General features: G+C 38.1%; 2 protein-coding genes across 2 annotated transcripts; one reads left to right on the top strand and one right to left on the bottom strand.

Moving 5' to 3' along the window:
* Window positions 1-52,821: 52,821 nt before the first annotated feature.
* On the bottom strand, window positions 52,822-54,066 carry LOC128855419 (uncharacterized). The gene has a single exon (XM_054090288.1). It carries the CDS (start codon window positions 53,894-53,896, stop codon window positions 53,021-53,023), a length of 876 nt encoding a protein of 291 aa, XP_053946263.1. The 5' UTR covers window positions 53,897-54,066; the 3' UTR covers window positions 52,822-53,020.
* A 22,040-nt stretch (window positions 54,067-76,106) lies between these two features.
* On the top strand, window positions 76,107-196,982 carry LOC128855095 (uncharacterized). The gene is made up of 3 exons (XM_054089720.1): window positions 76,107-76,319; window positions 76,400-76,610; window positions 196,896-196,982. Exons 1-3 carry the CDS (start codon window positions 76,246-76,248, stop codon window positions 196,980-196,982), a joined length of 372 nt encoding a protein of 123 aa, XP_053945695.1. The 5' UTR covers window positions 76,107-76,245.
* Window positions 196,983-288,358: the final 91,376 nt, after the last annotated feature.

Here is a 288,358-nt window from a genome sequence, read left to right as displayed (position 1 = left end):
GCGTAAGATTTTTGGACCTTTGCACGTTGGCAACAGCGAATATCGCAGACGATGGAACGATGAGCTGTATGAGCTTTACGACGACATAGACATAGCGCAGCGAATAAAGATCCAGCGGCTACGTTGGCTGGGTCATGTCGTCCGAATGGATACAAACGCTCCGGCTTTGAAAGTATTCGATGCGGTACCAGCTGGTGGTAGCAGAGGAAGAGGGCGGCCTCCTCTGCGTTGGAAAGATCAGGTGGAGAAGGACTTGGCTTCACTTGGTGTGTCCAACTGGCGCCGGTTAGCACGAGAAAGAAACGACTGGCGCGCTTTGTTAAACTCGGCCAAAATCGCGTAAGCGGTTATAGCGCCAATTAAGAAGAAGAAGATGTACCACGGCACTCCAGTAACCATCTTTAATATTTTAGATGGTCTGCGTTGTACAATTGCAATGCTGCTGGCATTTGCATTACCCCACAGTTAAAGCGCATACGTCCAGATTGTCTTGCTGAATGTATTGTAGAGAAGGATTCTGTGATCAAGGCTAATCTGTCCACTTTTGGCCTCAATGTGCCTTTTCCATGTCAGGCGCCTGCCCATACGAGCACCAAGTAATGCAGCTTCTTTAGAATGAGGTACGAGTGTGGAGTTTAGATATACACTCGAACTGTCCCTTCTATGTAGCGTAAAAGCCACATGCTTAAACTTTTGCTTATTCACTTTGATGCGCCGGTCTGTCAACCACTTTACTATGTATTTCAGATGGCTGCTGAGTTCACCCGACGCTCTTATAGGACACTCGGAGCGACTAAGTATTGCAGTGTCGTTAGCAAGCGTGGATATAAATATTTGCGGGTTTGTTGGAAAGCCAGCCGCGTATATTACATACAAAGCGGACCCAGTACACTTCCTTGTGGTACGCCGGCTTTAATATCGACTTCATCAGTTAGGTAGTTTTTATATTTTATCATAAACACCCAATTTGTAAGATAAGATTCTAATATTTTGTGTGAGCTTTGTTGCAGCGTGCGTTGGATTTTGTAGAGAAGCCCCTCGTGCCATACTCTGTCGAACGCTTGAGCTACATCAAGAAATATTGCTGAGCAGTCGTTCCCGTCGTTCAAAAGCATTCCTTATTTTGGAGCTGATACGACTGACTTGCTCAATTGTGCCGTGGTTCTCACGAAACCCGAACTGCTGAGCTGGAACAATATTGTTTACCTGCATATGCGGCATCAGTTTTAGCAACTTTTCAAATAGTTGGAGTTATAATGGTCGATTTTTTCCATTGAGAAGGAAGGTGGCCAACTTGAAGAATTGCGTTAAAAATTACACTGAGAAATCTAACAGCGCAGTTTGGAGTCTCTATTATCATTTTAGGAGATATTTGCTCATACCCAGGTGTTTTTAACACACTTTTATTAGCTCGGGTTGTATGTATGTAACGGAATCTTTGAGCTTAATTTTCACTGGCTTCAAAAATCTGATCGACTTGGAATTTTGCACACCTATCAAGGACCGATGACAATGCAATAATTTGATAAAAGTTTTCCATTATCCTTATTAGGATTGCCAGGATTAATATTTTCTTTTTTTACCTGTGGGCAAAAAGTAAGGTGAATTTGGTTGTAAAATGAAAAATCTTTACTTATTCTTGCAAATCAATTTCATCAACTTCAAAATAGTCCCCTCTCGATGAAATACACTTATGCCAACGATTTTTCGAATTCCCGAAACACGCCAAATAGTCCATTTCTGGTATAGCCATCAGCACCTTCTTCGATTCAGCTTTTATCTCCTCAATCGACTCGAAACGCGTTCCCCGGAGTGGTCTCTTGAGTTTTGGGAATAGCCAGAAGTCACACGGAGCCAAATAAGGCGAATACGGTGGTTGCGAAACGATATGCGTGGAATTTTTGGCGAAGTGGTCACGAAGAACGAGTGCGATGTGAGACGGTGCATTATCGTGATGCAAAAACCAAGAGTTGTTGGCCCATAATTCTGCTCTATTTAGACGAATTGTTTCACGTAAACGACGCATAACGCTCAAATAATATTCCTTATTAACAGTTTGGTCAGGTGGAAGGAATTCATAGTGCACCACACCACGAAAATCGAAACAAACTGTCATCATGACCTTTATTTTTGAACGACTTTGACGTGCTCTTTTCGGTCTGGCCTCGCCTTTAGCACGATATTCGCTTGATTGGTCGGTTGTTTCAGGGTCGTAAGCATAAATCCAAGTCTCATCTCCCGTAACGAGGCATTTGAGCTTGTCCTGATAGTCGGAAAGCATTGTTTCACACACATAAACGCGACGACTTTTTTCCAAGAAATTGAGAGTTTTCGGTACCAAACGAGATTTGACTTTTCGTAGGCCCAAATGGTCTTTCAAAGTGGTTTTCACAGATCCTTCTGATATTCCGATCATATCAGTAAGGTCTTTAACAGTCAACCGACGATTTATGAGCACTAACTCCTTCACTTTATTGACGTGTTGGTCATCTGTTGACGTCGATGGTCGTCCGGAGCGCTCCAAGTCATCAACACGTTCTCGACCCTCTTTGAAGTCTTTGTACCACTTATAAACATCTTTCTGCGACATGGTCGAATCACCAAATGCCTTATGCATGCTAAATGTTTCCGCAGCCGAAATTTCATTCCGCAAACAAAATTTGATGGCACTTCTCTGCTCAATCAAATCAGGCATTGTGAAAATCGAAAAATGGACTCTTGGTCGTTTGGTAAACACAAGCGTAAATATATTACTGATAATGACATTCACATGAAAGTTGGCCCAGATGATATTAACAGTGCTGCCAACTCATGAAAAAAATAACTAGAGCGAAATTTTAATCCCGCGAAGTTTGACAAATAAATTCAGCTTACTTTTTGCCCACAGCATATAATATATACACCATTTCTGTAAAGATCTCGGCTTGCAGTACCACTTAGCTGATCAAAGTAATTCAAAAGCCTTGCAAGACATGCTTAAAAAAATTCACCAAAACTCATTACATTTCAACGTAATCGAATGAATATTTTATATAAACAGTCTTTCAAATGTCTGTAGTGAATAACTCATATCTCTTTTATATGCAATCTTTAACATTTGTCAAGTAGACAGAAGTATAACTTAGACGACAGAACAACGCGTTAAGGTCATTGGAACTTATTATGCCAATAGTAGATCAACACATCGTAAAATTCGTAATTGAAATAAAATGAATGAAAATAAATTCCAATGAGTTTATAATTCAAAGTTGGTGAAAAAATTTTAAGAAATTGATACTTTCGATGATAGAAAAAGGACTGACAGACCAAGACCTGGACGTTCAGTTGCTGCTGTAGGGCAAAGTGTTGCTGAACAACCATCGACCAACCGTAGCCGAGTAGATTTGTGCGCCAATTGTGGATGTATCTACTAGTAGTAGTAGTGTAGTATATACCTGTATATATAGTGTTAGGAGTATATTTAGGTGACTACTACTTTCAAACGTAGATACCTAAATATATACTAGGGAACGCAAAATTAATCACTCTATCGGAAGATTTATAATTTTTGCAAATGGCGCCGTACCCCAATCTTAATTCACACTTTTGCACTAGACAGCTGCAGTGTACAAGCAGAAAAACAATGAAAGCACAAATAAAGATTCCCATCACTCAAAGCATTTTTTATTTAGTAAAAAAGTTATTCTCAAAAAAACAAAAACAAAAAAAAAGGAAAAAAGAAATTGTAATTGTAGTTATTAATTTCGCATCACCTTGTGCTGGTACAACGTAAAAGTAAAAAGTACTACGACTGCCGCAGCCGAATGTGCGTGGCAAATTGTTGAAAGATAAAGCAAATCCTGGCTTTGATTCACAATAAAGTATGTTGGATTAAAATAAATTCACTGGCTTAGTGCTAAGCTGCTAGGCTTACAAAGACAAAGCGATGCCCCGCCTACCAAACAGGCAATTCATAGAAATATGCAAGAAAACTGTGCCTTTATTATAGTTGTAATTAGCAGCTATTTCGTTTAATCAGCGGAAGAATGTGGGCAAAAATAGATAATAAGATCAGAAGGAAATTGTACTGAGAAAAAATCTGAATAATGTTCAAGAGCACACACACGCACACACACATAGTAGGGCAATCCTAAGAAGATAAGCCTTTTCATAATTATTTTATTAGGAGGATAATTATTTTCGTCCAGTTGTGATGCTTACAAACTTTATCAAGGCAACAGCTTTAGGGTAGGTTTACATTTATATGGCCGTATAACGCGCTTGCTGCATATGTGTGTGTTTTTGGGTTTTACGCCTTTGCATGATACGCTCTTTGGTAGTAACAACGCTTTTGCACTCTATGTTTCTGGCTGCTTTAGTCCGCTGCATAAATTTCTTTACCGCAGAGCGATATTTGAATCGAATAGGAGACATTTCTTTTGTTTATTAATTCTACAAGGTGAAGCCCAAAATAAAAAAGACTGGCGTCATAAAAGTGTTTTTGTTGGCGCCTCCTTTTAATGAGTTAATGCGTTGGAAGTTACATCCTTAGCTGACTTCCAGTGAAAACGTAGTGACATTCGGTTTAGTGGAAGCGAAGTTATTGCGTCGAAAGTGTTAGTATGTTTGTATCATCAGCACAAAAATGAGTTTCGAACAAAGAGCTAATATCAAATTTTATTTCAAAATCGGAAAAACGTTTACTGAAACATTTGAATTGATGAAAAAAGTTTATGGCGATGATTGTCTATCTCGTGCCAGAGTTCATGAGTGGTTTACGCGATTCGGAGATGGTTGAGAGGACATAAATGATAATGAACATAGGGGCCGCCAAAAATCAGTAACCATCGAAAACTCCTCCGAAATTGTTCGTAAATTTATCAAAAATGAACCGAAATCATCATTGAAATTCATGGAATCGGAGTTGAACATCCCCAAAACATCAATTTATAGCATTTTAACTGATCACTTGGGCTTACGAAAGGTCTGTGCACGTTTCAACCCGCACAAGTTGACTGAGTACCAAAAATTGCTCAGAATTCAACATTCGAAAGACCTCAGTAAAGAGGCGAGAAAAGACGAGAACTTCCTATACAATGTTGTAACTGATGATAAAACCTGGTGCTTCCAACATGAACCTGAAACTAAGCGTCAAAGTGCCGAATGGAAGGCCCCGGACGAGCCACCACTCAAAAAGTCGCGTTTGGGGAGCGAAAAATCAAGTCGATGCTCATTTGCTTTTACGACTCCTAGGGAATTGCTTACAAGTAGTTCGTGGCAGCGGGCCAAACCATCAATGCAATTTTCTATCTTGGCGTTTTGTAGTGTTTGTTGTATCGCGTTCGTCGAATTCGTCCTGAATACCGTGAAAGAGGAAGCTGGCGTTTACTGCATGATAATGCACCCTCTCACCGATCCACTCTTGTGTCTCATTTTTTTACTAGAAATCGCATTTTAACCATCAATCCATCACCATATTCGCCTGATGTGGCTTCCTGTGACATTTACCTATTCGGAAAATTGCATTTGGCCGTGAAAGGAAAACGTTTTGCGTCCGTAGAGACCATCCAAAAGGTTGTAGCGACATCCTGAAGGACATTCCGGATTCCGGTCAATGACCTGAAACACTCTTTCGAAAAGCTTTTAGATCATTCTAAATTGTATATCGAGGCCACTGGGGCCATTTTGAATAAATAAACTCGAAGTTATCAGAACAAAGCTCCTGTCGCGTCCACTTTAGCTCAGTCTTGTTTATTTTCGACTTCACCTTGCATGTATGTATTAATATTCTCTTTTTTGGAAATAAAACTGTTTAAGCATACATCTATTGGACATTTTTATGAACTCTTTTTATATTTTTCTCATAAGCGGACAAATTTCCAGTCTGTATATATTAAAAATCAACGTGATGGTTAGTCGCTTAAACTCGCACTTATTTTACTAAATCTTAATGAATTACATTCAGTAGAGATGCAGGTTTTCAGATAAATATAACTTTTAAAGTTATAGTGCAATCCAAAAACCTATTTTGAGTAAGTACCAGAATTTTTTTTTCCTTTGAGAGTAAGAAAAAAATTTTAGGAATGTTTTTCTTGTTTTGTGTGTGGAATTTTTTCGTTTTTTCACCTAATCTTAGCATTATTAGCATTTCTAACTGTGGCAATACTTGTGGAAAATTTGCGACTGAACTTGATTTTTAAATCATAAGTTAATAAAAAACCAGTTTGTATTAGCAAAAATACATATAGATTTTATTTTCTGAAAAATTAGTTGTTCGTCTTTTGTTGTGTTGGAAACAAACAGGCTTTTTGCATTGATTGCAAAGTTTTCTGCTCGATCTCTTACTTTCTCTTCTTTTCGTCACCTTTGACAAAGTCATGGATACACCTCACAAAGCAAAAAGTACCTAATAAAATTAATAAGATTGTCAGCATGAGCATTTTTTGGACTCAGGGGTAGTCAAAACGTGTGAAACGAAAAAACTATCATTTGAAATTCTCTTTGGTTGATATGATTAATTGATTAAGAAATTCTTATTGATATTATTAAGTGCAATTTCTCCTTAATTTTGTAGCAATTCTTTTGAAACGTGCTATTTATACGAAAATCTTCTCATTTCCGTTCAAAATTTCTGAGAAAAAATGGGAAAAAATGAAAAGAGAGAAAACTTCTTATTTTTTGAAGGTATCTTTATGAATATTTTTATAAAGAAAACTTATTAATTAGATTTTTAAAACTTAACTTGCATAACTCAACGTATTTTGTTTCGTATTTTCTAGTAATTGGCATACGTAAATCTATGTAATTGCCTTTGTAAATATATTCATGCTATTCACAATGTCACGCTTTGCCTATTTAATAGGCAATTCCAGCAATGTACAATATATAAAGTAATAAACTTTAAAGAACTAGATGGGCCACCTACACATTTTTATGATCTCAATAATGGACTTAAAGTATTAAGGTTGTAAAATATTGGCACTAAATGTATTCAAAACAAATAATATTTTTGTATTTATAATAATACGTAATAATAATGTTTGCATAAGAATAAATAAACCATATTATTTTATAAATAAACTGAAATTTTATTTTCTGTTTAGGTATCTACAGGGTTTAATAAATAAAAGGTACTCCATTTAAAATTTGAAAGATATCTCTTCGAAAATATTAATATTATTATCTCTTGATAACTCTTTGGATATATTAATAAGAACATCTTATCGGTAATATATCGCACCCTAAATACAAAAGGGGCACAACTCAAAATTTTCCACACTCGAGCTTGACTTGTTTACAGTAGCACAGAAAACAAACTATGTGACATATCACGCTGAAATTTGCCATGTAAGCTTATAACAGTCCTACCAAAAAACAAAAAATTTATTTTTGTCATATGTCATCCGCGGACCGTTTTATTGATAACGTCTCGTTCATATTTGAGCAGAAGTACATTTTGAGTTGTGACTCTTTTGTATTTAGGGTGCGATATCAGATATTATCTTTGATATATCTATAGAGGTATCATTATAGATATATCAAAGATAATATCTGATAATTTTTCGAAGATATCTTTTTCAAGAATTTAAGAAGTTTTTCTCTAAAAATATATGAACAGCTTCTTCTTGAAAAAAATCCATAGAGATATCATATCATTTTTGTTCTATTTTATTAGGTGATTTTGGCTCTGTGCTTGAGCCAGTTTTTCAATACTTCTTCACGCCAATCGACACGAGTCCGAGTCCTTTTTTGGGCAATTGTCCAATTATACGGTGTCCAACGAAAACAAATATTCTTAATTACCAAATGTCCATGCAATTCATGTATGCCGTTAAATGGTAGTCACACTACTGCCCAAGGATGCTTCTATCTCGCGATACGAGTATGCCACATAAATCTTGCGTTATCAACTGACGCACATCATCGATTATTCCTGACACAAAAACCGTTTTTGGACGGCCTCGTTGTATCAGCGTTTCACAGTGGCTGAATGTGGTGCTTCAACGGTGAAAGTCGAACTAAATCGATCAATGCACTCCTGTCTTAATAATTTGCGCCGAAAATCGAAATAAATGATTGCACGAAAATGTCCACGAGTTAATGCCATCTTTTGGCGAGATGAATTTTTCAACTCACTGAAAATTGAATAAATAAAGCAAATAAATGATAAAATTTGTATGCCAGTTTATGCTAAAAGCTACCAAACTTTTGAACAAGAAATATCGAATTACAGCTCACCACACGTAGAGTTGCAGAGGCGCTAAGTATAAAAGGCAACCCTTGTATGAATCGATTGAATTTGCATAGTCCACGAAATTAAAAATGTAACCTGATTTTTAAAACTAGCCTTATATTTATAGGCTCATATTTTATTGAATGATTTGATGAAATTTTTATTTAATACTACACTCGTGCAGTAGAGGAGTTTAGTATTAAATGAAAATGCAGTCGTCGACTACACTTCGTACCGAATAGTTGTGTTAATTATCGCTGCGTTACTTCTCTCTCAGAGTGTTCTTACTCTCCACGTGCTTAGTGCAATTGACTTTCCTATAATTTTCTTGTTGTGAAGTGCAAAAATACAAATAAAAGCCTGAAGTGTTGATTTCTAATGGAAAATAATATTCCGTTCCCCTCGGGGAACCGATTTGACATACTATCTGATAGTATGTCAATTCCCCCCAAATCGAAACGAAAAAAAACAACCAGTGCAAATAAAGACCTTTACCCATCCCTACCATCGCCAGTCACCAAAACTGTTAACCAAAATGATCCAAAATTCATCATTATAAAATCCTCTGACGAAAACAACAAAATTTCTAAGTATAGTGTGTTCGCTAAAAAGAAAGCCCTTGACGGAATAAGTACAGAGTACAGCTCCGTAAGCATTCTCAAGGACGGCAGTTTATTAGTACTTACAAAATCTAAAAAGGTGGCTGAAAAGTTCATGAAATGTAAGAATCTTGGTGGCTTATGCCCAATATCTGTGTCCCTCCACGAATCTCTCAACACGTGTAAAGGTACCATTTATGACAAAAACCTAGCCGAAACCGATGAAAAAGAAATTATTGAAGGCCTTAAATCGCATGGAGTCGTAGATGTCTACAAGTTTACCCAAAAATTGAATGGAAATCCAATGCCAACAGGACGAATGGTTCTTACATTTGACCTTTATAAAGTCCCCCAAGATATCGACGTTGCATGGTATTCCCTAAAAGTAGAAGAACATTTCCCAACACCAATGCGTTGTCGTAATTGTCAGCTTCTCGGTCACACTACTAAAAAATGCAACAACAACACCACCTGTGAGGTCTGCAATCTCCCCCCTCATACCCCTGAACTATGCCAACGCAAAATGTGCGCCAACTGCTTTGGTACACACCCCGCTTCAGCTAGAGACTGTCCTAAATACCTTGAGCAAAAACAAATATTGAAAATTAAAACACAAAATAAGTGTAACTTCAATGAAGCCAAGCGGCTATTCAAGCTACAAAACCCGTTTTCTCTCAATGGAAAACAAACGTATGCATCCGCAATAACCGAACCTTCCCTGTTCTACTAACCAGTACAACCGCCGAAAATTTACCATCTCATCCTATCTCAAAAACAACAACTTCTGACACTTCTCAAAATACAGCAAATAACATAAACACGAATAAGCCACCCGCACTCCCTTTACCCAAGCACTCACTCAACTCAGAAGATAATACCACAACACACTTCGCATCTCTCTCCCCTAACTTTCTTAAAAATAACAAAAGCACTACAGTACAAGAATCATCATCTCTTGTAACACAGCCGAACACAACTAGCTCACTTACTCCAACATCTCACAGCATACCATCACATAACTTGAGCTCGTTTACAATAAACAATTCAGACATGAGTGCCCGGGCACTCACAGTGCATACGCCTCACCTCAGTGCAAACTCTTTTAATAACTCAATCGAAAATCCAATTGATCACACGATTACAAATAGTATCAATTCCTCAGTAACTTTCTCTAATTACCAACTGCCTGATGACTACATGAATTATGTACATTATCAACTCCACTCTACATCAGTCTCTCAGGTTCAAGTTGATGATATAGAAATAGATCACGACGAGCCTACACTATGAGCTGTTTTCATTTAACAGCTTTTATAGTGAATTATATTTAATATATTAATGGAATATTAAAGGATATCACAACAACTACCAAGATTTATAACTCTTAGTAAAAGATCGCAGACCCCACGTTATATGTATCCAGGAAACTCACCTTAAACACAATTACCTTCCACATCCACCAAAACAATACTCAGCGCATTTTCATAATTTCCCTCATATAACTAACGCTAAGCAAGGCATACTAGTGCACAATAGTATCCCACATAAAATCTTAAATATCACCTCTAACATCTCAGCAGTCGCCGTAGAAGTTAATCTTCAATATCCGGTAACCATTGAATCTATATACATTCCACCACTCCAAAAGTTTTCGGTCTCCGACTTGGAGGCAATCACCTCATCAATTAACACACCTGTAGTTCTAGCCGGAGATTACAATAGCTGGAGCCCCCTATGGGGCTCACCTAAAGCCAATCCCAGAGGTATAGTAATAGAAGACTTTATACTGAGTAAAAACCTATGTGTACTTAACAACAATAGCCCAACACACTTCTCTACACACAATACTTTCACACACGTAGACATAACTTTGGCGTCACCCCAATTACTCCCACTTACAACTTGGTACACGCTAAAAGATTTACACAACAGCGACCATTACCCAATAATCTGCTCGATTTCATTCCCTTCAAACAATTTTTACAAAAACCCTAAACCAGCTAGATTCAATACAGCTAAGGCTAACTGGGATAAGTACCAAGTCGCTCTTATCTCCAACCATCTACCGGAATTTACGCAAAGGAACACTAATAAAGAAGTAGCGATTATCTCAAAAGAAATTAAAATTGCAGCAAATGTAGCTATACCAACAACCTTCCACCCATATAGATCAAGGCAAGTCCCATGGTGGAGTCCCGCTTTAAGCGATCTCCATAAAGAAAAAGTTAAAGCCTGGAGGGAATATCAACAAATAAGAACTCTAGATTCTTTGATTAATTTTAAAAAAAAGAACGCCCTTTTCAATAGGGAAAAGAAATCGGCCAAACGTAGAAGCTTTGAAAATTTTACGAAAGAAATTAGCCCCAACTCCGCAACAGCAACTATTTGGAAAAGAATAAAAACTCTCACAGGTACATATAACCCCACTAGCATTTTGTCTATAAATATAAATAGTTCAAACATAACAAATAGAAGTGACATATCTTTCGAATTCGCCCAACATTTTTCAAAATCTTCTGAAAATTCCAACTTCCCACCGCAATTCATCGCTTCTGCCAGAAACGTTACCGCCATGCGCGCAAACGATAATACCGACAATCTAGCAAAACATCTCGAGACCGATATCAATTTCAGTGAACTGGAGTATGCTCAAAAATCGGTGAAAGGTACCACTCCGGGATTTGACAAAATCAATTACGAAATGCTAAAAAAAATACCGAAACCCACAAAGCTAAGACTACTCCAGCTCTACAACTCCATTTTCGACTCCGGAGTGATTCCACAAAGTTTTAAGACCGCCACAGTCATCCCAATACTCAAACCAAATAAAGAACCAAACGACTTAAGAAACTATAGGCCCATTTCACTAATTCCGTGCATGAGCAAAATCATGGAAAAAATAATCGCTACAAGGTTGATGTGGTATTTAAATACCAAAAAGCTTCTATCTCCATTCCAAGTAGGATTTCAGTCCGGGAAAAGCACCTTAGATGCACTTCTCTTTCTCCATCACCACATATGTAAAAATCTCTCAAAAAAGAATCACATTTCTATCCTTTCCGTAGATTTTGCCAAAGCATTTGACAACATCGGTTGTCACGTGGTCTTGCAAAAACTACAGGAATGGCAAATCGGCCCAAAAATTTTTGAATATGTGAAATCATTTCTGACAAAGAGAAAATTTCGTTGTAAAACAAATGATACCTTTTCCAAAACATTCCCCCTCCACAACGGAATTCCCCAAGGCTCGCCATTGTCGGTCACACTTTTCTTGGTGGCATTCGACGACATAAGCAGACTTATGAGTAAACACCGTAACATCAAGCACTGCTTATATGCCGACGACCTTTACCTTATTTCCACCCAAACAAAAACCTCAGACATTGAAGAGTCTTTCAATAACGCCTTAAATGCCATACACAACTGGTCACTACCATCGGGCGCCCTAATCTCCTTAAATAAATGCAAACATTTGCATATTTGCAAAAAACGAAATTGTAGGGAAATAAATCTTAAAAATAACAACTATACTATACCTAACGATAATAATATGAAAATATTAGGTATAACATTTGATTCCAAATATAACTTTAAGTATCATTGTTCTAATATAAGGAACGCACTAGCTACCAGGCTGAATATTATAAAATATCTATCCTCAAAAAAAAGTTATGTGCATACTAACACCTTAATCGATATCACCAAACTAACAATTCTGAGCAAAATTGACTATGGATTACAAATCTATGGCTCCACCTCTAAAAATCACCTCAAGATGATCAAAGGCCCTTACCATTCTGCTGTGAGAAGAAGCCTAAGAGCATTTAGAACTACACCAATAAATAACTTGCTAACCGAAGGGGGCTTTCAGACAATCGAATCCAGAATAAAATATCTCAGAAGCCGTATAATTTACAAACTCTACTCCTACTCACCAAACGTACTAAGTCGTGAAATCCAACTACTTAACAAACGAAAAACGGCCATAAAAAGAAAATCCGCATTGTGTGAGATAAAAGAACTTGCAGAATTTCTCAAATTAAGTTTTTCCCCACCAAAACTTTCGCCAGCAAAAATCCCACCATGGGAACTTGACAGCAAGATATTTATCAATGAGTTGACACTCCACCACAAAGACAAGACATGTCAATCTAATTTTCAAAAGCTATACACTAGCATCGTTACTCCACTAAAGCCGGAAGGATGGAGCTTTCTGTTTACCGACGGGTCAAAACAAAAAGATGGTGTATCATTTGCTGTTACAGACGAGAATGGTCTAACACAGTCCCACGGATTACTACCACAATATGCAAACATATTTGACGCAGAACTACAGGGATTAATCTCGGCACTACAAATGGCCAAAGAAACCAACAAATGCTACGTGATATGTACAGACAGTAAATCGGTATTCCTAGCTTCCCAAAAATTTCACATAAGAGGCAGCCCATTACAATCGGTGCAACAACTACTTATGAGCGCATCACCAAAAATAAAACTGATGTGGATCCCATCTCACTCAGGCATCTTGGGCAATGAACAAGCAGACCTAACTGCAAAATCCTCGTTAAAAGACTGTCTTCACGTCTTCATGCCATTTGATGTGAAGTCACTAAAAACCTATTACTCTAACGCTCTACGTAAACATCTTAATGAGGAATGGTCAACTTACACACATCCATACAAAGATATAAACCCTCTCGGTGCACAGATCAAACTTCCAACCAACACTTCAACATGGGCCAACAGATGCTTCATACGCCTCAGATTGGGGCACACACTTATAACGCATGAATATATTTTGCAATCGAAATCTCAACCCAAGTGCCACTTCTGCAACAATAACAACCTAACAATAAAGCATATTTTATCAGATTGCCCTAATCTTCACGCTCAACGCTCTCAAGCATTTCAAACACAGAACACACTCCCGCTAATCCTACGACACCCCTCAGAATCTAATATAAGACTAATTGTTAACTTTCTTAAAGATATTGAAATGTTTCACTTAATTTAAACCTTTAGAAATAAGTATTATAACCATATGACTAAGCCGATAGCCTTGGTAGCTTGTGCTAAAAAGTTATTTTGTAATTTTAATTATAGATAACAAATAAATAATAATAATAAATGAAAATGCACTTCAGGTGCACAAAAAATATTTGTTGAGTTGTATTTATTGAGCTCAAATCCATTCTTTGACAAAATCGTGCGTTCCAGAATTGTATTGAATTTCCGGCACCAACACATTTCCATATGGCTTTTTGTTTTTTGTTTTTGCTTACCACAATTTGTTAAGTAACTACTATGCAACAGCAAAAGCATACACATTTGAATTTCATAAGCTTATTTTACAATTAAGCCGAAACAATTAGCAGTCTTAAGTCCAATTCCGTCGAAGCGAAAGCAGTAAAGCGGAGGGCTCAAGAGGAAGGAAGAAAAAGTTCAGCACAAAGCATACACGAATGCAAAAATACAAGACAAAAATGTGCGTAAAAGATATGAAAATGAATCTCCTGCAATAATAAGGAAGTGAAACAAAAAAAATGAAAAAATTGTAGGCTTACGGCATAGTTCACAAAAAAAAAAAAAAGGCGGCCCGCAGTCTTGCTGATATGGACACATACACATATTCACTTATACGGATGAGCGGCGCTTATTCTAGTGCCTGTTCTATCCGCAATACGATCATAATGACTGTGGTATTTATTTGCTGTTGTTGTTATTGTTGCTGGCGTTAATATTGTAATTGTTATAGCTGTTGATATTGTTACGATTATTTGCCTTATTTGTTGATTTATTTGCTTTTCTTTAATGAATTTAATCGCGCGTAATAAACCAACAGCTACAAATCCCCGCAATGTTCGAATAGCAAAGGCACCAATACCAGCTATTCGCCAGCAACAATTGCAGCTATTCGCCAGCAAAAACAATATTTACGCCGCAAGAAGACGTGCACACATTCATAGGCATGTATGTATGTTTTAGGGATACCAATCTCGCTATCCCGGTGATTTTCAAGACTAGGAAATTCCGTGATTGCTTATGTTAATTTCGGGATCCAATGCCTTCAAATGGGTTATGTTTACTTTTGATAGTTCAACGAAAGTTCCGCCAAGTGTTGAGGTCAAACCATGCTTTTCATCAACAGGTTAGGAACATAAAAGATTCAGGACAAGGTTAGTGGGCTTTCGTTTAGGTGCTTTGCTGTTCTTATGCCCACATTTTAAATGCAATAATAATAATTTTTTTTCTGTAAGATAGCTTGATTTACTTGGGATTTCTTATGTTTGCTTTATCTCTTTTGTTTGGTAAACATGGTTTTTATATTATTTATTTCTAGAGCGAACAAAAAGTTGCTCTAAAATTTAATACATTTTTAATATTTTTTATTTTTTTGGTTTGTTAAAACGGAATATTTGTGGAACCACAAAAAGCCGCGGACCTAAATATCGTTAACATTTCTGTTCTGTAAGGTTTGGCACCGCTCCGAGCTGTTTGATACCAAACAACGTCTCAGACAGGGCGGCTCGCTGTCATGTGACTTCTTTAATTTGATGCCTTAAAAGATTAAGCGAGCCGCAGAACTTAATCGCTCAGGTACAATTTTTTATAAGAGCGTACTATTGTGGGCGTATGCCGATGATATCGACATCATCGGCCTTAACAACCGCGCTGTTATATTAGTTCTGCCTCCTCCAAACTGGATAAAGAGGCAAGGCGAATGGGTCTGGTGGTGAACGAGGACAAAACGAAGTACCTCCTGTCATCAAACAAACAGTCGGAGCACTCACGTATAGGCACCCATATCACTATTGACAGTTATGATTTTCAATTGGAAAGAAATTTCGTTAATCTGGTTCTTAGAATTTATAGTGATAATACAATAATTTTAGTCTAAAAGTCCAAAGGAAAGGAGAATCTCTCTTGCCAACAAGTGCTTCTTTGGACTAAGTAGGGAATTGAGTAAAAAAGTCCTCTCTCGACGAACAAAACTAACACTCTACAAGACTCTCATCTTGCCGGTCCTAACGTATGTCGCAAAAGCGGGGACGATGACAATATCCGTTGAAGCGACACTTGGAGTGTTTGAAAGAAAGATTCTGCGGAAGATTTGTGGACCTTTGCACGTTGACGACGGCAAATACCGCAGACGATGGAACGATGAGCTGTATGAGCTTTACGACGCCATAGACATAGCGCAGCGAATAAAGATCCAGCGGCTACGTTGGCTGGGTCATGTCGTCCGAATGGATACAAACGCTCCGGCTTTGAAAGTATTCGATGCGGTAACAGTTGGTGGTAGCAGGGGAAGAGGAAGACCTCCTCTGCGTTTGAAAGATCAGTTGGAGAAGGACATGGCTTCACTTGGTGTGTCCAACTGGCGCCGGTTAGCACGAGAAAGAAACGACTGGTGCGCTTTGCTAAAATCGGCTAAAATCGCTGGAGCTGTTGTCGCGCCAATCAAGAAGAGAAGGTTTGGACGCCGTAAATCGTTTAACGTCTGAATAACTCTTCCAAATTGTGAAAATTTGCTTTGAAAAAAAATTAATAAATTTGTTCGCGAAGTTCATAGAGCGAAGTGTTGAAGAAAACGCCGAAATGTCGATTCGTGGTGTTTTCAACTTAGTGGGATTTTCCGTTCGACCCCGTGAAAAATTTTACGTAGAGATCTTGGCTTACGTGCCTATAAAATACGACTGGGTTGAAATTTTATGGCCAATTCTCAGACGAACAACGGGGGTAATATTCCGGCATGAAGAATTCGACGGGTATTGATTTTTCGATCTCGAGAGATTGAAGGATTTGTAGTGATGTTGGTACTGGTTCCATTTGTTCAGGGAACTTTCATAATTTGAACGTCTTACCAACTTTTTTATATCTTCTGGAAGAGTGTATTCGAACATGTACAATGGATCTTTGGTTGCCTCTTTAGCTCTACTGTCGGCCTGTTCGTTACCTTTGATGCCACTGTGACCCGGGACCCACATAAGTTTGATTGAACCTTGAAATTATCTACCAGATTATAGAATAAAAATAAAATTTTAGCGATATTTCTGTTTTGTGTGAACATTTTAAGTTTTCAAACTGAAAAAACTCCCGACATAAATATATAAATATTTTTACGGTAAATATTTTGGACCAAAGAAAATATTGTTTCAATACCACTTCGCAAAGTGCAGAGTTGCAGATGTCACCCTCGTAAATAGAAAGTTAAGAAAAGTGTTTGAAATATAAGTTTGGGGAAAAAGAAATCCATAACTTTTGCCTAAAGATTTTTGCGCAAATGGTTTGAAACTGTCGATCTTTAGCTCCTGGGCGATGCTACGACTACTAAAATGCCGGACAACTTTGATTATTTCTGTGATCTTATAGACACTTTCGACACCTTATGCGAGATGCTGGTTGCTTAGAGTGATGATTCTTCCAGAATCCAACTATCGCTTCCGCACCATTTTGTTACCACATCCTCGTTACCAACTTGTTTAACAGTTATTTACAGCAAGCCCTAGATATAGGCTGTGCAGTTTAGGAACCTTATTAGGTTGTTGACGTCTAAGCCAGACAGTTGTTAGAGACTCTCGAACAGTGGTTGGCCTAGGGTCAATATTCGTTCTTGCATAGGGCAGGGCGTTCGGAAACTAAATGGAAGATTGTTTCCTTTTTCTCCAGTTGTTTACAACTATGTATGACAGTAAGTGTTGTGAGGGATGCCCGTTTTATTGTTGTTTGTTCTCCGACAGACCAAAAGCCAGTTATGACTGCCGTTAGTTTCCAGGTGTCCCGTCGTTTCATGTTTAACAATGTTGACGATTGCTTAAGGTTGTACGTAGACCATAACGTTCTGCTAATTTTGCATTTCATCTGGTCTCTCCATCCACAATCTGCTGTTCGAAGGTATTTTAGGGAAATTGCATTCTTCACTGCACCTATTGGTGTGAATACCGCTACTGCAAGAACGTTATTCTTGGCAGATCCCCCTCTTCCCAGTTTATCGCTTTTTCGTTACCTGCTATGTTCCGGTGTCCCGGGACCCAGATTAAGGTAACTTTATGGTTTTCACTCAAGTTGGTGAGGCTATTCCTACTTTGATCCACCACTTTAGAGGTTGCTCGAGCCAAGTCCAGTGCCTGGATTACATATATATTGCCCTTAAAAAAGAAATCTGCGATTAGTAGCCTACAAACTTCCCCAATTTTCAGTATTTCCATCTGGAAGACACTGCTGGTATTAGGGAGACGCACGGATTTTTCAATTCCAAGTCTATGAGAATATATACCAGCCCCAAAACCACAATCCATTTTACTGCCATCTGTATAGACTGTGGTATCGAAATTGTTTAGAGAGAATCCCTTATTCCATTCTTTTTTACATGGAAAGAGTGTGGCAAAATTCCTATTGAACGTTACCGTCGGGACGATATAGTCAGTCCTCACCGAGATTAACTGAGTTTGTCGCAATAATAGATTTGTATGACTATACGTTTTTTCTTTCCAGCGACCCGCTGCATTTAACCTAAATGCACTCATGGTTGACGTCTTCTTAATATGTAGGTCTATTGGAATAACGTGTGTCAGTGCATTGACAGCCTCTCTAGGACATGAAGGGATTGCACCGACCGTTATTGCGCAAGCTGATCTTTGTATTCTGCCGAGTAATTTGGTATTGTGCGCTCTCCCTAGAGCTTTCCACCAAACTACCGAACCATACAATAAAATAGGTCGTATAACCGCCTTATACAGCCATAATGTATGCTTAGGTTGAAGACCCCATCTTCTTCCAAGCATACATTTGCAGGCATATAAAGCAATTTCTGCTTTCCTTACCCGTTCTTCGACGTTTAACTTCCAGCTAAGTTTGGAGTCCAAAATTACCCCTAAGTACTTTGCACTGGGTGAAAGTGAAAGAGTATGTCCGTTGATATTTGGTAGGGTAAAAGTTGGTACCTTATATCTGGTGGTAAAAAGCATAAGTTCTGTTTTACGCGGGTTTAAATTTAGGCCACGTCCTGTGGCCCAAGAGTTAAGCTCGCCTAACGCCCTTTGGATGATCCTACTGATCGCATTGGGACACAATCCTGACACCATTAGCACCAAATAATATGCGAGGTGCTTCTGCGACATCAAAAATGACTGAATGGAATCGCCGAAACCGAAATTGCACGGACCCATGTGTTTTTTTAAATCAAAGAAAACCACATTTTTTTTGAAGTTGACGATAATAATCATTTTATTTGGTTCAAGTAGATTTGTTGACATCACTTTTTGAATCTCTCAAATGGCCGTTTTAAGCCTGTACGGCGTTTTGTGCCCGTTTTGCAGCATTTTCCATAGTTTTAGCTAACATTTCGGCTGGAATAGCGGCTATTTCCTTACGGATGTTGTTCTTGGTCTTTGGCTTATTAAAATAAATCTTTGATTTTAAATATCCCCACAAGAAGAAGTCAGGTGGCGTTAAATCGGGCGAACGCGGTGGTCAGTCAAAATCGCCATTTTTCGACATCAAACGACGAGGAAACAATTTCTTCAAAAAATCGATTGTGGTGCGAGCTGTCTGTGGTGGAGCCCCGCCTTGTTGAAACCAGAACTGCCTCATACGCTTTCGACGAATAATTGGCATCACAAAAGTGGTTATCATATCGCGATAACGCTCCTGATTGACGGTAACAGCTTGACCATCCTCATTTTCGAAGAAAAACGGTCCAATAATCGTTTTCTAACGCCGTACCAAACAGTGACTTTTTCGTCGTAAAGAGGTACCTCTTGAATTTCGTGAGGATTTTCAGTGGCGTAAATACGGCAATTTTGCTTAGTTACCGTCCCATTCAATAAGAAATGAGCCTCATCGGACATGATGATTTTGTTCTTCTTCTTCTTCTTTTGACTTCTTTTGTTGAATGTAAATTTCAACAATTTGGGAGCGCTCGCGTGGCGTGTACTGTTACATGGTAAAAATCTGCTGGGACTGACGCTTCCCACGCGGTATATCATTAAGCGATCTGACGTGTCTGTCAAAGCATACAAGGTTACCAGATGGGTCCGCCGAATATGGGCAACCCTGTACATCACTCACAATTTCAGCGGCTCGGCTTGCATTTTCGCCTTTATCAAAAAAAAATGTAACATGTACTGAATCTTTTCTTTGTTGACTTCCATTGTTAACACCCTTTAACTCACAGCTGAATGGAAGCGACGAAAACCAGCAAAAGATTTTTTTGAGTGTGAAATGTCACCTTGACAACGAGCATAAACTTTGAATTGTTTGATCAATACTTTACGAGATATTTATCACTACAGGCAGGTACCGAGAAAATAATGGATTTCTTTTTCCCCGAACTAATATAAAACTTTTTCATTATTTTTCTTTTGTGTAATTTCTCTTATTGATAGTTGAATAAAGCTATTTTCGCCGCGAAACAATTATTTTCCAACAATTTATTAATTCATGCAGTAAAGAGGTTTTAAGGGTTTTGTGATGGCGGTTACAATAAAAGCTTCTTCCTGCAACCTTTTGGTTGCCGTATTTACAATTTTGAAAAAAACCTTGTAGTTGCTTTTTTGTTTGAGACGTATGCGTTCGTGAAACACATGGTTTACTAAATATGATTTAAAAATCTATTACTTTCAAATTTTTATTAAAAAATATTCCATTTTTAATATCAGTTTATCTTAAATTTTCAATAATTCTATATCAAGGCAAGCGCCTTAATGAATTCAGTTAGGAAATTATTGAATTTCCCCTTTACTGAATGAATTTTATCTCTAAATGAGTCTCGGGATTCCGGGATTACTTTAAAAATATCCTGTAATACACCGTTAATATTGGCATTCCTACGATGTATGTATGTGTGTGTTTATGTATGCTCTGATGCTAGTTCACTTCGCTTCGAGTAGCCATCAGCAAGCGAATACTTGTTTGTCTGTTTGCCTCTGTGGCTGCTGCTGGTGTTGTCCTTAATGCTACTGTGGTCAGTTGCTAGTCGGCGATAAGCGCTGATTTATTATTGACAACAACAATAAGTTGCAAATTTATTTTATGTAAGTAATTATTTGCTTGAATTTGGTTTGGTGCAGCAACACCTTTACATATTCATAATTTATCAGTTGGTTTTGTTTTTATTTTATTTCCAAGCGAATGCATTCGTCGCATGCAAGGGACACGATTTGAGATTGAAGCATAGCTTTGGGCGCATCAAAGTCTTTAATTTGCTAATAAATTGGCGTAGAGCTAACGCAAACAAGATCCCGAGTTAAATTGTTAGCTCAAGGCAACGATTTCCGTGACGCACAATTTGCGATTTATGCGCGAATCACTTTAAAATTGCATACTCTTAGGAGCAATGGCATTTGTTTGCCAATTTATTGTTTGCGTGAGGTACTTTTACACTATTTTCACTTACTATTTATAATCGTTTGGCAAAGTGGATTGGTTTTAGCAGGAAATCAACCAGAAATGCAGCATCAATGGGAAAGGAACAAAGAGTTATTTCGTCCCTAATTTTGTTAAAAAACAAGCACAGAAATTTCATTTTTTTTGGGAAGTCTTGCAGAAGAAAAATCGCAAAAATAATAAAATAGCAACAAATAAAATCGCTGTTGGCTAAATCAAAAAAAAAAAAAAAGGGTGTACCACAATCGCTAAGTTCTCGCAACCAAAGGAAACTAGTAAAGAAGGCTAAGTTCGACCTGGAAATGAATCAAACGAAGCGGAAGGAAATTTGGACCTAACATATAGAACGGAAATACGATTTTCATGCGATCTCAGTCCGATGATCCGATCTCGATAATTATGAGAACTCTAAATGGCGTGTGGAGTAATAAGCGTACCAAAGCTGAGCGAGACTTATTAAGGCGTCATCGAGATACACGGTCATACTTACCCAAAAGTGGATCCGTTTTTTCAAAATGTATATATATATATGTCGGGTCACTATTATTTTCGTCCATCATAGCGCAGCGAGTTTCGACCGCACTCGAGTTCAGAATTATACTGACTTGAGTCTGAACTCTCTTCCTTGTGCCTACCATCGAACCACACTCGGCGGCGACAGCGTCAGAACGCTGGTGCCCCGCTAAAACGGTACTTCTTAAAGCGACAAAATACAAGCAACCAATCACAACACAATTAGAGGCTGATGCAATATCACAATAATGATGAAATTGTCATTAATGTGAAATATCCAAAACTACAACCACACGCACACAAACTCGACATGCGGCGACACGCGCAAAACCACAACCTCACACACACAAACTCGGTATGCGCCGACATATACATAGTATGTATTGGGTGTTTTTTTAAGAACTTAAAATGATAGTAGGGTAGGTAGGTGAAATGGTTGAAGTGCCAGTCTCGCACTCCTCAAGTAGCATTAAAGCGCCGTTTTGATATCTTTATGAGACCTCCAACAAGCAGATACCTACAACCAGCCAGAACTGTTGATGTAACGGATGAGATTGATTGGATTTAGGTTGGCGCACTGCCCCAGGCTGTCGAAGAAAGGATCACCCAGTGACCTTAGTCGTCTAGCTGCCAAGCCCGGACATTTACAGAGAAAGAGCTGAACAGGTCCCCACAACTTCTGCAATGGGGGTTAAATGGTAACCCTAGCTTCTCCGCGTATGTGCCGATCGTACAGTGACCGGTAAACACAGCTACGAGTTTGGAAATAGGATGGCGAGGAGTCCAAAGAACTCTCTGAGTCGAGAGATATCGTATTGGGGCCAAAATGTTTTCGATATAGCACAAGAAGAAATGGATCTCCATCTTTTCTGCGCGTTTCTGAGAAATAATATGTACGGTTCTCCTTTAGCAATTTTCAGGGGGATGCCGATGACCGGGTAGGAGGTCTCTGAGGTCAATTCAGTTCTCTTCTTTACAAGTTCATCAGCAATTTCTTTTCCCTCTACGTTCCTATGCCCTAGAATCCAGATCAGAGAAATGTTACTTGCACATCCAAGAGCTGTAATCTCCTCCTTACTGGAGTTTACTAATTTCGTTCTGCACTATGGTGTCGTCAGAGCCGTCGCGGCTTGACTATCGGAGAAAATATTAATATCTCCCTCGCTCTCGCGTTTCCTTAGCAGTTTGTCTGCCTGCAGGATCGCAAAGACTTCTGCTTGAAAAACATTAGCAGTGCTCGGCAGTTTAAAGGAGATAGATAAATTGGCTGATAAAGAGAAAACCTCTGATCCGACTCTCGATCCCATCTTGTAGTCGTCCGAGAAGGCAGAGGTTCCAGCTTTGGTGTAGATTTTCCCCTCTACCCAAGCCTGCCTATTTAGAAAGATTGCCCTAGCACGACCCTCAAACTCTAGTTTGCGGATAAAGAGATCTGTTCGAAGTTCGGAGAAATATGGTGTTAACTGCCCGAAAATTCTACCATGTGTTCTCAGAGATTGCTTCCAGAGGCAAACTTCCCTTAACCTGATTGCACTTTGAGCTGCGATGGAAATGACGGAAAAGTCGAAGGGAAGTAAGTTCAAAGGGACATTCAGGGCAGCACTGGGCAAGTTTTTCATGCTCCGGTGATACCATTGCATGCACTCCTTTGCACCCTCGCCAGTTTAGTGTTGTTATAGCCCTTCCGAAGAGCTTCTCACCAAACCAGTCATCCAAAGGTTAAAATTGGCAAAACCTCTGTGCTGTACATCCACAGCACGACCTATGACTTGAGTCCCCATTTTCTACCGAACGTAGACTTGCAGTAGTAGAAGGCTATACTGGCATTTACCAGATTTTCAATGTGTAGCTTTCAATGGAGTTTGGAGTCAAGTATCTCTCCAAGATACCTAACTTCCGATGAGAGCGGGAGATCGTGATAGTACAAAACAGAATTGGAATGCATTTTTTTATTATAATTTGGTAGATATCTATCAGCTACGAGTTATGTAGTCCACACGACCAGTCCATGTTTTGACTAGTTTTTCCAATAAATCTGTAAAGTAAATCTAAATGAGCCCGTTTAGCAAAAATGTGACGCAAACGATGGCCACGTGGTCGAAGAACAAAGTTCAAAAAGTTGAGAACGACGAATCAACACTTCGCTCTATGAACTTCGTGAAACGATTTAGTTTTTGGAAAGTAAGTTTCCACAATTGTTCTGGCTTTCAAGCGTTAAACGCTTCATGATGACTTGCCAAATCTTACAAAAAAAATAATAATTGGCGCGTACACTTCAGTTAGTTGTTTGGCCGAGGTCCTCCTCCTATTTGTGGCATGCGTCTTGATGTTGTTCCACAAATGGAGGGACCTACAGTTTCAAGCCGACTCCGAACGGCAGATATTTTTATGAGGAGCTTTTTCATGGCAGAAATACACAAGAGGTTTGCCATTGCCTGCCGAGGGGCGACCGCTACTAGAAATATGTTTTTATTAATTTTGGTTTCACCGAGATTCGAACCAACGTTCTCTCTGTGAATTCCGAATGGTAATCACGCACCAACCCTTTCGGCTACGGCGGGCGCCTCTTGCCAAACCTTACTGAACAGAATTATCAACACAGCTTGTCATTCTCAGTCGTCAAATCATAGTTTAGTTCTCATGTAACTAAAAAAAACACTCGATACGAAACACTTGACGCTTACACTCTTTTTGGGTATTTGGCCGAGCTTCTTCTCTTACTTGCGTTGTACGCCTTGATTTGAAAATTTACTTATGTATGTCCGACTTATTTTCTTGGGTTCATTATTCGTACCAAATTTGAGTAATTTTGCTTCATTTATAACGGATAAAGACATGACTTTTGAAAATTACCATAATATGGCAGGTGGGCGGCCTTATTACATGCAACCGTTAGTGAAAAAAATTATAGTACCCTTGTACACAAGTGCGCCGGTATAAAAACGTAAGCTTTCTTAAGAGACAAAAGGATTCCAACAAGAAAACGGAATGCACAAATCGCGGAAACGCCAAAGGCAAAAATGCATAGCAGGAAAAACTCTTTGCTTTTTGCTATTATTTCTTCCAGTAGGGATTGACAGTAAAGCAAACAAGGAAATGAGAAGTTTAAAGAGCTGGATAAGTATTTCTTAGACAGTTTTTTTTGTTTACTTCAAAGAGTATTTATGCATTTCTCAAACCACTGGTAAATATTTGACAGGTACAAATACACTGCTTTTGAGTGTGAAATAAATTATGTGGGTATGTGCAACCATTTTGAAATTCATAAAAAGTACTTTCTGATGAATATTTATTTCCTTGGCAATATCATGCCTTTTTATGTGCTAACTGATAGCCTTTATCAGTGATAGCTCGACTAGATCGTTCGTTGCTCATCAAAATATTAAGAAAAAGAATTAACATCCATTTAGCGAATATATTTTTCGTAGCAGCTAGTGACCCATTCTCGAATAAAGTCAAACTTGTTTTTCGAAAGTATAATAATAAATTTTAAACCAGCTTCTCAATAAGTTAATGACTTAAAATTTCCTTCTACGAATTTGGCAGGGAAAACACAATTCCGCAGTATTACGAAAACAATTTCTTCTAGATGTGCTCTCAACCGAAGTCAGTCAATAAACCATTACTCAAATTTTGACTAGAACTCCTCTAATGCTATTTATTTCACGCGCTACCATGCAGTTTTTCGGCCAAATACAACATGACTTTGTAGACAGCCTCATTCATGCCTATTATATATAAGCTGTTGAAAGGCGGGGCTCAGAAAAGTTAGGCAATCTCAGTTCATTAGCATATACCTCATCATTGGGACTAATATACATTTTCCACGTTAACACATTTTCCACGTTTATCCCGCCTAACACAGAGCGAATAATTCTTTGTTTGCACCATATCCGCCTCCTACTGAAAAGATAATGTACTAATTTTTTAAAATATTAAATTGGGTAAAATAAATATCGGAGTAAAATTTGGTCCAAAACATATATAAAGGCTTTTTTTTTAGGTGCTTGAGAACTATCGATATCGATAACGATGATTTATCAGCTGAGAATGGCGAATTGCGTTGACATTTCTGTTCAGTAAGGTTTGGCAAGTCATCGTCAGAACAACCCTTCCAAGTTTTAGAAACTTATTTTGAAATACAAACAATTAATATGAATCTGTTCGCGGGGCGTTGAAGAAGACACCAAAAAGTTGAATCGTTGTCATTTTCGATTTGTTGGCTTTTGTCCTTCGACTACGAGAAAAATGTTGCGTAAGGATCTTGGCTTACGTGCCTATAAAATGCAGCTCATGCAAAAATTGAATCCAATTGACTATCATTTGCGTCGCATTTTTGCTGAACAGGCTGATTTATATTTATTACTCAGATTTATTGAAAAGATTCGTCATAAATTTTGGTGTTCCGCGGCAGGTGTATGCCGAATGCCATGAAATTATATACCAGATTATGATAAAATAAGTACATTCCAACAACCTTTCAGTTTTGCATTAAGCATCACAAGCTCTTAAAATAACACCAGATATTTAAAAGGTTAATGTGCATACCGAGAATGTATTTTACCCTTTTTTAACCTTCATATAATATTGTAAATATATGCTAGACCATCACGGTAACCACCAAGTAAAAAGTAGCACAAAATTAATAACAACCTTGAGATTGATGAGCCATTGTGTGGACGTTATGAAGTTCGGAACGTTGTTTTTAGCCATTCTTGGTGCGAGTCCTGCTGAAACGTCCATGGTCGGCCACCGAAATGTTGGTCTGCCCAACCTGTTTGAAAGCAACCTTCAGAATACTTTTTCGATAACATTTCGCATTTACCTTGACGCCCGGCTCGATGAAAACGATTGGAAACGAACGAACGCCCATCTGCGGTTACTGCGGCTCAAAACATTACCTGTGGCGGGTGCTGCCTCCTGAAACCAATCGATGACGCAAATTGTCGTATGAACGGTTGGTCAAATAAATCCCAACCATTTCTCAATATGCGGCGAATGCTATGGTCAGATATTTTCAGTTCTTTCGCTATTTGATTGCCACTTCGACGGGGATTTCGCTCAAGTCGCTTCTTCACTTTTTAAACCATTTCACGTGACGTTGCAGTCTTTTGATGACCACCTCCATGACGTTTGGCGATACCTCAGTATTATTGTAATGGGTAGCAGCGATCTCACGCACAATCGCTGGTTGTGGGTTTCCAGCCAATTATAAGGCAATCACACACTATTTCAAAATCCATTACTGATTTTCTTTTTTCGCCTTTACTCTCGGCAAAATGCTTCCGCATTATAGAAAATTATTAAAAATAAAAAAATGGATGATTAATTTTGCGCCAACTTGTATAATTTTTTTATTTGAAATTATGATATTTACTGCTTGCGTTTGGTGGCTAGCAAGAGAGCTGCATCTGCTGAAGGTAGAGCAGCTAAAGACAAAAATTGCATATGAGGCGCGATTGGAAAAGCTTACTGAAGAGGTCTTGCATGGCTTAAAGCATAAAACTTCTTTTGTTGCAAATTCAAAAAGAAAAGTTAGAGCAGAAGTGATTTACTGCCATTTTTAGATTTATAAAAAACAAGACTGTTCGTAACATGATACAGACATATTCAAACACAATAGGTTGCTGGACTAGAGGTTATATCCTCCTGTCCGGGCGCTCGCCTTTGTAACGCTCTGAAGGAAGAGTGTAATAAAAAATCGGCCCTTTGATTTAAGTCAGACGCTGTTGTTAGTCGCCTATTATTGGACATACGTTAAAACGTTGTTTCGCTATCTTTTGGTTCACCTTGCGTCTTTTATTTCCACAGTACCCGATATATCCGCCGAGCGTTCCCCGTTCCGCCAGAGATGGAAAACTCCCTCGGAACTATTTCGCACTAGCACCTCAGCATCGGCGCTTAAACAAACAATAATAATAATAATTTGTATTTAAAGTGTTCGTATCGCTTATTAATGTACGAGTGTCATATTGAAAAAAAAAAACTAGGGTCTGTCAGACTCACGCACGGTAGAAGTGAAACTTCTAAGTTGGTTGTTCCATGCATGGGAGCCCAACAGAAAAAACGCGATAAACCAATTTACCGGGGCTGTGTATTAATTACGAGTTTAGTGAATTTTCTATTCAAACCCACACGTTAACGAGGTTATGTATTCAAAATCCCTCATTCGTGATGTATTTCATCGTACATTTATGTGATATATTTTTTGATATATTTATTTGATATATTTACTTAACATATATTTACCTTGGATTGCCATGTATTTCATCAGGCATATTGGATACAACTATCTGTTGATGAGTCGCATCTGATGCGCAAGTTTGCGTCACATCGGTCTCACTCTGACTCATTTTGCCCGTAACTTAATTGTTCACCAACACACACTGAATTTAAGAATATCGCTTCGTTCAGTGCGAATCACAGGTCAACGCAATATCCTAACCTCGCTTCACACTTACTGAACGGCTGATGCATGGCGTGGGTAGTTTGCTATAGAGCAAACGGGAGAGAAAGAAAGGCATTCGAGAGAGAAGGGGAGAGACGGCGTGTCTCGGTGGCTCCCTCACATCGTTCAGCGCTTGCGATGCGAGAGAGCGAATAGGCGAGAGTGGGAAGGAGCAGCTGCTCCTTGGCTCCGCCCATTTGACGGATTTCGGTAACGCTCCGAACTTACCGTTTCACTCGCCTATTTTCAATCTGCCTTGGGGCCCCCGACGCGCCTAAAGAAGTTTCACTTAAAAAAAAAAAATGCTTTACTGTTATGCTGTGTAAAAAATGCATGGCGATATCTGTAAAAAGTAACTCATTAGATAAAAAATATGCCTTTACTTTTATCTAGGGAAGCATAGTAAATTGAAAACTTTGAAGCCGAATTTCTAGGAATTAACATTTTTTAGAGTATGACTTTCTTGCAGTAAGGGAGGTAGGTAGCGCTGGCTGATCTGTAAGAAATTCTCAATTATGCCTCTAGAGTCCATTGTGTTGCCAGTGATATGTATTTGGAGTGGAAGACATAATTTTATGTAATTCTTAATGGTCGGCGTCTTCTTCGTTTTAACAGGCCGTTCAGCCTTTTATCAGCAATATCCTTCAAGGATGAAAAATACATTGATTCTAGGCACATTTGTTGAGTCTTACAGAAAGAAGGGCAGTGGCGAGTAGGTGTTCCAAGCACCCTTATCGTTCACTTCGCTCTCGACTAATACCATTTTAGCTGCGTGATGTGGGATGAAACATTGTTCCGACAGTACTCCAACTAATATTTTGCAGTATTTTCTAGAAAGTGATAAAATAAAGTTTGTAGTTTTCGTACTCCAAGTCTTTGGCATTATTCTGGCAGTTTTGCACGAGGTTGAGTGTTCCGATGCGATATCGTCTCTTCCTTTTCCTTTCTGCAGAAGTCATGCGTTTGCGCACCCATCCTCTGGGCAAATACAGTGGTTACATAAGCTTGCCTTTTGTAAATTGAAGGAATCAAAACGTTCCTTGTACATTTTTCAAATGTAAAATGTGAGCCATTTGCAATATCGAGGTACTTTTCCACTTTTTCCGAAGTATTACGCATTCACTCTCTTTTTAATAAAAATCGCAATTAAATTTACCGAACACCAACAAAAATTGAAATTTCGTTTAATGAAAAAGCCGACACTAACTCGACCAGGATTAAGATAAAGTACACTTTTAATTAAAATATGCCCTAACGTATTAGAGCCGGACTTAACTTCACTATGATTACGCGCCAAAAAAATGTTGAAGCCTCGAAACATGCGGCGTACTAGGGTCATTTCGAAAGTTCGTGCAAAACTAAAAACTACAAAATTGTTTAAAGTAAACCTCTTTTGATTTTCCGACATAGTCTCTTTTAGGTTTATATTCTTCGTCCAACGCTGTTCCAGTTTGTTGATCCCATCCGAATAAAACGGTTTGTCCAAGTCTGAAAAATGGCCTTTCATGTCTGCAATCAACTTCTCGTTTGACTAAAATCTTTTTTACGGCAGTCATTTCTTCAAGCCGGGGGAAAAATAGCAGTACGAGGGATTCGAGGGAACCAAGTCTGGAGAATACACAGGGGGATGTGAAACGAATTGAAACCTTATTTTTATTAATTCTTCGACCACAATTGCTAATACGTAAATTGGTGCGTTGCAGTGACTGGAAAGGAAAATCTCTTGATTCAAACGAATGCAAAGCACAAAGAAATATACCGATCAGGTTGAAACTGGATGTGTGCCCAAGGGATGCTAGATACTAACTAAAAGTAATCTCGATACGCGTCAGTAGTGTCATCTGTCTGACTTTGCGTGGACTTTGCAAACGACCCTCTTATTTTAATATAAAATTGCATCAACTTTTTCGTGAGCTTTTTTAGTAAATTTATAAGTTTGTCAAGTAATTGGTACTAGTGAGAGAACAGACTCTCATTTTTCATTTATTTATTATGAAAAGACCGATCGAAACCAAACTACCTTATTTATGGTTCTAAGGCAAATTGTAAACGCTGCATTTTGTAGTGCCATTTCGATTAGCGCAAATCTTTTGAGCCACTTACGTAAGCAAAACAATTTGTTCTTCGAATTGTTTAGAAAATGTTATTGCACTATTAAAATTTTAGTGAAAAAAGTATCTTTCATGCATACGCCATTGAATCGCATGAAAAATTTAACCTCTTTTCACTATACACTTTTTTGTTTTTTAACTCAAATTTCACTCAAAGACAAGCAATTACAAAAAAAAAAAAGTTATGTTGTTCTTAGTTCGACATTTCTCGTTAGCACTGCTTCATTTGATTTTTGAAATTCCATTGTCGAAATCTCAATGTTTTGCCTCCAAAATATTACTTTATATGGCGCAGCTGTCAATCAACAACGCCCATCAGCTACACCATCGATAGAAAGTAATCCGTTTTATTAAAACCTTTTAAATCTTCGATTTATATGCATTAAGAATTTAAGAGTCTTTAAAAAGTTAAGTCCCACATTCAAAAATACATTTTATTTTTATCAACCATTTACAGCGAAATATTAACAGCAACTTAACATCGGCGCACATCTCTCGGCCTCCAGTGCAATCGTTAATATTTCTTTGTTGCATATTTATCGGAGTTAACGTAAATGGATGCAGAAACGACTCAATTCATTGTCGACGCTTGATTTATATTGATGAACGTGCAATGAGTGCCGCAGTGGCAATAAAAGAAAACAAATCAACAACAAGAAACACCTATAAATATGTACAACAAAAACTGAACAACAAAACCGTAAAAACTACACTGATGCAAGAATATTGGAAAAGAAAAACAGTGCGGAGAGGAACGCAAGCGAACGCAACTGAAGGGAAGGTGGCTGTGAAGTAATCAATATTGCATGCACTTGCACACAAATGCCCGCTGATTTATATATAGATTTCATACTTAAGTACAGTGAAGGGCTTGCAGTAAATGGGATACGTGAGTTAAGACTAGACCGTAACTAGTCGATTTTGGGCTGGATTACATGCATGCTGAATCATACACAAATATTTTCAACGTTTCACTTTTATGCGGTTTGTGATGACAGTAATAAAGGGTGAGCAATTTAGAGATATCGGGTTTTAAATTGAAATAAAACCGAAAAAATTCATATTCATTGGTTAATCTTTATTATTTTTGTGTAGAACCATTCATGGCATGTATTTTTTACAGATAATCCCCTTCAAATGTTGGCCGCTACTGCGCCATGATTTAGCCATCCGTAAACACCACTTTTGAATGACTCGCTGGAGGACTTCGGTCGGCATCTCGTGAATAGCTTTAGTAATATTGGCTTCCAATGCCTCAATCGCAGCTGGTTTATCCACTAAGCATTCAGACTTTACATATCCCCACAAATAAAAGTCCAAAGATATGACATCACACGATCTTGGTGGCCAATCCACTGGTGCGAAATGAGAGATAAATTACTCACCGAAACGACGACGCAGTAAATTCATTGTTTCACGAGCTCTATGGCAAGTAGCCACAGTGGCCGTCTTGTTGAGTCCAAATGTTGTGGGGGTCACGGGCTTCAATTACAGGGTATCAAAAAGTTCTTATTGTTCGCCATTCACTGGTGCATTGGCGCCAGCCACACCTTTGAGGAAATATGGACCGAGGATTCCTCCAGCCCATAGGCTGTACCAAATGATTGTTTTCAGTGGTTATACTGGCTGTTATTGAATGGCTTCGGGTTGCTCTTCAGCTCAAATACAGCAATTTTGCTTGTTAATGTAGCCGTTAAGCCAAAAATGGGTTTCATCGCTGAACAAAATTCGGGCTCCAAAATGCGGATCTTCGGCGAGTTTTTCAAGAGTACAACGACTGAAGCTTTGACGCTTTGGAAGATCGACTGGCTGCAAATCTTGGACTAGCTGTGTTTTCTACGCTTTCAAAGCAAGATCTTTTTTGTTGAGATCCGCGGCGAATCGATTCTTCCGGCTGTTCAGAAAAACTCTCATTTACAGCCGCAATATTCTCTTCACTTCGAGCTGTACGCAGTCGAATTGGTAAAGAATTCTCCAGTAATGTAGAATTGTTCTCATTATGGGGATTGCTTGCCGAATAGAGTGTTCGTTGGTACGGTTATGTATTGGCCTGAGCGCGCGATTAACACTTCTTACAGAGCGTCGATTTTCGTAATAGAATTGCACGATTTGTAAAAGTTGTTGAGGCGTAAGTCTTTCCATGATGAAGTGTCAAAGAATACTGAAAAATATTATGTATTTAGTTTGACAGTAGTCACGCGTGATCTGTTGAAGAAACCCTATTGGAAAAACTATCTCCAATGTGATCACATTGTAACTCTTTGGGGACAGAGCCACCCGACGGGCAAGAGTCTCTGAGGACGAGCGGTATTGGAGTGCACAGTAAAGAAAATAAATACATTGAACGTTATATAATAAAAACTAAGGCTTTATTAAACACAAGAAAAAATTTTCATAGAATCAAAAAATAATTATAAACAAACTGCTAACGTTGAAATGCCTGAGTGGATTCCTTATTGCACGGATTTCACTTCCACTTGACGCAGTAATGCCGTCATCTTCCGTCTTGACAGACTCAAAGTAATATTCGTCAAAACTGTCACTATCTAACGTATGATCTCTAGATCGCTTAGCCATGGTGCGTAGGATAAAATAAAAAATATATAAAAAGCCTGCTAGTTCATCAGGCAGTTACACTAAGGGACTAAATCCAAAAACTGAAATTCGTTCTAACTCTACCGTCGTCTCACATCGAAAGTTTACATTATAAGGAAGATAAGACTTCATCGCCTTTAATGTCTTTGAATGAAAACGTGAATCTTTTACTGTACCTATTCGTCTCTTACCGCTCAGAACGACGGACGTCGCGAGTCTTGCACCTACCAACTAATTTGGGCGGCTATATGCCGACACTCGTCCCAAAGGGTTAAAAGTCATGGAATAAAAATCTCTCATCAGCATTTTAGTTTTTCTATGCCTTGTTAGATCTATGGGGGCCTCTAATAATTTAGTATGGAATACAAATAAGTTGGTGAAAGATAAAGAAAATGGAATCAAAAGTATGATTTGCGGCATCTCCAGAAATGGCATCGGAGAAGCATATCCTCTCAGCGCAGTTCAAAATAAAATTAAATAATAGCAGCGCCAAATAGTGCAAAGTTTTGACTACTTATTTATTTTTTATTTAATTTAAAATGTGTTTTTTATTTAAATGTATAGTTCATTATAAACCAAAATCATATAACTCAAAGTTTCAAACTTTGTAAAAAATTTTGGAAATTACAAAAATTTTCACCTAAATTTGAAACTTTTGAATCAACATTTTGACAAAAAAAAAAAAAATCCGAGTGTTCTGAGCTTTGTATTGAAATTTTGATTCTGATTTGAAATAATGCCGGTTGAAAGTACTTTAAATTTTGCCTTAATTTTTGGTATTTTGTTTTATTGACGGGTTGTCCTCTACTAGGTTGTTCAATAAGTTCGACACGAAAAACACAATTTTTCGGTTTGAAATACACTTTGCTATTTAGTGTAGGCTCCCTGAGTTTCAATGCATTTATTCAAACAAGACTCCAATTTATGGATTCCATCCCTGAAGTGAGAATCTGCAAGGGCTGCAAAATATGTTTTCACAGCCGTTATGACCTCATCATTTCATAGAAAACGCTTTCCATGCATGCATTTTTTTAGGTCTAGAAACAGATGGGGACTTGGTGCCAAATCTGGTGTATATCAGTGGATGCACCAAAAAGTGGAACTTTCATGCATGGATTTTAGCCGTTGTCAAAATGCTCTTCTGACGCGGTGCTTTGTCCTGATGAAAAATAATTACTATTTTCCTTTTGCAAACTGGATCTTTTTTCAGGAATTTTTTCCTTCAGCTGGTCTAAAAGTTTACAATAATATTCAGAATTTATGGTTTTACCAGGTAATCCACATTCCTTTCGCATCTCAAAAAAACTAATTTTAACACCTTCTTGACCGATTTCTGGACACGAATTCGTTTTGTAGCCGAAGTGCACAGGAGCACACCACTCTTTAGCCACTTGTTTTGATTTCGCATCATGGCGATAGACTCACGTCTCATCCGTAGCGATGGAACGAGGAATAAAATTCACTTTTTACTTGCGAAAACCTTCTAAACCTGCGAAAGTCGCATTCGAATGTGTTTTTGTGCCATTGCTAGCGAATGCGGCACCTATTGTGCACACAGATTTCTGAATCGCAATACTTCAGTGAAAATATTGCTTATACTGCTCAATGGGATGCCGAGGTAGGTAGGGTGGCTGTCGCAATGACACACTTACACGTTTCGTAGGCCCATTGTGATACCACTGGAAGTTATCCTTACCCTATGGGTTCCTTTTCAACCTATCCGGTAGCTTTATCCGCTATATCAATTAAAAATGCCATATCGAGAGTGCGGAGCCTCTTTATAGCTTAGCTTTCACACTCATATAAAAGGTGCCTGACTGCTTCCACTTCTTCTGTATTTATACAGCTTCTACAGAAATCGAAGTACGGGAGTCCTAACCTTCTAGCGTGGCTGCCTATCAGACAATGTCCAGTTAATACCACTATCATTTTTCTTATTGTTTCTCTGTTAAATCTTAACCAGCTTTTTAATCGACCGCTGTTCCATTTCGGCAATGTCTCTCTGCTTAGTTCGCATGTTGTGGGGTTTTGCAAACTTAAAGGTATTTATCTACCTTGTTGATGGTTTCCCTATCTATAAGTAATTTACAAGTGGCTATAGAAATAGGTATCCACTTGGAGATCAAGCGTTGTACCGATTCGAGCAAGTTCATCTGTGGTCTGACCCCCAAATAAGGTGTACTTTGTAGTATTTTGATACGTCATTTAGAAATTTAAAACATTCTGTGACTGGAAAACAGTCATACGAGTGATTTTTAGATTCTAGCGCTTTTACTGCTGCTTGACTGTCCGAGTACATGAAGACTTCATTTGAGAATAATTCTCTTGTTTTTATTACCGCAAGTCCCTCTTTTATGGCAGTGACTTCTGCCTGAAGAACACTGCAATGATCAGGTAGGCGAAATGATTGGCTAACTCCGAGTTAATCGGAGTAGTCCCCTCCATCTACTCTGCTGTCTAGTTTTGAGTCATCTGTATAGATCTTTATATCATTTTCTCTAACAATAAGCCCGGTTTCCCATTTCTCTTTGGGAGGAAATACGGTGACGAAGGATTTATTTAAGTTGATATCCTTGCAGCTGATATCCTCTTGTAGAAGTCCGTTGTACCAGAAATGCAGAGTGCTTTCTCTAGTTCGTTCTGGGCATGGGCAGAGTCCCCAACTTAGTCGTATTAGCTGTTTACAGTAGTAGAGTGCTATTGTCGCTTTTTTTACTCTATCTTCGACATTTGACTTCCATCTTGGTTTTCTTTCTAATATTTGATCTAAGTAGCGGGCCTCATCACTAAGTGTCAGTGCCGTACCATCTAGAGTCGGAGGAGTTATTTTTGGAATTCTATGTTTCCTAGTAAATAAAATGAGTTCAGTTTTATTAGAGTTTACGATTAGTACATTTGCTTTTGATCAGTTTTGGGATGCCTAGGGCTTCTACTAAATCCCTTTCAGTTACTCGATGATTTTCCAATACGATATCCTGTGTTTTTTCTGTTTCTGGACGTCTTTGACGTGGATCTTCTGCATGGCTCGTATGACCACGTTTAAATTCAGCAACCCATCTTTTAACTGTACTAATTGATGGCGAAAAGTCCTTATATACTTTCAACATTCAGTCATAAACTCCCTTTGCCTTTAGACCTTTGAAAAATAAAATTGGAATTACTGCAAGATTCTTGATTTTTTTCTTTTGTAGAAAATGCTGTGACACGACATAGTGCAAAATTTTTACTATTTATTTGTTTTTATTTAATTATTTTTATTTTAATTTTTATTTTTATCTTTACAAAAATTTTGTTCATACTACGACAAATTTTATATAACTTAAAATTTCGAGCTTTGTGTACAATTCTTAAAATTCAAAAAATTTTCACCAAAATTTTAAACTTTTTAGTCGACATCGTGCAACGAAATTCTGAGTAGTCAGTTTTCTATTGAATTCTGGTGTAATTTTGTGCCAATTAAGAGTACTTATAATTTTGACTTAATTTTTATATACTTTGTTTATATTCTTTGTTTTTTGGTTTTGTGCGTCCCTCTATATAGAGACTGCTCGAAATTTAATTTATATGGGTAAAATGCACAGGACCGCCTACAAAAACAGATACCAAAGATCAACACAATTTTTGAGCTACTTCAAATTTTCACTTTGTGGGCTAAGAAAATGCATCCACGAACTTTTTTTAAATATTCTAATTTACTAATTTATACTATTTCTACTAAATTTTTCTAATAGCGGTCGCCCCTCGGTAGGCAATGGCAAACCTCCGAGTGTATTTCTGCCATGAAAAAGCTCCTCATAAAATATCTGCCGTTCGGAGTCGGCTTGAAACTGTAGGTCCCTCCATTTGTGGAACAACACCAAGACGCACACCACAAATAGGAGGAGGAGCTCGGCCAAACACCTAACAGAAGTGTACGCGCCAATTATTTATTTTTTTCTAATTTACTAGGCCAAACTTTGTGAAAATTGGTAGCTTAAATTTTTTAAAAATGTTGTACAAAGTTTGGTCATCATCATCATCATCAAGTAGCGATTACAGCTCAGGGTGAGCTTTAGCTTCACTCACAGTGCTCTTCCAATCTGCACGGTTCGTAGCAACAGATCTCAAGCTCCTAACTCGTAGCTTTTTCAGGTCGGCTATGGCTTGGTCAAGCCAGGTTAACCTTGGACGTTCTCGGGCTCGGGGCATTAGACAATTCGTTGATGAAAACGATTTTTGAGGACGGCTGTCTTCCATGCGCACAGTGTGCCCTAACCGTCGAAGCTTTGGGATTTAATGTATTTCACGACGTCTTCTCCATGGCATAAGCTTAGCCACTCATCGTTGTTGCGTATTCGGTACGTTCCATCGTTGCAGTGTATGGGGCCAAATACCCTTCGGAGTACTTTTCGCTCGAAAATTCTTAAGCTACTTTCGTCTTTCCTTGTCAATGTCCAGTATTCGCAGCCGTAGGACAGCACCGGTAGTATTATTGACTGGTAGAGGCGGAGTTTACATTCACATGTGAGCAGTTTGGACTTCAGAAATTTTGTGTGGGCGCAATATGCTTTGGTTGCTACCATTATTCTGTCTTGTATTGTGTCGTAACTACTGTTGTCATTTTGTATTAGCACTCCCAAATATTTGAAGTGTTGAACACCCTCAAAGGTTAATATCCCGATTTGGATGTTTTCAGGACTTCGTCTTTCTTCGCTGCGGCTGACCTTCAGATATTTAGTTTTGCTTTCATTTATTCTAAGGACTATTTTTTTTGCAGGAAATTCAATATTACAGAAGGTTTCAATGAGATATCTTTTGTTCCTTGCCACTATTGCGATATCATCCGCGTACGCGATTGTTATTCCTGAGCGACTAAAAAGGTTTCCAAACTTCACTTCGTTTTTTATCGCATAGTGAAAAAGGAGATTAAATAAAGATGTGGAAGGCGCGTCGCCTTTTTTCCAGTGGTGTTAGTTAGTGTTGCCATGACCAGCTGAATAAGTTTGTCGCTGATACCCAAGTTTGAGAGCGCTTCTGGGATTTTGTCTCGGAGGATCCTATCAAAGGCTTGTTTGAAATCGACGAACAGGGTGTGTGTGTCTAAGCTGCATTCATACCTGTAGCATTTATCAAGATTTTGCCTTAACATAAAGATTTGACCTGTAGTTGATCGTCCTGGGCGAAATCCGCCTTGCTATTCGTCCAAGATTTTTTCTGTTTTCGCAGTTAGGCTGGATGCGAGGATTCGAGAAAAGATTTTATATGTGGAATTTAGGAGAGTGATTCCACAGCAGTTTTCACAGTTTAGTTTGTATCCCTTTTTGTGAATAGGAGTTACCAACCCTACACGCCATACTTCCGGAATGCTGCCTCGGTGCCATAAAAAACTTTAATGAAAAATAAATAAATAGTCAAAACTTTGCAACATGTTGCACAGCTATTATTGTGAAGACAGCAAACAGAAAATCAAAACATCTACCATCATCAGATCTCTAAGGGGGGGGCAATATAAAGACATGCGAAAAGCTATAGCAAGCCCTTTGGTGTATACCTTGGAAGCCTCCAGAATTCTGAAGTGGAAAAAAGCGATGGACCCACCTCTTCTATTATTGTCCCACGCTTTGTAAAAGGCTGCCTTCGTCCTTTTTATCTTACCTAAATTCATTGGTAAATACCGAAATTTGAATGACTGTTGAATTTCAATAGGAACGTTGGCTAGTTCAGCGAGGCGTACATAAACAAATTTGAGCTACTACTGTGGGCAAAAAATAAGGTGAATTTATTTGTCAAACTACGCGGGATTAAAATTTCGCTCTAGTTATTTTTTTCATGAATTGGCAGCACTGTTAATAACATCTGGGCCAACTTTCATGTGAATGTCATTATCAGTAATATATTTACGGTTGTGTTTACCAAACGACCAGGAGTGTATTTTTCGATTTTTACAATGTCTGATTGGATTGAGCAGAGAAGTGCCATCAAAAATGAAATTTCGGCTGCGGAAACGTTTAGCATGTTGCAGAAGGCATTTGGTGATTCGACCATGTCGCAGAAAAATGTTTATAAGTGGTACAAAGACTTCAAATAGGGTCGAGAACGTGTTGATGGCTTGGAGCGCTCCGGACGACCATCGACGTCAACAGATGACCAACACGTCAATAAAGTGAAGGAGTTAGTGCTCAAAAATCGTCGGTTGACTGTTAAAGACCTTACTGATATGATCGGAATATCAGAATTTCTTGGACGAAAGTCGTCGCGATGATGTGTGTGAAACAATGCTTTCAGACTATCAGGGCAAGCTCAAATGCATCATTACGGGAGATGAGACTTGGATTTATGCTTACGACCCTGAAACAACCGACCAATCAAGCGAATATCGTGCTAAAGGCGAGGCCAGACCGAAAAGAGCACGTCAAAGTCGTCCAAAAATAAAGGTCATGATGACAGTTTTTTTTCGATTTTCGTGGTGTGGTGCACTATGAATTCCTTCCACTTGGTCAAACTGTTAATAAGGAATATTATTTGAGCGTTATGCGTCGCTTACGTGAAGCAATTCGTCTAAAAAGACCAGAATTATTGGCCAACAACTCTTGGTTTTTGCATCACGATAATGCATCGTCTCACACTCCACTCGTTCTTCGTGACCATTTCGCCAAAAATTCCATGCATATCGTTCCGCAACCATCGTATTCGCCTGATTTGGCTCCGTGTGACTTCTGGCTATTCCCAAAACTCAAGAGACCACTCCGGGGAACACGTTTCGAGTCGATTGAGGAGATAAAAGCTGAATCGAAGAAGGTGCTGATAGCTATACCGGAAATGGATTACAGTAGAAGCCCGATAAGTACAATTGGAAAATTTCAGCAATGATTCCACTTAGCGAAAAATTGCACTTTTGCGAATTTCTCCTGTGGATCGAGGAATACCTAGGGAAAAATATTTTAACTCTATTCAATGGAATTAATGAGCTCAAAAGGTCGATATTCAAGAAAAATGAACACATATTTATTGAAATTAATACAAAGAGATCAATGCGGAAGGACATATGAGTGTGTGCTCCAAAATTCAATTATTTTTTTTGGAAAAACTTTGTTATTTTCGATTGCGTTTTCTCGTAACACTTTTCAAGAGCTTTTGATCGGATATCATGCAAACAAGCGATCTGATTGAATGACAGTACATCGTTCTGTTCACCCCATTTCAAAATTGTATTGACACAGCCAAAAATCGATTCATGCTGGACTTTTTCGGTTGTTTCTGTTTTCTTGAGTAGTATAGGGTTTTTCAGTAAGAGCGCTTCAACTTTTGAACTTTTTTGAATAAAACACAAACGGTTTGACTTTTTTAACTAATTTTTTTTTTATTATCGAGTTTGAACATATACATTTAAGTATGAAATTCGATTTCTTTTGCATGACCACCGCGTGCACGATTTACGAAGTCCAATCGTTGAACCCAATTTTCGACCACTCTTTTGCATAAATCGGCCGAAATTCCAGCAATTTCGCGTTCAATATTGGCTCTGAGCTCACAAATCGTCGCCGGCTTGTTACTGTAGACCAATGACTTCACATAACCCCAAAACGTGACGGCTTGTTAAATGGACCGTAAAATGGCCGTAATGCTCTTAAAGTAGCAGCAACAGAACGATTATTTTCATAAAAAATTTGCACGATTTGCAATCGTTGCTCAAGTGTGTAGCGTTCCATGATGAAATGTATACTAATGAAGTTTACAAATGACAAGCGAAAAATAAAAAATATTGCGTCGTTCGCCCTCCCTATCGGAAAAAAGTTGAAGCGCACCTATTGAATAACCCTATATCTTCGGGTTCATTGGCTTCACTATCACCTTCATCTATTCCTAATTCCAAAACCCAATTGCGGATTTCATCTGTGTCTGCTTCACCCACATAGTTTTTGACCATCTCATTTAACCGTTGTAATCCTCCAACAAGAAGGGGGTCGTCAATTTCGATATCCAATGGCATATCGTCTGGATTAGATTCAATAATCGCGTCAACTGTTGGGCTTGTACCCAATACGCTTTTCCAGCATTTAGCGATCGATCAACATGTTCACGGCGGTTTTCAAATCAATTTTCTTCAATAGTTCATGTAATGAAGAATCTTTTTCACTAATAGTGGTTTCCATTAGCAATGTTTTGTATTGAATTTTTGTCAAGTTAATAACACCTTGATCCATTGGCTGTAAAATCGCTGTGCAATTGGCCGGAAAATACATCACTTCGATCTCCCCACAAACTAGTTCTTCTTCGGGCGGATGAGATGGGGCTTGATCCAGCAAGAGTAATGCTTTGGGTGGAACATCATTTTCTTTGGCGAATTTTTTCACGTCTTCGACAAAATTATCAAAGAACCACTTTTTGAAAATATCCCGCGTCATCCAAGCAGTCTTGTTGCTAGCATAATTCACCGGTAGACGAAAATTTGTAAAACAACGCGGATTCATAGATTTGCCGATCGTTAATGGTTTTATTTTGTGGCTGCCATCACCATTTGCACACAAAAGAACACTGATTCGATCTTTTGAAACTTTGTTGCCTGGAGCACTCTTTTCATCTTTCGAAACGTAGGTTTTATTTGGCAAAAGTTTCCAAAAGAGCCCCGTTTCATCAGCATTATATATTTGTGATGTTACATATTCTTTTTCAGCGATTTTCGCCGTCAATTTTTCCTTAAATGGCTCAATGGCTTCTGGATCACAAGATAATGATTCACCAGTCACAGTCAAATAGCGAAGTCCGAAGCGTTTCTTGAATCGCGAAAACCATCCATCACTTGCATTGAATTGTTCTCCATCCTTTTTTATTTCATCAAATATTTTTAATGCTTTGCTTTTCAATATCAAGCTAGAAACAGGAGCATTTCGTCGCCGCTGATTCATGAAAAACTGGTACAAACGCTTCTCGAGCTCTGGATGATTGCCAAACCGCAAAGTTTGCCGTTTATTTCCAAGTGAAAATGAATTGTATGCATTTTCTTTTAATGAACGGGATTGTTTTTTTATTCGGCAAATCGTTGCGCAATCAAATTTGTATTCGAATGCAAGATCTCGTTGTTTAACGCCTTTTTCAATTTTTTGGAGAATCTCATCTCTTTTTCAATGTAAGAAAATGTAGATTCTTTTTCACTTTTCCCATGATTTTATTTGATGAAAGCAAAAAAAAATGATTCAAACTCCGAACGATTGTTTTACTCTCAAGAACCAGCTTGAAACTAACGCGTGTTGAAGGCCACAAACGATTCGATGCCATATTTTATGATATCAGCGCTACAATTTTACAGTTATTTGTAATAATCAAAAATCACAAAGCGTGAGAACAGTGTTTTTGGTCGCAATAATTCCGAGAACCATAACTGTGCATAGCTATAAAGCTGTGTCTTCGCGCGTGATGAACGCAAATACATTGCCGTATTAAGTAAAAAATTTCTTCGAACAAGAATTCTTTTGTGGCTTCCAGCGGCAGTTGCAACAATTTATCAATCAATTAGAACTGCTATGATGGCATGATTCGAAGCAGCATCCCTCTACTTGTGTAGCTCATGCGGCTGAAAGACACATATATTGAATAATTCCTTCATATGGGGAAGCGTAATGCTGTCTTCTAGTTTTGCTTTGTTATTTTATAGTTCGCACGAGTTTTACGAAGCCCACGAAACACTCGCTGAAGATTTTTCTTAAAAGCCACAATCTTGGTTTTTCCTGCAAGGACATAACATTTTGTTTGTATATGTAGATGCGAACTTACAGAAATATTTATGTGTTAATGTCGCCTTCTCCTTTTACGTTGCAATTGTTTGCACTTTACTGCATTCGGCATTTCTGGTTGCCATCAGCAAAGAAAAATTATTGCATACTTTACGGAAATTAACCACAATTCATGCACTCCTTTTTCAGCCCAGCCTTGTAGTGGATGCACACACATACATACATACATACACATGTACCTGAAATGCGAGAGTGTATTATAAAAGCAGTATATGTATGCATGCATTTATGTATGTATGTATGTATGTATGTATGTACGTATGCATGTATGCGTGTGCGTGTGTGCGTACATGCGTTTATGCTTTGATGAACACCAGAAATTTTGTGCGCAATAAAAATGTTGCATATATTAAGGCGCTGACTTTATAATAAACACTTTATTAAATGCTATGAGTGCTTAAATTTATTTCTGGTGATTTATTTAACCAGAAAAATATTTTCACAATGAAACAGAGTAGATTTTCAACCCATACAAACTGGTTTGTGATTTTATGTCTTTTTTTCTTTGAAATGAAATTATGAATTAATGCGAAGAGTTGCGTCCTTTTTGTGCGCTTTGCTAATTTCACGGCACACGCAAAAATTTTAAAATCACATAATTTTTAATTTTTCTAGAAACCATTTGCAGCCATTAACTCAATTATATTTCTTCTACTTTATTCTACAATACTTTTTCCCTAAAACCCACATAAACTAAAACAACTTTGTTTTTGCAGTGAGTCAAAATATTTCTGCTCGTCCCGCTGTGTGTAAATTTTTCGGTTAAATTCTTTATTGCCTATTATAGTAGGCACAACCAACACTCACACATACACAAGCAGCCATATTTTTGGCTGCGCATGGTTGGTGGCAAGAAAATTAACCTGTTACACGTGCAGGCTATGGGGAGGCGGGCAGCGGCCTATTAGTAAATCGTGGCTGGAAGTTAGAGCTGGTAAATAGAAACAATTTTCGATTTCCCAGAGAAAGCAAGATATTTAAAGGCAAAAACTTTTACGTCTGTTATTTCAGCAGTTCAGGCTAAGAGAGAATTTATAAAAGAAATATTAACAAAAGAATTTTTAAAATGTAAGCGCAAATTTTCATCGCTGCGAAATTGTTTTTCCTCGGTTGAAGCAAACCGACACTATTGCATAAAGTTTACTTTGACTTTTATTTTATGTTGCCACCGGGACCGTCTTTAATAAACATACATACATACCTACTTACGCACATACGCAGTTATATTCAAGTTCATTTCGCTCCTGACGATGGTTGTGCTGCGCTCTTTTCCTACCACCTCTGCTTGTTGCCTGTGCCACTGCTACGAAGTTTCTTCACTCAACAAAATTTCTGCTGTTAAAAAATTTGTTAGCTTTTAGCTACTTTTGTTGCCTTTTTTGGGTTTTCTAAGCCAGCTACGCGCTTGCTACATATTATTGTTGTATTTGCTGTGGGACCGTTTAGCCAATTTTTCATCAACCCCACGGGGTTAGTGGAGAAGAAGATCAACAAACAAGGTAGCCAAAAGAGGAGAGCAAGGAGCAGCGCACAAAGTTAGTACGGCAGTGGTGGCAACAAGTGGCACAAGTAGCTGTGTTTGTGTTTAACCTTAGAATGTCCTTAAGGATCTTTGCCTCTGAGGAAAACATAGCAGACTAGAAAATCCTTAGATCGTGGACTTCTTAGAAGCAATCCCTCCATTAAAGCAGATCCATTTTAAAGATTTTTCTGAGCGTCTTGTAACATTAGAAGCTTCTATGAGAACTCGAACAAATGTCGTGTTATGCTATGGTCAAAAGGAGAATGTACAAATTGTAATAAAACCTTTGTACGAGGTGTGCTCAACAAGTATCGCAAATATTGTGTTTTTTTAATTATTTATTTATTCATCAAAATCAATTTTGTCCCCTTCAAAGTAATCCCCATGAGATATTATGCAATTGTGCCAAGGTTTTTTCCAATTTTCGGAGCACTTCAAAAAATCATTTTTTTATCTTGTTCAGTTCCTCCTTCGATGCCGTCTTCATCTTGTCAATTGGCTTCTTCTTCAAGAAAAAGTCACAAGGGGGCAGATCTGGGGAGTATGGCGGCTGTGGCGTCATTAGTGTGTTGCTTTTGGCCAAAAAGTCGCGCACAAGCAACGATGTGTGAGCAGAGGCGTTATCATGATGCAAGAGCCAATTTTTGTTCATCCACAAATCCGGGCGTTTCTGGCGGATTGCTTCACGCAAATTGCGCAAAGCTTGCAGGTAATATTCCTTTTTGACCGTTTTACCCAGCTCTCTTCTCGTGGACTCCTGTAAGGAGAAACTAAAACGTCTCGGACGTGTAGGAAACATTTCCCTCATCTGGGTTCCTGGGCACAGGAATATAGAGGGAAATGAAATTGCCGATGAGCTTGCCAGGAAGGGGGCGGCAGAACCGGATCCAGCTGCCCCCTTCTCAGACATCGGTAACCCCTTGGCCGTCGTTAAAGGGAAACTACACAGCTTCTTTCTAAAGAAAGCGCAAGACAGATGGAGGTCTGTCTCATTGTGTGCCATTTCAAAAGCACTGTGGCCTCAATACGATATAAACAGAACGCTTAAGGTGATGGGAACCCCCCGCCATTCAATATCCAAACTCATTGCGGTGATCACGGGTCACTGGGTGATCGGCACTCATGCGGAGAAGCTTGGAATTCCGTACAACCCCCGTTGCAGAAGCTGTGGGGATCCTGCAGAGAAAGAGACTGTGGAACACTTTCTCTGCAAATGTCCGGCTCTGGCGGCTAGACGCTTGAGATTCCTCAGCGTCCCCTTTTGGGATGACTTGATTAAATTCTCCAGCATTGATCCCTTTCCCCTCCCCTTCCCTCTCCTCCGCTACATCAACAGCACTGGATGGCTGTAGACGGTTTTATCTCCTCCCTAAATCCTATCACAGGTAGTGGTCCACATTATGGTATCAAAACGGCACGTAAGTGCTACTTATAGTGTACCTGGGGTACTCTTGCCATCTTACCTACCTACCTACCTACTCTGTGGCAAGATCTCATGATGCATCAACGCCCCTGCAATCGAAGAAAACGGTAAGCAAAACCTTTACATTCGACCGAACTTGGTGCGCTTTTTTCGTTTTTCGGTTTTGGTTCGTACGGCAGCTTCCATTGAGATGATTGAGCTTTGGTTTCCACATCATAACCATAAACCCACGATTCGTCACCAGTTATGACCCGCTGCAGCAAATTTGAGTCGTCGCGGACAGAGTCCAACATCTCATTACCAATGTTCATGCGATGCTGCTTTTGGTCGAAATTGAGCAGTTTTGGTTCGAATTTGGGGCGACAGGTCTCATGCCCAAATCATTGAAAGAAATCGAATGGGCCAAGCCAATCGATATGTCTAGGTCCTCAGCAATTTCTCTAACGGTGATTTGACGATTGGCCAAACCATTCTCTTCCCTTCATCAATTTTTTCGTCTGTTATTGAAGAAATTTTGCACCACCTATAAACGTTGCTTTGGTCCAAAGTAGCTTCTCCCTATGACCCAGTCAACATTCGGAATGCATCCGCGCACTTAATTTCGTTTTTCACACAAAATTTGATACAGGTTCTTTGATCCATCGTTTTGAATAGGTAAAAATCGAAGACGTACCGAAACACGTACAGGCAAAGTAGCTGTCAACAATTAACTGAACATTCAAAATGGCCGAACTCGTCGACATACATAAGTGAGAGACATAAGAACCAATATATCGCTACAAAAAAATCGAAATTCGAATATACGTAACCTGCGAAAATTCAAAGTTCGCGATACTTTTTGAACAAACGTTGTTTATGTAAGTATAAGTATAAGTATAAGTATTAGTATAAGGATAAGTATAAGTATAAGTATAAGTATAAGTATAAGTATAAGTATAAGTATAAGTATAAGTATAAGTATAAGTATAAGTATAAGTATAAGTATAAGTATAAGTATAAGTATAAGTATAAGTATAAGTATAAGTATAAGTATAAGTATAAGTATAAGTATAAGTATAAGTATAAGTATAAGTATAAGTATAAGTATAAGTATAAGTATAAGTATAAGTATAAGTATAAGTATAAGTATAAGTATAAGTATAAGTATAAGTATAAGTATAAGTATAAGTATAAGTATAAGTATAAGTATAAGTATAAGTATAAGTATAAGTATAAGTATAAGTATAAGTATAAGTATAAGTATAAGTATGCACCCCTACATCATCGTCGTCCGGGACAATAAAAAGCTGCCTCCATACTGCACAAAAGGCATCGTGGTGAATTTTCCCAAGAAAGGCGATTTGCGTGACTGCGGCAACTGGCGGATAATAGCCCTGCTCTGCTTCGAAAGGAGTTTCTTAATGAAAATCCCTTCTAGACTGGAATGGCTTGAAGAAGATCCATCACCCAACACACCCGTTAAGAGCTACATGAACGGATCTAAAATGGACATCGGTGTAGGATCAGGGTTGTTTTGGAAAGAGCTTTTTATCAGTGAGTCTTTTAAACTATCGGATAACTGTAGTGCTTTTGAAGCGGAAATAAACGCTATTGATGAAGCCTTAAAACGGTTAGAGATAAACAGAACATCATCAATAGATATCTGCATTCCATCAGACAGCCGAGCTGCCCTACGGGCTCTGGATGCATTCCAATAACATAACATCTCTTAATGAGATGGCCAAACAATATCGTATCATCTTATTCTGGATTCCAGGCCACACAGATATACTAGGGAACTATAGAGCTGACCAACTTGTAAGAGAAGGTAAAAAATCCCAATTTTTGTTTAGAAAATACCCAATTAATATATTATTTATTCTGGAGTGGCAACACTGGTTAGATATGCACATTTGGGCAGCGTTCTTACGAGAAAAAGGTTTCGCATCTTGTCATCTGTGGTGTAAACAACAACTGATCGGAAGAGTGTAATAGCCTAGACAGACAGCGGCGTAAGTTGGGTTTAACGGCTTAATTCGGAATTAGCTCAAGAATTAAGGGCAACTAGCGCAGATTAACTGCTAGATTTTATTCTTATAATTTAAGATGATCAAGGAATTTGTCGATGCTGCCGAAAAACTATAAATAATATTTATTTTGAGTGAAAAGTTATCAAAAATTTGAAGAGGAAAACAAGAAAGACTGGATGCAATGCACAAGTGTGCACTAACGCGTTCGAAATTACATTAATTGTTTTGATATTTTAGATCAGTTTGATAAATTGCAACTTGCGGTTTTTTTAAATAAATAACTATTTCTAAGCTTAGCTAATAACCGCATTTGTTGCCTGAGGTTTATATTTTACTGAGAAAACTATCCAATAAATAAATCAGCTATTCACTAATTCGCGTAACAACCGTCGAAGCAAAACGACTAAATTTTAATCAGAATCAACTGCGTCGGTAATCCCTATTAACACCCGCCGCCGCCTGTCTAGGCTAGAAGAATGCATGTGAAATGAGCGAGCAGAATTCTGCTGACAACACCGCTGTGACGTTATAACAAAGGCTATTCTCTCAATTTTGCTTTGAATGGCCAAACCTTGTAATTATTTTATCATGCTTGGATCACTTCTATCTGTTGAATGTGCGCCGCTCAGAGAGTACGTACACACGTACTCAGAGAGCACTCGATGGGTTATAACTTGCCGATCATTGACCTGCAGTCGGCGTTCCCTTTAACAACAAGATTGCAAAGTCAATACATAGCCGCTAAGATGACAGACGTTCCATTCTCCAACATTTCTTGCTGTTCTTTGCATCTTCATGTTTGAACATGTTCATTTCTTCTCAAATTTGGTTTGCTCAGTTATCACATTCTCATATAAAGGGCCGCTCAAAAGTGAAGCTTAGATGTAAGTAGTGAATATTTCGTAGACGGTACCTTGTTTTGTAATCTTTCACATTTGTTAAGTAGGAAGATGTAGAATTTTAAACCATAGATCAATGCAGTACAAGTATTGAAACTTATTATGAAAATGGTCGATCTTTAAGAACAACATTTCGATATATTGAATGCTTGATTATTGAAGCAAATAATACTCGAATTGGGCCGACAATTCAAAGGTTGGTGAACAAATTTGAAGATTGTATTTCCTTCGAGGATAGAAAAAGGACTGGCAGACCAATACCCAGACGTACTGTTGAGAACATTGCTTCTGCAGCGTAAAATATTACTGAACAACCTTGAACACCGATATCTTGACGCTCTCAGCAATTAGGCATTCATGAGTCGACTGTTTGGCGGATTTTACCTGCAGACATGCACATGGTGGACATTTACATAAGTACGTGGCTCACAGCTTATTTGATGCAGGCGAACTACTAAACCTTCGAATGCTGTATTTTGAAAGCTAAAACTTTTTTTGAGAAAATTTAAATATCAAATAATTTATATGCAATTGCAGTATAAAAAAGGTACTTCATATATTTTTTTAAGCTTTAAATAAAAAAATATAAAAAACAAAAACACTGAACAGTTAAATATTTTATGTCACAGCTTATTTCATTCATTAATTCATTCATTTTTCCTTAATTAATTTAAGTTAAACTAATGATTTAAAAATGATTCAGTACTTTGTGTGGTAGATATCCTTTGGCTTTGTTAGCAGCTTTTAACCTTTCTGGCATTGACTCCACTAGCTTTTGCGTTACTTCCGGTCTGATTTGGTCCACTTCTCCAAAATTACGGTTTTTATCTGATCTCGATTGCTTATGTGATGTGTGCGGATTTTTGTTTCCAGTAATGTCCATAAATTCTCGATGACGTTCATGCCAGGTGATTGAGCCGGTGGTTGCATTAAATGTGGACAGTTCCATATGAGCCTTGTCTGCACTATTGCCGCCTTATATTTAGGGTCATTGTCCTGGTAGAAGCGGAAATCTTGAGGTATTCCAAGTTTCGCAGCACTTTGCAGTAGTTTCTCTTTAGAATATTGAGCTACATACATTGATTTTGGCTATAATACCGTCGACAAACACTAAATTTTCTAATCCAGCTGTTGACATATGTATGTATATGCCCATACCATTACACTGCCCCCACCATGTTTCACAGCTGGTTTTATGTTGCTTTTGTGGAGCTCTGTATTAGGTTTACGTCAGACGTAAGACATTCTATATGAGTCGAATAGGTTGAATTTGGACTCGTCAGAACATATTACCGTTTTCCAGCAATCAAAATTTTTATTTTCGAGCTCTCTGGCGAAGGCAACTCGGCTCAATTGATTTTTTTTTATCTCGACCAATAAAATCCTTTTCGCGTAGTACCCGTCGCACTGTTTCGACGCAACATGATTTGCCCACTTCCTGCTGAATTTCGTTTAGCAGTTTTGAAGTCGATAGCATTCAATTAACAATTAAACGCTCATCACGTTCGTCAAAAATTTTATTTGGGGCACATCGTCCTTGATTTTGCACCCGATTTTCATGAACGAATCGTTCAATGATACTTTGTACTGTAGCACTGCTCAAACAAACTATTTCGGCAATTTTTCGCTGCGACTTTCCGCTTTGAAAATGTTTGATGACCAGTTCTCGTTGTTTAATCGTAGTATGTTGGCCCATTTTTTATAAATTTTTATATTGTCCACTTGGCGATCACAAACATATTAAAAATTCAGGTATGTAGTTTTATATGCAGCTCATTAAATTTTGGTAAAATAAAATGCAAGTTTCAAGTAGATCAAAAACCACACTGATTTTTGAGCATTTTTTTCGGTCACAGTCTTGTGAATTTTCTAGCTTTAACGCCTACTCTACATTTTCTGTTTTATATGGAAGAAAACACCCAACACCGTCAGCAGAAAAAGTTGTCAAAATTCAAATCAATTTTTGAACCACTAAAATCATGCACTTTATTATAAAGGGTGCTTAAATTTCAAGGGCCGTTGTTGAATGTCAACTACACCTAAACGTCAAGTTTTTTCTGCATTTCTTTTCAATCTCAGACTAACTCAATTTGAATCATGGAAAGATACACAATCGAGCAACGCGCTAAAGTATTCAGGCTTATTACGAAAACGGGCGTTGAAATCAAAATGAATATCAAAGAAAATCATCTTCAGTGATGAGGCACATTTTCACCTCAGTGGATTCGACAATAAGTAGAATCGCCGCATTTCGGCGAATGATAATCCAAGAGTGATTGCCGAAAAACCAATGCACCCAAACAGAGTGACTGTTTGGTGCGGTTTATGTGCCGGCGGCAAAATTGGCCCGTATTTTTTCCAAAATTAGGCCGGTCAGGCAGTTACTGTGAATAGTGTTCGCTATCGTGAGATGATAACGAACTTTTTATGGCCCGAATTGGAAGATATGGATGTGGACGATATGCGGCTTCAACAGGACGGTGCCACTTGTCACACAGCTAACGAAACAATGGCTTATTTGCGCGAAAAATTTGATGGCCGAATAATCTGACGTCGCGGCGATGTCAATAGGCCGCCAAGATCATATGATTTAACACCGTTGGACTTCTTTCTTTGAGGTTATTTGAAAGAAAAGGTGTACGTCGATAAGCCAGCAACAATTCAAGGGCGAAAGGATGAGATAATTCGGCACATTAACGGCATAGAACCTCAATTATGTCTCAGTGTCATCGAAAATTTGGACCATCGGATGGAGGTGTGCCGCCGAGGCCGCGGTGGCTGTTTGGAAAATATTTTGTTTCGTTCGTAATTGAGCCATACCAATATTATCATAATAAAGAGAAATTACAATAATTTAAAAAAAAATTGTATTTTATTCAAAACCAACACCGGCCCTTGAAACTTAATCACCCCTTACAAGAATTCAATTCAAAATTCTGACTAAAGAGTTTGATATTTTGTTGAAAATTTTGACAAACTTTTACAAGTTTTATACAAAATTCGAAACTTTTCTTTATATGGTTTTTGTTGTGTGGAACTATACTTTGATAATAAATTTTTGCGAAACAAAAAATTTATAAAAATTTCAAAACTTCGTTTTATATGGTTTTTGTTGTAGTATTTTATTTACCTACATATATTTAACATATTTTTGTAAAAAAAATTAGTGCGAAAAAAAAAGTTTATGAAAAATTTCTAAACTTTGCTTTATAGTGTTTTTGTTATGGTATGAACTATGTTTTTATAAAAAAAAAAATTAAAAAGAAATTTATAAAAAATTTCTACCTTTCCTTTATATGGTTTTTGTTGTAGAATTTTACATACATATATTTAACATAGGTATTTTTATAAAAATAAAATAATTAAAAAAAAAAATTATATAAAATTTCGAAACTTTTTAAAATAAAATTTTATAAAAAAATAATTGCAATTAAAAATTAATAACTTAATAGTCAAGACTCATTAAAATGTGGTGTGTACTTTCTTTTGACGCTTACAGTAGTATGAACTATATTTTTATAAAAACTACTTAAAAAAAAAGTGAAATATTTCTAAACTTTGCTTTATATGGTTTTTGTTGTAGTATTTTACATACATCTACTTAAAATATTTTTATAAAAAAATTAATGCGCAAAAAACAAGTTTATGAAAAATTTCTAAACTTTGCTTTATAGTGTTTTTGTTGTAGTATGAACTATGTTTTTATAAAAAAAAATTTAAAAAAAATTTATAAAAAATTTCTACACTTTCCTTTATATGGTGTTTGTTGTAGTATTTTACATACATATATTTAATATATTTTTATAAAAAAATTATTGCGAAAAAAAAATTTATGAAAAATTTCTACAACTTGCTTTGTATAGATTTTATTGTAGTATGATCTATATGTTTATAAAAAAAAGAATTAAAAAAAAATTTATAAAAAATATTATTTATATTATTATTATTTATAAAAATTAACAACTAAATAGTCAAGACTCATCAAAATGTGGTGTGCACTTTCTTTTGACGCTTACAGTGGTGTGAACTACATTAACTAAAAAAAAAAAATAAATCAAAAAAAATTTATGAAAAATTTCTCAACTTTGCTTTAAATGGTTTTTTTTTGTAGTATGAACTATATTTTTATAAAAAAAAACTAAAAAAAATTTTTTTTATAATATCTATAATTTTATAAAAAATAATTGCAATAAAAATTCATAACTACATAAATAGTCAAGACTCATCAAAATGTGGTGTACATTTTCTTTTGACGCTTAGAGCATGTCAGCAAAAAAAACAAAAATATAAAAAAAATCCGCTGAAATTTTAAATAAAACATCAGTGAATATCAATTTTCTTATACACATTCACATACGGTTATTCCCGTACTTAAAACATTTATTGATTTGTTTTTAAATTAAAATCTTCACTTATCGTTATGTTGTTTTTATTACTGCTGTTATGATCAGAAATAACTTTTGTTTTGATAGCTCCATGTCACAAATATCTAGGCAAACGTCACTAAACACAAAAAATGGCTTCAAATATTATTCATCTGTATCCATAACATCCTCGAGTGTAACAGTCGGCAGCTTTGGTGGCTTCACCTCCGGGAATTCAACGTCCTTATAACCACAAAGTGTACGTAACTCCTCCAAGCGCCACGGATTGTGGCCTCTATTGAGAAGCCTCTGCTCAGTACTTTTAATTTTCTCCATCATCTCGGTGTGTGCTTTCCGCAATTGCTCAATTTTCTGGAGCAAAAATTGATCGCGATACAATTCGGTAGCACCCTTTAATTTATTAGCGATGCGCGATTGACGACACGACTCGGCACGTTGCTTACGTTTCAACAACTCCATAATCTCCTCTGGATCACGCTCGTCAGCAATATGCTTACTCAGTGGACCAATGCGACGCTGCAATCTCACTGGTTTCTCGTCGAGTTTTCCCTTTATAAAGTTGAACTCTTCCTCGACAAAGAGATTGTGCTGGCGTAGCATCTCGTGTTCAACAACCTGATTAATTCTGTATATTTTTACCTGGTTCTCATACAATCTATTCCTTGCGGCCATTTGCGGGAAAGTTACGAAAGCGTTTCGTTGGTCCAGTACTTGAGGTGGTGTGGTGGTGGTGGGCATATTGCACTGATTCAAATGATTCGCGTAGGCTTGTTGCAAAGTGTGGAACTGACTGTATTGAGCCATAGTTGCAAGATTTGCGTAAGCTTGCTGCACATTGATCGCCGGATTGTATTGAACCATATTTGCGAGATTTGCGTGAGCTTGTTGCCAACTAGTCGACTGATTGTATTGAGCCATATTTACAGCATTTGCGTAGGCTTGTTCCGAAGTCATGAGCTGACTGTATTGAGCCATGCTTGAAAAATTTGCGTAAGCAACAAACGGATTTTGTTGATTCATTTCTACAAAATTTACACAATTTTAAAGAAGTTCAATTTTTTTACAACAGATACGCTCTGGCTCAATTCTGGGACTGAAAACTTGATTATCTACTTGAACACGGAACTGAGGCGTAGCTGTTTATGTTCACACTGTTACTTCTCTTTAACTGTTTGACCTGCACTGTTTGTTTTGATGCGCGCGATCGCTGTTTTGTAGGCGACAGCCACACTAGTGCAGCTGATTTTTGCAGTACAGGGTGACCAGATAAGAAGAATTGAATTGAAAAGAAAAAAAAATTAAAAGGAACAGTAAGGGCGTGAAATTGCATATAGATTTCAGCTTCGATAGAAAAGCGTGGCTTAATTTTGGAGCATTTCGGAAAAAGAATCTCGCATCATAAAATACATAGTTGATATTTTTTAATTTAAGTTCGTCAACAGTTCAGCACATTATTAAACGCCTAATGCATGAAAATCGTGTGGTAGATAAGGGACGACAGGCTCCAAATAAAACTTTCGCAGGGAAATAGTTTCAGCGGTTAAAGCGCCAATTGAGGAATTATCCAGCAACAAGCGTCCCAAAGTTAACTGAAATGACCAAAAAGGGTTTGGGTAAGACTTCAAGCAAGAAACTGAGGGAACCGAAAAACACTGAGGGAACTAAATGTAAATGGTGAACTACTCCGTACTGTACCTTCGAAAGTGCAAGGAGTAGAAGTAGGAGATTTCAGTTTGCGCGTGATCAACCAGCATTTTTGAGTACCACACTTTTTGCCGACGAGATAGAAATTAATTTATTTGCGTCCGATGGCATACCTTTTACATGGCGCGAGGCCAATACCGATCTTAAACGACAAAATTTGCAAGCTGCTACTACAGGGTGGGCCAAATAAGACCTACTAATGACAAAATACTGCAACCTAGCTGTATGCGTAGGCCGCAAAAAGTTTTCAATCAATGTTCTGTAAGAAGCTCCTGAAATCGATTCCGGCGTTTCATCCTCATTTTCGAAGAAATATGAACCGATAACTCTAATGGCCATAATACCGCACCAAACAGTAAATTTATATGGGTGCAACTGATGTTGGTGTGTTGCCCTTGGATTTTCAGAGCCCCACTGTTCGGCTTCAATCTACAGTTTTGTTTGTTGACATAACCATTTAAATGGAAATGCGCTTCATCCGACATCAAAACATTATTTAAAAAATCAATTTGTGTGGCTAATTGAGTAAGAATAGAAAAACTCGATAATTTTAATGCGTGGTGTTGTACTGTAGGGTTCCATAATAAATTTCCTACAATTAAATTATAACCTACAAAAGGAGAAAAATAAATATGTCAAAAAATAAAAAAGTTATTTGTGCTTAACATTAGTAGGTCTTATTTGGCCCACCCTGTACAAAACACGGCGGTGGCAACGTAATGGTGCGGGTCTGCATGTCATCAAATGGAGTGGGAAATTTGATCTTGGAGAAATCTTGGAGTAAACAAATATTTGTATTTAAAACTTCTGCAAGAAAATTTAGTCCAAAGCGCTAGAAAATTACAAATAAAAGATGAATTTATTAATTTTTTATTTTTATTTATTTTTTGAACCAGTAAACAAGAGACTGACAGACTATTACATAGGTTGATACAAATTATGACCTTATGACAGGAGTCTTATAAGTAACTTCTTGAAAGTAAACTTAGAGTAAGAGAAATCAAAGACTAAGAAAGAAGAATAAGCATTAAATTGAGTTAACGTCCATCGGAAAGGACATAAACAGTTTTAGAAATACCCACAAAAACAATTCATTACAACGAAAAATGCGTGAGGGAACATTAAAATTAATTTTATTGAGCAGATATGGACAATCTATTGAGGCCGCACAAATATCGAAGACAAAACTCATCGACCGCAGAACACGCGATCTAGACTCTAGGGACATTAGATTTATTAATAAGCAACGAGCCCGATAAGACGGGATCAACGAATTTCGTCGAGCGCAAATCAAAACGCACAAAAGCTCTCTGAACAGACTATAATCTATTAATATAAACTGCATGAAACGGTCTCCAAACGAATAGCGCGTATTCTAACTTGGACGGAACTAAGGACGATTAGGAAATAATAAAGTTTATGTGGGCGGTGAAGTTGAGCATGGAGTCAAAATTTATAGCCAGGTCCTTTAATTCGCTAATTGACTTCAGCGGCGAGTTCGAGATGTAGTGAGCTGTTGGAACAACATTAAAAGCTTTCACATACGAACTATAGTAACACTTATGAATATTAAGGAACAAACGATTACGCACACACCAACAATATAAGTTATTCGACTAATACTGGAGAATGGATGAATCTTCTGAATATTTAATTTCATAGTAGATTTTTAAATCATCCGCGTATAGAAGAAAACTACACAATAAAAAACAGGAAGAAATATTGTTTATGAAGAGGATAAATAGTAGCGGATTTAGAACACTACCTTGGCGACCACCACACGAAGCAATAGAAGAATAAGACGATAGATTATGAAGTCGAACGACACAGTGCCTATTATTGAGATAGGAAAACCTTAGCCACTTAAGAAATTGAGAGTGAAAGCCGCAACGCTCAAGTTTAGCAATTAATATGATAGTGTGTGACTAACCCTATCGCTTTTATCAAGTTAACGATCCTAAGCAGAAGTCACAAATAAGACAAAGATGGCTAATATATAAATGTGCCCACACATTGTTGAAACTGCTGCACAGTCAACGGCTTTGAATGACATCGAAAAATTGCGGTCGGTGAAGTCAAATCTAAGAAAATATGAGATTCAAAACACAATATGCGATCCAAGATGGTGATACGTGAAGAGTGGATCCAAATTATTTGAGAATACACAAAAAGATTGACTGACTCCACGTTGCATAGACTTCAAGCTGTAATTGATAATGAAGGATACCCAAGAAAGTACTAAACAACTTAAAATTTAAAAAATTAGAAATGAATAGTTGTTTCTTTTTTTTAAAGTTGCATCATTTAAGCTGCGGCGTGAATTCTCTGTATTGTTTTTCGCAACATTACTTGTTGACATAATCGTTGAGCCAAAAAATGGGCCTCATCCGCTGACGATAATTTCAGCCATAATTTCAATAATATTTTCTAAAAATTTCTATGTTTCCGGGAGGCATGAAACGATGCCTAACTCAATATTTTGACTGCTGTATGCCATTAGAACTGTGGCAGCTGCTGAAATAAAGGGTAGTTAAATTTGAAGGGCCGATATTGAATGTGAACCACACCTAAACGTCAAGTTTTTTTCTGCATTTCATTTGAAATTTTTCAATTTTAAGTTAATTCAATTTGAACCATGGAAAGATACACAATCGAGCAACGCGTTAAAGTTATTCAGGCCTATTATGAAAACGGGCGTTCAAATCAAAATGCATATCGCGCACTTCATCTTCAGTGATAAGTCACACTTTCACCGCAGTGGATTCGTCAATAAGCAGAATTGCCGCATTTGGGCGAATGATAATCCAAGAGTGATTGCCGAAAAACCAATGCACCCACAAAAAGTGACTGTTTGGTGCGGTTTATGGGCCGGCGGCATCATTGGGCCGTATTTTTTCCAAAATGAAGCCGGTCAGGCAGTTACTGTGAATAGTGTTCGCTATCGTGAGATGATAACGAACTTTTTATGGCCCGAATTGGAAGATATGGATGTGAACGATATGTGATTTCAACAGGACGGTGCCCCTTGTCACACAGCTAACGAAACAATGGCTTATTTGCGCGAAAAATTTGATGGGCGAATAATCTGACGTCGCGGCGATGTCAATAGGCCGCCAAGATCATATGATTTAACACCGCTGGACTTCTTTCTTTGAGGTTATTTGAAAGAAAAGGTGTACGTCGATAAGCCAGCAAGAATTCAAGAGCTAAAGGATGAGATAATTCGGCACATTAACGGCATAGAACCTCAATTATGCCTCAGCGTCATCGAAAATTTGGACCATCGGATGCAGGTGTGCCGCCGAGGCGGCCGTTTGGAAAATATTTTGTTCCAAAAATGGTATTTTATTCAAAATCAACACTGGCGTTTGAAACTTAACCACCCTTTATACCAATTAGAGTGACTGCTAACTGGTCACCCTGTAATTTTCGCTTGCACTGGCACCTAATCACTATTTTGTTTAACTTCCTAATTTCTGAATGCCTTCGCTTCTCACTCATTAAGTGTTTTCTAGTCTTTGTCTATTGTTGTTGTTCACCGCAGGTGCATCTAGCATTCATTTACAAGGTCAGCCCTAAAATATTAATTTGACAACATGTCTCTGCATGCCACTTTACTCCTATCCGCTTATCCTATGTACTGCACACTCTTCTTAGAAATATTTATAAATTTGTTGTAATCAGTGAATGCAAGATGTAGAGAAATACCGAATAACTCTTTTTGCGGCGGAAGCCGAATTAAATCGAGCCGAGCTTGGATCAAATTTTTTCAATGCTTGGCCGAAACTGAACATAAGGGCGGTGAAGTTGAGATTTGTAATTAAATGATTAAAAAACCAGTTTTACCATTTTTTATTTATTACTAATAATCCAGAAACAAAAAAAAAAAGAAATAATTTAAGCTATCCTTTATTTAGTAATAAAATAAAGGAAAGTACTTTAAGGTGCTTTTATTTATTAATAATACGAGTATTACACAGATATTCAAAAATTATAAAAAATGCTGAAACATATTTCCAAAAATTCGAGAAACTTTACATAAATATTTACACGCATTTACATTTAGATTTTTTAACATTTTTTTAGATAAATTATTTTCTTTATTATGGAAATATACAAAAATATCTTAAAACCCATTTATTAAAGAGTATATGAGAATGACCCAAATGGCCGCATCTATAGGTGCGCAACTAAGTTCCCGCTGTTTGTCAATAGATGCCGCCAGCAGTGTGTGCTAGTTTTGTGCCGAATAATCGTCATTTGCGGGAAGTGTTGATTTTCCTCTTTCATTCGAAAAAAACGGCGGCTGAAGCGCATCGAGAGCTACAAAAAGTTTATGAAGATGCTGCTTCCGTCGCTTCAAAGACGGTGATTTTAATGTTGACGACCGTCCGCGAGAAGGAAGGCCAAACACCTCTGGAAGACACTGATATGGAGGCATTGCTCAATGAGAATGCCAGAAGAGCTTGCTTTAGTATTAGGAGTTACCCACCAATTGATTTCTAAACGATTTCATGCTTTGGGAATGATTCAGAAACAGGGGACTTGGGTTTCTTATGAGTTAAAACCAAGGGATGCTGAATGTCGTTTTTTTGCCTGTGAATAACTGCTTCAGCGCCAAAAAAGGAAGGGTTTTCTTCATCGCATCGCGACGGGTGATGAAAAATGGATTCATTACAGCAATCCAAAGAAAAGAAAGTCATGGGGACTGCCCGGTTGCCCGGTCGTGCTTCTACGTCATCGCCTCGGCCGAATATTCACGCTGCGAAGGTTATTCTATGTATTTGGTGGGACCAAGTTGGTGTTATTTATTATGAACTGTTAAAACCAAGAGAAACCATCACTGGGGATCCGTATCGACTTCAATTGATGCGATTGAGCCCAGCACTGCGCGAGAAGTGGTCACGATTCGCGGAGAGGCATGAAAAAGTGATTATACAGCATGACAACGCTCGGCCTCACGTTGCCAAGCCCACTAAAATCTACTTGGAAACACTAAATGGGAAATCCTACCCTGTTCACCATATTCTCCAGATATTGTGTCGTCCGATTATCACCTGCTCCGATCGATGGTCTAGCTGACCAGCAGTTCCAATCATATGAAGACATCAAAAAATGGCTTGATCCGTGGATAGTCTCAAAAGATGAACAGTTTTACCGCGACGGTATACGAGATCTACCAGATTGGTAAAAGTAGTAGCCAGTGATAGACAATACTTTCAATGATTGACTTGTAACCATTTTCTCAGAATAAAGTTGTATTTTCATAAAAAAACAGCGATAACTTAGTTGCGCACCTAATACATTTATTTATTTCCATTTATTCTACAACACTAAGCTTTGACGCAACGAATTCATGCAAATATGTAGTGTTTTCATTGTTTTGATTGATTTGTGAGCAAACGCTGACCCACTTTAAACAGAGTTTGCTCATAGACAGATGTTCTTTCAATATAAAGCCAAAATATTCTTTTGATATTTTTACGATGTTAGCTAACACACACAACTTCACTTTTCGATCATTCAAAACGATTTTGTGCATTTTGTGATGTTTTTTGGTGCTACCGCCTCTTTCGCAGGTCCACTGCGTTGTGTACGAGTATCATCGCTGTCTCTGCGCCCACGTATGATCGTTTTATTATTGTTTCTGATGGAGCGGAGTTCCCTTAACACTTTTCAATGGCATGGCTTCGGTTGAACGGTACTTTTTGCCATCAAGAAGCAGTGTAAAATTAAAATACGAAACTCTTTTTGATGCAATGTTTTGAAAATCACAAAATTATCGTCACTCTTAGCCAGTAACTCACGAACTAATGAATGGAGTATCATGAAATTTTAGCTGTTGTTTTTTTAAGGTTAGTACTAACTGAAAAAGAGGTGAATGCAATGAAACTAGTGCCCTATATATGTTAGGCCCAGTTCTCTTCAGCTCATGCGTTATGTATGTATCTACCTATGTATCTGTATATACATTTTGCCGATAAACGAGAGCCAAAAATTCTATTTTTTTTTTCAAAGTTTTCATTTTCTTTTGCTCAGCTGTTCGATTTATCTGTTTTGCTGCCCCTTTTTCAATTACCCAATAGAACCTCCTATTTTTATTCACATTGGAAAACTCAGCATATGTTGAATATATTTGATAACTTAATGTACACAGATTTTTCTTGCATGGTGTACTTGTATAAGTGTTTTCCTTTCCTTTCTGTTTCTTTTGTGAACCATTGGGGATTTTACTACAGAGTTGGTATCAAAAAATGTACTAATTGAAGAGTAATTACAACTGAGCGCAATTGAAAGACTTTAATTGAAAGACATTTACAAGAGATAGTCGCCCTTTTGTTTAGAGTTGTAAATAAAGTATTTGGAATACAGTTTCAAGCATCCGATAAAACCGTATCAAACGAGATTAGTTCTGGTATTTATGAATTTGGTATGGCTTATTTTTCAATTAATGTTTTTTTTTTGTAATATTAACAGAAAACATTATGGAATTATATTTGGTTTTTAGCGCTAGCAAAAATTTAACGCGGGCTAACACCTCTTCTTTGAATGATGTGTCCGATAGATAATATTTGTGATCAGCTGACGCCTGCAACTCCACCTTTATTTACAGATAAGGGAAGAAAAAGCATACACAACGAAAAAGAAAAAAGATAATACAGAAAATACGATCATTAAAAAAGGGGGCGTGGCTTTAATGCGGTTCTAATAACAATTTTGTGGGATTTAAATAAGGAGAGGAGAAAAATCTGTACTAAGTTTGGATGAATTAAGGATATTACCCAAAAGTAAGCGTGATTATTAATTGATTTTGCCCAATTTCAATGCCAACTTACCTTGAACCAAAATCAGTAAATATACCAGGTTATATTGGATCATTTTGAGTAATTGTATGTATACATATGCCTATATCGATCTCGCTTTCTTTCTTCTGTTACCTACAATCGTTATGTAAACAAAATTATAATATCCCTGTGAATAAGTTAGAACAAGTAAGTAAGTAAGTAAGTTAGCACAAAAACAAAAATGATGTGCTTTATTGTTGCTTAAATTCTCTCATTAAGGGCTCACTTATGTATTCTCTGAGTATCCTGCTCTAGACAACAAAAAAGTAAAGGGCAAACAAAGTATGACAATTTAGAGTACAGATTAAAACAGATTAAAAGTTCAGTCAGCTACTCTACTTCAACTACCGTGTAAATTCGCTTTTGTATACCTGTTGACTTGTTATTGTGTTGCTCAGTACTCTTTCTTAAATACACTGTCTTAACGGCAGATCAGCTCAAGTTGGGTATTTGCTACTAAGAGATACATAACGAATGCGTATTTCTATTAGAGCTAGTCATTTCATAGGCACGCCTGCCAAATTTTTCTCTTTTGTTTTCACACATGCACAATAACAACTGTGCTGCTTGCACACATACATTGACGTATTCCATGAAGTGATGCTTGTTGGCTTGTGATCTGGAATCGAGAAAAACAAAAAACCGAGTTACATATTGAACAAATCCTTATGTTTTAAAGGATGCTAGTACGGAAAAAAATTAATAATAATAAAAATAAAAAACACCTTTTTATCATTCTTATTCCATTTGAATCGAGCTTTGTTGTTTGCTAAGTATGCCTGTTAGCGGTAACCAGAAAAGAAAAATCGTATGTAAGTTAGCCAAATACAAACTCACTGAGTTTAGTTTTGCGGCTTCCTTTAATGAGTGCTACTTAAGGACTAACTTACAATTTTCAATCTTTAACAAAAGTAAATTTGTTTACAATTTAATTCATGAATTTGTCACGTGGATGGGCCGCGTGACTGCAGTGAGGTTTAGTAGAGCGATGTCAGCAGGTTCCAGCAGGTATCTTTCTCACCGTTCGATGTCTGGTTGCCCGTGAGCGTTGTTGTTGTTTACGATTCCAGCGGAAGCGGTGTTTGGTTACTTTTATTGCGCGTGTGAACAACAAAGCGGGCACTAAATTTATGTGAAGTTAACTCGTATAAATAGGAAAACATGTTTTCTTTACCTCCCTTTTAGAGAAAGGTATTTTGAAACATAAGGGAAAAATTTATACCTTTACATACATATGGGCGTATGTATGTACCCCTTGCTGGGTATATGCGCAAGCTTCTCCACCTATTTGTGGTGCGCGTCTTGATATTTTCCCACAAATGGAGAGTCCTACAGTTTCAAGCCGACTCCTACAGGCAGTTATTTTTTATGAGGAGCTTTTTCAGGAGGCTTGCGATTGCCTGCCGAGCGGTCTGACATATACCTACATTGGAAAAAATTTAGTTGAATACTAAGCAATAAGTCCTCGATACACTGTTTTGCGCGATCTAAAAGCTTTTCGAGAGATTGTTTAAGGTCATTGACCGGAATGTCTTTCAGGATGGCGGTACAAGCTCTATTGATTTGCCTTTACGGAAGCAAAACAATTTCCTTTCATTGCTAAATGCAATTTTTCGAATAGGTAGAAGTCACAGGGAGCCACATTAGGCGAATACGGTGAGTGATTGGTGGTTAAAATGCGGTTTCTAGTCAAAAAATCAGTCACAAAATAGATCGGTGAGATGGTGCATTATCATGCAATAAGCGCAAGCTTCCTCCTTCGCGGTATTCAAGGCGAATTCGACGAATGCGATGCAACAAACACTTCAAAACGCCAGATAGAAAATTGCATTGGCGGTTTGACCCGTTGGCGCGAAAGGACAATTCCCTCGGAATCGTAAAAACAAATGAGCATCGACTTGATTTTTGACTTTTCCAAACGCGATTTTTTAGGTGGTGGCTCATCTGGGGCCTTCTATTTGGCACTTTGACGCGTAGTTTCAGGTTCATGTTGGTAACTCCACGTTTCATCTCGAGTAAAGAGAGTTGTAAGGGAAGTTCTCGTATTTTTTCACCTCTTTAATGAGGTCTTTCGAATGTTGAATTCTGAGCAATTTTTGGTCCTCAGTTAACTTGTTCGGAATGAAACGTGCACAGACCTTTTTTAAACCCAAATGATCAGTTAAAATGCGATAAGTCGATGTTTTGGCGATATTCATTTCTGATTCCTTAAATTTCAACAATGATTTCGGTTCATTTTTGATAAATTTACAAACAATTTCGATGTAGTTTTTGGTGACTACAGATTTTGGGAGACTCGTATGTTCATTGTTATATATGTCCTCACAACCATCTCTGAAACGTGTATAGCACTCATGAACTCTGGCACGAGATTGACAATCATCGTCAAGCTTTGACTGGAAGTCGGCTAGAGCTGTAACTACCAACGCACTAACATTTTTATGACGCCAGTCTTGTTTATTTTGGACTTCGCTCTCATCATGTGTCTTGATTTTGTTCCAAAAATGGAGGGACCTACAGCTTCAAGCCGACTCTGCACGGCAGATATTTTTTATGAGGAGCTTTTACATGGCAGAAATACACTCAGAGGTTTGCCATTGCCTGCCGAGCGGTCTGACATATACCGCTACCAAAAGACTTTGGCCAGAATGGGACGTTAGGCGTTCTATATTAGATGCTTTGATCATAGGCCACTGTCTCCTAGGTCAACATGCTCAAAGATTGAACGTACCTCATTTCAACTGTTGCAGAAGCTGCAAGAATGAGGAGGAGAAAGAGTCTGTTAAACATCTTCTCCGTCACTGTCTTGCGTGACATTCCACTAGGTTTAGATCCTTTTTGGATCATCATTCTTGAATGATACTGATGACCTTAGCGTCATAAATGTCAGCCAGATCAATTGGTTTGCAATTAGAACAAAATTGTTTGATGAGGAGCAGCAGGTAAACTCTTACTGTGGTATGACAATGGATGTGTAGCGATATAAGCGAGTTGGTCTCAAGACCGACTACCATTCTACCTATCATCGGTAGTATTGTGGTCAATGACGAGCTCATATGATTTCTTCTATCCAGTGCCCGTATCTGAATTAGGATGCTTTCATGCTAGTGTGGCTTTCCCCTCAGGGCTTTCTTTTTTTTTCACAGGCGTTGTGGTAGCGCGCTACCCTAAAGAGGCCTTCTGAAACCAGGCAGAGTCTGTTTCTCTCCATCACCTCTCGTCGCGGGACAACCGTCAAGCATTACTTCGCGGGGAGGGAAGGCGATTAGTCGCCGTTGCTGTGTCACAGTCTATCCAGACGCCTCATCTCTTTCATAATCTCGGCCATTAAGTCGCATGCCGCATTCCACTGTTCCTTCGAGCGATGCTTTAAAGCATCCATGTCCACTCAAAAACTGGGTTAGGTAAATTTCACTTCTCCATGTGGCCTCTTTAACCAAAGTTTTAGGTTGGGAATGCATCTGCACGTTCAACGCCCTTTGGCCGAGCTGTCCCACTTAGCTTGCTACTCGTCGATGCAATTATCTCGTAACGCGGCCCAGATATTACTAAGGCTGCATCGTCGGACACCGTTTTAAATGCGCTACATACGAATAGTGCGCACAACCTGTAGGTAGACTGTAGGCCTTGAACGTATGATACATGATCCGTTTTATTCGCCCAGATTGGAGCACCATAAAAAATTTGGCTTTTCACGACATTAGCCAGAAGCCGACAGCGATTTTGTTTTGGTCCTCGTACGTTTATCATCAGCCTCGACAGCGCCGTCGTGTTGGAGGATGCTTTTTTATTGGCATACTTGAAGTGTGCTTTGAAAGACAACCTTTTGTCTATCCTTATTCACAAGTATTTGATTGCGGGAGTGGTCGTTATGTTGACGTCTCCGATTCTAAAAGAGATCTCTTCTGGCTTTTTTCTGCTGGATATAAGGATTGCTTCGATCTTTTGCTACGGTAGGTCTAGCTTATTTTGGGCTAGTCAAAATTGCACGCTGAAAACCGCATGAATCGCATTGTTGCGGATATCGTCTAGCTTTTTAGCCGTTACCACAATGGCAATGTCGTCGGCAAAGCCATTTATCTTGGTTCTTTCTGGAATCCTGACACGGAGAACACCGTCGTACATTTTGTTCCACAGCAATCGCCCGAGAACTGATCCCTGTGGGACGCCACTTGTTTTTTTAACTTTTTTTCGTCCCTTTGATGTACTGTACCATAGAATTCGGTCATCGAAGTAACTGCGCAATATTCTCCTCAGATACATGGAGACCCCAATTCGCTCTAGGGCGTCTAATGTTTTCGCCCAGTGTGCAGAGTTGAATGCATTTCTGACGTCTAGGGTGATAATCAGGCAGTACTCTTTGTTGCAAGCTGGATTGCTGAAGATACTGCATCTATCGTTGACTTCCCCTTTCTAAATCCGAATTGATATTCGGACAGGCCTCCCTTTTATCTGACTTCCGCGTCTAGTCGATCGGATACAATTCGTTCGAGCACCTTACCCGCAGAGTTCGTTAGACATATTGGCTGTAGCTCGACGGCTCCTCCGCTGATTTACCTGGTTTTGGAAGCAAAATTAAATTTTGGCGTTTCCAAATTGACGGAATTGTGCTCTCCGAAAGGCAACTATTGAATAAGTTGCTAAACTCTTTGATTAGTTGTTTATTTGCTAGCTTCAAGCATTTATTTGGCACTCCATCCAGTCTAGGCGTTTTTGAGTCTGCTAAACTGCTTGCAGCCCTTATTATTTCATCCTCTGTAATCAAGTCGAGCTCGGTTAAGTTGGTGTTGATGATTGGGGACACCAAACGTTTATGTTTTGGAAATAGTGTATCCACGATTTTAGCCATGAAAGACGGGCACATGGCGTTGCGGATTTACTGCTCTTAAGCTTTTTGGCTACTATCCTGTATGCGGAGCCCCAAGGGTTTCTTTTTCCACTCAGGGTATGCGTGCATATATGCATGTATGTGGGCGTATTTAAATTATTTGTGTGTGTGTGTGTGTATATATAGCATGTGCATATTCTAAGCGTCGAGCAACCATAGCCGGCCAGGTGGGGTTAATAAAATAATAGACGTTCATGAAGCGAAAATGAAAAAAAAGCTGAATATGGTTAAATGGTTAACAAAATAGAATAAGAAAAACAAGCGATTCCTTCGCGGATAATTTTTAAAACTTAAACCATCTTTTGCTATTTCAACTCCTTCTACCGTCAATGAAAAAAAAAACAAAGCCAGCTGAATTTTGCGTTTTAGTAGCTGCCGCATTTGTTTGTTGTTTTTAGTCAGCTTGCGCGTTTGTTTTTGGTGCTAGCAACTGCCACTTGTGTTTACTTTGCCGCGTTTTCTTCTGTGCACCAGCGATCAGCGGCTCGACGGCGACCTGAAGAAGTCTCGAGGTGAGCGAGATGGGCATGAGTGTAGCACGGCGGGTGTTTATTTAAGGCACTATTTTATGTTTAAATCAACCAAACTTTCCTGCGATTTCTACCACCGCGCAAGGCTGCATCGTTTGCATAGCCTTTAGCTTCAACCCTCTCACTTTTTGTTACCGACCGCTGACGCTGGCGCTTCGAAGCGTAAAACCAACTTTGCAATTAGTGGGTGTGTTTCACTTAACGGTGTATTTGAGTGTTCGCCTTGTATTCTGTGCTAGAGAATACTTTTGCCAAGGCGATTCGTGCACCTTCGCTCACGCATAAGTGTTGACGTCCAAAATGAAGTAAGTGAAAAATTTATATTGTTAAAAATTTAATTGGGTATCCTTTTTGCTATTCCCAATTAGTTGCAAGCAACATTTTTGCATCTTACGAGCGCCAAATGCCATTAAATACAAATTTTGTATTGTCTTGGTGCGGTCTGAATTCTTGATTCGAAAAACTTTCGCGTTAGTTGTGGAAAATTTTTATATTTATATTTCTTTTGAGAGAAACAAATTGCAGTTAGATTTTCAATGGGGTGCAAATAAGTGTAAATAGCGAAGAGGAGGCTATCCAATTCACAGTGCAGTGGGAATTTAGGGGAAACATTTTTATTTTATTTAGAAAATTGTTAGCAGGACGATTTGGTGTGCAGCAGGCGTGGAGGCGCAGGCAAGTGGAAACATTTGTGATTGCCATTCACCTGGAAGTGGTTGGAAACATTTTCCTTTGAGGCAGGGGTCGGAAACGCTTGAAAGCAGCCGGATACATTCACAAACAAGGAAATTGGGTGCCACACGAATTGAAGCCGAGGACGTTGAGAGATGATTTTGCATGTCCGAAATGCTGCTTAATCGCAACAAAAAGAAGTCATTTTTGCATCGTATTGTCACTGGTGACCAAAAGTGGATTCATTACGACAACCCAAAGCGTAAAAGATCATATCGCACCCTAAATACAAAAGGGGCACAACTCAAAATTTTCCACACTCGAGCTTGACTTGTTTACAGTAGCACAGAAAACAAACTATGTGACATATCACGTTGAAATTTGCCAAGTAAGCTTATAACAGTCTTACCAAAAAACAAAAAATTTATTTTTGCCATATGTCATCCGCGGACCGTTTTATTGATAACGTCTCGCTCATATTTGAGCACAAGGTACATTTTGAGTTGTGACCCTTTTGTATTTAGGGTGCGATATGTGAAGCCAGGCCAACCAGCCAAATCGACACCAAAGCCGAATATTCATGGTTTGAAGGTAGTGCTCTGTATTTGATGGGATCAGAAGGGTGTGCTGTACTAAGAGCTGTCAAAATCGGGCCAGAAGATCACGAGAGAGCTATACACGCAACAATTGATACGTTTGAAGCAAGCAGTAGCCGAAAAACGGCCAGAATGGGCGACCAGACACGAGAAATGGATTTTCCATCATGACAATGCTCGACCACATGTTGCCGGATGAAAATTCTACCTCACCCGCCTTATAGCCCAGACATAGCTCTTTCTGATTACTACTTGTTTCGATGCAGAATCACCTTTCTGGAATACGGTTCACCAATGTTGAAGGTATTAAAAAATGGCTTGATGGCTTTCTCGGCGCAAAAGATGAGAAGTTTTTTTGGGATGGAATCCATAAATTGCCTGAAAGATGGGAAAAGGTGCTGCTTCCGATGGACAATATTTGGAATAAAATATTTTTTCACTTTTATACTTAAATAAATGTTTCTTTTTAACAAAAAAATACGAAATTAATTAGTTGTACAGCCAATATTTATTGAAAAAAAATTGTGTGGCTCTTTAAAAACATTGAAATTTCGTAAATTTTTGACTCATATCCTTTAATTTTTGACTCTTCCAACTCAAAGTGTTGCCGACCCCTGCTTTAAGGCAATCTTCCGCCTTCAGGCAATTATTCGTTAGACACTGGCAGCCCGTTTACACTGAGTTAATTGTGAGAAAACGAATCGCAGATTTACTTTCCAGATGGATTTCTACGGGCGTTTTTATCTCACTGTCATCTTTCTTCACGGAACTTCTTTTTAAAATTTGGAAAAATTTCATTACTGCTTCAAAATATTTGACTCTTTTCTTGCGTTGGTTGCGTTAATCTATAGGAGTTTTCAGTAAGAGCGCTTCAACTTTTGAACTTTTTTGAATAAAACACAAACGGTTTGACTTTTTTAACTAATTTTTTTTTTTTTATCATCGAGTTTGAACATTTAAGTATGAAATTCGATTTCTTTTGCATGACCACCGCGTGCACGTTTTACGAAGTCCAATCGTTGAACCCAATTTTCGACCACTCTTTTGCATAAATCGGCCGAAATTCCAGCAATTTCGCGTTCAATATTGGCTCTGAGCTCACAAATCGTCGCCGGCTTGTTACTGTAGACCAATGACTTCACATAACCCCAAAACGGGACGGCTTGTTAAATGGACCGTAAAATGGCCGTAATGCTCTTAAAGTAGCAGCAACAGAACGATTATTTTCATAAAAAATTTGCGCGATTTGCAATCGTTGCTCAAGTGTGTAGCGTTCCATGATGAAATGTATCCTAATGAAGTTTACAAATGACAAGCGAAAAATAAAAAATTTTGCGTCGTTCGCCCTCCCTATCGGAAAAAAGTTGAAGTGCACCTATTGAATAACCCATTATTTGATTTATGACAGGGTAGGTAATTAGCCGGCCGCTACAAGTCCTAAATAGTGGGAATGCCCACCTGTCGTTGCTTAGGAACAACGCCTTCTTACTGCTTGGAGCACCATTTGTGTGTCACATTTTTTTGGCAGAGGGATCGCACAGATGGTTGAGGACTTCGCTAAATTTCGTGTGACTGCGCTATTACCGCGGTTGCCCACTTCGTCTTGCTGGCGCCACTGGCACAATATGTAACTGTAAGCTTTTCTTTGTTTTTTGCTTGTTTTAGCAGTCACAATAAAAATAATGCGCTGATTATTGTGCGAGAGTAAGGATGGAAAGGATAAGTTTTTGGGTTTGAGAAATGAGATTTTTTTTGTTTTTTAAGTATTTTGTTTTTAAGTATTTACTTGTCGATAATTTCACCCCAATTTGAAGTAATTTTGAGGAAGTATTGGCTGTGCCTGGTCGAGGCAAGAAAAAATACAAAAAGCCAGGTTCATTCAATTTCTGTGAATCCGCTAGCTTCTAAGGCATGCTCCTCTATAACAGTGGTAAAAACTGGACCGCTCTCTTGTAGAAACAGTACTACTTTTCTGTACAACTACTTCACACACCTGACTCAGTTACATAGTGCAGTCACTTGAAAAGGGCTAAAAGAGTTTACAATGTTCAAAGATTGGCACCTGTTCTTATAACCGGTGCGATGCCAACCACACCATCGAAAGCATTGAATGCAACAACAAACTTCATTCCGGTAGACTTACAGGCCAGATATATCGCGCGCAGTGCGGTTATAAGGTTGAACATTTTAATTATGTGACTACGGCCACGGTAAACTCCTGGCTGGAATTTAGAGCTTCCCGGACAGGGGGACTATGTACCTTCGCCTACACTGGCCATTATAATGTTCCTACTCTCGAGGGAAGAGTGGGAACGGGACAATGTAAGACAGGGCGAGTCCATCCATGTGTACACAGATGGTTCAAAGCTCGAGGACGGGGTAGGCGGAGGTGTATATTCCAAACATCTGGGGATTTTCTTCAGTTTTCGGTTTCCGGACAAGTGTAGTCTCTTTCAGACTGAACTGATAGCAATAATAAAATATCCCAAATAGCTACAAAATGTTGCACATCTGAGATGGCTGAGTCATTTCACCTAAAAGTTACCTGGGTTCCTGACCATTGTGATATTGAGGATAACTGCAGAGCCGACGAACTAGAGAAACTCGAAACTCGATGAGTACATATACAATGATTGGCAAACATTTAAGCTGCTTATTTTTTACCAAATTGAAAGAACAGCGAACGAAAGCTGGCGTAATGCAACCACATGCAGAATCGCCCGAGAATTGTGGCCGACACTCAATGCTAAATGTAAAGAATCTCTGCTAAGACGAGATAAGCATAGTCTTAGCCCACTAATTTCAGTTATTACGTGGTATTTCCTAAACCTTTGGAGAAGTAGCCTAGATGAGGAAGAGAAAGGGACGTTCCCGCACTTTTTTTGTCATTGTCCTGATCAATCCAGACATGGATAGCCATTTTAGATAGACAGTTCTTTAATGAGTTGGAAGATCTTAGTTCTGTGGAAATCAGAGATCTTCCAAAATTTGTGCACTACACTGGTTTCAAAAGAGATAAGGAAAAGTTTCCCACGTGACATCGCAATGGGCTGTGAGTCTGAGCGTGTCCGACAGTGAACAACCGCTTCAACATAACCTAACCTAACATAGTGCAGCACTGGCCCTTCTTGGTAGTTCTTTTTAGCAAGTAATCGATTCATAAATTCCATCGCTATCCCAGCAAATGGTGTCCATGACCACCGATTCCGACTTTTCGATTCGACTTTGAACTCGCTTTTCTGTCCTGCATATTCACTGCATTGACTCTTACTTGAACTCGGGTTGTACTGAAGAGAATCAAAGTTTCATCAGTGATAACATGCGTTGAAAACTTTGACTAAGTCAGTGTGGCACCACTCGAAAACCATCCTGTCGGTAAGCGGTAAGAGAATTCGCTGTATCCATTGCGCAAATATTCATGAGAAATTTCTTCAATTCATTGTCTGCTGATCTAGAGTTCTAGCTCTCACAATTTAATTATTCGATAGGTCAATACTACTTTTTCGATTTTTTCGGCATTTTCTTCGGCAACTACTGTCACTGAACGACCGGTGTGGCGTTCGTTTTCAAAGGTTCCTCCTCCTTTTTGAGATAGCAGAGCTACTGCTTCTTTCAAGGCACATATGTATGGCTATACAGAGTCCTCAAAAATTTCTGGCCACGTCGTATTTGTCTCAGGTAGGTAGGTGAAATGGTTGAAGTACCACTCTCGCACTCCTCAAGTAGCACTAAATCGCCGTTTTGAAACCATTTTGCCACCTCCCACGGGCAGATATCTACAGCCATTCAGAGCTGTTGATATAATGGAGAAGATTGATAGAATTTAGGCTGGCACACTGCCCCAGGCTTTCGAGGAAAGGAAAACCAAATGTCTAGCTGCCAAACCCGGACATTTACAGAGAAGGCGCTTAACAGTCTCCTTCTCTGAAAGATCTCTACAACTTCTGCATGGGGCTTAAATGGTAAACCTCGCTTTTCCACCTGCATTTTCAAGACCTCCACTGGCCGGTAAACACATCTACGAGTTTGAAAACTGAATGACGTTGAGTGCTAGAACTTTCTGAGTCCTCCGTGTATTGTATTGGGGCCAAAGGATTTCGAAATTGCACATGAAGAAATCGAGCTCCATCTTTTCTGCGCTTTTTGCGCAATAAATTGTGCAACTCCCCTTTAACAACAGTCAGGAGGATGCCAATGACCGGGTAGGAGGTCTCTGAGACTAATTCACTCCACTTGCTGGCAAGCTCATCAGCAATTTCATTTCTCTCTATACTCCAATGTCCTGGAACCCATACCAGAGAAACGTTGCCTCTGACCGAAGTGCTCTAAGATTTTGCGGCATCTGCTAACAGAAAAGTAGGCGCACCTTGAAGCGGGCAATCAAAGCAAAGACGCTCGAAAAGATAATGGAAGAAATGAGTTCTTTCGGATAGGTCTTGCAGCACTTGACACTAATAACTGGTGCAACTTTGGAAGGGAAATGATAAGGTGAAAGGTAACTGTAGAAGGCGCTTGTTCGGATTTATTTCTAAACTTCTTAATTAAAATAAAAATTTTTTCATTACAAAATAAAATCAAAGAAACCCATAAACATCACTACTTCTGTGTGGTCTGTTAATGCCACAATACACTTTTAGTTTCAACTCTTGCCATCCACAGCCCAAACATGCAAAATAAGGCCACTAAGCAGTCGAATGAAATGAGAAAGAAGAACTCTTGGAATAAAAAGAAAAAAAGAAACAAAACAAAAAAAAACCTTATCGATAGCCTGCGGCTAATAACAATTGTTGCATAGCAAAGGCAAGAGGTAATAAATGCGGCTAATAGAGAGTGAATAAAAAAAAAAAACAAAAATAGAGAGTGAAGAGGAAAAATGAAAGTAAAGCTTACTTTGAGTTAAGTAGCAGCACAAAAGCAAAAGCTACGGCAAGCGCAATCGAAATCGCAATCGCCGATTCAATCAGCGTGCTTGGCGAAAGAAAACAATTCAGTTGCCTTGGGAATTAATCGACTGTGGTTCGAGGATAATTAACACATGCTCTGATTTATTTATTTGTTTTGCAAACTAGTCGCTCTCACAAAGGCAATGGACCACTATAGACACACACATACACACACTCATATCACCAACACAGAAAACATTATACTTTGTGTAACTGAAGGGAGAACAGTTGAGTGAAAGTTTATTGTAAAGCACACAATAAAGGCAAATGTCTTAATGGTAGTGGTAAGGTTGAGAAAATATTAATACGATTAGCGTTTTACTAGTATTTTAATATATGTGTATGTATGTGTACTTTACTATGTTAATGTGGTTGAATTTGAATGCAGACGAATAGGATTGCGCGCGATTACTATACTGTGGGGTCTGGGTTTGAAACCCATTGTGGCTGTACTACTCCAAATTCTAGAAAATGCCTTTTTTTTTCTCATAAAAAATTCTATAGCTGGCATACCCATCTACTTGTGGAACAATATTATTGTTGGAATTAATATTGAAGCGCATCGAGAGCTACAACAGTTCATAGAGATGCTGCTTCAAGTGAAACAACGTGCCGAGATTGGTTCCGTCGCTTAAGAGACGGTGATTTTAAGGTTGACGACCATCCGTGTGAAGGAAGGCCAAATACCTCTGGAAGACACTGATATGGAGGCATTGCTCAATGAGGATCCATGTCAAACGCAAGAAGAGCTTACTTCAGTATTAGGAGTCCACGCGAAAAGGAGTTCTACGCAAAAATACGGTGGATTGCGTAGCCGGACTTGGACTGATGAGGGTTATTTTTTTGAAGCTCGGCCGAAGGCCGCCCACGCGAAAAGAAGTTCTACGCAAAAATACTGTGAATTGTATCGAAACTGCAGAAAAAATTATTATTATTATTATTATTATTTCTTATTTAATATAGTATCTCGAATAATAATAAAAAATAATAGTAATAATAAATTAAATAATTACATTACCTCTTTAACATTGTTAACATTATATATTATTTAAAAAAAAACAGAATTTTAAAAAGCAGAATTTTCTTTTTAGAATTTTGTACATACAGAATTTTATAAATTATATTAAATTAGAAAAAAAAAATACGGGCAAAACTTTATTCTTGACAGAATTAGGTTTTGATTTGACAAATTAAAATTTTCCGAAAAGTAAGATTTTGCTTTCCTCTTGTTTGAGTAAATAAACTATACCATGATTCAATTATAGAAGGCCATGATTCAATTATATTAGTTTTAAAGGTGACACACAGATGGCGCTATTTATCACTTTATCGCGTTGGCAATACTGAATATATATTCATGACAAAGCCTCATCCCTAGGCTTTGTTTATCAGTATCTGTCATTTCGCTGAAGTATAAACAACGCAGTGTTTTCGTGCTCCGAGTATGTCAACTTTCGTGCCGTCGAAACGCAATTTGCGGGAAGCTTTGCTTTTCTGCTTCAATTTGAAAAAAAAATACTTCCCAAGCCCGTGAATTGCTGCAGGAGGCCTACCCAGACCATACTCCGTCGATTTCAACATGTGAGTACTGGTTTCGACGATTCAAAAGTGGTGATTTTCACACCGAAGACAAGGAGCGTCTTGGCCAGCCCAAAAAGTTCGAGGACGCGGAATTGGGGGAATTGGTAAACGAGGACTCGTGCCAAACCCAAGAAGAGCTTGCTGAATCATTGGGCGTTGATAAATCAACCGTTTGCAAGCGTCTAAAAGCGATGGGAATGATCCAAAAGCAAGGACATTGGGTCCGTACGAGTTGAAGCTGCGCGACGTCGAACGGCGACTTTTTACGTGCGAATTGCTGATCGAGCGACAAAATCGGAAGGGTTTTTTGCATCGGGTGGTGACTGGTGACGAAAAATGGATCCACTGCGATAACCCAAAACGCAAAAAATCATGGGGTTTGCCCGGCCACGCATCAACGTCGACGGCCAAGCAGAATATTCACGGCAAGAAAATCATGCTCTGCATTTGTTGGGATCAGGTCGGCGTCGTATATTTTGAGCTGCTCCAACCGGGCGAAACAATCACGGGGGATCGTTACCGACTGCAATTGATGCGTTTAAGCCGGGCATTGAAAGAAAAACGGCCGGAAACGGTAAAAAGGCACGACAAGGTTATTTTGTAACATGACAACGCTCGGCCGCATGTTGCTCAACCTGTCAAAAAATACCTTGGAACGCTTGGCTGGGAAGTGTTACCCCACCCGCCGTATAGTCCAGACATAGCTCCCTCCGATTATCATTTGTTCCGGCATATGAGTCTCGATTTGGGGGACCAGCGGTTCTCCTCGTACGAGGCTACCAAAATATGGGTTGAGTCATGGATAGTCAAGCAGCGGCCAGAATTTTGGAGAACCGGCATCCGGAAATTGCCCGAAAGATGGGCGAAAGTTGTAGCTAGCGATGGCCAATACTTCGAATAAAATATTTTGTACCGTTTTTTCACAATAAAGCCCCAAATCTTCGAAAAACACCTTTAAAACTAATTCAACCTCCATAATTATAATTATAATTATATTATAATTGAATCAGGATAGAAGGCTAGTCATCTATGATATAAACGTTTGCAAGAGAATTTGTTTGAAGACACGAATATATTTAGTTTTTAAAAGCTTAATTTGGCACACCACGAAAGCATTTTTAATTTAACGTCTAGCGGACATAAAGGGATCGATTCAAAAAATATACGCAGCGATTGCAGCAAAAAAGCTGGTATGTATTCTTGCTTCATTTGCATTAATTAAACAACAATTTTAATTCTATTATGTAACTGATGCATATTAACATAATTTTTTTTTTAAAGAAAAAGAAATTGACTTGCGATACGCTTTTGGGATTCCAAGTATTAGGACAATCTTTGCAACGCAAACAATCGGAAGCGTATAATTTGATTTTAACATGGCTGAACTTGTTTTTGGTAAAACTAAATACTAATGTTTTTATATAAAAAAGATTGTAATTAATTATTCTTTATATCACATTAGAATATTCAGTCAAATATTATTACTCAAACAGAAGGTGTTCGTGAAAAATTTGAAAAAATTTTCCCTTCTGCTGTAACATACATATGTGATTCGTTGTCTACAACACGAAGCAAAAGGAATAGACTCTTATCATTACCATTTATTGGAAATGATACATAAACTGTTGAGCAACGTTCGACCAGGAGTTCTTGAGAAAATAACGACAACCGAAACTGGCATTATGTAAGTATACAATAAAACTTTTCTAATTTACCATTCCTTACATATATATGTACATATATACTCATAAACACATTTTTTAGAGCTTGTATTTGGTTTCCAATTCCCTTCGTTGGCGATTTCAACACCCAAATGATGGCGCTGCGTTTACTAGTCATGTTTCTAAAGTGTGTAGATTCAAAAAGCTTTCAAAATGAACTTGATAAGATTCGAGGTGTACCCAAATCTTTCATGAAGAATGAGCCGACCGCGGCAATATCTGTTGGAAATTTTCATACAGCCGAATTCGAAAAGGTAAGATTAAACTGGATTTGAACTACGTTAAAATTTAGAATACATATGGATTAAAACACGTTTTGTTGGCAACTAAAAACTTATATCTAGCCTCTGCTCTAAAGATTTAAACAAAAAGGATGATAGGCTAATTGGCCTGAAATTCTGTGGTTTCGTATGTGTGGTTTTCCCTCCTTTGGAAATGAATACTTCTTTTACTTCTGCCCATTTCTTGGGGATATAGTTATTACGTATCGCTGCCTCAAAAATTAGGGCGAGTGTAGGTGCAATCATATCTTTTGTGTGTTGCAAATCAGCGGGAATGACTCCACTGGGTCCCGGTGATTTGTAAGGTTTGAAGCTGCCAATGGCAAATTTTATGTTATCCTCCGTTATAAAATCTATTGGGGGATTCTCGTAGTGAATAATAGGGTGGGTTCTTCTGTCTTTTTTGCAGAGACAACCTGGAAAGTGCGTCTGCATTAGTAATTCTAGTGTTTCTTCACTGCTGGTTGTCCAATTGCCATTCTCTTTTATGAGGTAGCTAGGGTTGCTGGGACTTGTTGATACTACTTTCCGGAGTCTACTGGTCTCCGAAACACTTTCTATCTTTTGACAGAGGCCTCTCCAAGACGCCGTTTTTGCTGCCTTTATGGCATACTTAAATTTAAGCTGGCATTCTTTGTATCTGCCCCACGAGTTGGTTCTCCTCGCTCCTCCGTCAATCCATTTCTAATCGATTGCACGCTTTTGGAATGATTCAGAAACAGAGGGCCTGGGTTCCTTATGAGTTAAAACCAAGGAATGTCGTTTTTTTGCTGCATTGCCTGTGAACAACTGCTCCAGCGCCAAAAAAGGAAGGGGTTTCTTCATCGCATCGTGACGGGATTCATTACAGCAATCCAAGGAAAAGAAAGTCATGGGGACTGCCCGGACATGCTTCTACGTCGTCGCCTCGGCCGAATATTCACGCTGCGAAGGTTATTCTATGTATTTGGTGGACTAAGTTGGTGTTATTTATTATGAACTGTTAAAACCAAGCGAAACCATCACTGGGCATCGGTATCGACGTCAATTGATGCGATTGAGCTCAGCACTGCACGAGAAGCGGCCGCAATACGCGGAGAGGCATGAAAAAGTGATTCTACAGCATGACAACGCTCGGCCGCACGTTGCCAAACCCGTTAAAACCTACCTGGAAATACTGAAATGGGATATCGTTCCCACCCGCCATATTCTCCAGATATTGCGCCGTCCAATTATCACGTGTTTCGATCAATGGCACATGGTCTAGCTGACCAGCAGTTTCATTCATATGAAAACATCAAAAAATGGCTCGATCCGTGGAAAGCCTCAAAAGATGAACAGTTTTACCGCGACGGTATACGAGATCTACCAGAAAGATGGGAAAAAGTAGTAGCCAGTGATGGGCAATACTTTCAATGAGTCACATGCAGCTATTTTTTTCAGAATAAATTTGTATTTTCATCAAAAAAACAGCGAAAATTTAGTTGCGAACCTAATAAAAGGTGGTTAAGTTTCAAGGGCCGGTGTTGATTTTGAATAAATACAATTTTTTTAAGAAACTATTGTCATTTCTCCTTACTATGACAATATTAGTATGGTTCAATTACGCATGGAACAAAATATTGGCCAAATGGCCACCACAGCTTCGGCGGCACACCTGCATCCGATGGTCCAAATTTTCGATGACGCTGAGGCATAATTGAGGTTCTATGCCGTTAATGTGCCGAATTATCTCATCCTTTAGTTCTTGAATTCTTGCTGGCTTATCGACGTACACCTTTTCTTTCAAATAACCCCAAAGAAAGAAGTCCAGCGGTGTTAAATCACATGATCTTGGCGGCCTATTGATATCGCCGCAACGTCAGATTATTCGGCCATCAAATTTTTCGCGCAAAAGAGCCATTGTTTCGTTAGCTGTGTGACAAGTGGCACCGTCCTGTTGAAGCCATATATCGTCCCCATCCATATCTTTCAATTCGGGTCATAAAAAGTTCATTATCATCTCACGATAGCGAACACTATTCACAGTAACTGCCTGACCGGCCTCATTTAGGAAAAAATACGGCCCAATGATGCCGCCGGCCCATAAACCGCACCAAACAGTCACTCTTTGTGGGTGCTGTTGGTTTTTCGGCAATCACTCTTGGATTATCATTCGCCAAAATGCGGCAATTCTGCTTATTGACGAATGTACTGAGGTGAAAGTGTGCCTCATCACTGAAGATGAAGTGCGCGATATGCATTTTGATTTGAACGCCTGTTTCCATAATAAGCCTGAATAACTTTAACGCGTTGGTCGATTGTGTGTCTTTCCATTGTTCCACTTGAGTTAGTCTGAAATTGGAAAATGTCAAATGAAATGCAGAAAAAAGCTTGACGGTTAGGTGTGGTTTACATTCAACATCAGCCCTTGAAATTTAACCACCCTTTATATATCAAATGATTGGCCAAAATTCCTTTTTAGTTTTTTTTGCTATGTTGAGCGAAACTACGTTCTATAATACTATATTAAATTATGTTCTGTTATGTTACGTTATGCTAAATTATGTTCTGCTATGTTAAATTTTGTTATGTTATGTTAAATTATGTTATGGTATGTTAGTTTAAGGTATGTTATTTTATTATGGTAAGTTAAATTATGATAATTATATTAAATTAAATTACTTTATGTTAGTTTAAGTAATGTTGTTTTGTTATATGTTGATAATTATGCTCAGTTATGTTATAATATGCGCTGTTATGTTAAATTTTGTTATAGGTTAATTTATGTTATGTTGTTTTAAGTTATGTTATCTTATTATGTTAGGTTAATTTATGTTAAATTATGATATTTTATATTAAATTATGTTCTGCTATGTTAAATTATGTTACGTTAAATTATGTTATGCTACTTTAAGTTATGTGACTTTATTATGTTAGGTTAATTTTTGTATTCATATTTTATATTGAGCTATGTTATGTTATTTTATGTTACGTTATGTTACTTTAAGTTATGTTATTTTATTATGTTAAGTTAAATTATGATAATTATTTTTTTATTACGTTATGGTAGTTTTAGTTATGTTGTTTTGTTATGATGTTCCAGTTACATTAAGTTATGCTCTGTTATGTTAAATTTTGTTGTGTTATGTTAAATTATGTTATGTTGTGTCAAGTTATGTTACCTTATTATGTTAGGCTAATTTATGTTAAATTATGATATTTTATATTAAATTATGTTCTGCTATGTTAAATTATGTGATGCTACTTTAAGTTATGTGACTTTATTATGTTAAGTTAATTTTTATATTCACATTTTATATTGATCTATGTTATGTTATTTTATGTTACGTTATGTTACCTTAAGTAAGTTATTTTATTATGTTAAGTTAAATTATGATAATTATTTTTTTATTAAGTTATGTTATTTTTAGTTATGTTGTTTTGTCATGATGTGATAATTATTTTCAGTTAAGTTTAATTATGCTCTGTTATGTTAAATTTTGTTATGTTATGTTATGTTATGTTAAGTTATGTTGGCTTTCAAAGAAAATTGCATCTCCCAAGAAAATCGGATGCTTAACAGTGCTTGCGTAGCGAAATAGGGTTGCCCCGTTTTTTCATTTACATCAGTAATAATATTGGTTTAATTTGTTAAATAAGTTTTTTATAAATATGCTGCTGCTATTTTTAATTGATTGAACACAGCATTTCCATTAATGCTATCCTTTTTATTTTCCCTATTCGCTTACTCCATTTCACATTGCTGTTGTTGCTATTCGCGCCATTCTTTGAATTTATTCGTAAAATAATATGTAGGCCACAACGCAGGCCTACACTTCTCCTATTTTCAGTCTCTTGTCAGCTATCATCTTACCAAATCAACCACACACACACACACGCACATACACACACACACACACATTAACTTACATTAGCTTGGCAACTTTTGCAAGAGCTCGATTACTTTCCCACTTTTCTTCTTCAATTAATTGGGCTTCTTAGCAATCACCTTAAGCGATACGCTGTATACGAAATGCTGAAATAATTATTGATGAATTGCTTAAATGATGTTTAATTATTTAACACTCATTGTTGTTTGATACAATCTTTGCACCCGCACTCGCTTAACTGCGCATATTTACCTGTAGATAGAATTACTTTTTCCACCTAAAAAGAAAACATCAGCACACAAACAAATAGGTATATTTCATTTTGCTTTGCATTATGTTTTGTTGTGGTTGCTGGTGCTTCATAGCTCCTGGTTATCTTTGCAATTCAAACGAAAGCGTTGAAAATTAAATCTGTCTACGCTTTTGAAATATTTTTTATTGATATTTCATATGCCCGCTATTTCACCTCAAATTTAATTTCATTTTTTTATTTCAATTAATTTATTTATGATTTTTTTTTATTATTATTATTTTATTAGTACAGATCTTTCTTAAATAAATCAAATTAAATAAAAGCAGAAATCCAACTTTTTTGATAACATCACCACCACTCGCTGGTGTTGAGCACCCATTCAGCCAAACTTTTATCCGTAATTAAATATTCTTTGATAAGATGGAGAAAGGGTAAGCTATAGATGAATTAAATTTTAAAAGGAGAATTTTACAAAAACAAGTGAGGCCTTGTCGAACATTGAAGTGTTTACAATTTTATCCTTTCGGCTGTCTCTCCTCTTTGAAACTTTAATCCTGTACATTTACAGCCTACTCATAAATATTCCCAAGGAGTTGTATTCTCTTCTATTCTTTCATGAGAAAAAATGCTCTAATTCTAAATTACCGAGGAAAAAATTTTTCCTCGAAATATTGGGGAACATCGAAACTGCTGAACTATTTATTTTTGACACTTCTAAGAGATGTGAGTTGGGGAAAATGAAGTATGTGAAAGAGTTGACCAATTTGGATCTGCCCCATGGCATCGTCAGTGCCTTAACGGCAGCTTGACTAAGAAAAATTGTTAATATCTTTCTCGTTACCTACAGGTGTGCAAATACTTCTGCCTAAAAAACACTAGCAATATTCGGCAGTTTTAAGAAAATATATAAGTTGGCTGATTTAGAGAGAATTCCTGCTCCGACTCCCGATTTCATCTTGTAATCGTTAGTAAAGGCAGAAGTACCAGTATCGGTACAGATTTTCCCTTCTTTCAATTCCTGCCTACTTGGTAACGCTGCCCTGGCACGACTCTCAAACTTCAGTTTGCGGATAGAGAGATCTGTATGAAGTCCAGAGAAATGCGGGGTTAACTGCCTAAATATGCCGCCGTGTCCCTTGAGAGATTGCCTCCAGAGGCAAACTTTCTTTAACCTGATTGCACTTTGAGCAGGGATGGAAATAACGTGAAAGTCGAAGGGAAGAAAGTGCAATAAGGGCAGCACTCGGACAAGTTCTACATCCTCCGGTGATGCCAATACAAATACAATGACACACAATTTTAAACAACAAAACAACGTATTAAAGTGATTGAAACTCCTTAAGAAAATAAGTGTTGAGGATCTCAGTCTTGATCTCAGACTTGATTGATGTAAACTTCGATTAGGTATTCACTACTCACCACTCTAAATACAACCCTACCTGGTAGCCAAAATGGCAACGGATCTCTCTCTTGCGCGGTGATCATGAAGTTAGAAAACTAAAAGGCTGAAGGCAAAAATCCAATAGTAAAAATACAGAAGGCGTAAAACTGTTTGGCAAGCAAGCAAAAAGGGGCGAAAAAAGCAGAACATTAAAAAGCAATTTTAGGTGAATAGAAATGGAAATGAAATAGATTTATATTTTTTGTGTAGTATAAACTTAGCAAATTATTATTGTAATAAATCCAACTATGAACAAAATGTAATACTTTTAAATAAGATCAATATTGGAAATTAAAATATTTTACAATATTTTTAACAATAAATTAGGCTGTCAATAATCTGACTGTTTTGCGGATGTTTTAGACGTAGATATTTAGTCGACACTTAAGTGATGCCATTTTTTACATATACAGTCTGTGCCAGAAGAAATGAACCGGTTTTTTTTTCTTGTAACTTCAAGATATATTTAGTTCTACTTTTAGCTGCGTAATAGTCCCACTCAAGGGCTACGATGAAAGTGCTAACTCAGATTAGTGTCGCTCGCATCTTTCCCGTAAACGCCACCAAACAAAAATGAGTGAGAAGTACGCAAAGCGTTCGAGACGGTATTTTTATGCACGCATTCGAAAGGGCCGAAATTGTCTTACGCCGCGGCTGCAAAAGCAATTAAAAAATCAAAAAAGTTTGTTGTGATGTGGAAGCAGCGGTACAAGGTGTACTTGTGTACTTGAAATGTTTATGACTTTTCCGAGCGCGGCTGGAAGCGAGAGATGACAAAAAACCAAGAAAAGTGATCGTCCAACTTTGTAAGCGGGATTCTTTTTTGCGACTACGCCAAGCACGCCCAATTCTTGCTAAAAAGGGAATAGATGTGAGTTCAATACCATCGAACGACAACTGAAGGAGGCGCACATATCCTACCGTCCCACATCATCCAAGCCACTGCTCTCAGAAAAGCACATTGAGAAACAACAAAACAAGAATATGGCGTCGCAGTATTTGATTGATATTCCCAGTCGCCAGACGCCAACTCGTGCATCATGTTTGCAAAATCTAGTCCTATTTGTCGACGAGCTACGCAGAAAAGCTGGTTCAAAACATGAAGAAGATGCCAGGCTATACTCGACAACGATGGAGACTACACGGCTTATTGATTAATTGCGACTCGTAGGTTTTTACATACTTTCATGTAAAATAATTTTAAATACATATCTTTTATACTTCATGAATAATCACGGTTCCTCTTTTCTGACACATACAGTAATTGTTAAAAGTCGTATTTTGAATAAAAATTTTGAAACCTGAAAAATCTAAATTTTTATATAATTTATTTTAAGGGGGGGGAGCCTGGTTTATAAGGTCAAAAAAATCAATTTTTTTTTTCGTTTTAAGCGATTCCGAATATATTTCAGAATATTCACACAAAGTTACAGAGCCTAATTCTCAATATTTCCGTAGATACAAAGCCAAAGGTAGGCGAGCGTTAGGTAGTTACGCTGTGACCGGACAACTTCTTCTTTTCTCGACTTTATCTTCTTTTCTCGACTTTTCATTTTTATGATTTCTTTGAATTGACGTACATGAATGAAAAAAAAACTAATGAACCTTTTGAAATGAATCATAGCTTGTTCCCTTCAGTATTAAATTCTCTTCTATTTGAACTAACAAAATAGATAAAAAAATTTTTTCAAGATTTTTATACCAAGTTGAAGTGAATATTTTTTTATAGAAAGGCAGTTTTTTCTTTAAAACCTCCAAAAAGTTGAAATTTTGGAATTTCTCTCAGTTTTCTTAGTTCATCTAGAATAAAAAATCATGATACTTGGAAATCCATTTGATTTTTTTGCTTTAGATAATAATTACGAGCTGTGTCTTGTACGCCAGTTGGAAACCCCAGCGTTGTAGCGCTCTAGTAATTTCTATGTTAAACATTTTTTTCAACTTATTTTAACCAGTACAAAAATTTTTTATACTTTCACTTCATTAAAAGATAGAAAAAACTTTGCTGTGCTAAATTAATTTTTTCCTTAAAAACAAAATCGCAAAGAGATGCAATTTTTAGACCTCATAAACCAGGCTCCCCCCTTAAAAGAGCATCTAAGCGCGTTTTTTGAAATGCCCTTTTCATGCTATAGGCAGTCACACTAAATATTAACATTAAAAATATTAAGATAAAAAATATTAATATAACACAATTTTTTTTTCCTTGTCCACTCCTTCCTGGAACATAGGGCGTCGACAAGTATCTTCCACCGTACACGGTTCTGTGCTGTTGTTTTTGAATCGTCCCATGAAATGTCGGCATCTGCTAATTCGCGCAGCATCGACTTTCTCCAAGTGTTTTTTGGTCGACCGCGACCTCTGCTCCCTTGCGGATTCAAGTCTAGTGCCATTCTGAACATATAAATATTAACATTTTTCTTACTTTAAAGCATCAAAATCTGGTTTTGTGATATAAATAATTTTAAATGAATTATGACAAAGTCCAAATGGTGTTTGTTATAAAATTTATTAATCGTGAACATTTTTTTTTTAATTCTCGATGCCTACAAGCCATTGTTTACAAACTACTTCTTTAAAGGGTCATCAGCCTCTCTGTCCCTTTCTCAACTGCTTAGATTTCAAATACATTCGAATTCCACTCAACCCTCTTGTGTCATCCTCAGCAGTCTAAATTGCATTTTGGCTCAAGTTTGTCAAAAATAGCTTCCTGTTTACTTGCTGTATAAATATAAAACTCAAAATCAAAAAACAAAAAAAAATGCGCCATTATCAAGGGAATAGAGAGTACAAAGTCACTAGAGAAGCCTAGCATGAATCTACACAATGTGACAAATAAATTGACAGCCAGGGAGGCAACCGCTAAAAAGCGAGAGGAGACAGAGGAGACAAAAATATATGCGCAGGAGGCAGGCTATCAAAAGCTACAAACGGAAGTGTTACCAAAACGGAAATTTCAGTACTCAAAAATGCACGAATAGGAGTCATGGAGTTGCCAGTGGGTAAAAACCTCCAGTAGCTGCTGTCGGCCGAACCAAGTAAAAACGAAAGCATAAACTGAACTACGGGAGAGAAAAAAACAAAAACATGAAAAATACGCAAAATAGCAAAGTAATCCGACAAGCAGCGACACAGGCAACGCTGACAAAATGAAAATCGCAAAAATTGTGGCAACAATATTTCGTTTGTTGCAAATGAAAGAAGAATAACTTGCAAATTCATTCACACATCAAAAGCGGAGTTGCAGCAATGTTACACTGCAAAGAAAGATACTTATATAATTTTCGCGGTATATATTTTTAGCAGTTCAAAAATGAACGTGAAAAAAGATGAGACGCTTTGGAGATACAAAAATCTAAAGCATCATAAAAAACCATCATAATTTCAGTAACATATCAAAGACTTCTTGGTTAAGGTATTCTTTGCTATCTAGCGAGAGTGGAATTAAAAAAAAAAAAAAAAAGAGAGAGTGGAATTAGATGCTGAAATTTTACGGTCTCTAGTTGAGTGAATAGCTAAATGACATAATTTATGTTCAGAAAATTATACTATTCCAAATACCGGAACACTCATGGCAGACAAGACAGACCTGAGGATACTCATATATCACTTTCTTTCTATAAAATAAGTTCCAAATATTTCTATCCAGTATTGACTATACATTTTGGACTACTCACCTCGAACCCAGCCATCAGATTTTATTTGTGCCTCAAGTCCTTTCAGGCCAACAGCCTTAGCATCTACGACTTTCAGTTTTGCAATGTATTTAGTTGATAATAAGTGCACCTCGAACTTCTACGCATATTTTTCCTCTTTGTTGTTTTTTTCTAAAAACTATTGCATCATATCCGGCTAATTTGAAAGTCTCGTGCCACAAATAAATAAGCCACAACTCATTCACTCAGCCACACACTTCTTCACTTTCACATATTTACTCGTGTGTGATACAGTTATTTAGTTTTTCAAAAATAAACGCAGCATTAAAACAAAAAATGCATAAATCTTCACAACACTTTGGGCTTTTGCCACTCCAGTTGTAGGTCAAACGCTTTATCGTACACGGCAAAGGGCAGGTCAACGAATATGAAGACAAGTGGCCAGGTCAATGGTTTGCTAGCATGCAATTCACCGTAATAACAGCAACAAAAATTTACGAAACTATCAAACTTTATTGACCCACAAATAACGTGCAGATAATTACAACGAAAAGTAGGGATGCAAGAAATACAAAGGAAAAAAAAAAACAAGTAAAACAAAAACAAATGTAAAATAATACATAAAGGAAGGAGGTAAAGTGCAGGGTCTCTGAAGTGCGAGTTTCTTTTTTAGTAGTGTGTTGTTAGGAAAATTGCTGCAGTTTGCATGGGCTCTATTTTGGAAGATGTTGGGTAGGAAATATACTAAGATGGGTGCGCGCCTTCGCTTGAGAGCCTTCAAATATTATTGAAATATGCTACGGATGGATTTATTGGCGTATTTTTGGCGCAAACTATTCCCGTAGATGGTGTCGATGTGAATGGGTAAGCGAATAAAACTGGGTACCGGGTTTGCTACCACACAAAATTTTTTGGGAAGCCTTTGCTTCCAGTGCATTGTGAATAGCTTCGGTTATTGGACTATTTTTTCTCGAAAACCAGCTGTAAATTCTAGATATGAGATCGTTTCCACGGTAGTCGGTTCTCTGTTACCGAAACGTCCCGGATTTATATCCGGCCAAGGATTGCCACTCCAGCAGCATTCCTCGTATGTAAGTATGGTGAATATTTATGCTGCTACAACAACAACAATAACGAGATATGAGATAGACAATCAAAAGGAATACTAATCAAATGTTTTACAATATTTTGCAACAACAAACATAAAAATTTCATGGTAAGAATTGAAAATTTTTACTCTTCGCATTCCATGAAAATTCTTGGTGGTGCCTTGACCAAAAAGTTTTTTTTTTTTGCAGTGGGCGACTGTTTTTGTATATTTTCTGTCCAAATTCAGAGGACATTATTCCCGGTTTTTTCTCTGGTTTTCCTACTCGTTAGAACGAAGCGTACAACGCTGAATGAGAAACCGCAACTCCCGAGGCAATATTTTAATTATGCTTCGACAAGCAAGACGAGAGAAAATGACAAAGATTTTATGAAATCCTTGCGTTTTATATTCTGCTTCATATGCAAAGCGTCCAATATTATGCAGGCATTTATGCAACCAATACCGGGCCTCGAAAAAATAAACGGAGTAGCCACCTGGATCAAGTGCGGGCTACTCAATAATTCCAGTCTATCGACAGCGGCAACACTACATTGTAAAACTCAATAATTCATTGCCAAATTCCATTTTGGAAGTTTTTATGCGACGAATTGTTAACAACTTAGTTCTTATGCAAAGTTGGGAATAGTAGTCTGGGAACTTTCACTACCACGGAGTAAATTATGGAATTTACTTATTTATTTATATACATTCTGTCAAAAAAGTACCGGGAATTGTTCAATAAAACGCAAAATATTTGTTAAATCATAAAATTTATTTTGTAGCCTTCAAAATAGGCTCCATTCAAAGTAACGAATGCCAACGATTAGTCCAGTCATCAAAGCACCTGTTAAACCCGTTTGAAGAGATCTTCTTCAGCGAATTCTCCTTAATGGCCTCTATCGACTCAAAGCGGCGTCCGCAGAGTGGCAATTTAAGCTTTGGAAAAAGTCTCAGAGGCTAAGTCCGGTGAATGCGTTGGTTGTTCGATGGTATTTGTCGAGTTTTTGGTCAAAAAAGTGTTCACAATATGAGCTTTGTGAGACGGTGCGTTATCAAGGTGCAAGATCCATGAGTTATCTTTCCACAAATTGGGCCGTTTCCTACGCACTTTCTCTCTAAAAGGTCGCACAAATTCCAAATAATATTCTTTATTTACCGTAGGAGCAATTGGAACGAATTCTGAGTGCACAACGCTATGATAATCAAAGAAAACGAGTGACATGACTTTCACTTTTGACCGACTTTGACGTGGTTTTTTGGGTTTCGGCTCATGTAGGTAGCGCCATTCAACCGCCTGCTGGCTGATTTACATGTCAAACTCATATACCCACGTCTCATCATCTGTTATGATGCGCTGGATAAACGTTGGGTCCGAATTTACTTGCTCAAGCATGTCTTCATCCACCTTAGGTGGCCACGTGTCTAATGCCCATTTGATGGTGTAAAATGTTGCAAGTTGATGGGTTTCCAGCACTATTTCTTTGACTTTGAACAGATCGCGGCAAATCTTCCATTCGTAGACCCGAGCTTTTGGTAAAGCACATTCGACATAGGCTGATATAATTAAATGCGAAAGCTAATTGACAGATCTCGCTCAAACCCTGTGACACTATAGAGAAAAGTTGTACCCCTATTCCAGCAAAAAAAATATAAACATACGCGTATGTGTAACGTGCGCTTTTTAAATGAACACGTCCCAATATTTTTTTGACAGAATGTATTTATCATTCTTCCTATTCATTGGCGAGTTAAAAGAAAAACTATTCTCTTTTCTTCAAAATACTCTTCTACGCTAGCAAACATATTATTATCGTCGTTACATTTCCTGCCCCTGAGCTGTTTCTTGGGTTGAGGAAAGCGTTAGAAATCACTGAGCGCTAGATCTGGAGAATAGCGAGCAGCTATCGTGCGAGCTGCCTTGTCAAAAATACATCTGCTCTTATATTTTATCTATTATCTTGCAATTGTGTTGGTACCAATCGTGCCTTTTTCATGTTGAGATTTTTGGTGGAGCGTGGTTGGTTGGTTGGTTTAAGTGGTGATTCGTCCAGAATCCAACTAGCGCTTCCGCACCATTTTGTTACCACATCCTCTTTACCAACTTGTTTCCCAGTTATTTGCAGCATGAATATGTCCAGTCTGTGCGGTTCAGGAACCTTATCAGGTTGTAGACATCCAAGCTAGACAATTGTTCGAGGGATCCCCATTATAGCTGCTTGTTCTCCGACAGACCAAAAGCCGGTTATGACTGCCGTTAGTCTCCAGGCGTCCCGTCGTTTCATGTTTATCAATGTTGACGATTGCTTAAGGTTGTAGGTGGGCCATAGCGTTCTACTAATTTTGCATTTCGTCTGGTCTCTCCCTCTACAATCCGCGATTCGGAGGTGTTTTAGGAAAACTATTTTCTTGACTACACCTAACGGTGTGAATACCGATTCTGTAAAAGCATTATTCATGGCAGATCTCCTTCTTGCCAGTTCATCTGCTTTTTCATTACCTTCAATGCTCCGATGTCTCTCAAGGTGGAAAGGCTATTCCTGCTTTGTTCCATCAGCGGTAAGATCCTTAAAATAGAAGTCTGCGATTAGTAACCAACAAGCTTCCCCAATTGCCAGTACTTTCGCATTTTGTCCATTTTACTGTCATCTGTGTAGACTGTAGTGTCAAAGTTGTTTAGTGAGAGTCCCGTATTCCATTCCATCCTCCATGGAAGTTTCCAACTTCCTGAGTTCGCTGGTTTCGGTCCGTGTAGTCTATTTGTCTATCTATTTTGTCAATGGGTAAGTCCGCTTGTCTGTCCGTTTGTGGATGCAATCCAATTTTTTAGTTTTTTCTTTGTTCATTACTGTTTCGTATTCTTAGCCCCCGCCAGGGGGCTGCACTTGTCGCCATGTGCGGTGATTAAAGAGGATACGGGGAAATAATCGGCCAGCCATGACAGCCAGCGCCCCATACCATGCTAAAGCCACCGTTACAACTTGAGGTGGCCTGTTGTCAGGAGGGCTCCGTTAGAAGACAGCTGCCAGGCTGCCAAACCCATCCAATAGGCACGCGTCGCATCACACCTTGGGTTGAGGGAGTTTTTTTTAACTAACTTTACATCTTCGACCTATGTGTTTCGCGTGAGATGTCCTTCTACCACCCATATCTGGGAGGCGTGCCTCTATCCACAACCTGGGGACGCGCCCTCTAGGGATAACAAGTTCCCCTAAGGGTCCGGTAGAGCATATTATTTTTGTTTTTGTAAGGTAGGGTTCATAATGCCTTCACACTTACAATGACTGTCGTCTACTGTGTCGAGTGGTGTGGCCACTAAAACAGTCTCTTCTCTTCTTTTGGGGAGACATCCTTCACGGGACTACTTTCTGTATTACTTCGGGAGGGCCAAGAACAGCATCCATAAAGGACAAATTCTATTCACCCACGTCTGGGTCCCTCATAGTTGTAGCCAGCTTTCATGCTATAGGCTCACCTTATTATGTGTCTATCTGTGCGGCTTCACTTTGCTGCACTCTGTCGAGGTCTATCTTTTTTTTCGTAGTACGCTCTCGATGTATTTCTTTATCACGTCCCAACTGTCCTCGCGTTCGAGCATTTTGCTGATTATGTTGCTCGGCGCGATGTCACCAATCTGCTTCCTCAGAGCATCTCTTTGCACGAGCCATCTGTCACCACTAAAAAAACGTGTATTCCTCGTCTTCGCTCAGAAGGAACTGAGTTAAAAAGGAATTGAATTCCACGCCGTTTGGACCCATTTGCATATTGATGGAAAAAGTTTCACCATCCATCTGCCACTTGGTTCAGTGTCTCATCGGCTTTGCCGGGGCAACTTGGTTTGGCATCCCCATTCCGCGACGCTAGTGGTGGCATGTTTCATCTTGGAGTCCCACGCATTCATTCGTTCCCAGGCTAGGAGGTCGACAAGGGTATCTTCCCGCTGATTACAAGGACTGCAGCGCCAAATAGAGTGCGGTAGGTTGTGGCAACTCTCAGTGCTGTTGTGCGTTGCACAGCCTTCAGTGCTTTGCGTTTGTCTTTGCAGTTTATCGCAATTTCCCATACTTCGCTGCCGTACAGGAGAATTGAGATTGTGGCCGATATAATTAGCCTTAATTGGACTTTTGTTTTCATTTTAATTTTAACTGAACGACTGCTTGTGTTTAAAAAATGTGTTTTCCCGAACAACCTATCCAAATTCCTCTTTTTTTCCTATTAATCAGGGTGCAGAAAGCAGAAACCGTTGACTTTGGTTCCTTTTCGACTGCATGTGCCTTTTGGGCTATTGTTTATCGTATAATATTCGCAATATATGGTTCCAAAAGAGCGGTGAAATATGCCACAGGATCAGTGAAAGAGTCAATTTATTGCAGAATAAATTCCTGGAAAGAATATATACAGAATATTCTGTAGCAATTTGATCGTCAAGGTTGCTGATTTAACGCCTATGTTCTGTGGGTCCAAATGTGGTTATGTGGATAAACTAGAAACGTTGAGGCTTTCAGAGAAAGAATTCGCCTCGAATTTGTTAGGAAGGCCTTCAATTACACTGTGGAACAAATTCAGGTTAGCAAAAATTAGGTCCATTCTGAGAGTGGCGGGCGAAAATAGAGGCGAAATTAGAAGACCCGTATCGCGCCGTTTTTTTATGTTAGTTCGAATTTTTTTTTAATCGGCCTTCGAAGTTCGAAATCGGAGCAAAATTGTTTATATGGTTTTTTGGCTATAACTCGTCGACTAATTGATATTTTTTCAATCTGTAAAAGCCAAATTATTGCTAGAGACCTGTGCAACAATTACAATTTTTGAAAAAATTGATTTCGAAAATTTTTGTGGTACTTATGAAACAATATACTGAAAATCGGCATTTGACTGCTTAAAAGCCATTGAAGAATCGACACCTGTAACATTTGCGGACATTCGCGTCATTAATCATTCACAAATTATATACCTTAAGCTGCATTGGTATGCTAATAACAGAGAATAAACTCTCGTCCCCCTATGTTTATTTTTATTCATACAAGAAGCTCTAATCTGACCGACCCTGTACCAGAGTTAGAGAAAAAAATTCTTCGAAAACCGTACAAGTCTCAAGTACAAGTTGTGAAAGAAAGGCATTAAGGGAGAGAGGGATAAGCTTTATAAGAGCAGGGAAAAACAATACAAGTAAGTGCACAATAAATTGTGAATAAACAAAAGATGGCCACAGGAGGCAAAACGAATGGATGTAAGCGAAAACAATGAGCATAAATAAGGGGAAGAGAAGGTGGCGTTTTAAGAAGTGAACTTCGGAAGGAGAGCAAATTAGAGAGCAGCAGCAGCAGAGATAGTGAGTGCTGGAAAACATGCTTACAAGCGTGTTAACATGCACTTGGGATTGTATTGGCGCTCACACTATGCCGTTCACGGGCGCTTGAGCCCTCGAGACTTTCGACCAAAAGCCTAGGATGAAGTTTCTTGCCCACGCATACACACACACATACTTGGATGCGTACATGCATAGCTCACTAACATTAATCAGCCAAAATATATTGTTTGCTTTGTGTTTTTTGTTTTTTCTGTGTTCTCTCACAGAAGCCGCAGCATTCGTCCAGGGGCGTATGTGTGTTGGTATTGCAGAAACACTTGTAAGATTATTTATTGTATGCAAGTGCATTTGTATGTGAGACAGTATTAAATAAATCTACTTGTACGATTTTCCAAAGATGCTTAATTTGTTGCGCCGGTATTGAATGACATTCCCATTCTCATTTCTTGTCTGCCTTTCATTTGTTGAAAGTTGTTGTTGCTTTGTCGCTGCTGGTTTGTAAATGAAAAGCAGTGCTAATGTAATCCGCAGATAATCAAGCATTTAGTAAATTTATATACAAGTGTATGAGTTGATGTAAATTTTCGTATATTCCATAATTGAAATGAATTATTTGTGTTCATGTGTGTATGCAGGTGGCTTACATACCTCTGTTTGTAATCTTTATTTATGGGAATCTTACTTTTCCAAGTGTTATTGAAGTTGCGATATGCAATGGCTAACGAAAGAAAAGCGAAATATGCATTTGTTTAGATGTATGTAAATTCATGTTACAATTACTTATCCATCGTAGCCAAGTGGTCTTACACGCGGCCGCCACTCGGTTGGCTTTGTATCTGCAGACATGATGGAGGATGGTTCCATATGCAGAAGTCCACGCAAGTGGGGAAAGTGGGCAGGACTTGGGAGTGACCAGGACGATTCTTCTGCATATGGTTCAAGCAGCTCACAACTTCCGGGATTAACCCAATTATCCTCTGGGTAGCTTCCGAGCACCCGTTCAGGAGGAAGCTAACGTGAGGAGGCGAAGCATTCCAGGATAGTTGGTTGTGCGATGGGCTTGGGACCCGCCATTAAAAAATCAATGAAAATATTTAAAAAGCCTCGAATGAGAACGTCCCATACTGTGGACGACCCCTGCAAACGAACTAAGGACTATGATATGAGGGCATGCACTTGGAATGTCCGGTCCCTTAATGCGGAAGGTGCCTCTGCCTAGCCTGCCTGGTTGATGTCCTCGTGAGAGTAAAGGCTGCCATCACTGCCATTCAAGTGATGCGATGGACGGCACAAGGTAAGAAAAACTTTGAACCTTTCGAGGTCTACTACCGCTGCCATGTAAAGAAGCTCAAATTCGGTGTCGGATTTGTTGTGGGAGAGAGACTTCGTCGCCAAGTACTGTCGATTACTCCGGTGGACGAGCGCTTCGCAATAATCCCGATTTTTTAACATATCGTTCATTTGCACCCACACCCCGACGAAAGAGAAGGACGATGCGACCAAAGATTCCTTCTATGAGCGCCTGGAACGTTCCTATGAGCGCTGCCCTCACCACGACATAAAAATCGTGCTTGAGGGCTTCAACGCCAGGGTGGGCAAGGAGAGGATTTTTGGTCCCACAGTCGGAAAATTCAGCCTGCACAACGAAACAACCGGTAACGGACAGAGGCTGATCGACTTCGCCGGGGCCCGAAAATGGTAGTCTGCAGCACCAGGTTCCAGCATAAAACAATGCACCAAGCAACGTGGCTGTCTCCTGATCGAAAAACGCGAAACCAGATCGATCACGTTGTGATAGATGGAAGACACGCTTCTATTGTATTAGATGTACGTACGATCCGAGGACCCAAAATCGACTTCGATCATTACTTTGTTGCAGCCAAACTACGCACACGTCTCTGTGCAGCAAACAACGTGAATCTACCTACGCAAAGCATGTTCGACATCGAAAAGCTGCAATTACAACAGACAGCCAGAAGATTCGCTACCCGACTCCTGCTCTCAGAGAGTACTGCCGCAGAAAGAAAAGATGCTGCCTATAGATCGGGCGCAACGCGAGCCATGGGGGATCGCTACGTATTATCCGAAAAAAGAAACGAGAGGCCGAAATACGTGAGTGCGAGGAGCTTGAGATGCTGGCCAACTGGAAAAACGCCCGAAAATTCTACCAGAAAGTTCGGCGGCTTACAGAAGGTTTTAAGACCGGGGCGTTTTTCTGTAAGAACAAAGACGGCAAACTGGTGACTGACATACAGAGCAATCTTAAATTTTGGAGGGAACACTTCTTGAACCTGTTCAACAGTGACAGCTGCGCATGTCACAGAGAATGTGAAGATCCCGATAGCCCAATCGTTGACGATGGAACTGTCGCTCTGCTACCTGAGCATGGCCAGGTGAGAATAGCGTTAACGCGACTAGTGAACAGCAAAGCCGCGGGAGCTGATGGACTGCCGGCTGAGCAAACATGGCGGTGAGGAGCTGTTATAGCGGGACTAGTCTTGTAAATACCATCAACCAACTGATTGGACCTTATCAGTGTGGCTTTAGACCTGGAAAGTCCACCATCGGCCATATATTCACAATGCCCTCAAGTCTTGGAAAAGATCCACTAAAGGAGAATCAATGAACATCATCTTTTCTAGGAGTTACCTATATGCCGCCACTTGATCGCTCAGGCACAATTTTTATAAGAGCGTACAATTGTGAGCTATGTTACCGATGATATTGACATCATCGGCCCTAACAACCGCGCTGTTAGTTCTGCCTTTTCCAAACTGTATGAATGGGCAAAGCGAATGGGTCTGGTGGTCAAACTCGCACTCGCATATCGGCACCCACGTCAGTCTTGACAATTATGATTTCGAGGTTGTAAGAGTCTTCTTTTATCTAGAAACTAACATTAACACCGATAACTATATCAGCCTAGAAATCCAACGGGGAATATCTCTTGCCAACCAGTGCTACCTTGGACTAAGCAGGCAATTGAGCAGTAAAGCCCTCTTACGACGAACAAAACTAACACTCTACAAGACTCTCATCATGCCCGTCCTAACGTAAGGCGCAGAAACGTGGACGATGACAACATCCGATGAAGCATCACTTGGAGTGTTCGAGAGAAAGATTCTGCGCAAGATTTTTAGACCTTTGCACGTTGGCAACGGCGAACATCAGATGGAACGATGAGCTGTATGAGCTTTACAACGACATAAAAATAGTGCAGAGAATAAAGATCCAGCGGCTACATTGGCTGGGTCATGTCGTCCGAATTGATACAAACGCTCACGCTCTGAAAGTATTTGATGCAGTACCAGCTGGTGGTAGCAGAGGAAGAGGAAGGCCTCCTTTGCGTTGGAATGATCAGATGGATAAGGACTTAGCTTCACTTTGTGTGTTCAATTGGCTTCGGTTAGCACGAGAAAGAAACGACTGGCGCGTTTTGCTAAGCTCGACCGAAATCGCGTAAGCTTTTCTCGCGCCAATCAAGAAAAGGTGCGTTGTAGTAAACCAATCGTAACCAAGTTTCACATTTTTTGTTTTCGAGGTGAAAGTAGCTCGTACACAAATTTGCATTAAAATCGAAGGATGTTTACTATCTTTGGTCGCCGCCTACTTGGGACTGCCATACTGCGCGCATAAGCCGAATGGTTTTTGTGTGACTATCATTCGGCTGTCTCGAGTTCGAAACCTACATTGAGCATGAATCAGCAATTGATAGAAAATATTTTTTCTGAACGGTGGTCGCTCATCAGCGGGCAATCACTAACCGCCCTTCCAAATTTCTATCATGAAGCTTATCATGAAAGTTTCTCCTAAAAAAACATCTTTGTGAAAACCAAGGCATGCACCACAAATTGGAGGAAAAGCTTGACCAAACACCGATCAATTTATTTTGATATGTAAAGAAAAATGCTATGTTTTTAATATAAATGATCGGATGTTTATTTCATTACAAAGCGGAAGGTATGCCGTTAATAGTGGAAAATAACATCAGGCAAATGACCACCACGACCACGCCTACAGGACAATATCCTTTTCATGAAATTTTCCATAATCGAATTGGAAAGTGGCTGCCCTATATCCTCAATAGCCTCACGAATTCCATCTTTGAGGTCGTGAATCAACCCTGAGCTGTTGGCGTAGACGTACTCTTTCACGTGTCCCCAAAGAAAAAAGTCACAAGGTGTTAAGCACAAGATCTCGGTTCGGAAACTTTTCCCGTAAAAGATCAACGGTTTCGTTGCTTGTGTGGCAAGTAGCACCGTCTTGTTGAAAGTAAACGTTGTCCAGATCAGTACTATCCAATTCCGGCCATAAAAAATCGTTAATCAACACTCCTGTTTAACACCTAACACCTGTTATTGGAAAACCCTTTACAAATTAATTTACATGCCAATTATTTATATATTTTTGTATCTGCATATCCTGTGCAATGTCACACGCAGCTCACAAAACATGTACACTAAAATATGTATTATTAAATTTTCATATCTTAGTGAAAATATTACATCTTCCTTAAATTGTGAAATTTATTATTTAAATTATTTTTAAACAATATTTCGCTTATTTTATTGCCCAGCTATTTGTGATGAAAAATGTGTAGGCTTCATTTAGCATTCTGAAGTAAACAAAGCAATTTCCTCTTCACAGTTAGCCAGCCATATTTACTTCTTGTTAATAAATATTTTAGAAACTTCACATTTACAGATTGAGCTACACATTTACGTATGTATGTGTTAAGTACAGTGACTCACATAAGTATTTTTCTCGCTAGCAACGAATCTTGCTCAAGAACTTTTTTGCTGCTTTCACATGCAAATTTTTCGTCCCGTGAGCAGAGTCCAGTTATCTGAAGCCAGCAGAGAAGTGTTGACTCGCGCCTACTTTAATGATAATTTCCTTTAATATTTAATCATTTAAAATAGTAAAATCGTCCACAGCAATATAAAAAAATTCAAATTTCTACATTCAAGAGACTAGGCAAAACACTTCTGGTAACCACTGTATGTGTTTTGAGAGAAAATTTTCAATTTTCTGTTTACTCAGCTATTTTATATTTTATTTTTAATTAAACTCGATATGTTTGCAGATTTCCACATCCACACACACTCGTACATATGTAGGTGCTTGTATGTGTGATTTATAAAGCAATTTTATAAAAATCTGCATTTTGATGCTTAGCCATAAAAGTTAAAAATTGTGTTTGAATTCGTACTAATCTGCACTTTGATCTAAAACGAAATGTCAACATTCCAGTTACATCTGGCTTATGACAATAAGTCTTGCATGATATACTCGTACTTGTATAAGTACACACATACATATGCACGTGAAATGCATTTAAGTTGCATGAAAGGAGATTAGAAAGTGTTGTCATTTCATTGGGTATAAATAATGTAATGAATGAGAAATTAAAAAAAGGAAAATTCTTTAACATTAAATTTTGTGCGATTTAGATGTTGTGCTGACAATTGGTCCACTTCTAGTTGCCCTTAATGGTGATAGTATTTAGTCCCGGGATATTAGCTATCATACCATTTGAAATCGGTGTTGTAGGTATATAGAAAAGCGTAAAAAATGTGAGCAGCATTTGGTTTAGGTAGTCGCGTTGTCTAAAATTCGGCTTGGCTTATGAGTTTCATTGTTGGAATTGCCGCAGGGGAGACAAATTTGGTCAATGCGTTGTAAAGGAATTTTCTCCAGTACTACCAAAAGCAACTTCAAAGCGTATGAAAATACGAGGGTGTCGATTTGTGGAAGACGTAATTAAAGTGATCATTCATGCTCGCGAGTTGCTACAAGAAGACTTGAAAGAAATATTAATAAATTAGAAATTCTTTCCTCAACTAACATCTAACTTTGGAGGACATTTTATCGTGGCGGTAAATGCATTTTTATTCTCCCAAATGCCTATAAAATTCTCGGGTTGTTATTTCGGCAGGTCAGATGATGCTTTGGAATTTTTTTGAGTTTTTCTACAATTTGCTTGTTGTACTAAAAAAATGGGAATTATATGCTTATAAAGGGTGGTTAAGGGGGTAGTATGGAATTTTTTTTTTTTTTTCATTTTTTTTTTTTTTTTTTAAATTATTCTATAACATCTTAAGATTATTGTGTGAAAGTTTGAAGTGCATTAGAGTAAAATTGACAAAGACACAAAGGATTAAGTATCTACCTCTCCAACCGGATTTCACGCTGCCGAAAATAGCTACCTAATCTTTAAACGCGTTTTTCTCACACTTGCGTTTTTTACGGTCGGTGTCCACTGTAGATTCATATCTACTGCACCGATTCTTTTCAAATTTGGTTTTTTTGTTTCTTTACTTTATTCACGAGGTAATGACGTCGAGTTTTTTTTTTTTTTTAAATTTTGTCATATTTTAAAACAACAAAGTTTTCAAGTTTTTTTTATGAAAAATCGGTGTTTTGACTTCAAAGCGCTTTAAAAAATTAAAAAAAAAAAAAAAAAATTCGACGTTGTTACCTGTGAAACTTTATTAGCTGATGAAATCAATTTGGTTTTTTGATTTTAGTTGATCCAGTAATGAGTTCTGAGGGACACCGCAATAAAACTTTTTTATGAGACGTCCGCGAAGATTCGCTGCCACCAACTCATTTCTTCATAAAAATTAATGAAAATTTCACACAATATTCTTTAAATATGACTTTATAATGAAGTAATTTTAAAATTTTGAATAAATCAACTGTGTCGACAAAAAAAATTTCGAAAAATATGCTTGTTTTACACCGAATTAACCATACTACCCCCTTAAGTTTTAAGGGCCGGTGTAGATCTTGAATAAAATACAATTTTTTTAGGAAATTATTGTCATTTCTCTTTATTATGATAATACTAGTACTCGTATGTCTCAATTACGTATGGAATAAAATATCACATGATCTTGGCGGCCAATTGACATCGGCCATTATTCGGCCATAAAATTTTTCGCGCAAAAGAGCCATTGTTTCGTTAGCTGTGTGACAAGAGGCACCGTCCTGGTGAAACCACATATTGTCCACATCCATATCTTCCAATTCGGGCCATAAAAAGTTCGTTATCATCTCACGATAGCGAACACTATTCACAGTAACTGCCTGACCGGCCTCATTTTGGAAAAAATACGGGCCAATGATGCCGTCGGCCCATAAACCGCACCAAACAATCACTCTTTGTGGGTGCATTGGTTTTTCGGCAATCAACCTTGGATTATCATTCGCCCAAATGCGGCAATTCTGCTTACTGACGAATCCTCTGAGGTGAAAATGTGCCTCATCACTGAAGATGAAAAATCACGAAGTGCGCATTTTGATTTGAACGCCCGCTTTTATAATAAGCCTGAATAACTTTTGCGCGTTGCTCGATTATATATCTCCCTACGGTTCAAATTGAATTAGTTTGAAATTGAAAAATGTCTAATGAAATGCAGAAAAAAGTTGAAGTTTAGGTGTGGTTCACAATCAATATCGGCCTTTGAAATTTAACCATTCTTTATATATACAGCAAAAGTTCAGTTCAAGGTTTTATTGGCCTAATGAAATGCTAATATACTTAGTCTTGCCATAAATTCTGAGACAAATTTTACTATGCAAACGGCGCGAACAAAATTGCAGAAAAATCTCCGTTATTTTTCTTTTGTTCGGATGCACTGTCTACTCGTCAACTATACTCAGTTTAATTGCAGGTTTCGTAGTTAACAATGGAGTGTGGTAAGTGCAAGTGAGATTTACGAATTGCTGAAAAACTTATTGGAATATTTTGAGGAAGTTTGTTTATCGCACTATCAATCACTTTTCCCAAACATCTAAAGTGACAGACAGAAAAAGAAGTGGTCCTCCTCGCGTGGTTCGGACCAGTGTAGCCATAAACGCCGTTCGAGAAAGAATTCGCAAAAATCCCCTTAGAAAGCAGAAAATCATGCCCAATGAATGTGTAGATCAGATCCATGTCAAGACTAATTAGAGATGATATCCACAAGAAAGACTGCCGTGGCTCAACAAGTCATCTTTTGACAACGCACTTGAAGAAATTTAGACTCAACAGATGCAAGCAGAATCTTCGGTGGCACGTGGTCAACGGCCATGAAAATTTTCTTTTCACAGATGCGCGAATTTTTACTGTTGAAGAGGTTTTTAATAAGCAAAATCTATGCTAAAACTTCTAAAGACGCAAAAAATGTTGATCAAAGTATTCAGCGTGGTCAGCATCCGGCCTTCGTAATGGTTTGGAGAGGAGTGTCTTGAAAAGGCGTTACATCTCTTCATTTCTGCGAAAAAGGAGTTAAGACCGTGGGGAAAGTGTACGAGGAGGGTTTCTTAGAGGGCGTAGTGAAGCATTTGAGCAGTACTCTCTTCAATGGAGAGCATTGGACCTTCTGAGAAGATTTGGGTCCTTCCCATATGACAAAAACCACCCGTTAGTGGCTAAAAAACAATATTCCTGGGTGCATAGCCGCAGAAGATTGGACGCCTGGAAGCCCAGATATGAAAACATTGGACAACAGTGAAAATTCTTCACTGTTTTGTGAAGATATTGTATATTAAATTTAAAAAAACACTTTACTTATAGAAGCGCGATTTAATTGCCTGTTCAAAGGATAAGACCATACACGTCCGATTACAATTCAAAACGTGACTTTATTTTCCATGTTCTGTCCTTATATTAGGCCTAAAACTAAGATACAAGAAATAGCGGAAATAGAAGAACAGTATGTGGAGAGTTAGAGAGAGTATGCAGTTAAGTAAATAGAAATAGGAAGAACGGAAAGTATAGCTGTAGAAATAGAGTCAATGCTCGGAAGTAAATAGAAACAGGTAAAGAAATAGCGACAGCGAGAAACAGTGAAGTATACTATATACTTATAAATAAAAAATATAATATAAAATAACTTAATATTAAGCTTGACTACATTTTCATTATTTACATTCAATATTATATTAATTTATTCTGTTCTATTATTATTACAAATTATTCTATAAGAATAGTTTGCCAGAATCTGGCTTAACAAACAGTTTGTGGTCATGCGTTGCAAATTGTTCATGTGGGAACATGCTGCTTTTTCATAAACGGAGGGACCTACAGTTTTACCTTGCTTCTGGACGGCAAATGTTTTTTTCACGAGGACCTTTTTTATCGCAGAAATACACTCGTAGATTTGCCATTGGCCGCTAAGGGGCGACTACTAATAGAAAACACGTTTTCTCTTATTTTATGTTTGATGCCTGGGGCTTCGAAGATATAGAAGTAGATATACCAAAATGTTCGGAACGATAAAAGGAATCGATTTAGTTATGTCTGTCCATCTCCCCGTCCCCCCCGCTGGGCCCCGCAACTGATTTTCCGAACAAAAGTTTATACATTTCAATGATTAAGGTACGCTTATTACCTTTTATCCAGGTAGTTTCGTATTGAAAATGCGTGAAATCGGCCAATTAAAAAAATAACAGAAAAAAGGGCGAAATTCGACCTTAACTGGCACTCCTAGTTTATGTAAATGCTTTTTTTTTGTCGGGACAGACAAAGTACAGCACTCAGACACAATTAAGTCTATTGTACTGCACTCGGATTCCCTTTTTAATTTTCTTTAAATCTACTGACCTCAAAAGGAATCTGAGTAGATCTTGTGGTGCCAAGGAGCCAAGGTGGTCGCTTCTTAACACATCAGTGCCAAAGACCTCAAGCCTGGTTCAAGCGAAGGCGGAGCAGACGCACCGAAAGTGGTCCGCCGTCTCATCCTCCTCTCCTTTATTTACAATATATAAGTTATGTTTTCAAGTTGTTATACCTTATCTGCCACAGCCACACACATTATCCGGCACACCGATAAGAAGAGATGAAATCATGTTTGCGCACAACAGCATTAAAGAAAGAAAAGAGAAGAAGTGTGGCTGATATCTGGAAACTAAGCGATGGTGACAATATACAAGTGCTAGTGCAACTCTTCAATCATATCTATGACACTGGCAATTATTGGCTTAAGTCATGCAAAACACAGCATCGAATATAGACTTATAGGTATGTTAAGTCTTATGAGTCTTTCGCTGAAAATATTTCTGAAAGTGATTCATAATTGAATATATCAAACTGGTGAGGAAGTAATGGAACAATTACAATTTGGCTTCAGAAAAGCCATGGGTACAAGAGAAGCATTATTTTGTGTTCATGCGCTAATAGAAAATTTCATGGTCGTATAAAAAGACGTTTTTCTATGCTTTATTGATTATTAAAAGGCTCTCCAACATTTTGAGGTCATTAAATCTTGAAGAAAGGGATATACTCGTACAAGTGATACCAAACTTATATTGGAATCAAACTGCACACATAGATAGTGTGGGTGAAAAAATGAATGATGTGCCCATTTGCAAAGGTGTACCACAAGTATTTACGTACTCTTCTTCCATTTCTATTCAACATCCATACAGAAGCAATTTTGCAAGAGACCTTAGAAAGCACTCAGGACGGTATTAAGGGTAATACCGTATTTACATATAAACAAGATAATTAACGCCAATGACACAACTTTAATATCGGACAGCATAGATGAACTCTCAAGATTGATGGATAGTGTGACAGAACAAAGTCAAAAATGGGGCTTAAAAATCAATGTCAATAAGACACAATTCATGTCTACAATAATCTCACACTGCCAGGTAATAACATGCCGATTAAATGGGTTAATAAACTTAAGTACCTTGGCCGCTTCATTAATGCTAAATGCGATGATTCAATGGATAAGTCCGCCGAACCATAAACCGCACCAAACACTTACACGTTGAGGATAGAGAGGCTTTTCAATTATAACTCTTAGATTTTCTGAGCCCCAGATTTTGCTTGTTGACGAAGCCACCGAGGTGGAAAATGGCCTCATCACCCAAGATGATTTTTCGATGGAATGCCGAATCATTTTCATGCATTTCAACGACCCAACCAGCAAAGGCACGACGTTGTTGATGATCGGCCGGCTTGAGTTCTTGTGTTAACTGGACTTTATAAAAAAATATGATTTTAATTTATATCTACAAATACGCTTTATGAGATATTATGCTTTGTCTGTATGGCATAGAAACTTGGACGATGAAAGTTTCTGATATGAATCGCCTAAGAGCATTCGTGATTTGGTTAATAAAAATACTAATATATTTAAAATTCCATGAACCGACCGTGTCTCCAACTATGAAGTACTACGAAGAGTAAATAGCGGTAAAGAGCTAAAACAGCTTACCTGGGTCTTATGTGCTGAAATTGTATTATAAGTTTAGTCCCTGCAACGTATAGTATCATACATAGATTGAATCAAGACGAGGCATCTGAAGAAAAAAATTATCCTGATTGCAAAATATACATCAGTGGATCGGAGTCCAAAATGTCGGTCACCTATTGGAGTTAGCCCGAAACATTTTTATTTTTTTGTAAAAAATTTATGAATATGTATAGGGTTATTCAATAGGTGCGCTTCAACTTCTTTCCGACAGGGAGGGCGAACGACGCAATATTTTTTATTTTTCGCTTGTCATTTGTAAACTTCATTAGTATACATTTCATCATGGAACGCTACACACTTGAGCAACGATTGCAAATCGTGCAAATTTTTTATGAAAATAATCGTTCTGTTGCTGCTACTTTCAGAGTATTACGGCCATTTTACGGTCCATTTAACAAGCCGTCCCGTTTTGGGGTTATGTGAAGTCATTGGTCTACAGTAACAAGCCGGCGACGATTTGTGAGCTCAGAGCCAATATTGAACGCGAAATTGCTGGAATTTCGGCCGATTTATGCAAAAGAGTGGTCGAAAATTGGATTCAACGATTGGACTTCGTAAAACGTGCACGCGGTGGTCATGCAAAAGAAATCGAATTTCATACTTAAATGTATATGTTCAAACTCGATAATAAAAAAAAAATTAGTTAAAAAAGTCAAACCGTTTGTGTTTTATTCAAAAAAGTTCAAAAGTTGAAGCGCTCTTACTGAAAAACCCTATATTTGTATGTTTTTTATAAGCATATTTTTAATCATTATTGTGTTAATTTTATTTTTATGCATGGACTTGTTGTTGTGCAGGTTATGTTGCTGAGTTTCAAAGTAGTGGGTTAAAATGCCAAATGAGTGAACAGTCGCAAGAGTTTAGTAGGCAGTCGCCCCACACTGGCGTGCGTTAATAAGACCCACGAGCTATCAAGCTCCAATATATAAACCACAAATGAGCTGACACCAAAGCTCTGATAATTACAGGGTCCAGCACTCGAAGTGTAACCAACTTCAGATCGCTCGTATCAGCTGCACGGGCATCAGCTGTCTGTTAGTGGGCTAAATGACAGTCCAGTTAGAAGCCCGCGTAAGCATTTTGCCGAGAGTAAACGCGAAAAAAGAAATCCAGTAATCGATTTCAAACGAATGTGATTGCATTATATTTGGATGGAAAATCTCAACCAGCGATTGTGCGTTAGCTCGTGCACTTTAAAGTAAATATAGTTTTTGTATATCACACCATTACTCGTTACAATGATACTGGTAGCATCGCCAAACGTCATGGAGATGGTCATCAAGACACTGCAACGTCATGTGAAATGGTTCAAAAAGTGAAGAACCGACTTGAGCGAAATCCCCGACGAAGTGCCAATCCAATGGCGAAAGAACTGAAAATATCTGACCGAAGCATTCACCGCATACTGGAAAATGAACTCAAAGCCAAACCTTACAAGATCTAAAAGGCGCATTATCTCACACCAAAGTAGCAACAAGTCGGACTTGAGAGAGCGAATGAGTTGTTTCGCTTGGCCGAAGGCGGTGAATTTCCGAACATTGAGTTTTCAGACGAGAAAATTTTTCAAATTGAGCAATTCGAAAACTCCCCCTATCGTTTTGGGACCCACCGTTCATACATAGAATTTGAGTCGTCGGTTGGCAACCAGCAGGCAGCACCCGCCACTAGTAACGATTTGGGGCGCTGTAACCGCAGATGGGCGCTCTCCAATCGTTTTTATCCTGGCGTTAAAGTAAATGCGAATATTATCGGGAAAGTATTCTGAAGGTTGCTTTGAAGACGTGGGCAGACAAATATTTCGGTGGCAGACCATGGACGTTTCAGCAGGACTCGACACCGTCTCACAAAACTTGAATGGCTAAAAAACAACGTTCCGAACTTTATAATGTCCATATAATGGCTTTCAAATTCGCCAGACGCGTATCCGAAGGATTATCGCCATTTTGGAGAGCAAGGTTCGGACTAAAAGATTCACCAGTCTCGAGGCGCTGAAAAAACCATTGTCCGCGAGTGAGCCAAAATACCTGCAAGTCACATTCAGGCAACTTGCGATTCGTTTCTGGACTGTCTCAAGGCCATAGCCAAGGCAAAAGGTGGTCATATCGAGCAAAAGTAAATTGATTCTTAATTTTGTATTAAATTCACACATTTTTAATCTTGAATTGAATAAAAGTAATTTTCCAAACTAAATTTAAGGCCTTTTTAATTGGTTACACTTCGAGTGCTGGACCCTGTATATCGCACTACTTGATGCGCCTATACTCCCTGAGTTAGATAAGTTCAGCTTGGATGAAGTAAAACGTTCAGAGCATTTTGATTAGATGATTTAAAAGAGCCATATACAACGATGTATGCATTGCATTGGGTCACACTATACAACATTTTAAAGGTGGTTTATGTATATAATTGGCGCGTACACCCTTTTTGGGTGTTTGGCCGAGCTCCTCCTCCTATTTGTGGTGTGCGTCTTGATGTTGTTCCACAAATGGAGGGACCTACAGTTTCAAGCCGACTCCGAACGGCAGATATTTTTATGAGGAGCTTTTTCATGACAGAAATACACTCGGAGGTTGGCCATTACCTGCCGAGGGGCGACCGCTATTAGAAAAATGTTTTTCTTAATTTTGGTGTTTTCACCGAGATTCGAACCAACGTTCTCTCTGTGAATTCCGAATGGTAATCACGCACCAACCCATTTGGCTACGGCGGACGCTTTGAAAAAAAGTTCTGTGTTGGTTTAATATCTGGTGAAAACCGTTGTGTATTATGCGTTCAAAAGTAAGGGGGAAAAAGAGAAAATGCCATACATTCTTAAATGCCAATACGATCAATGCGCAAAGCAAAAATATTTAATCCAATTCGTACAATCTTAAACTATGTTAGTTTGATAGCCGAATTGAAGCGAAAATCTTTCAGAATTTTTTTAACTTATCCTAATGCATTCACGGTTTTTTTAAATATTAATTTGTTAAAAGAGGTCTAATCTGGAGGAGTGGGTTTTATTATAACGAAAACTTGCCAATGAAGTCAGGTTTACGTGCAATATTTTGAATAACATTTTGTTTTTCGTTTAGTCTAACCGCGGAATGTAATTTTGTTCGGCACAAGTTTGCCTCTCCTCCCTCTCTCTTCTCTTCAATTGGCATAACATTTCTTTCTGATTACGTTTCTTAATTCACTTGACCACATCACAACCAAATACGAGACTAGGAAACTGGTTGGTTAAATTGACAAGGCAAAAAGAAACAAAAAAGAAAAGCGAAAAACTCAAACAAAAGCAATGCCTGCAAAGCATAGCAAGCAAAGGCGTGAACGAATAAATTGAAAGCAAGCAAAATGAAATGCTAAATAAAAAAAAAAAATTCAGAAAGTAATAATAAACGAAAACTCCGGTAGCTCGCTGACTCTGTTAGGTGTTTCGGACGTCAATTGTTCGAAAGTGAAAATTCGATTTTGTGGTAGGACCAAACTTTTTTACTGCCAAACTCTGATCAAAAAGCTACCGATTTTACTGGCACATCCTCGACGAAAGGATTGCGAAGCTGATACATATTCATACGTGCTGAATACACCTACATACACTTATGCATATAGTGTTTGTGTGTGTGTTGCCGGCGCTCTGTGCCGGAGCAAAGTGAAGGAGAAAAAACTATCAAACTACCTACGAGTAGCTTAACCAAACGAACAAAATAAAAAATAACCACAACAGCCAGCAGATAAACAAAATACGTAAGAAAATAAAACATAAATAGGAACAACAAACAACAACAACAGTGAGCCGCCACAAATTGCAAACAGACAATCATAGCAGGAATAAAAACGTAAAATAAGTCATTTAACAGCAACAAACGACAAGACGGTAAGACGGCAAGATGTGTCTCACAAATTTTAACTGGACAAGCTGTTCGACTGGCCGGAACGAATTTTGTGGGTGTTGTTATTGTATTGTACATAGTGTTGAGAAAAGCGGACAAGAGAAAGTTTAACGAAAAATAAACTTCAAAAATTGGTTTTTCGCTTTTGCATTGAAAAATCCAATCAAGCCGAACGGAGAGACAACATAAAGCATGAGGTGAATGCTGCGAGGCTGCAAAGGCTGTCATATGTAGGTATATATGTGTGTGTGGGTGCGGTAAAAGCAAGAGAAAAGAAGGCTTGCAGCAGTCAGCCGCAGACAATCAAATGGAATTTGTGGAGCAAACAAATGAATTTTCTACACATATGTACATACATGCATACATACGTACATACGTACATACATACATACATACATACATACATACATACATACATACGTACATGGTGCATATGCATATTCAACCGTTTTGTGTTGGCGCACCCCAAATGAGCGCATACGGGCCGCTTGTTTGCCGTTTGCGCGGAAGAATTGAAAACATGCAACATAACTGTTGCTGTTGCACGTTTGTGTTGCATACATACATACATACATATACGCACTACCTGGCCAATATTCGAGTGTTGTATTTTTTCACTCGCGCATTTTTTTGGTATGCGTGTCTCTTTGTTTGTGGTTTGGATACTGCAAAATGTTGAAAGGAGATGTTTGCTATTTTTTGTTGGTAATTTACATATATCTAACATACATACATACATATTTTCATATATATATTCATATAGTGGGGTGATGAGTTATGCCTTTTCTTCCATATAAAGCACAAACTCAAAGTTGTTTATTGGAAAGCAAAAGCCTAGCACCGTCAACAAAAAAAAAAAAAAAAATACAAAAAAAGAAAACAAAACAAAAAAACAACGGATTGCCAAAAATTAACCGTATTTTTTAATCGCTTGAAATTTGAATTTTGTTATGCTAGAATTGGGCTATAAAATTGCACAAGCAGAAAAATGCTATGAACTCTGGTTTAATAGTTAACATTTTGAAAACATTTTGAAAAATTACCATCAGCGAGGAGAAAGGAGGAAGTACTGTTCTATAAAGCGTTAAACTGGCTGCTCGTCTAGTAGCTAATCCGGCACCAGCATCGGAAAGGTAGGCAGATCTGCTAATCTTAAACACACCTTAACCACGAAACCACAAAGTGGCCCTAGGCTCACCCGCGGAACTATAAGATTTAATATACATACCCTATGATCAAAAAGTACCGGGAAACGAACCGCGCACGTGGGAACCAGTCCATATTTTTTTCCTATGTTGGTAGGTTTGTAAGAGATACATCGGCCCCTTTTTAGCGCCATCGGATCATTAGTGTCTGCCTGGCGTTTGTTTACGTTGGTCAACTTTTTTCAATTTCGTTCATTTTACCATGGATTATTTTGTTGAACAAAGAGTTTGTTTGAAATTTTGTGTTGCGACAGAAATTTCGTGTCGCGATACACTGAAAATGTTGCAAAGAGAGTTTGGCGAATCTGCTCTATCAAGAACAAGAGCATACGAGTAGTATAAAGACTATAAAAGTGGTCGTACAGTGGTGGAAGATTTGCTTCGTTCCGGGCACCTATTAACATCGAACACCGATGAAAACGTAAAGAAAGTGAAAGTAATGTGCTTAAAAATCATTATACCAGCTTAAGAGAGATTTCTAGTAAACTTGACATTTCATATGGAACGGTAAAACACATTGTGGTTGATGTTTTGGGTATGAGACGCGTTACAGCCAGGCTCGTTCAGAAGGACCTGAATTTCGTGCAGAAACACCATCGAAAAACAATTGCTGAGGAGATGATTTCTGAAGCCCAAAGTGATCCAACCTTCATGAAACGGATAATTACTGGCGATGAGACATGGATCTATCAATTTGACATGGAAACCAAGCAACAATCGTCTGAGTGGCCCTTCGAAGACGAGCTGAAACCGAAAAAATCGCTCCAAAACCGCTCAAACGTGAAGGTGATGTTGACTGTTTTCTCCGATTGCCAAGGCGTAGTGCACCATGGGTACCTTCCATCTGTCCAGACAGTCAATAAAGAATGTTATATATCCGTTTGGAAGCGTTTAAGAGATGCTTTACGGCGCAAACTGCCATAAATGTGTGCAAACAATTCTTGGATTTTGTGGATCATTGTCGAAAGTGCCTTTTAATTTTGACATAACTATTTATAATTATATTGCTAGTAAATAAATAAAGCGGAATGGGTTGGTGCGAGACTACCATGGAGAACTCAGAGAGAACGTAGGTTGGAAAGTCGGTGAAACACCAAAATTAAGAAAAAGGGCGACCACTATCCCTTCGGGAAGGCAACGGCAGACCTCCACGTGTATTTCTGCCATGAAAAAGTTCCTCAAAAAATATCTGCTGTTCGGAGTCGGCTTGAAACTGTAGGTCCCTCATTTGTGGAACAACATCAAGACGCACACCACAAATAGGAGCTGGAGCTCGGCCAAACTCCCAAAAAAGGTGTATATATATATATTATGTATACATATACCTATATAAATAAATAAAAATAGATAAATAAATAAATAAATAAATAAATAAATAATAAATAAAATAAATAAATAAATATATAAAAATAAATAAATAAAATTAATGCTAGTTAATTTTCAAGGTGATTTTTAATGTGTCCGGTTGCAATGAGAATTTCTCTACGCTGGCTGTTTTCTAAAAACATACATTTTTTTTAATTAATTGGGGTGCTGGTTAAGCCTTTTATGTAGGTAGTAGGTAGGTAGGTAGGTAGGTCGGTGAAATGGTTGAACTGCAAGTCTGGCACTCCTCAAGTAGCACTAAAGCGCCATTTTGATACCATTATGAGACCTCCAACCGGCAGATATCTATTGCCAGCTAGGCCTGTTGATATAATGGAGGAGATTGATTGGATTTAGGTTGGCGCACTGTCCCAGGCTGTTGAAGAAAGGAGCACCCAAAGACCTTAGTTGTCTAGCTGCCAAACTCGGACATTTACTGAAAGGTCCCCACAGCTGCTGCAATGGGGGTTAAATGGTAAACCTAGCTTTTCGGCGTGTGTGCCGATCGTCCAGTGACCGGTAAACACAGCTACGAGTTTGGAAATTGAATGGCGAGGAATCTAAAGGACTTTATGAGCCCTTCTTATATTGTACTGGGACCAAAGAGTTTTGGAAATAGCACTTAAAGAAATGAAGCTCCATCTTCTGTGCTTTCCTGAGAAATAATTTGTGCAGTTCCCCTTTAACAACTATCAGGAGCATGCTGATGACCGGGTGGGAAATCTCTGAGGCCAATTTAGTCCCCTTCCTGGCAAGCTCATCAGCAATTTCATTACCCTCTATGTCCCTATGTCCTGGAACACAGATCAGAGAAATGTTACCTGCACACCCAGGAGATTTGATCTCCCCCTTCAGGAGTTTACTAATTTCGTTCTGCACCATGGCGTCGTCAGAGCCTTAATCGCGGCTTGACTATCTGAGAATATGTTAATATCTCTCTCGCTCCTATGTTCCCTAAGCATTTTGCATGCCTGCAGGATCGCAAAGACTTCTGCTAAAAAAACACTAGCGGTGTTTGGTAGTTTAAAGGAGATAGTTAAATTGACTGATTTAGAGAAAACCCCTGCTTCGACTCCCGATTCCATCTTGGAACCGTTAGTGAAGACGGTGCAGATTTTCCCCTCGATCTAATCCTGCCTATTTGGCAGTTTGCGGATAGAGAGATCTGTTCGAAGTTCGGAGAAATACGATGTTAACTGCCCGAAAATGCAACCATGTCCACTGAGAGATTGCCTCCAGAAGCCAATATCCTTTAACCTGGTTGCACTTTTTTCGCTCAAAGTGGAAATGAGCTGCGATGGAAATGAGGGAAAAGTCGAGGGGAAGTAAGTTCAAAAGGACATTCAGGGCAGCACTGGGACAAGTTTTACATGCTCCGGTGATGCCAGTGTTGTTGTAGCCCTTTCGAAAAGTTTCCCACCAAAATAGGTATCCATACGTTCAAATTGGCAAAACTATTGCGTTGTACATCCATAGCGCGATCTGCGTCTGGAGTCCAGTTTATTAAGTATTAAGAAATAAAATGAATGTTTTAAATTTATACATTTATTTGGATTTAAAGTAAAATCTCTTTACCCAAACCAAAAAAACAAAAATTAATATAAAATTTGGTGTTTCTTGAGGACATAAGGGTCTCGTTTATGTTGTATTCCATTATTAAGGGAGCTAAGATATTTGCTGATAGAATGCGGAAACACACACCTCATTGCGGAAATCTTTTGTAGATAGATTTTGTGATCGGAAATAATTCACACCATCGAAGTACGGTTTTCTGGTACCCCCTTTCATTAATCTTAATTAAACCTTTTTGCCAGCTCTCGAAAGGGAAGAAGCCATACTCATTTTCCGGATGTAGCGCTCACGATAGCGATGTTGGGAGAATTCGGCGGAGCCGCTATGACCCACAGCATCTTGCGGATGTAATAGTCACAAAAAAGAAGGTTGCATGGGCAATCAAAAGTTTTCACCTTTCAAATCTCTAGGCTCTGGCGGGATTTTTCCCAAGATGTTACAGGAAACTCTTGATAATATTTTGCCATGGCTAATGGAAACCTAGGTTATATTCCAAATAGCTGCAAACCTGTTAGAGTCATCTTCATACCAAAGGTAGGCAGGAGGGGACATGAAACAGCGAAGGACTTTAGGCCAATTAGTCTGTCGTCCTTCGTTCTAAAAACATTTGAACGGCTTTTGGATCATCTCTATGCTAGAAACCAGGATAATTAGAGCTAACATGGGCAATATCAACATAACAAAAAGAGTCCACAGGGGCACTCCACAGGGGGGAGTATTATCTCCACTCCTCTGGTTATGCGTTATTAGTAAAATCTTAACAAAACTTAATGGAGGAGGGGTAAAAGTGGTCGCGTACGCTGATGATGTGGTGTAAATGGCATCAGGACTGTGCCCCAATATGATCAGTGGGATCATTTAAAGGGCGCTAAGCGAGCTTAACTCTTGGGCTACACGCTGTGGCCTAAGTTTAAACGCGCGTGAAACATAATTCATGCTATTTACGACCAGATATAAGGTACCAATTTTTACTCTACCAAACAATAAGGGACAAACCCTCTCACTTTCACCCAGTGCAAAGTAGTTAGGGGTAATTTTGGACTGCAAAATTAGCTGGAAATTAAACATTGAAGAACGGGTAAAAGAAGCAGAAATCGCTTTATATGCCTGTAAACGTATGCTGGGAAGAAGATGGGGTCTTCAACCCAAGTATACATTATGGTTGTATTAGGCGGTTATACGACCAATTTTAACGTATGGCTCAGTAGTTTGGTGGAAAGCTCTAGAGAGAGAATACAACATCAAATTACTTAGCAGAATACAAGGATCAGCCTGTGCAATAACAGTCGGTGCGATCAGCCCATGTCCTAGGGAAGCCCTGAATACTCTAACACACGTTATTCCGGTAGATCTACATATCAAGAAGATGACAACAATGAGTGAATTTAGGTTAAATGAAGCGGGTCGCTGGAAGGAAAAAGCTCATGGCCATGCCAGTCTATTACTGCGACAAACTCAGTTAACCTCGGTGAGGACTGACTACATCGTCCCGATGGTAACATTAAATATGAATTTTGCTACTCTCTTTCCATCTAAAAAAGAATGGAATAAGGGATTCTCACTAAACAAGTTCGACACTACAGTCTATACAGATGGGAGTAAAATGGATTGCGGTGTTGGAGCTGGTATATATTCTCATATACTTAAAATTGAAAGATCTGTGCGTCTCCCTAATGCTTGCAGTGTCTTTCAGGCGTAAGTAGTGGCAATTGGGGAAGCTTGTGGGCTACTAATCGCAGATCCCTCTTTTAAGGGCAATATCGCTATTCTTTCGTATAGCCAAGCTGCAATACAGGCACTGGGTTCTGCTACAACAACCTCTAAAATAGTGCAGCAAAGCAGGAATAGTCTCACCACCTTGAGCGAAAACCATAAAGTTACCTTAATCTGGGTCCCGGGACATCAGAGCATCGATGGTAATGAAAAAGCGGACGAACTGGCAAGAAGGGGATCTGCCATGAATATCGCTCCACTAGGTGCAGTCAAGAGTGCAATTTCCCTAAAACACCTCCGAATCGCAGATTGTAGATGGAGAGACCAGACGAAATGCAAAATTAGCAGAACGTTATGGCCCACCTACAACCTTAAGCAATCGTCAACATTGATAAACATGAAACGACGGGACGCCTGGAGACTAACGGCAGTGATAACTGGCTTTTGGTCTGTGGGAGAACAAGCAGCCAAAATGGGCATCCCTCACAACACATACTGTCACAGTTGCAAACAACCGGAGAAAAAGGAAACAATCTTCCATTTCCTCTGCGAATGCCCTGCCCTATAGAAGGACAGAATATTAACCCTGCGTAAACCGCTGTTCAAGAATCTGGAACAGCTTTCTGGCTTAGATGTCAACAACCTGATAAGGTTCCTGAACCGCACAGACTGGATATAGTCATGTTGTAAATAACTGTTAAAAATTTGGTAACGAAGATGTGGCAACAAAAAGGTGCGGAAGCGCTAGTTGTTTGTAGTAAAATTAGTGGTAGTCAAAAGAAGGGTTTCATTATCACTAAATCTTCAGTTTTTCAGTGTTTTAACTATCACTATTATTGATTTAATTATTTAGTGCACTATGCCCAACCTTGGAATTATTCTTGTCATTGATGAACTGGTATGATTTCCTCTGTTGACTACCATTAACTTAATTCTACATGCATGCGAGAATTGCTGTACATCCAACAACAACACTAATAAATGCGCTTAGCTGCTTATATGCTGGGCATGTATGTATGTAAGGCAGTGGGAAGGAACATGTGAGCAAAGCTGGGTGAGATGAGAGCAAACTACTAACAGCTGACTGTTGCTGCTACGGTAATATTCCTTATAGCCAAATGTTGCTTTTGCTATAGTTTTGTTTTTTTTTTATTTTTTGCTGCTTAACTCTTCTTACTTGTACTCGCCAAAACCTTCTGTGTTCTGTGAAGCTGTCATGGTGGTTCGCGTTATTCCCGGCTAACCAAAGGGTTCCTAAAACAATTACCTTTCCTTCTTGTATCCGAGATTTTTCCTCATAAATGAACTTTTTACAGCTCTAAGTTAGCGATTTTTTACTTTACGCCGGTACTCTGAAATAGACCAAAAAATTACTCTAAAAAATTACTTTACTCGAAAAATACTTCAAATGGCTCATGGATTGACTTTAAGCTATTCATAAAATTTTCACTTAGCAAAGGTGCGGCAACATAGTCGCTTTAAGTGCGGTTAGATGAATGTTAAAAAAAGTGCTAAAATCCTTCCACAGATGAGCATTGACGCTCAGCACTCTAAGAGTCTTCAAAAGAAAAAAAAACATACTTTACTTAAAAACACTCCAAAACAAAGCTCAAAAATAAAACTCCTTGTGTATCCTTATTTCAGAAAGCTCTCCGTTTGGTTAGCCGGGTTATTATGTAATAACCAACATCCAGTTTATGTTGTTGTTGTGTGCTGCACTTGTATGTATTGAACGCCTGCTGATCGGATTATTTTTGCAGAGTTTGTTGTTTTCGATGATTTTTTTCTTTTACTGGACATTTGGAAATGATTTTTTTGTGAAATGCTTCTAATTCTCATTTGATTCAGTTTTGTGCAGAGCATTCATGTGTGTGTATGTATAAGTACTTACTGGAACTACAGATTGGGGGTAATAACCGGACACTGATTGTAATTTCTAATTTGTGATGTCGAAACTGTTGCCGAAACTATTAAAACTTGAGTAGGACAGCATTTTCATTCCGTAGGTACTTAGTAGATAAAAAAAAAAAAAAATTGCAACTACGAAAATATGCTTTGTAATTAAGTGCTATACAAATTTTATTCAAAATACCTTATAGTCGTATTTCTTCAAACAGAACCAGGTATTCGAAAATAAAGTTAGGTTAGATTGGCTTACATAGCTGGTACGGGAAAAAGGACTGGATTACACTTAAGCAGGGTACCCTTTGCTCTGACGATAAGAGTGATAATATATGCAGAGAGATGTGTTTTTTGTTGTGTGTAGTTCTTTAGTTCTTCTTAAAAATTTCATCTAAAAATATATTATATATCATCAAGGAATAAAAAAATATATTTACGAGTAAACAGTTTATAAGGAAGGCCTCCACTGAGAGTCCGATGGGAAGAAACTTCGGATAGGAGGGACAAAGGGATAAAAGGAAAAAATGTTGAAAGAAAAACCCTACTTACTAGGAAGAAGTTACTCAGGTTTAGTTGAACAGTGTGAGGCAAAATGCTAAATTTAAGCCATGGATGTGCAAGATATCTAAGAGTAAGTGGTGAGATGATTGTATAACATCACGCTATATTCAGTTTCCATCATTTCTCGAAATGAAGTTAAAGTCAGAGAAATATATTTTTGCAAATTAAAGAAAAAAAAACTTATTCCATACTTTTGCGTTATTGCAAAACAGCTTTTAGACGGGATAACAATAGAAACAAATATAAAAAAATTGTACATATTGTTTATTAATACGTACACTTTATAAAAAAAAAAAATTAAATTAAATTTTTCTCTACAAAAATTAGTACCTATATAAAAAATCACGTGACCCAAAGAACAATGAAAAAAACTTTGCTCCACGGTCTGCATCATTTCTCCCTGAAATGGTGATGGATCTGTAAGAGAAAAAAATTCTTGTAAAATAAAGTTGAAGTTATAGTCTGTCGAGCCGAATTTTTGAATTTCGAAAAATTTTGCAATTTACGGCATTTAAAAAAAAAGTATGCGTTTTGCGTTATAAATGTCACACTTTAATAATGTTTATAAATGTACGTAACCCCTTAAATTATTATATGTATATTTTTTTATTTTTATACGAGGTTTGTTCAACAAATATCGCGAATTTTGTGTTTTTCCAAAAATTATTTATTTATTCATTAATATCTATTTTGTCTAGTTCAAAGTAGTCTCCATACGATATTATGCACTTATGCCAACGTTATTTCCAATCTTCGAAGCTCTATAAAAAATCATTTTTTTATCTTGTTCAGCTCCTCCTTCGATGTCGCCTTTTTCTCGTCAATCGTAGCGTAGCGTCGTCCTTTCAAGGGCCTCTTCAGTTAGTTTCGGGAACAAGAAAAAGTCACAGGGGCCAGCTCTGGGGAATACAGTGGCTGTGGCATCATTAGTGTGTTGTTTTTGGCCAAAAAGTCGCGCACAAGCAACGATGTGTGAGCAGGGCCGTTATCGTGATGCAAGAGCCAATTTTTGTTCTTCCACAAATCCGGGCGTTTCTGGCGGATTGCTTCGCGCAAATTGCGCATAACTTGCAGGTAATATTCCTTACCTGTGGCAAGAACTCATGACGCACAACGTCCCTGCAATCGAAGAAAACGGTAAGGAAAACTTTTGCATTCGACCGAACTTGGTGCGCTTTTCAAGTCCAACATCTCATTAGCAATATTCATGCGATGCTGCTTTTGGTCGAAATTGTGCAGTTTTGGTACGAATTTTGCGGCGACCTGTCTCATGCCCAAATCATTGAAAAAAAAAACGAATGCACGAGCCAATCGATATTTCTAGGTCCTCAGCAACTTTTCTAATGGTGATTCGACGATTGAACAAACCATTTTCTTCACTTCATCAATTTTCTCGTCTGTTGTTGAAGTGCTCGGGCGTCCGGCACGCTTTTCGTCGTTCACATCTTCTCGGCCTTCTGAGAACATTTTGCGCCACCTATTAACGTTGCTTTGGTCCAAATTAGCTTCTCCGTATGACACAGTCAACACTTCATTTCGTTTTTCACACAAAATTTGATAAAGGTTCTTTGATCCATCTTTTTGAATAAGTAAAAATCGAAGACGAGCCGAAACACGAGCAAGCAAAACAGCTGTCCACAATTAACTGAACATTCAAAATGGCCGAACTCGTCTGCATGAGTGAGAGACATGAGTACCAATATATCGCCACAAAAAGATCGAAATTCGAATACCGCGTACGTATTTTTTTTATAAAAAAAATAACACATAAATTTTAACTCGAAAAGCATTGTAAATATTAAACAAAAATATCATAATGTCCTCTGTTATCCTCACTACTGTACATTTGAGGTATAAAATATGAAATATATAAAATATTTAAGTTTAACTTATTTAATATTTAACTCTTTCGCATATTAGATTTTTACCCTGAAAGAGAATTTGATAGCAGACAAAAATGTTTTATTCTTCTTGAGCCACGGAATTTCTTCCGAAAACTGTATAGGGTTTGCAGAATTTTCAGAGGGCAAAAATTGCACTCTAAATGGTATTCATAAATATTTCAAAACTCTATTAAGCACTTGCGAATTATTTTTTGCTGAAAAACCGAAAGAAAACAGTCGTTTATGGATATGAAGAATTAGTTATTTCAAGGCCTGTCCTCGGTATCCAGATTGTTCACTATAGCGAAGTTACAATTTTTTTTTCAAAAACTGATTTTATTTGCTAAAAACGTGCAAGTGTATACCTGTATGTAAATGCGGAGCAATTTTTCGATTACCTTTTTTCCCAGATTGCAATCAGTTCTGCTGCCACTTTTAGTATATTTCCATAAAATAAATACATATCCACCTGCAACTACAAATTGCCATCGCCATTGATTTATTCTAATACTATTTTTTCGAAAATCAAAATGTTATGCCTTAACAGACATTTGTGTGTATGTTTGCTTTGTATTTCTATTAAAATTGGTTGCCACTTAAAAAGAAGAATAAAAAGGAAAACGATAAGCTCTACAACAGCAGAAAGTTATTTAAAAATGCAATAAATGAAAAAGTGAAGGCAAAACCATTTACATTGCAGTATTTATCCTTTTGGTTGATGCACTGAGGCGTTCATTGGCAATCTTTTTACACACGCGCACACTCACACACACACGCGCACACGCATATGTGCCTGCATACATTTAAATGTAAATTTCAAATTTTCCATCACTCACAATCTCGCTACGCGCAATGAATTTTTATTTATTGCAAGTTATACTTGGTATGAAATATTTTCCAAACTTTTATTGCCACTTTGAACATGTCAATTCTCATATTCTAAAATGTATAGGTCAGAGTAATAAATAAAATGATGCGAACGGCAGTAATAAAATCGCTTTAAAGCCGGGGGAAATTCAGTGTTTTGCTGAATAAGCCGACATCTCAATGTAGTTTTATTTATTTCTGCATTGAGAGTAGTTTGCGGAAAGCGAAAGCCAGAGTGGAGGCTGGAAGCAAAAATAGATATATTGTAAGACAATATTCTACCAATATACAAAATATTACATTTTGGTTGGAAAATATTGACATCTACTAGTCTGGGAAGTAATTAAATTTTGTACGCCAGTTTAACTCTTGTGTTGCCAGCCGGGTGCCCGGGTGCCCATCGGCGTACATTTTGTTGAATAACTTTTTTCCTATGACCGATAGGCTAAACTCCTCATGGATCCCCATGATTTGACTTATTTTGTATCGAAATATGCTTTAAATATATTTTGAAAAATTTTGTATCTTAAAAATGTTTGCATTTGAAAAAAAGTAAATGTAAAGGGTGGTTAAATTTCCAGGGCCGATGTTGAATGTAAACCACATCTAAACGACAATTGTTTTTTAGCATTTCATTTAACATTTTTGAATTCCTGACTAATTCAATTTGAACCGTGTAAAGTTACGTAATCGAGCAACGCGTTCAAATTATTCAGGCTTATTATGAAAACGGGCGTTCAAATAAAAATGCATATCGCGCATTTCGTGAAGAAAATCATCTGCAGTGATGAGGCACATTTTCACCTCAGTGGATTCGTCAATAAGCAGAATTGCCGCATTTGGGCGAATGATAATCCAAGAGTGATTGCCGAAAAACCAATGCACCCACAAATAGTGACTGTTTGGTGCGGTTTATGGGCCGGCGGCATCATTGGGCCGTATTTTTTCCAAAATGAGGCCAGTCAGGCAGTTACTGTGAATAGTGTTCGCTATCGTGATAATAAAAGTCAAGAATAAAAGTAATAAATAGAGAAATACATACCTATAAATAATTAAATCTTAATGATTAATCTTTAGCGTAATTCAAAATTACAGATCGCAATGTAAGCATTTACTGATCTTTACTGAGTGCTCATCACAAACAGGCTTCTCGCACTCGGCCCAACACTTCCTTGTCTCTCTTCGGTTACGAATAGGCTGCTCGTTGCAAATGTGGCATGACCCAACTACAACTTTTCTGCTAATGACGTCGCGACGTACAAGCCCAATCACTCAGTCAGTAGACCATTGTACTACACCCGGATAGATTTCAATAGAAAGAGTAGAGATAGAAAAGATAAAAACTGGATGGTAAAAACCGATAAATTAGTTTGAGGTCACTCTTCCACAAATTCCATAGATTCACTGATGAATTTTAAGAGATCCGGAAGAGAAACAGTATGAACTTTGTCCATACTCAGTGTATCGCAACCCAATATCCTAAGTCTGATTATTTTCCAGGACATCTACAGAGAAAATGCTCTGCAGTGTCGCCAATCTCAAGACAGGATAGACATATCGGGTTGACATAGTGGCATAGACATAGTGGCATACTTGCAGAGCTTTCATTTGCCAATTTATCAGCTAACTCGTTCCGTGTAATATCACAATGTCCAGACACACAAATAAGACTAACTTTGTTGTGTTTTGCAACACTGTTCAGTTTCGTCTTACATTCACCGACTAACTTCGAAGACCAGCGTGGGTTAGCCAGAGCTTTCCGTGCAGCTTGACTGTCACTACAAATTCCAGTACTGTTGCCCCGCCATTTTTTCTTCATTAGCCAGTACGCCACATTCAAAATGGCATATACTTCCGTAAGGAATACCGTGGCCATCTGTCCTGTGGCATAGGAGTATTTAGTGTCCTCGTCTAAGTACCATCCAGATCCGCTTCCATCACTGGTTCCATCATAGGTTCTCTGGACTTAACCATTGATCTCTATCTGGCGTCAAAACATCATACTTTCTACCGAAGCTAACGACAGGTACCCGATTGTCCACCGGCATCGAGAACAGTGTGCGTCGCTCCGACAACTGGTGGTATAACTGACAGTGGCCAGTGCTTACTTCATTTCCCCAAAATCCGTTTAACTTGAGCCTGTATGCCGTCTTCATTGCTTCCTTTCGAATTTGTTACGAACCATATGGAGATTCAGCATCTTCTCTGTACAGAATGCTACAAGATTAACATCCTTGAAGTATTCCACGATTCCCTTTTTGTACTTGACGAAATAGCTCTTTCGTTTTGTACTCATTTTAGCTGGGGATAAAAATTGTTCACTTTATTTTTAAATAAAATTACGTATGAGGAAGTAATCAAGCTTACAAAACTGAAATGAATGAACGTTGCATACCTGCATTGTCGCTCAATGTTGACTGATGCTTTATGTTGTATTTTTAAGATAAATTCCAAGTATTAATTTGAAACAAACTGTATAGTCCAGTCATCTGGTAGTTTGACCTGGAAAGTTTTGCGGGAGTTTTGAAACTGGATAATTTTTATAGATTTTGGATGCTCTTTTCGAATTTTCGAATTCGATCAAGACGTCGCAAACTGAAATCTCGTCCGCATCATCTGCGATACGATTATCAGACTCATCACAATCCTCTTTGTTGTCCGTTTCATCAAATGTTTGCTCTAAAATAGTCGCAGTTTCTTCTTCTTCATCGTAATCCAATTGCACTTGCGATTTTTTACAAGCACCACTACAATTTGTGCATATAAATGAGCATTTTAACCCAGCTTTTCTGCATCCACAGGCCTTCTGACATCCCTTTTTACATTTACAAGAAATAAGTTTTAATAAGGATTCTGGAGCTGGGCGCATGAGTGTCGTAACAGGAACTAACCCATTTTTGTTTCTGTTCCATCCCCATTGTTCTGCGTTTTGTTCATTCCCGTACCACTGCTGAACCTGGTGATAGATTCGGAATGAATGCTGTCGTGCTGCTGCCTCTGTTGGTGGTAGGGACGCAATATTAAATTTATTTTTATATGCTGATTTTGTGAAGCATGCATATCTGTACTCATTTAAATACAGGATTTTCTTACTTTTCACATCACTGTAACCGTATAATTCAAGAAAAAATGTTCTTCTGCTTTAGGAATATTCTCTGGATCGACGTTTGGATTTTTAAATACCTGAATAACCTGGTTTAAATTAGGATTTTTTCGGAGTACATTAATGAATTTCATTTTTCCTTGATAAACGAGTGCACATGTTGTATCACAGCCACTGAATGCATGCAGAAATAGAATATGATCTGCAGCTGTTTGATCTATAATACTTTCAGTGGAATATTTTTATTTATTTTATTTATTTTATTTAAAGAGAAACAATTATAAATAATTGCTCCACTTACATCTATAGCACTGGCTGCCAGGGCCGTCGGCTAGAAACATTGTTTTTTTTTTTTTTTTTTTTTTTTTTACATACTTAGGTGATAATATTTAGTAATTTAGTACAGAAAGATGTATAAATGTGTATATTTATAGCTGATGTGATTATATGCTTATTTTACATAAGGATACGAATTGCGATAGAATATTAACATTGGTGGCATTAATAAACTTAAGATGATCAGATGGTTTAGTGTTAGTAAATAGAGCTGTCCTGATGTGTTGTTTCTCTGGGCAGTCATCGAGCAGGTGAGATACCGTGAGGTTGCTGTCGCCGCAAGAGGGGCATGGTGGCGCCGAATCGCCGTTAAGTAGATGCGTGTGTGTGGTAATCGTGTGTCCAATTCTTAGCCTAACAAAATTTTTTATATTTTTGATTGGCAGGTTTACAGGAAAGGTCGATCGTGCACCATCGGGGTTGCAGTTTTTATAGAAATGCTTGTATTTACTCCATTCTGTTTGCCATCTAACGTGCTGCTGTTTTTTGCAGAGTTTACGAATATCTGCATTTGTGAGGTAATCGAAAAAAAGAAGAGGTTCAGTGCCAGCTTCTTTGGCTCTTTTATCCGCAATCTCATTACCTCTAATGCCTGTATGTCCAGGTACCCACATTACTTTTATGGAGCTATACTGAAGTAGATTTTGGCGGATTTCGTTTATGAGATGGCATTCGTTTGATGAGTTAAGAATGGCGTCTATTGCAGACTTACTATCTGTGCATATAATATGCTTGGCATCTTTACGAGAGGAGTACAGTACTGCTTCATGCAGAGCAGCTACTTCAGCTGTAAAAGCTGAGCAGTATGTGGGCAGAGCACCGACGGTAATGGTGGCACCAAGTGTGTTTGTGACAGCAAACGTTGTACTGGTATCAGATTTCGATCCATCGGTGTATATGATTTCCCAGCCCTCGTTGTATGGTTGTAAGGCTTCACGAAATATTTGCTGGTATTCGTTAGAACTGGTTTTATTTTTATGGTGATTCTGAACATGGGAAATGAATGAAGATTGAGGAATCATGAAAGGTGGATTACACCCTGTTTTTACTAATGTTGGTGTCGATATTATGTCCATTTCCTGTAATAATGATAGGCACCGTGTTAATGTAGATTTCTTCCTAGTTTTGCGTGCATGGAGCAAAACCGAGTTAATTTGGGTGAATAACAGCTGATTCCGGCAATGGAGAATCTTAGGTAATAGCATCATAGTATTGTACTCGGCCCTGTACGAGATATCAGGTAGACCGGCTTCGGTTAGAACTGCTCTGACTGGTGACGTTGGGAACGCACGTATACTCCTTCTTGCGGCAGCATGGTATGGTGCATGTAAGAGTCTGATATGCGATTTAGCACAATTACCGTATATTGAAAGACCATAATCGATTTTTGATAGTATTAGTGATTTGGTTATGCTTATAAGAGTATTGGTGTGAACAAAACAGTGTTTAGATGAGAGAAATTTAATTATATTTAGCCTAGATAATATACTATTTCTTACATACTGACAATGTTGCTTAAAGCTAAGTCTCTTATCAAATATTAAGCCAAGAATCTTTAAGGTGTCAGGGTGGGGAATTTGAATGTTATGTAGGGAAAGGGGAGGAAAGGAGCAGCTATGTTTCCTACATATATGAAATGAGGAGCACTTATTAAGAGCAATGTTGGAACCAGAGATTTGGCTCCAATTGTTTATGCTTTTTAGGATTTCTATGAAGGTTTGTTCAATCTGCCTCAAGTCAATGATCTTGGAGAAGATAAGGACATCGTCGGCGTAAATGACATGCTCTACGTTACTAAAAGAAGCAATTACTGAGCTTAGTTCGTTAAAAGCAATTGTGAACAGGGTAACTGAGAGTGGGGATCCTTGTGGTATTCCGTTATAGAGATTGTGGATACTTGACTTGTGGTTATTAACTCTAACAATGAACTTCCGATTTTGTAGGAAAGACTTTACAAAGTTATAGATTTTTTTGCCGATCTTCCAACGCTTTAGTTCTCTGAGTACAAGGTGAACCCCGATTCTGTCAAAAGCTTTCTCAAAGTCTAAGCTCAATACAGAGACATGGTTTCCAGTTGCTAAGGCTGTATAGGCAAAGTGTTCGAAATATAACAAAGGTTCTATAACACCTATGCCTTTTTGGAACCCAAATTGGTGGGGAGATAACAAATTATTTGTTTTAGCGAACCACATAATGCGCGTTGAGATTATCTTCTCCAAGATTTTTGACATGCAAGGAAGGAGGGATATCGGTCTATAGCTAGTTATAAGGGAAGTAGGCTTATTGGGTTTAGGGATAGGGATGATAGATGACATCTTCCAATCTTGGGGATATACCCCGCAGCTAAAGATTTCGTTGTATAACTTAATGAGTCTTGTTTTTAAGGTGTCAGGAAGGTTTTTGAGGATGGGGTAGGAAATTTTATCTTCACCAGGAGTTTTTCCAGACATTTTGAACACCGTGGATTCGAACTCATCGGGAGTAATGGGAGCTTCTATCGCTAGAACGCTGGGAGAAGGAGAGGGATTATCATAGATTTCTCCTGTAATTTTTTCTTTAAGTACATTGAAGTGTTTGTGGAAATTGGACGGGTGGGAGTATGTTGACCAAGAAGAAGCAAATTCTTCCGCTATTTCCTTAGGTGGGTATTTCGGGCCTGAGGTGAGTGAATAAAAGGGATGAAGGAAGATGATGCAGAGCCAGTAAGGATTTTTATGTCTGCCCAGATCTGCTTAGGGCTTGAGCGAGGATTAATATTTGCGGTAATCCTTTCCAGTGATTTATATTTGGCGATCTTCAGTTCTTTTCTAAATGCCGCATTTGCTTTTTTATAGTTGACAAAGTTTATGTCAGTCCTATCTTTTTTGTATTTAGTCCACAAAAGTTTCTTATTGTTTCTAAGCACGGTAAGGAGGTTAGACCAATACGGAAGTTTTGCTCGAAATTTTTTTGTAATGTTTTGAGGTATGGCTATATGAGCAGCTGTACGAATGATAGTTTTTATCGCCGCGGCTTCAGCGTTAATATTTTTTAAGCTAGCGTTATTGTTAGATAGGGATGTGGCAATCGAACGAAATTCGGGCCAATCCGCCTTGTGAGTGAGGAATTTTGATTTTGGTTTGATTTGGGACCAACCGGGGCAGGATAGTGAGGTAATAAGGGGAAAATGGTCGCTGTTGTGGAGTTCATCTAGAGTACGAGAGGAAAGCTTGGGGGCGATAGAGGGGGATGATAAGATGATGTCTGGATGGGAAAAGGTCTTGTGGGTAGAAAAATGGGTGGGTGAACCATCGTTAAGGACTATAAGGTTATGAGAAAGGACTATGTCTTCTATAATCTGGCCTCTACTGTTTGTAGAAGGGGAACCCCAAAGGGGGCTCCAGGCGTTAAAGTCTCCAAGCAAAATAATCGGAGTATTGAAAATATTAAGGATATTTATAAGTTCCCTGGTTGTGAAATTTTGGTGTGGTGGAATGTAACAATTGATTATTGTTAGTTTGTAACCAATATCAACTTCGATCGCCAAACAGGAAATACAAGACACTATGGGGATTTGTTTATGTATCACGGACTTTTTTATAAACATAGCAATACCTTGTTTGTGCGTTACGATGTGGTTGTTATTGTGGTAGTAGCTTATGTAATTGTTAGGCGGGTGGGCTGTATTATTGTGAGGAAGATGGGTCTCTTGTAAGGCAATGATATCTGGATAGAATTCGTTAATCAATATATTGAGGTCTGGATAATTATTAAACAGACCGTTTAAGTTCCACTGTAGGATACGAAGCATTTATTGTAACATTTCGTCTTGTGAGGACAAGGAGCTAGGAAGTACAGTTTGAGTGTTTGGGGTGGTAAGATGTGAAAGCAATGCTGATACCATTACGCTTGTTGTTGGGTCATCGACTGATAACATTGTTGTAATTGAATTCATATCGTATTCTCTATTTTCTTTTGCTTCTGAGTTTGAACTGTTATTATATGCACGGTGTGTTTGTACAGTGCTTGGGTTTTCTTGCGTTGTGCTTGCGTGGGTATTGTGTTGTTGTATATTAATAATTGAGGTTTGTTGTTGTAAATTGTTATCATTTATGTTTGGTAAGCCGGTTTTATTGAAGGTGGGAGTAGTTTTGTTATTTTCGTATATGTTGTTTTGTGATTGATTTGTTTCATTTAGAATAGTGAATTCATTTGGAGGGCTTTGTTGTTGCGAATTGATAATATTAGCTGTATTTTTTGTGACATTGGAAAAAGTGTTAGAATGAGAGTTGAAGGTAGGAGGATTTTGCATGCGGTGTAACTTGATAGCTTCGCGCATAGAGCATTTTTTGTCGGTCTTTATTATTATCACTTCTTTCATTTGTATGAATTTAGGACATGACCGATTGGAAGCGGGGTGAGGCCCGGAGCAGTTGACACAGCACGATCGAGTGCACGGTTGAGGTATGTGGGGAGGAAGACCGCATGAGTCACATACAGGGAGTTTATTACACCGTTTTGCTGTATGCCCAAGAATCTGACAATTCTTGCATCTCATGGGATTTGCGTAATATGGCCTAACTTTGGTGGTATACCAAGAGATATCCACTTTTTCTGGTAAATGATAGGAGTCAAATGTTAATAAAACTACACCACTCGGAGTTGATTTACCGTCAACAAATTTCGGGAACTTAAATACAGAGACAACACCCTGTTCGCTTAAATTTTCAATAATTTCGCTCTCTGATACTTCATTCAGGCAAGGTGCGTAAATAGTGCCTTTAGTGCAATTGAGGTTATTGTGAAGCTCTATTTTTACATTGCAGACTCCTATAAGATGTGTAGTGGCGATAAATTTTTTTGCAATGTTGTTGTTTTTTACTAGCAACAACAAATTACCGTCCCTAAGTTCCGAAATACTTACAATTTCTGTACTTATGTTTTTTAGGGCTTTATGAACCGCGAAGCATGAATATTTGTTAAGTGGCCGGTTGGAATTTATGGCGCTTGCAATCAAGTATTTGGGGTTATCTTTTTTAATGGCTGGTAATGTAGGAAAGTTTTCACTAATAACGTTTTGAGTCTTTTTTCTTTTAGTTTTTGGGCTTGCTGATAACAGGGAAAACCTGTTATCACCAAGAGGGTGTCCCCCGGGGGACATAATGAATAAACACTACACTACACTATGCACAACGATACACGTGGCTGTTCGAATTGGTTAGAAAATAGTATGAGTGTATAAAAATGCAGAATACGCTTTGAAAATAAAGAGCACAAAATAAATCACCAGAAACACTGTACGCACAACCTTCCGCGTTGAGTATCAGTCGATGACTCTTCAGTGGAATATATTTGTTGAGAAATTTAACTTTTTCCTGGTTTGAGAAAGTACACGTTTGATCGCGTACATAAAGCTTTCAAAAGAATAAGAAGATCTATATCTTCGCCGTCTACTATCCGCATCTTCCGTGGCTTGTGAGGCTATGAAATTCTCAGCTTCAAATTTTGTTTTCAACATTTAAATGACGCGGTTCTTGTTCGCATCATTTCTCAGAAATTTATCTTGTGACACAGATGGAATCATTGTCTCATCAAAAAGTATGCCTACTGAAGCATTTATTCGTGATAGTCGGGATCGCTCCGCAAATTTAGTACTACAGTTTGCTAAATTTTCAGAATATCCGTCGAATACGATTATGGCATTGGATTTATATTTAGATCGAACCTACATGATGTAGTTACTGCAAATAGATGAAAATGGTTCACCACGATGCCAAATGACTCGGTATAATAAGTGCCCTCCGACGATGACATACATTCACTTTAATTGTTTCATTTTCTAATAATGGATTATCACAAATAAAACAATTTCTTTCATCAGAAGCCATGACTCTAAAAAGACAAACTACACTGTGAAACGATAGACGTATACTGACGTATTCAACAAAGGCGACACATTACCCTTATACCTGCTTTTCTAAAACCTGTTATAGTTGATGATTATTGTAGAGAAATATATTTACAAAAAAATGTGGTGGTGTAGGAGAATATTACTTTGTGGCGCTCGTACGCCAAAAACTATTGATTTGATAAAAAAATCGTATTAACATAAAATGTAGGAAATTATCTCTAGTTTAATTTTGTATACATATGTTTTTCTCATAAAATGCATCGGAATGGAGATATTGTAAAAAAACTGTTTTTAGGCGCCATTTTTTCAATATGGCGGCGCTAGCGTCGCAGATACGAGGTGGCAATGTTGAAATACGAAAAGATCATCCCAAAATCTACATATAAAAATTATTCAGTTTCAAAACTCCCGCAAAACTTTCCAGGTAACTCCCTTTTGTTTACCAAACGACTGGACTAGTAGAGGTAAACATTTAGTAGTTTCTCGGAATATTTTGTTTAAAACATTTCTCTAAAATACGAAAAACATATTATTACTTATACTTAATAAATCAACAGCATTTTTTAACGAATTCTTTTTGTCACTTTTAGGAATTAGTTTCGGGGCATATCTTATTTTACAAAAAGTTCCGAAAATCACGATGGAACTTATTTTCGGAGGATATTTTATTTTTGGAAAAATACGGTATATACAATATGTACTTCAAGTAATTTTTGTTGCAAAATATTCAAAATCAATATGAAAGCAGAAAGCGGATCGCTCAAAAATACACTTCTTTCACACTGCGTTTTAACAAGAAATGCGCAAAACGTCAATCTGCTTCGCACTCTGTATGGAAATTCATTTTTGTAAATCCATTATTTATAAAATAAAAGTTAATTCCGAAAAATCTACACATGTCACTTTTACATTAAGAAGAGAGCAATGCCCTGCTGTATTTTTAAATAATAAACAAATTCCCACTAGTGACAGAGTTAAATATTTAGGGATGCATCTTGATCGACGCCTCACGTGGAAAAGTCACATTCAGGCTAAGCAACAACAACTAAAAATTAAAACAACACGTATGCACTGGCTGCTTGGCCATAACTCTCAACTTAGCCTAGAAAATAAAATACGGATCTACAAAGCTATTCTGAAGCCCATTTGGACCTACGGAATACAGCTATGGGGAACTGCTAGCAACTCCAATGTGGAGATCTTGCAACGTTACCAATCGAAAACATTGCGAAGCCTTGTTAATGCCCCTTGGTTTATTACCAATGAATCTATCCATAAGGACTTAGGTATTCCTTTTGTAAAGAATGAAATTCGAAAATATAGTACTAGATATCTGAAACGATTATCTAATCACATAAATCCAGCTGCTATTTGTTTATTAGACACAACCAATGAAACTATACGGTTAAAACGCAATCATATCTTAGACTTGCCATTCCTCTAGTATGAATCTACTCAACCTATAAACTTTAAGGTAAAATTAAGTAAGTTAATCTTAAGTGATAATATTAACAAACAATGAATTTAAGCAATCTTGAAGTACTAATGAATTTTAATAATTTAAGAACGAACTGTACAAGTTAATAAGCTGTTGTAATTTCTATGTAGATGTGCACAAAAGCAAAACTACCGCTGCCATTATCTTATAAGATCTAATTTGCTGAATGTCTTATAGTAGATAGATTGCAAATAAAGTAAGTTATAAAAAAAAAAAAAAAAAAAAATTATTTATTTTATCTTTTAAATTTGAAATAATGCTTTCATCTGAGTGTGCGCTAAATGCAGCGCCTAGCATCGAAAAAAGGCTGCTTTATCGCATTACCGAACATCGGAGTGCCATATCGCAAACGCAATCCACTTATACGTATTCGTATACGAACGTAGACGCCAGCATCATTACGTTAATTGTTCAAGAAAATATGCCCGCTACCTTTCCGCTCAAATCGGCAATCAATCACCTTTATTCAACCTTGTTGTTAGTGTTTTGATGCTGCATTGTTACGGTGGACACTTTTATTGTTTTCAGCCCACAGACTTGCTTCAAATGTCAATCAGCAAATGTCAAGCGTTTTGGAAGCGTGGATAAGAACAAAAAAAGCGCCAAATATAAGCGACTTACAAGATGTGCAACAATAACAAATACGTGTGTGTTTATTGTCATTCACTTCCGTTTGGTGAGACAAAGATGTGTGTGTGCAAAGTTGTTTAGTAGTTGGACGCTTGTTGGGGCACTTGTACTTGTCAATATACGAAGCTTATCACGTGATTGATGGCCACAAGCGCAACAGCGCGTGTGTGTAATGAAATGAGAGAGATGAAGTGCACGAGATGAGCTAGAAAGAGAGAAAGTTTATGTGGGGAGTGACAATGGGCTGGTCTAGCGGTCAGTAAATTGCGTGCAGTCGTAGTTTGGTATTGCCTTTGTGGACTCTCCTTGTTTTGAAGATTAAATTAGCTTCTTTTCAACTAAAAATAAATGGTAAAGTTTATTTAGATTTATTCTTCATCGACTTTTTCATCTTCTTAGTGTTTACCGGCGCTAATTAGAAGCAATTAAAGCAACAGATGCCACAAAGTCTCTCTGCTCCACTACGCAATGCGGTATTGATCCGGCTTTGTCGGAAAAAAGGGTTTATTTAAATAAAAGCATTCCGTAACGTTTCCTTGTTTATTATATTATAGTTTTGTGTGGCTTTTGAAACTTTCCTAAAAAAATGATTTATGAAAGACAAATTACACTAGTCTACAAGGAAAAGTATCCGAAATAATTTAAACTAATATCTGCTTCTCTGTCCATGCAAAATTCGGATTGATAACTAAAATTAATTTATTAGTTTGAGTTTTTACGATAATCGTATCTTTCGTGTTTAATGGAACTAGGCCGACAAAATTTAACCAACATTCAGACCCAGAAACCAGACTATATATTTCCGAAGGTTTATGATGCGCTGAATCCAAATCTGGCCTCAGAATTGCTCTATCAGCTCTGGTTTTCGAGATATCCTAACCTAAAAGTGCAAAAAACACCATTTTTGCCCATATTTGAGGTTATGTAGCCTTGCAGATGTTTTCTTTCACCAAAATTAAAGGATGGCATCTTTAAATACAATCCTTCTTTTTTCAAATGGCGTTTTGTTTGCTCAAATATCATTTTTTTTCGCAGAGATATCGCATTTTGAAATTTTCATGTTTCGAAATTTTCCTACACCTGAAAATCGATTAAGATAACATAGACATGATATAGTCGCTTACTAATTTTCTTGGGTTTGAGGGCCTGAAATATATGGATTAATAGTATGTAAATTTGGAGTTTGTGGGAAAGCCTGCTTGCGGTTATGTGGGTTAGCCTGCTCGCGGTATGATAGGGGTGGTTTCTAAGGGTTAGGGCTGTGTGTGACTCGGTACCCAAAGGTTAGATAGTGTAGGGATGTGGTGAGTCAGCACACTTATGGTGTGAGACAAAATTTTAAGAAAAATAAGACTCAATTCAAGAAAATTAGTAATCGAATATATCATGTCTATGTTATCTTAATCGATTTTCAGGTGTAGGAAAATTTCGAAACATGAAAATTTCAAAATGCGATATCTGCAAAAAAAAATGATATTTGAGCAAACAAAACGCCATTTGAAAAAAGAAGGATTGTGTTTAAAGATGGCATCCTTTAATTTTGGTGAAAGAAAACATCTGCAAGGCTACATAACCTCAAATATGGGCAAAAATGGTGTTTTTTGCACTTTTAGGTTAGGATATCTCGAAAACCAGAGCTGATAGAGCAATTCTGAGGCCAGATTTGGATTCAGCGCATCATAGACCTTCGGAAATATATAGTCTGGTTTCTGGGTCTGAATGTTGGTTAAATTTTGTCGGCCTGTGTTATTTTCAGATTTTTAAATCTCACATTTACAATGGCGCACGTGACCTAATTTACATAGGTTCCAAGATCACAAATCCGCTTATTTCTCAGGGAGGTTTCTTTTATTTTAATTGTATAAAAAATTACTGCTCAATCATTGATGATTTTCCCGCGTGCACTTTCAGCAACATGTTTTTCAACGTCGCACGGGACATCGAAAAATGCGAGGCAAAAGCTTAGAATTATTTCCATACGCATAGTTTCTTATGCGTTTTTTTTTCTCTTTGATTCAGTGGAAGCGAAGTTATCGCGTCTCAAGTGTCAGTATGTTTTTGTCATCGGTACTAAAATGAGCTTCGAACGAAGAGCTAATATCAAATTTTGTTTTAAAATCGGTCAAACGTTTACCGAAACATTTGAATTGATGAAACAAGTTTAAGGCGATGACAGTCTATGTGCCAGATCTCATAAGTGGTCTACACGTTTCAGAGAAGGTTGAAAGGACATAAATGACAATGAACAAACGGACCGCCCAAAATCAGTAGTCACCGAAAATTCCATAGAAATTGTTTGTAAATTTATCAAAAACGAACCGAAATCATCGTAGAAATTCAAGGAATCGGATTTAAATATCTCCAAAACATCGTTTTATCGCATTCTAACTGATCATTTGGGCTTACGAAAGGTCTGTGTACGTTTCATTCCGCACAGGTTAACTGACGACCAAAAATTGCTCAGACTTCAACATTCGAATGACCTCGGGCCTGCCGAATGGAAGGCCCCAGACGAGCCACCACCCAAAAAATCGCGCTTGAAGAAGTCAAAAATCGAGTAGATGCTCATTTGTTTTTACGATTCCAAGGGACAATACAAGGAGTGCGCGCCAACGGGCCAAGCGGTCAATGCGATTTTCTGTCTTGGCGTTTTAAAACTGTTTTGTATCGCATTCGTCGAATTCGTCGGAATATTCACGGAAAATCCACTCTTGTGACTGATTTTTTGACTAGAAATCACATTTTAACCATTAATCAGTCACCGTTTTCGCCTGATATGGCTCCCTGTGACTTCTACCTATTCGAAAAATTGCATTTGGCTGTGAAAGGAAAACGTATTGCGTTCGTAGAGGCCATCCAAAAGGCTTGTACTGACATCCTGACGGACATTCCGGTCAATGACCTGAAAAACTCTTTCGAAAAGCTTTTAGATCACGCAAAAGAGTGTGTCGAGACCAGACGGGACTGTTTTGAATAACTAATCTCGAAGTTTTCAGAACAGAGCTCCTGTCGTTTCTATTTTGGCTCAATCTTGTTTATTTTCGACTTCACCTTGTAATATTTCATACTTTGTCTGCAGTGGATCTTCTGGTGGAAGTGCCCATTTTTAATCCACCCAAATAAAATCACAAGTGCCTTAATAGTCGAGTGCTTCTTTTTGTTGATTTTTCATAAAATAGGATACATGCATCCTTGTTTCTTAATTTTTTTTAATATAAAATATATTATTACAATAATATTATTATTATGATTTGCTTTCACGCCGGCTGGATGCGCAAAGTACTGATAAAAATAAATTCCGTTGGGGTCGATTTGCAGCTTTTGACTTTATCTGCGTCCAAGTGAGCTGGTTATCAGATGTCGTGAATGGGTCATACAGGCTTCGTCTCCATGATTCTATCGGCCGTCCTCTTCGACGAGAGCTTTCGCGGATTCCAGTCTAAGGACGATGTGCTGATGTCAGTCGAGGATTTACGGATAGCGTGGCCTATCTATTTCCACATTCGTTCGCATATTTCAATCTCCATCGGACTTTGTTTACTTCGAGCAAGGAGCTCGTCATTAGAAATCCCCTGATCTGGCCACCACATACGCAGTAGAGCTCTTAAACAGCGGTTTAAAAAAGATTTGAACTTTTTTTTGTTGAAACCGCTACGGACCACGTTTCGCAGTCATACAGCAGTACATACTTCACATTTCAATTGAAAATCCTTAGCTTTGTTCTGCTTCGAGTACCATATGCTTTTAAGCATACCCAAGGATGACCTGGCTTTCATTATTCTGTACTCAATGTCAGTATTAGCGCCGCCGTAAGGTGTGATTTGGCTATCTACGTAGACAAATTTGGGTTTCGATGGGTTGTCCGTACACTGTGAATGTGCAAGGTCGAGTGTCATTAATGGCCATGGACTTCGTCTTTTTAATATTAATACACAACCCGATGCGATCTATGCAGGTGCCACATCGCCTAATTTGCTTTGCATGTGTCCCCTTGTTGTGACAGTAAAGCAAGGCATAATCAAGATCATCTAGTTTATCCGTGCTGATGGATTTCCAGAGGATGCCTCTGCCAAGCTGAGCGTCAAGGGTAGTACTTACCACATCATCGATTTCGATAAGAAACAAGAGTGTCGACTGACTCCTGCCTTGCCTTACTCCTGCAACTGGATCAATTGCGTCGGATAACGCACCATCATGCAGCACTCTCCATTAAAACCAGTATGTTGAGACTGTTTTAGGTTTTATCAACCAATTTATCTGGAACCCCTTTACGACGGAGCGCGCTTTATACACTACGATGCTGCAACCGGTCAAAAGCCTTCTCAAAGCAAACAAAGACAAAGTAGATAGTTTCCTGCATTCCGACAATTTGCTCCGCATTGATCCGAAGGGCGGCGATTTTCTCGGCCTAAATCCAGCTTGTGGTCTGCGTAAAGTGCCATCAATTTTTTCGCTAATTCAGTTAAGAATGACTTTGCAGAGGACTTTATTTTGCGTAAAGCTAAAGAAAGCGAGTACCGAAATCATTGGGCTACTGAAGGAGGCTTACGGGAACCAATCTCTGTCTAGTGCTCAGGTAAAACGGTGGCACAAGTTGTTCAAGGAAGGCCGGGAGAACGTCGAGGACGAACAGCGATCTGGAAGGCCTTCGACGACGCAAACAGACGAAAATGTGAACCGGGTTCGTGAATTCGTGCTAGTCTGCAGCCCAGACCTGTCCCCTCCGGACTTCTTCTTGTTCCCGCTCCTGAAAAGAAAGCTGAAGGGGAGGCGTTTCGACTCCATCGAGGCGATCCAAAAAACTATGACAGCCGAACTGAACGCGATTCCGGCGGATGAGTTTAAAAAATGTTTCCTGCAGTGGAAGTACCGCTATCAGCGGTGTTTTGACGCTCAAGGGTCTGGTTCTATTTTGAAGAATATTAGTTGTGTAAGCCAAAAGGTTTAATAAAACTGCTTAAAAAAAATAAGGCTCATTACTTTGCAATCAAACTCTATAGTCGTTGTTGGCTCCCCACTTACAGGTACTTTGAATACTTCATGGAAGTATTCCTTCCATCACTTAAGTTTCTCCTGAGCTTCAGTTATGAGTTCCCCATCTGTACTTTTAATAGGCATTTTGGTGAGCTTTCATTCCGGTGAGTTTACGAGTACAGTAGTATAAGAGTTACCGGTTAACATTTTTTCTTATTTCTAATTGGCGCGATAACCACTTACGCGACTTAGGCCGAGTTTAACAAAGTGAACCAGTCGTTTCTTTCTCGTGAAGCCAAAATCCTTCTCCATCTGATCTTTCCAAAGCAGAGGAGGCTTTCCTTTTCCTCTGCTACCACCAGCTGGTATCGCATCGAATATTTTTAGAGCCGGAGCGTTTGTATCCATTCGGACGACATGATCCAGCCAACGTAGCCGCTGGATCTTTATTCGATGCGCTATGTCTATGTCGTCACAAAGCTCATACAGCTCATCGTTCCATCGCCTGTAATATTCGCCGTTGCTAAAGTGGAAAGGTCCAACAAATTTTCCGCAAAATCTTTTTCTCAAACACTCCAAGCGTCGCTTCATCGAATGTTGTCATCTTCCAAGCTTCTACGCCATACGTTAAGACGTGAGACGTGATGAGAGTCTTGTAGAGGGTTATTTTTGATCGTCGAGAGGGGACCTTACTACTCAATTGCCTACTTAGTCCAAAGTAGCACTTGTTGGTAAGAGAGATTCTACGATGGATTTCAAGGCTGGATTTGTTATCGGTGTTAATGCTGGTTCCTAAATAAACGAAGTCTTTTACAACCTCGAAATCATAACTGTCAACAATGACGTGGGTGCCGATGCGCGAGTGCGCCCTGTTTGTTTGACGACAGGAGGTGTTTCGTTTTGTCCTCGTTCACCCCTAGATCCATTCGCTTTGCCACTTCATCCAGTTTGGAAAAGGCAGAACTAACAGCGCGGTTGTTAAGGTTGTTAAGATGATGTCAATATCATCGGCATACGCCAACAATTGTACGCTTTATAAAAAATTGTATCTGCGGCTCGTACGAACCTTGCCAACATCAGGTTAAATAAGTCACAGACAGCGAGTCACCCTGTCTGAAACCTCGTTTTACGTTTGCTGCTGCAGTTTATGCTTCTTCAGCTAAAGAGTTGGTCTATTTGCGTTTGTTACGTCTGCGGATGCGCTTTACTGATTTATTTAATTCAGTAAATTTCATTCTCTTTGTATCTGATTGCCTCGTATTTGCCGCCTGAAAGTTCATACGAACTGTACAAAGCGCATGTTGACAACATAGTATATCTTTTCCTAAATAACTTAAATGACAATAATTTATGTATATTAGGTGATTTCAACTTGAGTAAAATAAATTGGTGTGCTAGTGCCTCTAACTCTATTCTCATACCAAATAATGCAACTGCAAACCATGAATTATATCTTATTGATAATATTCTTAGTCTTAATTTATTTCAAACTAATAATTTTGTTAATTCTCTGAATAGAATCTTAGACCTCATATTTGTAAGTGATAACATAAACTACGAGATCAATGAATGTTTGAATTCCATAACTCCAAAAGGTAAGCATCATTTACCCTTAGTTGTCAAAATCGACTTTTATAGTTTTGCTACTATTGCATCTGATGTCAGGCAATCATTCAATTATTCTTTATGCGATTTTGTCAATTTCAATGACTTATTACTTGACATTAATTGGGATAATTTATTTGCTGAAATTGACACATCTAGTAGTTTTTCTGCGTTTAAGTCCATTTTGTCTAAACTCTGCTTAGATAACATTCCGCTCAGAAAGAAAACGCCCTATAAATTGCCCTGGTATTCTAAGTCTCTGAAAAAGCTTAAAAATCTTAAAAATAAATATTTCAAGAAGTTTAAATCTACGAAGAATCATTTGTACTTCGTTAAATATAAGCAAGCGTTAAAGGATTTCAACGATTTAAATAAATCTCTCTATAACAGCTATATTACCAATATAGAGTTAAACATTAAAGCGAATCCCAAAATCTTCTGGAAATACATAAAATCTAGAAGGAGCAGTGCCAGTGTTCCCACTGGTATGTTTTTCGATAATAGCCAAGCGCGAACCCCAACTGAAACGGCAAACTTGTTTGCTGAATTTTTTAAATCTAATTTTGCTGACGACGAACTTGATCGCCCATCCGACTTTTCTTCTGACTTAGATTATGCCCTGAACTTTGGAGGTCTTTGCCTCTCTTCTGAGGATATTAGTAATGCTTTAACTAAATTGAAATCATCCTCTCAAACTGATGCTGATGGACTTTCAGCAGTTTTGATAAAAAACTGTCCGGCCTTCGTCTATCCCCTGAAAATTATTTTCAACAAATCTTTATCGTCGGGGTGTTTCATTAACGCATGGAAACTATCTTTCATTACGCCCTTCTTTAAGAGTGGCAATAAAAATGACGTTAGAAATTATAGACCTATCTCTAATCTGTCGACTATCTCCAAAATTTTTGAGCATGCGGTCTATGCAAAGCTGAGTTTTGCCGTTAAATCTTTAATTTGCCCTAATCAGCATGGGTTTATTGCTAACAGATCTACAGTATCTAATCTGGCCGTTTTTAGTGAATACTGCATTGATTCTTTCTCCGCTGGCTTCCAGGTCGACTGTATTTTCACCGACTTTTCGAAAGCCTTCGACAAAGTTTCTCATAGAATCTTAGTTAAAAAATTAGCTTGTTTTGGCTTTCATTCTGCATTTCTGCAATGGATAAACTCTTATTTGAGCAATAGACGCTGTGTTGTAACAATCGATGGTATTTCATCTACCTCCTTTGCTGCCATCTCAGGTGTTCCGCAAGGAAGTATCTTGGGACCGCTTTTATTTGTGTTATTTATTATGCTGATGACCTTAAGATCTTCTCAGCGATCAAGACGCAAGAGGATGCCATTAGACTTCAAGCCGATATGAATAGGCTTTATTTCTGGTGCCAGAATTCACGACTTTCGCTGAACTTATCTAAGTGCTTTCAAATATCTTACTCTAAAACATCTAATATTTTGTGCACTAAGTACAGGATCTCGGCATGTATCCTGCAGTGTGTTAGTGAGTTTAAGGATCTTGTAGACCTTGTAGTCAGCAAGCTATTAATAGAATCGAACGTGTGCAAAAAATATTTCTCAAATATGCCCTTCGATCCCTGAATTTTATTGATCCCATGCCATCATATTCTGCTCGTCTCATGCTTATAAGTCTCAAGTCCTTAGAGATTCGTAGGACTATACTGTGTCTGTCTTTTACTCATAATATTATTACTGGAGCAATTGATTGCCCCTACTTGTTGGAAAGGATTCGATTTAATGTTCCCCAGCGATCTCTTAGGAACTTCTACCCTTATTATGGGGGAAACTTTAAAACTACGTATGCCAGCAATGCTCCCATTACTCGTGCTTTACGGAAATTAAATGCCGTTCATAATGATGTTCTTCTTGATTTCTCGCTTTCAAGAACAGCACTTTTAAATCTTTTGAATTCTATATTATAGTTAGTTAGTAGCTAGTATAGTTTTTAAATACATATAATATATTTGTAGTTTAATCTAAGCAACTTTTGTATCATAGTCTGTAAGGATTGTAATTCATAGACTTAAATAAATAAATAAATAAAATGTTTTTGAGTGTTGCTTTTTGCAGTTTTGGTTCTCGCGCGATTGATTAATTCTTTTGTGATTCTCCTTTCATCAATTTTGCCCCAGGCTTCCTCTTAAATCCGTTGGAATATCTTACTTCGTTTTTTTCCTAGAATTTTGTTACTTGCATCAATGACAACATTCTTAATAGTAGTCCAGCAGATTAACAACACAATCCGTTGGTATTCTCCCCGCGTGCAATTTGACAGTTTCAGAAAATTCGCGTTTAGTGTTGGGACATAAGATTTATGAACGTTGAAACAGTAACTGGGGGCTGCGTCTCTTTCTGACTCTCATAATATCGAATATTTGAGTTCATAAATTTATAACAAAAAAAAAAAAATCTTAAAGCTTTCGAAATTCGTGTTTCTAATTTTTAGGCTCTAAATTGTCATAGGTAAATTATCAATCTACAGCCGTACAATAATTCGCTCATATTCGGCATTGAAATTGATTGATGTACCTACCTGCCAGATTTGAATTACCAGACTAACTAGACTGTCGGCTGGTCTCTGAACTCTCCAAACTTTGTTGTGCTTTAGTCGCGTTACACTTTTACTTTATCTTTACATTTTTACCGCCATTTGCTGCACTCAAATTTCTTGATCAAACAAGACATTTAATATTTACTCATTAAAAATTAATTATTCTTTTTATTTCTTAAAGCGCTGCGTTCCAAAAAGTTAACTTCAATTTCCATTCAATTCAGTTTTGATTTTGAAGGTCAGTCGCAAATATAATTAGTTCTCCATAACCCGACAGTAATCCACCTCAAATTTTGCTACACTTAACCACAAAACAGCATTTTGACAAGTGGGGTTTTTTGTTATTGTTGTTGCTGTTCGTTATTATGATAGCTGCCCATTGAAAGTCAAAATTATGCCCCGCATTAATCATAACAAAAATGTTTGAAAATTAAATAAATTGATTGAAAAATATACCCTCAAGGTCGTTGAAATGTTTTAAGTCAATGGTGAAACAAAATTTAAGAAAAAACAAAACAAAAAACAAAAATGTAGCAAGCAAGCAGAGTAATGGTGGTCACGAGGCAACAACAATAATAAAAGCGCGTCAAACAACCAGCAAATGGAATCTCGACATTTACAAGGGCACTTTGCTGTGCGGTGCTGGTGTGTGTAAATAAATGAGCGGCAGAATGCCAAAAAGACAGCTGAGTGATGAGTTTATCCAACTACTTGGCCGCCATTTGGCCAGCAGTCGCTTACTTTGGTTGATCCTGCGTCGGACTGCCAATTCGTTTTATACTTTAGAAGTTTTCAAAATCTCCAGGCATTGCCGCATCGCTTATGACACAAGCATACGAACACACCCACACTTTTGTTACGGTAGTTAGGTCCATAATTAGTTGGCTGCCATAGTAATTCTTGACTTGTCTTTCTGTTTGCTCAACGAACAGCCTATGCGCTGCTATGCTCCTCAAATTTTACTATCCACTCTGTTTACGTGAGTTGGAGTGTAATGTATGTATGTATGCCTGTGTATGCGCGTATATGTGTGTGAGTCTTTTGTGCATTGTAAGTGGTATGCTTTTGTTGTTTGTTTGAACTTTCGCACATCCTTTGCTGTCGGTGTTCCTGTGATGGAGGACATCCACTTTGTAGATTTCGAATTTTAGTTCTGTTTCAAATAATTAGCAAATGTAGAGCAAGCGAGGATGGTTTTGTGGTATCAGGCTAATATTCAATAATTTCATAAATCAAAATCTGGGATCGCAACTGTTATGCTTTTCTTCAAAAGCGTCTGTAATTAATTATTATTTCTTCACCGACATATTTTCAGCCAACAAAAAAGAGTTCAAATTTCATTTTTATTTTTGCGGTTTTTTTGTCAAAAAAAATATCAAATTTATTTTTTGTCAAAAATTAAACTAACAGGTGATTTTTTAGCTATTATCTTTTTAAACAGTTGGTTTAAACAGCTGACGCACGTTTCGTGTTTGGTTTCACTGTCAAACATCTTCAGTTTGGTCCATAATTTAGCCATGAATCGGTTTACAAACGAACAACGCTTGCAAACCATTGAATTTTATTATAAAAATGCGTGTTCTGTTAAGAAAGTTTAAGTTGGCCGAAGATCCACTTTTTTATCGAAAAATTGTGTTCAACGACGAAGCTCATTTTTGGATCAATGGGTACGTAAATAAGCAGAATTGTCGATTTTGGAGTGAAGATCAGCCAGAAGAATTGCAAGAACTACCAATGTATCCAGAAAAGGTCACAGTTTGATCCGGTTTATGGGCTGGAGGTATCATTGGACCGTACTTCTTCAAAGATGCTGCGAATCGTAACGTAACTATGAATGGTGAGCGCTAACGTGAAATGATATCCAACTTTTGTTTGCCCAAAATGCAAGAGCTTGACTTGCATGACATGTGGTTTCAGCAAGACGGTGCCACATGCCCCACAGCACGCGTAACAATGTACTGGTTGAGAGGCGAGTTCGGTGAACATTTTATTTCACGTTCGGGACCTGTCAACTGGCCACCCAGATCGTGCGATACAACGCCTCTAGATTATTTTTTGTGGGGCTATGTTAAAGCTCATGTCTATTCAGACAAACCTGCTTCAATTAACGCATTGGAAGACAACATTAAAACATTTATATGTGAGATACCGGCCGAAACATCGGAAAGAGTATGCCAAAATTGGACTAAGCGGATGGGCCATTTGAAGCGCAGTCGCGATCAACATTTGCATGAAATAATCTTCAAACATTAAATTATATGGACTGTACTATCGATTTAAATAAAAATTTCATGCATTTTTCTGAATATTACGTGCGTTTTTTTGAAAAACTTTTCTATAGCTCTTAAAAAATCACCCTTTATATGGTCAAAAATAAAACTTTAAATGTGACGTTTATTTAAAAAAAAAAATGAGAGTTTGACTTTTATGTTTTCAGTCGAATATAAAATTTAAAATCTGACTTCTACTTTTCGGTCAAAATAACAAGTAAACATTTTTTTTGTTTTTCCTAGGTAAAAATAAAAGTTAAAAGGGCATTGCGTAAAATCGGTCAAAATTGTCCAAAAAGGGGGTTTTTTTGTTATTAAAACAAAGTGTTATAAAAATGTTAGTTGCTAGTTTTGATCGAAAAAATAAAAGTGAAATTTTTACTTAAAATTTGATTGAAAAATGCAAGAAGGCTGGGAGTTCCATGCAATGATTACTGCAGAAGCTGTTACAATAAAGAAGAAGGGGAAACTATTAAACATCTCCTTTGTGAGTGTGAAGAATTAGGTAGAATAATACTTCACACGCTTGGTAATCAGGCCCGACGAGAGGGGGGGAATCGGGTATTTTTTCCCCCGGGCCGGAGTTCTCAGAGAGGCCCGGACTCGAGATTATACGTATTTATATGAATTAGACATAATTGGAAAGGGCCCGCATTTGCAATGTTCCCCCGGGTCCCGGATATGCTCTCTACGGCCCTGTTGGTAATGCATTTTTAACAGATGCAGCGGATTTAGCGCATCTTAAGCTAACGAAGTTAAGCTCTTTTATAAAAGCCATAGGACGGTTTGAAAGGGATCCCATGTAAGGAAAAAGTGCCAGTGATATCACAATGGACCTGCGTAAGGCTTAAGTGTGTAATTTTGGCAGCCACCAGACCTAAGTTTTGCAAGCAAACCAAAAATTTTAAAAATACTGCGGGACTAGTAAACGACTTTAAGCGTTCACTTTATTGTCCAAAAATTAATTGCATACCCCAAATTTTTCCAGAAACTCGTATTAAAAAATTTGAAACTTTTACTATTACGTGCGCAACTAAGTTCTCGCTGTTTTTTTGACGAAAATACAACTTTATTCTGAAAAAATGGTTACAAGTGAATCATTGAAAGTATTGCCCATCGCTGGCTATTACTTTTTTCCATCGTTCTGGTAGATCTCGTATACCGTCGCGGTAAAACTGTTCATCTTTTGAGGCTATCCACGGACCAAGCCATGTTTTGAAGTCTTCATATGAATGAAACTGCTGGTCAGCTAGACCATGTGCCATCGATCGGAACGGGTAATAATCGGACGGCGCAATATCTGGAGAATATGGCGGGTGGGGTAGTATTTCCCATTTCAGTGCTTCCAGGTAGGTTTTAACGAGATTGCCAACGTGAGGCCGAGCGTTGTCATGTTGCAGAATCAAGTTTTCATGCCTCTCCGCGTATTGCGGCCGCTTTTCGCGCAGTGCTCAGCTCAATCGCATCAATTGAAGTCGATACCGATCCCCAGTGATAGTTTCGCTTGGTCTTGAGAGTTTATAATAAATAACACTAACTTGATCCCACCAAACACATAGCATGACCTTAGCTGGCCGAGGCGACGCCGTAGAAGCATGTCCGGGCAGTCCCCATGACTTTATTTTCTTTGGATTCATGCAATGAATTTATTTTTCATCACCCGTCACGATGCGATGAAGAAAACCTTTCCCTTTTCGCCGCTGTAGCAGTTGTTCATAGGCGAAAAAACGACGTTGAACATTTCTTGGTTTTATCTCATAAAGAATCCAAGTCCCCTGTTTCTCAATCATGCCAAAAGCATGCAATCGCTTGGAAATGGATTGGCGGTTAACTCCTAATACTGAAACAAGCTCTTCTTGCGTTTGACAGGGAGCCTCATTGAGCAATGCCTCCAATGCGTCAGCGTCTTCGAAGGTTTTTGACCTTCCTTTAAGCGGACGTTCGTCAGCATTAAAATCACCAGACTCTACACGTTGTTTCACTTAAAGCCGGATCTTCATCAACTTTTCATAGCTCTCGATGCGCTTCATCCGCTGTTTTTTTCGAATGAAAGAGGAAAATCAATACTTTCCTCAAATGACGATTATTCGGCGCAAAATCAGACATTTTCACAAAACGAAATCACTATGTGTCAAAGCAGTTTGTTTACCATATGTCTAAGCTTGGTTTATGACGTTTAGGTTATGTTAGAATCGACTAGCACACACTGCTGGCGGCATCTATTTACAATCAGTGAGAACTTAGTTGCGCACCTATTAAACAGTTTTTTTGCTTGGCACAAATTTGAAGCTTAGACCTATAGAGCTTTTCCAGTAGAGTTAACAATATTTTCATGAAAAGTATTTTCTCGGTAGAGAATCAATCAAACCATTTAAAGTTTATGCTCTTTGTCAAGGTGACATTTCGTACTAAAAAATTCTTTGGCTGGTTTCGTTTGTTCCATTCAGTTGTGAGTTACAGGGTGGTAACAATTGAGTTCAGCAAAGATTCAGCAATTTTCAGTTTTTCTTGGATAAAAGGGAAAACGCAAGCCAGGCAGTTGAGGGAGTGAATGGTGTCTATGGTGCCGATACTGTAACAGCTAATGAAGTGCAATTTTGGTTTACGCGATCCCGCTCAGACATTTTTTATGTTTAAGAAAATGTACATAATGTCGAAAATGTCGACAAAATCACTGGAATAATCAAAGTTGCTCGGCATGCTAGTAGCCGTTGCATAGTCAGAACCTAAATATCGACAATGGAACAGTTTTAAATGATTTGCGCTAAAATTTTACGCAAAATAATGGATCTCCTTTTCTCCAAGCTAATATCATTGAAATTACTGTTAAATAAAAAACAAATAACTTAGTATAACTTGCCAATAAGTCCCCGCGCCATAACTGCGAAACGCACTGTACACACAGTAAGCCTGAGTTGATGAGTTTGGTAGTAGTTGCTACTGAGGCGTGACTATCCCTTTGTGAAAACATTAAATTACGAATGCGATGAATCGGTGACATTGGCAGCAAGACATGGTAAATACGAAACGGGAAGAGAAAGTGAGGCTGCGCTTCGAGGGCTATACTACATATGTATGCACTTTTATTGCCGTACAAGAGCAAATTGAGATCTTCGCTTACATACTTATGTACAGAGCGATTGCTGCGAATGCATTGATGTATGTTTATAGCTGCTGGTTGATGCAGTAATATTTCATTAGATTCATGTGGCAGCCATAAGTTGGTGCCATAATTACATATCCGTGCAATAGTCGTGCAACAACACCAATACAAACACTCGTTCACTCCAGCGCATCGGTTTACTCAGGCCTGTAGTCATCACTCTGGCCGCAAAATCCCTCTAGTGGGCCTGTAGTATGCGCATGCATGTGACTATGACTGTGTTTGTATGTGTATATGGGTATGTGCGCTTTTTGTGATGCATTGCCGTCTATGAATTTTAAACAAATCGAAAGCTTTTTTACTACGTTTTGCATACAAAACACAAAATTTCAAAATTTCACCAGTCCTCTAAGTGAACATTTTCTGTCATAAAGATACGCTCACACATACATACATGCTTGTAAGTATATGTGTGACAGCCTAGTGCACTGGTGGAGCAATCAGCAATTGCAATTGAAATGCTACATATGTAGCTATGTATGTGTGTGTGGGGACATATCAGCCATAAATGCTGTAAGTACTAAAGTGGTAGTAACTAGTTACTCATACGCCATGTCGACCGCACCCCGCACATCAACGCCACTGAGTGCCGCCTGCCTACTAGCTTTCGAGCGCAATTTTATTTGAATAATTAAAGACGCGCTTGAACGCACACAAACGTCGTCAAACAGTCGCATAAACAAGATACAAATAGCCAGCGCTCACAAATGCATAAGCATGTGTATGTGTGAGTGGATTGTGTGTGTGTGTGTGTTGGCATGTTTTTGATGCGTGGCAAAGAGAATTATGCATAAGCACTTGTGAATGTTATGTCGGCTTTTACAACTTTATTGCTGCCCCTGAGCTACTCTCGCGCATATTTACAGTTACACTGTATGTACATCTCTATTCCACACCCACACACACACACACACACACACACATTCACTTGGCGCGCACACTTTACGAAATTCTGTTGATGCACTTGCCATTGCCAATGCTTTTCGCCGGACGCGGTGCACTTGGATGGCGTTGTTTTTGGCGCTTGGAATTTATAACTGATTTCCGGTGATTTAGTTTTTGGCAGCAGCGTAGCATGGAAATCGCGCACACGCGCCTCATGAAATTAGGCTAATAAGCAAAACAACCTTAATGTGCTTAAATATGAGTGTTGCCGGGCAAAGGACTCCCTCACTCCTTGCATTTTTGTTCATTTATTCACGCGCATCGGCAATTCACCCACAAAGGGCAACAGATATTCCAGTTTGCGGCGCAGGCCTCGTAGTCAGCAGATTGTGAAATTAAAATTGGATGCAAAATTAAAAATTCAGTCGCACAGCGGGTGGAGCGCTCGACAAACATGAACTTTGAATTTTGCAATAAACAGAATTACTAAACAAAGCAAACTATTAAGGGCGACCAACTACAGCAACGTAAAGGTTATAGCGGAGGAAGTGATTGGATAACCAAATATCTCTCGTACGTTAAGCTAATCTGGCTTGTAAACACCAAGTCTTGTCTCATTCAGTAAATTAAAAATTTATCTGGTTGTGCTTGTTCAGATGGGCCATTTTTGAGTTACTCCAATATCTCGATAAAGTCCTCTTGATAAACTTCCAACTGTGAAATGCGGCGAAAAGACTCACTAACTCTTGACATTGGAGACTTCAATGTACCTTCGCCTTGAATGTAGTGCTTTAGCCTGGAGAAGGTTGAGACATCTCGGCCAGCTGCAGCTATAGGAAAGGGCATACGCTTAATCAAACCTAGTTTTATTCTAAGTTTAATAAAGGAACTGGGCCTTGATGAGGTACTGTGATGAGCAGAGGGCACAAAGGGCCATGCGTTCGAAGTGCAAATCTCGTATTAATCTAATCTAATCTAAAAGACTTCGTTTACTTAGGAACCAGCATTAAAACCGATAACAATGTCAGCCTTGAAATCCAACGTAGAATCTCTCTTGCCAACAAGTGCTACTTTGGACTAAGTAGGCAACTGAGCAGTAAAGTCCTCTCTCGACGAACAAAACTAACACTCTACAAGACTCTCATCATGCCCGTCCTAACGTATGGCGTAGAAGCTTGGACGATGACAACATCCGATGAAGCGACGCTTGGAGTGTTCGAGGGAAAGATTCTGCGTAAGATTTTTGGACCTTTGCACGTTGGCAACGGCGAATATCGCAGACGATGGAACGATGAGCTGTATGCGCTTTACGACGACATAGACATAGCGCAGCGAATAAAGATCCAGCGGCTACGTTGCCTGGTCATGTCGTCCGAATGGATACAAACGCTCCGGCTTTGAAAGTATTCGATGCGGTACCAGCTGGTGGTAACAGAGGAAGAGGAAGGACTCCTATGCATTGGAAAAATATGGTGGAAAAAGACTTGGCTTCACTTGGTGTGTCCAACTGGCGCCGATTAGCACGAGAAAGAAACGACTGGCGCGCTTTGTTAAACTCGGCCAAAATCGCGTAAGCGGTTATAGCGCCAATTAAGAAGAAGAAGAAGAGAATCTAATCTAATCTAATCTAATCTAATCTAATCTAATCTAAATCTTGACATTGATTCCAGGAGAGATTTATCACTTTAAAAAAATTAACAATTATTATTAAAAGAATTATTAATCAAATGGCTTATCGAGTTTTTACAATTGCAACGGATGCTTTTTATTTATTTTTATTTTTCAATTTTCCGGCTTTTATTTAGAACTCTTTGAAACTTCCGAAGAAGAAAAATCATCACGATCAAAGCATCATAGATTTTCATATATATTTTTATGTAGAAATACAGTTGGCGGTCGGCGTAGCCGTATTACATAGGTCCGTGCATGACACACCAAATGATAGAAAAAGTTTTTTTCTAAGAGCGGTTGCACCTTGGCAATGGTAAACCTGCCATGAAAAAGCTCATAAAGCCCCATTTGCCGTTCGGAGGTTGCTTAAAATCGTAGGTTCCTCGAATTGTGGAACAACATGAAGACACACACCACAAATAGGAAGAGGATGTAAGCGGCGAATATATATATACATATATGTGTATATGTATTTATTTATTTATTTAATATAATGAAATATAATATACTTATAAATAAATATATTACATATTTGTGGCAGCACTAGCAACAATGCCTTCAGCTGCTTAGTGTATATAATACATGCTACTATATTGGTATTAGTATAAATAATTATAATTTGGTTTCCAAAATTAAAGTTGATAGTTTAAGTTCATTAAATTTTGTTACTTAATTTAGCTTTGCTGATATACTTGTATATTATTGAAATATTTTCCGCAGTAGGGGCTTTGAAAAGCTCTGATGGCGTGTTCGATGAAAATATTTCTCCCCTGATCTTGCTGAGTGCTGGGCATGTATCCAGGATGTGTAGCGTAGATGTTGATGTGCTATTACAGTAAACGCAACCTGGATCGTACCTTCCATTGAGAAGATGTTGGTGTGAAAGTGCACAACGTCCGAGGCGTAGTCTTGAGAAAGCTTTGAGCGCTGGAATACTACATGTTGTAGGGTAGGTTGTTTTAGTTTTGTTAGGATTAATAAGGCGATACCGGTTATTGTAAGTGCTCCATAACTCTTTTTGTTGATTTTCTTTCACTTTGTAAATATAGAGTAATATATCATTTTTCTCGTTTGTCTCTACGTAGTAGCAGGGCATATGCGGTCCCCTTTTAGCTTCCTTATCGGCTACTTCGTTGCAGTGGCTCGGCACCCACTGTGGCTCGGTACACACATTCATTTTATTTTAGTCTTACATGCAATCAGGGTATCTCGAATACATGCAATTAGCAGGCTTACGTTATTTATTTGTTGAGAGGCTATCGGTGCGTGGTATATTTTCCTTTTAACGTTACCGCCCATTTTGCTTCAGGCTTCAGCTGAGAAAATGGAGCAGTAGGGTAATAGCAACCCTTTGCTTATAATGCAAGAATCATCAGAAACGACTGCATACGCGGTATTAGCGTAATCTTTTGATCCGTCGGTGTATACGAAAGTCCAACCGTTGGAGTGGAGTTGGCGTTTTCGACTCGTAAAAACTTGTCTGAAAGTATCTGCACAGGTGTTGTGCTTTGGAAAGCACATTAATTCGTCTTCCAAAAAAGAGGAATGTCGAGCCTATGGGGGATGTTTGCTAATTTTTAAGCACCTTGGTTTTATATCAGGATCAAGATGCGCTGTCTTTTGAACAACCCGATGGACAGCTGATTGCTTTTTTATATGTCGCTTTCGCGTAAGCGCTGGTTTTACTTTGTTGTGTAATATAGGATTATGGGTATAAAAAAGTTTAGGTATCAGTCGTAATGTGCTCAATTCGAGTCTTTCTTGGATATGTGGCATGCCAGTTTCTGCAAGTTATTCTTTGTATTCGTCGTGGGAAAAGCTCTGATGCTCCGTCTGATAGCCGAATGGTATGGCGCGTAAGATTTTTTAAGTGAGTTTCCAGCGTGGTGCCCATATATTGGAAGGCCGTAATCAATGGCTGATAGAAGTAGAGCTTTAGTTGTGTTGATTAGGATATTCGGATGAATATTTCTTTCTTGCGATGAGAGGAATTTAATAATATTCAGTTTATCAAATAACTTTTTTCTTAAAACTAAGCAATGCTCCTTAAAGTGAAATTTGGGGTGAAAAATGATACCCAAAATCTTAAGTGTATTTACATTTGGTATTTGAGTATTGTATCTTAAATGAAATCCATCAAATGTTTTTTTTGTGGCAAATATGTAAAGTTGGTTTTTGTGTTTCAGATAAATAGAAGATCCAAAATGGACAACACCGTCCAGGCCCAATATTTCGGGAGGGTCAACTTCAGCGCCATTTTTAAAACTAGATATTTTGTTTCATTTTTTAGTAAAAGAAGTTAAATAAAAAGTCTAAAAAATTTAAATAGCGTTTTCCATTTTGTTATTGTAAAAAAAAATTCTGAAAATACTCTAAATTTTCGAGCTCCAGACCATCGGGTCCCCTTAATGCTTTACATACCTCTACAAATAAAAGTCCAAAGGTGTGATGTCACACGATCTGGATGCCAATCCACTGGTCCGGGACGAGAGATAAATTTCTCCTGGAAACGACGACGCAGTAAATTCATTGTTTCTCGGGTTGCATGGCAAGTAGCCGCAAGGACTGCCTTGTTGGATCCAAATGGTGTGTAGATCACGGGCTTCAAAAAGTCTATCATGGTGCGTTGGCGTTCGCCATTCAGTGTTACCTAGTCTTTGAAGAAATATGGGCCGATGATTCCCCCAGCCCATAGGCCAAACCAATCGGTTACTTTTAGTAGATGTAATGGCTGTTCCTAAATAGCTTCGGGTTGCTCTTCAACTTAAATACGGCAATTTTGCTTATTTACGTAGCCACTAAGCCAAAAATGGGCCTCAACGCTGTACACCATAAGTTGGTCTGAGCGCGCCACAGATCACCGATTTTCGTAATACATTTGTACGTTTTGTAAAAGTTGTTAAGGCGCATGATTCAATTAGTAAAGGTTTGCTCGCTAGTGACATTCGATTTTAGACACTCCCTTACAAAAGGTTGTATTTAAGAAGGTGAATAAAGTGGAAAATATTAATCCCTTTTTAGCAAAATTGGTAGCAAAAAAGTATTCACTTACTTAAATGGAAAGAAACTGCGAACGGTTTAAAAAATAAATTTTAATTAATATTTGAAAGTAAAGAATGGTACAAATAGGAGTTATTAGAGAAAATTGCCAAGTCTAATATTAAAACAAGAAATTATTTCACTTAAACTAAGATTTTATTTTGTGAATTAATTTTTAAATTTAAACCAAACGCGAAGTTGCGAAGTTTCCCAATATGAAACTATTTTGTTAAAAATAAATAAGTAATTGGCAAGTACAATTATGTTAGGGGCTTGGCCGATATCCTTCTCCTATATGTAGCGCGCGTTCCACTAATAAAATAACCTACAGTTTTAAGCCAATTCCGACAGATGGTTCTTTATGAGAAGCTTTTTTATGCTGGTACTGTGCTTTGCTAATCCACTTCTGGGCACTTCATCCATCCATAGAAAGGTGGGCTCATTGGAAACAAGTTACGTCAATCCCAGCTTTTTTATAATGTGGTCTGAAATGTTATCGATCGCAACGGGACTATCCAATTATTCTCCCTGTCGTAACTCTTTGGGAAATGCTAGCTCTTTGCAAAACATGAACTCTGTCTAAATCCCCACATCATAAGAAATAAATCTTTATAAATTCTCCACTCATCGATCTCGGATTGCGTCAATTACTCTATGTATTATGTTCTGACTTAAGCGGTATGTCATATTATCATAGTCCTGAACATACCGATGAAAACTCTTCAGCGAGTTGTTGCTCATAAGCAAACCATTTTGAAAATGAAGTGGTTTTTCTGCAAAATTTTACTTTTCCTCCACTTTTACTCAAAATTTCTAGAGCTAGCAACCCAGTGTCTTGCCGAAGGGAGCCGATTTGTCAAGAGAGAGGGAGAAAGCTGCTTACTAAGCAAACCTTTTATCATTGAATTATGGTTGAGGCGCAAGTTTTTTCATGATGAAATGTCAACGAATTCTGAAAAAAATTATGTACATATTTAGTTTGACAGTAGTCACGCGTGATCTGTCAAAAGAACTTTATTGGAAAAATTACCTCCAATTTGATCAACGGTTATTTTGGTGTACTTCTTCTTCTTAATTGGCGCTATAACCGCTTACGCGATTTTGGCCGAGTTTAACAAAGCGCGCCAGTCGTTTCTTTCTCGTGCTAACCGGCGCCAGTTGGACACACCAAGTGAAGCCAAGTCCTTCTCCACCTGATCTTTCCAACGCAGAGGAGGCCGCCCTCTTCCTCTGCTACCACCAGCTGGTACCGCATCGAATACTTTCAAAGCCGGAGCGTTTGTATCCATTCGGACGACATGACCCAGCCAACGTAGCCGCTGGATCTTTATTCGCTGCGCTATGCCTATGTCGTCGTAAAGCTCATACAGCTCATCGTTCCATCGTCTGCGATATTCGCCGTTGCCAACGTGCAAAGGTCCAAAAATCTTACGCAGAATCTTTCTCTCGAACACTCCAAGCGTCGCTTCATCGGATGTTGTCATCGTCCAAGCTTCTGCGCCATACGTTAGGACGGGTGTACTGCTCCCTTAAAATTTTCTGAAAAGAAAAATAATTTCAAAATTATTATCTCTCCACGTTTTTACATTCCTGATACCTGACTTTTCGAAGTCCGTTTGTTATGGGAGGAAAGCAAAAAAATAAAATAAAAAAAGTCACTGGGAAATTTTATTCATTATAGGAGAACAGGAAATATTGAAGATTCGCAGGGGAGTTACTATTAAGAATTGGACTGAATAATCGAGTAGGCAACTGGCAGCCTGCACTGGGTAGTAAAATATAAATATGTGTAAGTACTTGGTAATGGTTACACGGAAATCGCTAAATGTGCAATAGCTGGTGAGTTCTCGTTGCAGTAAACCAAAAGGGATTCCCAAAATTGCCTCCAGTATAGCCGTCTACCGGCTATCTAAATTCAAAATGAATAAAAATCTATATTATAACAGTTGAGGAGGTCTATTAAAGATTGAGGTTGTTGGTGTTGTGAATTTTCATTGTGTTCGCTTGTTGGGAGTCACCGTGACCACGAAATTATTACCTTTTGACACTGCGTAAACATATGCACATATTTATATGTATGGCTTCATATTTAATGAATGTATAAAACCTATAACATAGCTGTAGGCAGCAAAATAGACGACAACGCATTTGTATGTAACTGAAAAGCGTGTGTGGCATGCAACTCATGTTGGTTGAAATGCAGTTGGTGGCAAATGGATCACTATGAGTATATTGTTGGAAACGTACACTTACACATAGTCAGGAGTAAATGCACACTTGAAAATAAATTTACAATTCACTATACTTGAATGAGAGGAATGAAATATTCGCACCAGTTAAAATAAATAATTTTCGGCGAACTGACGCAACTTTGCTTTTGTTGGGTAGAGAGGCATTTACAAAAGTGCAAGTGAAGTGAACGAGAAATTGTGCGCGCGTGGGTGCATGTACATACAAATACAGGCGGCGAAAAAAATATAGCACCCAAGCATTTTGGCTAATTTTTTTGGTATTTGTTTATTCTCCTATTTATTTTTTTCTACTTATTAATTTTTTTGATTTTAGATCATTGTCCCACAAAAAAGAGTTTAAGTTAAATTTTTTTAATTCAGAATGTTATTTTTTGTAGCTCATTCTATAATAAATGGGTCATACTTTGCACAAGATTTACAAAATGCGACACATTTTCATCAAAATTTCAGACTTTTTAATTAGAATTAAAAACACCAAAAAACAAAAACAAAAGATATTGGGTATGGAATTTTATAGACCGTTCAATTTTAATTTTCTAGAAAATTATTTTGATTTTTTAGAATTTTTTTCCTTGACGGTGTTGCTTATTTTCTCCATATAAAAGTTTTTGGATTTTTATATGCAGAAAATATGCAACACCTCCAAAGAAAAAAATATCGAAAATCAACGAGAACTTTGGTAATTTTATTAAACTAAAATTAATTGGACTATGAAGCTGCGTACCCAATTTTTTATAATAAAACTAGCGGACCCGATTGACATCGTTCTGTCAAATAGATTTTGAATGTGGCTGTTCATAAGGGTGGAGCCTGGTTTATAAGGTCAAAAAAATCAACTTTTTTTTCGTTTTAAGCGATTCCTAATATATTTCAGAACATTCACACAAAGTTACAGAGCCTAATTCTCAATATTTCCGTAGATACAAAGCCAAAGGTAGGCGAGCGTTAGGTAGTTACGCTGTGACCGGACAGCTATAGTACAAACTTTATCTTCTTTCCTCGACTTTTCATTTTTATGATTTCTTTGAATTGGCGTACATCAATGAAAAAAAACTAATGCACCGTTTGAATTAAATCATAGCTTGTTCCCTTCAGTATTAAATTCTCTTCTATTTGAACTAACAAAATAGATAAAATAAAATTTTCAAGATTTTTCTACCAAGTTGAAGTGAATTTTTTTTTATAGAAAGGCATTTTTTCCTCTAAAACCTCCAAAAAGTTGAAATTTTGGAATTTCTCCAAGTTTTCTTAGTTCATCTAGAATAAAAAATCATGATAATTAGAAATCCATTTGAATTTTTTGCTTTAGATAATATTTACGAGCTGTATCTTGTACGCCAGTTGGAAACTCCAGCGTTGCAGCGCTTTACTAATTTCTATGTTAAACATTTTTTTCAACTTATTTTAACCAGTACAAAAATTTTGTATACTTTTTAAATGTTCATTAAAAGATAGAAAAAACTTTGCAGTGCTAAATTAATTTTTTCCTTAAAAACAAAATTGCAAAGAGATGCAATTTTTAGACCTCATAAACCAGGCTCCCCTCTTAAGACGTGTTTACTCTGCTGACCCTCACACACCGCCAAGGGCTTCAAACTAAGAGGGGAACTTAAGGCTCAAACCTCATTGCAAAATAATCTAAAGGGATAGTGGGAACCTAAAGGTGACAAATATTTATAAAGTGGGTGCTTCAATGACAAAACATAGAGATAATTAATTATTTAGGTTTAATAACCGATATAATAAAGAATAATGAAATAAAACGTATGTACATATTTTCAGTATTCGCTTTATTGTAAATCAAGTGCATCATAATTATTAACAAAAACCTGTTTTATTTTTATTGTAGTGCTTTATGATATACAATGTTTTTTTTTATTACCTGGTGAGTATTCAAATAAATCTGATGGTTTTCCAACTCGGGAACAGGCAATATATAATTGACCATCTGAGAAACATAGGTTTTCTAGATTAATTAATAATGTTTGTCTTTTGTTATTCTTAAAATATGTTTGCATTTGTTCAGCCCTGCATAATTATTCTTAGAATTTACTTAACTCTTTTTATTTATTATTTGCGAATGAAATCATTCCTTAACTCGTTCTGATACTAAAACAAACGAAAGAATATTGCGAGGCCAGTCAAATCTTTAGCTCTTACATTTTTTGACTATTCAATTTGGTCGGGTTCACGATATTATCACTTTTGTGTGAATGCATCAGATCCTCCAACGCGAACACGCACGCACACGAACGCGCACACACATACATTTAATTCAATTTGAACTTTGGACAATTTGAACAATATGGACCATTAAAACCAGTGAAATGAATAAAATAGAAGCATTTGAAATGTGGATATATAGAAGAATTCTAAGAATACCCTGGATAGATAGAGTAACAAATGCTGAAGTATGATCGACAATTACTAACCACCATAAAAAAAGAACAGCTGCTTATTTGGGTCATATTATGAGAAACAACAAATATCATCTACTTGAACTAATCCTGCAAGAAAAAATAGAAGGCAAACGAGGCATAGCCAGAAAACGACTATCCTGGCTGAGAAATATAAGACATTGGACTGATATCGGCAATGAAGGAACTTTATTGGAGACAGCGAGGCATCGAGACCTTGATCATGAAATTATAACAAATTTATATTAAACGAAAAATATTTTCGTAGTTCGATATTTAATTGTAATATAGTATATTGTATAAATTGTATGATCGCCCATATTCGGAATCGAATTGGCAAATAAAGAAGAAGAAGAACTTTGTGCAGCGACAATAAAGCTCAAATTGATTCTTAGACGTTAGGAACACACCTACATTATATAGTGAACAATGAGTGCTTGTAATTTAATATGAACATTATTGAATAGCAATAAGGTTCAAATTGACTCTACATTTAGTTAGAAAATATTTGTATGGGAAAAAGAAAAGGGCTGTTTTAGAGTTTCCCCGGAAATTATTCGAATTATTCTCGCCGTAAAAACCATCCTTGGACTTCAGGGAACATTTTAAAACAAGAATTGTAAAGATTGGTCTATGCGTTGGTGAGTTATGCGCTTACCAACACATTTTGCGATTCATTTTTATATTAAAGATTTTTATTTTTAATTTTGATTAAAGGGTTAGGGGTAGTCAGAGGCTTGATGATGATTTTCAATAATTGTTTTTTTTTTTGCTAGTCAATTGACTTAAGGGGGTAGTATGGTTAATTCGGTGTAAAACAAGCATATTTTTCGAAATTTTTTTTGTCGACACAGTTGATTTATTCAAAATTTTAAAATTACTTCATTATAAAGTCATATTTAAAGAATATTGTGTGAAAGTTTCATTGATTTTTATGAAGAAATGAGTTGGTGGCAGCGAATCTTCGCGGACGTCTCATAAAAAAGTTTTATTGCGGTGTCCCTCAGAACTCATTACTGGATCAACTAAAATCAAAAAACCAAATTGATTTCATCAGGTAATAAAGTTTCGCAGGTAACAACGTCGAATTTTTTTTTTTTTTTTTTTTTAATTTTTTCATAAAAAAAACTTGAAAACTTTGTTGTTTTAAAATATGACAAAATTAAAAAAAAAAAAAACTCGACGTCATTACCTCGTGAATAAAGTAAAGAAACAAAAAAACCAAATTTGAAAAGAATCGGTGCAGTAGATATGAATCTACAGTGGACACCGACCGTAAAAAAGGCAAGTGTGAGAAAAACGCGTTTAAAGATTTTCGGCAGCGTGAAATCCGGTTGGAGAGGTAGATACTTAATCCTCTGTGTCTTTGTCAATTTTACTCTAATGAACTTCAAACTTTCACACAATAATCTTAAGATGTTATAGAATAATTTAAAAAAAAAAAAAAAAAAAAATGAAAAAAAAAAATACCATACTACCCCCTTAAGCAAAATTTCAAAAAAAATTAATAATTGTAAAAGTTATCGCTGTTTGTGTGAAGCCCGTTTCTCCAGAAGTGCCTTGCGGTGATCATTACAAGTCCTTGGAGATTCATCTAAAATCAATCCGAGTAGAGAAATTAGTTTTATTAATAGATAATCTTGTGCCTGATCGAAGCGTTTAACAATAGAGTAAAGTTGGGTATTGTGGGCACCATTTTGTGGGCACTTTGATATTAATTTCTGTCAAAATAATCATAAAGGAAAAGGGATCTTGTTTTCTTTCTAACAGATTGTGAATTATCTTTACATTTTACTGCAAAATATACCCTATTATAATCGATTTCATCTGATAATATAGAAAAACTTAAACCACCTGAAAAGTTGATGAAAAGGAAAATGGTGGGTAAAGTGGGCCACTAGCTAAAATCACCAAGCACGATCCGAAATTTCCACGTTTTTTAATGAATCTTTTTTAAAAAGAAAATACATTGCGATCGTTTTAAAGTTTTTACATGTTTTTGCAAATGGTCTAATTTTATATTAATTTCCTTAAAATTTTTGACGTCAAAGTGGAGTCCTTAAAAAAAAGATGAGTTGGTTCGGGGAAACACACAGCTTTCCAAAGTCATCTGAAATAAAGAATTCAAAGCGATGGATAGACTTAATTTTAGGTTCCGAACCTAAAATATGCATAAAAATATAAAAACAAAAACAAAATGGCGGAATTGTGAAAAAAGTTCTCAAAATCTAATTTTTTTTCTTCATAAATTGTTTAAATTAAATAGTTTATTATTAAAAAATTAAATGTTTTAAAGGTCCAGGATCTAGATATGTGTGTCTAGAATAACGGGTTAAATTTTTAGGCAAATCGGTTGAATAGTTTTGAGTCAGTGATTCCCCGAAATTTCGAAAACATGGTTTTGAGAAAAACGCGTTTAAAGAGGGTCGGAGCAGCTGCTGCTGGCGTGTCACACGCTTTCATACACACTACGGCGCGCTCTCTTATTTTCGCTATAACTTTAAAAATAATTAAAATTTCTGTCTGAAATTTTTATAGTAGGTATATTTTTAAGATGTTTTTCTTTCAAAAAATGTAAAAAAAAATCGATGTTTTGAACCCGAGCTACTACCATAAATCCATATTCTATATAAAGGAGGTGGTGGATATTTGAGTTCTCATACTCTTGCTTAAGTCAATCTATAAACATTTTTACATTTTATTTTGTAAAACCTATTGCTATATTAAAAGGCGATCCCGTTGGAGAGCTAAAACTAAACTCATTTTCCCTGCACATTCACCAATTTAAACGCCAGGGAATGAATGTCGTGTCCTGTGAGGCCCCAAAGTCTTGATTCCATTTCTAATATATATTTTACAAAGTCTTTTTCTTCGGCTTCGTCCTGTATTGGCTTACGTCCAAGTGGGGTTTTTAAAAGCAGGCTAGGGGATGCATTACTCCTTGCCATTCTTTGCAGAGTAAAACGCGACACATCAAAACTCTTTGATGCAAAAAGTGTGCCCCATCTCCTCATTCCTAACAGCTACAATGGCTTTTTCATCATATCAGGGTCCCAATTCCTTATTTCTTCATTTTTGGCATGTCTAAATATGTATAATTGGGAAATACAAAATAGGAAAATTAACGAGAATTAGGAAAATACTAAGGGAGTAATGTGGGCTACTAGTTTACAATACCCGACACTGACTAGCGCACATTAGCCACTGTACCACTTACAAGAAAAAAGTATTACAAACTTTTGTTTAAACAATTTGAAAAGAGTTTCTTACCGCATTAAAAAATGCAGAATAGTTTAATAATTCTATCTGAACCTTCACACTCTAAAAACAATCACTTGCTCAATAATACCATTAATATTACCCACTGAAAAACAAAGGGACTGCACTTCACAAAATATTTTGATCAACTGCTCATCAGCGAAGAGTTCAATTCAAAAGGCGAGCAGCGTAAAACATCCGTTAAATGGATTTAGAAGTTCATAAGCAATCTTTCTAGTGCTTGTTCATTATTATGCCAAATACAGACGTTGACCACATTTCCCGAATAGCCCACAATACCCGTTCTTCTATGGCGGCCGCAGGAAATATTTTTCAGATTTTCGAAGAAAAAACCGACAATTAATTGTTAAAAAAAAAACGGAATTTTGAAAAAAAGTCCTTTGATCAGGCACGAATTTTTTATGTTTTTCAAAAGCAGTATACATTTTATTGAAATCTACCAAGCGGTTTTTAAGTTACATTGATCACCAGTTCAAAAAACATAGTTTTGAGAAAAACGCATTTCAGGTTTTACTATCGATTTATGTAGAGTTGTACGATTTATCTAATTACTTGCAATGAGTCATCTATTCTTGGCCCAATCAGCCGTCATAGCAACTTCCAAAATATCGGTTTGTTGTTGCCTCCGTAGCATTCTACCTCCTCGAGTGTTATCGTTAGCGCGCTTAGCTGCCACTTTTATCTGCATCTGGTGCCAGTTACTTGCTCTCGAACGCTCCGAAGCTCCCGAGCGCCCTTTGTTAATTGTTGAATAACTCGAAAAGTATTTGTCGGATTTACTTCAAATTTTCACACAATATTTTGAAGATATTATATTTTAAGAAAGTGCAAAAAATCCAATTCAATTTTTGGAAGATTGTGACTACGTCTAGCCTCTTAAAAATTTTAATGCAAATATTTTCGCATTTTTATAAATCTTGTACATACAAAGTATGAAACATAACATTTACTATAGGATCAGCTACATTTTCATAAAAAAAAAATAATAATAGGACTATCAATAAGTTCGTGCGGTTTTACAACAGATGGCGTAACTTGATTATTATTCCATCGATCCACATTTCCAAACATTCATTGGAGAGCTACTGTCGTAAGGCACAAACGTCAGTATAAGTTTTTTATTTGAAGCGTAAACAACAATATTTTTACCACACTTGAAAATGTCGAATTTCGTGCCAAATAATGTGTTTTTGCGGGGAATTCTTCTTCATTATTTTAATATGAAGAAAAAAGCAGCCGAAAGTCATCGTATCTTGGTGGAAGTTTATGGTGAGCATGCTCTATCTGAGCGAACGTGCCAGAAGTGGTTTGCACGCTTTAAAAGTGGTGATTTTGGCTTGGAAGACGAAGAACGCGAGGGTGCGCCGCCAAAGTTCATGGATACCGAATTGGAGGAATTGCTCGATCAAGATCCGGCTCAAACGCAAGAAGAGGTTGCAAAAACTTTGGGAGTTGATCAATCAACCATTTCCAAACGTTTAAAAGCCATGGGAATGATCCGAAAGGTAGGCCATTGGGTGCCGTATGAATTGAAGCCAAGAGACGTTGAACGCCGGTCACTTAGAAACGCTCAAATGGGATGTCCTACCCCACCCGCCGTATAGTCCAGACCTTGCGCCATCCGATTACTATCTCTTCCGATCGATGCAACATGGCCTGGCTGACCAGCACTTCCGTAATTACGATGAAGTCAAAAAATGGATCGATTCGTGGATTGCGGCAAAACCGACCGAATTTTTCACAAAGGGAATCCGTGAATTGCCAGAAAGATGGGAAAAAGTAGTAGTAAGCGATGGACAATATTTTGAATATTAAATTTGTAACCATTTTACGTCAATAAAGTTTCAAATTTCGAAAAAAAACCGCACGAACTTATTGATAGTCCTATTAGATTAAACCAAAAATTAATTAAAATTTAAAAACTATCTAAATGTCGGGGTGGTATATTTTTTTCGCAGGCTGTAAATTTATGGGGCATTATGAAGTGCTCGAATAAGCTGTGAGTACAGAACTTATATAAATATGTACAATAATAGTGTATTTTTGTTGCTTGGTTTTGCTTTTGGGAACCACTAGCTTGCTGCACCGCATTGCTGTGGCATGTGGCATGTGGCGATTGCGGCAATGAGCGGTCACTACCACTTCATCATTAACGCCAAAAATATTGCAGGCAAATTAAACAACAACCGGAGTGCACAAAAGCCATAGGGTCGAAGGCAACAAGACACACAACATACACACACACACATACATACATGCATTCATACATATACATATACAATAGTAGCTATTACTAGTACAATACCATTAGCAGTAATGAACAGTGAAGTGGTAAGCTGCTCTGGAAGTGGTGAACTGTACTTACATGCATACGTACATACTTATAAGTATACGTTTTTGTATAGATATATGCACGTAAGTGTGCGTGTGCCTACGTTGACCGTTCCAGCAATAGTTGCGCTAGACACTGGCTAATGCTTGTCTATGTACCGCCGCAGGCCACAGGTCTGTCGAGTTCAGTCTGCCAGTTAGTCGGGCATACAAAGTGGAGTGCGTGGTATGCATCATGCAGCAAACCGTGTAACTAATTCAGTTTTTCAGCTGCACTTGACACAAGGATGTGCTGTAGTCATTTACAATCATGCGTAAATGTGTGAACTTGTACATGTACGTGTGTGGGTGTGTGGGTGCGTGTATTAAGGTGACCAATGTATGTTTAATATTAACTCAAATAAACAGTTTGGGGAATTTCTTGAATGCAGCAACGATTGTGCGCTTTAGGTTTTTATATCGAAATATGCGCTGATTTGTTCAATAGCTTTTACTCATTTTGAAGACAATTTCATAGTTCTATGAATACAGAAGTTATCAACGCTTTATTGAACTCATGGCAATCGGGGTTTAGATCCACTATAGAGCTGCACCACGGCATTCTTAAAAGTGCCGGATGATACAAGACTAAACATTGACAAAAAGCGTGTGACTTTACTCGACCATTCCAAAGCATTTGACTCTGCAGACCATGAACTTTCAACCTTGAAGCTTATAAGATTATGCAATTTTTCAACTTCGGCTTAAACTCTTGCCGCAACATATCTTAGTGAGCGCTTTCAAGCAGTATGGGCCGGTAGGACCACATCCAACTTCTTACCCATAACCAGAGGTGTACCGCAAGTTTTCATTCTTCGACCGCTTTTGTTTGTCTTTTATAAGTATGTGAATGATTTATTTAGTGTGATTAAAGATAGGTATTATACAGGTATGTTAGTTGTCATCTCAACCGCCTTAATATTTGCATCAGCTATTTGAATTCCGTCTTGCGCCTTATAAGCAGATGAGCTTCTAAAAACGGTTTAATCCTTAAGGGGGAGCCTGCTTTAGACGCTTCAAAAAATTGATTTTTTGTTTTTGCATAAATGTCTTCCCAAACTATCGAAGAATGTGTCCTCAAAGTTTCAGAAGCCAATTCAAAATATTTTCGCAGTTTCAGAAGAAATTGTGAGCAAGCGTCGAGCAGGTTACGAGCGGATTTTTTATATACAAAAACTTTGACGCGCGATTTGCCTGTTTTTTATTTTTACGATTTTTCCTAATTGGCGAGAAAGATAGGGAAAAAGTTAAACGTCCTATCGAAATGAGATAACATTGATTGTATTCCGAATTAAATTATCTTCTAGTTGAACCTAAAAAACTTTAAGAAAGTTATGATTAACCCACTTTTTAAACAATCTAAATTGAATTTGTTTTTTCCAAAAAAAAAGAATTTTTCTTTTAATTAGCGAAACATTGTTGAATTTCTCACTTTTTGTTTAATTTTCTTGGTTTAACTAGAAGCTATACTATACTAAAATAAAAATTTTTTTGGGTTTTTGGTTTCAGATGAAAATTGCGACCTGCATCTTTCCCGCCGCAAGACACATGCACACTCGAGGCGTTTCGGCAAAATGCTTGTACCAGGCATAATATGACATATCTTTTAATGAAAAAATTTTAGAAGACTGCTGAAATATATAACAATAAAACCTGAAAGTTGCGTTTCAATCGATTTTTTCATCCTTCCCAAAAAATCCACGAAGAAATCGATTTTTTGAAGCCTCTAAAGCAGGTATGAGCTTTACGACGACATGGACATAGCGCAGCGAATAAAGATCCAGCGGCTTCGTTGGCTGGGTCATGTCGTCCGAATGGATACAAAGCTCCGGCTTTGAAAATATTCGATGCGGTACCAGCTGGTGGTAGCAGAGGAAGAGGAAGGCCTCCTCTGCGTTGGAAAGATCAGGTGGAGAAGGACTTGGCTTCACTTGGTGTGTCCAATTGGCGGCGGTTAGCATGAGAAAGAAACGACTGGCGCGCTTTGTTAAGCTCGGCCAAAATCGCGTAAGCGATTATCGCGCCAATTAAGAAGAAGAAAGCAGACTCCCCCCTTAACCCTCATAAATCTCATTGCATCGCTATATATAAAACGTATCTCAAGCTTGACGACTATGCATAAGTCAGACTAAAAAACGCTATGTTTAAATGCTTGTATGCTTGGCTAAAATGTATTTGTAACCAACTTTAATGTATGGTTGTGAGTTATGCACTCATTGTGAAAGTGTGCGCCGTATTGAACTTAATGTTTTGTAAAAGGTGGTTAAATTTCAAGGGCCGATGTTGAATGTGAACCACATCTAAACGTCAACGACACCGTTGGACTTCTTTCTTTGGGATTATTTGAAAAAAAAGGTGCACGTCGATAAGCCAGCAACAATTCAGGAGCTAAAGGATGAGATAATTTGGCACATTAACGGCATAGAACCTCAATTATGCCTCAGCGTCATCGAAAATTTGGACCATCGGATAGAGGTGTGCGCCATTTGGCCGATATTTTGTTTCATACGTAATTGAGCCATACCAATATTATCATAAAAAAGAGAAATGTCAATAATTTCCAAAAAACATTCTATTTTATTCAAAATCAACACCGGCCCTTGAAACTTAACCACCCTTTATAATAATATCGCGCCTCTAAAAAACGTTTACTGTAAGAAACGCAGTTACCTTATTTCTGATTTTGCGAAACGAATTGCACCGGTATCTTTTCATGATTTGCTTAAGGGGGTATTCTGGTCAAGACGTCTTAATTTTAGGTATTTTAAAACTACATAAAAAACGGTGCTCCATGGTTGACATGATTCCAACCCTTGTAGTGATCTAAAACAAACAAATTAAAAAAATTCTTCATTAGTTAGGATGTCGCTATCGGATTACGCCAAATCAAAGAAAAAAAAATCACTAAATGGTTTTTTAAACTCTTTTTTTACCTTTTCTAATTTTTTAAAAATACTTCAAACTTAATAGCCCAATAGACAGATGTATAATAAATTTTTTTTATCAAACTTCAAAGCGATCGGTCAAGTAGAACTTGAGATATCATGACGACCATCTCAAATAAAGTAGTTTTGAGAAAATCGCGTTTGAAGTTTGAGCAACAATTCCAATAGAATAACTGAGATCATAATATTTACTACTCACTCTGGATTATTCGAAGCCGACGAAACCAAGCATCGAAACCGAAGGTGTGGAGAGTCTTATTTTGACAAAAGGTATGCGCCGTTGCTCCATCTTGTTGAAACCACAAATTAGGATACTGCTCCGCCATTGGCCGCGTTTTCAATCAATGTTCTGTAAGAAGCTTTAGAAATCGATTCCGACGTTTCATCCTCATTTTCGAAGAAATATGAACCGATAACTCTAGTGGCTATAACACCGCACCAAACAGTACATTTAGATGGGTGCAACTGATGTTGGTGTGTTGCCCTTGGATTTTCAGAGCCTCACTATTCGGCTTCAACCTACAGTTTTGTTTGTTGTCATAACCATTTAAATGGAAATGCGCTTCATTCGACATCAAAAAATTATTTAAAAAATCAATTTCTGAGGCTAATTGTGTAAGAATAGAAAAACTCGATAATTTTAACGCGTGGTGTTGTACTGTAGGGTTTCATAATAAATTTACAACAATTCAATTATAACCTACAAAAAGAGAAAAAATAAATATGTCAAAAAATAAAAAAGTTGTTTGTGCTTAACCTTAGTTGATCTTATTTGGCCCACCCTGTATTAATAAATAAATAAATTAGGTATGTGGTTGATTTCCTCTACTCCATTTTTGCTGCGGACTGCATTTGGTGGATAGTTTTTACCTTTCCAAGGCAGAAATTCACACGAAGGTGTGCCATTGCCTGCCAAGAGACGATCACCTTTTACATTTTTTGACGTGATAACGTCTTATAATTTGATGTAGCCGGCTGCACGCACCTAAAAATGTTATCTTCCTCGTGCGTCGTTGTCTTGCTCATGCGGCGTTACCTTGTTATGTTATGCATGTTATGTTATGCATGTTATGTTATGTTATGTTATGTTATGCATGTTATGTTATGTTATGTTATGTTATGTTATGTTATGTTATGTTATGTTATGTTATGTTATGTTATGTTATGTTATGTTATGTTATGTTATGTTATGTTATGTTATGTTATGTTATGTTATGTTATGTTATGTTATGTTATGTTATGTTATGTTATGTTATGTTATGTTATGTTATGTTATGTTATGTTATGTTATGTTATGTTATGTTATGTTATGTTATGTTATGTTATGTTATGTTATGTTATGTTATGTTATGTTATGTTATGTTATGTTATGTTATGTTATGTTATGTTATGTTATGTTATGTTATGTTATGTTATGTTATGTTATGTTATGTTATGTTATGTTATGTTATGTTATGTTATGTTATGTTATGTTATGTTATGTTATGTTATGTTATGTTATGTTATGTTATGTTATGTTATGTTATGTTATGTTATGTTATGTTATGTTATGTTATGTTATGTTATGTTATGTTATGTTATGTTATGTTATGTTATGTTATGTTATGTTATGTTATGTTATGTTATGTTATGTTATGTTATGTTATGTTATGTTATGTTATGTTATGTTGAAATATGATATGTTGTATGATAAGAAAAGTAGGAAATGAAAGGGAGTGTTTCGATAGTAATGTGTATTGAAAAAGTCAAATCGATGATGGTGCCTCTTAGTGTTGTTGGAATTGAACATATCTTTCATTTATTTGATAAAAGTTTCGTAATTTTTCACGTTTGTGTAAATGTAACTTAATCAATTCCATTTCGATTCCATTTACCTCCTCTATATCTATACAAAATATCTATCAAACAAATAAAATTAAAATTTTGTTTTGAAAATTGCTACCATTACATCAGTGTTTTCTTATGACGTTCTCACGTTAAACTATCGTCAGTAAACCGACTTTACAGACAGACTTATAAAATCGTGTATCTGGCCGACAGCGGGTTTCAAAGACGAATCCAGCGGATGGGAATCATGCACATCGGTCGTTTACAAAAAATCTCCCGTTATATGCTTTTAAGCTGCATGTCTTGGCTCTTCGTTAGAAGGCAATTTCTGTTCAGCAGCTCAATTGCTACGCGTTTACCTTGACACGCCATGTGCAAATATGTACATACAAGCGCACATTTAGAAACAAGTAACGGGGACTCAAATGTACTTTCAAAGTACGAGACATCGCGATAAATTACGCAAGGAAATTTCATTTTTATATTTGTTTCCAGGATATTTGAATACAAATGCCATGATAAAGTGCTTAGTATGTACGTATGTATGCGTGTAACTGTCTGTGTTTGTAGATATTTACAAATGTGTGTGTGCACGCACTCTTTCTTTATTACGCGCCAGCGAATATTGTGATGGCCCCAGTGCGGGTATGCGTCTGCTGTGCAATGCATCAAAAATGTATTTTAATAAAAGTGAGCAGCAATAAGAACAGCAATAACTAGAAAAAACAACAACAACTACCGCTAAATGTGTGATGCAACATGGAAGCAGCGACACTCGGAAATTGTTTACTTTATGCATTTCCTTTATATTCTCACTGAAGCCAACACTGAAGCCGCGCATTTTTCTGTGTTATCATATCTTTTACCTTGTACGAGTTGGTATGTTGTTGTTGATATTGTTGTTGCAGCCGGTAGTATTTCGTCATTTCCTTGACGTTTGTCTTGTTGCAGTCATAAAGGGAACACAACAAACTATACATTTACCCCGCGTACTTCACCTTCGTGCCGCGGCGTGTTGCGTATGAAAAATGGTGGTAAGTAGCTGGCAGAAAGCTACATGTGTACGTATATATGTTTGGCACACCAGTGTAATAAATTTGCTGAAACGTGTGGGTTATGCAATTTTCATGTTTTGTGCCAAGCATAAATACACAAATATATGTACGTGTGTTTATCAGAAAAAAGGAAATAATCTGCAATGCAAAATTGTGGCAGCGATCATTGTGAGATACGTACACATCTCATACCGCTGTGAGTGTGACGTCACACTTGTGCAATTTAATCGTGTGCTTTTTGTGTAATTTCTTGTTGCCATTACATTCTTGTTCGATTTTTCACATTTATCTCACGGAACGTCTCTCTGATGCGTGCAACCTTGCATTCTCTCATTTTTGGGTTGACATCACTTTTTCTGCAAATTCACTTCATCTAGATGACTTTTCCACTCTTGTGCACTCAAAACAATGGCTTGTATCGTAGTACTAGATGGATTACGCAGCCTACTTGTGAGGTAACCAGAAAGAAGTGACTTAGAAGGTGTGATCTCAGAACTAGCTTCCTCATCGTCTTATATCGACCATTCATTAGTGCACTGGTTGGCATCATCACCGAGCACTACCTAATGCGAGCACATTGGAAACGTATAGTTTCCATTCATTGGCTTCGGTCGCCGTTGCAGGAACGAGTAGAAAGTGTAAAGTGTTGAACAATTTCTCTACCACTTTCCCGCTCTTTTATAGTGTGTGGCAAGTACCGTAACTTAAGCTTACTTAACCGATCGCTGAATTTCCCATTTTCATAGACCTAACGGGTGAAGTTCTTGAATTTTCAGTTAAGTTTCTAATCTTCTTTTATTAAGAAAAACAAGGAATCTTCGTATTTCTTGATTGGCGCGGTAACCGCTTATGTGGATTTCGGCGAGCTTAACAAAGCACGCCGGTCGTTTCTTTCTCGTGTTAACCGCCGCCAATTGGAAGCACCAAGTGAATCTAAGTCCTTCTCCATTTGCTCTTTCCAACGCAGAGGAGGCCTTCCCCTTCCTCTGCTACCACCAGCTGGTACCGCTTCGAATACTTTCAGAGCCGGAGCGTTTGCATCCATTCGGACGACATGACCCAGCCAGCGTAGCCACTGGATCTTCATTCGCTGCGCTATGTCTATGTCGTTGTACAACTTATACAGCTCATCGTTTCATCACTCGCCAACGTCGCCAACGTGCAAAGGTCCAAAAAACTACCGCAGAGTCTTTCTCTCAAATACTCCAAGCGTCGCTTCATCGGATGTTGTCATCGTTCACGCTTCTGCGCCATACGTTAGAACGGGCATGATGAGAGTCTTGTAGAGTGTTAGTGTTGTTTGTGGCGAGAGGATTTTCCTACTCAATTGCCTACTTTGTCCAAAGTAGCAGAGTGAGTTCATGAATGTGTACACAGAGTTCATCCATGTAAAAAGAACGAAGGTATGGTGGGCAGAAGTGTGTATTCCAACCATCTGAGGATCTCCTCAACATTTGGGGGCGCACCTACAACCACACAAAGAAACGACAACATTGATAAATATGAATGCCTGTAGACTCACGGCAGTGATAACTGGCTTCTGGGCGATAGGTGAGCAAGCAGCCAAATTTGGTATCTCTTATAATTGCCATAATTCTAATCAACCGGAGAAAAAGGAAATTATCTTCCATTTTCTCTGTGAATATCGTGCCCTATGAAAGGCGAAGATGTTAACTCATGGCAAACTGCCATTTAAAACCTTAAAGAGCTGGCGGTTATAGACATGAACAACTTTATAAGGGAAAATGGTGCGAAATCGCTAGTTGGGTTCCCAATAAGTGACCACTTCAACCAACCAACCAACCGGCTTTACTATTACTGCAGTATTTTTCAGGCTGAGTGAATGACACTGGTACCTACAATGAAATGCGATATTTGGAGATGATATCTACATTTTCACTCTTAGTTTACATTTTCACTCATAGCGATATTTCTCTCACAGTCGCCCACCTTTAAGATAGCCTTGAAATGCCACACGTCTCGTAATGAGATGGCTGAGTTATTTCGCACTGCTTCTTGGTGATTGCAAAATCGAGGGCAATTGTAGGGCAAATTATTGAGGGAGACTCCACACCCAACTGCCTAACGAGTACATGGACAATGATGACAATGAATGTGGGTATACCCTTTCAGATATGTAGGTTACATATTTTTAAGAAATTTCTAAAAATGCATCCGAAAGGTGTCATACTGAGCCCACCTGTAGAATCACCCGACAATAGTTGTCCATCAGCAATGTTAAAGACATATAATCTTTGCTGACCAAAAATAAATGTAGTCTTAGCTCATTGATTTTCGTTATAGGCAGACACGTCCGAGGGATAGGCGCGCAGACTCATAGTTTCCGCAGAAGCTGTCGAGATGAAGAAGAGAAGGAAATGATTTTGTATTTGAATTATATGCCACTAAGCTTTATCCAGACGTAGATTCATCAATCAAGTCAGATAATTATTCATCATCAAGTCAGATAATCATTCATTGGTTGAACCCAGCGTGGTGGAGGTTAGGGATCTTTTACTAAAGTTTCTAAACGGTTACATTGGTTTTTGAAGAGATCAGGAGAAGTTTGCTTATGCGGCATCAGAAAGGGCTATGAGCTTGAGTGTGCTGCATAGAGAACAACCGCTGTAATTTAATCTCACCTAACAGCTGATGGGTCTAAACTTGCCACTTTAAAAAAGTTTAAATCTAAAATCTCCAGGTACAAGAGTTTCGTACGGCAAGTTAAATTTGGACTAACCGCATACACAGCTTTCTTTAGCAGGCAGCCAAAAAAACACTTTACTTAAATTACGGAAATTACGTCTAGAATAACTGGATGTATTCCTTGCTAGCAGTAGTGTTCGAGTGGAAGTGTTTCTAAGCACTCACGATGTTCGTGTATTCTTGACTTTCATCGAAGCGTGTGCACAAATGAGCGACGTGAGCGAAGAAAGATTGAGGATTGAACATTGTGTCGATTGTGTCGCCATCTATTGGAGTAAAAGAAGCATTGTGCTTGGCGTTGAAGTCTCTCGCATACTACAAATCCAGCAGCGATTACTTTCCATTGCAGATTTTCAGGTGTTTGAGACGTGGTGAGGTCCAATGGCCTTTTTATCATTAACCGACTTTTTTCTGGTGAAGACATCAATCCGAAATATGTCTCATTCGAGGTTTTGTTCTATGGACGGTGTCTTCAGGGTTCCTTGGGTTCCAAGTTCAGTACTCAAGCTTCTTTTTCGAAGACATTCATCCTCGATTGATGGCACTGATGCTGCAGGTCCTGGTGAGCTCTTATGCCGAATACTTCGAAGTGGCCCCAACAGGTTTCACCTAATCACTTTAATTTGCCCTTAGATGATAATTGACTAAGGTCTGATGTTGTAAGCTTCTTCATACAAATATATATATAAGTCTATATATATATAGACTTCACCAAATTGTGGCGTGTGTGTTGATGTGGTTCCACAAATGGACGGACCTACAGTTGCAAGCCAACTCCGAACGGCAGATATTTTGTTTTATATTCTTATGAAGCTCTTTTCCATGGCAGAAATACACTCGGAGGTTTGCCATTGCTTGCTGAGGGGCGACCGATATTAGAAAAAACTTTTACTTCATTTTGGTCTTTCACCGAGATTCGAACCTACGTTCTCTCTGAATACCGAATGGTAGTCACGCAATAACTCAACCAGCTACGATGGCCGCCCGTATGCTACAAAATTGGTGCTGCCCATTTCCTGTTGAATTACAGTGACGCGGAGCCATGCAACGGGTACATAGTGTAGATATTTTTTCCCCAGGATCAGAGTGCAGTAAGAAAATGTTTGCCGTGCGCTAGCCCTCTTTATGAGTTACGTAGTTCGGGTGTAGTGACTTTGTGAATGCGTCACGTTGTTGTGCTTACTACTGTGGGTAAGTAGGTGAATTTGGTTGTAAAATGAAAAATCTTTATTTATTCTTGGAAATCAATTTCATCCCCTTCAAAATAATCTCCTCTCGATGAAATACACTTATGCCAACGATTTTTCTAATCCCCGAATCATGCCAAATAGTCCAATTCCGGTGTAGCCATCAGCACCTTCTTCGATTCAGCTTTTATCTCCTCAATCGACTCGAAACGCGTTCCCCGGAGTGGTCTCTTGAGTTTTGGGAATAGCCAGTTTTTGGCGAAATGGTCACGAAGAACGAGTGCAGTGTGAGACGGTGCATTATCGTGATGCAAAAACCAAGAGTTCTTGGCCCATAATTCTGGTATTTTTAGACGAATTGCTTCACGTAAACGACGCATAACGCTCAAATAATATTCCTTATTAACAGTTTGGCCAGGTGGAAGGAATTCATAGTGCACCACACCACGAAAATCGAAAAAAACTGTCATCATGACCTTTATTTTTGAACGACTTTGTCGTGCTCTTTTCGGTCTGGCCTCGCCTTTAGCACGATATTCGCTTGATTGGTCGGTTGTTTCAGGGTCGTAAGCATAAATCCAAGTCTCATCTCCCGTAATGATGCATTTGAGCTTGTCCTAATAGCCTGGAAGCATTGTTTCACACACATCAACGTGACGACTTTTTTCCAAGAAATTGAGAGTTTTCGGTACCAAACGAGATTTGACTTTTCGTAGGCCCAAAGGGTCTTTCAAAATGGTTTTCACAGATCCTTCTGATATTCCGATCATATCAGTAAGGTCTTTAACAGTCAACCGACGATTTTTGAGCACTAACACCTTCACTTTATTGACGTGTTGGTCATCTGTTGACGTCGATGGTCGTTCGGAGCGCTCCAAGTCATCAACACGTTCTCGACCCTCTTTGAAGTCTTTGTACTACTTATAAACATTTTTCTGCGACATGGTCGAATCACCAAATGCCTTCTGCAACATGCTAAACGTTTCCGCAGCCGAAATTTCATTCCGCAAACAAAATTTGATGGCACTTCTCTGCTCAATCAAATCAGACATTGTAAAAATCGAAAAATGCACTCTTGGTCGTTTGGTAAACACAAGCGTAAATATATTACTGATAATGACATTCACATGTAAGTAGGCCCAGATGTTACTAATAGTGCTGCCAGCTCATGAAAAAAATAACTAGAGCGAGATTTTAATCCCGCGAAGTTTGACAAATAAGTTCACCTTACTTTTTGCCCACAGTAGTATATTTCGATAAGCTTATAATCTTATACTAAGAAAATTAGAACGGCTTTCAATTGCAACCCACTTCCCAGTAGCGGTGATTTCACCAAAATTCGCAAGTGTTTCGCATTCGAGGTCAATTAACTGTAAATTGCAAACTACTACAAATGAAAATTAATAGCGCGGAAGACAGTAGAACCGACACATTTCACTTAGATCCATCAAAGGTGGATGACCGCTAAACGACGAACAATTGTCGAGCTCAATTAGTTACTCAAGTCAACAGCAAAGCTGCAAACTCAAAGCTTCTTATGTGGCTATGTATGTTTATATGTGAGTGTGTATGTATGTATGTATGTGTGTATGTATTTATGTATGTACGCCTTCATCAAATATCGCCCACAACTATTTAAGAACAATAGCGAAAGCGCAATGGCTGAGGCGCAAGTGGTTAATGGAGTTGTTTACAGTTGGCTATGATTTGCGAGGGAAGGAAGTAGGAAAAGTGATGTAAATTAGTGAGCGGATTTCTTCAAGTGGCACGTGGCTGCCTGCAAGACTTTTATGATGGCTTAGCAAGCGGTTGCGACTGTGCAGGAGCTAAGAAAACCTCTTTTCTGTGGTGAAAAGTAATAATTTTGTAGCATTGAATTCACCACTAGAACCACTGTTACGGCTTTGTTGCAAGCAACCGCTTTATTTAGCAATGTGAAGTGTATGGCAATTATGAGTGTGTTTGGGATGGTGCATCTTGGCGTATGGCGGTTTAGCAGTTCCAGAGCTGAGTACAGTAATTATTTTTTAGTTTCATTTTTGCCACACACGCAAGTGGTTGGAAGATTATTGAAAATGCTTTAAAATTAATTGCCATATAGCCAATTCATTTAGCGGCTAACGGTGGTTCCAATTGAATGGCCTGACAGTTGGCTAAATCGCCTCGAAGAGCCAAAGAAATATAGCTGTGGCGCCAAGACAGAATATATGGTTCATACATACATTCACACATACATATACGAAATAGACGTTGGCGGCGTTGGCGGCTGAATGTAGCAAGTCGTAAGCCCAAAACCTAGAACAACAACAATTACAAAGATAGCATCATAAGGAACTCTATTAAAATTCAAACAGGCGTGCCGTCTAAATAAACTACTCTGCGCGCTGTCATGGCAAGAGTTTGTTCATGTGATCTGCCGTCTGTTGCCTGCCGCTGCCCTTGTCTAGCACATTTGCTACTTTTTGTAAACGATATTTCCATTTTATTGTATATATTTTACAACACTACATCCAACATACAACTTGTGTATATGTAGATGCCGTGCTGTTGTTGTTGCGTAGCATCGTTAGTAAATTTATTTCGAATGTGGTTTGGGGACGCTTCCATTCGATCCTTTGAATCTCGTTGAAGCGATTTTTTTGTTATTTGTATTATATTTTGTAACTGATTGCACGTACTCACCACTTTACGCCTGTATGTATGCTACAGTTTGTTTGACTGTCCTTGTGCGTGCAAGTGTGTGTGCATAATCTGCAAATACCCAGCACAAATCGCGAAATGAAGGTGGAATCCAGTGTTGGCCTTTTGATTGGTATACTTCAAAAAAGTAATGCGTTTTTTTGCAAGTTTGCGTATTTTATTTTTACGCTCATTTCGTGAGTATAAATTTTGTTAAAAAATGTTGCACAAAAAGTTTAAGATTCACAAGATTTCTTTTCCATTTTAAAATTTTCTATATATCAGTATTTTTTTTAATAGCAAGAGCACTTCAAATAATAATGTTAAAAATTTGTTTAGCATAGGGCCTCGACAAGACTTGTCTTGCGTTGGTTTCGTTAATCTATTTGATTTCTAACAGGGTAGGTGATTAGCCGACGGCCGCCGTAGCCGTATGGGTTGGTGCGTGACTACTATTCGCAATTCACAGAGAGAACGTAGGTTCGAATCTCGGTGAAACACCAATATTAAGGAAAACATTTTTCTAATAGCGGTCGCCCCTCGGCAGGCCATGGCAAACCTCCGAGTGTATTGTTGCCATGAAAAAGCTCCTCACAAAAACATCTGCCGTTCGGAGTCGGCTTCAAACTGTACAAGAAAAGCACCGAATGAAGCGTGTGTGTGTTACTTTGCGAAAAAGGTAAGAGAAACTGGGTTGCTTATTGACAAACCAACGCGTGACCGACCAAAAACCGTGCGTACACCCGAAAATATTGCTGCTGTGGCCGAGAGTGTTCGTGAATTACCAGGAACGTCAGTTCACCGTCGTTCTCAACAGTTGGACATTTCGGAGACATCTTTGAGACGAATTTTGCGTTAAGACCTTGGTATGACGCCGTACAAAGTCCAAGCCAAGAGCCATATGAATGAAATAGTATTCCATCATTAACCGGAAGGATTGTACTTCAAAATAAAAAAAAAAACAGTTTGGAAAAATATTGAGTAGTTTCTTTTTTATAGCATTTTTAATTCCGTAAAGTTATATGGCGGACCCTTATATATGTATATATATATATAGGTGATTAGCCTGCCGCTACCAGTCCTAAATAGTGGGAATGCCCACCTGCCCTTGCTTAGGAACAACGCCTTCTTACTGCTTGGAGCGCCATCTGTGTTTCACATTTTTCTGCCAGAAGGTTGAAGACTTCGCTAAATTTTGTGTGTCTGCGCCGCTGCCCACTTCCTCTTGCTGGCACCACTGTTGCAATGTGTAACTGTGTTTTTTTCTTTGTTTTTGCTTGCCTTAGCAGCCACAAAACAAATAATGCGCTGACTATTGTGCGGGGGTAAGAATGGAAAGGATACGTTTTTGAGTTTGAGGAATGAAATGTTTTTGTTTTTTCAAAAACAGAGGAAGTAGGTAAATTTGGAAAAGTGCGAGGTCCGTGCTTTATGTGGGATTCGAACCCACAACCTCTGGGGGGGGCAGGCTAGTGCACTTACGATAGACCTGCGTAAAATTTTTGCTCAAATGATTTAAAACTGTTTTATGGTCGATGTTTAGCTCCGGGGTTGCGACTACTAACATGCCGGCCAACTTGGATTTTTGCTGTGATTTTATCGATATTTTCGACATTTTCTCCAACATCAAATCACGTAATTCGTGCTACAGTATTGGCACCATAAACAACATCCACGACTTCAGCGGCCTGGCTTGCATTTGCGCCGTTATCAAAGACAAACTCTAAAATGTACCGAATTTTCTCTTTGTTGACTTCCATTGTTAACACCCTGTAACTCACAACTGAATTCAAGAAACAAAAAAACAGCAAAAGACTTGTTTAGTGTGAAATGTCGCCTTGACAACGAGCATAAACTTGAAATTGTTTGATCGATACTTTACGAGATGTCGACGACTACAGCCATCTACCGAGAAAATAATTGATTTCTTTTCGCCCAAACTAATACAAAACAGTAATATTATTGAAATGATATTTTTATGATAATCTGCTAAATAATTTCCTCAGATCAATATTTTAATATGATATCCGGCCGCTGCTACGGGTTACATGGTTCATTCGATGGCAAAATTTTTTTTTCTACTTTCCCAATAAATCTAATGACAGCTCCTTCCTCATTTCAAAAGAAATAAGAACCGCTGATGTCGCCAGTTTTCTATGCACTTTGCGACCAGATTTGTTTTTTTTTTTTCAAAGCAAATCCCCACAATTTGGACACGTTCCTCTAGCGTTCAACGTATCGTGGTGACTTGCTAAGCCTTGAAAAATTTTGAAACCGAAATTTGAATAGGTCGGCCAAAGAGCACCAACAGATTTGGTGGCTCCTAAAACACTCAGGCGGCTAAAAAGACCATTGTATTTAGACCTGTAGAAAGAGGGTAGATAGTCAAGGAGGGAAGGAGAAAGTTTCAGATAAAGAGATAGGAAAGAATAGAGAATAGAGAACAGAGGTAAAGGTAGTTAGTCCTGTAGTAATTAGTGCAATACACCTCCTCCGAGTAAGACAGGCAAATAGGTCCTCAGTGATTCCAATGGTGGTCATATGCTAACCCAATGGGTTGTATCCTGTAAGAATACCGTCCATCAACCCAACGTCTTTCCTTCCAAGTTTCAGTAGAAAGCTTCACAGTTTTCTGTTCGGACTTGTCACAAAACCCTTTGCAGTTCTGCAGCGTTCTAGACCGGACCATCGCGATTTATGCAGATTGCCTACACAATCGCTGATCTTATTCCTGCAAAACTTACACCGGAGTGTCCTGGAACCCTGTCTTGGGAGAGAATTAAACTTCTTGTTACATTCTCGAACAATATTTGAGGTTTGCTTCGCATTTTCCAGGGCCTTCACTGCAGCCTGACTGTTACTGAAGACTCCAATCTGCTTCTCGCTCCATCTCCTCTCGATTATCCATTCGGCTACTTTCAGAATGGCTAAAATTTCCGTTTGGAAAATAATTGCTATCTCACACGTAGCATAGTGATACTTATTACTATAGTTTAAATCCCATCCGGCTCCAGACCCTATTTCATTCCTGGACCCATCGGTAAAGAAAATATCCGTCTAACCTCCCTGCATGCATTCTGAATTGATCCATTGTTCACGCAATGGAAATCTGACATCTGACGCCAAGACGGCGTCCTAAGAAGGACACTTACTTACTCACCCTGCGTCCAGGGTCGCCAGTTTTGAGTAACCTATGCACAATGCTCTTCAACATAGCTTTCCATTTCGCGCTTCTTTTTTCGGATAATATCCTCCACAAAATTTGCGACGGCATTCCATTTTTCTTCGTCTAACATCATTTTGTCGATAGTTTCTTCGGGTGTAAATACATAGTAGCTCGTTGCATCTGTTGCAGACCTGTTCTCTCTACGTTCCACCTCTCGCATTTAAAGAAGGTGTGCTCCGCATCATCATACTCAGTACCTAGCCATGACTGAACTCGGATCATCACCTGATTCAACTTCCTTTTGGCTTCGTCAGTGTTTCGGGCGATTATTACAGCTGCAATGTCATCGGCGTATCCCACTATCTAAATGCACATCCTCAGGCATCTCTATTCGAAGGATTTCATCGTAGCTTTTATTCCAGAGTTCAGGTCCGAGTATTGATACTTAGGCCACACCTGCTGTTATTTGTTTAGTTATGCAATCTTCTCGCGTTTCGTATAAGAGCACGCGATTGCTGAGAGAGCTACGAATAATCTTCAATAGATTATTCAGGATCTTGAATTTTACCTTTAAGGCTTACGTCGTCCCAACTTAAACTGTTGAAGGCATTTCTAATATCCAGTGTAGCTAAGCGTTTGGAATATCGATTACCTGCCTGGGTAAGTTCTAAGGTAGATGTGCCACTTCTAAGACCATGTTACCTGTCAGAGAGGCCGCCACTGTTCTCTACGGCTTCGCTAAGCCTATGCTTTATCAGTTTCTCAAACAGTTTTCCTGCGCTATCCAGCATACATAACGGTCTATAAGCGGACGCTAATATTGGGTCTCCCTTCCCCTTACTGATTAGTACCAGTTTTTGTTTTTTCCATATTTCTGGAAAAATTCCTTCTTTTAGGCATGCGTTGTACATGTTTAGCAACAAAAGCAACAAAGCCAATAGTTTCAATATTTCTGCAACTATGCCATCAGATCCTGGCGCTTTATTGCATTTCATTGCTTTTGCAGCATCCATAAGTTCTTCTTCTGTGAATGAGACAGGTTCCGTTGCTTCATACTCGAGCTCTTCCCTCTAAGCATGGTGTGTTGGGAAGAGTGTATCGACTATTTTGCTTATCATTTCGGTTTTCATATCAGCAGCAGGAGATTTGGCTCCTAGCTTTTTCATAACGATTTTGTTGCCCAACCCCCATGGGCTATTGTTTAGATCGTTTCGTAGCTCTTCCCATTTGTCTTTTTGGCTTTGGCTTATAACTTTCCTCAATTGTTTTCTGCTCTTTTTGTATTCCTCTGATTCCGTTATCGCCGGGCCCAATTTTCTGGCTCTAGTATACATTCTATGCTTATGGATGCACATATCTCTAAGTTCTGCGATCTCATGTGTCCACCAGTATACAGCGTTTCTTTTTTTTTTCTTATCTATTTCAGGCATAGATGCGTTGCAACCTATCGTAATGCATTGCATTGTAGTCTTGACTAGTGTTTTTGCTGTACTATTCTTACAGATCGTCGTTTTATTTTCGTCAATAGTTGCAAGGAGCGTCGCTGGGTTTAGCTTTTTTATCTTCCATTTGCGTGTACTTTTATTTCGATTTTCACGCACTCTTTGGTTTTCCATTTCAATGCAAAACGTGATGTATTGATGGTCACTCCCATTGTAATCTTCCAGAAGTCTCCAGTCTTTAGTAAAGGTGACTATGCTTTCCGATGCAAGGGTTATGTCGGGTGTTGTGCCTTCGCAACCTGGATTTCGGTACGTAGTCATTCCTGTGTTGAGCACAACTAAACTTAGTCTGGCTGCCATGTCCAGCACTCGTCTACCTCTTGAGTTCGTTGTCGCCGAACCCCATTCGGTTACTTTTGAGTTGAAGTCTCCCGCTATTATTAATCGCCCCTCTAAACTAAGGGCTTTGTCTTCGATACTTTCCAGTTTCCCCACGTGCATGCTGCCGAAGCCGGTGGATTTCCCACATTTCTTGGGGTACCACTTGGAGACTGTTTTTCATGCAGGTTTAAATTCATGTTTTTACGTCGAAAAATGTGGAGTACACTCATAAATTACAAACCTAAGCAAGATCTGGTGAGCTCAACAGGCAAGATAACCAGATACTTAATAGCGAGAGGCTTAATAACCTGAAGAGTAAAGCATGTAAGAATCCTTAAAGTCGCACAATTGCTGCAGACTTCGGCAGACCTTTAAATTGTATGCGTCATTTGGACGAACTGAGCGAATTGGATACCACGTCTTCAGTTATGGTTACGCAGGTTACCAGGGTGTACCACGTCGAGGTGAAAGTAGGAATTGATGCTGTAGAATACTGATAGCAAGTGGTCCCAAGCATACTCGATTTCGTTAAAATTCGGTGGCAGAGAAGGTGCTTTTAATACGTGTAGGCAGTCATGGGGTGCTGAGAGTCCTCATTTCGAATCCTCCTTCTTGGTGATCGAATGTTGGTGATAATGCTTCAGAGTTTTTGAGCACTCAAAATACCAAAATAATGGATCATCCATCCGCCTTGCAGTATTGATTTAGCACCTTTTGATTTCTTTTTTTTCCCGAAGATGAAAAACAAAATGTGAGGTCAACATTTTTCAACACCTAAATAAACTGTTGAAGCCTTCCAACAGCTAATTTTGGGGGTATTTCCTTCTTAGTGGCTAAAAATCTTTGAAAATTGGTTCAAGCGAATGTAGAAATGCATTGGAGAATATTTTGAGAAATAATAAGCCATTTCCATGCCTATTATACTGAGTTTTAATTTTTGAGCGCAAACTATGAAAGGCAACCCTCGTGTTTGGTATCAGCGGTGCGTAAAAGAAGTGCAATCGGAATAAGCCATTCTCAGGTAATGCCTTTTAGAACACGTTATGTCTTGTGTTTTTCCTCCGTAGGCGAATATCCATATTGGAGTACGTACATCTGTAAAATGTATGTATGTATAAAAGTGTGTATGTAGTTGAGAGGGTGCGCCACTTGGGAGTACAAACCGGCAATGAAACAAAACGCAGCGGCGAAATAAAATGAAATACATAAATTTTTCAACGATTTGAAAACCGCATTTTATAATTGAATCACGTACGACACTTTTGTATTGCCGCCAAAGCAGTAGTAGTGCTGACGCAGCAAGCCCTGGCGTTAGCCGTAGCAGCAAGGCTCGTGCGTCGGTTCTCGCTGGCTGTGCTACGCCATATCTCATTGAGGTTGCCCTTTCTATTGTTTTTTCTTTTACTTTATCCTATTTTATTTTACTTCCTTAAATTCATGAGCTCAAATATAAATGTACGCACACATAGGCACATACATAGACGCTTATGTATGATTGCTAGTGTGAACGTGAACCCCTGCAAGCGTATCACTCCATTAATGGCCGAAAAAGGTAATGTTTAAATATTTATTTAACACATATTCGGGTATAAATTAAAAAAATTTCTCGTTTCTATATTGAGAAAGAGCGGCGGTTGAGCCAATCTCTGAAAATACCTTTTTTTAAACCTCTTCACGAGAGGACTTATTTCTCTTAATACTCATAGGGGCTGGAACAAAAGAAAAAATCAAAAAATGTATACTAATAACTTTAAGGGACTTTTATAAAAAAAATTAGAATTAGTGTCGTGATTTTTTGCTAAAATGTTTAAAAATTAGGTCTCCCGATATCGATGTCTAGCGTGAAATGCTCGATTAGAATACCCAATAATAGCGAATGTTATGTCTTTGTTAGCTTTAAGAGTTCCTTCGTGCACCGACGGTGCACTCATGTTGGGAAGAACTTTGCCATGCTATATGTTAGTGCTCTTGGCGACGCTCGCAGCAGTCACATGTAGTGCAGCTTCATGAGAAGAAGACAGGTAATCTCTCGTTTCACGGATAAACCATTTTGTGGGTCTTCTGTCTAGTCAGTTGATAAGCAGCACTCGGCAATGCAGTGTAATTTGATACTCTTCTTCTTTTTCTTCATCTTCTTCTTGGTTAATGGTTAATGGTAGTAAAGGGTTAAGGTATGGACCTTTAGCACTGTGACCATAATAGTCTATTGTGCACTCTATGCTGTCTATTGACTGACAAAATCTGCAGGTGCTGGTGTTAGTTATGCCTAATTTATGTAAGTGTTTGTTGCAGGTGAAGTGACCTGTGAGGGCGCCTGTGAGAGTGCGAATGCTCTTTTTGTTTAACGTGAGGGCCATGTTAGCTCTTTTAGCATTGAAAGTTAAGAATTTTTTTGGAGTGTCTAAGACCCTTTGCGGTGCTCCAATGTTGATTTATTAGAGTTTTGGCCCAGTATTTTACTTTTTGTTTTAGGCTGTTTTTGTTAAATCCAAACATGGGACTTGGTCCGATGAAACTTACATCTGCCCCTTTTTTGGCTTGAAAGTCTGCTTTTTCGTTGGCGTCATATCCGTCATGTCCTGGTACCCAAATTAATGAGATATTGTCTTTGGATGCCAGGTTATTGAGTGCCTTGTGGCATTCTAAGACAGTTTTTGAGCTGTAGGTATAGCTATCTAAAGCTTTTAGAACTGATTGGCTGTCCGAGAGTATTCTAATCTTTACTCTCTTGTGGTTTCTACGTTGCATGATATTTGCTGCTTCCATTATTGCATGTAATTCCGCTGGGAAGATGGTGGTGTCCCTGGTGAGAGTGAATGATTTGTGGATGCTGGGCCCCACTACTCCTGCTTCTACACCAAAGGGTGTTTTTGATCCATCAGTGTATCATTTTTGGTAATCATCATTCATCAATTTTGGGTTTGTTTTCCACTCGATCCTCTCAGGAAAGGTAACTGTGTATCCTTTTGTGAAACAGAGGGTTGGGTGAGTGTGATCTGAGACTTGAGCCATGATTATGGTGTTTTTGATTTTATTTGGAATACTTAGGTGACCGGGCAGGTTGCCTAATTTGAAATTTTCTTTCATGTGTAGCATGAGTGCTTGCGTAGCTGCTTCCTCTTAGACTGCTATATGAAGTAGTGGGAGATTAAGGAGTGCTTCCATGCCAGCTGTTGGGGTAGTTCTCATAGCCCCTGTGATGAATAGGCGAGCAAGCCTTTGTACTTTTTCCAGTTTGGTTACCGCTGTTTTTTGAATAAATTTGCTCCACCATACTAGTGCCCCATATAGTATGATTGGTCTAACCATTTGGGTGTATATCCAGGACCTTCTTCTTTAATACAATATAATATTAAATCTTGTTCTTTAAGAATTTTTTACAAGAGATACAATTTTTATTGGATTATATTGTATGTATGTAAAAAAATATTAGTTATAGATAGAGCTGGACGCGCATAACTCATTCTAGCGTTTGGGAGGTTGTCCGGGTGTCCGGGTGGCCTCGTGGTCATCGGGTTTCCTGTCACTACTGATTTAGCCAACCTTTCGTTGTGCATGATTGGCACATAATTTTTCCATTCCCTTCTTCGTCTTCTGCTCCAGCTAAGAAAGTTTTGCGCCACGCATATCCCTCTAATCTCTTCGATAAGTTTCTGCGTGTATGCCCTGTGATTGATCGCAATGTTGCCATCTCAGCCTTGATACTCATATAAACTTAATATCCACATATTTATGCTGATCCAAAGGGAAACGAAATATTACACGGCTACTTTTGAGCGCTGCATCGGCAAGCTTTATACCCTAATTGGCGTTTGGCTGTCGGAATTGACGTTTACCTTCTTAAGGGGTTCCGGTGGTCTAGAGCTCGCAAATTTAGGGTATTTTCAGGAATTCTTTTTACAATGTGCACATTTTACATATTTTAATTTTTAGGCTTTTTATTTAACTTCATTTTCCATACAAAAATGAACTTTTTTTTTATTTATATAATTTTAAGTTGACCCTCCTGCAAAATTGAACCTGGACGGTGTTGTTCATTTTGGCTCTTCTATTTATTAATCAGTATAACTGCAGCGGGACATACGTACTAGAAAAAAAATTTACAAAATGGCGCGGATTTGAATTTGTCACTCTAAATATCGTTTTTTTTCATTTTTTTAATCACGAATCAAATACGAAATAATTAAAATAATAATATGATGCCAGTACGGGCGATAGCCATATTAAAATTTCAGACAATTCGGTTGAATTTTTTTTTTTTGTTTTTGTCGGGGCAACTAGCAAGTGCAGCACTCAGACATTAATTAAGTCCATTGTACTACACTTGGATTCCCTTTTAATTTTCTTTTAATCTACCCGATCTCCGGAGAAATCTGAGTAGATCTTGTGGTGCCAAGGAGCCAAGATGGTCGCTTCTTAACACATCAAACCTCCGCTTGAAACAGAGATGCATGCATTCCAAGAGCAAAGTGCAGTTTTGTCCCGCTGGATTCCACGTAGACCCCAGAGCCGGAGCCATGCTCGGTCCTGGAGCCATCCGTAAAAATGCGAAAACAGTGTTTGCCGGGCTCATTTTCTGAGTCTTCCCACAACTGGCCTCTGGTAGCACTACACTGTATCTCTTTTCAAGTACGACTCTTGATGGCATGGAGTCAAGGGGCATGGTGAGAATCGTTGGATCAACGTCCATGCCTTCTCTGTGTTCCAATGCTGTACAGGGGCCGTACCAGTTCCCATTGAGTTTCAGTCTGCAAATGTCCTTCAAGGCCTCTCCTTGGATGAAAGCATCAAGTGGTGGTAAACCAATCAGAGCATCTAATGCCGGGCCTGAAGTAGTCGGAAAAGCTCCGGTGCAACAGATGGCCACGGTGCGTTGCAGTCTCGATAACCTGCTTCTCATTGCCACAAGAGAGGGTCTAGTCAACGAGACCTTTGATGCGTAGGTGATAATAGGTATTATCATAGCCGTGTAGGTCCATAGGATCTTGCTTAGAGAAAGATCCTCAGTTTTCCAACAGACACCATTGCACTGCTAGAAGGCTGTCAGTACTTTGAATGTCTTTGCTTCATCGTGTGACTTCCAAAGAAGTTTACTATCGAGGATTACTCCAAGATATTTGATTTCTTTGGTTAGCTGAATTGTGACTCCTTTTAGCTTAGGCAGAACGAGTCCGTCAAGCTTCCTCCTTCTGGTAAAGAGGACAATACCAGTATTGGTGGTGTTTGCCGATATCCCATTCGCACAGCACCAAGTGTCAATTATGTCCAGAGTTTTCTGCACTTTCCTACAGATGTTCATAAGCGAAGGGCCTGTTACCAAAGAGACAACGTCGTCCGCATACGCTTGTGCGTAGATTCCCGAATCGTTTAAGGTGGTGAGTAGAGGATCGATTACCATGCACCAGAGCAATGGAGATAGCACACCGCCTTGGGGGCAGCCTCTATTAACCCCAGATGACACCAGCAGATCTTCCTCTGCTCGCACCGAAACGATTCGGTTGAATAGTTTTATATTTTTTGACAATACCAGACCAAAAAAAGTCGTTTTGAAATAAATTATTTTAAAGTTTGAGGTACAGGAGCCCGCGGACCACTCTCTACCTACGTAATGGGCTGTAGGAGCTATAAAATTGGGAATTTCCGCATGCAAATTTCACAGCATATTCATAAGATACCATACTTTGGAAATATTGAAAAAACAAAAAAATCGATTTTTAAAATTTCTAGACCTCCGGGCCTTAACACACATAACCACCCGACCCTTAAAACAGATAGGCAAGGTGGCCATTATGACGCTAACGTTTCACCTAAGCAAAATAGGTCGTAGTGAACTTTTTTCATAGAAGTTTTTTCATGATTTATCTTACCTTACTAAGCCACCTGTGATTGTTTAAATTAATTATTATTACTTTTAAAGTACTTTTTCACCTATTCTTTTTATTTATTTCAAATTAAGTTTTGGAAATTTTTAATTAATGGATACATTCGATAGCATTGCTGGGACTTACATGCCAGTTGTTGTACACTGCGGTTAGATGTAAGTTTGTAATTGAATTATGTTATGTAAGTACATTTTTACGTACGTACTTTCATTATTCTTTAGTTTTAGTAGTCAGTCTGAAATCATAGTTTTCTTGACTTCTTCAAAACAAAAAAAAAAAACAAAAAAAATCCCAATTTTCTTGTACTTTTTCTATTCGATTGCATCCTCTTGCAGACTATCTAACTCTTTTCCCTATTAGTTCCTTTGACCACTCGGTTTTATCAGCTTCCACGGTACCGCGGCTGTTGTGGACTGTGATTAACTACTTATTACTAAAGGAACTCTTCTTGATAACACAGTGTAACAATTTTAAAGTCATCGGCTCTGGTCCAAACCAAACCAATTTAAAATGAAAGTGCTCATGTAGAATAGTAAAACCCCAACTGCATTTGGGTCTACCGAATCGCAATTTTTTTTACAGGATATTAAAGCTTCGCATTATTGCATGCGCAAATCCAGTACAAATATTGATTTTTCTTAAATTTCGTCTCAGAACACTTTTAGTAAAATTCAATGATAATTTTTTTTGTAGAATATTTTAGCCCATTAAATTCCACCACCAATTTTTTTCAAAAATTGTTCAAAAGCCCTCTGAAACTGGGTATTAAAGGGTTAATCCGGAAACTTTTCCCGTAAAATATCAAAAGTAACGTTGCTTGTGTGGCACGTAGCGCCGTCTTGTTGGAAATAAACATTGTCGAGATCAAAACGATCCAATTCCGGCCATAAAAAATCGTTAATCATCTCTCGATAGCGCAATCCATTCACCTGTAACGCCTGTTATTGGAAAGCCCTTATATACATAATATATATTTCAAAAGATTACATAAGGAATTAGACCAAACAACGCCGGAAGCTATTTAAACGATAATACTGGAATCTATAAAATTATGTGGATTATGAAAGCCAGATATGATTTAATATACTTGGGAAGCCAAAGGGATTTAAATTGCACTTTATGTAACTTAAATGAATTAGAAGACATCACACATTTCTTAGGAAAATGCCCGATACTTAAAAGAATTCGTCAAAGATTTTTTGGAAAATATATTGTAGTTTAAACCGAGATGAAATCATTGACATTTTAAATGGTGTTGGCCCTTCTGGATATAATAACTTATTTAAGTTCATCACTGGTGCTATAGAATATAGAAAATTAATTTTAAGCGAATTCGATACATAGTACCATAGTAACATATGTAAAATGTAAGATTTTTTTTTTTTTTTCTTCCGACAAACGACCTAGTGTCACTGTCGTACGTTCTAATGTTAATGATTAAAAATGAAATGTAATGTTTATTTTAAAAAAGTCGAACAATAAATAATAATAATAATAATAATAATAATAATAATAATAATAATAATAATAATATATATTTCAAAATTTACATAAATAGGTGACATATATATAATATACATACATGCATATAAATATATATTTATATGTATACACACAGGTAATCATATTTATGGAAGCGTGGTATAGTTAAAATGAATGCATGCAATATTTATATGGATTTTTTGTTACACTTTTTCAAGTACGTTTAACCCATAGGTGCTAAATGTCTTTGACAACCCCTAGTAAAATTTTCCAAGGAATCTTTTAGTAGAACATATTAATCCTCTAATAGTCAGCTTAAGAGGGCTTTTGAATAATTTTTGCAGAAATTGTTTAAATAGTCACATAACGGTGGGTTCAACGGCGTCTTGATGTTGTTCCACAAATGGAGGGACCTACAGTTTCAAGCCGACTCCGAACGGCAGATATTTTTATGAGGAGCTTTTTCATGGCAGAAATACATTCGGAGGTTTGCCATTGCCTGCCGAGGGGCGACCGCTATTAGGAAAATGTTTTTATTAATTTTGCTTTCACCGAGATTCGAACCAATGACCTCTCTGTGAATTCCGAATGGTAATCACGCACCAACCCATTCGGCTACGGCGGCCGCCTTTAATAGACTTTAAAAAAAATTGTGACCCGGCAGGCCAAAACTCAGTTGGGGTTCTACTCTTCTATATGAGTACTTTCATTTGCAATTGGTTTGGTTTGTGTTCGAAAATTGCTGTCGCACAGTGTAATTTATGTACGAGGCGTGTTTTTAAAGTAAGTACCGTTTTGACATAAAAAAAAAACAAGTACATTTTTTGCAAAAATAATTTATTCACTTGCAAGGCCCTACTCTGCTCTACTTTTCTGCATAATTCCCATTACTATCAAGGCATTTATCGTATCTTGGAACCAGCTTTGGTATGCCACCGTCAGAGAAGATTGCTGCCGGATTAGTCAACCACTGCTTCACAGTCGTTTTCACTTTGCTAAGGGATGATGAATGCCGCCATTCCATTGATGGCAGCTTCGATTCCGGAGTAGCGTAGGCTACTCATGTTCCATCGCCTGTGATAATAAAATAAATAAATAATTGGCGCGTACACTTCTGTTAGGTGTTTGGCCGAGCTCCTCCTCCTATTTGTGGTGTGCGTCTTGATGTTGTTCCACAAATGGAGGGACCTACAGTTTCAAGCCGACTCCAAACGGCAGATATTTTTATGAGGAGCTTTTTCATGGCAGAAATACACTCGGAGGTTTGCCATTGCCTGCCGAGGGGCGACCGCTATTAGAAAAATGTTTTTCTTTTTCTTTTAATTTTGCTTTCACCGAGATTCGAACCAACGACCTCTCTGTGAATTCCGAATGGTAACCACGCACCAACCCATTCGGCTACGGCGGCCGCCTGTGATAATATGGCTTAGAAAATCAACCCCCTCGATAATGTATTGTTCGAGAAAACTTAATGCACTGCACCCAGCGTGAGCACAATTTTCGATAATTTAAACTTTCAGACACAATTTCATAAATAATACTTCTTGAGACAGCAGGAAACTTTTCACTTAAAGACGAAATCGTGAATTGTCTGTCCTCTTTCACTTTACAGCCCACTTTTTGAATCAGTTCATCGGTAATGACTGAAGGTCTCCCACTTCGTTCCTCATCATGAATGTTTGTGCGGCCATCTTTAAAGGCCCTAACCCATTCCCGCACCACTCCATCACTCATAATGTAAACGCTTGGATCATTTATAATGAACTTAGATGGGGAAAAATGCCTTTCAAATCGTTTTTGGTGACCTTGGCAGAGACACTCATAGATGAGGGCTCCAAAGCCCTTCCTTGGTCGGTAGGGCCAGAACCAGTCCGTCGGGTTACAGGACAGAAACATCTACCTATTGAAGGCGATACACGACGGCGCACACTGGGGATTTTGCGGAAAAAAGTCAAATTTCCAACATACCACCTACGCAATGTTTAATGGTATTTCTAAATTCCAGAATAGAACCAACAATAAAATCAAAAAGAATTACTAAATTCCGACTTACGGTTTTTTTGTTATAGATATGTGAAAAGTATAATTGTTTTATAGTATTGAACTGACTAAGAAAAAACTTCAAAGCCCAAGGTGGTTTTTTTTTTCTTTTGCTTGAGCCGACTTCGAATTTTTTATTTTTCATTTAGGGTACGATATTTTTATATATTTTAGCCGGAAGAACAAAGGCTGTGAAGCATTTGATTATCTATTTATAATTAATTTTACAAAAACAAAAAAAAACAAATCATATTCCTTCATATTCTTGGATCTGCAAGTTGAGCTACATTTACCTACGGCCAGAAACTAGTATCAACGTGTTCCTTAATAGCGTCTCTTTCAGTTTTAATCAATTGCAGGTGCCACCAGGCGCCACTGCCTTTTTTTTGGCAATGATAACACAGGGCAACAAAAAAAAAAAAAAAAAATCTGCGGCAATAATTTTGTTAATGGTTTTCATTAGCACTATTAGCATCATTATATATATTGAGTATGAAATTACATTTTTTGAATTGACTCTGGTTCTTGAGATAAACGCAAAATTAAAAATTACTAAACAAATTTAAAGTGCCCTCCTACAGTTGCACTAATTTGATTAAACCTAACTACGGTTTCGTTATCTGTTTGCATATTTAGGTAAAACACTTTCTGCTGTTAGACTCAGAAGTTATCAGTTAGTGTCATTTTTCAGTTTTAAAGAAATTGTTGTCTCGAAATTTCAAATTTGAGAATATGTATTAGCAGCATCTTCTTGTTTTATTTGTGGAGCAACAACCTCAAAAATGAATAAAATTGAAGAAGTTCAATCCAGGCCCGTAAATGAAGAAGCACTGAAATTCGGCATGTCACCTCTCCATGCTCGTATCAAGCTGATGGAGTGTCTTCTGCATGTAGCCTATAATATGGAATTTAAACGAGGACGAGTCGACTCACATACTCGCCCAATAAAAGAAGCCAGAAAACAATTGATAAAACGAGAGCTAAAAGATAAAATTGGGATACAGGTTGATACTGTCAAGCAAGGATCCGGCACAACAAATTCCGGAAACACGTCACGAAGATTCTTTGCTAATCCAACCTTAGTTTCTGAAATAACAGGTTTGGACGAAGATTTAATTAAAAGATTTGCTGTTATTCTTGAAGCCATAACCATACGTGAGCCAGTGAACCCAACAAAATTTGGAGATTTTTGTATGGAGACAGCAAAAAAGTTTGTTACTTTGTATGAATGGTACAATATGCCAACTACTCTCCATAAAATTCTCATACACGGTAAGGATATAATGGAAAATTGTATTTTCCCTGTGGATATATTGTCTGAAGAGGCTCAGGAATGTCGAAACAAAGACTACAAAAAGTATAGACTCAGACACTCCAGAAAATGCAGCAGAATTGCCACGAATCAAGACATCATGCACCGAATGATGGTGACATCAGACCCGTTGATATCACATTTGACACCTTCTTTCAATAAGAAAAAGCACAGTGATTTAAGCAAGGAAGTAATTGCGCTTTTACAAGAATAAAATTTGCAAAAAAAATATGTTTTATATGAATATGTAATGTGTATAATTTGTGTATGTATGATATCATTAAAAATAAATATTTGTTCATTATTTATTCACTTGTCGGCAGTCCATATAAAAATTTTCATATTTTTACAAATAACGCAGTAGTACCTATATATTTCTATATGGAAAAAACATTGATTTTCAACATTTTTTTAAAACAGTTTTTAAACATTGTTTTAAATCATGTTCTTTCCATATATTTTTAAAAATAAAATTTATGAATTTTAAAAAACATTATTTTTTAAAATTTTTAAAAAAATTTTTTTTAAAAAATAGTTTTAAAAAATAATGTTTTTAAACATGTTCTTTTCATACACAAATATATACAACTTCGTTAGTAGTAAAAATGTAAATATTCTTTGGTATGTATACTTTTTTCCGCATCTCAGTACAAAAATCCCCAGTGTGCGGCGTTGTATAAGTTACAGCAAACAAAAAACAAACACGTACAAAAACAACATGTAAGGAGTGCCAAGTTCCATTGTGCAAGTTTTGCTTTGCATCATTTCATGTATTGTAGTATGTTTTGTAGGACGGTTGGTACACATATGTACCACATAACATCCCGGATGGTACAATGGCTTACCACCACCCCCCCAGTCAGCCACTTATCCCATGTCCCTTTCGACACCAAAGAAATTTTATTTGGTGCCCAAACAACTCCTTTTTTGCATTAAACGAAATCTACTACTGCGCATAGAGTTCCGCACCGAAAGGGTTAAAAACGGTGCTTACTTTAAAAACACGCCACGGAAGTGCCTCTATTTGAAATGCATAGGACTCGGGTTATGGAAATGTCCAGTTGACGTGAATAGCCTGAAAAACTGCTCTATATTGTCGTCATTTAAGCGGCATGTCGTGGACATACCAATGCAAACCCATCAGCGCACTCTTTTGAAAACGAGGTGCTTTTGCTCTTAATTTTACTTTACTCACACTTGCAATCAAAATTATTAGAGATAGCAACACAGTGCCTCGTTAAGGAAGCTGACTTGTCTAGAGGGAACGAGAAAGTTGTTTACTGAGCAAATTTTTTATTATTAAATCAGGCGTAAGAACTGCATTTTTATAAAAAATAAAATAAATAAACCGTCAAAATTTGCTGTTTTGAGGCGTACATCTTCTCTTGACGCTGACAGTTCAAATATTTTAATTTTTGCTTGTAATGCGAGTATGACAGCGTGGATTAATCCTGCGCTTGGGAAGATTGGAAAACTTACTCGCAAGGTAGACTATCATACAGGTACATTGGCCATTTGTGTGTTTTGTTTCACAGCATAGCATCGAGTCTTCAAACGCTCGCAGGAAAGAAGATGAATGGTGTCAAGCTCTTTAATTGGCCAACTCCCGACGCATTGGTGGTATTCTCTACTATCGGTGATATTCTGTACCGTGAGGTGGAAATACGATACAATGTAAAGATTAGTATTTTTTTAATTAAGTTTTGTAATCAAACGGTTTTTATTTGAAGTATAACGCAAAATATAAAAAACAAACTATAAAGCAAAAATATCTATCCGCTGTGCCTGCAAGTGAATGAATGAAAAGAGACAGTAGGAGTGCATTTCGACAGAAGGTCTAAATAAACCAAATATAGTTACCATGTAACTAAAATATACAAATTACTTCAACATTAAGATTCACGTTGCACTCTAAGGCGTTTAGGCTTTCGATGCCTTCTTCTTATACATACAAAAGAGACATACCTTGACTTACGGGCATCAATGGCAAATGCTAACAAAACAAAGTCAAAAATGTTGAAATTTATAAAAACAATCAACAACAACAAATGATGCACAGTAAGGGTACAAAAAGTGCCAACAACAATTGAAGTATGCGGATGGTTAAGCGAATGGGTGGGCCAATGCCATAAAGAGAGAGGTAAAGTAAAGTAGCGCAGCCGAGTGGAATGGGTGGGGTAGTTGGGCCTCGTAGGCGGCAACCACAAGGAAAAACGACACGTAACGGAAATAAAAAGATCACCATTTTTATGCGAGCCGTGGAAAAATTCGGTGAGCGTACATGTGGCAATTTTTTTTACTCGGACAAAACAACAAATATATGTACCCACCAATAGAATGCTCGTAGCGTAGCATGGGAAAGTGAGCATGTTGAATTTGTGAAATTTCTGCAAACGTATCTTTTGCTAAAAAAAAAAACAAAAACGAGAAATTTGCACACAAGTGAACGTGCAATCAAACAGCACAAAGGACGGGCTATGGCTACGTTGTTAGTGTACGTGTAACCGAATGTGGGTAGAAAAATTAATGCATTGGGTGGGGAAGCGAGGTACGGTAAACGGTTGGGGTTGTAGGCGTTGGGTTTTGTGAAAAAATAAGATTTGTATTTAAAGTCCAGGCAGACATATAATATAGAAAAGCGAGCAAATGTTGGTAGGAGGCGGTTACCGAAAAAATGTTCTGCCTATATTCTGTAAGTGCCTGCGTATGCCAAGCGCCAACATTCGGTTGGGTTCGAGAGCGGAAAGTGGACAGCTGCCGAGCCAATGGTTCCATTCAGCAACGTTGACACCAATATGAAAGCGCACGTTCTAGGCATATTTTGCTTTGTTAGTTTTTTGCGAATTGCTGTTGGCATTTTTAATACAAACGACGATTCGATTCCACATTTACCTTTTTCCCTGTTTGTGCAGTGGAAATATTTTGCTTTTATCTGTTTTACTTGCAGTTGTTTATCTTTTGTTTTTGTTTTGGTATTCTATTTATTTTGTTTTTTAGTTTTTCTTTATTCTCTTTATTTTTCTTCCTGCCCCCCCTCTCCTTGTGTGGATGTTCCGTCCGCTTGACGCTCTTGGCCTAACAATCAAATGGTATCCTTTTGTGGTTTATTCGAAGCCTTCGAGTGAGGGGAGATATTCTTGTGCAATTTCTAGTGTCCTCGAGTGTGTACAAACATTCACACGTACAGCAGCTGCAAAAAGTTTTGATTTGCTAGTTTTCGTAGTGCACCGCAAATGCTTTTTTCGATGGAAAATCAGTTGTTTTTATTTATTCATAGCAGCCACATATTGAAAAGTTTTAACTATTCATTTACTTATTTTTTAATTTCAATTATTTTTATTTACAAAAGCATAGTTTATTTTATATCAAAGCACATTCTATTCCAGGTTTAGAACTTCGTGCAAGGGGTATACAAATTTGTACAGAATTTCTTGAATATTTCAAACCATTTAAGCGGTGGAAAAAAATTGTTTCACGATGGAAATAGCTTTTTCTTAATGTTTAGTAAGACATATTCAAAGAAAAATAATGAAAAAGTTGTATTGTATATTTGGTTGCTCTTTTTTACGGAATCGTATAAAAAATGTTCAATTTAGAGATATCGGATGCTAAATTAAAACAAAATATCGGAAATTCAAATTGATTTGGCAATCTTCATTATTTTTGTGCAGAACCATTCACGCAATTCATTTTTTAAAGATAAATAAAGGAACTAAGCAAAGTACTTAAGCTTAAGGAAAACTCCCAAATTTCAAGATATCTTCAACAACTGAGTCCCACAGTAGATGCAAACTATTCGCTATGGAAAGCAACTAGAAATGTGGTCAATAAAACTGTACATCAGCAGGCAATGCGGAAAGTTGATGGCTCTTGGGCTACGACAAATGGAGAATAAAGGGTGGTTAAATTTCAAAGGCCGATGTTGAATGTGAAATCCACACGTAAATGTCAATTTTATTTCTGCATTTCAATTATATTTTTCAATCTCAGACTAATTCAATTTGAACCATTGAAAGATATGCAATCGAGCAATGCGTTAAAGTTATTCAGGCTTATTATGAAAACGGGCGTTCAAATCAAAATGCATATCGCGCACTTCGGGATTTTTTCGGTCAATTTAATCGTCCAAATGTGCGTCCAATCGGGAAAATTGTGCAAAAGTTTGAGCGAACCCGGTCTGTAGGAGATGTTAAAACACCAGTGCAGGCTCATACAGCTCATACTGCTGTTCGCGATAGTGTGTTTGAAGAGCCGTCCACCACAACTCGTTGTCGTGCCCAACAATTGCACCTCTCACGCTCGTCGTTGATGAACATTATGCATTTGACTTGCATTTACACGCTTACTAGGTGCAATTGACTCAAGAACTAAAGCCTCTTGACCATTTCAAGCGTCGTCAATGGTCAGAATGGTGGCAGGAAATGGCAAAAGTGAATGACCAATTTTCGAATAAAATCATCTTCAGTGATGAGGCACATTTTCACCTCAATGGATTCGTCAATAAGCAGAATTGCCGCATTTGGGCGAACGATAATCCAAGAGTGATTGCCGAAATACCAATGCACCTACAAAGAGTGACTGTTTGGTGCGGTATGTGGGCCGGCGGCAACATTGGGCCTGGCCGTATTTTTTCCAAAATGAGGCAGTTACTGTGAATAGTGTTCGCCATCGTGAGATGATAACGAACTTTTTATGGCCCGAAGATATGGATGTGGACGATATGTGGTTTCAACTGGACGGTGCCACTTGTCACACAGCTAACGAAACAATGGCGCATTTGCGCGAAAAATTTGATGGCGGAATAATCTCACGTCGCGGCGATGTCAATTGGCCGCCAAGATCATGTGATTTGACACCGTTGGACTTCTTTCTTTGGGGTTATTTGGAAGAAAAGGTGTACGTCGATAAGCCAGTAATAATTCAAGAGCTAAAGGATGCGATAATTCGGCACACTAACGGCATATAACCTCAATTATGTCTCAGCGTCATCGAAAATTTGGACCATCGGATGGAGGTGTGCCATTTTTGTCCTGTGCGTAATTGAATCGCACCAATATTATCATAATAAAGAGAAATGATAATAGTTTCCTAAAAAATTTGTATTTTATTCAAAATCAACACCCGCCCTTGAAACTTAACCACCCTTTGCTAAGAACAAGTTTTTTCATCTAGCAATGCGACTATAATTACTCCTAAAAGAATGAACCCTAACAGATATTCTGATCCAACAACTACTTATCGAAAAATTCCAACTGACAACATAAAAAATGCAATAAAACTAAAATGAAGAAGAATAAAGCTCCAGGCTACGATGAGATAACCGGCACCCTCTTAAGGGAGCTACCTTTAAAAGGACTTGAATATCTGCGAAATCTCTACAACTCTCTACCACGGCTGCACCACTTCCTCAGACTATGGAAAATAGCGGAAGTCATAGCCATACCTAAACCAGACAAATATTACACCATTCCATGATCATATAGACCTATACGCTTATTGCCTGCAATGAGCAAAGTATTTGAAAAATTACACAGGCCGACATCTCAGACCCAGAAACCGGACTATATATTTTCGAAGGATTTTGATACGATGAATCGAAATCTGGCCTCAAAATTGCTCTATCAGCTCTGGTTTTCGAGATATCCTAGCACAAAAGTGCAAAAAACACCGTTTTTGCCCATATTTGAGGTTATGTAGCCTTGCAGATGTTTTCTTTTACCAAAATTAAAGGATGGCATCTTTAAATACAAGCCTTCTGTTTTCAAATGGCGTTGAGTTTTCTCAAATATCATTTTTTTTCGCAGAGATATCGCATTTTGAAATTTTCATGTTTCTAAATTTTCCTACACCTGAAAATCGATTGAGATAACATAGACATGATATAGTTGATTACTAATTTTCTTGAATTGAGTTTTATTTTTCTTAAAATTTTGTCTCACACCATAAGTGTGCTAACCCACCAAACCCCTACACTATCTAACCCACGGGTACCGAGTCACACACAGCCCTAACCCCTAGGGGATACGGGAGTTGATGGGTTAACAGTTAAGTTGGTTAACCCCAGAGAATGAGTAATATTCGTTCTCTAAAACTGGAAGATATTTACAGATTTGCCAAAGAATCTGGAAAATTATCACAGGGCGAACTATCTCTACCTCTGTCCCTATTGTTTCCTATCTCTTTCTCTGATAATTTTCTCTTTCCCTCTTTGACTATCTACCACCTTTCCAGAGCTTTAAATACATGCAATGGGCTTTTTAGCCTGAGTGTTTTAGGAGCCACCATATCTCCTGGTGCTCCTTGGCTCGACCTTTTCAAATTTCATTTCAAGACACAGCAAGTATATAGTACATAATATAGTTATACAACAAGACGAAATTTTACTTATCATGGCGCGATAGCGTTCGCCATTCACTGTTGCATTGGCGCCAGCCATGATATCTCCATCCCGTGGGCCGCACCAAGCGGTTGTTTGCAATAGATGTAATAACCTGGGATTTCTCTACAGCCCAGATATGGCTGTAGTCGTTAATGCAAAAATGGGCCTCATTGCTGAACACCATAAGTTGGTCTGAGCGTGCCACTGATCGCCGGTTTGGTAATACAAATGTACGATTTCTAAACGTTGTTGAGGCGTAAGTAGTTTCATGATAAAATGTCAATGAGTAGTGAAAAAAAATGATGTACTATATTTAGTTTGACAGTAGTCACGCGTGATCTGTCAAAATAAACCCTATTGGAAAAAGTAGCTGACCACTCTTTAAATTTAAACCTATTGTTGTGTTATATGGAAAATGTATGTATAATAGAATGTAAGTTTTAAATTCGGTACTTCAACTGTAAATTATATTAAATTAAGCGCCGCTTCACGTAACATTAGAATTATACGATATTTGAACATCCTTCGAGCAGGGCAGTTCTATAGGCTATTTAATTTTAGTATAAAAAATTATGTGATGAAAGATTCTGTGTGATTATTAGTTAGGCTGTGATGAGAGCGAAAAAATGTTTCAAATCATTAAAAGGTTTACGAGGCATAACTCTGCGAAGTACCAATTTTTTGTTGGTGGTGGTGGAGTAAATATTGTCTTAGTGACACAGCCCACACCCAATTAGCACAAAAATTGTCATTTTGATACACCACTTGGGGAACCACTACTTTTTATTATATCTAACCGTCTTGATTTGAGTACGAATATTCCTGCGCCGCCTATTTTCTTTTCTGCAATTTCTTTCAATGCAACCGTCGAGATTACCTGCAGCATTCTATGCCATAAAGCATGCCGGCTTGGATACTCACCCAGATAGTGAAATAATCTTTCCTTAGAGTCTTTTTGATTGCAGCTTCTACAGCTATTGTTGTACGGCCACCCCATCTTCCTGGCATGGTTTTCCAAGGGCCACTGGCCGGTAATGCTAGAATAATTCTGAATATGTCTACTCGTCGTTTTCTTAATAACTCGTTAGTTTTGGATTTGTTGGAATTGATCCGCTTTTGTTTAGTTACTTTGCAGGTATCCGTTTCAGTCCATCTGTCAATAGCCTGATTCTGTCCCTTTTTGTATGCGGTTTGGGGACAACCTATTTCTACCGCTTCGGATTCGTAATGCGAAACCCCCTGTCTTGTAAGTTCATCAGATTTTTCATTCTCTTCTAAGCTTCTGTGGCCAGATACCCAAATGAGAATGATGCCTATCGTGCGCGCTAAACCATTAAGTTCTTCTTTGTATTGCTTGACGATTTTGAATTGGTTACAGGTGACTTTTAAGCTAAGATGCCTCATTGGCTATCTGGAAAAATACAAGCCCCCCCATAGTTGTTATGGATGGTTGCTAATTATTCTGCAAGATTCCCTTATGCCGACAACTTCTGCTCGAAAAATACTATTAGAATTCCTCAGGCGAAAACTTATATGTCGATATATTACTAATGTAATGTATACGCGCTATCTTCACGCAGTATCGATGCGAAACTTTTACATTTTATATACTATATGTATAAATAAACATACGAAAAAGCCTATACAAACATTGTTAGATCCGAAGAGCTTCTTACCCTGACTGAATCATTAGTACTCTCAAACGGCGGTGAGTCAGTAGGTTCTTCCTTATCGCTATACATTTCTTAGATATCATTTCATATGAAAAAGACTTTCATTTACAAACAAATCAACAACTGAAATTCCAAAAAAAAAAAAGAACTCATAACTTTTTCTATTGCCGCCAGATCTTAAACAATAGCAGAAACAATATTTATTACTAATCAAGGAATTGTGGACTTTCGGAAACAGAAACAATACAAAAACAAAACAAACTAGACTATATTAAAAGGCAGCGTATTTTCTGTGCTGCAATGAACAAGTAAGATTTTTATTCCTTTACATTTTTGTTGTGCTTGCATTACACACAACAGATCGATGATATATCGTCGCATATGATGCGGCAATTGCCTTTGGCTGATGGCTTGATTGGTCGCTATTCGCTTGGCCCGAAAGCGTAAATGCAATAAATTTACAGTTTATACTACCCATCTCTCACCAATGCCATCATTGGCACCAGCAGTCACCAATGCGCGAACATTTCATTTCTCACAACTGCTGTTTATATTGGCTACTGAGTTGGCTGCCCGCACTGGAAGGCCTTGCTACGAGTGGACCAATGAAGAATGAGCAGCCAAAATGAATTATTTCCGACTTCTAAGTGTTGCGATATATTGCAGTTATTACAGGAGTTAACTGAGATTTATGCGCTAGTTTTTTAATCTTGGTGAAGGAAGGACTTAAATCAAACTTCGATGTGACTCATGCGAACGTTTTGCCTGCTGAAATTAGAGTAAGGAAAAATTTGTATAAAAGTTGTACGTAAATATGATGTATGGAAGTAAAAATATAATAGGTCTATTTATAAGTTCGTGCGGTTTTACAACAGATGGCGTAACTTGATTATTATTCCATCGATCCACATTTCCAAACATTCATTGGAGAGCTACTGTCGTAAGGCACAAACGTCAGTATAAGTTTTTTATTTGAAGCGTAAACAACAATATTTTTACCACACTTGAAAATGTCGAATTTCGTGCCAAATAATGTGTTTTTGCGGGGAATTCTTCTTCATTATTTTAATATGAAGAAAAAAGCAGCCGAAAGTCATCGTATCTTGGTGGAAGTTTATGGTGAGCATGCTCTATCTGAGCGAACGTGCCAGAAGTGGTTTGCACGCTTTAAAAGTGGTGATTTTGGCTTGGAAGACGAAGAACGCGAGGGTGCGCCGCCAAAGTTCATGGATACCGAATTGGAGGAATTGCTCGATCAAGATCCGGCTCAAACGCAAGAAGAGGTTGCAAAAACTTTGGGAGTTGATCAATCAACCATTTCCAAACGTTTAAAAGCCATGGGAATGATCCGAAAGGTAGGCCATTGGGTGCCGTATGAATTGAAGCCAAGAGACGTTGAACGCCGTTTTATGGCATGCGAACAACTGCTTCAACGGCACAAAAGAAAGGGTTTTTTGCATCGAATTGTGACTGGCGATGAAAAGTGGGTCCATTACGACAATCCAAAACGTCGGGCAACGTATGGATACCCTGGCCATGCTTCAACATCGACGTCGGCGCAGAATATTCATGGCCTGAAGGTTATGCTGTGTATCTGGTGGGACCAGCTGGGTGTTGTGTATTATGAGCTACTGAAACCGAATGAAACGATTACGGGGGATGTCTACCGACGACAATTGATGCGTTTGAGCCGAGCACTGCGAGAAAAACGGCCGCAATACGCCGATAGACACGACAAAGTTATTTTGCAACATGACAATGCTCGGCCACATGTTGCACAAGTGGTCAAAACATACTTAGAAACGCTCAAATGGGATGTCCTACCCCACCCGCCGTATAGTCCAGACCTTGCGCCATCCGATTACTATCTCTTCCGATCGATGCAACATGGCCTGGCTGACCAGCACTTCCGTAATTACGATGAAGTCAAAAAATGGATCGATTCGTGGATTGCGGCAAAACCGACCGAATTTTTCACAAAGGGAATCCGTGAATTGCCAGAAAGATGGGAAAAAGTAGTAGTAAGCGATGGACAATATTTTGAATATTAAATTTGTAACCATTTTACGTCAATAAAGTTTCAAATTTCGAAAAAAACGCACGAACTTATTCATAGTCCTATTAATTATATACTATAGTCGTACATTTACTTCTGCGGTTTGCTGCCACTAGAGGCTCTTGATGCATTGAGTTTCTTTTGCAGCTATTTTAAGGATATTGATAAGTTTACCGTGTTACACAGTGTCGAATGCTTCTCCATAATCAATGAAACACATAAGAAAATATTTTTGAAGATCTTTGGAATTTCCCACCAGAATTGAATATAAAAAAGAGCTGCGCTTGTTCCCATGTCTGCTTTGCAGCCAAATTGTTTTTATACCATTGCCAATTTACATTTTTTCATTTCTCATTTCCTGTGACGATTCGGTACAAAAAGCGATGCTTATGACCACGTGTTGCTCGATGGCGGGCGAGATGCTGAGAAGCAATTTGAAGGCGACTTTCTTTATTTTTTTCGTTCAGCTCGTGAGGCACCCAGGCTCCCACTATTTCGATAAATCCCATTGAATGAAGCTGACTGAGAATCGTTTTATGGCCGCAATTCAGTTTTTCCGCCAATTCATGGCTAGTTTGGCGCCCGTTCTCCTTCAAAAGTGATTTCAGACGTTCTTCATCAGAATTCAGAAGGCCTTCCGCTGCGGAAGGTGTCTTCAACGACAAAGTCGCCAAATCATTTCCGTACTGTAAGTTCGACTATGACAATTTTTCCATACACGTCGCAAATGTCTCGGGCTTCTTCGTTTTATAAAGGGTGATCAGATTGGAGGGTTTTTTTCGACAGATCACTCACTACTTGATTTCTGTCAAACTAAATACAAATTTTTTTTTTTTTCAGTATGTATTTAATGAAATTTCATCATGGAAAGTCTTACGCCTCAACAACGTTTACAAATCGTCCAAACGTATTACGAAAACCGAAGCTCTGTCGAATTTATGGTGTACAGCGATGAGGCCCATTTTTGGCTTAATGGCTACGTCAATAAGCTAGGGAGCTTTTCTTCAAAACTCTGAATGACTGCAGAGAATCGAACATTGCAGACGATAGCGAAACCGAAAAAACCCAGTCAACCAGCAATGAAGTTCGATAGAACTTTGTAGTTTTTAAAAGAATTAAATTTACCTTTAGGCTTCGATAAATCATTATTTTGAAAAATAGTGAAATTTTGGACTAAAAAATTGCGATAAAGTAATTGGATGATGACTGGCCAACCCAGTTGACTTAATTTTTATCCGCAAATTGAAACAAGAAATTTAATTGAAAAAACAATTCTTTATTTCATAAACGTAAATTATTTCGAACCGAAGCAAAAAAGGGCGATGAAGTAATTTATGCTTAATTGCTTAATTACCGATACCGGCGGAGCTGTGATGGAAAACGAAACGAAACTGTATCAAAAGTGCTTAGGCTGGTCCTTTTATAATGGTTTTCGGCACCGCTATGACTTTATCGATGCTAGGTGAAGGGGAGATCACGCGAAGACGATGCGACGTGGGCTTTATGTATTTTTTCGGTATACATATGTATCGATGTGCATGTATGTTGTTGGCAATGCAGATGTACTAAATTCTGCACAAAGAAATGATGAGTAAGTGATAGCAACAAAATGTAAAGGAGCAAAGAGCGAAATGAACGATGAGAAGAAATGTGAGCGGTGAGGAAGATAGAGAAGTGAAAGGAATAGGGTGAGCCCAAATTGTGGGTGATGCGAAAAAAAAGTTTTAAATTTTAAATTTGGAAAAAGAAATCCGCGCGATCTTTTAGTCGAAATTTTCATTTGCGGCGCTTTTTTGTTTGAAAATGTATATTACATATATGCATGTTACAAAAAACAAGAGAAAATTTTATAGAATCAAATTTTTATAAAAATAATACATTTTTTGCCAGCACGATTTTTCATTCAATTAGTATGAATTATAAAACCTAACTTAAATGCTTGTTGGGCAAATTAACTTTATAGAAACGCATGTGAAAATGCAAAGGAAGAATATTATGAAAAATGGTAGAGTTTAACGAAGGATATAAGGGGAACTTTATTTCAAGTTAGGACAAATATTACTGCCATGGGACCTAAAAACTATTTTTAAACTCTACTAAGCCAACCGTACAAGAAGATATGTATGCAACTAGCTGACATTACAACAATTTTCAGAGCAAGATGTGGTTTACTAAAGCTAAATGCCACTACGTATGTAAATGCTCACCCTTTGCAATCAAAACGAGGAATAACGCATTCAGCACTTCTTAGGAAGATGCCTGGTGCTGAAGGAAAATCAGAAAAAGATCCCATAACGCAGCGAAGCTAAATGAAGCAGAAATATAGATATACAATACTTAATGGCCACAATTGGAAAACTAACTCGTTTTATTTGCTTCCTTATCCTTCCAATCCTTACTCCCGCGCAAAAGTCAGCGCATTACTTGCATTGCACTATGTAAAGAAAAAGACACAGTTACACATTGCATCAGTGGCGCCAGCAAGAGCAAGCTGGTAATCGCGGCAGACACACCAAATTTAGCGAAGTCCTCAACCATCTGTGCGATCCTTCTGCCACAAAAATGTGAAACACAGATGGCGCTCCAAGCAGTAAGAGGCCGTTGTTCCCAAGCAAAACCAGATGGGCATTCCCACTATTTGGGTCTGGTAGCGGCAGGCTAGTCACCTACCCTGCCAGAAAGCAAAATAGATTAACGAAACCAACGAAAAAATGAGTCTTGTCGAGGCCCTATGCGCCCGAGTGGTGTGAAGAAGAAAAAAAAAAAAAATGGAAATAAATCAAGATAATTACTGCTACTACTACTACTATACTATTCCACATCTATGATTAGAGCTAGAGCGTAGAGCTTATGTTAAAAAGATCTCGGCTTCATACATTTTTTTTATCTTCTAAAAAGCGCTGAAATGGTTTTTTTCATTACATTTTGATTATTTGTTATTCGAAAAATTTGATTACTTGTTATTAAAAATAATATTTTAATATTCTACAATAGTATTGAAAAGTTCTATAATTCGTTATTATATCCTTTCCAGCTACGAAGTTATTTGCTCAAAGTTGGGCCAGTTAGCCAGAACCACTTCCACCTAAGACAGCTCTTTTCAATCCCAAGCATTTCAATCTCTAAGACATTGAAATTTGCTAAAATTTTTGTTGTTAAACAGTTTCACTAAATTCATAAATGAAAAAGTGTGCCGACTTCTGAAACTTCTTTTTCAATCTAGTTTACATTTTCTGTCCGTATTACTTGACGATACATTCGTCTCTATCCTTTTTATTATTTTCACTTTTCGACATATACTTCGCCTCAACTCTTCTGGCGTCCACAGCAGTTTTCATTCCATCACAATTTGTCACAGCTGCCACCAATATCAGTTATCGATAAATAATAGGGTGCATGACACATTGAACATTTCTGAAATATACATAAATTAGGCCACTGTCATACTTTTTGTTTTTTTTTTTTCACATTGTTAACAGGACAAAACCACTTCCGTTTAAAACTGATTCAATTTTGTTGGTGGATATTTAGTTACTTTTAAAATACTATACAAATATCTTTGCATATACACAGATACACATACATACACACTTGCATATAGGGGTACATGAAGAGCGTGCAATCAATCGCCTCTATATTGAGCTCATATTTCTTGTAACTGTATCAAACTTGACCATTTTGAAAACTACATGCCCATGCAAGTAAGTATATGTGCGCGTGTACATACATACATATGTATAAGTATATGTACAAAACCCTTTGTGGCACGTGCCGAGTAGCTCACGTTGCTGGTATATTTTGTGTTGGCCCTTCGATGGACAGGTTGACAGCGCAAATTTGTGACAAGTTGCCAGGAGATATTAAATTTCAGTTTGCAATTTACTACAAAATATTTTAGGTGTTGAGTGGCTATGATAGAGAATCTGCATTGCTTTGAAAATCAAACACATCCCTACACAATACTTGTGTGCCTCCATAGGCTCTTCACTACTGCACACATACACACTTCCATATAAATATTTGTTATCCGAAGCGCAATCTGGAGTGTACTCGCAACGCTTTTTGATGTGGGCAGCTCGAGTTGATTTTGTTCATTTTACTATCTATGTTGTTTCTGTTTTTATTTGATATGCTACCCCTTGTTGTTATTCTTATTGTTATCCACCGATACTGCAGTCTCTGCGCCGGCCTTTTGTTATTCGCTCTGCCTATTTGGAGCGACGGAAATTTATGGTGTAATCGAAACCGGAAACAATAACGTTTTGTGGCGAATTGCAATAAATCTCTTCTGAATAAATACACAAACTATTGTATATAAATTTGTAGTATTCGAAAAATGGGGCATAATTTAATATTGATAAAGAGAAAAACTGGCAAATCGATATCATAATCCGACATATTGAAAAATAGTATTAATTCAATGACATGTAAATATATAATAAAGGGGTCTCCAAATTTGCGTTCGAACTTATAGAGTCTGATTTGATTGAAATACTTTTTTGGACTTGATAATTAACCATTTAACGCCTGAGGATTCCACACGGTGCAAGGAGAGTAAAACTCGCGAGAAGAGTGTAATTTATGAGTAAAATTAATTAGCTTCTATTTTGAGCAAAATCAACTTATTATAAAGCGTGGTTAAATTTTAAGGGCCGGTATTGAATGTGAACAACACCTAAACGTCAAGTTTTTTTCTGCATTTCATTTGACACTTTTCAATTTCAGGCTAACTCAATTTGAATCATGGAAAGATACAAAATCGAGCAATACGTTAAAGTGATTCAGCCTTATTATGAAAACGGGCGTTCAAATCAAAATGCATATCGCGCACTTCGCGAAGAAAATCATCTTCTGTCATGAGGCACATTTTCACCTCAGTGGATTCGTCAATAAGCAGAATTGCCGCATTTGGGCGAATGATAATTCAAGAGTGATTGCCGAAAAACCAATGCACCCACAAAGAGTGACTGTTTGGTGCGGTTTATGGGCCGGCGGCATCATTGGGCCGTATTTTTTCCAAAATGAGGCCGGTCAGGCAGTTACTGTGAATAGTGTTCCCTATCGTGAGATGATAACGAACTTTTTATGGCCCGAGTTGGAAAATATGGATGTAAAAGATATGTGGTTTCAAGAGGACGGTGCCATTTGTCACACAACTAACGAAACAATGGCTCTTTTGCGCGAAAAATTTGATGGCCGAATAATCTGACGTCGCGGCGATGTCAATTGGCCGCCAAGATTATGTGATGGGACACCGTTGGACTTCTTTCTTTAGGGTTATTTGAAAGAAAAGGTGTGCGTCGATAAGCCACCAACAATTCAAGAGCCAAAGGATGAGATAATTCGGCACATTAACGGCATAGAACCTCAATTATGCCTCAGCGTCATCGAAAATTTGGACCATCGGATGGAGATGTGCCATTTTTGTTCTATGCGTAATTGAATCGCACCAATATTATCATAATAAAGAGAAATGATAACAATTTCCTAAAAAAATTGTATTTTATTCAAAATCAACGCCGGCCCTTGAAACTTAACCACCCTTTACATCTTTCATTCAATGAAATTCTCATTATCTCTAATAACCTTCTCGATCCGGGTCCGGAAACGACAGCACGCCCGAATCAAATGCTCCTTATTCACATTGATCATAACGGTATTAATTACAGTCTTCAGAAAAGAAATGGTGTTATGTGGATGCTTATTGATTCCATGCTCAACTGTGCCCAATACGTTTTAATCTAGGGGATTAAGATCTGAGAAGTTAGGAGGCCATAAGTTCGGTGTTATGTGGTCATGCAAATTCTGCGGTATCCAATCTTATGTCGCCATCCCTTTATATGAAGGAGTAGAGCCTTGCTGAAATATTTGTGTGCTGTCACCGCATACGCTATCAATCTAGCGTTTCACTGCTGTCTTTAAACCGCCTCGATATATGCAGGAGAGTTCACTCGAAATCCTTGAGGACTGAAAACTTGGAACAAGAGGAACCTCCGTAGGATTGGAATTTAGACATTTATCATTCTGGTAATTTCTGTGATTAGTCTTTTGGTTTTGGCCAACATTTTTTTTCATAAAAAAAAAAACAAATAACTCATCAACATCTCAGGAGCTTCAGGGTATTTAGTTTTGTTCAGAAGTCTTTTTTATTGGATAACTAGCTACTACGGCGGCCGTCGCAGAAGAATGGGTTGGCGCGTGACTACTATTCGGAATTCAGAGAGAACGTAGTTTCAAATCTCGGTGGAACACCAAAAAGAAAAAAAGATTTGTTTCTATAGCGGTCGCCCCTTGGCAGGCAGTGGCCAACCTCCGAGTGTATTTCTGTCATGAAAAAGCTCCTCATAAAAATATCTGCCGTTCGGAGTCGGCTTGAAACTGTAGGTTCCTCCATTTGTGGAATCTCATCAAGGCGCACACCACAAATAGGAGGAGGAGCTCTAAAAAGATGGTGTTCGCGCCAATTATGTATAATATATGTAATATATATACATATATTTTTTTTTCGTGTTTGCTCCGACATAAACGGTCTTATGGTTTATACAGGAGATCTTCCTCAGAAACATTAAGCTCCCTCTCAAAGGTCCCCACTACGTTTGAAGGGTCGTAGTGACTGATCGCTTCCGCTTGCTGCAAATCGGACAGTGTTAGAACGTTCTTCGTACTTTTGAGTTTTACAGCAGATTCTGCTTCGCCGCCTGATGTTTCTACAGCGAACCGTGCGAACGAAAAAAAAAAAAATTAGAGACTTCTAAATCGGTGTGATTTGGTTTTGGTACAGTTTTATTAGACACCTTTTCTTAATCACAATAAAACTGAAAAAAAAAACATTATTTAACATAAAATAACAATGTTTTGCCGGAGAAACGCAGATAGAGTGTTGACAAAAGTCTACGTATAGAACAAAGATCTGAGCTAGTGGCATCCTGTGTTGTGATAACGGCAACATTTGCTTTTTTCTTTCCTTTTATTACGTTTGCTGCTTTATTAATATTAAATTCAGTTGGTATTTGGCATTTAAGCAAAAAAACCCCTAATTTCTGAAAAACAGCCTAGTGATTACCGGCTTAATTGGGAATTTAGAGCAACTAACGCGGATTGGCAACTGGATATAATTCTCAAAATTTAAGCGGATTAGGGGAAATTTGGATGCCGTTTGCAGTAACACGTCGAAAATTCATAAATTTTTTTGATATTCCGAAACAGTTTGAGTAATTGCAATTTACATTTTATTAAATAAATAAATATTTTTTTGCATCAGGTCAGATAATATCCGTATTTGTCGCCTGCAATTCATCTTTTACTGAAAAAGCTAAGCAATAAACAAATCAGCTGTTCATTAATCTGCTGCTGACAGTCTGCCGCACTATACTTTTAATCAAAATTAATTGCGCCGGTAATCCCAATTAACGCCGCCGTCTGGCTAAGCTATAAACTACTCTTGGAGTTCGCTAAATCATTTAAATAAAAGGGGATGGATTTTCGGCAAAAAGTTTTGTTCAAGTGGCAGCAGCGTAATGGTTTGGAGAACTTTTGTGTATCGTTTATTGAGGGTAACACTGATCCTTTTAAATACAAATATTTACTAGAACACAATTTGAAGCTTGGTACAGGTTGGATCATTTAACAAAAGAACTACCCAAAGCACACGAACACATTATTAAAGATTACCTGCTGTACTACGAAACAAGCTTCTTGAACACATCAAACCCAAAGCCCAGACTTAAATATTAGTGCACATGTGTGGGAAAGTTTGGAACGCAAAATTAGCGCTGCTATACTCAAATACCGCATGATAGCAGCCTGGAACAGTATAACACCTGCAGAGCTGATAAATTGAGTTATCTCCGTGCCATGTCTGCTTCAAGCAGTTATTGATGCTAACCGTGGACCAAGTAAATACTAAAAAGCTACAATATCTGGGATTGCGTCAGTTTCAATAGTAAAGTAAATTATTTTTGTACTTTATGTAGACTTTTGTCCAAACTGTTTTTGCGTTTTTTCCCGCTAACTTTGTTATTTTATGTTAGAGAACAGATTTTTTACAGTTTTTGTTATTAGAAAAAAGTTTCAAATAAAACTGTATCAACCGATTTTTAGTGAACGTTTTGAACTTTGAAACCAACGAAAATAGGGGCTGTGTGCAGCCCTTTGTCCATCACTGTAAATTTATAATGAAGGTAGTTTTATGTCAGATGTTACAAGTTTCACAGCAAATATATAACCATCACTTGAGCTCATAGTTTTTTGATTTCGAAGACATACATTGTCGGAATTTATATCTACTCCTAAAGCCTAGAAGATGTCAGTCAGGGTCCGGCACTGGAAGTGTAACCAATTAAAAAAGCTATAAATTTAGTTTGGAAAATTAGTTTTATTCAGTTAAAAGTAGATAATGTGTGAAAATAATACAAAATTAAGAATCCATTTACTTTTGCTCGATATGACCATCATTTGCGTTGACTATGGCCCTGAGACGAAATCTCAAGCTGAACGAACAATGGCATCTTTCGATGTCTCGAGACTGGTGAATCTCTTAGTTCGGAACTTGCTCTCCAAAATGGCCCAAAGAGAATAACCCAGGTAAATTTCAGAGCCATTGTATGGGCATTAGGAACTTGGGAACGTTGGTATTTAGCCATTCTTGGTTCACTCGAGCTTTAAGAGACGGTGTTGAGTTCTGTTGAAATGTCCATGGTCTGCCACCAAAATGTTTGTCTGCCCACGACTTCAAAGCAATCTCCAGAATACTTTCCCGATAATATTTCGCATTTACCTTGACGCCAGGCTCGATCAAAACGATTGGAGAGCGCCCATCTGCGGTTACAGACCATTACCTGTGGCGGTTGCTGCCTCCTGGTGACCAATCGATGACTCAAATTCTCGTATGAACGATCAGTCAAATAAACCCTATCGGTTTGGGAGTTTACGAATTGCTCAATTTCACTACTCCTTCGCTCTCCCAAGTATGACTTGGTGCTGCTTTGGTGTGAGATCATACGTCTTTTAGATCTTGTAAGGCTTGACTTTGAGATAATTTATCAGTATGCGGCGAATGCTACGGTCAGCTATGTATTTTCAGTTCTTTCGCCATTTGACATACATACATACATACTTACCGGTTTTCTTCCCAATTGTAAAGAAACTGGTGGTTTGCGGAATTTCTTCGACGTATTTTGTAATCGGTTTAAATCTCGGTTTTACTTTGTGTAAATATGCACATACACACATGCAATAAAGTTTTCAACACCGTTATATATTTATATTGGAGGAATAAAGAGGAAACTTTCCATTAAATGGCCTATAATTCCTTTGTAATTTAAGCTATAGTGGTGAGTGAAACGTAGCAAAATTGGCGAGAGAAAAAAATTGCTGAAGAAAATTTACGTATCTGAAATAAAGTTGGTACATACTAGGTTGTTCAATTAGTTTTGAAATATGATAAGAAAAATACAATTTTATGGCTTGAAATTCACTTCATTATTCGCCCTGAACATCAAGGCACTTGTTCCAACGAGATACCAGTTTATGAATTCCACCTCTGAAGTGAGAATGTGGAAGGGCTGCAAAATAAGCTTCCGCAGCTGTTAGAATCTCATCATTTGATGAAAAACGCTTTCTATGGATGAATTTTTTAAGTCTAGAAATAGATGGACGCTAGGGGCCAAATCTGGTGAACACCGGAGGTGCTTCAACAATTCGAACTTTAATTCATGGACTTTAGCCATTGACAAAATGCTCTTGTGACGCGGTGCATTGCATCTTTTCCACGATTTTTTTTCCTTCGGCTGGTCTAAAGGCTTACTATAATATTGAGAAATTATTGCTTTACCAGTTTGCAAGTTGATCCACAAAAAAAAAAAAAAAAATACATGAACTCGTTTCGGAGCCGAAGCACCAGGTGCACACCACTCTTTAGCCCCTTGTTTTGATTTCGCATCATGGTGATAGACCCAAGTGTCATTCGTAGCGATGTGCTTTTGTTCCATTGTTAGGGAGTGCGGCACCCATTGTGCACACACCCAATATTTCAGTCAAAATATTGCTTACACTGCCCAATGAGTTGCCTAGGGCTTCTACTAAATCGCATTTAGTAACCAGCTTGTTGTCCAATACGATTCCTGTATTTTTTAATAATATACGCGAAAAATAGCTCATGGAATGGAAAATAGTCACACTGCCATAGAAAATATTTCAAAATGCGAGCAAATGGATTGCCGGAGGAACACTCACCTCAAAGAGGGTCTCGAATGACTTAAAACCAGCAAAGAAACTTTTCAATGAATTCATGGAGTGGTGATTGTTTTGCTGTAGTAGGAGTTAATTCGTATCGGCTTCATGTCATGAATGCCTGAAATAAGAAATGAGATCTCACAAACAAGATAGAAGCCAAGAGGGTATATTGGTAACGAGGTTATTAAAATTGAACTAATGATGATTGAAATAAAGATATAAGTGTATATAAGGTATATAAAAATCAAAAAAAAAAAATTAAAAAATAAATAAATAAGTAAACCGCACATTCCTAGTTCCAAAGACAACACCGCTCGAGAATATCAAACTTTGACCAAAATAACAAAATTCCGGCAGTAGATTATAAAGAAATAGAAATACGTTTGTTGGTGATTTAGAGACGTGACACGTCTGAATTTTATTTTAAGGGGGGAAAGCTTTCACAAATTTTCACAGTCTTATGGTAAATCACCATTAAACTATGTGAGCCTTCAATTTTATATATGGTTGTGAATGAAGCAATGGTTCACCAAGGACTGTGATGCTAAGAAGAAAACGAACAAGAAATTTTATATACTATATAACACATGGGCTGAAAAGTTCCGGACTTAACAAAGAACACGTTTTTGTTTTGTTCAAAACTAATTTTATTCATCAATATAGTTTCCATCAAGAACAACGCAATCATTCCAGCATCGCTCTAACATTTCAATACCACTTTTGTAGAACGATTTATCTTTTGCCTCAAAATAGGCCTCAGTTTCAGCTATAACCTCTTAATTTCTGCGAAATTTCTTACTAGAGATCACATTTTTTATGTCTGCAAACAGCCAGTAGTCGCTAGAAGCTTAATCTGGCGAATACAGTGGAAGTATGTAGATTTGCCAACATCAATACTTTCTTGTCTTTGGCCAACCGTGAGCAAATGCCGCGCCCGCTTTGAACAGAGCCCGTGCATCAGCTGCGCGAGCGGTCTGCAGTTGGTTACACTTCGAGTGGCGAACCCTATATATATAAAACCTGTCGGAAATATATTGTACTTTTTCTATTTGTTTTTTATATATCTTTTCTATTAAGAAGGCTACGCCTCATGCGGCAAGCTCTTTTTTTTCCTTTCCACTGTATATTAAGATGTAATTTCCATAAATGCTGTCACCCTTTCTCTTTTTCTTTCCTGTTTCTGAGAAGGCGCAAATGTCGATTTTATTTATGTTAAACTTAATACATATTTCCTGATCTTTGTGTTTTTAAGATGTTATGTTCCAATATGCTATTCGCAATAAATTCTTTTTCTATAATCGTTTTTTATTTCTTCGGTCCGAGTCGTCATTGTTATAGCTATCTGAGGCTTTCTTATTATTCGTTTTTCTAGGAGCAATAGTTTACTTCCCTGCTGGTTGCTAGCCTCACTTGGAAAGATTTTTCCACCTTTCTGGTGTTTGTTTGTTGGTCCGCGAAAAGTATTCATTTCCCTTTACCACCCATATATGGGGGCTTTCCCCGATCCGTCACCTGGGGACATGTCCTTTAAGGGTTACATGTTCTCCCGAGGGTTAGGAAATTTGTTTGTAAACTTAGCACTTTGCACTCTTTATATTTCATATGAATGAGTTTCGTAGCAAGGTTTCCATGTCATACAAGAATAGTCTAAGAGACTGCGCTCCAATGTAACATACAGCGCTTGTAAAATTGTTGGATCAGAGAAATTTTCAGATCACAGAAAATTCGGAGTTTCTACGAATACTGTGGGCAAAAAGTAAGGTGAATTTATTTGTCAAACTTCGCGGGATTAAAATCTCGCTCTAGTTATTTTTTTCATGAGTTGGCAGCACTCTTAATAACATCTGGGCCAACTTTCATATGAATGTCATTATCAGTAATATATTTACGCTTGTGTTTACTAAACGACTAAGAGTGCATTTTTCGATTTTTACAATGTCTGATTGGATTGAGCAGAGAAGTGCCATCAAATTTTGTTTGCGGAATGAAATTTCGGCTGCGGAAACGTTTAGTATGTTGCAGAAGGCATTTGGTGATTCGACCATGTCGCAGAAAAATGTTTATAAGTGGTACAAAGACTTCAAAGAGGGTCGAGAACGTGTTGATGACTTGGAGCGTTCCGGACGACCATCGACGTCAGCAGATGACCAACACGTCAATAAAGTGAAGGAGTTAGTGCTCAAAAATCGTCAGTTGACTGTTAAAGACCTTACTGATATGATCGGAATATCAGAAGGATCTGTGAAAACCATTTTGAAAGACCATTTGAGCCTACGAAAAGTCAAATCTCGTTTGGTACCGAAAACTCTCAATTTCTTGGAAAAAAGTCGTAGCGTTGATGTGTGTGAAACAATGCTTCCAGGCTATTAAGACAAACTCAAATGCATCATTACAGGAGATGATACTTAGATTTATGCTTACGATCCTGAAACAACCGACCAATCAAGCGAATATCGTGCTAAAGGCGAGGCCAGACCGAAAAGAGCACGTCAAAGTCGTTCAAAAATAAAGGTCATGATGACAGTTTTTTTCGATTTTCGTGGTCTGGTGCACTATGAATTCCTTCCACCTGGCCAAACTGTTAATAGCGAATATTATTTGAGCGTTATGCGTCGTTTACGTGAAGCAATTCGTCTAAAACGACCAGAATTATGGGCCAACAACACTTGGTTTTTGCATCACGATAATGCACCGTCTCACACTGCACTCGTTCTTCGTTACCATTTCGCCAAAAATTCCACGCATATCGTTCCGCAACCACCGTATTCGCCTGATTTGGCTCCGTGTGACTTCTGGCTATTCCCAAAACTCAAGAGACCACTCCGGGGAACGCGTTTCGAGTCGATTGAGGAGATAAAAGCTGAATCGAAGAAGGTGCTGATGGCTATACCGGAAATGGACTATTTGGCATGTTTCGGAAAAATCGTTGGTATTTCATCGAGAGGGGATTATTTTGAAGGGGATGAAATTGATTTACAAGAATAAACAATTTTTCATTTTACAACTAAATTCACCTTACTTTTTGCCCACAATAGTAAGTCCAAACATTGAAAATGCTTTAGACGCAATATGGTGGACCATGCTTCACAAAAGTTAGTTTTGAATAGAAGATCTTGTATCTTATTATTTTTTTTAATATCCTCTCATCCAATTTGTGTTATTTATGGTTCCAATAGAGTCTTTAACGTTGCAGTAAGGCGGGCATTTCAACGATTTCGTGCTGGTAGATCAGTCGTCGACACGTAGATTAAATCATGGAAATTATTAGCTTTTAACTTTTGTCGAATTTAACATTATTTTTGATTCTAATATTTTTTAACAAATTCCATTTTTTCGCAAATCGCTTTAGTGACTGTTGGTTGAGCTGAAAAGTGAACTGGCGGTATTCTAATACACAACTATTATATTTTTCCTTGCAGGGTAGTTATATCCTCATACGTGTGCGTGTTATTTAAACGTGTGTGTATCCATGTATTTATCAGCTCATTTTAAATATTTAATCGCATCGTATTGCGATGAGTCGCAGTTGTATTAAAATTTTACGACATTTTTACGCGCGAATGCGCTGGCACTGTAGCTTTTAGCACTTCAAATACAAATTCTTAAACGAAATATTTAAAAGCGCCCGACTAAAGGTAACAGTGAGCTGAAATGCAGCAATTGAGCGAGAAAGGTGAATCCATTATCATTTGTGCTTATCTGTTGTTTAATGAATAAGGCAGCACACGCGGCGCAGAGATAGAGAGAGAGAGAGACGAGGGGCAATGTCTTAGAGGGCAATGTAGCACAGCAAACATACTCGTAGATGCAAATTTTATTACACACCAAATCCCGCAGATAATAATTTAATTTGCGCTAAATGCAAAAAATAGCAAAAGCAATCAGATCACAAATACTTATGAACCGGCGAGGCTTCAAAGCGGCAATGTAATGTTGACAAATGCGCGCCAAAGTGTTGCACATTGATAAAAAGCAATAAATCCATTGTTTGCTCAAAGGAATACGCTTTGCACCTGCTTGACGGCAGGAGCCCCTACTTGCGGCTGGTGGCGGTGTTGAGGGTGGCTAAAAAGTGAAACGTTCAGGCTGCTGCTGGCTCAACAATGTCGATATAGAAGAAGTTAATGTTTCGCACTCAAATGTGTGTGTGTGTGTGTGCAGCACAAAGGTGAGCAAAAGACAATCAATGAAAAATAACAACATAATCAGTGGCATCATCAGCGGCAATAAAAAAAGGGAAAATAATGAAAATAACAATAAAATAAGTTAAAAAAAAGGAAGTGACTTTGGCAAGGCGCAAGCCAAATATTTTCTTTATTTTCTTCCATCCTTTGGGCTGCTTCTAGTCTCACTCAACGCTGGAGATGTTGCGATAACAAAAAATGGCAAAGCACCAGGTGGCAAAGCACCAGTATGGCGGCAGTGGTGGTGGAAATGTGTGATTTTTCTAGCGGCTTAAATGATGCTGTAAGTAATACACTTTCGATCCCATAAAAATAGCTGAGTAAGCAAACGCTTATAGTACACACATGCATACAGTTGTGGAAAACAGCGCATGCATTTGCCAGGAGTTTGTCTTTAAACCCAATCCAAACTGACTTGATGTTGATATTTTTAACGATGTGTGAATAAAATTCTACTGCTTTTTTACAGTGAATGGAAACTTACCAAATATCTTATATGATGCTCTTTTATCAGCGCGTTTAGTGCATTAATTTTTATGATTTTAATTCACAATTAGTTAATTTTGCTTTCCAACAGCAGGAAATGTGCAGAAATAATTGTGATGCCCAAGCCAAACAGGCCTGAAAATGAGTTATCCTCATACAGGCCGATTAGACTGCTGAGAATATTCTCGTAAATATTCGTAAGAATATTTTTTTGGACAACTATTACCAGTACTTATACGTAGTAAACATCCCGAAAGGCATAATTACAACGCAAAAACTTGAATGGGCAAAGGACATTTTTGATACATTTAAATAACCAAGTTTGGACAGCATTTTTCCAGCCATGCTCCAAAGGATGGGCAGTCTGTTGGTACCATGGATAAAATCGATGTCTGAGGCCTAACTATGTGCCAATACTCTGGAGAGAAGCAAGGGCTGTGTTTATGCCGAAAGCAGGTAAAAGCAACGCCATACTCTCAAGGGAATATAGCCCCATCAGTTTGACCTCATTTCTTCTGAAAGCACTTGAGAGAATCTTCGTCGCCCGCATTAGAAAAAATAGGATGTCAGACTATATGACTATGGCACAACACGCATATAAATACAAAGGCAGATCTACGGAGACTACGTTACACTCACTACATAGTGTTAGTTATAGGGAAAGCCCCTACAAGGAATACGCTTTAGGAGTATTTCTAGACATTAGTAGTGCGTTCAAAAATGTGTGGAGGGAAACTATTTTAGGGTGATTAGTTACAACAAATATAAAACCCGTTGTTTATTTATGGTTGTAGAATAATACGTGAGGAATGAAACGAAGCTAAACTCACTAAATTAGCATGTGACGGTACGCCACAAAGGGGCGTTCTATCGCCACTTTTCTGGCTACTCGCAGCTAATGAGCTATTTATTAAATTTGAAGGCACGGCATCTAAACTAATAGCATATGCAGATGACATAGCCATAGTAGTGACATAGCAATACCTATATATCGTGAGCGTCATAATGAATAATCCAGGCTTGGGGATAAACGACGATAAAATGGATATGATACTTTTCACTAGAAGGTACAAGATCCCAAATTGGCATCCCTCGGAGCTAAGCGGCATAGAACTGACTCTTAAAGACCATGCAAAGTACCTTGGAGTAATTCTAGATAGTAAACTATCATGGAAGTACAATATATTGGAGAGGAAGAAAAAGGCCAGTAACATACTAAATATATGCATATAAAGGTTGCGGTGAGTTACATTTGGTCAATCTCAATCAATAATGTATTGGTGCTACTCAGCTGTAGTAAAGTTAATATTACTCTATGGTGCTCTAATGTGGTGGACTGCATTGAGAAAAACGACACATAAAACTCCTATGGAAAGTATTCAACGTTTAATTAAAGCTGCTTATACGGCAGCACTTGAAAGAATACTCAACCTACCACCGATTGAAATTGTAGCAGAAGGTCTAGCAGCTAGATTTGCCGCAAGACTTCACGCAACGTGTGAATTTAACTGTAAAATATTCGGACATAACTCAATAGATATGAGTTATCGGTTCAATACGAACTACATGACTCCGATATACAATTGGGTGAAGAGATTCCGAACATCAATAGAAGAAGTGGGGTGGAAAAGAGGTATGAAACCTAGATCCAATACGCTTAATATATTTACTGACGGCTCGAACGGAGTAGGTGCAGGGATTTATTGCGTAGCGGCCAATTAAGCTTCCTGATCACTGCAGATGCTTTCCATTTCAATTCAACCGGGCTATTCGGGTCATGTTCTTCGATTTCGATGTAACTCAAATATGTTGCTCCCTGGTCAAAATAATGAGACACGTATTTTTTTGTTCGCCCGAAATTTTTTTTTTTCAAGAGTTATCGGCAATTTTGTTTTTCGGCTCAAAATCGATTTTTTTTTAGTTATATAAAAAAATTTTTTTTTAAATGCTCATAACTTAGTCAAAAATGAACCGATTTTAATGATTCTGGGTTCAAAATGATTGTCATTACTTACACGAACGACTTCATGTAGAAACAATTGCAAAAAAGTAGTTGAAAATTTTTATTTTCCAAAAAACAAAAAGTGCGAAACAGGTTTTTTACTCAAAAATTCATTACTCAAAAACAACTCATTTTAGCTACTGAGCATTCAGCTCAATTGAAGTTTGAGGTGTCCTCTTGATTTGGAAAAAGTAATAAAAAAAAATACACTTTTTGAAATATTGAATTTCGAAAAAATTTTCAACTACTTTTTTGCAATTGTTTCTGACGATCATTTTGAACCCAGAATTATTAAATTCGGTTCATTTTTGAGTAAGTTATGGGCATTTAAAAAAAAAGTTTCTTATGTAATTAAAAAAAATTGATTTTGAGCCGAAAAAGAAAATTGCCGATAACTCTTAAAAAAATTTTTTTTCGGGCGAACAAAAAAATACATGTCTCATTATTTTGACCAGAGAGCAACATATTTGAGTTACAGCGAAATTGGAGAACATGACCCGAATAGCCCGGTTGAATTGAAATGGAAAGCATCTGCAGTATTTTTCAAGCAGAAGTCTTTGCGGTAGGAAAGACCGCGAAATAGCACTAGCAAATACATAGAGTAGGGAAGCAATAGAGAGACTAGACGTAGACAGACGGTTACACATCTATTGGGTACCCGGACATAAGGGCATTGCAGAAAACGAAATTGTAGATGAGATTGATTACATACAGTTCGAACAAGAAAACGGCTTACTGAAATTTTTAAATACGGTATACAATGACATCGCTGCAGACAAGAGAATTCGGATATACAGGAGGTGGAATAATCTAGCCACTTGTAAAACCGCGAAAATCATGTGTACTTACAAGTGAATGCATATAAATACGCGAGATTTGTACCAACCCTGTCTAGAAAGGACAGCAGAACCACCGCAAGTATACTGACAGGCCACAATTTGTTAGCGGTTAGCGGCACACGCATCAAAGAGGAGAATTTCAAGCAATGACAGCTCCAGATTTTGCAATGAATAGGGAGAGATTTTGCAATAGAAGAGAGGGAAACGCTAGAACACCTCCTATGTTCTTACCCTGCATTAGCTAGAACCCGAATGAAATTTTTAGGAGCTTTACAATATGAGAGGTTAGAATGCCTCTCGGGGTAAGAGTTTCTGAGCTTCTGACACACCCATACAATTTATTTTCATTAAAGCGCCTTCGCATAAGCTTGCTTGATATACTTAATTTCTATTCCTCATTTATAGTATTTACAGCATTATGGCTCGAGATGACTCAAAAGGGTCAGGCTTATTTACAGAGTCCGACACTCGAAGTGTAACGAATTAAAAAGACCATCAATTTAGTTTGGAAAATTACTTTTATTCAATTCAAAGTAAAAAAATGTGTGAAAATAAAAAAAATTAAAAATAAATTTATTTTTTGCTCGATATGACCACCTTTTGTCTTGACTGTGGCCTTGAGACGGTCCAGAAACAAATCGCAAGCTGCCCGAATTTGACTTGTAGGCATTTTGGCCCACCCGCGGACATTGGCTTTTTCCAGTGCCTCAAGACTGGTAAATCTTTTAGTTCGGACCTGGCTCTCCAAAATGGCACAAGCAGAATAATCCATCGGATACGCGTCTGGTGAATTTTAAAGCCATTGTGTGGACATTATAAAGTTCGGAACGTTGTTTTTTAGCCATTCAAGCTTTGTGAGACGGTGTCGAGTCCTGTTGAAACGTCCGTAGTCTGCCACTGAAATGTTTGTCTGCATACTGCTTCAAAGCGACCTCTAGAATACTTTCCTGACAATATTTCGCATTTACCTTGACGCCAGGCTCGATCAAAACGATTGGAGAGCGCACATCTGCGGTTTCAGACCATTACCTGTGGAGGATGCTGCCTCCTGGTGACCAATCGATGACTTAAATTCTCGTATGAAAGCTCGGTCAGATAATCCCTATCGCTTTGGAAGTTTGCGAATTGCTCAATTTGAAAAATTTTTCATTAGAAAACACAAAGTTCGGAAATTGACCGCTTTTGGCCAAGCGAAGCAACTCCTTCGCTCTCTCAAGTCTGAATTGTTGCTGTATTGGTGTGACATCATGAGTCTTTTGGATCTTATAAGGCTTGCCTTTGAGTTCATTTCTCAGTATACGGTGGGACTTCGTCGGGGATTTCGCTCAAGTCGATTCTTCACCTTTTGAACCATTTCACGTGACGTTGCGGTCTTTTGGGGGTCCCCTTCAAGACGTTTCGCGATGCTATCAGTGTCAGTGTAACGAACAATGGTGCGATAAGCAAAAACTTTATTTACTTTAAGGTGTTCGAGCTCACGAGCAATCGCTGGTTGTGATTTTCCAGCCAAATATAATGCAATCACACTGTTACGTTATAAATCCATTACTGATTGTCTTGTTTCTCGTTTACTCTCGGCAAAATGCGCGCGCTTGTAAACACTACTCTGGACTGTCGTTTAGATAACTAAGAGACAGCTGATGCTCGTGCATTAGCTGAGCGAGCGGTCTGAAGTTGTTTGCACTTCGGGTGCCGGACCCTGTATATCAACGTTGGCTTTGTCCTGCTGAATTGTAGTTATTCGCGCAGACGTCTTTCGAACTGTCTTTCTTTTAAGGGGACCGTCTAGTTTAGCACTTTCAAAAAATCAATTTTTTTTTACATTTTTCGAAAGTATATGGGGCATTCTTCGCCAACCGGACACCCCCATCTGCCCAGAACAGTTTTTATAAAAAAAATTTTTCCCTATGCCGAAATAAAAGCTTATGTCATGTACTTTAATTTGTCATGTGGCACTTTTTAAATATTCAAGATGGACGACGAATATTGACAAATATGTTGGAAAACACCAAAAAAAATGAAGTAGTTTGTTAAGAAAAGTAGAGAGAGAGATTCTGGTGCAACGTTCGACTGTTTCATTAACAGCACTAGTTCTTGATGTATTTCACATGTCAAACGGTACAGAAATAATTTGAACAAATTATAGAAAAGTCTAAACGAATAAACTATTAAAAATAAATCTGTCAAACAGTTCTTTTTAGAACTATTATCGCATCTGTTGTCGATATCGCTAAACTTCGTAAAACATTGTTTAACAGTTTTATTGGCAGCACAAGTTCTGTATATGTCTTAATCGTTAAACTGTCTGGAGATTATTATAAAAAATTCTGAAAGAATAAATTAATATCTAATACCTGTCAAACAGTTCTTTTCAGAACTATTATCGCCTAAAAAATGTCGGGAAAATCGAGAAGAGATCGATGCATTAATCCCTTTAGAAAAGTAGGTCCATCTTGAATATTTAAAAAGTGCCACATGACAAATTAAAGTACATGACATAAGCTTTTATTTCGGCATAGGGAAAAATTTTTTTTATAAAAACTGTTCTGGGCAGATGGGGGTGTCCGGTTGGCGAAGAATGCCCCATATGTATGTAGAAATATGTGTTTTTTCTTACCTGAACATCACTACCTAGAAGGGCTTTTTATATTAAAAAAAACTGTAAACGCGTTTTTCTCAAAACAACGTTTTAAAAACGGTACCAATGAGTTTACAAAAACTGTTAGACCGATTCTTTTGAAATTTAAACCACATAATCCACACATACTAATCGAGATAATTCACCTAAAAATATTAAAATTTTGCATTGTTACTAATTATTTATATTATTTAAAAAACAGCGAAAAAAAGATCATTTTTTTTCAATTTTTGTCCGCCATTTTGATATTTTTCGATAAATATTGATTTTTATAGGTGGATTAACTAGTATATAACTAGTTATACTGAATCTAACCCATTTTGATTTTTTTCTTTCAGACTAGCCGTTCCCGAGATCTGGTTGGTACCGTTTTGCACTTCGATTTTAAGGCGTTTACGCGCGGCCACCATTTTGTACATTAAAATGCAATAAAATGAATAAAAAATTTTTTTTTTACACAATTTAAGACTTTATTTATTACATCTAACAATATCTATATCTGTATCTTTCATTACATACTCAAAAATAATTCCCGAATATAGCTTTTTTTTTAGCGCATGATCTGGACGGTCCCCTTAAGCGTATTTATGTCTGCATCAATACATTTGATGATATTTCGTACCCTTTTACGAGAAACTCATTACCTATTTCTGGAATTTTGGTTTGTTTTGTTCCTCTTTCATAAAGGTCCGAAATTATGCTGTTCTTTTCAAGTGAGCATTGAGATCTTCTTCTCATTTTCTTTTCAAGTGAGCATTGAATACTTCTTCCCATTTTCGTGCCCAATAATGATTCTAGAGGAAACAATTATATTTGTAATTATTATAACAAACAAGAATTGACCACAAAAATTAGTTTTAATTATTCTAATTAATGATTGAAATAGAACTGTGCTAATTTTTAACCTAAAATGTTGTGCAACCTAATAAATAATATTTCTAGATTAAAGTCAAAATATCGATTTATTTCATATAAAAATTTAGTCAAATAAATAAAATTTAAACGCGCCCTACGTATAGTTAAAGCAAAGTAAATAAAACAGATAGCCACTTACTGCAATCTGCACCGACCAAAAGCACACTTTCCTCTATTGGCTTACATTCCGAAACCCACAAAGCATATAAATACGTATTTACTCACATATATCGAAAAACACTCCGATCTAGATAAGCGGCAATAGCGCCAGTCAGCAGGCTTCATGTCGCAATGATAGCCATAATTTCCACTGCAAATTTCCACTTTTGCACGTACAAGCATTTCCTATGCTCGCGCACTATTGGGTTTTGTGTATCGTTAAAAAATTTTTATTTCGATTTTTGATCTCATACACCCATCAAGGTTGTTTTTTGTTTATTTCAATGGCGATATTGCTGCTTAAGCTGTTGTAGCTGTTGTAGCTGTTGTTGCAGGCATTGCTGTAGTTACTGCTGTTGCCTCATCAGCGCGCAATCACCGCTCATGACTGCTGTTTGCCAATTACACTTTGTGCGCTTATAAGTATTTAAGTGAATGCAGCGATGTCTGCTGCAGGAAAGGAAAGGACATTTCAATGATAATATCATCGGTGGCGTAAGTACACTCATAAAACCATACATGGCTGCCGTCAATATAGCAGTTTAGGAGAGCACAAAGAAATGCACACTTTGGCAACTCTTTGCTTCCGGAAAGTGGTAAGCAATTGATTTCCAATGCAAGTGTCTGTCCCTTCGCCTTCTACTTTTTCAGCATTAACATGGTTTTTTCTAAGAAAAAAAAAAAACACAAATAAAACAAAAACAAAAAAACGACCACTTTTTTTTGAATTTTCTAAGGTCGCATTTCCCAACTCTCTTGGGTTTTTTAGGCCATCATTTTCTACAATCATCGCCTAGTCGCTGTAATTTCCGCACAACCACAGCCCCGCTAGTTGACCGACCTTGCTTTTATGCCAAACGTGCGTTGTAGCGTAGAATGAAAGCAATACAGCGATGCTGCTGAGCGATAAAGCCGTTCGCTTCGACTTCGTTTAATTTTTTTTTTCATTTGCTGGCTGCCGCTGCGGCCTTTTGTTGCTTTTGACAAACAGCTCATAAGTGCATCATCATTTTGCTTTCATATTTTCCGACAATGTTTTTTGCTCACCCATTACAGCCCACCCATTACATTTATCTTTCGTTCCAACTCCAAAGTCATCGCCCACGCTCACCAGCCGTCAGTCTCTGTGTGTGTGGCAAGTTAGCCGGCTGTACCTATCTGCAATTCAATATCCATTTCATGTGCTGTCATCCAGTTGATCGGCCGATAGCTTGACGTCCTTTGCGTTTTTGTCTGTGCACTGAGGTCTTCGTTGTAGTGTCGTCGCCGGCGTATCTATGATTTTAGCATTTTTCCGCCTGATTGGGCTCGGTGTGGTGTCTATTGAATTGTTGTAATATTAGGAGTTGCCTATTTTTGCTTTTTTTGTTCTTGCTTCTTTACTTGCTGCCAGCCAACTCACTTTAAAGGCCTCTTAACTTCACTCACATATCCACTTATGTGCTTTGGTGCTGCTTTGATTAGCAAACAGGCTCCTCGCATCGCATTTGTATGACTGCCATTACACATTACTGTGACTGTGTGTGTGCATGAGTGTATATGTATGTGTGTGATTGCATACATTTGCCTGCCTTTATGCATACATTTATTTTATGTTCAAATTATGAATCGACTAAGTGCTGCAATTTACATTGTATACATTTCGTTTAAATTCAAAAGCTGCGCTCTTGCAGCCGCACAGACACATTGCCACATAGCCACATACACCGATTAGCTGTGACGTACGAGTATATCCACCCTCGGATCTTTGCTGCTTCTTGCAATGATTTTGATAATTTTTGAACCATTTCACTCAGCTTCGCGCCGCACTTTTTCTCAATTTTCCAATTAATCCCATTTAAATGATTTTTACTTGTTTGCTGTCTTTTTTGATTTGTTCGCATCCTTCTCTTTTCTTTTGGGCTGCCTTTGGCAGATAAAAAGTTGTTGCTTTTAATGCGCATATCTACTTAGGCGATGAGAGTATTATTGGGCCAAATTTATTTCCATTTCATTTTTCTAATAAAATTTTAGCTCTGCCACAATTTGGCTTATAACGTTCGTGATCAGCGCTGCTATTATTGGAATGTGCTTTTTGTGATTTGATTAGAGATTTCTTGTGATCGTTTGCCTGTGTGTCCTATGCCCTTCCCACACCCAAACTTACTTGCATGAGCATCCATGAAGATATGTTCCCTTTCTTTCTTAGCCGGCAATTCGCTGCCAAGTTAAAAAGTAAGTGTTTCTCAATATTGAACGTTGAAGACATATATACACATACAGTGGTGGGCATAAAAATGTAACTATATATTATAGGTATACTATATTTCGCAATGCCTTTTGGGGAGCTCGCAGTAAATATAATAATATCTGCCCAGTGATGTTCTTCGACAACGACTCTAAGATTTCTGTTTGATGCTAGAAAGGAGTGGAAGGATATACCAAACTATTATGTGAACGCTTTGCAGCATACATATAATACGAGATACAGTTTCAAAATAAACTGTGTGGTAGCTCTGAGGTGTGTTATAAGGGTAGAAGCGGATGGCTGAGATTTGTGATTACATCTGCTTATTTTCCTTACGATGCCCGGAAGGCCACCAGTCTCGTAAGGACGTTGCCTGTTTAATAGCGGGCCGTTCGCTTATGAACATCTGTAGAAAAGTAAAGACAACATTGGATATGATTGACACTTGGTGCTGTGCGAATGGGCTATCGGGAAACCCCACCAATACTGGTATTGTCCTCTTTACCAGAAGGAGGAAACTTGATGGACTCGCTCTGCCTAGGCTAAAAGGGGTCACAATCCAGTTATCCAAAGAAATCAAATATCTTGGAGTAATCTTCGATAGTAAGCTTCTTTGGAAGTCACAAGTTGAAACAAAAACATCCAAAGCACTGACAGCCTTCTGGCTGTGGAAAGGTGTCTTTGGGAAAACGTGGGGTCTTTCTCCTCGCAAGGTCCTATGGATCTATACGGCTATGATAAGACCCATTATCACCTATGCATCAGTGGTCTGGATGAGTAGACACTGGATTTCGATCCAACGATTTTCTCAATGTCCCTTCCCTCCATGCCATCAAGAGTCGTACTTGAAAAGAGATACATTGTAGTGCTGCCAGAGGCTCAGTTGTGGTCAAACTCTGAAAATGAGCCCTGCAAACACTGTTTTCGCATTTTTACGGATGGCTCCAGGACCGAGCTTGTCTCCGGCTCTGTGGTCTACGTGGAATCCAGCGGGACAAAACTGCACTTTGCTCTTGGAATGCATGCATCTGTGTTTCAAGCGGAGGTGTATGCAGTTCGAGAAGCGATAAACATTGTTGTGGATGGAGAGACAGATCTATATGTGTCTGCAGCGACAGTCAAGCTGCGCTCATGGCCTCAGACAGCCCCCCAACCACATCAGGGGTAGTCAAGTCCTGTAAGTCTAGGCTGAACTATGTTGGTAGACATAATAGCCTGATGCTAACATGGGTCCCGAGACACGTGGGTATCGTGGGAAACGAGACTTCTGACTCCTTACCTAAGATGGGCTCTGAGGCCAACTTCTTTGGCCCAGAGCCCGTTTTGCCACTCCCTTCTGCGGCCATCAAAGCCACGGTTCGCAAATGGGTTACCACAAACCACAAGCGAGCTTGACAGGCTGAGAAAGGCTGCAGATGGACTAAACGGAGAAACTGACCAAACTGACAACGGTCATGTCCAATCGTCTGTTGCAAACCCTCCTGCCATTAAGCAGAAGGGAATGCAGACATCTGATTGGACTGATGACGAGCCATTTTCTGTGGGCGGAGCACATGGAAAGGGTGGACATCTCGGACAGTGTACTCTGCCCAGCATGTGGAGGGGAGGATGAGACGGCGGACCACTTCTTGTGCATCTGCCCGGCCTTCGCTCGAATAAGGCTTGAGGTCTTTGGCACTGACGTGTTAAGAAACAGCCACCTTGGCTCCTTGGCACCACAAGATCTACTCAGATTTCTTCGGAGATCGAGGAGATTTAAACAAAATTAAAAAGAGAATCCGAGTGCAGTACACTGTACTTATTAATGTCTGCACTTGCTAGTTGTCCCGACAAAAAAAAGAAGAAAGAGAGAGTTCACTATTAGGAATTTAATTTTTTATATTAATTTGGGGAAAATAAATCCATTATTTTTCCGTAAAATTTTTGCGAAAACGGTTAAAATTCTTTTATGCTTGATCTTGAGGTCCTGGGCGATGCAATGACTACTAATATGGCGCCCAACTTCGAATATTTCTGTGATTTTATCGATATTTTCGACGTTTTTGACATTTTCTTTAATCACGTAATTCGCTATTACTGTCTCGTCACCATAAACATCATTCACAATTTCAGCTGCATTTTCGCCTTTTCGCTTTTATCAAAGAAAAATTGTAAAATATACCGAATGTTCTCTGTATTGACTTCCATTAACAGCCTGGGAAACACAAGTGAATGGTACAAAAAAAAACAGCAAATGGATTTTTTAGTTTGAAATGTCACTTTGACAACGAGCATAAACTTTAAATTATCAGGCTGAACGTATGAATTACTTGGTACCCGATGTAAGTAAATATCTGGAAATTTCTAGCTGCCTTTAGAGCAGGAGTCATTGCGTCACGCAAATGTACTACAGGAATGAATTAATTTAGTTGCGACTTCCACATACCCTGTGAAATTTGCTTTCCGTACACCAGAAATAGAGTTTTTAGGGCAGGCTCCTTTCTATGTCCGCCACTGCTCTACTTATTATTATTTAAAAGTACATACACATATATGCACGATTTTGTACTGTTATTGCGAAAACTGATGGTATTTAATTTATGTTGATTAGCAACGGTTGGTATGCTACTGCCACAACAACAATCAGAGCAATTTGTGATAGCTGTGCATGCTCATTTGTTTTTGCCTGATTTGTGGAATTTTCAATAAAAATATATTAAGCCTGTATTGTCAAATTAATGTAACGAATCTGTGGAATGATAAGTGATTTGATTTGAGAGAATCACTGATGACAATTAAATGGCCTGAAATCATTTAGGTGGAATTGTGGAATGGTATGTGAAAGGAGATATATAAAATATATTAAAAAAAAACGGCAAGATTTCATTATCATAGTTTATAATTTCTAATCCATATGCTCTAACCTTTGTTCTATAATCCATGTTATGTATGTATCACGCATGCCTTAATGAAGGGACTTTCTCGCGCAGATGGAAATTGCAACGGCTAGTGCTGCTACTCAAAGCAGGCAAGCAACCAAATCAGTCCTCGGCATACAGACCACAGTGTATACTCGACACGGTGGGTAAAGTGCTTGAGCGCATCATTTGTGACCGGCTACAAAGCTGTCTGGAATGCCCAACCGACCTATCTGACAAACATTTTGGCTTCAGACGGGCTAGATCGACTGTGGACGCTATTAGAACGGTGACAAATATAGCGCCCACGCCATTAGCGGAGGACACAGACGGATGAAGTTCTGTGCAATTATTACGCTAGACGTCAAAAATGCGTTCAATTCGGCGAGGTGGTCAAACATTTTGCTGTCTTTAAGAAATCTCCAAGTCCCTGGATATCTAATACGCATAATACGAAGCTACTTTAGGGATAGAATATTGCAGTATGATTCGGATGACGGTCTAAAGGCACATAAAGTCACTGGTGGCGTCCCTCAGGGATCAGTCCTTGGACCCTCACTGTGAAATGCCATGTACGACGGAGTACTTAAGTTAAAATTGCCGGATAAAGCAACACTGGTAGGCTATGCCGATGACATCGCTCTCGGGGTCACGGACAAGAAGCTAGACCACCTGCAAGAGAAGTGTAATGATGCAGCAACTAGGGTCCAACTATGGCTTTCTGCAGCGGGGCTGAAGTTCGCCGTACAAAAAACAGAAACGGTCCTCTTACTGCGTAAAGTAAAAAACAGTGCATGAAATTGCGAATAGGTGGCCATGAAATACTGTCGCAAGAGGCAATAAAGTATTTAGGCGTAATGATTGATGCACGGCTCTGCGTTAAGCAACATTTAGCAACAATGGATTCCAAAGCAGCTGCAGTCAACGGTGCTCTTACAAGAATTCTTTCAAACATAGGCGAACCGCAAGGCGCCAGAAAGCACCTCCTGTAGTGGATTCAGTTATCTTATATCCTGCTCCTATATGGGCAGGAGCTAAGCCCTCCAATGCGGTTTGCGTCATCGGTGGAAAGCTCCCAATAGATATACTTGGGGCAACTTTATGACAGACAAGGAGTAAAGCCAACAATTGAAGCGAAAGCTGCAGAACGTCTGCATTCGTTAGAAAAATGTCAAAGCAGATGGGACTCGTCTGTTAACGGACGTTGGACCTATAGACTTATCCCCAAAATTAGCCAATTGGTGACCAGAAGGCACGGTGACGTAGACTACTATTTAACCCAAATATTGAGCGGTCACGGATGTTTCTTGGAGTACCTTCATCGTTTTCACATTGAGGACACTTCGTTCTATCCAAGCCGCAACAATGCAATAGAACGTTTGCATTTCTGTGGTGGTAAAGATACGCTGTGTTGTGGTCACATTTGCACGGTTTTCGACTGTATATGTCATGATAGAGTGGACATATGTTTAGTATATACGGGTTTTACTCCTAAAACGCATGTTCTTATTTCACCACACTATATCTCTCAAGTACCCGGGAATTCGTGCTGCTTTTGTTGCTTGCGCGATGTTATTGTCGATTCCAAATACTGAAAACTCATGACTTGCTTCATGCTTTGCTCGGACACTACAAGTTTACACCTCAACAGCTGCTTAATGACGATCTTGGCTTTTGTCTTGGTCTCGAAAATTTGCATTTTAAGCTTTGCTGCCGCTTAATCGAAAATATACAATAGCCTTTGCGCATTTTCTTCCACATCTGCTAAAATCACAGCAACATCTGCATAACAGACATTAAATAAAACCTTGATTTCATTTGCGCCCATTCTATATCCATTTACCAGCGCTGATTTTACAGTGAAGATGATCTCATCCATAATCTCATTAAATAAAAGTGGGCTTATACTGTCACCCTGTCTGATGCCTGTAGATATTGGTACTTATGTTAATTTTCCATTATTTGTACTTATGAAGGTACTATATATTATTTTTGTTGATATCCTTAACAAGTTGTATTATTCTGTTATAAATGTTTCGTTTTCTTAATTGGTTAAGGACATCTGGTACCCGTATTTTGGCAAATGCTTTCGTCAAATCTATATAAAGTACATATAGTATAGAGGTTTATTGTATTCGATTGCTTTTGCAGCTGTCTTATGATAAGCACCGCATCAGTTGTTGATCGGATTTGGCGAAATCCCAGTTGTTCGTCATTAAACCCTCCCTTATTTTTTTTTTTTTTTTTTGTTTTTTTTTTTCATTTTAGAAAGTCAAGAAATACAAAGTTTCTTACTGACTACAATAGAACTAAGAGTATTTATATAGAAGTAGTTGACAAAATTAAAGCTTATTAAACTAAATTATTTGTAGTTATTTAGGTCCAGTTTATCCCCTTTTTTATAGATAGGAATTGTCGAGCTTTCACACCATTCGTCAGGTGTCATTTTGGTTTCCAATATTTTGTCAAAAAGATGCGTAATTTCAACTGCCAAGCTGACTCCACCGTACTTTATCATCTCATTATGTGTGCTATCCCACCCGGGAGATTTTCTATTCTTAATTTTTGAGATTGCCATTTCCACATCACATAGTATAGATTCTTCGATACCATCGTTGCTAATTTCTTGTTGTGTTGCTATATAGGTGTTGAAGATATGATTCTAGTACGGGTGATAGCCATTGTTCTGGTGTATAATATATTAAAATTTCAGACAATTCGGTTGAATAGTTTTTTTTTTTTTTTTTTTTTTGACAACACCGAAAAAAGTAGTTTTGAGATAATTGAGTTTTTGAAAGTGAATAATGCGCCCATTGATGCCGCCACGTAACGAAGCTGACTCTACCTGCTAAAACAGCTGTAGAATCGAAAATGCTAGAAATGTCCTTCCTGCTTTCGAAAAAAAAAAAATCTATTTGTTTGAAAATTCTAGCCCACGAACCGATGTTAAGGGTTCCTCACAAAAGTTTGATGGGATGATATGAATTATCATCACTAAAAATTTCATTAAGCTTACTCATTATTTCTAATAGAACTGCGAATTTATTATCTTACCAATAATTATTTACGTTTGGTTTAAGTTCACTCAATACCTTCTCATTATTTGTTTCACGTACTATAAATTATAATCGTTTGGATAAATTTCAGTAAAGATTTCCAAAATCTCTTCCTCTGAAAAGAGGCTACCATACCTAGCGTCGCCTATATCTGCATGATTAAACAATTTTCGCATGAGCTAATATATATTTTACCATAAAACAGCAATTGCTTCTTACGCTTCGTTGAAGAATTTAATTTTGAGTGGAACATGACGATTCATTTTCTGCTCATAATCAACCGCAACGGTTCGAGTATTTTGTACGATGTGTGGGAAGAACTCATAAAAGAACTACTCTATGAAACATATTCATAAAACATCCATTCAATTCCCTAATTGTCACCTCTTTTCCTCTATGGTCGCTTCAGATTATAGGTGTTGCTACTACGAGGCTCATAGTAGGCGCCTATAGAAGAGTTTTGTAAATCCTTACTGAATTTTCAGTTGTTTGAATTTTGTGATTTTCTTCCACCTTAAATTTTATGACATACAACATTAATGTAGAGAGAAGTATTTTTCATCGAAGCTGCTTTTATTAAGCTATCCAATACTTACAAAACATTAAATTGACTTAAAATCTTGTTCGATTCAAACTATGAAATTTATTCTGCCACTCGCGACCTTATACGAGAAACAAAAAAGTTTTTGCAGCTGCCTACAAATTCAATAAAAACGTTTACCACACAAAATTTGAACTTTATTAATCCACTTGTATTATATTTCCATTTATTTTCATAGTTTTCTGGAAATTAATTTACGTCAAACAAGTGAATTTTTTAAATAAAGTGTCGCATTGCATTTTTGTTTTTTTTTGCAGTATTGGTACTCAATTTATTCAAACGCAAAAGAAGTGATATCATATCAAATACAAAAAAAAAATGTAGTGCGTATGTATTTATGTATGTATGTATGTACATGCATGAATTATGCCAGCGAATTGCGTACACAAGTATAGGGCTTTTCAATAGGTGTGGCAGAATTTTGACAACGTCTAGCGGCTAGTAGCCAAATTTGTTGAGGTTAGGTAAGGTTACGGTGGTAGTCGGTGTATTAGACCTTGCAGGTCCGTTGTGGTACCACTGTGCGACACGGGAACCTTGTTTATTTATCTTCATGAACGGCTGTTATGAAGTGCAGGATTGGCCCCATCAGCACACCAGTAAGTTCTGCAAGAGAATTGAAAAAGTGGTTACCTAGACAACCTGCTCTTAAATTAGGGAAAGTTGGACAATTGCAAAGGAGTGCTCAACTATTTCTTCCTCATCTCTACAACTTCTACAATATTCGTGGAAGAAAACTCCTAGTCTCAACGAATGCCTGCCAAATAGTCAATGACCGGTGACACAAGCCACGATCTTCGAGAGGCTAAGCAATTCCTTTGATTTTTTCTTGTTTATTTGTGGCCTAGCTGGTAAACATGTATCCTCATTTCTCCATGGCCTATTGTTTTTTATTATTAGTTTATTCGTAACCAAAGGTATTCCAATGGTGCTTTTATCACTGAGCAGTTGAAGAGTAGTACCTTTCCTGGCTAGCTCATCGGCTTTACAATTTCCCTCAATATCTCCGTGCACCGAAACTTAAATAATACTGCACTTGAATGGCGCACTAATATCATTTAGAGCTGCCCGGTATTCTTGAGCAACCTTCGATGTTAGTATAGGCGTATTCATTGATTTAATGGCCGCATGGCTATTCGGGAATATATTTATAGTAGTTTTTGTTACGGCATACGTATTAAGAACCTCTGCCTGATAGACGCTACAGTAGTCTGGTAGTCGAACGTATAGTTGTAGTCCTAATTCCATCGAGAAAACTCTATAGCCAACCTTATCGTCTAGCTTGGAACCATCTGTATACAAATTTAATTCCCCCTTTCTCCATTGACTTGGTGTCTGCCACTCGCTTCTTGAGGGTATACTAGTCTTGAAGAGCCTTTCAAAGGTGAGTCTAGGGATAGAGTAGTCTATTTCTTGTTTGTGACTATTTAGAGAGTGCAAAATAGAAGCGTGGCCAAACCACTGGTCTTTCCATAGCGCCATACTTTTGAGTATAAGCGCCGAGGCGGCTGTCACGTGCTTCCCTACGAGATTTAGTGCAGGCAAATTGATTAGCACTTCCAGCGCTTTGTTTGGGGTAGTCCCTAAATCACCAGAGATGCATAAAAGAGCTGTTATTTGGACCTTACTCATGATTTAAGCGTAACTCGCCTTTTGAGCAGATGGCCACCATGCAAGTATTCCATATATTATATTAAGATTGGCCTAACTACCGAAATATAGAAATTTGGTGACAATAGTTGATGCGCCGTTAGCACGAGAAAGAAAAGACAGGCGCGCTTTATTAAGCTCGGCCAAAATCACTTAAGCCGTACTCGTGCCAATCGAGAAGAAGAAGTTAGATAGATTTGTGACTAAAACATGAGATGCTTTACGATTCAATAGCGTACTGAAATATTTAAAATTTATTATCAAAATTCGTTCTCCATTCACTAAACCTCGGAAGGTAAACCATTTTCAGTGATGGGTCTCACTTTTGCGGTATCTTTAACGGGCAAATTCACTAGAGAAGAAGTAATAAAAATCTACAAGAAATTCATCAGATGCTTCTACACTCTCATTCATACTTTAAAGTGAATTTTGGTCCGCCAGTATCACTGCGATAGTTTTTCGAAGTAGAGCCAGCTACGATGCTCACCCTCAACAGGAACCGATATCGGACGATAAGAACAAGATTTTTGAGCCTAGGATGGATGAATTTAATCATAAAAATATGTGGTTTCAACAGAAAGGCGCCACTTAATATATTACATGGGAAATATGGAATTAATATCGACTATTTTATGTGGGGCTACATTAAATGGCGGGCACTGTAGCTGAATGGATTGATGAGTGACGACCAATTGGTAGTACACAGGTTCGAAATCTGGGCCATGAAGCACCAAATGATAGAAACAACTTTATTTCTAACTAGCAACCCGCCCAGCTTCGCGCGGGTATAAAATATATACCCTATGTCACTCACTGAAAAAATGATTAAAATCGATCCAGTAGTTTTGGCTTATTCATTACTGCCCGTGGCCCGCCCGCGTTAAATTTGGAGTAAAACAATCCCCCTTTCTTTATAGCATGAAGATTTCCTGCTATTTTTGGGATATCTAAATTCATACCCTACATTTTTGCTTATTAACTTTTTGCATTTTTACATATGTATTTATTTTATTTTTACAACAATTAATATATTACAGAATGTCTTTATATACAACGTTCATAGCCTTCTTGTCATTAGACAATACAAACATGTTTTCTCTAGAGGTTACTCTTGAAAGAGCGACATACAGTTGGCCATGCGAAAAACAGTCAACACTCAAATCTAAGCCTGCAACGTTGAAGGTTTGACCCTGAGATTTATTAATGGTCATTGCAAAAGATGTCTTTACCGGAAATTGTAAGCGTTTAAATTGGAATGGTAGATCCGATGGTATCAGAGGGATTCGGGGAATCAATACATCTTCTCCGGTACCACATCCTGTGAGTATTGTGCACTCTATTATGAAAGTTTTCAGTGATTTTACCAGCAAACGCGTGCCATTGCAAAGTTTAGGTGGACTTAGGTTTCTTAATAAAATAACAGGACAACCTATTTTCAGCTCCATTTTGTGAGGAGGGAGTCCAGACGGTTTCAAAGAATTTAGAAATTCTGTAGGAAATTGAACAGCTTCTTCCAAATCGAGAACAGTATCGACCGAGTAGTATATTTTCGTCGGCGCATCAACCTTTGAAATAATCAAGTTATGTACTTTATCTACTTGTTCGTTAGTTGGTGACAGAATAGTTCTTTCTTTAAACCAAGATATTGTCTTATAACTTATGTTATCAATGTCTGAATAGACATTGTTGACTAACTCTTGGATGTTGTCTATCAAAACACAAAGGTTTTCTAGGTTAATCCTTCCCTCACTTTGTGTTAATTCTCCATTGCCAACTTTTAGCAGCATCTCTGGAAATAGCCTGTTCTCACGTGAAGATGACGAAATCCTCATATTAGTTTTAAGCTCTAATTTATTGACATACGACTAAAGGTGGGATCTTTTTAGCGAAGCATTTATTTCGTCAGCACGTGTTCTTCGAGTCACAACTGGTAGGATTTGACGGAAATCTCCTGAGAACAGAATTGTACATCCACCCATAGGTGCATTTTTGTTGCGCAAATCGCGCATTGTCCTATCCAGTGCTTCCACAGACGTCTTGTTTGACATGGTAGCTTCGTCCCAGACTATTAATGAGCAGTCACGCATCAATTTTCCTGTATTGCTCTGTCTAGAAACACTACAGACGCTGTTATCATCATCGGTGGCGATTTTCAGCGGGTGCTTGATTGTAGAATGTGAGGTTCGGCCTCTTTCCAAAAGACTCTTTCCAAAAGAGTAGCGGCAATGCCGGATGACGCAACAGCTAACGCAATTTTTCCGGTAGATCTCAATTACTAATTACTGTTGTAATATCTTGAAAAATATTGTTTTTAATTATATGCTGTAAAGAGCCATATACATAGATCTATATGAAAACAACAATGTATTTAAGGTATTTAATTGGATAAGGATTAATGTTGTACCCATTTGTTGAAATCGCTTCGAAAATAAGCTATTAGTTGTCGTAAAAAGTAAATGACAAAAAATGTTATTGTATGGAATTGATAGCAAACTAAACGCGCTCCGAATCAATAAAAACTATTCAAAAACTGTATTTTAATTATGTGCGATTTACTAATATAGAACCTGAAAATAGCGTTTTATTTCGCTGTAAAATTGTATGTACATATAATTACATGGAATTCAGTACATACATAGATACATATGTACATATGTCCGAAATGAAATAATGCGAGCGAATTCAGTACATACATAGATACATATGTACATACATATGTCCGAAATGAAATAATGCGAGCGATTCGTAAATACATACATACATACGTCACCATACGACGTAATTCAACATTAGTGAGGTGGGGTGAGATTATCGCTTAACGCCTATTGCTTCATTCGGTTGACAGCGAACACACACACAAACAGTTTTTTTTGGAAAAAGAGCTGCTTTTGTTTAAAAAATTTTGGTTAAATAACAAATAAATCAATTATTTTTTTTGATGCAGAACGAAAGTAAATATTTCAAAGTTAAACTTCAAGAAAGTTTCATTTTAATTGGTTGATTCGTTTATGATTTATGGCCGTGAAAACAAAAAAATTATGTTTTTTGCCACATTTTGACCGATTGCCACGCCCCCTTTATCTATTTCTTCACATTATACAGATATAAACCTTCCTCTTCAATCAATCTATCTTTAAAAAAAAACCGCATCAAAATCCGTTGCGTAGTTTTAAAGATTTAAGCGTATAAGGGGACATAGGGACAGAAAAAGCGACTTTGTTTTACAATATGTAGTGATAGCGATCGCCCCTCGGCAAGTAATGGCGAACCTCCGAGTGTATTTATGCTACGAAAAGACTTCGCATAAAAAACCATATACGCTTCGGAGGCGGTATAAAACTGTAGCTCCTTTGTTTTGTGGAAAGACCTAAAGTCGCGCACCACAAATAGAAGTAGGAGCTCGGCCAAACATCTAACAAAAGGTTGCAAGTGCTAATATATATGAAATTTCTTGTCTGTGCACACGGACCTCAGACGATTTCCGCCCTGAAGGCAGACATAACTCACATTTTTCTTAGAATTTATCAACTATTTATTTGAAAATATTAACCAAAAGTGTCCCCCAGGGATTCGCTTCTTGCAACAAAACCACTCCGAACATATTCCAGACATTTGGAATACAATTTTTGTTGTCTCAAACGATTGAAAGAGTTTAATGCAGCTTTGTCCGGTGTGCTCTGCAGTCTCTTCATTTTAACGAGCCACGCCTGTCTTGTGTGCTCCGTGGATGCTAGGTAGGTAGGTGCGTAGTTAGGTAAAAGCGGCAGTCGATCTCTTAACTAACTCACTTAGACTGTTGCCGATCCATTGTGACACCACAGAAGTAGTTTGCGTGCTACTCCTCGTTAAACCATTTTGTTTTAAGTGCAAATTAATTGAATTGGCAGTCACTTATATCCCTAAGCTCATCAATATCATTCAATATCACTATCAAAGGTGAGCCAAAGTAAAGTGGCAGAGAAATTGTGTGACAAAATCTTCCTCCTCCTCTTTCTTGTAGGTTCTGCAATAATCGAAATGAGCTACGTTTAATGTTTGAGTATGTCGATTGCGGATATTAGTGATCCTATGATCAAAGCAACTAACATATACACATTTTTCCTTGATCGTTAGAGGAGCGCCCTTGAGCGCCCGACGTCCCATTCGGGCCAAAGTCTTTTTCTAGCGTTATATGACAGTCTATCAACCCATCTGGTGTTGGCGGAAATGAGCGCACTTCTTACACGACGCGGCTTCTAGGTTGAGAGGGGTATAGTTTCAATCTCCTTACTAAGAGAGAGGCGAGTGGTAGTGCCCGCTCTTGCCAATTTGTCTGCCTTACAATTCCCTGGCATGTCACTATGCCCTGCCACCCATATCGAATGGATGCGAAAATACTCCCCCATTTCGCTAAGAGAACTAATCGCCGTTTGACCATCAGAATAAATATAGATTTCTTTAATGGTAGTCACATTTCAGCCTGCAACGCGATAATGATTAGGAAGACGAACCGGAACGCTTACTTTTGACTTCTTACAGTAGACATCAAAGCCAACTTTATCCTCGAGCTTTGAGCCAGCAGCAAAGAACCTTCGGCAGTTTTTACAACCAGTTATATTGACAACCTACTCACTTTTAGCCGGAATTCTTGTACTAAATAACCTTGTAAAATATTGCATATTCAAATAATAGTCAACAGGATTAGTTGGACCCAGGCCAAGTGTTATGGTCGAGTGTCCAACATCTGATTCGTTTGTTGATTAGTTGCGGCAAACCGAGCAGCAGTGTTACCTGCATTCTGCTTACAACTAAGTCAAGGGGTAAGAAGAAAGGGGTATTCAGAGCATCAGAGTATGTGGTTCTGAAGCCTGTTTATAATCGTAGTTTTGTCAAGAGCCATCCTTCCTCTTGGCGCGATAACCGCTTACTCGATTTTGGCCGAGTTAACAAAGCGCGCCAGTCGGTTCTTTCTCGTGCTAACCGGCGCCAATTGGGCACACCAAGGGAAGTCAAGTCCTTCTCCACCTGATCTTTCCAACGCAGAGGAGGCCCTACTCTTCCTCTGCTACCACCAGCTGGTATTCGGACGACATGACCCAGCCAACATAACCGCTGGATGTTGTCATCGTCCAAGCCTCTGCGCCATAGAGGTAGAGTGATAGTTTTGTTCGTCGAGAGGACTTTTCTGCTCAGTTGCCTACTTAGTCCAAAGTAGCACTTGTTGGCAAGAGAGATTCTACGTTGAGAGCCCTCCACTAGACTATAATTCCGTAAAGGAGGATAAGTCTGATAAAGGTACTACAGAGTCAGTTCTTCGAAGAGAGTCCCCAGCTACGTTTTATGGCCCTTTTGTATGAAAAAGGTACCTGCAGTGGCCTTCCTTACTCTGTCCTCTACATTCAATTTACGGTGTACGTTACGAAAATTTAAAATCACTTTTCTCAAAGGCGTATAATTTGCTCACTGATGTTAATTTATTAAATTCCCTGTTATCATTGATTGTGTGGATGTACTGAAACAGATAAACTTTAATGTTACCCAAAGGGTTAACATTTTTACTTTCTGTTGCATCTAAAATTTAGTAAATAAAAAGTTATGCACCCGCTATATGCAATTAATATAATTTTTAGTAGCATCGATCTTGATTTAGACCTTTCTGTATCTCATCTTTATTTGAATTGGAATCAAATTACTTTTAATTCTAATATTATATTAAAGTAATATATTTCGTCCTGCCATAAGTTCTGTTACAAGTTAATTCCATTATGCCATAGATATGAAATTATAGTACTTATAATGATAATTTTATTTGAGACTTTCCAAATTTCTGCGAGGTCTTCGACAAGCCATATTCTCCAATTCTGCCCACAAACTGTATCCAATGGATTTAGATCTGGACTTCCAGACGGCCAATCGTCTGCGGCTGTGAACCAAGGAATATCGTTTTTTAGTCACTGCTGGGTGGTTTTTGCTTTATGGGCTGGAGCGGAATCTTGCTGGAAGATACAACGCTCTCCATTGAAGAGAGTACTTCGCAACTGCTGCACCACGCCTTCTAAGACATCGTCCTGGTACACTTTTTTCCGCCTTATCGCAGAAATGAAGAGATGTTACGTCTTTACAAGACACTCCCTTTGCTCCGTTGAACCCTTGGAATAATTGTTTTGCATCTGTTGCATCTGTCGAGTCTAATTTTCTTCAAGCGTGCTGTCCTGTTGAGGGACGGAAAGCTTATGTGGAGATCATCTCTAATTAGTCTTGGCGTGAATCTGGTTGATGCATTCAATTCCCTGGATATGATTTTCTGCTTTCTAAGAGGACTTCTCCGAGTTCTTTCTCGAGAGGCTTTTATGGTTGCACTGGCTTGAGCCAGGCGATTGCGACCACTTCTTTTTCTGTACAATGCTAACTTGTTCTCGCCGTATGCATTGTAAAATTATCACAGAATTTATGGCAAGACTAAGTATTTACTCCATTTTCTCAACCGCATAGATTTAAAAGTTTGAGCGCTCCTAATCGAAAACCCTATATAAATGACCATGGAATGTACATACAAATGCTACCACGCCATAAACCAAAAGTCAGCCACCACCACTAACAACAATTTACAAGCAAAACAGTGCAAATATGACCAACCACATAGACAAACGGCTCATATTTCCAATAAAATTTTATGAAAATCTCAACAAAATAAGCGAGCCAGCAACGAATATCATATTTCAATGGCATTTGCATTTGCAGTTGGTATGCGACAAGCAACCAAATACACACAAATATGTTCACACAAACACACTCAAACAGACACACACATACCTATGAAAAAACCGAAACAACATTGAAGCATTGAATTGCAAAGTGCAATCGGCAGTAAGTAAAAAATCTAAAATTTAACTATGAATTTTATGTGCCTGACAAAAATGTTTGTTTGCTGGAAAATATGCCTGTGTACTTGTAAAGGTTGCTAAGGCAAATTCTTGACTTCAAATTGCTGTTGACAAATGCCCACTCACACAAGCGCACTCGCGCTAGTCCTGGCTTTAGTCAAGAAGACATTCATGCTTATCGAGCAATATTTGACCTCAACCCGCCCGCACAGATCTATGTGTGGTGGAATTTCATAGGCCAGGCTGCACAATTAAAGCAAATAAATTAAATTAGACTTTTGTTTGCTCTCCTTCTTGCATTTATCATATGATATTTTACTAGCTACATGCTTACACATATAAGTTGCACTCTTATATTTGCCCTTGGTGACATATTTGTCTATATTGCTTGGATTTGGTATGCACACCCGACGACAAAAAAGGGTTTACATTAGAACCTGGGTTTTTGCAGATTTTTGGACTGAATTATTGCAGAATTTTTGTTTGTTTTAAATATTTTTTCGTTTGTTCTTTTACGTGTTCGTACTAACTCCTTAAGAAAAAATATATAACTGCTTCTCTAAATCCAGCAAAAGAAGGAACGTCAGAAGGACCAGCAATTTCAAGAGACAGGGACTGAAAACGAGGTCCGTTCTTTGGCAATATTTTTGTAATGAACTTCTCTAAACCAGTCCCTTTTAAACTGACGGAAACGAGCAGCGTTTTTTAAGCAGAGGGCTTCGCGATCCTGCAAGCATGCAAAATGCTTGAGGATCGCTGTTGGGAGGGCGACATTAATATTTTTTCCGTTAGTCAAGCTGCGATCATAGCCCTATCGTCACCGTATTGCAGCTCTTTTCTAGTTAACTCCTGTAAGCAGGAGCTCAAACGTCTCGAACATGGAGGACATATTTCGCTTATCTAAAGGGAAATGAAATCGCCGATGAGCTTGCCAGGAAGGGGTCGACAGAAGTGGTTTCAGTTGTCTCCTTCTCAGACATCGGTGTCCCCTTGACCGTTGTTAAAGGGAAACTGCCCAATTTCTTTCTCGTAAAAGGGCACGACAGATGGAGGTCTGTCCCATCGTGTGCTATTTCAAAAACTCCATGACCTCAATATGATAAAAACAGGGCGCTTAAGGTGATGGGGATTCCCCACCATTCAATTTCCAAACTCATTGCGGTATTCACTGGTCATTGGGTGAACGGAACTCATGCGGAGAAGATTGGACTTCCGTACAACCTCTATTGAAGAAGCTGTGGGGATTCTGCAGAGAAAGAGACTGTTGAGCACTTTCTCTGCAAATGTCCGGCTCTGGCGGCTAGGCGCTTGATATTCCTTAGCGTGCCCTTTAGGGATGGCTTGAGGTAATTCTCCAGCCTATAACATTTTTCTCTCCTCCACTATATCCACAGCACTGGGTGGCTGTAGATGGCTTTCTCTTCCCGAAATTTTTTCGCAGGTAGTGGTCCACATTATGGTGTCAAAACGGCACACGTAAGTGGTACTTGAAGTGTACCTGTGTTACTCTTGGCATCTAACTTACCTAACTGCCTTGTAGCTTTCGTGGTATTAAGTGGTTACCCATATTCCAGAGCATGGATGACTGGGCAAAAGTCGTAGAAAATGAACTGAAATCCATTGAATTGGTGTTGAAAGCTTGAAATGTTGACGTTGGTAGGCAAACAATCGTCAACTGCTTCGAAAAATCTAGTTTTCGTCACTGTTCTGCTTGGGACGAAGAGGACAAAATACCTTTAATTTTCTCTAAAGAGTTTGATGAAGATAAGGAAATGATGATTGCTGATTTCAAGGTATGGCTAAGGGTTAATAAAATAACTCCTTGTACTGCTCATTAGGACTATTTTGAGGTGGATAATGAAGTTTGTATAGCAGGCTTTCCCACAAAGAACGACATTACTGAACACTACAGCATTAACTCAGTAGATTCGAGTCCGAGCGGAGTAGAAGATGATGACGGGAGTTTAGTATATGAGATTATTCACAACCTTCCAAAGACGATGTCACACTTTGCTTCAGAATTCTGAATATATATTTGCAAACGAATGAAACTACCACTTCTGACCACTATAAGGCTTTAAGCAAGTTAGAATCTCTTCCTAGTTAATAAATATGTCAGGATATATGTATTTTACATAATTGTAGTGGAAGAAAAAGAATATCCTATAACTCGAAATCGCAACAAGTCGAAGATTTTCATTGGGTAATGCTGATTTGAGTTATAAAAGTGTGGGTGCTGATGTTTTTTTTTTTTTCTATGTCTGAGATTTCATTAATTTGCTGTAAAGAAGGCTTACCAAAAGAGCGAAGTCTTGCTTTAGCTAGGCCTGGATATTCGCATAAATAGTGGAAAAGACTTTCTCTCTATCCCTCTGCCTGACAGCTTCTGCAGATGAGTTGCAAAGAAGGTTAAGTCTAGCTGCACGTTCCTCTACCTTCCAATGACCTGTAAAGGGTTCAGTGATGCAGGTAATTCGACCTCTAGATGTTATACGACGGCTATGTTTTTCTTGTTGTTATGCTTGTATTTAGTTAATTGCTTCTGTCTGAAAAGATAGCAACTCGTGCACCAATTTGTTCTAGTGTTTTAGTGATTTGCATGCTTCTCTGATCGCTAATAGTTCTGTCTGGAACACGCTGGCATAGTCAGCAAGTCAAATTAATTTGGATAATTTGAGCGGCTCCGAATAGAGGCCAGCTTCCCCACCACAGTTCCTCTTAGAATCGTCAGTGTAGATTTCAATGTCGAATCTACCAGTCACCTTCTCTTTCCTCCATTCTGCTCTCGGTGGAAAACATATCGTAAAATCTTGCTTGAAGTTAAGGTCGGCGAATGTTGGTTGGCTAGTTTAAGGGTGACCCCGCATCGGAGGGCCACATATACCGCTAGTTGGGTCCGTTGTGTTGCCCTAGAGCTCATTATATTATATGATTTCCCCACCTAACCGAGATTTTTACAATAGATTTTAGTCCAAGAAATTAATTCGTTTCGAGAATTTAATGAGAGATTCGATTTTCAGGTCCGAGAGTACTGAAAGATTGTCAATTGTTGGAGAGCCTAAAAGAGCGATTCGACTTCTGGCTAGCAAATGCCTGCTCGATACCTCCTCATCTTCGTCCTCGCAGTATCTGCACAGGTCGTTTTGAGGAACCCCGAGCCGACGTGCGTGAGTGCCCAAAAGGCAGTGGCCGGTGATAAGAGATATTATATGCCTTAGTTCGTGTTTCGATAGACTAATAAGGGTTTTTGTCTGTTTCAGATTGTAGGATAGCCAGATTTGTCTGGTCGTAACGCAAGTGGTTTCCACTCGCCACCTCCGATCACCTCCGGTCGGCGATAATCTGATTTGAGTTGACTGAAGTTGAATTGTAAATTACGACTTATAGTTTATTTGCTTAAGGAAAGAGGGCACAATATCGGTGACAAAACAATAAATTTAAGAAATTTTTAAAGTGAATCAAAATTCGTAAAAAGGCTCTTTGTTGTTCATTCCACAAATTGTATTAATTACAATACTATCCCCAAAGGTACATGAATGACGACGAAACCTTTTGTTTTGAATGGCGCATAGCCAGACCAACCTAAAGTTTTTAATTTACAGGCAAAAACAATTTTTTTGTCCATAAGAAATTCGTGCGAATGGGCCAAACTGTCAATGCAATTTTCTATCTTAGCATTTTGAAGCGTTTATTGTCGAATTCGCCCTGAATACGGTAAAGGGCGAAGCTGGCGCTTATTGCATGAAAATGCACGATCTCATCGATCCACTCTAGTGGCTGATTTTTTGACTAGAAATCGCTGATATGGCTCCCTGTGACTTCTACCTATTCGGAAAGTTGCATTTGAACAAGAAAGGAAAACGTTTTACGTCCGTAGAGGCCATCCAAAAGGCTTGTACCGACATCCTGAAGGACATTCCGGACTCCGGCCAATGACCTGAAACACTTTTTTGAAAAGCTTTAAGATCGTGCGAAAGAGTGTATCGAGACCACTGGGGAATATTTTGAATAAATAAACTCGGAGCTATCAGAAAAAGGCTCATGCCGCTATTTTAGGCCAGTCTAGTTTATTTTGGACTTCACCTTGTATCAATGTATCAATATGTATATATAGAATCGGCGCTTACCACAGTTTTGAGTTGTGCGTTTTGATGCTTTCTACAAATGGAAGTCCTCACAGTTTTACACCACCTGCTTCCGCCAGATGGTTTTATTCCATCAGAAGTTTTTTTATGGCAAAAATGCACTAGGAAGTTTGCCATTATCTGCTGAGGAGCCACCCCAATTGAAAAAACGTTTTTCCATAAATTGGTGTTTCATGACCGGAGTTTCGAATCTGTGCACGCACGCACACTACGTGCATGGAAACTTCTTTGTGTCGTCGGGTGTATATTTCAATCATCTTCTGGTTCTCTTAGATGTATCCGGATGTACGAGTATATGTGTATGTATGTATGATGTACCAGGTTACGTGTAGGATATGCCATTTGCAATAAAAATTCTATAAATTTTAAATTTCTTTTGATTGTTTACAGTTATGTAGGCAAGCTCTATATTTCTTTGCTATCTATTTGTACTCTTCCATTTTCGTTAGTATCCGTGCATACATATTTCACTTGTTTTCCTTTTGACTTTTCCATTGCTGTCCGAAAAATTGATATCCAATTTCCATTTCATTGACATTTGTTGCAAGACAATTTTGTTGTGGAGGAATTTTATTTGCGTTGGTGTGTATTGCAATTGAATTGCAGCAGTAGAATAATGACGTTTTGTGTTATGTGAAATTGTGTGACATAAATCTGTTATCATATTTAATGAGATATATTGTTTGCGATAAGCATTGCAGGCAAATGCAATTTTTTAACGAATTGTAGTTTTAGGGATATAAATAAAATAACGCAAAAGGATGAATCCTTTCGTTAACGCATTTTTCTATGCGTGCAAATCATACAGCCCTTCCACAAACCAGCACTCCAACACTTTGGCATATCTTTGAATCTCAAATTTCTGCAAATAAAATTGTACTACGCTATTTGAAAAAAAGGAATCACACATGAATCTAATTTCATTTGTGGACACAATTATTTCTATTTCCCTTTAAATAATTTGTATCTTTTTGGTCAATAGTGCGAAGGAGTATAACAGCTTTAAATCACCTTTCAATCGGAGCGCATTTGTAAAAGCCAACAGAAGGATGTATCATCTATGCCAGAAGAAAATAACTTGTAACTTCAAGATAAATTTCGCTCTGCTTTTTGCTGCGTAATAGTCCCACTCGAGGGCTACGACGCCAGTGTTAACTGAGGCTAGTGTCGTTCCCGTAAAGGGAACAGACAAAAATGAGTGTGAAGTACGAGAAGCGTTTCAGGACGGTATTTTTATGCACGCATTCGAAAGGGCCGAATTTATCTTACACCGCGGCTGCAAAAGTAATTAAAAATCAAAAAGGTTTCCTGTGATGTGGGATCAGCGGTATAAAGTGTATAAAAATGTTGATGACTTTTCCGAGCGTGGCTTGAAACGAGTGACGACAAAAAAGCAGAATAAAGTGATCGTCCCACTTTTTAAGCGGGTCGAGTCTTTGTGACTACACCAAGCACGCACAATTCTTGGTAGAAAGGGAATTGATGTGAGTATGAACACCATCAAACGACGACTAAAGGTGGCGAACATATCCTACCGTCCCACATCATCAACACCACTGCTCTCAGAAAAACACATTGAGAAACAACAAAACAAGCAAATGGCGTCGCAGTATTGGACTGACCTTCCCAGTCCCCACACGCCAACCCCATTGAAAATGTATGGAGAATTAAGAAAACGCATCTTGCTGGAAAACCAGTCCACGATTTAAAGTAACTCGACAAACTACGCAGAAAAGCTACACTCGACAGGCTATACTCGACAACGATAAAGACTACACGGCTTATTGAGTAATTGCGACTCGTACATACTTTCAGGTAAAAAAACTTGTATACTTCATGAATAATCGCGGTTCCTTTTTTCTAACACAGAATTTATATTCCAAATATATAATTACCGCTTACTTCCGTTTTGGGTGTTTGGCCGAGCTCATCCTCCTATGTGTGATGTACCTGTTGATATTTTTCCAGAAATGGAAAAACCTGCAGTTTTAAGCCGTTTTCGAACAGAAAAACGGTTTGGTGTTTTATTATAAAGAGGTTCGTTTGGCAGAAATACACTGCAAGGTTAGAAAAATCTTTCTCTATCAACGGATGCTCACGCACCAACCTATTCGGCTAGACGGTCCCTGAAATGATCCGAAACGCGAGTGTACTCGTCTGCAGCCACAATCGCAATGATTGCGGCTATATGACTAGTCTGGTTGTAGCCACGCCCTGCATGTTATCGTGTGTGCTTTCAGTCTGTTTGAGTCCAGCAGCTAAGCGGGATAAGGAAATCGAAGTCGATATTCTTCCTGCAGCAACACCATCGACCAATTATTGTCGAGAAAACCAACACAATTATTCCACGGAAAATTGGTATACTGTGTATTGCCCTCAAAAGAAAAGTCTGCGATTAGTAACCAAGGACCCTCCCCAATTGCCAGTACTTCCGCTTGGAAGACACCGCCGTCATTAGGAAGACATACAGATTTTCCAATTTTAAGTCTATGAGAGTGCATTCCTGCTCCTACACCACATTCCACTTTGGAGCAATCTGTATAGACTGCAGTGTCGAAGTAGTTTAGTGAAAATCCCTTACTAAATTCCGCCTGAGCTGGAAAGAGAGTGGCAAAATCCTTGTTGAATGTTACCGTTGGGACGATCTAATCAGTCCTTTCCGATCAAATTAAATTACGAGCCATATTTTATTTTAGACCTTGACAATTGATTCCCGCTAACTTCATTTCATGATCCCAGCATTTCTACCGATTCATATGATTGGAAGTATCATTGTTAATACCCAGAAGTTAACCCATTCAGTTGACCTGATACTGTAAGCCGCCGTGTTGGTTACTCTTGAGGCGCAATTTCATTTGGAGGAATAATAAAAAGTTGCAGGGTGTGATATCGGGGTTAGTGTGGTGACTTAGCGTGCCTTCGTTTGTCAAAAGCTCTTGCATAATAAACAAGAAATGAAATGGCTCCTGTAAAGTTCAGGTCGCACACGAAAAATGCATTACCGATGCCTTTCCAAGAACTATCCAGTATTTCTAATATATTCCTAATATTATATATACATATAGTATATATAATGGGCGCGTACACTCTTTTTGGGTATTTGGCCGAGCTCCTCTTCATATTTTGTGGCGTGCGTCTTGACGTTGTTCCACAAATGGAGGGATCTACAGTTTTAAGCCGACTTCGAATGTCAGAATTGTTTTATGAGGAGCTTTTTCATGGCAGAAATACACTCGGAGGTTTGCCATTGCCTGCCGCTATTAGAAAAAACGTTTTATTAATTTTCGAACTTCCATTATCTCTCAGTTCCGAATGGTAGTCACGCTCCAACCTATTCGGCTACGGTGGCCGCCTAATATTTCGACGAATAAACCGCATGGAAACAGCTTCTGCTGTGTGCTTTGAGCAAAGCAATTGAATTGTTAACTAAACTTGTTAAATTAAAAAAATAGCGCACAGTAAAATACAACACAAAATACAGAAAAATAAATCAGAAAGCAGGACGAAAAAATTATTGAAAAATTGAAGAATTTCCGTTCATAATAAAGCCTTGGAGTTTAAGCCAATAAAATATTATTAGTTAGATTTTATCCTTTGTGCTCACATACATAAATACATACATACATCCATATAGATACGTGCAAGTATACGAGTATATCGGTCATGGTGCTTAGTACTTTACCGAAGTCTGGTTTTATGGTAGGTGTGTGTAGAAGTGTGCGTACGTGCATTTGGTTGATTCGAAATTTTGATGCGTCTACTAACAAAACCGGCATAAAGACAGATAGATTGAATTCCCCAAGGAATCGTTGCTGGACTCAATGACAGACATAAAATAAATATCAGCAAAAAAGATAACAATGAAACGGAGGACAACTGGCTATTTCACTGATAAAAGTACGGCCGATGAGTGGGCGTATTAATGATGAGTATGATGACATTTTTATAACAAACAAATATACCACCAGAAAACGCTGACTTGCCACATGTGTGCACGCATGTGTACCGTATCTGTGTGTATGTATGTAGAGGGCGTTTGAATGAAATGGCAAAAACGGAAGAACAATCGAACGAGACAAATGGGTGAGGCTTGAATTGAGTGGCTTGTAGGATGAGTTAAGCGAATGAGTGCGAGGTGGCTAATGGTTGCGCACTGCATGAAAGTTGTTGGCTGCAAGCAAGGACATGAACGAGATGCGCCATTATGTCGTACGAGTGGCAGATTAGCCTATTCCTGGTGCCGATTAGTCTATAAAGGGTGATTCAAATATAGGTACATTTTTATAGGAACTTTTTTTCATATATTATTTTGACTCTGTCAACCTTTTTTTCGCGCTCAAAACTTTGACTGCCAGTGAATTAGTGAATTATAACTTAGCGAAGCAAAACAAGTAGTTTTCAAGTGATCGAAAGATTCGTTTGTGATTGCCAAAAAGCCAGTGCAGTCGCAGCGAAAGACTAATGGGGATGCAGTTTCGAATATAATTGTCCCGATGCAGCTTGAAAGGCAAAGAACGAGCGTTACAGTTAGGGCCATTAAGAGATTAAATGATTTTTGTGAGCTGAAATTGAGTATTTGAACTAAAACAATCTTTGGTTTTAGCAAAGTGGCACGCCAAGTCTAGAATAGGTAAGGTTAGGTTCAAATGGTCGCCCAGGGAGAGGGCACACTTGGATGAAAATCAAAAATCTGCCCTTTGTGACACCACTGTAAAGGAGAAAGGAGGATTAGGAAAAAAGGCAGGAAGAGGGGAGGCAGGGGGGTGGATGTATATATATTTATTCATAACTGAGTTACGGTGGTGCTAGCTATTTCGTACTGCTGATGAAGTGTATCAGGTTTTTAATGTTAAGGCCTGCAGGGAACGAGTTAGCTGATAAATTGGCTAATGACGGCTCTGCAAGTATACCGATTCAACTATGGATTGAGGACTTCATAAGGTATACCCACAGAGGTCGTTGGTCTGAGTTGAACTCGTGCAGAGTTGTCAAGTGCTTTGTGAAAGAACCAAACAGAAAAACAGTGAACTTTCTCCCAAAACTCAGCAGGAAGGAGCTGAGAGTACTGGTGGGTGTAACCACAGGGCACAACGTGTGTGGTCAGTATATGGCTACCATGGGGGTCGTGGACAGCCCGATATGCCTATGCTGTCTTGAAGATGACGTCACTGCAGACTTAGGATATTGGGTTGCGACACACTAAGTATGGACAAAGTTCATACTCTTCCTCTTCCGGATCTCTTAAAATTCATAAATGAATCCATGAGATTTGCGGAAGAGTGACCTTAAACTAATTTATCCGTTTTTACCATCCGCCTTGTATCTTTCCTATCTCTATTCTTTCTACTGATATCTATCCGGGTGTAGTACAATGGTCTACTGACTGAGTGCTTGGACTTGTCCAGCCCCCCACAAATCTAAGGTCTGCTTTATCAGCAGGCGTAGCATTGAGATGGAAGCCAAAGTACTTATATTTTATCACCGCGAAAGCAGGATAACTAGGGAGGAGTTACTGAGTATATTCCACCTCAGCCTCCAAATAACTGACGCAACTGAGATAATGCCGAGTTTCACACCATGTGTACCTCGCGGCCAGTGCCCTGTAGAGGCACCCACAAATTTTTATAGCTGAAATTTTATTAACCTCAGAAAATCCCTCAACCGCCTTCAATCTATCCGTGGTTAAAAAGATTATGCGACTTTACTAGTTGTGTACCTGCCCAGCGTGTACCTGCCTCTCTAAGAGCAGACCGCAGGTAGTTAACGAGATATCAATCGACTCATTTAATGGAAAAACTACCTCAGAGTTCCCCCAGCTCATCCGTCTCGCAGTTTTCTGCAATGCCGCTATGACCAGGTACCTTTTACGATCCAGATGAGTTTTATATCGAAGAACTCGGATGCGACCGAGAGTGAAGTCAGGCATTCCCCAACTGGTTTCGAGTGCACCATAATCGAGCTCAGGGCCGTAATTGCTGCTTGGCTTTCGGAGTAGATATTAACCTCCGTGATAGTTATTACACAAGCAGGCAGCCAATCAGCTGCTACTTTAATTGCCGCTACCTCTGCTCAAAATAGACTGCAGATGCTATCCATTTCAATTCAACTGGGCTATTCGGGGACATACTCTTCGATTTCGATGTAACTCAAATAGTTTGCTCTCTGGTCAAAATTATGAGACATGTATTTTTTGTTCGCCCGAAAAAAATTTGTTTCAAGATTTATCGACAATTTTGTTATTCGGCTCAAAATCGATTTTTTTAATTTTATAAGAATTTTTTTTTAACTGCTCATAACTTAGTCAAAAATGAGCCGATTTTAACGATTCTGAGTTCAAAATGATCATCATTATTTGCACGAGCGACTTCATGTACAAACAATAGCAAAAAAGTGGTCTTTTAACTTGAACTAGAGTCTGATGGGAAGCTGCTCGCACGACATTCTCCACTAAGCCTTCCATCCAACTTGGAGCCGTCTGTGAACAGGTTATCCAACCTGAGGTTCTCAGTCTGATTGCGGCACGTAAATAGTTGTTTCAATGAAAGCACACCTTTGAACTCTCTCCAGCTTCCTCACCGATGTAAACCTTTCCAGTGAGTTCCACCAGACAACGACTCCATACAACAGAAGTAGCTTTATAGTACCATTATAAGGGTATGGGAGCTCCCATCTTTTACCAATACAAGACGACTTTTGCCTTCCTTACCCTCTTCTCAATGTTGGGCTAAAGTGGAAAGCTTTCAGTCAAAGATTAGAGCCAAATATTTAATCTTTGTCAGAAAGCATCAACGGAGTGCCTTCTATTGATAGGGAGTAGAGCACTGGGTATTTTATATTTCCTCGTAAATAGGACGCGATCCATCTTGAGAGTGTTTACCGATAGGTCGCAGTCCGCCACCCAACTAACAACTGCGGTTAGATATCTCTGCATCACATTGAACAGAATATCCAGAAACTTCCCTCTAACAATTAGTGCCACGTGATCTGCGTCAGCAATTACTCTGCTGCCCCTTCTCACCAACTTTCCCAGCAAATAACGACGAACTAAAGGAATGATGAGAGAATACCGCCTTAGCGTAGTGCCCCATCGCACCTGCCGGAGCCACCCCACTCGCCAATCTTTCTGAAGATAAACCAGATAAAGCGACCCCCAGTTTACCAAAAATTTAGTGGTTGCAACAAGCACCACCGAGGAATGTGGCTTCTTATGTGCTGGCCTATCAATCTCTAGAGGGTTTTTTGCAATAAAGCCTGTAAATCCTATGAAATAATGGACTACTTTCGCATTAAGTTATGGGTTCGTTCCATGAGCCATCTTGGAAATTAGTGGCGTCACTGTGATGTGCACCCCGTCATCCTTTTTTGTGAGATCTCGTTAAATATTGATGCCATGCAGATAATTAAAAGGAACTAGACCTTAAAGGTGAATATCGCTAGAGCTTGAGTCATGAGGTAGGTAAATGAAATGGTTGAAGTACTAGACTGGCACTCTCCAAGTACTACTAAAGCGCCGTTTTCATACCATTCTGAGACCTCCAACGGCCAGATATTTACAGGCAACCAGAACTGAGAAGGTTAAAGTGATTTAAGTTGTCCCAGACTATCGAAGAACGGAACATCAAGTGGCCTAGCTGCCAAACTCGGAAATTTATAGAGAAAATGCTCGATAGTCTCCTTCTCTGAAAGGTCCCCATAGTTTCTACAATGGGAATTAAATGGTAAACCCAGCTTTTCTGCGTGAGTGTCGATCGTCCGGTAAGCACAGCAACAAGTTTAGAAATTGTATGACGTGGAGATTCTGGAAATAGAGCCCGAAATCGTCAATATGCTCTTGGAAAACTGCGCTGGGAAAATATTCAATTGCGAAATTCGTTGAAGTCGCTGAATGAATTCGATTATGTTTCATTTAAAGTGGGTATTTTTAATTAATTGACATGTCATCAAAAAAAATGTGTTTAATATACCTAAATTTGGACCACCCTGTATAAGTAAAATGGAATGTAATAGTGGCAAAGGGTAGCAGGGTGGAGTGACTTCGATGATGACCATTAAACACACTCCCGCTCAATGCGGCACTCACCCACTCGATGCGGACCTTCAAACACACACACGCACTCACCCTCAACGAACGTTCGATGCAGCGGCAGAGTGCTCGACAGACTGACGTCCATTGAATTATGACTTTAATTTCGTTTGTAATCCCTTTGCGCAGCAGTAAGAAGTGTGTGTGGTCTACATATACGAGTATACACATACACATCCCCACACACACACAGACACACATCCCCACACACAATCACACCTACGGCAATCATTACTTGATTTCCAATCAGTTTCAGTTTGTCATTGTGTTCGGTGAGGCAATGAGTTGACTTCCACCTGACAAGGGTCAAACGTTGGCAACGCAGCTAATAGGAATATTGGCATGATATGGACACAACTGAGAAAAAAGCAGAATGCCAGTTGTGTTGGTCATAATTCTCTCGTTGCATTGAAGGATCATAAATTTCAAACTTCCTTTTAAAGTAACGACGTCTTGTATGTTTGTAGTTATCTAGTATGCATACACAAGCACACAGGCGCATATGGCGATATCCCGTATATAGAGAATATCTGTTTGTATTAATAACAGCTGCAAAGGTATTAGTGTGGAATGTGTTTTGCAATAAAGAAAGCTCGTCCATCCGCCTGTTAGGGCCGCCTGCTGACTTATGCATTTATTTCTGTTAGCTATGCGTTGTATTGACACAACCAAAAGCATATCACAGCTGCATGCCACAAATGCACTTCGGTACTTACATAATATACACACACATACACACACACACATACATAAACGTAGCAACTTGTATATGTTAACAAGAAATATTTGTAAGATTCCATGAAAAATCGCAAAGAAAGACAGCCCATTGCAATTTACAGCAATTAATATGCAAAGGAAAGCAGAAGTTGGTTGCTGTAGAAACACCAACAACAGCAATTAGTGTACAACATTTGATGTATGAGCAGTTGTGATGTTTTTAGCAAGTAAAGTGAGTTCCTTTATACGTACAAACATAGGAAAATGGCAGAATTCTAATTAAGGACATACAATTAAACCCAGTGCGGGGGTTTCGATATGGCAACATCACTGAGATTATATCAACTTTGACATTTTCCACGTAAAGCCTGATATTTTTAAAGCTAATTGTGTTCACAACATTTTGTTCTATAAGTGGAATTTGCCGTTCTTTACTGGTACCAGAAATATCATACTTATTATGGTCAGAAAATGGAAATAAATTATGAAAAATTTCGTGTGATGCTTTTCGACACCTTTCGACGTATAGTAGACAAACAACAGCAAGCCGTCCAACACGATGCGATGCTTAGTGATGAATCACCATCACGAGCCATTTGTAATGAAAGTATTATTAAGTAATTTTTATTTCATTTATTTATTTATTACTTCAAGCTGGGCATCCAGCTTGTAAAGCAATTGTTTCATTTCTTGTCTCTTACATACTACGTACAAGCGTTTTTATAGGAATTTTAGTCAATGCAAGTCAATAACAATTTTTCGGTGTTTACTTATGTAATATGATTCTAGCATTCACGCGCCGCACATAAAAGAATTACGTTAGCTATGTTTGCATTTAGTTTCAAGTGTAATGAACCTTTTAAGAAATATGATACTATTTAAACGGCACAGCAAAGTGAATGCATAAGTGGACAATAAATTAAGAAACCAAAACAAAACAATAAATGTTTATGAATATTAATGTTAAGGCATATCCGACTTATAATCATACTACACATTTGTTGCTTCTTCGAATTCAGGCGCGGGTACATTTGGCTGCTGGACTAAGAATTCATGAAAGTGGTTCCAAAATGGTGTGTCTAAAAACTATCGATGCAATGCGCCTATTAGCATCGGAGGACATTGACGTCGCTTTGGCCAAATCAATATATCTCAGAGAATCTTTCTCTAATTTTCTTGAAATTTTTATGCAACATTTTGGAGATACAAGGTGGCGCAAGATTAATCGTCTAATTTTGTGTTTTAATGACTCCTTTACTAAATAAAAAATAATAATAATAATAATTTTGAGTGATGGAAATCTTTATTTCGACCTTAACCTTTCAACTTGGGGCGTGAGTTTCCAGGTAGCTTCAAACAATTTTATTTTCTATCGATTTATGAATATAACCTTTCAAAAAGGAATTTCGAATAGGACGAAAGAAGGAACTTTAAAAGTTACATCTTCTGTTGGGTCTTTTTGAACCTCTATACAAATCTATGAAAATATGATGCATTTTGACTATTTTATTTGCGTTTTTCTACTTTTTCACGGTAAATCTATATTTAGGCTATCTTTTACGGTCATTTATCTTGACTCCATATATATGTATATTAGGGTGTCCCAGGCTACAAGGGGGAATTTTTTTTTTCGGATTTTCAATACGCATACCCTTTATTTTTTTTCCATTTGACTCTTAAAACTTAAATATAAAATATTATTGTGATCGGATGCCATTAACCCGTGCCGACTTGATGTTAAACTTTAAAATTAAAAGTTAGTATGAAAGCTATAGGCTCACAATAGAGAAAAGTTTAATTGAGTTTTTGGATTAATTAAATGAATAAAAATAAAACACATATTTCGTATTTATTTTCTTTTTATTATAAAAGGGACATCAATCATCGAATTTTCTTTTCAAAGTTTGCTTTTTACAGTCGGGATATACCTGTCGGTGTTCTTGTACGCAACGTAATAAAAATTGTTTTTGCTCCTCGTGAATAGTGATCAAACCATGGAAGTCTTGCATTAACTTAACCGCTCTTTCTGCCGTATCATTAACTGCTTTCAGTCCTAGCAGCTTCTTTTTAGCCTATAGAAAAGAATCATCATTTGACCACGAAGAGGGGCACTTGTTCAGAAAACTGTCGGCAATCTGGAGTCGATTAAACAAGAACTTGCTTTTGACAGAGACGAAGTCATCAATGCTTCTCTCTGAAATTAAAACAGATAGATCAGTTATCAATTATACCTATTAGCAAACTTAGTCATAGAACAAAATCAAAGCTCAATTAACGTACCAAAAAGTGGGCCACAGAGTTCTTCTTTGGATGCAATGTAACGTTTATTGTGGGCTGTTGGGTTTTCTCTAGTTAAGTTAGCAATCATTTTTACTTTAGTTTCTAGATCGACATCATCATCAAATAAAGCCAGAATAGATACTTCATCTGTCAAATACCACAAATGCTGGCAAAACTTCTGCAAAGCTGCTTTTGAAATGCTTTTGTCTATTGTTTCGTAATTTTTCATGGCCTTCAAAAAACACAGATCCTGATACGGCGCCTTTACTGCTAAAATACATTGGAGCCAGGGTTTTACGTAGGATGTCACGATGAACGTCCAACAGAGCTGCCTTATCCTTGTTTGAAATTCTGAATTGAGAGCTAAGTAACGATATTTTTAATGAATAAATGGCTCTCGCCATCCATCGAGCCTGGTGCATAGCACCTGGAGGCCGAATCTTATATTTCTTCTCTGAATCTCCGCCAAGAAATATAATTGAAAGCTCAATTAATTCGCGATAGTCATCTCTAACGATTTCTTTGGTTAATTCAGTTTTGTAGAATTCTAGCAGCTTGTCAATTTCCGAAACATTAAAACAAGATAGCTTTTCTGTACAGCTTTGTTTTTTCTCGGGATCGATATTTTTCCAGTTTTCTCGGAATTTCTTGAATAATGGGATGTCTGGGCTTGTAGTTACTTGACTGATTTTCGCTTCAAACACGCCTTTAAGTACTAATTCGTAAACGTGACGACGGCAAGCAAAAATAAGCACTTCTCTACCCAGTTTTTGTTCGAGAAGCACACATGCTCCATTTATGCGGCCTGTGTTAGAAGCAGTAGTATCACAACAGAGAATCTGCGCTTTGTCTTCAAGGTTCCAGTTCGTAATAGCATCCCAAACTGCGTCTGCCTGTTCCCTTCCTGTCGAGCTATCCAATTTAGGAACAGCAATAATTTGTTCTTTATTATCGTACGTAATAACTACCGGTAGGCGTTATTCTTTACTTTTACGTGAATCTACAGCTGGCAACAGTTTTCCGACCCAGTGGACAGTTACCGTGTCCGGGACCTTGTTTTGAAAATCAATTTTTATAGCTTCAGCCCGTTCTTTTCGCATTTCCGTACGAACTCTATGGATAGAGGACTTGCTTATAGGGAATTCATCCGTATTGTGCCCCAGAGCCTCAATAGTAGCTTCAATTATAAAGACAGAACCCCTCACACTTAACTGACACCTGTCTAATGCGGCAACTAACTTGGGAGTTATGATATGCATAGAAGTTTTATCGGGCTGAGAGGAGGCTTCTCTTGCGCTGGGCCTATTTTCTTCTAATTCTATTATTTCAGAATCAGAGGATGACTTTTCTAGTGGTGGTTCGCAAGTTGATGTTGATGGTGCTAAGGATGAAAAATTTTTAGCACGTCGCTTTTCCTCCTCGATGATTCTAAGGCGCGTCCTTTTCTCTTTTTTTGTTAGTTTTTTGTCCACTCCGACTAAGTGACCGGGCCGACCTGGTTCTCTTTGGCGCTGAAAGAAGATCTTATCTTCATTTATTTTAATCGATTGAAGAGCATTGGCATGTGCGATGTCAAACAAACTGTTTAAGTTTCAAACAAACTCCTGTCGACGCTGTTCAAACACTTCTTGAGTTTTTTTCGCATTTTTTTGCAATTCTCTCCAAACTTGGTATAAGTTAACTAGTTTCTTAACACAGTTAGATATTGATCTGGTCGGTATACGTGCTTTTTCCCAATAAATAATACACTCACGAATTGTGAGATTTGCACTTTCATTGACACTTAAGTTCACTTCACGAATATTATAGAACAAAACTGCCAGTACTTGCCCGTTAGAGGGAAGTTTAGAACCGGTAATTTGATGTTTTACGTCCCCTATTAAAAATATCTCCTTTTTGGAACTTCGTAACTCCACTGACATGTTGACTACACGAAAAACCCGCGATTACTAATAAAACAAACAAGTAATTACACGCAATCAATCCGACAGTTCGCGCGCGCCGTACTATACAAGTACCGTTAGGTTTCCGCGCAACTCGGCACGGGTTGCCGTGATTCTAAATATACGAAACTTTATTTTTAGATGTTTTGAGACCATTCAAACAAAATAAGAGGGTATGCGTTAAAAAAAAAAACACTTTAATTTTTTTGGGACACCCTAATGTATATATATTTTTTTTTGTTTTGTTTTTTTTTTTTTTTATTTCCATTATAAATTACGATCTGTTAATATTAACATTAAGTAATTGGTGTTAGGGTTTGGAATTAAAATGTCCTTTCCTTTTGAAAGAGAACATTATTGTCGTTGGTGGTATTTAGTTTCAATTTTACTAATACTTAGTTTTCTATAATTTTATATTTTATTTTATATTTTATATTTTATATTATATTTTATTTTATATTACAGTACGAGCAAGATCTGTGGGTGTTTTGCGCTTTACTCTTCTTGGTTTAAGTTCCATTTCCGGTATCAGTCTCATATCATGGTTTTTGTGCTCTATTAGTCGCAAGATGTGCTTACTGCTGCTTCTTTTTACTGCTTCAGTGATAGTGTCTATGCCGAGGTCGCGGTGAATGTCGTCATTTTTTATGTACCAATTTGCGTTTGTGATTGTCCTTAGCATCTTAGATTGACTTCTCTGAATGATTTGTAGGTTTGATTTACTGGCAGTCCCCAAAATTTCTAGTCCGTAGGTCCATGTCGGTCTGATTACTGATTTGTACATCACTTGTTTATTAAGTAAGCTTAGGGTTGATTGTTTTCCTAGTAGCCAGTAGAGTTGTCGGAATTTGTTTTTCATCTCGTTTCTCTTGTTCAGTATGTGTTTTTTCCATGTGAGTTTTGAGTCAATCGTTATGCCTAAGAATTTTGCACTTGAGTGTATTTTTATGTTTTCCCCGTTAATTTGGATTGGATATCCTGCAGATTTTCCCTTCGCGTATATTACATGTTGTGTTTTGTCTTTATTCACCTCAATGCCCCATTTTTCAAACCATTGTGTTGTAGCTGACAGCGTATCTTGCACTGTTTTTGTTGCTGCTTCTTCATTGTGGTTAGCTGACATTAAAACTGTGCCGTCTGCAAATGTAGCTATCATTGATCTTCGAGTAGTTGGCGTTGGTATATCTGCTGTGTATATTAAGTTTAGTATGGGGCCCAGTACGCTTCCTTGAGGCACTCCAGCAGACGCCGTCAAGATAACAGAGCACTCATCGTCATATTTTATGAAGAAGTGTCTATCAGTCATGTAGCTTTTAAGGATATTAAATATGCTAAGTGGTAAAATGGTTTTTAGCCTATATAGAAGTCCTTTGTGCCATACTCTGCAAAAAGCTTTCGCGATGCCCAAATACACGGCAATGTAATTTAATTTTATTGTTTTTTTTTTATTATTTACATTGTAACTAGTTAATAAATTATAAACAATTTGTATTTAATTTTGTGCAATACAACTAAATTTAATAATGCTCTGCCCAAGGCCTGCAGAGAAGTGGGCTACTGCGTAAGTTGGTGCGGTTTCTTTCATTTCAGCCTTTCTTTCCATTTACCGGGATCAAATAGGGCTGAGGCTTCGCATTTACATGATGGCGTAGTCAGGTGATTCGATGCCAAGGTCGCGTTCGATATCGATATTGCGGATGTACCAAGGCGCAATAACAGCGCATCGTAGTACCTTATTTTGGAATCTTTGTATAGATTTTATATTGGTTGAGCTTGAGCAGCCGCATAGCTGAATTCCATAGGTCCAAATTGGTTTAAGCACCTGCTTATATAAAAGAATTTTATTGTACGGTCGCCCATACGCCAGTACATATATTATCTAAATCTGATTTCTAACTGTTCTTTGTTCTTTTTAACGTGAACATTCCATCTAAGCGGCCGCCGTAGCCGGATGGGTTGGTGCGCGACTACCATTCGGAATTCACATAGAGAACGTTGGTTCAAATCTCGCTGAAACACCAAAATTCAGAAAAACATTTTTCTAATAGCGGTCGCCCCTCGGCAGTCAATGGCAAACTTCGGATTGTATTTCTGCCGCGAAAAAGCTCTTCATAAAAATATCTGCCGCTCGGAGTCGACTTGAAACTGTAGGTCTCTCCATTTGTGGAACAACATCAAGACGCACACCACAAATAGGAGTAGGAGCTCGGCCAAACACCCAGAAAAAGGGTGTACGCGCCAATTATATATATACGAGTATATATTCCATCTAAGCTTGGTATCTAGTGTCATACCTAAGTATTTGGCGTTGTTGTGATACGGGATTTGCACGCCGTTTATGTATAGTGGGAGATATTGGATTTTCTTCTGTGTGAAGTCTAAATGAACCGATTTTGTTTCATTTGGTTTTATGCGCCATTTAGTGGTTTTTGATTAAGTTAATATGGGTTTCTCCTACCGACGAGATGGCTGTGTCGTCAGCAAAAGTTGTTGTGGAGGAATTTGTGTCATTAGGCAAATCACATGTGAGAAGAATATAGAGAAAGGGCCCCAGCACGCTGCCCTGTGGGACACCAGCTTTAATTTCCTTAAGCTCGGAATATGTGTCTTCGTATTTTATTTGGAAGAACCGATGCGATAGATACGATTTTAGAATATTAAAATATTGTGTTGGTAGAAGCGCATTTATTTTGTTGAGGAGCCCACCGTAGCAAACTTTGTCAAAGGCCTTAGACATGTCTAGAAAGACAGCTGAGCACACCGTTGTTTTCCTCAAAGGCGTTTTCAGTGATGCGAGTAATTCTGCGCACTTGATCAATGGTGGAGTGTTTTGTGCGAAAACCAAATTGGTGTACTGGTATTATATTTCTTTGCTTAATAATTATGTTGAGACGTTTGGCTAAAAGGTTTTCCATCAGTTTTATATGATTGGTAGGAGCGAGATATTCCGATAAGATGTGACATTATGCGTTGGCTTCCCTGGTTTATTAAACATAATTATTTCAGCAGTTTTCCAATATATAGAGATGTGGTGCAGTTTGAATGTGACGTTCATTATTTCAGTAATCTTGGATATTGTGCATTGAGAAAGTTGTTTTAGAATTTCAGCAGTAATAAGGTCATACCCAGGCGCCTTTTCTGATTAATTTTATGAAAAACAAAATTAAAATTCTTCACTGTCTGAAGAGTCCAAAGTGGCTGTTGTCGTAAGTCGGCTTTCTTTCACAAAAAATTGGTCCAAGATTTGCTTTTACAGTATTTTTTTTTTCATCGTGAAATAAATTTCCTCGTAGCAACTGATATTCGTAGCCACCGCCTGGGACACTTTAAAACTGAAAAGGGTTGCTGTCAGGATCGTTTTTTTAAAAAAATCTCAATATCTTCGTTAATCGAACACATTGCTTTGCAAATTTGTTTGGAGGTTTGGAGGTTAAATTTCGTTCTCTGGAGATTTCTGTTGAACGGCCGCTGACATCTTCTTCATCAGCAAAATGCAATTCCAGATAATACTTGGTTGTGTGAGGTTAGCAATTCATTTATGGCAGTCTCCTCCATATTTTCAAAATTAGACTCTCGTTGCTCTTTTCCTTTGTATCTGCCGCAGGTAAAATTTCACCATCGGTTAGTGATCCTGAGACAGCACATCTTCATCCACTTGAATATAGTCAGAAAAACTCACACCGTGGATGTCAACTGTTTTTAAACCCGACTCGATTCCTCTTTTTTAAATTTGTAAGCCACTCTTTACTTGCCGCAAAGTTTTGTATGTTTAGAGTAGACGCGAACTCTTTTACTTTTTCCTATAACAAAGTTCCGCTAATATAATCTTTTTGTCCTCTACACTGTCTAAGCCAAATGACCAGGGAATTCCCCTTCAGTTGTTCTTTTCCGTGCTCCAGCAGTTTGAGCAGCAGTAACTTTCTCCTTGTTCTTTATTATGGTTGAGAGAGTACTGAGAGGAATCTTAAATTCTTTTGCAACATCGCTTTTCTTCTAACCTCCTTCTACTTTTTCAATTAATTTCTTCTTTTCAGTAATCGTCAAACATTTATACTTTTTAGGACTCATATTTAATACAAATTTTTAATCTGGATGCCAACGAAGCGATTCGTGCGGAAGCGTGCGTCAAAATGTGCCTATGTTTTATGCGGAGGAGTTTTTTCAGAGGAGTCCCAAAATTCAAAGTTCTTATTACCACACCAAGAAACTTTGCAAATTTGAATTGTCGAGTGTTTGACAATATGAGTTCGAATTACCGCGTCGTAGCAATGATTTTTTCGTTCGAATTACCGAGTGCATAAAAATGTATGGACATAATTCGAAATATAAAGAGATTTTGTAGGGGATTCGTGATAACTTTGAATTAATGAGAGGTTCGGAATATCGCAGGTTTGAATTAATGAGAGTCGACTGTATCTTTTACTGTGCCCCGTGCAATAAATCCAAGTATTTTTTCTTAAACTATGTTATATTACTCCAAGACCAGGCTAATGCGAAGCCCGCAAATATTTGGATCATTGGGAATTACTTATTTAGCGAGGATGTGGCTTCGTACAATGGCAAACTTACTTGCTTCCCAACAACCAACCTTTGTCTCTTTTCTTGTAACTTATGCCGCTATAAATTCGCCTTCGAACATCAAAAAGCGCATCCCTCACGAAAATCTAAATTTCATTTCTGCAGTGAGCCTCTTTATTTTAGTAGGTGTGTGTTCAGAGAGTATTGAAATTGTTTGTTTTACTGCTGAGTTTTAGATTTGGTCAGCTACTCATGTCCATATGAATGCGATTAGTTAAATATTCATGAATGATTGAAAGACCTCTGGGTCTGATTGTTGAGTGCGTGATGAAGCAGTTGTTGCAAGCAGAGTTGCTTGCAGGCGCAATGATTGTGAGAAAAAGTGTTGGAGTGGGTGTTGGGTGCGATGCCTACTTATAAATGCTCTGTCATTATGCTCATGGCAGAATCGATTTCAATTTAATTGCATATGGATATAAAATATTTCAGCCTAATCTGTACACATATACCTACATAGATAAGTTTGTGCTTGCATATCCAGACATTTAAAAGCCAGATGTGTACCACCTACAGGGTTTTCGAATTGACAAGCTGTGATGGCCATATTGCTTTGGTGACGTCTGTCAGATCTGTTGTTTAATATTTCGTTACTTTATTGCACAGCATGCACAGATCTTTAAAAGTTTGTTAAACATTTTTTTTTACAAATTCTTCCACAAAATTATTTTGTAAGCGAGACTCCATTTTGGATGAATGTCTTTGCTAGTATAGAGAATTGTTACAAATGGTTTGATTACAACGCACACAAGGTTCATCAATTGGCATTGGTGAGGGTTTTGGGTTAGTGCCTTGATTTGTCCGTACTTCGGAAACGATTTTGGCGAGGCCATCATTTTCAATAGCGACAGATCTATTGCAGTAAAATTCTTTCTTCACAGAAAGTTTCAGGACCGGGGCGTTTTCCTGTAAGAACAAAGATGGCGAACGGGTGACTGACATCCAAAACAATCTTAAATTATTGAGGGAACACTTCTTGAACCTGTTAAAGAGTGACAACTGCGCATGTCACAGAGAATGTGAAGAAATCAAATTCAAAGAAATGACCCAAAAATCGTTGTATATATGTGGAGTTCAGATAAATGACCGTAAAAGATAGTCTAAATATAGATTTACTATAAGAAAGTAGAAAAAAGCAAAAATAATAGTCAAAAATCATCATATTTTCATAGATTTGAATCAGACATTCATAGAGGGAATCAAACAGGCCCAACAGGACCTTTTTCGCCCTGTTCGAAATTCCTTTTTGAAAGGTTATATTCATAAATCGATAGAAAATAAAATTTTACTAAGCTACCTGAAAGCTCAAGTCGGTAGCTATATTAGCTATATTGCTAAATTGTGGGCAAAAAGTAAGGTGAATTTGGTTGTAAAATGAAAAATCTTTATTTATTCTTATAAATCAATTTCATCCCCTTCAAAATAATCCCCTCTCGATGAAATACACTTATGCCAACGATTTTTCCAATCCCCGAAACATTCCAAATAGTCCATTTCCGGTATAGCCATCAGCACCTTTTTCGATTCAGCTTTTATCTCCTCAATCGGATCGAAACGCGTTCCCCGGAGTGGTCTCTTGAGTTTTGGGAATAGCCAGCAGTCACACGGAGCTAAATCAGGCGAATACGGTGGTTGTGGAACGATATGCGTGGAATTTTTGGCGACAGTAGTACTTACATGAATTCTCTAGTTTATGGAGACGCGCCACAAACTCCCCTAAGTTGCCCTGAAAGCCAACTTAACTTACACCTATCAAGGAATTTGATAGAAAAATATCAGCCAAAATTGATTCACTAAGATGGGCTATCCCCAGTGGCAGTCATTTACTTGAAATTATATTCCACACTTAATATCTTCATTTGCATATGAAATCGAAAACAAAAACAATTGTGGTAATACCCATTAAACTGTTTAGTTAATTGAATTTCAATATTCGAGTGTTCTTCATGAAAAATCCTTAGCAGTCGATACGTTATAGCTCTCAGTGCTCCACTACTCACTTCCCGTTCAACATTTCTGTTTGTGCTATCTCGTTTAATTCGACTCATTTCAAGTCGAATTTGCTATATTCTTGACCGCCCCTTACCTAACTTTAAAGGTGGGTTTGTGGTCCCTTGGCATTGGGAAGGCGGATGATAGTGGGATTTTTTGTTGTACTTGCAATTGTAATTATTACCGTAAACGTTCATAATGTTGCTTATTAATTTAAATTGCACTTGTAGTTAACGAATTACAATCAGCAAATGTAACAAATTGGAACCAAGCCCTGCAACAGTTAGTGAGACCACAAATTGCGGTTGCTCATACGATATATGGTACCGGAAATGCAGTTGCCACGCGTACATTTACAAACATATATAATATTTAGTATACGTAGGTAGGATATGTGCGCAAAATATATCCCTGAATCAAACATTGAAAATATCTCTTACAAATATTATTTCATACCGGTAAACATACAGCCGTTCATGTGCCACGTGCTTATTCCCAATATGTGCGAGTATGTTTTGATGGGCCTACTTCACTTTCATATGCTCTGCCCACGCCCCTTTTAGCAAACCTTAACTTTTTCCAGTAATGAGCACAATCGAGTCTAGCCGGCGGCAAAAATGCATTGTTAGATGCAGAACTTATGTACTTGCATGTTTTCATCAGTTCATCTCTTGCGTTCCCTCATCTTTAGCAAACTCCCTTCTTCACTTCTTCATTATCTACAACATACAGATTCCCTTAACTAACATTTTCTCCTCGACATACTTACCTACCTACCTTTATTCGTATACTAGTCAATGCTGAGGGACATAAGCGGCTATATGAGTACATAGATATATACAGTGGCAGCCAAAATAATAGCAGTGCGACACATTGCAAACCTTTGCCTTTTTATTTTTAAGTTTGTGGCGGAAGAAGAAAGACTTCGGATCTTCGAACGCATTATTTTAAGATCAATGGTTGGTCCCATATGAGATGACAATGGTGGGTACCGAAAACGGTGTTTTTTGGTCAATGGTCAACTGCGTCAAGTGTTGTGGCCACTATCCTTCTAGGGATACACGCTTCCCGGGATTACTTTCTGCATTACTTCGAGAGAGCCCAGAACAGCATCTGTAAGGAACAAATTCTATGTACTCACGTCTAAGTCCTCCATAGTTGTAGCCATCTTTCATGCTATGGGATCGCCTTCTTATGCCTCTATCTGTGCGGTTTCACTTTGTTGCACTTTATCCGCTCCATCAAATCATCTCTGTCCGCGAGCCATCTGTTACAACTAAAAAACGTGTGCTCGGCGTCACCGCTCCCGTGGTTTGCGTTTATATGCATCTGAGGTCACTTACCTTACCCATGCAGTATACGAGTATGTATTTCCGGAAGTATCCGTGGCGCGAGAGGAACTGAGTCATGAAATAGCCTACTTTGCCGAAGTTGTTTTGTACTCATTTACCTATTGTTGGAATCGGCTTCGCCGTCCATCTGCCACTCGATTCAGTGTCCCATCGGCTTTGCCACCGCAGCATGGTTTGGCATCTCCGTTCCATGGCGCTAGTGATGAGTATTTTTTCTTAAAACTCCACGTATCCACTCGTTCCGGGCCATAAGGTTGATAGGCATCTCCCCGTTGATCACAAAATCGACTGCCCCTGAGTCAATGCGGTAGGCTGAATCAACTCTGAGTGCCACTGGTGTAGCCTACAGTGATTTACGCTTGGTTTTACAGTATAGCGGATCTCTCCATATTTAGCTACCATACAGGGGTATTGCATTTGTGGTGTACATGATCAGTCCTCTTTTACGTTGGGTTGGTCCACCGATGCCCGCTATTAGTCTGTTTGGAATTCCCTTGAACTTCGCAGCTTTAGTAGCCACGTGCCGTATCTAGTGTAAGAACGAAACAACTGGCCTAGGCAACGGTGAAACGTTGTAAAGCTTATAAGGCATAGTGACCACGCTGGGTCAGTAACGTACTGCATATGGAACTATCGTGACCGCAGAAAAAAAAACTACAATCCAATCATCCATATATGCGACACTAGTCTGGCGGCCCGCAATAGAAAAGAAATACAACCAAACCAAGCCGACAAGATACAAAGATCAGGAGCGCTTAGCACCAGTCTTACTGAAGGGTTTAACGTACTAACGCATCTATTACAAATAGATTTACACATAAAAAATAGCTACATGCAGCGCGGTGAGACTTGAAGATATAGGAAGCTGGACAGCAAGATCGTAAGGTCTCAGCAAGATCCTCCTACAGGGACCCTCACTGCTCAAATCAAATCAGCGCTCACATTCCTAGAGCTTAACTTCAAGAAAGATTTTACGATACGTTTTCCACCGAGAGCCGAGTGGAGGAAAGCGAAGGTGGTTGGTAGATCCACCATTGAAATCTACACAAAAGGTTCTAATATGAACTGTGGTATGCGAGTCGGCCTCCATTCGGAGCACCACATCTTATTCAACTGAATTCGACTTGCTGACTATGCTAGTGTCTTCCAGGCCGAACTATTAGCGATCAGAGAAGCATGCAAATCACTCAAATACTACAAAGAAGTTCGTACAAGAGTAGCTATCTTTTCAGACAGTCAAGTAGCTATCAAGATCATAGATTATAATTCCATTTCATCCAAACCAGTTTTAGAGTGTAGAGAGCAACTACAATTGCTTGGTCACTGGATTCAACTTACTCTGATGTGGGTTTCCAGCCATAGGAATATGGAGGGTAATGATATAGTAGATGAACTAGCAAGAAAAGGTTCAGCACTTGACATAACAGAAGTATGTAATGCCAGTTGTTACCCCATTCAACACCATAAAAACATGCATTGCTTCGCATTACTGCATTTTAGGCGCCGAAAGAAGATGGAAGCGATTAACTACATGCGCAACAACAATAAAAACATGGCCGTCCTTCAACATCCAGAGGACAAATTACCTGTTAGGACGCTCTCGCGCAAGCATCTCACGTATCACTGAACCCTTTACAGGTCATTGGAAGGTAGCGGATCATGTAGCCAGACTTAATCTTCCTTTCAATCCCATCTGCAAAAACAGTCAGAAGAATTTTTCACTAAATATGCGAATGTCTAGGTCTAGCTAGAGCAAGACATCACTCATTCGGTAAGCAAATTAATGAAATTTTAGACGTAGATATAGAAAGTGTGCTGGTATACTTGGATTTCACGACATGGATCTGAAAAAAAAAACAAAAAGAAGAAAAAACACAGACATGACTCGAGAACAACGAGAATACTGGTAGTAAAACGGCGCTAGTCGGTAATTAGGATTATTTAAATAGAAATACTCAACCACTTCAACAACAACAACATTATCCAATCATCATAGGAGCCAACGGTAAGCCCATGCTGACATGGCCTGAAGAAATTAATAGTAAAAAACTGAAAGATGGAATCTCTTGACCGAGTATAATGGAAAAGAGGGTTCAGGAAGCTTAAGCTCACCTCGAGCTGTAATGTTGATGGATGATGATGATGAATTTAGAAAAGTTTTTTTTATAAAATTATAGTTCATGGCATAACAAAAAACATATAACCGAATGCTGCAAACTTTGCACAAAATTGGAACAAAAAAAATTTAAAATGTTCATACAAAATTTCAAATTTTTTGGATTGAATTTTTAGAAAAAGTTTTGCGTATGCAGTTTTGTAGCCCATTCAGTTTTGGTATAATATTTTAAAAGTGTAAAGTCTTTTAAAAGTCGGTTTGATTTCTGGAAATTACTTTTTGGACGGTGAACCTTGAACTGACCTCAAATTTGACCCTGCAAGGACAAATGGACAACGAATTCGGACTCAGCTACTCCAAAAACATATATATAAATTTTTTAAAAATTTTCCTGTGAATATTCTAGGTTTTGTCCTTCAAAAGTATTAGTTTTAAGATTTAGGTAGTTAGGGATGTTTTCACTCCTTTAGGGGGTTGGAAATTTACGTGCTTACCGGGTTGCATTAGCGTTAATTAGAACCAAAATAAAATAATCCCAAACCGATTTTCTATACATATAATTTTTTTGGTTTTCTGAATTTTTCAAGAAAATTCCCCTATGCAAGGGTGAGATTAAAATTTTATATAATAGAGAATTATATATAAATAAAATTGAAAATCTCTTCTAAAATCATTAACGAGGTTTTTAAGAAACTAATATATTAAAATCGGTCTAAAATTGCCTTTTCTGGTACGACAAAATTTGACGGAAAAATTCCATTTAGCGGTGTGGCGTATTTTCGTCTATATAAAAAAAATTTGGACAATCGTTACTGAAAGAAAATGTATAACGCCGTCAACAAAAAGTTTTACAAATTACTGCAGATTTTAATATTATATTATACCAAAATTGAAAAGTCTAGCGCACTGCATACCGAGAGGGTTTTCTTTAAATTCTGCCCAAAAAATTAAAATTTTTTAGAACAGTTTTTGAATGTTTTTTTTAGTTTTTGTTAGAGTTTTATGTTTTCTGTTGTGGCATGAACTATATTTTTACGAAACAAAATTTTTTAATTCATTATCATCATCCTTCAGCATTACAGTTCGGGGTGAGCTTTAGCTTCCCCAACGATCTTCTTCCATTTAATTCGGTTGAGTGCTTCCAGACTTTTAGTGTGATGATTTTTGCTACAGTCTCAACTAGATTTTTTTTATAAAAAAAAGTAAATACTTCAGTAAGGATTTTGCCGCACAAACAGAGACATAAGAAGACGAGCCCATAGCATGGATCGAATAGAACTGGTCCATTTCATACACGTCGTTGTGGGCCCTCCCGAAGTAATGCAGAAAGTAGTCCCGGGAAGGAAGTCTCCTCTACTCGACGTATTAGATGATCGTTGCTATAAGTGTGCAAGATTTTTGAATCCTACCTCACCTACCCAAAAAAAAACACCAAAAAAATATTACTTTGGTCACAACACAAAAAAAAAACAAAATTTTGTAAGACTTTGTAAGAGTCGCGCTGCTACTATTTTGACCTCTACTGTACATGCACGTCCTGCTGTCTATATTTATTACTTCAGTTAGGCAGCACCAACCCCCCACGGTTGTCGTTGCCGCGCATTGACATACCACTGAAGTCTCTTGTCGCAGCGGTTGAGTGTATCAAATGCCACGGAAATTTCATGCTCGCTTGTCAATGCTAATGAAATGAGACGTTGTGCCGGGGACTGTGCGTTGCCGCAGAATTTTCCTTGTCTACTCAATATTACAACGGAAAACATGGCGCGTAGCTTGTCATGTCAAGTTGGTGTAACCTTTTCGGTTTGGTTTGAAGAGGGAAACTGCTGAAGGCTATTAAGTGAAACTAGTTATTGGCTTTTAATGATTATCAAGCAAGACGTGTAATTTATACTGGATGATTTTTAGGTGAAAAATTATATGAAATATGCTGCGATCTGCAGGTATAAGTAATAAAATACGTATCCGGTTAAAAAGATTAAATAATTTTTAGTGCCTACTTCAGTGGATGAGCCGGTTCGTATTGCTCACAAGAAGATAGGAAGAGAATGTCGAAGAGGAACCACTTTTGCTTCTTTGAAAAATAACACAATTATTTTGGGGCTTCATTTGGCTTTTGCCGGAAAACAATATGATGTCATGGCTATCAGCTCGATGCATGTGTATGTTAGGTGGTGTTTAGATTACACAACTTTATCAAGTGAGTTCTTCGACCTCTTGCTGGAAAAAAACTTTCGCGCTGCCGAGCTTGATCAAACTTAGTACTCTCCTACGAGAGTGCGAAGCTGCTAGCTTATGCCTATGGTATTGACATTATCAGCTTAAAGAGAGCGGCGTACAAAGAACCTGCTGTCAACACACAAGGAGTCTTTCCGTCTTAGGCAATGTGTCAGTATTGACAACCAACAATTCGAGGTTGTGAAGATCTTTGTCTACCTTAGGAGCAGTATTAATAACAGAAATGACGTCAGCCTGGAGATTAAACGAAGCATAACTCTTGCTAGCAGGTGTTACTTTGGGCTTAGAGGACAATTAAGAAGTTAAGCTTTCTCCCTCGGAGGATCAAACTGATACTCTATAAGTACAAAACGCTCACCATTCTCGTGCTGTTATATGGTGCAGAAGTATGGATGATGTCAACAGTAGATGAGAAAGTTTTTGAGAGGAAAATTGTTCGCGATCCTGAGGAGTATCATGCGCAGTGGAACAGCAAGCTGTTTGAGCTACATGTGGGCATGAACACGTAGTGAAACGTGTAAAATTCAGCGGCTACGCTGGCTTGGGCATATCATCCGTATGAACGAAGACCCTCTAGCAAGGCGAATATACGACACGGTACCGAAGATGAGCAATAGGAAGACCACATCTCCGTTGGAAGGATCAAGTGCTGCAGAACTTGTCAGCTCTCGAAATTCCCAATTGATACAATCTTCCCATATTTGGGGGGTACGTCTTAATGGATGTATCTACTGCTTTGTGTTGCCTTCGAAGCTTATGAAGTCATTGCCTGCTCAAAGGTGACCACCATTGGAAGAAATATTATATTTGATTATTCATGCCCGCAGGAAACATTGAACACCTGGCCAAAGGAATAGTAGTCTCTAGGTTTGTCTTTTTAAATCCTGAAAATTGCGGAATTATTTTGAAACAACCACGAGACTTGTAAAATCTTAAGTAAGTTATGAAATGGAATGGAGTTAGAAATCACATGGTTATCAGGTCAGTCCATAAGCTCGTGCGTTTTTTAAAGGTGATTTTAAAATTAATAAAGGAGCCAAAATACGCTTCGATATCCCTTTTTATAGCTTCTTTTGAGGAGTAGGTACTCATATGGGATTGAAGTCCACGGAAAAGGTGATAATCACGAGGTGCAATATCCGGAGAGTATGGCGGACGCGGCATTAGCTCCCACCCGAGCTCGTTCAACTTGCCTAATGTTTGCCTTGCGGTATTCGGTCTTGCGTTGTCGTGGTGAAGCAAAACTTTGCGTCTATTTACTAAAGACGGTCGATTTTTTTTAAGTGCCTCTTTCAGGTTTGATAGCTGATGGGAATAATAATTAGCAGTTATCGTCTGGTTTGGTTCCAGAAGTTCATAGTAAACAATACTGGCCATATCCTACCAAATAGACAGGATTATCTTCTTGGGGTGAAGGCCATCTCCAGATGTCGGTTCTGGTGTTTCATCTTTATCTAAAAATTGGCGTTTGCAAACAAGATTATTGTACAGGATCCAGTTTTCTTCACTAGTAACGATACGTTTGAAAAAACTTTCATTTTCAAGCCGTTGCAGCAGCTGAGAACACACATTCACTCTCTGCTGAAGGTTGGCTATGGAAAGTCTATGCGGAACGCATTTTCCCAGCTTTGAAACCTTTCCCAACTGAACCAGGTGCCTGTGAACTGTTCAATGCGATGAATTTAACCTCTGAGCTATCATATCGACTGTCAAATTTGGCTCAGCTTCCACAAGTTCGAGCAAGGCGTCGGAATTAAAGATTTCAGGACGACCAGTGCGCGGGACATCTTTCACGTCGCAGTTACCATTTCGGAATCTTGGAAACCACTTTTGCGCAGTCCTCACACTCACAGTATCCTCTCCGTGAACAGTGTTTATTTCTGCAGCAGCAGTTGATGCATTTTTACCACTTTTATAAAAAAAAAAAAACAAAATATGCCTCTTATACGCGTTCGAAGATTCCATTTTATTTTTTAACAACACGTTCTTCTCTCCGCGATTAAAATCACTTGTTGAATGCATAGAAAATACAAATAGTTCCGTTATATTCCGCGAATAATTTTTTGTATGCAAAAATCGTACAAAAGTGAATTTATGGGTTAAATATGCACGAACTTATGGACTGACCTGATACTTTTGTAGATGTAGCGACGATGAGTTAAATCTGTTTTCGATATATACTGTGGGCAAAAAGTAAGGTGAATTTGGTTGTAAAATGAAAAATCTTTATTTATTCTTCTAAATCAGTTTCATCCCCTTCAAAATAATCCCCTCTCGATGAAATACACTTATGCCAATAATTTTTCCAATCCCCGAAACATGCGAAATAGTCCCTTTCCGGTATAGCCATCAGCACCTTCTTCGATTCATCTTTTATCTCCTCAATCGACTCGAAACGCGTTCCCCGGAGTAGTCTCTTGAGTTTTGGGAATAGCCAGAAGTCACACGGAGCCAAATCAGGCGAATACGGTGATTGCGGAACGATATGCGTGGAATTTTTAGCGAAATGGTCACGAAGAACGAGTGCAGTATGAGACGGTGCATTATCGTGATGCAAAAACCAAGAGTTGTTGGCCCTTAATTCTGGTATTTTTAGACGAATTACTTCACGTAAACGACGCATAATGCTCAAATAATATTCCTTATTAACAGTTTGGCCAGGTGGAAGGAACTCATAGTGCACCACACTACGAAAATCGAAAAAAACTGTCATCATGACTTTTATTTTTGAACGACTTTGACGTGCTCTTTTCGGTCTGGCCTCGCCCTTAGCACGATATTCGCTTGATTGGTCGGTTGTTTCAGAGTCGTAAGCATAAATCCAAGTCTCATCTCCTGTAATGATGCATTTGAGCTTGTCCTGATAGTCGGAAAGCATTGTTTCACACACCTCAAGGCGACGACTTCTTTCCAAGAAATTGAGAGTTTTTGGTACCAAACGAGATTTGACTTTTCGTAGGCCCAAATGGTCTTTCAAAATGGTTTTCACAGATCCTTCTGATATTCCGATCATATCACTAAGGTGTTTAACAGTCAACCGACGATTTTTGAGCACTAACTCCTTCACTTTATTGACGTGTTGGTCATCTGACCCTCGACCCTCTCTGAAGTCTTCGTACCACTTATAAACATTTTTCTGCGACATGGTCGAATCACCAAATGCCTTCTGCAACATGCTAAACGTTTCCGCAGCCGAAATTTTATTCCGCAAACAAAATTTGATGGCACTTCTCTGCTCAATCAAATCAGACATTGGAAAAATCGAAAAATGCACTCTTGGTCGTTTGGTAAACACAAGCGTAAATATATTACTGATAATGACATTCACATGAAAGTTGGCCCAGGTGTTCCTAACAGTGCTGCTAACTCATGAAAAAAATAACTAGAGCGAAATTTTAATCCCGCGAAGTTGGAGAAAAAATTCACCGTACTTTTTGCCCACAGTATTAAATCGTGGCGATATTTAGTACGACTATAGGAAATTGCAAGCTAATGCGTCACTAACAATTTCTTGAAAGATAAACAAATCGAATAGCTCGCGTCTTTAATGATGTTTAAGCTTCGAGTTACTTAACTTGCGTTACTTTACTAGGCATTATTTCTGTAATTTGATCTCAGAAGGCTACATAAAAAAACGGGTTGTCTGTAAAGTCGGTTTACTGACGATAGTTTAACGTGACAACGTCATAAGAAAATATTGATGGAATGGTTGCAATTTTCAGAAAAATTTTTAATTTTATTTGTTTGATAGATATTTTGTATGGATATAGAGGAGGAGGAATTGCAATGGAATTGATCGAGTTACATTTACACAAACGTGAAAAATGACGAAACATTTATCAAATTCATGAAAGATATGTTCAATTTCGATTGTGCATCAGACGTTAATAAGTCAACAACACTAAGAGGCAACATCATCGATTTGCCTTTTTCAAGACACTTTACACTCGAAACACTCCCTTTCATTTCCTATTTTTCCTCTCATCGTCCTATTCTCAACAGGGAAATGGTTCATTACCATGCACACTGGAAGAAGGAAAATGCAAATACAAATATGTGAATTTATATACAAATGGGCAAATACATACATATACATATATGCTCACTCAAGTAGGACAGAGCCAGATGTCGAACGTTGCCGAATGCGGGGGCCGATTGTGCTCTTTGTCGTTCGTTCCGCGCTCTCGCTTGCAGTTCAAGCACATTAGCTTACATTTGCTTGCGTACGGAATAGATTCGTATATTTGATATGTCCATATGATTTGTATGCATCTGTACATATAGATTTATTCTTTTTGAAAATTGCGCGAAATTGTATATGTATATGCATGTTTATATACATATATTAGTATACAACATATCTTATAAGGTATATGGTAAATATTACCATGCATTTTTTCCTTCATATATATTATAATAAAAAAATTAATAATAATAACATTAAAACAACAGGTATTATTAACAAACTTGGTTTTATTTTAAATTCTTCAAGGAAATCAAATTAATAATAATCAATAAGAAGGCATATGCAAATACAAATACGTGAATTTATATATGTACATTTGCGCATATACATACATATATACGCTCACTTAAGTAGGAGAGAGCAAGATGTCGAACGTTGCCGTTCGTTTGCTTTGTTTGCTTTGTCGTTCGTTCCGCGTTTTCGCTTGCAGTTCATTCAAGGTAACGACAAATGAACAAGGTAACACTAATGAGCAAGGTAACGACACATTTTTTCGTGCGTGCAGCCGGCTAAATCGAATTATAAGACGTTATCGTATCAAAAACCAATGCCGGTATTCAATAACTAATATGACATTATAAAGAAATAACAAATAAAAAAATAAAAAAAAACAAATAAAGACTTTCAACTGTGAAATCTCGTTTTTAGACCAGTCGATATTCATAAATGAGTTTCTTGTTACTAGTCACAATAAACAATTGCACTTTTCACAGTGCATATTTCGCAGGTTACAAAAAGAAAAATTTGGAGGAAGAGACAACAGCATTTTATTTGATTAGATCAAAAAGTGATAATGTTTGAATAAAAGGTTTATTGCATGCAAATAAAAATAAATAGATCTATCTTCTAGAAATGCTCGTGGGAAATGTTTTTGGCCACTCTCCAAAGTATGGAATATCCATTTTTGCTTGACGAAAATATCTTCAGAAGTTCCATTTTGATTTCCGAGATTATTGTGTTGGGATTTATTCACGAATTGAGGGAGAAAAGATACATGCGCCCAACCCAGCTCTACCTTGAGCTTAATAAGGGAACTGAGTCTGGATGAGTTACTGGGATAAGAAGAGAGAATAAAAGATCATGGGGTCGAAGTTCAAACCTCGAACTAATCTAATATACGCGCAAAATAATTGTTTAATGATCAAAATGAATTCTGTCGCCTTCAAAATAGGCTCAATTCGAAGCAATACGCTTACGCCAATGATTAGATCAGTCATCAAATCACCTTTGAAATGTTCGTTCAAGTTTAAATTGACGTAGTGGAGGTGCATTATCTCGCGCGTGGACCAGACTTGAATATGTAACTTTCATAGCGTCATCACAGTGGCTCATTATGTAAACGGGCAATCGGTCAGTCGCTGAAACAAATTGTTGCCCAAACATTTGCCTCCTCATTTCTTATACTGCAAGCAGCAATTGGCGGTGCACTACTGAGTGGTGCCTACTTGTTGCTCTGTAAACTTTTAAATTTGACCGTTCATATTTTACGCGTCATTACTTCTGCTATTGCCGGCAACCGTTTCCACATTCTCTATTCATATTTTTTGCTCCCTTCTCAGGCAAGTAGTACACAGTTTTCAGACACTTTTTTTAATTATACTTTTTTTGTTGTTCAATTTTTCCATTAGCAATGCCACATATGCACACATACATGCGTACATGCATATGCATATGGCACACATTTCCATTATTGTACTCCTTTCAATTGTTGCTTGTCACTTCAGTTTATGTTGCTATTGGTGTTGTAGCTGCTACCACTACAACCATGTCTGTTAGTTTTTAACAACACTTTGCTGCTTCAGGCACTGTTTGATTTTCATTTTGCTGTAATAATATGCGTTTGTTTTCATTAAGCCCTGCCCATTTCTTTAGCTCTGTCCTCCGCCACCAAACAGCAACGGAATTTTTCCCCAACAGTTAGTGCAACTACTCAGCACCCAATATATGTATGTATGTATAATATCTGGCTTATTCATCGACAATTTGCAGTTTTTGCGGGCAAGTTTTATTGTTGCAAAACTTTTATGTTGCATCACAACACCGTTTTGAAAAGTAGACTTTTCTAAGTGCTCTAAGGATTTTCTATCATACAAGTATTTTTTTTTGTTGCAACATATTTGCCACGGGCGGCATCACATTTTGTTTAAGAATTTTTTACTCGATCTGTATTTGATGCATTTGCCTCGAGAATTGTTAACAATTGTTGTGTTGCAGAGACACAAATTCTACATATTAGGTTGGTACTAAAGACCAATTTTTTATGCTTACTAATTCACTAAAGTAGGCAACTTACAATTCTGCCACACTAATAAAGCTAATTTGTTTAAAAATGTGAAAATTTGGTTTACTTTTACTTAGGATTAATTATGTTCCGGTCAAAGCGGTAAAGCGGCGAAATTGCTGGGCTAATGAGCTTCACAGGTTGGTTCGAATCTCGGTGAAACACAAAAATTAAGTAAAACATTTTTCTAATAGCGGTCGCCCCTCGGCAGGCAATGACAAATCTCCGAGTGTATTTCTGCCATGAAAAAGCTCCTCATAAAATATCTGCCGTTCGGAGTCGGCTTGAAACTGCAGATCCCTCCATTTATGGAACAACATCAAGACGCACACCACAAATAGAAGGAGGAGCTCCGCCAAACACCCACAAAGGGTGTACTCGCCAATTATATATATATATACATATACGTAATGAGCTGGCTGGACAGTGGACCCTGGAGATAGTTTTACCGTAAAATGAGAGGATTGGGGCTCCCATGAGAGTCTGTGGTCTACTCTTGGAAGGATGGGCCTTGCGTCAACTCAGAAAGCGTGCGCAAACATGCAAAGTCGCGAGATCTTCCTCTTCACGGGTACACCGGGGGTGATCGAGGGAGCTGCGATAAGGATATCTGCGCGATATCGAGAGCTGCGGCTTTGTTGGGATACTTACCAATTTCGAGAGCTGCGGCTTTGTTAGCCTTAAAAGCTCCCTCGATCACCCCCGATGTACCCGTACATTGCCCGTTAGATGTCTGTGCAGTGAGACTTGGGATTGTTTCAAGTTCTTTGAGCAGCAGCTGTCTGGGGGACGAAGTGAAATCATCTCATCATTCTCAGCTTCCGCGCTGTCGTTAGGCAAAGATTTAGACATCTGGGCTACACCTGGACCTTTTTGCTACACCTGCGGATATTGCGGGTTTAAATATCACATACATGGTGAAATTTATGAGTCACTTGAAGCGGCTAATACGAATGTAATTGGCCACTATTGGGCGTCATCCTCTAATCCGAAGCAACTTCTTCCTTTTACTAACCTGGTCCTGGTCCTTATCACACCGGACGAATTTTGATTACTTGATTTTGATTTATTATATTACCATTTATTCTATTTGAGGATTCGATGGACGTTCCTACGGGGTCCGTCACAAAAGTTTTCGGAATAATTCCTTTTCAGTATCACACTGAACTTCATTTTTGGCTCATTTTTTTTCAACGAGGATATTGCCTTAAAACTGCCTGCAGGCGGTTGACACGGATCTGATTCCAAAGCTCAGACTCGCCACCCACTCCTTTGCTTAAAGCTTTGTCTCGCTAGTCAGGAGGAGGATATTCTGTCATTTACAAAAAATCATTTCGGGAGCTTCTGAGGCCTTATCACAGACTATTGCGAATGCCACCCTAGGGAGAAATAATATGTTCCTTCTCTTCTTCCTAAAAGAAAAGTTCTAACTGTCAGTACTGAAAGCTTGCAAAGTAACGACGTTTGGTGACGATATTTGTATCTTAGCTGTTGTAGCCGAAAGCGAGTCCATCATGAAATTGCAGAAATCCATTGACGAAGCAGTTATAATATTTAATGAAACAAATCAGTTAACGGGGATTTCATTAACTAGAAAATTGTGTATAAACCTGTAGTGCCAAGTGTCTAGGCATGGCTTTGGATACTTGACAAAACTTAAGCGGAAAATGCACATAAAAATCAAAGCTGCCGAGTTCAATTTAAAAATGCCAAAGCTTCAATGGTTAAATGAAAAAAATTCTGAGCTGCCAACTCAAAATAAGCTTCTCATTTTCAACAAAGTGCTAAAATCTGTGTGGACCTATGATCTTCAATTATGGGGATGGGCAAAAAGACCAACGTTGATCTTAGGCAAAGCAATCAGAGGAATCACTAAATCTGTCTGGTACGTATGTAATGAAGATCTGCACAATGATTAAGTTATAAAAACTGTATCAATTTCAGTCAATCTCTTTGCGATGAAAGATGCTTAACGGTTGATTGAAATTTGAAAACGTCGAGCCAAGGAGCACCAGCTGAAGGGTTGAAAACGCACATTAATGCAGACGCTTCCGTACTAAGTGTTGAAGGAAATGTTACAAGGAGATTAAAGAAAAAAAAAACCTCAAGACTTAGTTGTCAATATTGTGTGAATTGAATTTGAATTTTGTTAAGGGTACCCGGTGGCCAGAGCACGAAAATGTCACCTATTTTGACGATTTTTTTTTGCCATTAAAAATTCAAAAAACGATGTTTTAACTTTTCGGGCTTATTAATACGTTTATTGAGCACACAACAAAATTTTTTTTTTACTTTTGAAACAATATTTATTATTATAAAAATGCCGCTGAAGATGATCCCCTCGAAAAATCTAACCCGGACGGCGTAGAACGTGGACGGTGAGACTTCTACTCATCTGAAACACAAAATTCAAGAAGATTCTTAATCGGAACTAGAACAAATCGAAAAAATGAAAAATTGACAAAATGGCGCACTTTTGGAAACAAAGTTCGTAAAATCTGGTTTTTTTCACTAGTTTTTTAGCTTAAAAATACATGTTGTGAACAACATATCCAAATTTCAACTAATTCGGTTGAATAGTTTTTTTGTTTTCATCCCCGCCGTGACGAAAAAAAGTCCTTTCGAGATAAATGAGTTTAAGTTTAAGGTACAGGAGCGCGCGGACCGCTCTCTACCTAGCAAATGGGCTGTAGAAGCTATAATATTGGGAATTTCCGCATGAAAATTTCACAGTATATTCTACACTTTCGAAATATCGAAAAAACAAAAACATAATTTTTTGAAATTTCTAGACCACCGGGTCCCCTTAAATGAAAGTTAGTTATTAATGTATACTTAGGTGCACTTTATATAGCATTAAAATAAAAAAATAAAAAAAAATTGTGAGGCAAAATCGCATGGATGGAAGATGCTTAGTAACCACATGCCACAAGCACTCAATCAATTCTAAAGAACTTCGATACGCTGATAGTCTTTTAATCTGCAGTTTGCTAAATTACATTAGAAAATCATTTACTATAGACCTGAAACCGAAACTCATTCTTTTTTTTGCTGGTAAAAATGTGAAATTCTTTAAATGCAGAACCAAGGAACTGATAAGCGGCTTTTGTTCAAAGTATGATTAAACTTTTATTATAAAACAGATTTTTGTTTACAAAACTTTTTTTTGTACAGGGTGGGCCAAATAAGACCTACTAATGACTAAAGACTACTGCCTAGCATTTTGCGCAGTTGCTTCATTTTGTTGAAACCACAAATTAGGATACTGCACCGCCATTGGCCGCAAAAAGTTTTCAACCAATCGATCCTGAAATCGATTCCGGCGTTTCATCCTCATTTTCGAAGAAATATGGACCTATAACTCTAGTGGCCATAACACCGCAGTAAACAGTACATTTAGATGGTTGCAACTGATGTTGGTGTGTTGCCCTTGGATTTTCAGAGCCCCACTGTTCGGCTTCAATCTACAGTTTTGTTTGTTGACATAACCATTTAAATGGAAATGCGCTTCATCCGACATCAAAACATTATTTAAAACATCAATTTGTGTAGCTAATTGTGTAAGAATAGAAAAACTCGATCATTTTAACGCGTTGTGTTCCATAATAAATTTCCAACAATTCAATTATAACCTACAAAAAGAGAAAAATAAATATCTCAAAAAATAAAAAAGTTATTTGTGCTTAACATTAAATAAAGAAATAAATAATTGGCGCGTACACTTCTGTTAGGTGTTTGGCCGAGCTCCTCCTCCTATTTGTGGTGTGCGTCTTGATGTTGTTCTACAAATGGAGGGACCTACAGTTTTAGGCCGACTCCGAACGGCAGATATTTTTATGAGGAGCTTTTTCATGGCAGAAATACACTCGGAGGTTTGCCATTGCCTGCCGAGGGGCGACCACTATTAGAAAAATGTTTTTATTAATTTTGCCTTCACCGAGATTCGAACCAACGACCTCTCTGTGAATTCCGAATGGTAATCACGCACCAACCCATTCGGCTACGGCGGCCGCCTTAACATTAGTAGGTCTTATTTGGCCCACCCGTTACTTTTTCTAAATAATTATTATACATACTTAGAACAAGTTCCTCTTGGCTATTTGCGATTCATTGTAATTTAGTCAAATAGATTTGCTGGTGCTTGTAAATTTTTATATAATATTATACCTATGTATGTATTATCCCTGTAGTGAAACCTACTAGTTCTGAATTGTCGTGGCACTAGTTTGCTTTCGAGCTGCATTATTTCGCCTTCTAACATTTTTCATTTCTACCAGGTGGTGTTTTCACCATGGCGATATTCTGTGAAATGCCAAGCCAATTATTAATAGGCATCAATCTTTTACTAGTTAGTGAACTGGAGTGAAATAGACACAAAATAATATAGTCTAATTTGTAACAAAAACCGCCAGTTTTGGCTGAGTTGAGAAGCTATTTTCGAAAATTGATAAAGAAACGATTCAGTTTCATTTATTATGGATTAAAGGGTTACATATATATTAGTTAGACGGCCGAAAAAAAGCAAATTTTCCAGAATTTTTTCTGAGAAAACTTTTAAATTTATTGATCTAAAAATTTGTACACATATTATGTTAACTTCTAACTATATTTTATGACTTAGTATTGGTAAAAATATTTATTTGGAAAGAAGCTACAACTGATCTCCGGGAGCTGCTCTCAAAAAAGACGTTTTGTGGTGACCACTATATTTCTGAACTGCAATTAAAAACCCAAACAGATTTCATTAAAGTAATGTTAAATCTAGTAATTAATCGAAGGAAGGCATAAGCCAAATAAATTTTTTTTACCAACTGACGGTTTCTAAAAAATAAACGATTTTTGACCAAAATTTATAAATAAATTTTCCTTGTCTTTAAGTTTGTTGTTCGAATTAATGTGATTTTATTTTGAAAAATTTTAAATTTTATGTTAATCACATACATTTTTTTATCTACACAAAAATATATTTTAAAACCCATTTTTTCCTCTTCGAAATTTTAGTTATGAATTTGGAATGGCCTTCTCAATAAATAAAAAATAAATAACTGGACCTTTTTTGGGTGTTTGACCGAGCTCCTCCAACTTGTATGGGGTCTTAACGTTGTCCCACAAATGGAAGTACCAACAGTTTTAATTCGATTCCGAACGGCAGATATTTTTTTATGAAGAGTTTTTTCATAGCAGGAATCGGACATTCGGAGGCTTGCGATTGTTGGCCAAGGTGTGACACCCATTAGACATTTTTGTTTTATAATTTTCCCGTTTCATGCTCGGAGATTTGAATCTAAGCACTACCGAATAGCAAGCACGCACCAAGCCATTCGGCTACGGCGACCTTAGGTAAACATTTTCTTAATGTTTCTTATTTCAAAGCTTCTTCCAGCAATATACCAGAAACTCTTTCGGGAACAAAAACAACATATAAACATAAATCTGAGTCAACTTGCTTCGCATAAAACGGATTTTCTAAAATGGAATGTTTACCTTCATTATGCTACTATTAACCCCACCAGGACTAAACTTAACTTTCCTGCTGAATCGAAACTTTTAGTACATAGGACATATATAAGGACATCGCTTCGTACATAGTACATATATAATTAGGCATAAAAACCCTGCTGTATATTTTTATTCGATCAGCATCTTTAATAAGAAAAACTAGCACTCAGCTATAATAAATCATATAATTCTGGAAAAAAAAAATGAACGGAGAGGGCTTAATGTATACTTCGATAGATGAGTTAACTGTTTATCTAGTCGAATTTTTGAATATTCAGAAAAAATATATCAAAAAAAAAAAAAAATGTACTAAAATTTGCAAAGTGTTTTATAAGTGTTAAGTACAGCAAGTGCTTAATTTTATAGGCAAGCGAAGCCGCGGGCATCAGAAAGTTTATTTATATACCGCACGGAAAAAACGACTAAGATAGAATGCCGGTATTTTAGTAGCACACAAATTGTTGTTCTGTGCTGTTCATGCTTCCAAAGCAACAAAGAAGTTTTTGGCAGCGAGAAAATATAAAATGTATGGGTAATATTTTCTCGTTTTTGAAGTCAAACTTCTTAGGCGTCGACGGACGAGCGAGAATGGAGAGTAAAATTTCAAGGTCATGCAACGTTTTGGGCATTTACGTTCCGCGAGAGAGAAAAAAGATATAACATAGAGGAAAAGTAGAGAGAGGGCTATACCTTATATATATCTTAGATACACTTGAGGATATTTTTACTAAGTTTTTCCTTGTGGTTGCTAATTTTTAGTGAGAAATAACACTGCCTACTTTTTGGCGCTTGCTTGTTGGTGTAAACTTGCAGGAAATATATTTTTGGTGCCTATTTTTTGGCGTTATATTTCCTTGGAGCCTACTGTTTGGGGCCGTTGCTGCGGTCCGGGAATCGCTGAGTTTATACGGGTGATAAACGCTCGAAGTAGTGCGCGTTGTTGCTACGGTTTGTATCCGTCGTTTACCTACACCGGTTGACCCTTCTCCGTTTTTTGTAAACTACGCTACACTAACTTTTTTGTTTTTTGTTTTTAACGGAATACAGTTTGACAGCGCTAAAAGCCTTAATGGCCAAATTTGATTGAAATATTATAAAAACTGAATCCAGTCGATGCCTCGTCGACTTCCATAAGCTATGATCACAGCAGGATCGAACACATTTTTGTAAGCTCCAAATTATTGCCTAACCCCAAAAATTCTCTTTGTTTAGTTTAAATAAAGGGTTTTTCAATAAGGGCGGGTAGATGTTGAAATAGAATAAAACAAGCTGTGTGTGAATTATTGACAAAATAATTTTTTTATTTGAAAGGCGCATATATGCCATTAAGTGTGGAATATGACATCATTCAAATGCCCGCCTCGGCTTCTTACGGTAGAACGGATCCGAGTGGTCCAATTTTCAATGACTCTTCCGCATAGATCCGGCTGAATTTGAGTAATGGCCTGTGGTATGTTCACCTTTAGAGCATCGGTCGATTGTGGTTTATTTGCGTAGACCTGAGACTTCAAAAACTCCACAGGAAAAAGTCTAGCGGGGTCAAATCGCATGACCTCGGTGGCCAATTCACATCACCCCTGCGAGAGATAACCTTACCCTCAAATCGTTCATGCAGAATGTCAATCGTGGCGTTTGCTGAGTCCCCAAGTTGAAGTCTGCGAAAGGCCAAGATCTTGTGCCCGGCGAGGAATAGACTGCCTCGGGTTCTGCTGCACACTTTCACGGACCGCGGCAATGTTCTCGGCTGATCTTGCGTTCCTTGAACGTACGGGTGTTGGTTGATTGTTTACTGACCCGGTCGTCTGAAATTTGGCCACCAAACGTTGAAGAGTCGACTTTGAAGGGCCACCACGTCTACCGAAAAATGGGCTCAATGCGCGCAACGTTTGCGTTAATGGACACTCATTTTGATAATAAAGTTTTATCATTTGAACGTGCTGTTCAATCGTGTAACTTGCCATGATGATTTGGTATAAACAACTGAATAATAAACAAAAGCTTTGACAGATGTCACCAAAACAAAATGGCTGCCACAGGGCGCCAAAATCGACCCGCGCCAATTGAAAAACCCAAGTTTAGTGAAATGTGAGCTTATTTCTGGATATTTTTAAACATTTATTATTGAAAGTTTAAATATCTAAAGCTTAAATTGTTGGCGCTAAGCTGTTAATAAAAATATAAGAAATTTAGTTGGTCTTATAATTTTTTCATGAAGTGTATATACAGCCTTGGAAAAAAGTATCATATTAGGCACCCCATTAATTACTGAATTTTTCGTTTAAAAAGCGAATTTATTATCTTTTATTTATAAATCAGTGCAAATAAATGGAATTAGTGGTAAGAACTTGATGTTAACTAGGCTTATTTCGGGCTTTGCATCCTTTTCAACCTAGTTCCAGAAGCCTTCTTCTAGCTGTTAGAGCACTAGCGGATTTTCTAATTTCTTCCGACAGGTCAGCTGCAAGAGTAGATGAAGGTTTTTCTTGATCCCTGAGAGATCATCAGAGACTCGCGTATAAATTTTCGGTCTTCCCGTACACTAGTGAGGCGTTCTCTTTCACTTTTTGATTTATTAAGATGGGATTTTGCCTCGGCATATTCAACTGACCACCTCGAATTTGCACACTCAAACTGATACATTCCTTTTTCTCTTAAAACTTGGATTCTCACTCGTTTGTCGTAACAAAGTTCCCTTTTTTAGGCATTTCAATAAGAATAATATATTTATTATTAATGCATTAAAAATGCAACTGTTTAGATTTCACGCACCGCGTATCCCACGGATTTTCTGACAATAAAATTTATTATGTCGGATTTGAAATTATTTGTATTTTAGTGGGGGCCTTATGTTTTTGCCAAAAGCTGTACATATTAAACGAATTCTTGTATGGCTTATCTTGATTTCACCTTCGCAAGTTACATATTTCAATATTTTATTTATTCTTATAGTAAATGAAATCTACTTTAAATAAAAATGAAGAATTATTTGAAAATATGAAAAAATAAAAACAGCAAACATTTTTCCAAACAAATATTGAGCAACATCGGTGCTACCGGTCAAATTTGGGAAGGACTTTTTCTAACCATTTCATACTAAACAAATTTTCAGACAGGTTAACACGCTGTCGTTCGACTTAGGTAAAGCGGCTCCATTGGCTAGATCATGCCGTCTGAATGGATTCAAACATTCCAACTCTGGAAGTATTCAATGCGGTACCAGCTGTTGGTAGCAGAGGAAGACAAGGTGCTGTTTTGAGATGTTTGAGAAAAACTTGTCCTCATTTGGTGTGTGCAACTGGCGACGGTTAGCACAAGAACAAATCGAATGACGCGCTTTGTTAAGCTCGGTCAAAGTCGCTTAAGGGGGCATTCTGTTCTAGAAATTTGAAAAAATCGATTTTTTTCTTGCATATTTTCAAAGTTTAGACCTTCAAAAATATGCTCTTCAATGGATTTTTCGAAATTCGACGACTTGAGGACTCCCTCTTTCCAGAAAATATTTTGTATCCCACACAACCTTTATACTTTATTATATTTTATTTATATACTTTATACTTCTATAATTTGGATAGGAAATATATCGCCGATTAATCCAGAGTGAGTAGTCAATATTATGATCTCAGTTATTCTATTGAAATTGTTGCTCAAACTTCAAACGCGATTTTCTCAAAACTACTTTTTTTGAGATGGTCGTCATGATATCTCAAGTTCTACTTGGCCGATCGGTTTAAAGTTTGATAAAATTTTTTTATTATACATCTGTCTATTGCAACTGCTTCGGATTTTGAAAAATTTAAGTTTGAAGTATTTTTAAAAAAATTTCAAAGGTAAAAAAAGAGGGTAAAAAATGTTTTCTTCAAGTTGACGCCATTTTGTGAGTTTTTTTGTTTTTTCTTTGTTTTGGCGTAATCCGATAGCGACAACTGAACTAATGAAGAATTTTTTTAATTTGTGTGTTTTAGATCACTACAAGGGCTGGAATCACGTCAGCAATGGAACACCGTTTTTTATGTAGCCCCCACTCTGCCGGCCTGTAATTCCACGATTTGTTTATTTTTTTTTCATTGATTTTTTTTTTATATATTACTTTTCCAATATTAATAAAAACCATAAAAAAATGGATAGTAAAAATGTTTTTCATATTTTTTGTATCTTCGTTTTAAAAATACCTAAAATTAAGGGGTCTAGACCAGAATGCCACCTTAAGCGGTCATCGTACCAATCAAAGTGTGGAGTATTGGTCATTATTAAAGTAGTACAATTCTAGTGTCTCCAGTCACCAATCACACAGATTCTACTCTACCATGATTTCTTCCATCAAATATCAATTCACGAGCCTGAATGTTTGCTAAGTCGTTTGGCTTTTCACTTTTCTTCAAACTGACTTTGTATGTCTTGTTAGTAATTTTCTAATTATGACGGGTAAGCAGATTGGTGGTGCTGCCTGCCTGCGAGGATGACCAAAGCAAAAAATCACACAGCTCGCTTTCTTGATGGATTCTCTTTTATATTTGTAAGTAAATACTTTATAATGAATTCCTTTTGTGAAGATTGTTGCATGACTCACTTAAAATATGTATGTATGTATGTACTAATGAATTATTTACCATTTAATATATTTAATAGCCGCGCTGCAAACTCATCATTGTGCTTCTAATGAAATTAGCAAAAGAGCGATCCGCCAATTTCTAAAAAAAGTTGTTTTTTAAAGTTTCTGTCAGTCATTTTGTGGCAACATCAGATACCGTGACTACGTCGTGTAATCAAAATCAAAATCAAGTAAAGCAATTGAATATAAGCGCCGTCAAGTAGCGTTGCCCGGTCGGCATACTTGTAAATTTAGTTATGTTGTTGCTGGAAATTGACGGCATTAATTGTTGCCGAGCTGCTGCCATTTAAAAGTTGATGCCATTCTATGTAAATACTATGAAGAAAACAATGTTTGAGTGCAACGCAGGTGGTTGTTTGCGGCTGACTGACGGCTGGTGGCATCATGGAAATAACAAATTCTTAATTAACCTGTCAATTGGATAATAATGAAAGATGAATGAGTAGCGCGGGCAATTAAGTGTAGCAGGAGTTGTATTCTCTTTTGTATTGTTTGGCGTTCGCCCTGCTACACCATTTCCCATTCTCCACTCTCCATTCTTCAATTCCCATTCCACACTTACGCTACGTGACCGGTCTTTTTGGCTCATGATTCAATTCACGTACTTGTGCTGGGCCAAAATTACATAATCAACATTTTCATTTTGTTTAGGTGCTCCTTTTTTAACTTTGCCATCCTGCTTCGCTGCTGCTGTTGCCTGTATCGACGGCGAAATGTGTTTTAATTAAATTATGACCGCTGTCACTTTTTTTCTGTGCTCTCATATTAATTGCGGCAAAAGAAAGTTATAAAAAAATTAAGGAACACGATTTATCGTAAAAAAGTTCGTCGGCTGAGTAAAATGTTGAAATGTGAGTGTTAAAGTGTACGTTTGATTCCATGTGGCGTATGAGCAATGAATATCGGTAATTGATTACTCTGCGGAACACCAAAAAAAAGTAATAAGGCACTGCCAGTGACTTTTGATAAAAGAGAGAAAAAAACGAAATGCTTTTCATTACTGCTTTTAAAATTGAAGTCAACCAGAAAACAGTTTTAAACCATTTTCGCAAGAATTTTAAGCTAAATAATGAATGTGACTGAAAACTGGCACATTTTTCGGGGTTTTTTGAAAAATATTGTAGCATAAAATAAATAAAATACTGAAATGGAAGTCATGTGAAAAAGTGTTAGCATTTAAAATTTTTTTTGCGATTTTTGTTTTTTTTTTATTTAATTTAATTTTTTTTTTTCTTGTGTTGGTACATGCGTGTCAATGTTAGCACTTTAGCACTATGAGTGATTTTGTAGTTTTACCATGCTTTTGACGGATATTATAATTAGGCTAGCTTTGGTGTGCTTTACGATTTTTTGCTCCGAAATTTCTAACTTCTGACCAAAGAAACCGTCAGATGTGCATCACTCAGGAGCTGTTAAATAAAGTCAACGTTTGCCCGGTTTTACTTAAAAATATTATCAATGACGAAAAAGTATTGGTGTGTGGTTATGAGGCCAAAGTAAACTATAATCGTCCTAATAAAAGTGACCAAAAAAGCCAAGTCCCAAAAAAAGCATGCCGAGTTCGGTCAAGTTTTAACACAACATTTGTATTTATACTCATATCTCTGTAAAGATATACCGTGAACTAGTTTTTCTTTATTTTAACTTTCTTTATTTACATAAATATAATCTAGAAAATATAAACATATTCTTACAAATTATTTACCGATTACAAAAACCATATTTTTCCCATTCTCTCCATGTACGAATTTTGGTCACGCCGCCCCAAGCCCAATGAATTGTTTTGGTTAGATTTTCCAACCTTTTAATCTATCTCTCAGTAAGTATTTGACTGGTATTGGTCCATTTATGATGTAAATCAAATTTTGTGTAAATAAAAATATACTTTTTAAATAAAAAGGACTCATTCTGTTTGCGTAGAAGCGTCAAGTGAAGTACCTTCTGCTCAAATATGAACGAGACGTTATGAACAAAACGGTCCGTGGATGACATATGGCAAAAATACATTTTTTGTATTTTGGTAGGACTGTTATAAGCTTACATGGCAAATTTCAGCGTGATATGTCACATAGTTTGTTTTCTGTGCTACTGTAAACAAGTCAAGCTCGAGTGTGCTCTTCGAATTTAACGATGGAAATTCAAGTTGAACAAAGAATTTGTTTGAAATTTTGTTATTCCAACAAAATTTCGGCTTCAGACGCCTTAAAAATGTTGCAGACAACCTATGGGGACTCTGCTCTATCGCGTGCACGTGTTTTCCAGTGGTACAAATCGTTCAAAGAGGGCCGTACATTGGTTGAAAACTTGCCTCATGAACGTCGTCCAGCAACATCAGTAAACGACGAAAACATCGGAAAGGTAAAGGAAATTGTGCTTGAAAATCGCATAAATCGCAAAATCGGTTAACGCTGAATATTATTTAGACGTTTTAAAGCGTTTGCGCAAGAACATTCGTCTTAAAAGGAAGGAATTGTGGGACAACACGTCATGGTTCTTGCACCACGATAATGCACCAGCTCACACATCACGTCTTGTTCGCGATTATTTGAACAAAAATAATGTTAATATCGTTCCGCAATCACCGTATTCGCCTGATATGGCTCCATGTGACTTTTCCCTGTTTCCCAAGCTCAAGTTGCGGCCCCGTGGAAAACATTTTGAGACAAATGAAGTCATAAAAGAGAATTCGAAGAACCCACTCGATCTTGACTTGTTTACAGTAGCACAGAAAACAAACTATGTGACATATTACGCTGAAATTTGCCGTGTAAGCTTATAGCAGTCCTACCAAAAAACAAAAAAATTATTTTTGCCATATGTCATCCGCGGACCGTTTTATTGATAACGTCTCGTTCATATTTGAGCAAGCTTTTCTTTAGAATATGCTCTGCAATAAAAAGTTGCTTTCCCAAGAGGGCATCTCTGATTTATTAAGAAGCTTAAGGTAGCTGGCACAGAGTGAAAATTAGACATCTTACATAACCTTTGAATATTGCTTCATGGGTAGGATTAGAAAGTGAAATGTATTGTTTTTGTAAAGAAAGAGAATATTTAAAGAAAAAAATAGAAACATGACTCAGCAAGCTGGGTAAGCTAGTACCATTTAGTATGTTTTTGTTACAAATTGGTCTTTCGCACACATCAATACAAATTGAGGAAAGAAAATACTTTCGCAATTGCAGCAGCCTTATTTAATAGTTCCGTCAGTTTCTTGAGTTATGGAAATGTCAAAGAGATAGTATTCAAGATAGTTAAAAATCAAACCATTGGCATTGAAGTGCACTAAAGAAGGTGCGCATGACAAATTAGAATCATTAGAATCAATTAGTGGCAGGTAGAACTATTAGCAATTAGGAAAGCAGACAAATCTGTAAAACACTACAAAGAAATTGATGCAAGAGACACTCGAAACCGCTCCCTCAACCCAATGTGTGATGCAATCCGTGCCTGGGTGAGCTATTGTATCAGTAATTGTATCATCTCTCTCCTAGAAACCAGGATCAACAGAGCTAATATGGGTAATATCAACATAATTAAGAGAATATAGAGGGGTACTCTACAGGTGGGAGTACTATCTCCACTTCTTTGGTTATATACGATTAGCAAAATCTTAATGAAACTTAATGGAGGTGGGGTAAAAGTGGTTGTGTGCGCTAAAGGTGTAGTGCTAATGGCATCAGGACTGTGTCCCAATACAATTAGTGCGATCATCCAAAGAGCGTTAGGCGAGCTTAATTTTTGAGTCACAGGCTGTGGCCTAAGTTTAAACGCGTGTAAAACATCACCAGATATAAGGTACCAATTTTTACTCTACCAAACAATAACGGACAAAACCTCTCACTTTCACCCAGTGCAGAGTACTTAGGGGTAATTCTGGACTGCAAACTTAGCTGGAAGTTAAACATTGAAGAACGGGTAAGGAAGGCAGAAATCGCTTTATATGCCTGTAAACGTATGCTAGGAAGAAAATGGGGTCTTCAAGCCAAGTATACATTATGGTTGTAAAAGGCGATTATACGACTAATTTCAATTTAAGAAAGAGAATACAACATCAAATTACTTGTCAGAATACAAAGAATAGCCAGTGAAATAATAGTCCATGCAATCAGATCATATCCTAGGGAGGCCCTGAACGCACTGACACACGTTTTTCTGGTAGATCTACATATAAAGGAGATGGGAACCAGGAGCGCATTTAGGTTAAATGAAGAGAGTCGCGACAAACCCAGTATACCTCGGAGAGGACCGATTATATCATTCCAATTGTAGCCTTCAATAACAACTTTGTCATTCTCATTCCATCTCGGGTGGAATGGAGTAAGGGATTCTCACTTAACACCTTAACACCCCTATACAGATGAATAATATGAAATCTCAGACATAGAGATGAAAAGTTAAAATCTATCATGAAATGGGTCTGAGCCAAATAAACAAAAAAAAAAAAAAAACAACAAAACATCACACGAGTGGTAGTAAAACTGCGCTGGTCGCTAATTAGGATTATTTAAATAGAAATAATGAACCAACTCAACAACAACAACAATGCAAAATTATGCCAAAAAATACATTCAACTTAAAACAGACCGTCAGGATTTTACTCAAATTTGGGACTATCTGGGCTTACTCTGATGTACTACAGAGGGCAAAATGTAAGGAGAATTTATTTGTCAAACTTCGTGGGATTAAAATTTCGTTCTCGTTATTTTTTCCATGAGTTGGCAGCACTTTTAATAACATCTGGGCCAACTTTCATGTGAATGTCATTATCAGTAATATATTTACGCTTGTGTTTACCAAACGACCAAGAGTGCATTTTTCGATTTTTACAATGTCTGATTTGATTGAGCAGAGAAGTGCCATCAAATTTTGTTTGCGGAATGAAATTTCGGCTGCGGAAACGTTTAGCATGTTTCAGAAGGCATTTGGTGATTCGACCATGTC

The sequence above is a fragment of the Anastrepha ludens genome, chromosome 2 (genome assembly GCF_028408465.1).
Source record: "Anastrepha ludens isolate Willacy chromosome 2, idAnaLude1.1, whole genome shotgun sequence".
Lineage (NCBI taxonomy): Eukaryota > Metazoa > Arthropoda > Insecta > Diptera > Tephritidae > Anastrepha > Anastrepha ludens.
This window is presented reverse-complemented; position numbering and strand designations above follow the sequence as displayed.

What these genes read in the sequence shown, in the direction of transcription:
- LOC128855419 (XM_054090288.1), bottom strand. Translation starts at nt 53,896, where the DNA reads ATGAATCAACAAAATCCGTTTGTTGCTTACGCAAATTTTTCAAGCATG.
- LOC128855095 (XM_054089720.1), top strand. Translation starts at nt 76,246, where the DNA reads ATGATACATAAACTGTTGAGCAACGTTCGACCAGGAGTTCTTGAGAAA. An exon ending in ACAACCGAAACTGGCATTAT is followed by an intron (nt 76,320 to 76,399) that starts GTAAGTATACAA and finishes CACATTTTTTAG; the next exon opens with AGCTTGTATTTGGTTTCCAA. An exon ending in ATACAGCCGAATTCGAAAAG is followed by an intron (nt 76,611 to 196,895) that starts GTAAGATTAAAC and finishes TACACACAACAG; the next exon opens with ATCGATGATATATCGTCGCA.